Here is a 288358-nt window from a genome sequence, read left to right as displayed (position 1 = left end):
CGCGCTCGCCGGCAGGCCATTGCTTTCAATGGAGCCGGCTGTATTGCCGGCTCCATTGAATTCAATGGTCAGTGCTCGTTTAATCGAGATGAGTACCGCGTGGTGCTCGTCTCGAGTAACGAGCATCTCGAGCACCCTAATACTCGAACGAGCATCAAGCTCGGACGAGTATGCTCGCTCATCTCTAAAGAAGAAGTTCCGCCAGGCAAAGAAAACTCTCAAGCTCAGACTTATTGCAAGGAAAACCTGTAGAGGTACCAAATAGTTTGCTATGCAAGACAGCAGGTGCTTTTAAAAGAAGTCATTACGTTTGCAAAGGACGAATTCTACCAGGTTAACAGAACAACCAAACACGGGCCTTCTCCAAGGAAAAGGTGTAGAGATGCAGATTTTTCTTCTACTTTAGAAAATGTTCTTCTTGGCAGGAACAGAAGGAGAGCAGCGCTGTTCTTTAAAATAGATTTTAGCTTCTTCTTTGTTGTTTTGTGCTGTAAGTGCCAAGTATAAACATCATGGACGTACTTGCGTGTGTACTTACGCACGCAAGCTTTGTGCACGCAATACACAAAAAATAGAACCTATTGATTTCAATGGGTTCGTTCACATGCACGTATTTAGGAGCGCACATTTCAGACATGCAAAGAACAATAGAATATAGTCTATCTTTCTGCATATTTGCACCCCAAAGGTCTCAATAGAAGTCAATACGGATGCGCAAATGCGCGTAATACACAAGCAGATGTGGGAAACACTGCGTAATGGTGCAGGAAAAACAACGCATCTGGAACACAGACGACTTAGTCATTTAAATCAGTGTGTGTTTGTGTCAAGCATGCAAAAAAACATGCCATTGCGGCAAAAGAAGTACAGTAATATACTTCTATATGATGCAAAAAAAAACTCGTTCACAGGGCAAGAAAGCTGTGTGAAGCCAGATTTAGACCAGACTCACACGAACGATCCGGATTCTGCTCACAGAATACCAAATTTGTTTCCGCTCGTGTGAAGGAAAAAGTGATTTTACATACCATTGAATGCATGGCATTTGCTGCGGATCCTCCATGCGTATGTCGACTGTGGATTCCGCAATTCAAATCCGCCTGTGTGACTGGCCTTAGGCCGCCTGCACATGGGTGGATTTACATTGCGGAAACCAAAAGAGGACACCTGCCTCCAAATTCCGCAGCAAATACTGCCCATAGCTTGCTATGGAAAAACGCAATTTCCTCTACACAAGCGGAAATCGATTGCGATATTCCGCTTGTAGAGGAGAAATCGCAGCATGCTGCGATTCTGGGCGGATTCCGGACGGACATCCCTTCCGCAATCATCATTGTAGTAAGATTGCAGGATTCGCATATATCTGTCCAGTGTCTTCATAATCTGTACTGCGCATGTGCACCGGCCGGCACATCCACAGCACAGATTATGAAGACAGCAGACAGGTACACGGGGGTCACCACCCAGGCACAGGGTCGGATTCCACTGTGGGATCCCACATGCAGTATCCAACCCCGCCATGCGCAGGCTGCCTAAATCTGATAGTCACTTGTGTCTTGTTCAGACTCGGATATTTTGATAGAAGTTATATGATCCTCCAGTTTAGATAGGGGGGGTCATCTTGTAGTGATTTGTACAATTACATATAATCTTATTAGTTTGATATACTGTAATTGTAGTGAAGATTGAGTTTCCTGCATGCCTGAATGAAGGTGTTTAAAGCCCTATTTACACGCAAAGATGATCTCTTGAAATTCGCTTAAAAGACAATTTGAGTGACAGTTTTGAGTGATCATTTTACATAGATACTAATAGGCACTAATGTCCATTTGCAGCTATTTAACATCATTTGCATGTTAATGAGCTGCCCAGAGATGTATTTACAGAACAGCAGGTGGTCTGTTCTTTAAATACCGTATATTCCGGCGTATAAGGCGACGGGGCATATAAGACAACCCCCCCAACTGTCACCTTATACGCCGGGAATACAGTGGAGCAAAAAAAAATAAAATCATTACTCACCTTCCCCGGCGTTCTGCGGCGCTGCTGCAGGCTGTCGCTCCCTCCTGGTCCCCGGCAGAGCATTGCTTTCTGGACGCAGGGCCGTCAGCCAATCACAGCCATTCAATGGCTAAAACACACGTGCCTTCAGCCAATCACAGTCATTCAATGATGTCATTGAATGGCTGTGATTGGCTGACAGCGTGTGTTAGCCAATCACAGTATTAGCTTTCTGGAGGCGGGGATTTCAAGCCCTGCGTCCATAAAGCAATGCTCTGCCGGGAACCAGGAGGGAGCAACAGCCTGCAGCAGCGCCGCAGAATGCCGGGGGAGGTGAGTAATGATTGGGTTTTTTTTTACACTTTCTTTTTTTTGTATTACCGGCATATAAGACGACCCCCGACTTCAGAGCAGATTTTTCAGGGTTCAAAAGTCATCTTATACGCCGGTATATACGGTACATGTCCATTATTCTGCTGAGGGCTGCTAGCTAATAACAATGTTATCAGTACTGCCCATGGAAAACTCAGTGTTACATGTGCTGCTGGGATCTGTAGTTCTAAGCTTCCTAGCAGCACAGCCCTCACAGGGTAAATTGATTGAGCTGGCTGGGTGTGGTACTTCCTGCTAGCCAATCTCCTGGGTCTGTGCTCACATATAAACCCAGCTCCTGGTCAATCTGTCTGGTGTTCAGGGTGAGCAGTCATGAATCCTTGTCTGTTGAAGTTTGCTGTGTGATTTGTGCCCTGTGCTGGTTCATGTTTGTTTGTTCGTTTATATTCTGTTAGTTTTGTGTTAGCTTGCTGTGTGACCTGCTATCTGTGTCCTGTTCTGTTGCAGCGTGCTGTATGAACTGTGTCCGGTTCTGCTGGATTCCTGGTTAGTGTAGGGACTAGCAGTATAAGCAGGAGCCGTGAAGTGGCCTGCTAGCTTTCACGTTTTGTACAAAATGTCAACTAATACCTGGTATTTATATTCAGCTTCCTATCTGTTACTAGTGGTTACATTTTGGCTGTTGTATGCTGTATATTCTGGCTCTGTGTGTCCTGTTGTTCAGTCCCTGTCATGTGGCATGTGAATGTGTCCTGTTTTGGTGCGTGGCATCTAGAATCAGCTAGGGCCCAGATCCGAAGTCCGCTGGGCTGCCCTTATTGGGGCAATGTCCCCGCTTAGGTAGGGCCAGGTCATCTCCCTTGTAGCACAGGGTCAGTTGCTTGAAACCCGTGTGCATACCCAGTCCTCTTTGGTCATGATCGTGTGGGCCCCATGCCTAGTTTGCCCACACGATCGTAACACCCAGCATGTGGTCCCTGCTTTCACAAACGAAGAATTTCATGCTCACATAAAATCCATCATTTAGCAGAAAAGCAAATGATGGTAGGATTTAGACATAACGAAATTATTGATCAAAAGCCATCATTTGGACAAATTTTGAGCGATAACCGTTGTGTCTAAATGGGCCTTAATGTTACGGCACTCTGCCCCCCGAGCGCCAGGTGGGGTGCCCTGATCTTCCCGCACTCCACTGTCCCTGCCTACTTGCCTCGGCCCTGGCTAACCCCAGGCGGACAACTGGGCGGCGGTCCCTGCGCTGGCTAGGGTCCTGGCGACTACCTAGATGGAACTACTAACAGGGGACAGAGTGCCGACAGAAGAGGCAGGTGGAACAAACCAACAAAACTTACAAAGCAGAGTAAGGCTGGAGATGGAGTTCACAGGCAAACTGACAGGATACTGACGAGCAACTAGAGCAGACTGAGACAGACCTGACTAGAGGCTAGCAGAACCAATAACTGGCAGTGAGCTCAGGTCACTGCCAGCCTTTTAACTTAAAGCCTCCGCCCAGGGGCAGAGAGTGGGAGGAGCTGACTCTCCCACTGTTGCATATGGAAGGTGGAGGAGAGCGGGCGGCACCCTATGGGCGGACACGCCCACGCCGCTGCACGCTGGCTGCTCCACGCCGCCGGGAGAGCCCCGACAGCAGAGCTCCGGGACGCCGGAGCCGACATCGGAGCACCGCGCGCCGGCCGCGGGACCCAGCGCCACCCTGCATGGTAACACTTAAGTTTTTCCTGTTCAAATGAGCTGATCCTGCATCAAATCTAGTAAACAAGTAGAAAGTATATCATTTTACTGAACCGAAAAAGATTAAAGACCTTCAAGTATTGGAGTCTTTTTGATGTGTAAGGCATGTTGTGTCATTTTTCTAATTACATAATGTTCTAAAGTAGTAACTTCCCACCAAATAAGCTATTTCGGTGTCATCTGTTTTTCCAAGGTGTTCATGAGGCTATTATTATTCTAGGTATCATCATTCACATTAGAGTGTTCAAAAAACTTTATTTAAATGGGCCAGGTAAGTTAAAACTGCAAATGACAGAGTAGACGAAAAATATCCATTATAGGAGAAGTCATAAGTGACAAATCATTGTCAATAGAATATTATTTGATAATATCATAGAGTATGGTGACTGTGAACGAGATCTAATGTTCGTAACACACAGTGTGTGTAATTACTGTTTTCCTGTTTGGTTATCTTTTTGTTTTATATTAACCAAAAAAGCACTGTCAACTCAATAAACCCCAATCCCTGGGAGGTATTGTATGTGAGAACATGAGGCTGCAGAGTATAGCTAGAATCTTTGTGCGCTGTCCCTGTTTGGTGCAGTGTAATTGAATTCCCCAATCCCCACTGCAAGCTGTATAGGGTCTGCATATAATTCACAGCGGACGGACTGGTGATGTTGAACAACGTGCTTTGTTTAAGTTATCTGCTGGTATACAAGATTTCACACCCAGCAGAAATATATCCCCTGTAGAATATCTGTCCCTAGTAACCTTTTCCAATCCACTGTCTGATGTCTGACGACATTCTGATTGAGGGCTGTACAGCTCCGATGTCGGAAGACGTCCGGCAGGGTATTCTTACTGTATATTACTGGCCGCTGTGTGGTTGGGGGCCTCTCCAGCATGTCCCGCAGTACTGGCTCTAGCCAGCAGAAGGTGCCATTGTATAATGGCAGAAAGAGAAAGCCCCCTAGGAAACCCTGAATCCAAAATTGGATTGCAAAGGGTTAACAACATACCACAGGTATATAAACGTGATGCAGGCATGTTAATAGGCATACAAATGTGATGTATCTTCTTTCTCTGTTCCCTCCTATATAACCCCAGTATAGAAGCTTTCACACCAGTAATAATATATCCTCTGTAGAATATTGTCCCTAGCAACAGACTATATTTTATATAGGGATATACATGGGATGCAGCTTCTCTGCACTGTGCTTAACTGTATACTCTCCACTGGTTGCACTGTGCCTATGTTATATATGGCTAGGTCACGTGATGCAGGCAACCAATGAAATTGCTACCCATGTGCAAAATGGAGATCACATTTGCTGAGATCAGCAAGGTGTCCTGGCTGCTGATTGGCTGCAGCAATAGATATGAGAAATTCGATTTTCCCACAACTTCTACCAAAAACATTGGTTCAGACTAACCTGATTTGATTTTGCGAAAATTGGGATGATTTTATTGCTCAGCTGATCAAGATGAGCAACGCTACTTATAAGTAATGGGCAAAATGTATTATTGACATCTATTTCGTTACAGAAAATGTTGATATGTGTATAAAAAACTAGAACTACGACTACTGTAAAAAAAACAAAAACTAAGAAATGAATCAACACATAATGTAAATTATATTTAGATGAAATAAAACAAAATGGTGACTTTGTTTAGTCATTTCCCATGAATTATACATCTCTTCTGCATTATAAAACAGCCTTAACATGTTTAACAAACTGTGAACAAGCTGTGACTTCCCACACAGAGAGCCGTCTTATCTTATAACCCACCAGGCCTGCCAAATTCCTGAGCCATTGGCATATATTACATTATACAGTTCTCTGAACTTCCATGTTATTTATTGGGTATGACATTTTTAAATGGCTGTAAATCAGGGTGTCTGATATCTCTCTGAGATAAATTAAGCAGGTAAATTAAAGAAACGATCTCCTCCTAGGCTGATTCCACTCAATGAAATGGAAAGGAATCAGACCAGAATTTTTAATAATCTGTAAATAGCAGCTATACCCAAGGGCGTAACTATAGAGGATGCAGGGTATGCGGTTGCACCCGGGCCCAGGAGCCTTAGGGGGCCCATAAGGCCTCTCTTCTTCATATAGGGAGCCCAGTACTATGAATAAAGCATTATAGTTGGGGGCCCTGTTACAGATTTTGCATCGGGGCCCAGAAGCTTCAAGTTACGCCTCTAGCTATACCTCTTGCTGACAGTTTCCAAATAGAAAGAAGGCCATTCCTTTTTGTATTGCACAGAGTAGGAGAAAATTAAAAAGCTTAAAACAGTTACAAACTAATGAATATATACTTACATTTATTAAATAGTCAATAGGTATCTTCCCAGTCTATGCACAGTAGAAGTATATAAACAGTGTATCAAAAATATCAATAATGGAGAGAAAGTAGAAAATGTCAGTTATGTAGATGCAGAGATGGTAGAGAGAATCATCTAAAGACCTACAACTATGATTCTTAACAACAATTTACGTCTTATTTAAATACAGTTGGCACATAGTGGGTATTAGTGTATCTTGACGCCACCACAAGTACAGGTGAAGCCAAGATACACTGATTTTGACAGCGGTTTGACGCCACCTGTTACTGATTGGCTGTCCTGCATTCTCCCTGTCCTCGCCCTCACAGGTCCTGTAGCCACCGCTAGCCGCCGTGGAGGAAAGCTGAGAGGCGGCGCTCTTTACTGATGAGCGATTGTGGTGGTCAGCGGACAAGGTAGTGGAGGCAGGGGAGAGCGGTCAGGCTGCACTCTGCAGCGCTGCTGTGCGAGGGAGCGGTGACTGCGAACATCAGAAAGCTGTGCTGAGGGCCGCAGCGGTGACTGCTGCTGACTTCAGAGGCACAGAACGCTGAGCTTTGCACAGTGGCAGCGGCAGCAACGGGGGAGGCCATGTATACTTACAGGGAGAATGCAGGACAGCCAATCAGTAACAGGGGGTGTCAAACCCCTGTCAAAATCAGTGTATCTTGACTCCACCTGTACTTGTGGTGGCGTCAAGATACACTAATACCCACATAGTGTGCACTAAAGGGCACAACTTAACAACTTAATGAGGTTGTATACTGGTGAACCATTTCGAAAGCACAAATACCCCATAAATAATGACAGGAGTAGAGAATTGTAATAAAGTTAAACAGGACAGATTTAGTAGGTGATAGCAAACTAAAACATGTATTGATCAGCGGGGAGGACTGAAGAAGGAGGAATTGGGGAAGGGACGAAATAAAGAAGTAGAATAGTTGGATGAACTGTGCAGGGAAGTTTTTCTGGTGACAATGCTATGTCTGCAGCTTATACAAGGGCAGCAGAATTGTGCACATTCATGGTGTCAATCAGGAGGTGAGGCCCCGCCCAGGGAACACCAGGAAGTAGTCAGCCACAGAGTCTGCACAGGAGTTAAAGGGGTTGTCCCGCGATGACAAGTTAAGTTAAACACTTCTGTATGGCCATAAACATGTACTTTGTAATATACATCGTGCATGAAATATGTGCCATACAGAAGTTATATACTCACCTTCCCTGCGCTGGCGTCCCCGTCTCCATGGTGCCGTCTAATTTCAGCGTCTAATCGCCCGATTAGACGCGCTTGCGCAGAAGGGTCTTCTCCCTTCTGGTCGGTCCAGGCACGAGCGACGTTCTGACTCCGCCCCCTTCTACGCATCATTGCGTAGCTCCGCCCCATCACGTGTGCCTATTCCAGCCAATCAGGAGGCTGGAATCGGCAATGGACCGCACAGAGCCCACGGTGCACCATAGGAGAAGACCCGCGGTGCATCGTGGGTGAAGATCCCGGCGGCCATCTTGGAGGAAAAGAAGGAAGAAGTTGCAGAGAGGGGATTCGGGTAAGTAAAAAATTTTTTTTAATTTCAACACATCCCTTGGGTTTGTCCTGCGCTGAACGGGGGGCCTATGCAAAAAAAAACAAAAAACATTTCGGCGCGGGACAACCCCTTTAAGACAAGTACATGGGAACACCCCTTTGATGTCTAAAGGTCAGTACTTGCTAGATATTTACATATGCAGAAAAGCATGGAAATAGTTTACATCCAATCGTCTGCATGCCATACTTACTTATACTTTATATGCCTTCTTCTCCATGTTTCCTTGAAGTTCTGATTCTACTTGGACCGTGTTTTATTATTACACTTGCTACAAATACTTCCTTTTCTAAAAAAAATGAAGTATGTGGATACTTTGTGACTGCAAAAAAAAAACAATGTCCAATATGTATCTGCCAATCTGCAATCTATGGATTATTTTTTTCCCAATTGTTTTATCCCAACAGTCTTTTCTGTTTTTAGCAGACTTTGTTTTTGAGGCCCTGTAGAGAATAAATCATGGTTATGAAAATACCAGATATATTTGTTATTTGCTTTAATATGAGCTGTATGTGTATACTGCCAAGAGTATGCAAATGTATGCAAATATGTGCCTAATGTATACTGTATTCTTGATGTATTCTCCATTATGTGACTTATTCCATAGCACGTTTGCCAGAATCCAATCACTCGTATCAGTCTCTGTCCCTTGTGGCTCTTCAAACTTACATATATGCTAAGGCCATTATCATATAAATTGTATGTCAGTATAATGTGTTTTTGAAATTTGTTGGAATCCTGAGTACCTGGAGAAAAATATGAAGATATGTGCAAGCTCCAGGCAGATGTTGGTGTAAATGAGTGATTGTGACTTATAGAAATGGATCTACAATTGCTTTCAGCCAGAAGTTGATCCTCAGCATCTGATGAGAAAACACAACTATCTCAGTAAAATGGCTCATGCACATGGTTGAATTATGGATCTTTACATTGGCTGTATACTGTCTACAGTGCCAAGCATGGGGCTTGATCCCATACTGGGAGATGAGGAAAGCCTTTCCCAAAGAAAGGATGGGATGGGATCTGATTTTGAACTTGGCACTCAATACTTCACTCATACACATAGTTGTGATACAGCTATGCACATGATGTGTAAGTATACTCATTGGCAAACAAAATCCATCACCTAGAAGGAGTTGTCAGCATCGATTTAAACTTTCTATGTGCGATTGTAACATTGAAAAAAGTAAGTGATTATAATATCAGAGCAAAAGGAGAATTTATTGACACTTGAAAGGAGTCTCTAGTATCCTGTTGTACCGCCTCTAGCATGGATACAAGATGCAATACAGGTGGGCATGGAGCCTCTAGTACCCTGTTGTACCGCCTCTAGCATGGATACAAGATGCAATACAGGCGGGCATGGAGGCTCTAGTACCCTGTTGTACCACCTCTAGCATGGATACAAGATGTGATACGGGCGGGCATGGAGGCTCTAGCACTCTGTTGGACCGCCTCTAGCTTGGATACAAGATGTGATACGTGCAGGCATGGAGGCTCTAGGACTGTGTTGGGCTGCCTCTAGCTTGGATACAAGATGTGATATGGGCGGGCATGAAGGTATACAGGTTCTGAATGGTATGCTGTGACACGTCAGTCCACATTTGCTGTAACTGAGCCTCTAGATCGTACAAATTGTAGGCTGTTAAAGTTGGTGTCCCAGATGCTCCCATACATGTTCTATTGGTGATAAATCTGGTGACCGGACAGGCCATAAAAATATGTGGCAATGTTACGGAGACATTCCTGTGACATCTTTGCTGTGTGCCACCAAGCATCATCGTGCTGGAAAATGTCACTTGGAAGCCCAGCCATGAGAGGCAACATATGTGGCTGCAGAACGTCCTGAACATATCTGTCACATCAGTGCAAGCCATGGGAATAATGACCTACACAGACACAACCCAGTTAAGGGCTGGAGGGAAAGGATAGGGGACATGCATAAACGCTGGACACCATAACAAACTGAACAGTAAACAGGACTTGTGAATAGACATCCAACAATGACTGACAAATTGCAAAACACTCACCCATAATACCAACACGCTTAAGCAGATGGAACAGCTAATAGATACGAGGTATTAGTTAGTGCTTTGGCCAAAGTACGAAAGCTCACAAAGCCCATGACAAGGGTCCTTGTGAGTCCCTACTTTAACAACTTAACCCCAGGAGTCCTGCCTACAAGCAGGGTGATCGTCCCAATAAGGACGGCCAAAGCTGGAACCTAGGGCCCGTCCCAATTATTTATGCCTGTATAAGTCTACACAACACATTGATTGTTAGAGATAGAAAGATGGGTAGGTCTATGGACCGACTCACTGATTTTACAGTGATGTGTTGCCTCTTGATAGTTGTACAGAGTGTAATAAATAGTCATCATGTCAGATATGAAATTCTAGGCTTATAAATTCCCATGGTTGTCTCGTGAACTGGCGTTTCTCTCAGTACCACCTCCGCAAACACTGTGGTATTTGGAACCATTAGTGTAACTTGACAGGTCTCTGGAGGGTAAATTGAGGGAGTTTAGTAATGAGAAAATATATTTGCTAAATCATTTTACGGTGGGAGTTTGGGAAGGACACCAGATACATTACTTAATCTCTCTTAAAGACTATGCCTGTCAAATCAGCCTGATGCATGTGAATACTTACAATATTTTGAGGTTTTAGCCCATGGATATGGTATATTCATAAACAATTTAGAGTTGTTGGAATCTGCTACCACTTTAGAATCGCACAATCCTTTCTACATGACCTCTACTGTAAATGGTCCTAGTTCCATCATTATAATGGAAGAATCACATATGTCTGTAACTACATAATATATAGAATATATAATAATAATATAATATATATACAGATGTTACATCAAGAGATTTTCCAAATATCTGCTACAGATAAAAATTCTTCTGTAACTCAGTGTATCAAGGACAACCATAGAGCTGCAGAGAACCAAACTGCTATTAGTGTGCAATGTCATTTTTGAACAAAGTTTTTTGTGAAGTTGCACTCAGTGGGTGCACAATTCGTAAGTGCTATTCTAGTATTAAGGAAAAAGGTTGCATCTGTAAACAAATCTTCCAGCCGTCCACCAGTAAGTGTGGAAATAGTGGAGCGTGTCCATGCAAGCTTCATACAAAGTCCTCAGAAATCCACCATCAGACGAAGCAGAGAATTGGACGTTATATAGCCGACCATGTGGAAGATTCTACACAAATGTTTGCAATGTTATCCCTACCAACTGCAATAGTTATCAGTAGTCCCTGAAACCGATTGACAAAGTGAGGCGACGTTCTATCTGCAAGAGTATGCAAACTCTAAGGGTTTCATGGAATCTTTATTGTTTAGTGATGAAGCACCCATCCACTTTTCAAGCAGTTACCAAACAATGCCAGAATCTGGGAGAGGGGAACCAACCTGTCTACGTGGAGCGTATGTGCGACTCCCCCAAGGTCAATGTGTTTTGCACTATAACCCATGAACGGACTCTTCTTTTTGAATGAGAAAATAATCACTTGGATTTTGTGCCTGGACATGCTACAGATATAGCTTCTGCCATAGTCGGAACAGGAAATCCTAGTTTCATCTTCTAACAAGATGGGGCATCCCCCACCCCTCATTTTTACAATTAAGTCAGAAGTGAGTTCAATAGGCGACTACCAAAGAGAAGGATTGGCCGTGTTGGTCGTGACGATAGTGAACTTCTTCCTTGGGCTCCACCTTCCCTGGACCTTACAAAGTAACATAGTATCTTAGGCTGAAAAAAGACATATGCCTATCTAGTTCTGCCTATTACCACCCCCCTCATGTTGGTCCAGAGGAAGACAAAAAAATGAGATAGAAGATAATTTTCCTCATTTAAGGAGGAAAAAAAATTACTTCCAGTCTCCAAGTTTGGCAATCAGAATAATAATTAGTGACTATAACATGTAATATTATAACACTCAAGAAAGGCCCCCTGTCCACGGGCGTTGCGGTATTCCACGGCGGATCTCTGCCACGGTAGCCACCGTCCGGGAGCGGGAGCCGGCAGACGGATCTCCGCTGTCAGCTGCGAATTTCCAGGCACGAGCGGAGAATCGCAATGATTCTCCGCTCGTAGACACAGGGCCGGCGCTTTCCATAACAACGCTATGGAAAGCTTCTGACGGCGTGATTCTTGAACTCTTTTATTGAGTTTGCCCTCACCACATTCTCAAGCAGAGAGTTCCATAGTCGCACTGATCTTACAGTAAAGAACCCCCTTCTATGTCGGTGTAGAAATCTTATTTCCTTTAGGCATAGAGGGCGCCCCTTGTTACAGTCACAGTCCTTGGTATAAATGCGCCAAGTGATTTTTTTTTCTCTGAGGAATGGTTAAAGATAGTCTACATGCCCCCCTTGCCTTGTCCTACCATACATGATCTGAAAGTACTTAGCATATTAGCCATAGCCTCAGTCAATCATGATACACTACAATGGGTATGGCAGGAACTTGACTACAGATTCGATGTGTGTTGAGTGAGAAAGGGCCTTACATTGAACATCTCTGATGTGAAAAATATTTTTGATGGTGTGCAACAAAACTTTTTTTTAAATTTTTTTTATTTTCATTGATATCAAATTTATGGATCTGAATGTCACTAAATGTGAGTTATCAGTGTTTCAAAATCAGGAAGAAAAATGTGATTGTTCTCAGTAAAAGAAATCAAGTAATCTTGTAGATATGATACCTTTTAATGGCTAACAAAAATACATGATGTTATAGTGAGCTTTCGGACCTCACAGCGTCCTTCATCAGGCTAATAATGGAACAAATCTACAGGCGTATTTAATAAATACACATGATTACATGGGAGGGCAGGAACATGGTGAACTTAATTTGCACTAGATTAATACCAGAAACAGAGGGTAAGAGAACACAGACATGTTGGGAGCAATAACATTTAGATAAATGGCATGGAGGGATGACCATAACAGTAAATAATTGGTCCAGGGACAAGGAATGTGAAATCTCTCCTTCAAACCTGCAAACAAGGAAGATGGAACAATACCTCTGCAGTGCCACCTATTGGATGGCAGCATTCCTTTAAATCAATGTACGGGTTTTTACAAAGTTTGTAAAACAATGATTGGGAATAGCACCCCTTTTGCGTGCTCTGCCTGGGAAGAGACAATGCCATTCCCCGACCCACACACCTTAATACTACGTGCGAGAAAAATAAGGCAAGACCTACCCATTTTGTTTTTTTCAAACTCACACGGTATAGCACAGAGTTGAAAAGGTTAAAAAAAAACATTTTTACCTTGTTTATGTGCAACTATGCAGCGAGAGTATTTGCACATATGCCCATATGAAGAAGCCCTCAATGTGTAGGCTCAGAGTATGCACTTGGAAATATTCCTGGCACATACATCGAAAATATCAATAGATCATCACAAATGCCAAAAGAGTGTCCTTTTGGCATCCACTGAGCTGGTATACATCTAAATACATTTTTTTCCACTGCATATGGAAGTGTAGCCTGCTGTACTTACCTATACAGTGAGGCACCATGGAAAAAGCGTAAAAAGAAAAAAAGGACAACAAAAAATAAACAATAGGACAGAATGGGCTTCATGTATCAAAACTGTCTAAAAGTAAAACTGCCTCTGTTGGCCCTAGTAACCAATCACAGCTCAGCTTTCATTTTACCATTTTTCTCAAATGATTGGTTGCTATTGACCATCTTAGTATTAGATAGTTTTAATAAAAGAGGCATAATATTCTTGTCCCATGGTGCCCAGTGGGTGATGTTGGCATGTGTATGGTAAGAGCCATCCTTTGGTATATATCAAAAGTATTTCCTTATGTATTCGTCAAACGGATGCCTCAAACATGATGTGAATAACCCCTTACTGTAAGGCTGGTGTCATACAGGCAAAAGGCCACTTACACATGCTTCTGTGCCGCATATTTGCGTAAGGGGCATTGCATACTCGCACGAGTTTTACTGTATTTTTTGAGCGCACAAGAAAAGGCGGAACATAGTACTGTTCTTTTTGCGCACGCAGGGCCAGTTTACATGCGCGCCTGACATATCCCTTCTTTGGTTTATAAGGCTATTTAGCCTAATGAGGTACAGATGTGTTCTTTTTCCTGTGGAATTGTGTAGCGTATTGCGCATTTGTGTGCATATTGAGAGCGTATCTGCGCACTTCCCGTAGACTTCTATGGAGCCCTTGGTGTGCAAATACGCAGGAAATAGACCAGTACCTAAATGCAAACACAAAACACACTCATGAGAACTAACCCAATGAAATCAATACGTTGTATTCTCTGCGCATGCGTATTTTAGGTGCGCTAAAATGTGCACAAATGCGGTCGTCTGAAGAAGCCCTGACACCCTGGATTTTTTGAGCATGACTCCCAATGCAGCCATCTGAAAAATAAAGCTATGTTAATGAATTGCTGTAAATCTGTAAGGTCAGCTTAGATTCAACAAAGTTAAACCTAATATTTATGTACTATAATTAATAAAGTACAATAAACTGGTGACAATCTCTGTACAGCTCTGCATAATATTATAGCGCTATGCAACAATAACCAAATACATAGTTTGTATTATTGCTGCAAAAAATGGCATCTTTGTCTGAAAATGCAAAAACATAGGGGAGACCTAGTGAGCCATAACGTTATTACAGGGGAGACCTACCATGTTTCCCCGAAAATAAGACAATGTCTTATATTAATTTTTGCCCCAAAAAGGGCACAGTGTCTTATTTTAGGGGGGTGGCCTTCTACTCAACTGTTCCACGGTGTCCTGATGCTTCCTGATGGTCTTCGGAGGTGGCGCTGCAGTAAACTGCATCCTCCTCATCTCACAGCTGAGCTTCTGCTGGTGACAGGACTTTGAATACCCCGCCTCCAGCAAAGCGAGCGCTGTGATGGGCTCATCAAGCGCCGGCTGTGATTCGCTCTGCTGCAGGCAGGGTATTCAGAGCCCCATCACCAGCAGAAACTCAGCTGTGAGACGTGGAGGACGCGTTTACCGCAGCGCTGCCGGAAACCATCGGGACGCCGCAGACGAGGTGAGTATTGATTTTTTTTGAGGGGGAAGCACTTTAGCACTATTTTTGGGGGAGGCCTTATATTTCAAGACCCCTCTCCCCCCCCCCCCCGAAAACCCGATAGGTCTTACTATTGGGGTAGGACCTATTTTTGGGGAAACGCGGTAGTGAGCTATCCCGTTATTACAGGGGAGACCTAAGTGAGCCATCCCGTTATTACAAGGGAGAAGTAGGGAGCCATCCCGTTATTACACCGGAGACCTAGGGAGCCATCCCGTTATTACAGAGGAGACCTAGGGAGCCATTCCGTTATTACAGAGAAGACCTAGGGAGCCATCCGTTTATTAAGGGGGAGGAGACCTAGGGAGCCATCCCGTTATTGCAGGGGAGACCTAGGGAGCAATCCCGTTATTACAGGGGAGACCTAGGGAGCCATCCCGTTATTACAGAGAAGACCTAGGGAACCATCCAGTTATTACAGAGAAGATCTAGGGAGCCATCCCGTTATTACAGAGAAGACCTAGGGAACCATCCAGTTATTACAGAGAAGATCTAGAGAGCCATCCCGTTATTACAGAGAAGATCTAAGGAGTTATCCCGTTATTACAGGGAAGACCTAGGGAGCCATCCTGTTATTACAGAGAAGAGCTAGGGAGCCATCCTGTTATTACAGAGAAGACCTAGGAAGCCATCATGTTATTACAGGGGAGACCTAGGAAGCCATCCCGTTATTACAGAGAAGACCTATGGAGCCATCCCTTTATTACACGGGAGACCAAGGGAGCCATCCCATTATTAGGGCCCACTTACACCAGCCGATGATTGCTTAAAAATTGCTAATCGGCGATTGTTTTAGCAGTAATCGGTGTGTCTAAATGCGTTGCCATCGTGCACTTTTTGGGCACTGCTAACTGATCGTTAAATTCAGTCCAACCTAAAAAATCGTCCTTCACTTTTATCAGAACATCTCCACGGGGAGTGCTGATAGCATTGTTTCCCCAGGGAGAACAAAGTATCTGAACGCAGATAATAGCCTTGGGCTATTAACTGCATTCCGGGAAGGCTTCATTTGCATACATAACTGGTATTTAAATAGCTGAGTAGCTACTTAATACTTTATGCAAAATGATCGTTTAAAACTGTCCTTTGAGCGATCTTTGAGCGATCATCGGCGAGTGTAAACCAGCCTTTACACAGAAGACCTAGGGAGCCATCCCGTTATTACAGGGAAGACCTAGGGAACCATCCCATTATTACAGAGAAGACCTAGGGAGCCATCCCGTTATTACAAAGAAGACCAAGGGAGCCATCCCGTTATCGCAGGGGAGACCTAGGGAGCAATCCCGTTATTACAGGGGAGACCTAGGGAGCCATCCCGTTATTACAGAGAAGACCTAGGGAGTCATCCCTTTATTACAGAGAAGACCTAGGGAGTCATCCCTTTATTACAGAGAAGACCTAGGGAGCCATCCCGTTATTACACGGGAGACCAAGGGAGCCATCCCATTATTAGGGCCGATTTATGCCAGCCGATGATCGCTTAAAAATTGCTAATCGGCGATTGTCTTAGCGATAATCGGTGAGTCTAAATGCGCGGCCATCATGCACTTGGGAACCATCACGTTATTACAGAGGAGACCTAGGGAGACATCCTGTTATTACAGGGGAGACCTAGGGAGCAATGCCGTTATTACAGATAAAGTGGCAAGCAGTATGTTATGCGTCTGACACACAGAACAATAAGCTGTGATCTTACAATAGCAGAATTGTTTTCTCCAGATAGTTGAACTATTTGTACTCGTTGACATGTCCCTAATATATGATTATTGTTTTATAACACATTCCTTTGGCGTGATATTATTGTTGAAAAAATCCCAGACAACTAACTGAAAGAAATGAAACCAAAGCTGAATTCATATATCCTGCCATCCTGCATACCCTGGTACTTCTGTATTTTCATACCTATGTGGTTATTACAGTCTAAAAGATGGATCCAGCTCTGTCTCTCAGTACTGGTTTCCTACATTGAAATAACAATGGCGTACTTGAATACGCCATTGCACAACACGATGGTATGGATCACGGTCCCCTGGGGGCCCGAGACATGGATTTCAATTTTGTGTTGAGACCCCTGTAAGAAATAGACAGTTATGCCCAATTGCAAAGTTGAAAAGTAGGATGTGAGAATCAGAAATAAACTTTCCACGACTCTCTAAGTCCTGTGGCACCGCGGCTATGACTAAAGTAAAAAAAGTCTATTTCTTCTGCTACGATATATGCATGCAGCCACAGTCAGACCTGTGTTCATTCCAGGGTCTTTCAACATGGACCGCTACCTGAATCTCCTTGAAGATGATGGTGGATGGCTTCCTGGATGATCTGCCCCTAACGTAACAGAAGGAGGCCACTTCCAGTACGCTTTTCTTACTTCAGTCATAGCAGCTGTCCCACGGGACTTAGGGAGATGCAAAAATGGATTTCTGCTTCTCACATGCTGGTCTTCAACTTTGGGTTTTACTCTTTCTCTTTTACAGGGGCCACAACACAAAATCGAAATCCATGTTCCGTGGCCCCCAGGGGCTCAATGTTTCATACCATCATATAACGCATCCATAACTTCCTATTGAAGTACTCTATTGTTAGTTCAATATAGGACGCCAGTACTGAGATATAGCGCTGGGTCCGTCTTTTTGACTACACCTTGTATACTTATATAGTATGTGAAATTAAGTACAAGTCTAAGGACTTAAACACATGGGCGCATGCACAAATACACTCACCGTAACGGGGCGTAATTGCGCATGAACCAGGGAAATACTAGTTGCAGCAGCACCAACATCAGGCCTACAGCTAGGTCTGCTAACAGGACTTGTGCAGCCTGGGCATTCTTTGAAGCTACACATGATAACTGAATAGCGGTCATCCATAAGATCTGCAGCAAACATTTAAAATGCAACAAGAATGTAAGCAACCTCAACACAACAGCCGCAGCAACTCCCACCACCAGCTGCTTTGAAAAACCCACCTGGGCCAGAGGGCAAAGAGCCAACCTCATCCTGCTCCCTCTTCCACTGCCTCTTCCTCCATCTCCTTCCCAGTTCATGCATTAGCCTGTGAGCTCAGAGCGGCAGTTCTGTGTAGGGGCAGTAGCACGCTGACTTCAGGCCTCTCCTCCGCAGTTGATGATCGGGCTGCAGGTTTCAGAGCCAAGAGTGGGAAACGGAGATCTGCCACCATTGTCACCACCTTCACCGAGATTGACATTTACCCCATATTCCAGTGTGTCCCAAGTTAGCAGCCAGCCCCCCATCCCCCAGGTATGGGAACTTTAAAAAAAAATACCACCCCAACCATCCACGAGCACAGAGGCTAAACACCAGCAATTCACAGCTGCTGGTGATGGAAATGCTGCCGTACAGACTTGTGGACACAGATGCTGCCTGCAATGCAATGCTCAGTGTTAACTCAGATACCCAACCACAACTTCTTTGCCCGAAAAGCCGTCCTTGCCTTACATCGCCCTGTGAGTGATACAGAACGCTGTCAGTGGCAGGGTGCACATGACCATAGACACGTGGTACATCAAGCATGGCCAGAGGTGTTACGTATCACTGGATCAATGTCCTACAGGTAGGGCAAGAAACAGAAAGTGGTGGCACGACTCTCAAGGTAACCCCCAAGACTCGCGGGACATTCATATGTGTCTATACTTCCTCCACTCATTCTTTTCCTCCACCTCTTTGTACTTTCTTTCAGCACCCTCTACATTGGCACAGATATCTGTATGTGACAAACCCGACCTCCATACAGCAGTGTACATGATAAACGCCAAAATGTTGTCTGAAAACTTTCAGGTTTTAGTTGAATGGCCCCACCAAAAATTCGCAATTTTCCTATCAGCAATCCAAATGTACATTCTAGTATTTTTCTGGCTCTGGTGAACCTGTAATTCCCAGTATATATCCTTGTGCGGTAGTTTAGGGCAGGGCTAGAGTAGGGTTTTATCAAGTTTGTATACATTTGAAATGCTTTGTTTGCCACCAGGACAAATGGCATGAGTGGGGTGTCAGTTCCTGGAAAAGAACTTGGAGTTGGCCGAGTCTTGGAAAACTCTAGAATTGTTTATACGGCCATGTGGTGATGACGCAATATGAAATAGATAGGAAATAATATGAAAAAGAATGGAAACAACAGAAGTAAACTTTTCATGTTTTTTTTTAACGTATATATTGGTCAGATCAGTCAAAATAACGGAAGCTTTCGCATATGTTTGCATTCCATTGGTTCCTTCCATTACTTTTTTTGTGACTGATCTGTTTTCAGCGGAGCTTGAACGAAAAGGGCCTAAGAATCTTGGAAAGCTTATACTTACATGGCAGTACATATGCTTTCAACTTCCAGAAGAAGAAAGAAAAAAAGGTATACAGAGCAAATGAATACTCAAACCTCTACCAGATATAGCCAAATGCAGCTCCTCTATTGCTACTTAGAGCAATACTACATGTAGACAATATGTGTGTTTATTAGAGACTACTGTATCAGCTCTACTGCATCAACTATGCTCCAGCAAAAACTCTAAAAATCCTCAAGGTGTCAATTTCCGAATGGTTGCCCATAGGTACAAGTCTCTTGTGCCTAATGGAAATTCTGTCCATGGTTGACGTAATACGGATTGAGATTCTATGAAAAAGTAGCGGAATAATTCCAGTCTAGTGGCTGCACAATATAAGAGTTACTTTTATCTTTAGATACGGTCAGTGGGAGTCTTTGGAAGTGCTGACAGAGATGGGCAGCTGAGTCTCTGAGATGATGAGGTAAGTAAGTTCGGCAAGAACATTCACACTGTGCGGAGTCTTCTGGTAACTAATTCTGTATCGATGAACAGTAAGGATTCTATAACAGAAGCCATCCATATCTGGCCATGAGCTCGTTGTAGATTATTTTCGAGAGATTGTATTAATAGAGATGGGCTCAGACAGATAGTCTCTGTGCACTATCTAGCTCGGCCTGATACCGTCCCTATCGTGAACTGAGTTAAGGTTCATCAAGGCTGTTTTCGCCCTAGAAAAATGACAACAATGTACCGCTCCTTATCAGACAGAAAGCTGGAAAATGTTAATCATTTCACGCAATGTGGATGTTTGTACAGTAAATCTTAAAGCGATATAAGAGTTGGCACAGGTCATGGTGACACAGCTGATGGAAAAAATGGAATATGTACGTAGAGTATGACACCATGAATTCACTGTTGTGCTTCAATCACAATATATAGTCCTGAGGGCTTGAAGGACATCATCTTCTTGATAGAGATTCCTTCACCGTTATAAGAAACGGCCACTTCTACTCCTTATTAGATGTCAACGTGACTTATGGTAAAACAGTCAGTAATCAGAATGTTGGAGGGAATAGTTAATGGGTTAAAGGAGTTTTCTAGCTCTTACAAATTGATACTTCCTTGCAGCTATCTAATGACTACGGCCAGCTTAAAGGGGTTGTCCCGCGGCAGCAAGTGGGTCTATACACTTCTGTATGGCCATATTAATGCACTTTGTAATGTACATTGTGCATTAATTATGAGCCATACAGAAGTTATAAAAAGTTTTTTACTTACCTGCTCCATTGCTAGCGTCCTCGTTCCCATGGAGCCGACTAATTTTCGCCCTCCGATGGCCAAATTAGCCGCGCTTGCGCAGTCCGGGTCTTCTGCTGTCTTCAATGGGGCCGCTCGTGCAGAATGCCGGCTCCGTGTAGCTCCGCCCCGTCACGTGCCGATTCCAGCCAATCAGGAGGCTGGAATCGGCAATGGACCGCACAGAAGAGCTGCGGTCCACAGAGGGAGCAGACCCCGGCCATCTTCAGCAGGTGAGTATGAAGACGCCGGACCGCCGAGATTCAGGTAAGCGCTGAGCGGTTTGTTTTTTTAACCCCTGCATCGGGGTTGTCTCGCACCGAACGGGAAGGGGGGGTTAAAAAAAAAAAAAAAAAACCGTTTCGGCGCGGGACAACCCCTTTAACTGATTATAAGCATATGTGTTGCCTAATGTACACTAAAAACCCTGTTATTAAATCTTATTAATAACCTTATTTAAAGACGTTCTTCCATGGCGGAGCAAAAGATAACCAAATTATAGCAATTTGTAATCCCACAACAACTATCTATACATTGGTTGCTCTACCTTTTGGATGACTTTCTAGTTAGGGTGACCTTGACTAATTTGCATATTTTTATTCCCATGGAGCATAGTCTGAAAAATAAGTCTCCATATGCCTACTGGGTCTCCTCAATGAGAACCAATACTTCCCAGAGCTGTATTTCACCCGTTAAGGACCAAGCGGGGTAAATATACAGTGCTTGGTTCTGGGCATTATTCCCGGACAATAGCAGAAGTACAGTGCAGGATTAAAGCTTCTGCTCTTGCGATCAAGCAGGAACCGGTCGGATTCTCAGCTGTCAGACATAGCTGAGGACCTGGAGGAGAAGGGAGAAGTGTTGTTAAACTAAAGAGCGAAAGTGGAAGTATTACTTCAACTATGACACCCGGTGATCTCGTAACCGCCGAGTGCTCCCTGTCACAGCGACGCTGTAGGGTCCTAGCAGATCTTGATCAGCTCTGCCAGGGACTATTGTCACTACAGGGGGATGTTTTTCCCTGTAATGGGGGCTCCTATGGATACTGCTCCTATTGATGCCCCAACTACAGTGGAAAAATATGAAATAAAAAAAAGTACAATGTGAATGACCCCCAGAGGTCTTACATCATGGGGGTCATAGATGGTGGAAAAAGTAGTTCTCAAAATAAATGAAAAAAAAATAACAGAATAAAATAAAAAAGAAAATGACCGACTGCCATCACCAACCCAAACCGCCACAGAGTATGCCCTGTAATCCAAAACTATACAAATTATATATCAAAACATCCAAAACAAAATGAGGAATCCATTCTCATACTTTATTTTAGCGTAAATATGCTAATTTTTAAAATAAACAACTAACATTTTTTAAAGATAGTATTTTTAGCTTTTTACCCCCAATAAAACAAAAAAAAACAGAAATAGAAGATTGTAAAAAGTAGCCCTATATGTCATAGTAAAGACATCCATATGGCATTAAAAATAATTTTGGAAAAAAAAAATAGGGCAGTAAAACCACCACATGGGTAAAACCCTTAAAAAACACTTAAAGTGTCTGGTCCTTTACCAAAACACACTGGTCCTTAAGGGGTTAATCAAACCAACTTTAGTCAACCCCCATACCCTATGCTATGTTAGTGTTTGCTTTCTTAGGAAGCCATTGCCTAAACTACTGATTAAAGCAAGGGACCATGTCTGACCTGCTATGAGCGCTGGAGAACTACAGACATGCACTGATATCAATGGGGAACCTTGTAATGCTTTGTTATCCCAGCAGGATATGACTGTGGGAATAGTGGAACCCTCTTAAATCACCTTGTCTCCAGCCGCATTATAGGGGACGGGAGACACTATCTTTTGGACTTCCACCACCCACCATGCCTGATGAGTGTTATGTGCTGAGAATAGGTCAGAAAGTGATGCCTGTGGCACCTTATTTTGAAGTTTAAGGCAGTCAATATCTTGGAGGCCTCCAAACTTTTCATATACAGTACTTCAGCTAAGCAAGATGTGATATGTGTGGTTGCAATAAGGGTTCAGGTGTGGTCCAGGTTCTAAAGTGGATATAGGGTTTCTCAGTCAAGGTAAGAGACATGAGATTGGGGCAGTGGTTTGTGAGTGTGGTTTAACACAACATTTGATTTTACATCTGTTATTCCTCCTGGTGATGTATGAATAAAGTGACAACTCTCTTTTATCATTCATATATTGTAGCGCTATGTTCTAGGGGTCTTGTACTACGGTGCTAGTTGCCAATGCTTCATGTATTGCGTCACCAGCTGGTGATGGCCCTGTCCACCACACATACACCCCCATATTGGAGCAGTAGCTGCAAACTCATCCATACAAATACACAGGTGGTTCAGGGACTACTAATGCCCTACTATAGTCAAGAGTGTACATAGAACTCAGGGGCTTCATAACAAAACTCAGAATTGCCCCTACCCTCCCAAAAAATTTGTAATAGTGCTCTCATTTAGTAATAGTGACCCACTGTGGTCTTGATTAATAATAATAGTGCCCCCTCTGTAGCCCTAAATAATAATAGTGCCCCCTCTGTGGCCATAAATAGTAATAGTGCCCAGGCGCATAGCTAAAGGCTCATGGGCTCAGGTGCAAGAGTTTATCTTGGGGCCCCCCAACTTCTCTTAACCCCTTAACGTAGAGGCATAACTTGAAGCTGCTGGCCCCAACGCAAAACCTGTAACAGGGCCCCCAATTACAATGCTTTATTCATAGTATTGGGCTCCCTATATGGAGAAGAGAGGCCTTATGGTCCCCCTAAAGCTGCTTGGCTTGGGTGCAACTCCGCCCCCTGCATCCCCTATAGTTACGCCAGTGATAGTGCCCACTCTGTGGCTCTATTTAGTAATAATGCCACCTTCTGTGACCTTAATTAGTAATGCTGCCTCCTTTGTGGCCCTTGATGCTTTGTAATGTTACATCCCCCTCTGGCTGCACAGCAAAGTATTAACAAGCAGCAGAGATCTTACTCATAGTATCACCAGGTCACGATGCCGGACACTGTATGTGGAGGATCATCTGACTCCTCCCCCATCTCCTGCACATTAGAACAAGAGATGAGGGGGGAGGAGTCAGGTTACCCTTGCATACAGCATCTGGACCTTTTGGTAGGATGAGTGACAGATTTCTGCTTCTTAACTCTTTGCTGGCAAGCCGGACAGGCGGAATCGAGGCCCAGTGAGTCAGAGGTGAGAGAAGTAAATTGCTGGTAAGAAATAAATACCGGCACCGGCCTCAGGACACAATTAACAATAGACTGGCCATTTATCAGCTGGGTAATAACTCTGAAGGTGGTCTGGGGGCCCAATAATTGTTTTCCTTTGCCTGCGAACCTCCACCAACCTTAATCAGGCCCTGTCAACAGGAAATCTATAATACATAGAAACCAAGCAAATTCTTTAGCTATGGAAACATTGTTATCACGCAGGAGGGAACTATTAGAAAATAGCAAAACACATGGAGAAAAAAAAGATGATACAACTCAAAAGAAAATTACATTCTTGGAAAAAGTGAGGGAACAGACCCTTTACAATGAATTGCAACAACATATGTGCTGTCATGACCTCAAACTTCAATATCATCAAGAACATCCATGACTCTATACAATCACCATGACATAATCTGATAGAATTAATCTAAGTCGACAACAGCAGAGGGCGCACAATAAACGGTCTGGGATCTGCTTCCAGCTCCTGGGCGTGTCATTGCTATTCTCAAGATAGGTCATCAATAGCTGATTGATGGCCATACCTGGCTGATCAGCTGTCACACTGTATAGAACAGGAAGCAGATAGCTCCATACATTGTGCAGTGGACCAGCTTGGTATTGCAGGCAGAGCTTCCTTTTAAGTGAATGTGATTAGTGCCTGCAATACCATACCAGGTTACTGCATAATGAATGGAGCTGTTTCCTGCTCCATACAGGGCTATCATACATTAGCTATTAAGAATCTAACCTCTGGTATGGCACTCAATGATGTATGGGGTCTGTAGTCCTGGGTATTCATGACCTCCCAGAGATGATTGACAGCTTTCTTCCTCTACTATGTATAGGGAGAAGGCTACTAATCAATGGAAGAAGGGGAGCCCACAGCTCGTGAATACTGAGGACTACAGACCACGCGATCAGCAATGAGTGGGCTATCAACAGCTGGTTCACTCTGCAGCTACTCTACAGTGATTTTTAAGAAAATTACTGCACAAAACAAAATAATTGACCCAGCACTGGAAAAGGGCAGAGAGGGCAGCATAAACCTGTGGATGGATGCCCTTTACCAGTGGACTACAATAGATGACCTTTAATTGTGAAATACAGAATTTCTATAACAATGGCAGAGTTGACTTTCCACTTGTTGTTTTAGATATAACTAATGACCGGGCTCTTTGTCATAGTCGTAAAAGGTTAAGCTGGGAAATATCCCTATCAAATTTGAAGCTTGTGATAATTGTATTTTCTCCAATTGACTGAAGACATGACCTTGAGTCAGAGCAAAACAGACATTAGAGTGATATGTAAATGACATTTTAGTCTAAATTTACAGTTAGCCATTAGGTCAACCCCATTTACCTAACTTTTCAGGACGTGGTGATGGTAAATTCGATAAAAGAGTTCCAGAGGGGCCTGGATGCCTTTCTTGGACAATACAATATTATATGTTATAAACATTAATAACTTTAAAAGGGTTGTTGATCCAAGGATTATTACAATTGCCAGATTGGAGTCAGGAAGGATTTTTTTACCTTAACCCCTGAGGGACCACCCATACGTGGTTTCACATTCTGAGTGTCTGGGCTTTATTCTACAGGACTGTAAAATCATACTGGCCCTATAGACTAAAGCCCCGGGGTCTGTGAGTGTGATAGCTCCCTGCTAACAGCTACAGGAGGTAGCCGAGAGCCTGGAGTTGTCATCAGGGGCCGCAGCGTACGGTCCCCAGTCATGTGATTGCCGTTATCCAATGGATAAAGGTGATTGCATAAAAGTTTTTTTAAAGTTTTAAAAAGTTAAAGTTTCATCTCTTCTCACAGATCCTTCTGCTTTGCTTAGTTTCATTCAAAAACTGTGGGATCAAAATACGCAGTACACCCCTAGATGAATTTGCTAAGGGGTCTGGTTTTCAAAATGGGGCCATTTGCAAGGGTTCTCTATTGTTTTGGATACTCAAGGGCTCTACCAGTGTGCTATAGGGCCTGAAGCACCTTCAAGCAAAATTTCTGTTCTGAAAGCCACTGGCTGCTCCATTCCTTTTGTGCCCCGTTGTGCATACAGACATAAGAATAGGGCCACAATGGGTATATTTCTGAACACAGGACAAACAGGGGTATCCATTTTGGGGTACAAATGCTCATTTTTAGGTGCACTATAGAAAAAGAAAACTCCTTAAAATTACATATTTACAAAAAAATTGGGTTAATGCAAAAATTGCATTAACTTCTAAAAAAAAAACGTTCGATCAAAATACTCTGACACGCCTCAGTAAATACATTAAGAGGTATATTTTTTAAAAAATTGGGTCATTTGTTGGGGCTAGCTATTGTTCTGACACCTATGAGCCTTGCAATCTTGGATTGGTGTAAGAAAACAAAAATTTGTATACCTCCTAAATGGTTAGAAAAAAACTAAGGTTTTTCAAATGTGCTTCCAGAATAAAGTAAACAGACATAAATATATATCTCATCAAAAATACGTGTAGTGTGTTTGTACATATTTGACATACAGCTGTTGAAAATGTGAAAAAAATGATAATTTTTTTCAAAATGTTCTCAATTTTGGTGCTTTTAGTAAATATATACAAATTCTATCAGTCTGTTTTTACCACCTAAATGAAGTACAATATATGGCAAAAAACAATGTCAGAATCACTTGGATATGCAAAACCTTTAGGGAGTTATTCTATGTTAAAGTGACACATGTCAAATTTCCTAAATTTGGCCTGGTCATTAAGGCGCAAAGAGGCTTGATCACCAAGGGGTTAAATGAGAAAAAATGGCTCCTACCTCATTGTTTGTTTTTATTTCCTTCCTCTGGATCAACATTGGTGGTTATAGGCCGAAATGGATGGACATATGTCTTTTTTCTAGCCTTACATACTATATTACTATGTTTTTATGGTAAGGCCGGTACACTTTATAATGTAAAATGATAAAATGACCAAATCCCACTTTTTCCTGGAATTTATTACCCTTTTCCCAGTATAAGAAAAGAATGTTGACTATTTCAAGTTGAGACTAATTTCAATGACATCTGCTGTTTCTAATGCTACTGTGTTGTTGTAGCAGGTTTAATCTCATCTTGTGTCCTGGTTTTATAACATTGTGAACTTTTCAGGCTGGAATTTTACATCGGGTTATTTTGGCTAAGGTTTCGATTGTTGTGCAGTGCAGTAGTGTGCAGTGGACCATGTCTTCTCCTCCCAGCATTCTCCAGCTCTTTTGATTTCTCTTCACATTGTTTATTGAACTCTCCTCTCTTCCTCTTGTACAACAAATGTGTACAGTTTGTTAGTGCACCATGGGTCAGACATGACCGCCTGCCAAGCTTCCATGGGGTCTTCTTGGCAAATGCCTGACTGAGTTCTTCTAGAGGAAGTGAAGCAAATAGATAATATTTTTTGTGTGATATTAACTATTCTGGATTAAGCACAAACCTGTTTTGGATGCTGTGTGTGATAGGCTCCTATTACCTTTGGCAGTTGTCTTTTATGAGTTATGCCTGACATGTCCCGGTAGGGATGCACCCGGAGCATATTGGTCTGTACTATGGACTCGTATGCACTCTGCGTACAGCTGTAGGGTACCTTCATAGCCTGCCCTAAAAACAATGCTCATGTTCATCAACAATGTGGCTCTCAGGCAGAGGCGTAACTTGAAGCTCCGGGGCCCCGATGCAAAACTTGTAACAGGGCCAACTATAATGCTTTACTCATAGTACTGGGTTCCCTATATGGAGAAGAGAGGCCTTATGGGCCCCCTAAGGCTCCTGGGCCCGGGTGCAACCGCATCCCCTGTACCCTATATAGTTACGCCCCTGCTCTCAGGGATACTAGAACACAAAAATTGTGCATGCAATACGAAGAGAATAGAACCCATTAATTTCAACGGGTTCATTCACATTTCCTTTCTTTGTGCACACATTTCTCACAAAAAACAGAACATGCTCTATCTTTCTGCGCACCAGAGGCCCCTTGAAGTGTTTGTGTGGAGCGCAAATGCGCAATTCTCTGTGCAATTCGGAGGGAAAAAAAACACATTTGGACCTCATTAGGCTACAAAGCCTTTTAAATAGTGCCTGGTAGTGTCTTGTGCAGAAAAACCCTGCCCTGCATGCACGGAAGTACATTAAAATGCATCAATACACACTCAAATCTATCTCGTTACGTGCAAAAATGTATATTCCTGTGTGAAGGAGCTCGTATGGCGGCTTCAAACAAGAGTGTGTGCTAATACGCTCGCCTCGGCGCAATGTATTTGCGCAGTGAATGAGGTTTAATGAGGAAGATTTACCCACGTATCGGTGCATATTACTGTGCTTTTTGCGCATGCAGGACCTGATCGCATGCGCTCGTAACGCACCCCTTCCATAATTTAAATAGCTATTTAGCCCAATGAGGTCCAGATGTGTTCTTTCTCCCGTGAAATTGTGCAGCGTATTGCATACTTGTGTAGATATTGAGCGTACATTTGCACACCTCCCATATAGGTCAACGGGGCATTGGTGCACAAATATGCATGAAATTAGCACAGACAGGACCTATTTTTTGGCGCACAAACAAAATGCGTATGCAAAACACGTTCATGAGAATGAACCCATTGACACCAGTAGACTCTATTCTTAATACAAGCCCTCATGTCATCATGACTAACCTAACCTTCCAACAACTTACAGCTGATCTGTCATCAGACTATGCCGCCCTGTAGGGAAACTTTATGAGGACAGGTAAGCTCTCTTATTAATTCAAATGGCGCAAAAAAGATAAGAGGTGTTATGCTTGATCTGTGAGGATTTGCGCTGTTCGCTCTTCCCCTCTTTTTTTGAAGCAGCTGCAGCAGATAGAAACACCAAGCATAGAAGGACCTATGCATTTGCTGTGGCTTGCATTGGCTGCCTATTGTGACCTGTAGAGTCCGAGTGGAATGAGAATGAGTATAACAGGGATCTTCCACATAGGCTGGAATTCAGACTTGCGAAGCACCCAAATCCACGACTGCAGAATTCCACACCCAAATCTGGAGGTCTAACTGCGGATTTTGATGCAGAATTGCAGGCAGGTTTTAAGCCATTACTAATTCTGCATCAAAATCTGCTGGTAGCCTGATGATTTTGGTGCGGAATTTACTGCGGCTTGCGATGCCTATGTGAAAGATCCCAAAGACACATTGTAGAAGTTTTGAGACTAGAAGACATGTCCACGGGATAATTTTTATTTTAAATCCGCAGCGTTTTTCCTGCACGCGGATCCGCGCCCCATAGGGATGCATTGGACACCTGCAGGTAGATAAATAACTGCGGATGTCATTTTTCCCATCAGGCGCGGATTCGCGTGCGGGAAAAAAAATGGACATGCTCCATTTTTGTGCGGGTCTCCCGCGGGGACGGCTCCCGCAGGCTTCTATTGAAGCCTATTGAAGCCGTCTGGATCCGCGGGAGACCCGTACCAGAATTAAACTCACCTGCTCTGGACGATGCAGATCTTCCTTCCTTCGCGGCCGGATCTTCTTTCTTCGGCCCAGTGAGTGTGCCCGGCGAATGTGCCCGGCGCAAGCGCGCAGCACGCTGCCGGCGTGCCGAGCACATCCGCCAGGCCAAAGAAAGAAGATCCGGCCGCGAAGGAAGGAAGATCCGCATCGTCCGGAGCAGGTAAGTTTATTCTGATTTTTAGGCCTCATGTCCGCGGGGCAGGAGGGACCCGCTGCGGATTCTACATGGAGAATCCACGGCGGGCCTGATTTTCCCCGTAGACATGAGGCCTAACTGTTAAAACTTCCTAACAGCTGGAAATACTGACTGTAGGAACCGAATTGTTATTACTTTAAGGCTACATGCACAAGGCCAATGGAAAGGTTGTGCCCGAGACTCTTGGGCACAATTCGCATCGGACATCACGTGAACATCCCGTCTGTGTGCTGAACACCACTCATTGACATGTGCTACTCTCGTCCGAAAATCAAACAGGAATGGGACATGCTGCGATTTTTTTTTTTTTAACTTGAACTATTCGTCCAAGTAAAAAATATGCCAAGTGCGTACATTTATTTAATTCGGATTGAAATATCCTCCACGCATGTGTACTCTTTAGATCTGCTAAAAACGTAGTGCCCAGTTGGCAGCTGTGTGTACACATTACGGTTATCGCTGTTTCCTGTGAGAACTCAGATGATAATTGCCCCATGTAAAGTACCCTTTAGGCCTCCTGCCTAGCTGATTTCAGCTCGTGGGCAGGGAAGCTTAGCATGACTTTGGATGGACATTGCTGCGGAATTCACGGCGGGCATCTGACTGCGAATTCTGTAGCAAAAATTCACCGGTGGGCATTGGGCCTTAGGACACATCGGCCTAAAATAAACTGTCGTGTATGTTGCTGCAAAGATGACACTCAGATCTCTGCCATGGATGTGCTGCAGGTGTAAAATAGATCCGCATGACCATTAGCTCACTGCCATACGAGAACTCCGTGAACTTTTATGGAAACTATTGCAAGTCAACCAGTAAGTGACCCACAGCTATAACGAGGGTGTCTGTGACTACTCTAACCTGTATTTATCTCAGGGAAGCATAAACCTGGTGACAGATTAACTAAGAATTCCCTAAAAGGAAAAATTGGTTTTCTAAAGTGGGCAATCATAGTGGACAGTTACATTAGTATTAAGGGGATCTTGAGTTGACATCCTGCAAAAAATTCCCCCTGTCTCGATGCAGGACATGTACCCTTCAAGTAGGTCAGCTATGCTGCTACTGAGTGCAAGAAAACAAACTTCTGGAACATCTGGTACCAAAAAGCCAATTCCCTCACTATTAAGGGCTGCTTCACGCAAAGATCCCCATAGAAGTCTATGAGGGGGGAGCGCAAATGTGCATGCAATACGCAAGGAGATGCGCAATTCCATTGTAAATAAAATACATCTGGAACTCATTAGACTAATTAGGCTTTTAAATCAGGGAATGTTTGTCTGCGGGCTATTTCAGACGACCATATATCGGCTCGGTTTTCACGCCGAGCCGATATATGGTGTCCTTGTCTGCAGGGGGAGGAGGATGGAAAAGCCAGGAGCAGGAACTGAGCTCCCACCCCCTCTCCGCCCCTCTCCACTATTTGCAATAGGAGGGGGCGAGACAGGGGAGGAGCAAAGCATCGGCACTTAGCTCCGCCCCGTTCGCCCCTCCCATTGCAAATAGTTGCAAGGGGCGGGAGCTCAGTTCCTGCTCCTGGCTCTTCCATCCTCCCCCCCTGCAGACAAGGACACCGTGTGAAAACCGAGCCGATATACGGTTGTCTAAAAAAGCCCTGCTACGCACAAATGAACATGCCCTGTGAGTGCAAATAGTACAGTAAAGTACACATTGAACACACCTAAGAAAACAAATTCATAGCACAAATAGGTTGTGCTGAGGCATGCGCAGTTGTGCATACATCCATGTAAAGAAGCCCTTAAACTACCTATAAACTAGGGTTAGGCTTCTAAGAAAGTCGTTGAGATGGTGAAACTGGTCAGGGGGGCTTGGTGTATAATTTTTAAACAGCAATTACTATAGTATAGTGTTGGGAATCATGTTAGTACAACTAACTATGATGCTGACAAAGTGATGCAACATGTAATAGGCAATACAGCAGTAGCCAGTGGTGGACTGATTTATAAATACAGTATCCAATGCGGTTATAGGGTACTAGGAAATTGAAGAGTGTCAGTGTTTGCTAGTAGTGAGAGAATTGGTCTACAAGCATAAACAACCATGCACAGCAGTTATGTTTTTAATAACTTGGTTTATCTCAACTATTTTCATAGATAAAAAGTTATATTTTAACTCTTTGCAATCCAATTTTGGATTCAGGGTTTCCTGAAAGGGTTTCTCTTTTTCTTGCTATACAATGGTGCCATCTGTTGGCTAAAGGCAGTGTGTGTGCACCAGAGAGGCTCTGACAGCGGAGTGGCTGGCAGTAGATGGTAAGAATACCCTGCCGGACGTCTTCTGACATTGGAGCTGTACAAGCTTAAATCAGAATGTAGGAAGACGTCATAGTGGACTGGAAAGGGTTAATATTTTTAGCAGGGTTACTTAGGATGATTATTCAGTTTTTTTAGACCCTTTATAGTGAATGGTACTGAGTGCTGACATGCTTAATAATGAAATTGCACTCCCCGATTTTACATGACATTACATTTTGCTTTATAGCGTTTAACCCCTTCCCGCTCCAGGATGTAAATGTACACTGGGCGACTTCTCTGCATACAGCGCGGGCGTCAGCTGTTTATTATAGCTGACACCCGCTGGCAATAGCCGAGATCGGCCATTCGGACGATCGCAGCTATTAACCCTTTAAATGTTGCTGTCAATTCTGACAAAGTCATTTAAAGCCCCCACACTGTTCGGGGTACCATACGCCCCCCCCCCCCCCCCGCGCAGTGTGATCGCGGGAGCCGTGCAGGTGTCATGGCTGCCGGGGGCCTTCTGAAAGGCCCCAGGGCTGCCTTGAGAGACTGCCTATCAAGCCATCCCCGTGGGGTGGCTTGATAGGCTACCTGTCAGAATGCAGTATGACGTAATGCTATAGCATTACATTATACTGCTGGAGCAATCAAAGTATCGCATATTGTAGTCCCCCAGGGGGACTTAAAATTAAGTTAAAAAAAAGAGCAATAAAGTTTTTTAAAGAATGCCAGAAATGCACTTTTTCAGTCACCCTGTCTCTCAGAAAAAATGCAATAAAAAGAGATCAAAAAGTCATATGTATTCCAAATTAGTACTAACGGAAACTACAGGACATCCCACAAAAAATGAGCCATCGCTGAGCTACGCGGACGAAAAAATTAAAAAGTTATTGCGCGCACAAGATGCAGCAGAAAATAATTGAAAAAAATTAAATGTCTTTGAAAAAAAAAGTAGTACAGTAAAACAAAAAAAAACTATACAAGTTTGGTATCGTAGTAATCTTATCGACCCATAGAATAAAGTTATCATGTTGTTTTTGTTGCAGTTTCTGCGCCGTAGAAACACGACGCACTGAAAGATGGCGGAATCTATTTTTTTTTTATTTTACTCCACTTAGAATTTTTTTTAACGTTTTTCAGTACATTACATGGTACACTAAATGGCCCCATAGAAAAATCTAACTCGTCGTGCAAAAAGCAAGCCTTCATACAGCGATGTCAATGGATAAATAAAGGAGTTATGTTTTTTTTAAGGGGGGGAGGAAAAAACGAAAAAGGGGGGGGGGGGGGGAAGGGCCGCGTCATGAAGGGGTTAACTATGGTATTTAATAAACCCATCACTTATTTGTCACAGTTTCTCTTGTTGCTTCACCCGAATAACATGTTTAGTTACAAATAAAGCCTTTGTAGATACTTTGTAACTACTTAGTCATAAGGTAAACATTAGATAAACATTCTCAAAATAAAATCTGAACTAAAAAGCAGTCATTGTAACCCAGCGTGTAGCAGCATACCCCACATTAACAAAGTGAGCAAGCAGTATAAATAAGGCTCTGTCCATTTCTGTATTGCGGCTTGCATTATAGACACTCTGCAGGATGAGTACCAGTAGTACCTTACAGACCCCAATAACCTATAATGAAGACCATCAGGTTCTGCTGAGGTGTACATTGCTTTGGCAGGAAAAATAGTGCTACTGTTTAAGGTGAAATCTGCGAGTGAGACATTGAAAAGCGCCTTAGGGCTAATTCCCACGAACAAATTTCTGCCATGTTTCACGTGGCGGAAATCCACTGCGTTATCCCGCAGCTATTAGGTTCTATTGAACTTAATAGCTTTCTGCCTTTCAATGTTCACGCTGCAGAATTCTACTGCAAGAAATCACGGAAAAACGTGTATCCAGCTTCCATTGTAGTCAATGAAAGCTGTCCATCATGCGATACTTCCGCCGTGCTCAAAGCGGAAGTATCGTGTGATTACGCGTTACCGCCCACCGCCAGCACGTCATGCACTGCACATGCGCACCGGCTCACAGGTCAGGACTTGCGCGGCGGATCCGGAGAGGTGAGTATGGGGTCTTTGGTGGGCGCCATGTCGGGCCCCACTGCGATCTTCCACTGGCAGAGTCCGACACGGCCATGGACTTGAGGCCTTAAATGGTGGTGCCAAATTACAAAACTATCCCAATCCACAGGATAACTTTATGATCGGTGGGGTTTGACTGCTGGAACTCCCACCGATCCCGAGAACAGGCCGATTGGTCGGTCCCTGAGTGAATGCAGTGGAGGTCATGCAGGCGCACTGCCTTTCCATTCCCTTTAGGCCTTATTCACACAACCATTTTTAAGCGGCTAATTTAGCTATGATAAAAAAATCACGACCATGAGAAGCATTGGATTCCAATGTATTCATTCACATGGCCGATTATTTGCCACGTAAAAACGCCCAGCTGGCAAAGATCCGACACCGGCAGCAAAATACGCCAGCCGATGTTTTGACGTGGACGGAAAAGATAGATCTTGCCCTATCTTTCGGCCAAGATCAGCCAGTACCTCTCATATTTTAGCAGTGCCTATGCAGGGCATTGCAGTATTGTGTTACTCAAATGAATAGCAAATGAGGGAGATGGAACAATACCTTTGCAGCGCCACCTATTGGAAGGCTACATTCCTGCAAGTCAATGTTAGACTCTTTATGCAAGCCTTGTGACAATGATTGGGAATTGAAAGCCAAGCCAGAATCCCTATGCAGACAGCTGTTTCGGGGTATTTGATCCTCATTAGGCCTCCTTCCCACGAGCGTGACGGGCTCCGCAGCGTAATATTACGCTGTGAAGCCCGTCACGGCGCCCCCCAGAGCCCCTATACTTACCTGCGGGAGATAGCGTGAAATCGCTTCCCCGCCCACCGCCGCGCGTCACCGCCCGTCACCGCCCACCGCCCTCGCGTCACCAGCCGTGTCACGTGCCCGGCCGGCCGTGTCACGTGACGCGGCCGGCAGCGTCATATGGCGTCATATGACGCGCGGCGGTGGGCGGGAAAGCGTTTTTTCACGCTATCTCCCGCTGGTTACAGCGGGAGATAGCGTGAATGGACGGCTTCCATTGACTGCAATGGAAGCCGTCAGTGCGTACAGCCCGTCCTCACCCGCAGAAAATAGAGCATGCTGCGGGTGAGGACGGGAGAAATCGCGGTGCGTAATTCCGCGGTGGAATTACGCATCGTGAGCATTGTGCTATTAGGTTCAATAGAACCTAATAGCTGCGGGCAACGCAGCGGATTTTCGCCGCGAATTACGCGGCGGAAATCCGTTCGTGGGAAGGAGGCCTTAGTGGAGGTAGGTTTCTGGCTTGGCTAGCGAGAGGCCTGGGACGCGGGTCAGGAATGCTATCTTTTCTCCTTAGGGAGAGCACCTACAAGGTGAATGAGTGAGGAGACTTATAAGGCCATTCATGCTCCTCTGCAAATATGCAATATGCAAATAAGGGAGATTGAACAATACCTCTGCAGCTCCACCTATAGGACACAGCTGCCCTGCTACTAAGAAAAGTATGGTGTTCTGCAAAAGAAACCAGTGTAAAACTCAATTAAAATAATGAAGAGGCTTCTGTTTCTTCAAGCAGCTAATTGGTGGGGGTCCTGAGAATCAGAGCCCCATTAATCTAATATTGGAGGCCTATCCTAAAGATTTGTCATTAATATTAAAAGGTTGGATAACCCCTTTAACTAATGTATCTTTAGTAATAATGATAATTGTAGGTGGTAGACAATTCACTGTTTCGCAACCAATGTTCTGTGAAGCCCTGGGTAGTAATGAGCAAATTTTTGAAAAGTTTGGTTCGTCCAGTTTGCCAAACTCTTGCAAAAAGTTTGGTCCAGTCCAAATTAGTTTGAGCTAAAGTTCATCAAAACCTCTAAACTTTGTAAAAAGTTGTTTGGCACGAGCCCGAACCGAGCTTTTAACAAAGTTCTGTCTGAAAGAATGTTCTACTGGTTCGAGTTCACTCCACGCTAATCCTAAACACTGAAGTATAACACTCTAGGAGCTATGAAAGCCCCGGATAACACTCTGGGAGTTTTAGACAGGACTTCTATGGCTTTTAAACAGTGTTATACTCCAGTGTCCAAAACTAGCGTTGGGTGAACTAAACCAGTAGAACCCTGTTTCAAATAGAACTTTGCTAAAAGCTTGGTTCAGATTTGTGCCAAACTGAACTTTTAGCAAATTTTGACCCAAAATGGGCTTCTGCTGGTTACTTTCTGGAGGATAGCAGCAACAAGAAATGTTATTGTTACTGGAGGGATAAGCAAAGGTTCCTCAGAAACAGGAATTTTTTCTAAAATACCCATCATAATAAAAGTTTTGGGTATTAAAGACATCACTCTTCTGTGTTTCTATATATGAATGGTAGACTTGCATGTAAGCATTGCCGAATTGTGGAAATCCAGCCAAGGAGTAACACTATCAGACACTTACAATTGTTATCATTACCTGCCTCATATAAAGATGATTTCTCACCCAATTGTTGAATGAGGCTAAAAATCTTGTAAGCATTTTTACTTCTTCATCTTTTGCATAACTCCTGATTTTGACTTAACCCCTTAACACGGCCTATTTTGGCATTGAGGACCAAGCGATTGTTGGTATTTTTCCATCTCCATTTTTCAAAAGCCATAACTTTTTTACTTTTCCGTCAGTGCGGCCGTATAAGGACTTGTTTTTTGCGTGGCGAGCTGTAGTTTTTATTGGTGCCACTTTTGGGTATATAGACAATATCGTAAAACTTTTATTATTTTTTTTAAGATAACAGGGAAAGAAAACGCATCAATTCTGCCATAGATTTTTTCTTTTTACAGCGTTATTCATGCTGCATAAATGACACACTCAATTTTTTTCTGCGGGTCGGTACGGTTACAACAGTACCAAAATTCTTATATTTTTATAGGTTTTTATACTTTTTTTGCAATAAAAACCCTTTTTTTTGGAAATCTTTTTTTTTTCTCTATAGCTGCATTCAAAGTCCTGTAACTTTTTTATTTTTCCATGTACGGAGCTGTATGAGGGCTTATTTTTGCGAGACGAGCTGTAGTTTTTATTGGTACCATTTTGAGGAATGTACGGCTTTTTTGATCACTTTTATTGCATTTTTTGTGAGGGAAAATGCTAAAAATTTGCATTTGCCTCTGTTTTTTAGCTTTTTAAAAATGCTTTTTGCCATACAAATTAAAAAGCATGTTCAACTTTTTGTACATGTCGTTACGGACGCGTCAATACCAAATATGTGGGGCTTTAATTGTTGTTTTACCTTTTTTTATGCTAATATTAGAAAAAGCACAAAAAAGGGGTTTTTTTTACATTCTTCTTTTTTTTTACATTTTCCTTTTCTTTTTTTTACACTATTTGAGTCCCTCTGAGGGACTTACAACACTGTACCTATGATCGCTGTGATAAGGCATGGCAGAGCTGTTGGAGCGGGACGCCGGCTGTGACTGACAGCCGACTCCCACTGCGGGATAGCGCTAGGTCAATCATGATCTTGCGCTATCCCGATGACGTAAGGGTACGTCATTTTGTGGGAAGTACCAGCCTGCCATGACCTACCCTTACGTCATAGGGTGGGAAGGGGTTAATAAACAAAGCCACGCTGCGCCCATGAGGCCTTTAGATGAATTCACGCACAGAATATTGGTTCTTTTTTTCTTCTTGTGCCATTTTTGGGGTGTTTTTCTTTACCAAAACCACTGTGACCAGACTTTTGCAGTTGGCTAATAGTTTGTCGCATTTCGTTACTCTTTTTCAACGCAAGTGATATTTTTTTTTAATTCTCTGGTAATGGATTTTTTCATGGTCAATTGCACCCCATAAATGTAAATAAATCATAATGTACCTGATGACAAATTTCAGCACCTGTATAAAAAGTGACTTTTGGCTTTCAGTTTTATGGCTGGGCTCACACCGCCATATGCGGAATCCACTTGCGGAGGCCTGCAGCGGATACTAGCTGTGAGCCCAGCCCTGACCCTGTGTATGGCTGTGTAATGTGGTCATGCGCAGTACACCTTTTTGTTTACATTTTCCGTGCCGTTGCTTAGCGATGACACGGGTACCTGCAGCCCGTACACAATGTAATTGTGTATGGGCTGCAGGTATATTAGCGACCATAGAGCACAATTGGGCCTTTAATCGCTGATTCCATGGTAAAATAGAACATACTGCGTCATTTTTTCCATGAGCAGATTATGCAATTCCAACTTGCTAATATAACTGAACTGCATAATCCAATGCACTTGATACGTATCAATCGCTTGTGGAATCCGTAACTGCTATTAATGTGTTAAAGGGGTTATGCAGGCAGCACCCACCAAGATACAGCAGGGTCAGAGTGGAAGTGCTGCTCCTGGGTCTTCCATCCTCCCCCCCTTGCAGATGAGGACATCATATATCAGCTTGGCGTGAAAACCGAGCCAATATACGTTCGCCTGAATCCAGCCTTATGATGAGATAACAATAGCTTTTCAATTACGTGGAAAAAGAAAGCTTGTTGTAGAAAGTTATCACTGTCAAGTTAAACTTTGCTACATTTGTAGCCATGGAGATTGCAGAACAATCAATGGTCCAAATGCCCCTCTGCATGCCTCCTGTCCACGGGCGTAGCAATATCCCGTGGCAGATCTCCGCTGCGGGAGCCGCCACTGCGGAGCAGGGGAGGGCTGACAGCTCTCCACGCTGAGCCTATCTAACAGAGAATCATGGCAAATCACAGCATGCTGCGCTTTAAATCCCGCGAGCGGACAATCGCTATGATTCTCCGCTCGTGAACAGCGGGGCTTCCCGTGGCCGGATTATTGTGATAGACATGATGATTATTTATAAAATGTCTATCGTTTAATATAACCCAAATGTATTTTGCTATTGTAATGACTTTCAGCTCTGAGGAGTTCAAAGGACACACACAATCTAATCATGGTATTTGCTCTAAATACATCGAAGTTGCTCAACCAGTTTCTAAGAAGTTAAGGGCTACAGTGTTATGTGTATATACTGTGTGTTTACCTAGGCCCCTTCCACTCTTCAAACACAAGCTAGTTAAACACATCATTTGTCAACTACACAGAATTCCTTAAGGCTGTCTGCATGCTAAAGAATACAAAGTCCATACCTTGGCGGACGTGAGGACGGGAGGGTAGGGAGGCGGGAGACTCTGTATAATCTAGCGAATAAGAATATATATATGTTAGTGATGTAATCTGTTAAACGCCCATAAAGGGCAGGTGTTATCCTTTTCAATAAAAAGGCCTGTCTGGACGTCTCTGCCAGGAGAGCCATTTTTAACATGAGATTCATACCTTGTGTTTGACTTGGTCATACTGCTTCCACACAATTAGGAAAGCGACAAAATACCCCAAAGCCTGCTGGAGAAATCATATTCCAGATCAGTGGCGTCTCTGGGTGGACCGAGTTAAGAGATTTTGATTTCTTTCATTCTGGAAAAATACAGAGATCGGCGGATGGCACGCAGAACTCAGGGGCCCGAAAATCTACAGAACACGGTAAGATTGCTTTATGTAAATCTACCGATGTGATCTGGGTTCTGACTGCTTTTCTGCCTGTTCCTGATCCAGAGTGATAAATCAATGAAAGGCAGGTAATATAGTTCTTTCTTACTCGGAAAAGACCACCGTTTTAACCTGCTTAAGGGGTATTTTGTATGCTGTGTCTGTTATGTCTGAGACGGTTAAAAATTGTTTATGCAAGACCAAGAGATAAATTCTGTGAGGGTTAATGTGTCGGGAGGGCGGACTCGGCTGTTTAAGTCTGAGGGAACATGCCAGTGACACGTGCTCCTAGGTAAAACTAGTGTGAGGTTAGGAAGATTTATGATACGTATACTTAACTTTATGATTGAGCGTGTTATGTTCTCATATGTGAAAAGGTATATACGTATGAAGTATAGTCGTGCTTTGCGACGGCTGATTTCTCCAGAATATTATTGAGGTTTTGGTCATTGAAAATAATCGTCAGTCTCTGTGTATAGCTAAATGTCCTGTCTAGATCGTGTACAAGGAGTGCTCTTGGGGATTACTAGTATACGGTGGGCTGTTATAAAGGTAGATGAGATATATACCTTGGGTTGATATAAAGGTGGATATATATATATACCTTGAGCCGTTGTGGGTATTCTCCAGTAATCCCGTCTGTCTGCTATTATAGAAACAATGTGCAGTGTTGATTATTGGGGGAGGGCTGCTGATAAGAGTGAACTGAAAGCTTTTTCCAATTAACCCTTTCTGTTTACTTTGTCGTTCCCTGTGTTTTGTAGAATTAATGTGCATTATAATTCTGAGTGGGAAAGAGGTTATATGGAAAGGATTTGAAGAAAGTAGATTTTACAAGAGAAACAGTACTGTGTGCAGAAACTTTGAATAGAATAGAATAAGCAGGTAGCATAGAGTTGAGCAAAGTGAGCAAGGACAAAGGTCATAGAGCTTGTCATCTGGTTGCTGAAGGCAGCAGAGTTTACTGAACATGTAGAAATGTTATACAAAGAGAAGGACCAGGAAAAGTTGCAGAAAGAAATGTTAGGTCATGGACAGATAAGATAGGCTGTAGAAAGTTTTCAGAAGATGAGCAGGAAGCCTAGCAGAAAGAAAGGTGTTTTTAGATTGCTAGGAGGAGGTATAATGTAGTTAAGAGATTGAAGAGGAGAAAGCATGTAGGGGGGGTATGTGTATTGCTTATGAACAATGTAATGTCTTTGTGTTGACTACAGCCCCTCCCTGTAATGGCGGCCATGCTTGCAATGTTTACAATCCAACATAGTGTGACTCTGCAGAAAATGTAGTGAGGCCTGCCCCCACCCTGAAGTTACTTCCCCCCATGTGCTCACTTTCAGGGTGTGTGATGTTACTTCCGGTCCCTCCCCATCCGGGACAGGACCTGGCCCCGCCCCTTCCTCCTCCAGCGGCCATCTTGCCTCACCTGGAAGTGCTGCTGCCCCTGGCCCCGCCCGGTCCTCCGGCAGCCATTTTGCCTCGCCTGGGAGATCTGTAGCCCCGCCCCTTTCTGCCTCTGGCGGCCATTTTGCTGCATTTGGGAGGCCTATATTTCCCAATGCCACTGTATCCAGTGCTAACATCATGATTGTCTGAACAAAGGTTTTGTTTGACCAGACTTTGTTACGCTCCAAGATGTGGCCACTTTGGATGTGTGATAAGTTCAGGGAAACAAACCTTTGTGGAGATGCAGCTTGGGACATAGTAGATGACTAAGCTGGTTTATAGCGCATGGAAGATTGGAGTTGATGCATGGGGGGCAGAGGCCGGGAATACATGACAGGGGACGCTCTCTCATGTTCCCAGGGGCTCTGTTTTCCACTGCCCGCTTCTCCAATGGATACTCAGACAGATGATGTTACGGAAGGCTTCTACAGATGGAATAATTTCACTATAGTCACCCAGCAAACTTTTTCATGCAATTTGGTGAAGTAATTTTACTTTTTATGTGAAGAAAGAGGGACTGAATTGCCCAGAGTAGGATGTTAATTCATCCGTATTCTTTAGTTTTTCTTTAAGCCTTTTGTATATTCTAGTGTCAGTCTACACTGAAGCTATAATTATATTCCGACAGGAGAGTAAAAGCTAAACGCTGGCCATACCCTGAAATACTATTACACTGGGTGACGTAAAATTTGAATTGTGTGGCGCCCCCTTGTGTTAAAAAATGCTAACTGCAACCGGGAAAAAAAAAAAAAAAAATCTAAAGGAGATTTTCGCTCAGACTTCGCTGCATACAATGTCACCTTGACCTACAAAGTGCTTGTTTTTGTGCCTCTTGGTTTACTAGTTTGAACGCAATGACTCTTTTTCCATTGAGTATTGCGGTTCAAAAGGGGGGAGGCATAGGTGATCTGGGTCATAGATGATCTAGGTGTTGTAGATCAGCTATTGGGTTTGAAAAAAAATAAATAAATGATTTTGTGCTACAAGATTCCGAGCCATGTGAAATAGAACATCAGAACGATTATTTAGTACTAATTCAGTAAGAAACTGCAGATATGCAAACAGTTATCAGAACCTCTGTTGATAATGCATATGTTGAGCTTTTTGCAGATGGTACCAGGGTGAGGATTGATGACTCCACATCGGATATGCAGTGGTCACACAACAAGATGTCCTAGAAGCAGAAGCTCTGCCTCCGCATGTCACAGTACAATAAGCGGAATGGAAGGCCCTCACTGAGGCGTGTAGAGTGGCGAGAGGTAAGACCGGCAATCCTTTACACTGACTCCTGGTATGCATTTGGCATAGCTCATGATTACGGCCCAATATGGAAGGCCAGACAGTTTTTTACCTTAGCAGGACAACCAATTGAGAATGGTGCAACGGTACAGAGTCGCATGGAGGCCCTACTTCTACCTGACAAAGTTGAGAGTTCGCACCGATTACTACACTGGAGAGGCGAGAGACGACACCCTCGCTGACAGCGCAGCAAAGGCAGCGGCCCTCAAGCCGTGGAAGAAAGAAGAAAGATACTGACAGCATGAGTCAGTGGTAAAAAAAACTTTGGACATTGACAAAAATTTGGACTTTGATATGCTAAAGACTTTTACAGTTACCAGCCAGCAAGGAAGGAAAGAATAAATGGACTAATATGGGAGCAGCAGAAACAGGACAGCGTGTGGTGAACGGTCAACAGCACTTGCCCACCACAGTTCCTGTATCCCATGATGGCCCAGCTGATGGACGGAAAGACCCACCTAGTAAAGCAGTAATGACGATGACGCTTGAAAGAGGTTGGGCGACTTCTAGGTTCTCTGTAGCTGCTGCATCATTTGTCCAGTTTAGCATGATCTATGCCATAGGTAAGTCAGGGCAGAAGTAAATTTGCCACACCACACTTGCCGGGACCACTCTACCCATTTCAGGGATTGCAAATTGACTACGTTCAGCTCCCACTTGTTGGGAAGTATGAATACGTGCTTGTTGTTGTTGATGTCTTTGCAGGTTGGAGGCCGACCCTGTTACCAAGGTAAACAAGTAGGTAACCGCAAAGAAGCTCATGAATGAGGTAAACTGTGAATATGGGGTACCAGAAGTGATTCAGAGTCAGACAGAGGTATAAACTTCGCAGGTGAATGTAACATGTCATGTCTGCTCTGGGTGTATCCCAGGCCTTTTACATATTGTACCACCTTTAGTGTAGTGGAAAGGTGGAGAGACGTAGTGGCACGCTAAAAAGTAAGATACTTAAAAATGACGCCACTTTGGAAAGACTGTCATCCAATAGCCTTATACAGTGTTAGATATGAACCCAGGGGGGATTATACATTGTCTCCCTACGAGATTGTTTGGGCTAGCCCCAAGGCTAGGTCGTTACTATCCTCAGTGGTTACAATTACAATCTGATGTGTTGACTGAGTATGTGATTTCCGTTGTTAAAGAACTAACCAAAGCCTATGCACAGGTGTTCTCTTCCAGACTCAGAGGCAGACACTGGGACACATATCTTGCAGCCTGGGGATTGGGTGTGCATCAAGAAGTTCCTCAGGAAGCACCCTCTTGAGCCCCGATTTGATGGCCCCTACCAGGTGCTTCTGACTACTGCCACAGCTGTGAAACTAGCCGAAAGACTTACATGGATCCATGCTTCATACTGTAAGAAAGCTTCAGATCCGGGAGACCAGTCTTAGTTGTGCCAAAGACATTACTCTGGTTAAGGCTAGTGAGAGAGGAGGGTGGCAACTGGAATCCTTAGTCGGAAGAATATGGGGGTATGGTTACCTTCTGGTATAACTCGTCCAATGCTCAAGTAGCCGCATATTCCTTCGACTATTGTACTGTGGTCCCGTGTCTAGGCACAAGATCCCACCGCAGGCCAGATTTAGCTCAGTCCAGCTGGTTATATGACTTATATACCCGGGGAATACAATATGTTCGCGCCACTGATAACGTCTGGGGAGAAGACTGCCGTTATTGGGGATTAGTGGGATGGAACGCAGGAACAGACTAGTCCTATAAACCGCGAAGTGCCTTAAATAAGAAAAATAAGAGTGGGAAATCCCTAATTAGTCGTATAACCCTCCTTGAGAATAATAAGGACAGCAGGTATTGGAAGGCTGAACTTAGTATGCTGCTTGGTTTTAATGCGGTTGTTACACTAACCATGGGAGATCCAAGCCCGGGGGACGGGGGAGACTTATAGTCTGGGGACATACCGGTACGGGAGGACAGATCCCTTAGGGAAGTTTAAAATAAGGGGTATGGTAGATGCAGCCGAATGGAAGCCTTCACTTAGTCCCGTGCCCATAATTAACCCCCTCCGCCGTAAGATAAAGACCTTGACGAACATGATGATCATAGCCGACCCTACCTTTGAGGACACCTTGACAGTAGCGACTGGCTACTCTGACCAGAATCTCTGATTGGAGTTGATGAGGTACAATGCTAACAGGAGCAACAAGTCTAACTGTTGCGTGTGCGGTAGTGCCCGACTACACTCGGGGATGGTCCCCCTAAATCTCCCTGTAGATGCTGAAGAGTGGTTTATTAGTCTCTTCACGAACATTTCCGCTAATTACACTGTCCGTGAGAAATGGAAGAAGGAATACTCTATAACTACTTAAGTGTTTTGCACCGGAGAGAGTATTACTGACTACCCTGGAAACTACACCTGCCAGGCAAATAGGCAGGGTGGAGGGAGATTTTGGGGGAACTCGCCAACGGGTATTGCTCCTCCTACAGTATGATAGGAGGGGAATAGATGCAGAATCAGGTCCAGTCCTTAGGAGACGTTTACTGGCTTTGTGGAGACATGAGGTAGAGGACCCGCCTGGAGGGTAATTGGACAGGGGAGTGTGCCTTAGTAAAGCCCTTATGCTCCTCCACATCCTGTCAGACACCAACGTTTCCCTTGTTTGAAAAAGATGAAGAGCCAGTTCCGATAATGCCAACCACATGCGCTACCAAAGAAAAAGGAGAAATGTACTAGTACTGTGCCTGCCCCGATCTCCTAAGATGGATTGTCAGTGGAATTCCCATTTGCCTAGGGATAGTGCAGAAGACCTTAGGTTCCGGCGAGGGCACACCCTGTGGGGTGTTAACTTGTACAGATAGAGGGTATGGATGCCCGGAAATAAGCCCAGGGAATCCATGGCCTCCCTCTGAGGTGAGGTAGGGATCCCCTCCTCCTAGGAGTAGGGACTTACGGGCAGTGGGAAAACCCTGACGCAAGGGTGAGGCGACTTGGACGTGTTCACCATTAGGACTATCTCCAGGAGGGACATTGGTGTGGGTGAAGATTAGGGAGTCCCACGCCGTGCGTACCTGTGCACGCTACTAGTATTGTAACATTATGCTAGAGCGAGAAGAGAGACCCCTGGTGGTAGTTTTGATCTACACGTGTACATTGACGTCATAGGATAGCCAAGGGGGGTACCTGACAAGTTTTAAAAATTAGAGACCAAGTTAAAACTAGATTCGAGTCCATTTTCCTGATCATTATGGTAAATAAACGTTGATTGGATTAATTATGTTTATTATAATTAACAGCGGTTTATAAATTATACTAGAGACGCCTTATAGGGACTAGTCGACCAATAGGACCTACCTCGACTATGACTTTTCAAAATAGAATGACCTTAGATATGACTTTAGCTAAAAAGGGGAGTGTCTGAAAGATGATAGGGGAGACTTGTCATACCTACATCCTAGACGACACGTGACCCGCGGGTAAAGACGCACTTGCCATTAAGAAGCTGACCGCACTAACTAAAAAGAGCTAACTTTTGGGACCAGCCCTCGCCATGGATGAGCGGGTGGTAAAGGATCCTGGCACAGACGGGCGTCGCTGTTGTATGTGAACTGATGGTTACCTTTTCTGTTCTAGTCTGCTGTGTTATCCCCTGTGTCAGAGAGACCTGTGAAACTGATGCTGGAAAAGCCGCTCCCACCATGAGTTTGCTGGATGCATCCCCAGAAGGAGTGGACAAGTCCTACACCCCCTTGAAGACCCTAAAACGAACCTTCAACGCGCTCCAGTTATAGGCTCATGCGCAGAAAACTGTGAAAATTAGATAGAAAATTAGAGGATAGACATTTTAAGGGGGGATTGTGATAGACATGATGATTATTTATAAAATGTCTATCGTTTAATATAACCCAAATGTATTTTGCTATTGTAATGACTTTCAGCTCTGAGGAGTTCAAAGGACACACACAATCTAATCATGGTATTTGCTCTAAATACATCGAAGTTGCTCAACCAGTTTCTAAGAAGTTAAGGGCTACAGTGTTATGTGTATATACTGTGTGTTTACCTAGGCCCCTTCCACTCTTCAAACACAAGCTAGTTAAACACATCATTTGTCAACTACACAGAATTCCTTAAGGCTGTCTGCATGCTAAAGAATACAAAGTCCATACCTTGGCGGACGTGAGGACGGGAGGGTAGGGAGGCGGGAGACTCTGTATAATCTAGCGAATAAGAATATATATATGTTAGTGATGTAATCTGTTAAACGCCCATAAAGGGCAGGTGTTATCCTTTTCAATAAAAAGGCCTGTCTGGACGTCTCTGCCAGGAGAGCCATTTTTAACATGAGATTCATACCTTGTGTTTGACTTGGTCATACTGCTTCCACACAATTAGGAAAGCGACAAAATACCCCAAAGCCTGCTGGAGAAATCATATTCCAGATCATTATCACTGCGGGAAACGCAGTGAACAACCACCCGTGGACAGGAGACCTAAGAAGGCACTAGTATTTTAAAGCTGAGGGCTCTTTTACAGATTTGCATTGATTCCCAGAGGCTTCAACTTAAACTTCTAACTTTTTATAAATGTTTCTTTCAAACATAAAAGCTGGAGCGCTCAAATACTAATTTTTCACATAAAAATGAAATGTCACATCTCACCAATATTTGTTTAATTATTTTCTGAATGTATGTCTTTTTCATGTTCACAACTCTAAATATTGATTTATATACACACATAAGTATACATTGTAACTATAGCCACATTAGATACAACTTTAGGATTCTACTTTGCTCACTGGTGTTGTATCTGTATACTATCATATACTACCTACACAAGCCTCTTTTAACCCAAATCCTAGCAAATATACTGGTAACCTATTCATAGTTACATAGAGCAAGATACTGACAGCTAGTGTAAAGAATGCAGGCACTAATCAGCTCTGCCTTCATGGAGATGAAGGGAGGAGAGTGGGAGCTAGGACCCTGCGGATGGTAGCTTCAGTGCCCTGCACCCTCCAGCCTTATCACAAAGCAGTGAACAGCCGGGTGTGAGTGAGTGTGTGCACTGCAAGGAGTGTGTGTGGGTGCACAAGGACTCCTCCAAGATCCCCCAAACTTACACTTAAGATGATCCTCAGGTGAGTAGCTGCAACTACTGTACAAGTACAGAGCTCTGTATCAGACTCTACTGCTGCATTACCTGTACTCCTATAAGTTACATTATATGTTTCCTGCTAATACTGTATATGATGGGATGTAGCCTCCAGGTGTGCTGGTACTGCCTACCTTGAGGGTACCTCCTGCCTGGCATCTTATAACTTCCATACAACTTTGTGCAGAAGTCATTGTATTACATGTGCACTTATCGCTGAGTTTCCTTTGTATGAACTTCTTCACCGCCTTGCCCCAATTTCTGCGTTTCGTGTCCCCGTGCTAAATATGATACTGATGAGCGGCATGAGGTTATGTTTTGCTCCTTTACATGTCACAATAGTTGAAGTCATTTTCTTCTTGCAGGTGTAAGAAGTTCTTGCTCCTCTATGCAGCATATCTGGCCCTTCTGGTCTCATGCCAAGACAAAGGTAAGGAGAGCCTTAGTTCACATTTCAGGCTAGAGAACAACTCTTCATTCACTAGAGTCTTCTTTTTTTTCCTAGCCTTTGAATGTCTTGTGAAGTAAAGTACATTGAAACTTCAAGGAGTTATTTAAGGATTAGGGGAGGTGATGGTGTGGGACACTGAAAGAAGTAGTGGGGGTGGGGTGACACTCGTGATGCCCCATTGCTATGTTCTCTTGCTGCTAAACTCACCATTTCACCTGTTTAGGGGGTTGTGTTTTTTTTTTATATTACCTAGTTACACAAATTCGCCATACATGTTTAATAAAAAATGTGAACATGTCATTTCTGATGTGATTTTTATGTCCTGCGAAGCATTTTTCGTTCATTTGTTGGATGGGTGACAATGGCTAATAGACACTATGCTGAATTTCCAGAGTTACTTTGCATGGTGATGTAATGGTGTTTTTCTGTATAACTAAAGTTTGGGGATTTTGTTCTGGATCCTGTTTTATTTTCATTACTTGAACCCATTCATACAGTATGATGACAGTGAGCCTATCGGTAACTACTACATGACAGATAGTAGCTAACAAGCCTTCCAGAAACTCTGCAGCATTGTATTGTTAGCGGCAGGGTTGGAACATGCTTATTCTTGCATCTAAAATGTGTTAAACTTGATATCCTATTTGCATTTAAGATCCTAGCTTGTGAAAGGCCTTCTGTAGGCAGATTAGATTCCTTTTTTTTATTTTTATATTCCTGGGCAGAAGAGTATTCAGTAACACAGAGTCAGGGGTAGCTCATTGTAGTCTAGCTGTAATTTACAGAATACTATTCTATTTAATGAGAGGTCTGCTGTTCATTCTCAATCAATAGGGTCAATTTGATTAAAAATGAATTTTTTTGGAAAGGTTAAGTAAATATTACTGCAGATTTTTAATATTCAGGCATGATCTATGTACTCAACCCAAGAGGCTGTATGGTTTACGATGGTCAACTTGGATATGGTTGTTGTACCACAGCAAGTCTAAGAACGGTACATTGAATAACTGAAGGTCTAACTAGTTTGGATATACACAATGGGACTTATTTACTAATACTGTATAAAAGTTAGACAATACAAACAGAGACTAGACAGTCTTAAAGGGAAGCAGTTACCAAGTTCATGCTGCCCAAACTATAGGCAGCATGAACCAGGGACCGATATGCCTATTCGGCCCATGTATGTTTTAGAACATACGTAGAAGTTTGGCTTGGAGCTCTGGAGTCAAAGGGGTAGGCCACACCGGAGTTGCCTCGCAGATGTTATCAAGACTGATGGCTCCTCTCCCTGCTTTTTGTATAGGAAGAGGGCTGTCAGTCTTGATGAAGCAGGTGGGAAGAGCCAGATGTGGCCCACCTCTTTGACTCAAAGCTTTGTTTCAGCTGAGCTCCAAGTCTAAATTCTAAGTATGGGTTTTCTGAAATCCAGCAGCCTTTCAGAATAAGACATACAGTACCTGGGCCAAATAGGCATATCGGTCCCGGGTTTACGCTGCCCGAACCAGGTTCACTGTAAAATGTGCCAGTTTTATCACAGTAGTTCTATTGAATGATAAATCTGTTGAATTTTAAGACTGTTCAGTCTACGTTTAGGCCACTTTTCAATTGGTTTAGTTTATGCCAGTTTGGTACATTTTTTGGCACAATTCGGCCCATGCCCCCCCCCCCTTTTTTAAATATTCACACAAAAGAACCACCCTTTGTCGGACACAGCAAAAGTGTCCATAGTAAATATTTGCACCAGAAAACTGTTGAATTTGCAATAGTAAATAAGCCCAAAAAATCTTCCTAATTCGGCCAATAGTTGGTAGTTTTGCAGTATGATTATAGCATGCACATATTTTATTTTAGGAAAACATTCCTGTATGTTACAGTTTATAACTAGGAGAATTTTTGGTTTACCCCCCTACCATATCTTAACCGGTTAGATGTCCATAAAAAAATCCAGGATCAAACAGCCAGGAGATTTGCTGGTGCCCTATGGTTTTAGTTTGTTTTCTATAGCGCTGCGGAATATATTGGCGCTATACAAATAAAGATTATTATTATTATTACATCTATGAGAATTATTATTGTCTGTCTCTCGAAAGATCAGATTGCCTCTTGAAATGGTCTAACTTGTCTACATGTACGGTTTGTGACATAGATACTAGATTTTTGTTGGTGGACCCTGTTAGTTGCAAAAAGTGATCTAGCAACAATTAAATGTCTGGTGGGTATGTTGAATAGAACTACCTACCATATAGGAAACAAGGATCTGATTGGATCTGCCCAGTTATTTTATTTGTCCTAGAAATAAGCGATGTCCGAGGTATCTAGCAGCCATTTAGTAACATGCATATTTGGTCAAGTCGATTTTTGTATGTTAATCAGTTGAATAATTACCCTAAAACTATACCCAGAAATATTATTGATGTATTGAAATAAGTATTCTGAGTATTCTGTGTTTTTCAACCAAATGACCTTTAGGGTTTATTCACAGGAGTGGATATTGGCCGCCATTTTCACGGCCAGCCGATATACGCTACCATCTAAGCTGTCTTATCCCTTCACTCCTCCCTCACCAGCTCTCTGCCTCTTTTCTCCCCTCTGGCTGTTTGCAATAGGAGAGGGCCTGACAAGGCTGGCTGCGGACAAAGGGCGGGGAGGGGGCAGGAGCTTTGCTACTCCCCCTCCCATTGTAAACAGCTGGAGGGGAGGAGAGAGGCAGAGAGTCGGTGAGGTGGAGGGAAGGGGGAAGACCTCTCAAAAGGTAGCGTATATCGTCCGGCTGTGAAAACGGCGGCCAATATACGGTCTTGTGAATAATCCCTTAGTATGATGGAACTAGTTAAGGTTGTGTCATGTTTCTGGATTATTCTCTTTGTTAGAAATAAAAAAAAGATTCAGGTAATGTATGGGGGATGAAAGATATGTGATCAGACTGTCAAAGTAACGGTGATTTAATGTTTCTTGCAGAATAGGATATAATCAGAAGCACTTTAAGAACTTGTAAACTAAAGAATGCTTGTAAACTTGACAGATAAATACAGACCGGGTTTTATCATAGGTGAAATGTAAATTGAGGTCTAGTTTTAAGCCTTTATTGTGTAGTTTTTCTCTTAATGGAACTATATCACCATTTTTTTATTAATTAAGCCCATAAAGAGAAACATTACATTTTTCTAATCTGTTTTATTTTCTGATTGTAATTTTTTTTTAATTCTGTTGTCTGTACATGACTATGTGGGCGGCCATCTTGCCTGAGCTACATTTAACAGAATTTAGAGAGATGCTTTACAGCAGCTTCATGGGCCATTCACACAAGGGTGTTACTTTTCATTGTTATCCTGCCTGTGATGTTGGTGGGATGACTGCTGAAAAGTTTTCTCTACAGATCAGAAAGTGTCAGACTATTATTACGTTCTGTGGTCAGTGTGAAAAATGCAGGATTTTAGGCCTTTTTTTGTTTTAAATACTGAAAATGTAACCGAAAATGTAAAAAAAATCACCAAAACTTCTTTAAAAATATGTTTAACACAAAAATGTGATTTGTACTGATCTGGTGTATCTTGTATCCACCAGAAGGATGGGTGGAGACCTAGTGAATGACAGTTTCCACCCAGGTGACGCCCCCAAGCAGCTGATTGGCTAGGGTGTGTTTTTGGAATGGCTGGAGGGGACCTCGCAGCATTATCAGCGGCCGCAGGGAGACCAAGGGAGCTAGAGAAGCAGCCGCTCTCAGTCTTAAATTCATGGTGGTGACAGTGCGCCATGCCTTCTGCCCCAGACGATCTCTGCATTCAGCCATGCTCACACTGGCTCCAACGTCACCGGTACGGTACAAAGAAGAGCGGAGGCCCGCGGTGAGTGACAGGAGCCGGGAGGGGTGACCCGCAACGCCATAACAAATAGCGCCACGACAGGGTTTGTGATAGGAGGCGGGAGGGGCACAGAGGGTGCATGTTACAGGAGGCGGCAGGTTAACTCTTACAGCAGCCGGGAGGGAACAGGTCGCCAGGGGACATTGTAGGGCGGCTGGAGGCAGACCGACGACGGGTAGGAAGACACGCTGGGAGTGCTGCTTCGGGGACAGTAAATGCGGAGACACAACGAAAAGCTGGCGCACGTTCCTCACAGCCACAGATGCCTTGCCTAGTGGGGACAGTGAGAGCAGCGGCATATAAGGAACCCTCACTGCCGTGGGCAGTGGGTCAGAAGCGGAGTCGCAAGAGCCTGCCAGCCCATTATCCATCGGCTACACTCTCAGCCTCCAGCAGCTAATCACCAGCTGTGGGCATTACCTGGCTGTCAAACTGGCTACACCTGCTCTCCACTCATACTTCCGGTGTCGACAAGATACACCAGTACCAATGTGATTTATATAATGGGTCATTTTCTAATGACACATTCCCAACTTTGCCTTCATATGCCTTTTGTTTAGTACTGCAAATCTTATGGCTGTGTTCACATATATCAGTTGGGCTCAGGCTGTTGATTTAACCTGATCATAACTTATAACTTTGGGTTCAGTACTATATAGTTATTATCAAACTAGGCAACGCTGACCATGAGTCAAACCATATGAAAACTGATGTGCTGTAAATCAATATTTTTGGGGTAATTTTTCTGTTGACGTTTCTGGAAGTCTTCTTGTCCGCCAGAACCTGTTGCCTTAAATAGTTGCCTCCGAGCGCTTTGATCTAGCTAAATCATTGTCTTAATTATATGTACTAGAACATTTGCCATTACAAAGAAAAACCTAATCTTTGCTATTTAAGTAGGTTACCAGGCTTGTATAACTCATATAATGTCACTCGGTTTATTGGTTTTAACAAGATCTTTTACGTCACTATCATAAAAAAGTTGAATTTTTGAAATTGACCTATAAAATGGTTGAATGCAAACAAAAATTAGTACTGAACGAGTCTTGGATTTGGCATAATAGTTGAATCATAGTTTATGAGTTAGCAGTGGATTTAGGGCATATCATAAGAGCAGACAACTTCAGTGGCTTAGTCATCAAACAAAGCTGCCCGGAAGGCAAGGTAAAAGTTCTTTTTAATTCACACCAAGGTGTGGCAAGCATTAGAGTTCGCTCGTCTGGTGCATTTTGTGTCTGTGCTGTCTGTTCCTCTCTGAAGGATTTCATTCCATGTTTACTGCAAAATACTTCTTGTGTTCAATGATGGAGCTGCTGAAACAGGATAGACCTCACGTAGGGAAATGTGTGTTGGCATAGTGTTTTACTTCAGGTTTCTTTGAATGTATTGTTTTACACCCCCAAGGGTGGCTTCTGCCCCCTGCCACTATTTGCAATGAGAGGGGGAGGGGCGGAGCTAAGTCCCGGAACCTAGCCCCGCCCCTTCCATTGCAAATAGTGGCGAGGGGCGGGAGCTCAGTGCACTGCTCCCTGCTCTTCCAGCCTCCCCCCTGCACAGAGGGACACCGTATATTGGCTGGGCATAAAAACCCAGCCGATATACGGTCGTCTGAATAAGCCCTTAAAGTTGCCCATACACCTTCAGTAGCGGTCCGAAAAATAGTCATTTGGTGGAGAGCTATTTTTACCGTGTTTCCCCGATAATAAGACCCTGTCTTATGTAAAGTATTTGCACAGTTGGACAATGATCAAGATAACCAGGTATGATAACAATTATATGCTAGACAGAAATATCTTAAACGTTCTCGAATACTTTCAATTTATACAGGCACATAAGAATTCACCAGTACGTAGCAAATTACTTTTTGCATTTCTATTATGAAATTAGCATCTTCTTAAAGGGTATAAAGAGTTTACATGGATGTGCTACACTAAAAACATACTTTCGATCAGATCAAGGTGTTCACTCGAGCACACAGATACCCATCTGACCATCATTGTGATAGCAATCGAGGGATACATGAAGGATCTTAACACATATAGGCTTAATTGAACATTCTCATAACCTTCAATTTGCCCCGAAAGAGGCACTAGGTCTTATTTTTGGGAGATGTCTTATTATACTTACCTAGCAAGGTCGGTCCAGGTCCCTCACGCTGCTCTTCGGAGCTCCGACACGTTTCTTGCAGTTCTCAGACGCCCACAGAAGATCTCTTCCTGATTATGAGATTCATAAATCCCTCTTCCAGGAAGCGATAGCTCTGATTGGCTGAGTAGAACCAACAATGCAGCGGTCAATGAACCAATGCGATGACTGTAATTGGTTCATTAAGCGCTGCATTGGTTCGCTGAGCAGCGGTTGAAGAGCCAATCACAGCCATCCCGTTGTGGAGGCGGGATATATGAAATAGCTGACCTGCAGCGTTGATTGTCCAACTCATAAATCCTGTCTCCACAATGCGATGGCTGTGATTGATTCTTCTATTGGTTCATCGAGCACTGCACTGCTTGGCTGAGCAGTGTTCAAGAACCAATCAGAGCCATCACTTTCTGTAGGTGGGATTTATGAATCCCATAACCAGGAAGTGATCTTCTGTGGGCGGCTGAAGACTGCAAGAAGCTCGTCGGAGCTCCGGAGAGCAGCGAGAAAGACATGAACCTGCTGGGTAATGTTTTTTTTTTTTTTTTAATTTACTGCAGCTAGCGCTTATTTTCAGGGTATGGCTTATATTTCAAGCCTCCCCGAAAATCCTTAATAATCAGGGTAGAGTTTATTTTCAGGGTAGGGTTTATTTTTGGGGAAACGGGGTACTGACTCTCCTATACACATACACACTGAGTTCAACCTTTGTTTTCAATAGAAAGAGCGGCGAAAGCTGTAGCTGGACAGCTCTGGTGATGACTTCTCTCCATTGGGGAACAAAAGAGGTTAAAATTCAATATGTCCAATCCTTTGTTTCCCCAACATAATCTGTCAAGGGAGAGTCCGAATGCTGCCATAGACATGGTTATTCAGTCCTGCTGAAATAGGCAGATTCAGATGTCATCGTTGTTGTTATCCGTGTAGTTGTTCATGACCCTCGGCGACCCTAAAGGCGAACTCCCTCCATGTTTTTCATTTTGCACTGCTTCTTTCAGTTGTGTGATATCCATGCCAGTGTCAACTTTGTGTGATTGTTCCCAGTAAGAGAAACAAAGTAATCTTGTAGATATGATACCTTTTATTGGCTAACAAAAATACATGATGTTCTAGCGAGCTTACGAACCTCTCAGGGTCCTTCGTCAGGCATAGTGAAACAAATCTAAACACATATTTAATATATACCCAGTATCAAGCCATTAAACTTTGACAATATCAAGCCATTGTGCCCTTTAGCAGCCAGGTCTTCTTTTGCCACTGATCTGTCCAAGCAAATTCAGACTTTTCCCTAATGTACAGTATATGGCGGTCTTTAATCTACTGTATCATGAGGAAGTTAACACCAGTAATTGTATTGAATGAAACTACATACAGTAGATCAATAGAAGTTTTAATAACTATATTCATTGTGAGGGAGATCCATTTAATTAAATTAAAGGGGTTATCCAAATATCTTAAGTTATTCCCTAAAACTTTATGATCGATGGAGTTCTCATCACTGAGACCCACAACTGATCCTGAAAACGAGGGTTCTGTTTCCCATCTTCTCGTCACTGCAGGGATACTTTTCGCATCCACAGTGACATCACATTGACTGGAGCGATGATCGAGCATGTGCAGTCACAGCACCATTCATTTCAATGGGGCTGACAGAAATAGCCAAGGGTACCTCGGCTATCTCCAGCAGTTCTATTGGAAATTAATAGAGTGGCACTGCACTTGTATGGCCATCGCTCTATTCAATCTCCTCCTCACCAACGAGGGTGCATTAAGCCTGCAGTGAAGAGAAGGGAGATATAGGATTCTTATTCTGTAGGGGTCTCAGTGGTGAGATCCCCACCGATCATAAAGTTATCCCCTACTCTGTGGATAAGGGATGACTTTAGAATTTGGGAAGGCCCTTTAAAGTTGTCTTAAGATCCTTTGATATAGCCAGGGTTAGATCTATCACTATAGCCAATAGTGATACACCTAGTGACTGCAAGCATTGAGAGGCATCTATTTCTCTGTACTGTATGCACTTCAAACATATTTCCTTTATTTCCCAAGACATCTAGTGGAATACAAACCAATAGGAGAGAGAATTTGGAATCCATGATGAAATACGATATAGCATGTGTGGCATATACAGAAAGCTCTATATGCAATAAGATGTTACTAGGTGGTATAGGTAGGTATTACTTTGTCAAATCCTGTACAACATCTAGTCTTAGGTATTACCTGCTTCGTTTGTAGGCATCAGTCTTGTTAAACCCTGAATTAGCATTAATTAATTGAAGGTAATTGTTATGTATTATGTCTTCCAGTTGTGCAGCTGGATATGAAACCCAAACACATCACAGTGTTCCCAAGCCTCCGCTAATCACATAGTCATTGTCTTTGTTATGACCTTTACTATGTAATCATTTGTCCCATATTTATTAGCCACAACTGCTCGGTGTGATTGGAGAGTGGAGGTAAAGACTTTCGGAAATGATTGAATCTACTCACAGATATGCTCACTTGAGAATCTCTTTTGATGTGGTTTTCTCCTTTTTGTGTTAATCTGCAATTATCAAGTTGGATTCCTAAGTAAGCATTCCTGGAGGAGGTACAGGCTGCGACATGGCCTGTGGAGTGAAGAATGCGAAGAATTGTAAACCTGTCCACTCCATATTGAAGGGAGAAGTTTGAAATGCAGATAATAGCATCATCAACTTGATCTGTCTTTGTTAAGTAAGGCTTTTGTACTGCCTGTGCTGCTTCCCATCATCCATTCCGTGCCTAGTTGGCTCCGTATTATGGCTTTTTGATGAACCCCTTTGTTGGGCATCTTGGAGCCTAACAACTGTGGAACCATGAGTTAAAAAAATGGTGGACTGCTATTTGATAGTCCATTTCAATTTACAGTCAGATGAATGCTGTTTATAGAGTAGGAACCTTTCTAAATCTGAGCTCAGACTGATCAGTAAGTGAGACGTTGGTTGGCAAATGGGTCAATGTCCACCCACCGAGAGAACTTGCTTTTTGAAGAATGTACTTTGAATTAATGAGAATGTATGTTAAGTCTGTACAAATAAGAGAAGGGAGCAACTAGACGCTTAATGACAAATAATAGAGTTGAGACAATTAGCAAGGTTGACAGAAAAAAAAAACTGAATCAGGATGTCTATTATGATCTGCTGGTTCTACCAATAAATAGCCACTGCTCTATTAGGAAATACAGTAGTACTTGGTTATGTGTTCTTCTTTTATTCGTATGAGATTCTTCTGTGACTTGGTTGAGGGGTAAAGCCTGAGATTACCCTCTTTTCTTTTTAGTAAGGCGGCTAGCCAATTGAGGTGAGAGAAGCACTTCTGGGAGAGAGAGACCTAGCTCTTGGAGGGTCACCATGGTCTCCCTGTCGGTGTAAGAAGGAGCAGGTGCCAGCAGTGTCTCATGACTTTGGTCGGGTCGATGCTGGGCTTTGACTAGAAATAGGCTTAGGGTTTAGTAGAGTATCGAAGACTTCACAGAAATGTAATAAATGGACGTGAGCCGGACATTGTTTCTTGAACTTTTAATAACACGTTAAAACAGTAAACTTGCCCGTGTTCTTACCGCAATATAAGGCAAACTTTCATTGGTATATTGAGTACTACCAGAATTAGAGTTCCTGTTCACCGGCAGCAATGAATGTCAGAAAACAGTGTCTAGCTCTCTTTTTTTCAATCTGATTTGTAACATAGGTGTTGGGTTTATATTACAATTTGTATCTCAGAGCTGTTCGCTACGACGAGGCGGGAAGGCCCAAGGAACTGACTGACTCTAGTATACTGCAGAAGTGGTGCTCTGGATACACTATTCTGCCCATAGGTCAAATTTTGCTCTGTGCCCCCAACACAACTTTGGAGATGCTCCTTAAATGTCTGCCCTCCTCTGTTACTTATCTCACTCTTCCCACCTTCTGGTTTCTGGTTGGTGATTGCACCTTACCCACTTCTCAAGCCCTCCCCCTCTTAAAGACACACATCTCACAATAAGCCAAAATACATTTTAAAACAGACATTAACAACAAAGCAAAAAAGCTAAACCACCCTTTTATACTTCCACGAGGCCCCATTTATGGTATTCTTAATTGCCAGAAACAGACCGTAGGCCATTGAGTGGTTATGATATTGCCCCATGGTTTATGCAATGTGGCAAAACTCAGTAATGGACCAAATAAGATATATTCTGGGAAGAATGGACAGAAAATACATTTTTAAGAAATGTTGTTTTATTGTATATACATTTAACCTGCGACTTGGATTCCATGGCCGCCTGCAGATGGACTTTAGCTATCACCTAATGTGATCATTATCAGTTGTTAGCCTTGTGCTAAAAAGTTCACTTAGGAATAAGAGCTTTGTGAAGGCACTGCATTTTAAGTGCGTTCAATTAAATATCAGACAGAAGCTACTTTTACTTACAGAAATCTAATCTGAATTAACATCTCAGATTGATGTATTTAAAAGAGAGTCGTATATCAATCAGAGAAGCATATTATCTCTCTGACTCATTTATGTGCGTCTTGGATGGCTGTAAATAGATATAGGTGTCTCCTTTAAAAATTGAAGGTGTACCTATCAGGATCTATTATTTATAAGCCATCCCTATGGTGATACATCACCCCAGTACTATAGGTCTATCTACCTATTGGATGACTGCAAATATATATATATGTATTTCCTATAAAAAGTAAATACATCTAATAGGAACCTAATATTTGCATATTATCCAACTTGGTGATATATCACCTGAGCCTAATACAAATGCCTTGATATTAAGAAGGTGTATTACACTCTCTCTACAAAAACACATACAAGCTCAAGTTAAGACAGTATTCCAGCATGTTGTGTTTATAAGAGTGAATATGCCACTCTATCCCCTTTGTATGAATAAAATAATAAACTGGATTGGGGAATAGAAAAAATCAAACTCTGCTAGTTGCTTGGACAAGCAACAGTACTTAGTATATCTAAGCAGTACTAACGATTTCCTCTTACACTATTTTACTGTGTTAACTTGCTCAAAGGGGAATCTGTTGTGACTGCTTCTAATATCTGGAGAGAAAAAATCAAGATGTTTCATGCAGGCCCAAGTGGGTCATACAGTATCTTCCTTTTAAAGGGACTATATAGGCTCTGTGAAAATAGCAAATAAAACGGACCTCTTATTCTATTAGCATAGTAATATTGTTTCACATTATCACGCACACAAAATAACTTTTTAAACAATTTTATTTTTATTTAAGTAAACTAATAAAAGTTACGTTTTATCTCTTTTTGTGGTTCCCCACGGGGAAATTAATATACTCTATTTACGGGAACTTAACTGCCTCGGTGATATAAATTTGATTTTGTAACATAGGTGTTGGGTTTATATCACAATTTGTATCACAGAGCTGTTCGTTACGACGAGGCGGGAAGGCCCAAGGAACTGACTGACTCTAGTATACTGCAGAAGTGGTGCTCTGGATACACTATTCCGCCCATAGGTCAAATTTTGCTCTGTGCCCCCAACACAACTTCGGAGATGCTCCTTATATGTCTGCCATCCTCTGTTACTTATCTCACTCTTCCCACCTTCTGGTTTCTGGTTGGTGATTGCACTTTAGCCACTTCTAAAGCCCTCCCCCTCTTAAAGACACACATCTCACAATAAGCCAAAATACATTTTAAAACGGACATTAACAACAAAGCAATAAAGCTAAACCACCCTTTTATACTTCCATGAGGCCCCATTTATGGTATTCTTAATTGCCAGAAATAGACCATAGGTCACTGGGTGGTTATGATATTGCCCCATGGTTTATGCAATGCTGGCAAAACTCAGTAATGGACCAAATAAGATATATTCTGTGAAGAATGGACAGAAAATACATTTTTACGAAATGTTGTTTTATTGTCTATACATTTAACCTGCGACTTGGATTCTATGGCCGCCTGCAGACAGCCGGGTAAGATCCCGCTGCGAGAATTCTCGTAGCGGGATGCAGACCCATGCCCCTGCAGAGACCTGCGGCTCACCTGCTCCCGCGTCTCCTTTTCTCTGTGATGTGCCATCTGCCGCCCAGCCGGCGCACGTGTAGAGTGGAGCCGGCGGGTCTCTACTGACCTTTCTGTGCGGGGCTCTGCAAGACCCGCACAGAAATAAAACGTGTGCATAGGATTGTGTGCGGGCATGGGGAGAAATCCAGCGTGAAATCCCACCGCTGAATTTCCGCCCGTGTGGAGGTGGCCAAAGTGTGACACTCTACAGATAAGGAGATACTCAGACTACTGGCTCCTTTGTTGATGACTTGCCAGGTATAACACTACTGTGAAGTTGAAAGACGAACAAGGCCCCTGGAAGATTGTCAATGCCAGCAATTGTATGGCACCTCTTCTTGACAAATTACTTGCTCTGGCATCCGTCCATGGACCAACATTGAACTCTAAATGCCAATAAAGGAAATGTGTTAATAACAACCGCACAACGGGGTTACAAAAAAGTGATTCCAAGATATCAACTGGGCCTTAGCCAAAAAAAAAGGTTAAGAATCCGAAGATAGATGACTCATAGAGAGCTAGATATCCAGTCCTACAGCTTATATTTATATTTAACCTTTTCGATGAATTTGCGTTCTTTTGCAGGCCCATGTTCCCAGCACAGATTTATTTGTTTTATTTTATTTTTAGCAGAAATTTTCCATTATTTGAGAAATCTGCATGAATTGTCATCAAAGTAAAAAATGTAACACTCAGACTCGGATAGCAAAATATCCTGCAGTGATGATATATTTAGAATGTAAAGGCAAAGCTCCCTGATTTGGATGTGTGCCAGACACTATTCAGTAGTGTGATGCTGCTCTACCATATTTAGTACAGAATGTTCAAAAATATAGTCTAATTTTTCATTCTGACTTTTTGTTCTCAAAATGGAACAAAGAGATGGCCAGCCAAAACGGAGGATAAACGCCAGTGTGAAATGACCCTCAGTCACAATACTAGACAAACATAATGTAAATAAACTAATAACACACAAATAGTTGTACCATTCATGTCTTAATAAGCATATTGAATAAACATCCACAGTTCAGGGTGAAAAACTAAGTGAACCTCCGCATTATTGATTTCTCCACTGGTGAAAAAAGTTTCAATTGGAGAGATGTGAAGTTTGGATATTACGGGTGCTTTTAGCGCTGCTTTGCTGCGTCAGGGTCTGGACTTTTTGTGATAATTCAGAAAACAATGAAAGGTAAGGCATATACAAATATTTTACTGTAGAATGTAAGGGCAGAAGTCCATGACCTCAAGCTGAAAAAGAAGAATAGCAATAATCGTTGCGTGTAAACGCGACCGTTGTGCACTATTCGTCTAAACAATGATTTTAAAGTGAGCTTAAAATCCATCATTCAGCTGCAGAGAGATAAAGTATCTCTCAATGGACCACATGCCTTGTTCTTTGCTGTGGGAGTCGGGAGATTACATTATATTTTGTCGGCAACCCCGAGAACAATGCAGCTGTTTGTAGAGCCCAGCCCATATGCTGGGCTCTGCAAATGGCTCCTTGATGCCCTTTTGCAAATGCAAATGAAGGCGATAAAGTGTTAATGGACCTTTACCTTTTCTCCCAGCATTGGCATTGTTTACTTAATATGCTTATTAAAAATAAGCATGGTACAACTGTTTTGTACATTAATAGTTTTATTTAGATTGTGATCTAACTCACAATTATAGTCAAACACAATCAGACCAATTTATTCTAGATCAGTGCAAAAATCCAATAATTTAAAAGGGTTCGCTTACTTTTTCTTGCAACTCTATTTAACTTATGTTCAAAAATTCAGCACCAGATAGTTTCTGTAGACCTCAATGATAACTGTTATCATTGGCCGAAGTTGCTATGTAGCCCTAGGCTTATCATCTGGATAAATATGTATGTTTCGGGTCATCTTTAGTCTTTGAATTTCACATTCCTCCTTATTTTAGGAAGGGAGTCATCTAGAAAAGATTTGATATTCAGTGTTATAATGTACTGCTAGACAAAAATATCAATTGTTAGTTTTGCATTCAGAGTTAATGAGGTAGATTTCTTCATACCTGCTTCCTACACATAGCAACTGGTGGGAGTGTTGGCATGAGCGCCTGTACAAATACTTAGACTTGATGATGATGCATTCCAATTCCTATATACGGGAAGGGTTGAGAGGTTGCTGGACACCTCCAGTGCCCCCTGACCAGTTTATTTTTCATTAGAATGGATGTCTTGTTCTCCATATATTTCAATGTCTATACTACTTTTAGTTTGAACTATCAGGTTTTGATCCCAACTGCTTAACACTAGGGAGGAGACACAAATTAGATATTAGAAAAAACTTTCTGACAGTGAGGGTGATCAATGAGTGGAACAGGTTACCATGGGAGGTGGCGAGTTCTCCCTCAATGGAAGTGTTCAAACAAAGGCTGGACAGACATCTGTCTGGGATGATTTAGCAATCCTGCACTGAGCAGGGGGTTGGACCCGATGACCCTGGAGGTCCCTTCCAACTCTACCATTCTATGAATCAAATTGAACCACATAGTGTGACCCCAAAATAGACTAATAATAATAAAAATATCTTCCAAGTATCGTGCTTGCCTGCATTATCAGTTAATTTTTTTTATCAGATATTATACAAATTATACCAAAATCTATAGTCTATAGTCATTTAGTAGATTGGTCAACCTACTACTGATTTGTAGCATTTTACAACATAATAAAGCAAATCATTAAAAACTGGCTTTGATTCATGGATTACTTCCATCTGTCTATCTAATTCTTGGCTATGCTCACTTTCATTTGATAAAGACTTATCATATTTATGACATTGGAGAGAATTGCTTTCAGATGTTGCTAGGCTACAATTGACCATTCCTTCTGCAGACTCTAATGGTGTTCATACACATTAGATTAAAGCTGATTAAGGGGATAATTTCAAAAAGAAAACATTTTGTTTGTTATGATTAAAAAAATAATCATCTTAGCCAACCAATGACACATCGTCCTCGTCCATAAAGAAACTGGCCACCTTTTTGAAGTTTGTGTCCAATGGTCAGTCAAGAGATCATTTGTTCTTATAAAAGATCTTTACTTGAAAGGTTGTTCACTTCGCCTCGTGCCATTGAACATGTATAGCCAGTTTGAATGACTGTAACAGCCAATATGGCCTGAACCGTGTAATGCTGTATCTGCGAAACAATCATTCATCGGCCGATTGTTGGTCCAACGTTTGTTGAACCACCAACCTACTTTTGCCTTAGGGTGGTTTTAGACAGAACAACTTTTGGACGCGTAAACACCTGACAGCTATCGTAAAAACTATAGCTCCCATGCTTTCACGTAGGAGTGATGGTCATTCAGTAAATGGAGGCAGAGCGCACTAGAGATCTCTTCTAGCCACCTGCCTTCATTCACTGCAAACAAGCAGTCATTCATAGATGAATAGCTGCCTTTTTATACTGAGCGAGAATTCGCTCACCTTCCATTCCAATTCAGTGAGCTGAAACGGAATAACTAGTGAGTACTGCTTGAGTTAGTGTTCAGTACCCTGTTGGGTGCCATGTTTGCATTGGCTGGCAGTTGGCAAATGTTGTATTTCAGCCGCACTTCAGGAGCGGTGAGCGATTCCAGCGACCTCATTGGTTGTTGGGTACACCCCCCCCTTTGGAGATGTGCACGAGTGGGCGGCCCGTTAAATAAGCAGCAGGGCCGTAGGAGGGTCAGCAACTAACTCTAACCCCAACCCTAACCGCTAACCCTAACCCCCCTGCGGGTCTCGTGAAGTAGCACTCGTGCACATCTCCAAGGGGGGTTGTGTACCCAACAACCAATGAGGTCGCTGGAATCGCTCACCGCTCCTGAAGTGCGTCTGAAATACAATATGTGCCTCCCGTTGCTCTGAATTGCTCAGTTGAGCAATTATTCGGGTGACTATCGGCCTGTGCAATAGTACCCTAGTGTGTGTGGTTTCCTTAACTTCTCACACCCTCTTTGGTTTCCTTAAAGGGGTTGTCTCGCGAAAGCAAGTGGGGTTAAGTACTTCTGTATGGCCATATTAATGCACTTAGTAATATACATCGTGCATTAATTATGAGCCATACAGAAGTTATTCACTTACCTGCTCCGTTGCTGGCGTCCCCGTCTCCATGGCTCCGTCTAATTTAAGCGTCTAATCGCCCGATTAGACGCACTTGCGCAGAAGGGTCTTCTCCCTTCTAGTTGGTCCGGGCACGAGCGGCATTCTGGCTCCGCCCCCTTCTACGCATTATCGCCTCCTGATTGGCTGGAATCGGCACATGTGACGGGGGCGAAGCTACGCGATGACACGTACAAGCGGGCGGAGCCAAAACGCCGATGGTGCCGAGCCGAAGGGAGAAGACCCATCTGCGCAAGCGCGTCTAAAAAAGCAAGAAGACACCGAAATTAGACGGAGCCATGGAGACGGGGACGCCAGCAACGGAGCAGGTAAGTGAATAACTTCTGTATGGCTCATAATTAATGCACGATGTACATTACAAAGTGCATTAATATGGCCATACAGAAGTGTATAACCCCACTTGCTTTCGCGGGACAACCCCTTTAACTTCTCACACCCTCTTTGGTTTCCTTAACTTCTCACAGCCTCTTTGGTTTCCTTAACTTCTCACACCCTCTTTGGATTCAAAGCTCATTAAATGGTTAAAATAATTCCATGAGTCATCTATTTGCTAAACTAGGAAAACAAATTCTTGCACTATCGGCAATGGGGTTTCCTTCACTGATCTAATAAATGTTTCTGGGACTTGTCTAGGAAAGAATGAAGGACCTTACAATTTAGAAGGGAAAAACAGGCTTTAATTTGCTCTTGTAGTTTCCATGACAATTACTGATGTTTAATTATGACACAATAGGGACCACACACAATGATAGGCTTGTGTGCGGAGTTCTCCATCAGTCATTTCATTCAGTCTATATGAAGTTTATATAATTGGTAGTTGCTGTTGTCATAATATCAGCTGTTCTTCTACTTTAGAACTTCTGAATTTGTGAGCTATATTGCTATGTGTGATATGATGAATGTAGTATAGTGGACCAATGTTACAGCATGTGAAGACTCGAAATAACCCTCAGTATTAGGTTTTATCACCAAACAACACTAGTATAGCAAAAAACTATTAAGGCTAAACTCCTAGCACATTTGTAGATTTTAATAAGCAAATAAATGCCAAATGGGTGTCTTTCTTTTTTTGCATACATTTGATCGGAATCACACAACCTTAAAGGGGTTGTCCCGCGAAAGCATGTGGGGGTATACACTTCTGTATGGCCATATTAATGCACTTTGTAATGTACATCGTGCATTAATTATGAGCCATACAGAAGTTATTCACTTACCTGCTCCATTGCTAGCGTCCCCGTCGCCATGGATCCGTCTAAATTCGCTGTCTTCTGGCGTTTTTAGACGCGCTTGCGCAGTCCGGTCTTCTCCCTGGTGAATGGGGCCGCTCGTGCCGGAGAGCTGGTCCTCGTAGCTCCTCCCCGTCACGTGTGCCGATTCCAGCTAATCAGGAGGCTGGAATCGGCAATGGACCGCACAGAGCCCACGGTGCACCATGGGAGAAGACCCGCGGTGCATCGTGGGTGAAGATCCCGGCGGCCATCTTGCTAAGGTAAAGAAGAAGTCGCCGCAGCGCGGGGATTCGGGTAAGTACTAAACGTTTGGTTTTTTTTTAACACATGCATTGGGTTTGTCTCGCGCCGAACGGGGGGCCTATTGAATAAAAAAAAAACCAGTTTCGGCGCGGGACAACCCCTTTAACTTACTGAAGACCATAGTTGACTGCACTATGAAACAACTGGTATACAAACAAGTATCTGTTCTTCTTTAATGGCCATCTATGCAGACATTGGCAGTGGTTTAGGCATACAGTTGTATACTTCTGTCTACACGTTCTGTGGGATTGTTTCAATTGGACTCCCCAAGCAAGAATACCAAACGTGGGGTGAATTTAACCCAAATCAAGTGTAGACAAGGATCATGGCATTTGAAAGAGTATGAAGGAGGCACCCATGTGGGAGTTCCACTTACAGCAGATTCTCCTAGCCTCTCTGGTCATTGTTTCCTTCTATAGACCAGTGCTGGATGACAGAAGACCACCGTTATCATAGGTGTCCCTGCAGTTAGGCATTTACGGCATATTCCATATCGCTTTTTTCCAACAAGTGCTACGTTGCCAAAAATATTCATCAGACAGATGTAGTAAAGTTTACCGTGAGACTTAACATCTTAATAAGAAGTTCTGTAGGTTAGTTTATTTGCTTTTCAATGGCTTTTTATCGCAGTTTAGTTAAACTTTGCTACATCTGTAGATATAATACTCATCAAATATGGAAAGGAAAAACTTTTAGCACTTCTTCTCAACTTTAGATCGTAAAGCCCTGGAAACCTGAACTAATTGGTTGTAATTGGTTTCAAAATACTGCACAACTCATTGGCCTTACATAGTAGATGTCGAATAAGTCACATAGGAGCAATGTTAGGGCCATAACCTAAAATAAATGTAATCCGAAATGTGCAATTTAACCATTTCGGCCAACCACTTGCTTAGAGTAATATGTAAACAAGTTTTTGCATTTGCCAACACGGACAAAACCTTGATCTGTCATGTTGGATCTTATCAGCAATTGTCAGCTGAACTAAAGGATGTATGACATCATCGGCTAATTACAGCAGTTAATTTCTTTCTGGTGACTTACACATTTTTTTAAATATGTTCTTGGGTTGCCTGTTTAGTCTGGCATCTTGATGGTGGGATCGGTTATACCAGGGGTCCCCAACTCCAGTCCTCAGGGACCACCAACAGGTCATGTTTTCAGGATCTCCTATGGTAAGAACACCTGTGGCAATGTCTGAGGCCCCGACAATAATTACATCACCTGTGCAACACTGAGGAAATCCTGAAAACCTGACCTGTTGGCGGTCCCTGAGGACTGGAGTTGGGGAACACTGGGTTATACGAATGGTCCATCATGTCACTCACCAGCCTCATTCTGTCAGTTCCTAATTTTATGTGTTTGGCCAACCTTATATATATTTTTACATTTATCTTGTAGACTCAAACAGGTTTATAAAAATGTAGCTATTTTGCTCCCCCTTTCCCAAATACCCATATCTTTAATCTTTATTAGTTCCATGATAATGACCTTGCAGGGCTGTTTTGATGAGTATTGTATAACGCTGTCTAAAGGCCCATTTAGACGCAACGATCATCGCTCAAAGTTCGTTAAAAGTAACTAGAGGGAGTGATAATCGTTACATGTGAACGCACGCCCATCATGCACTTTTCTTTAGTAATTCGATCGTCGTTGTCTTTCAGTCCGCTTAAAATCCATAGTTTGGTTTCACCCTTTCCAATCCACTGTCTGACGTCTAAAGAAATTCTGATTGAAAACTGTACAGCTCCGATGTCGGAAGACGTCCGGCAGGGTATTCTTACTGTATATTACTGACCGCTCTGTTGGCGGGGGCCTCTCCAGCATGTCCCATACCGCAGTACTGGCTCTAGCCAGCAGACGGCGCCATTGTATAATGGCAGAAAGAGAAAAACCCCTAGGAAACCCTGAATCCAAAATTGGATTGCAAAGGGTTAAATGAAAATCAATCAGTCATTTAACGATTTTTACCTCATTTTTTTACCTTCACAGATGCACAAGCCATTCAAACAAACTATCATTCAATTATCGTATATCGACCATCTTCCAACAATAATCGTAACGTTTAAACGGTCGTCTTTAAAGGCAAACCCATCGCTCACTTTTGATCGCTTAAACAAATTTTGAGCGATGATCGTTGCATTTAAATCGGCCTTTAGAGCCATAAAAATCCTGTAGAACACTCTGCGGTTGTTATACAGGGCTTTTATGGCCCTTATAGTGTTATATACTAGTGTAGAGGACTTGTGTTGAGTAGAACACTGTTTCGGGTAGAACTTTGCTAAAACTCGGTTCAGGTTTATGCTAAACCAGACTTCCAGCAAAGTTCGAACTGAAACAGGGTTCTACCAGTTCAGTTTACTCAAAACTATTGATGGGCATACAATTCCCAATAGAAAGCCTTGCGGAAATTCTCACCTTGTTAAAGGACGAGTAATAGCATAGTGTAAAAACTTCATACACACAAATGAAAGTAATAATGCATCTTCATGTATTACAAATATACAGCACAATTTTGCGTTTTTGGCCGCATGCACACGGCAGAGCCAGGTTCCACAAGTGGATTCCTGCAGCGCGATTTCGGCTCCAACCAAGCCACCGTCGAACATGCGCATCACAATTATTTTTTTCAAATGTTTCTTTGTCCGACCGAATCTGCAACCTGTCCGCAATGTTAATTGTGGATGGGCCACGGGTCAGACGGCCTCCATTGATTTCAAGACAGCCTTAGGCCTCATGTCCACAGGGAAAAGCAGAATTAAAATCCACAGCGGATCACCTGCACGCGGATCCGTGCCCCATAGGGATGCATTGACCACCCGCGGGTAGATAAATACCCACGGATGGTCAATAAAAGTGAATTTAAAAAAATTCTGGAGCATAAAAAAAAATGGACATGCTCCATTTAGGTGCGGGTCTCCCGCGGGGACGGCTCCCGCAGGCTTCTATTGAAGCCTATGGAAGCCGTCTGGATCCGCAGGAAACCCGTGCCTGAATTAAACTCGCCTGCTCCAGGCGATGCAAATATTCCTTCCTTCGCGGCAGGATCTTCTTTCTTCGGCTCGGCGGATGTGGCCTGCACATGCGTGCGGCAGGCGTGCCGAGTACATCGGCTGTGCCGAAGAAAGAAGATCCGGCTGCGAAGAAGGGAAGACCTGCACGGTCCGCTGCGGGTAAGTTTATTCTTACTTTAATGCCTCATGTCCGCGGGGCAGGAGGGACCCGCTACGGATTCTCCATGGAGAATCCGTAGCGGGCCTGATTTTCCCCGTGGACATGAGGCCTTAGTGTTGTTCTCTCTATAGGACAAGAGTCAAGTAATTTCAAACCGGCATACAGAGGGGTGGATGATCATAGAATGTAAAGGGTGAGATAGTAATTTGTCTCATTTGTTGTGAAAGCAGGAAGGCAGCATCTTTAGACCTTAAAACAATGATTTGCTTGAGGTGGTTGCTATGTGTTTGAGAATGAAATCTTTCGATAGTTCCTCTATGTGGAGCCCCATACATTTCCAATGGTGGACTAAATGTTCTTAGACAGCTGGTCGCCAGAGGCTCACATTAACATAAAAAGTTTATTGTTGAATAAACTCTGTTGCCAAGTAATAACAGTACTTGACCTCTCCACGGGGCTCCAGGCATTAATGTGGGACACAATTTCCCCACCAAATATTCTTAAGGAATTTGAAAGGACAAACCCTGGTCAAGAGAAAAGGTCCTGTTCAGTATTCTGCGAACAGTAGGTGTCCCAAAGCTGGATCCCTTTTGTTTTTGCCTAATGGAGTATTAAAAATGATTTCTCCACATCCTCATTATAAGCCACATGATTTTTGCTTCTGTATACGTGACAGGACATTTTGCTTCTTTCTCAGAAATGCGGAAAACAGCTGTGCCATCTAATCCCATGAATTAGGTCCAGTGCTTCAGTTGGGCATCTCAATGTCTTCAGGAAACAGAGTGGGCAATAGAGGCCAACATATAGAGGTGGGCATTTCAGTGACATGGCTGTTGAGACATCTTCAAGTGTACGGGAAATCAGGAGATTTATGAGCAATCATGTTGCAATCACATTGAAAGGGTTTAAGGCCTCATGTCCACGGGGAAAATAAAAATAAAAATCCGCAGCGTTTTTCCGGCACACAGATCCGCGCCCCATAGGAATGCATTGACCTCCCGCGGGTAGATAAATACCCGCGGATGGTAATTAAAAAATTTCTGGAGCATGAAAAAAAATGGACATGCTCCATTTTAGTGCGGATCACACGTGTGGGAGCTCATAGAGCACATAGCTCAATTGATGTCCCGCATGAAAAATAAAAGACAATTACAGTGCATCCGCAGCCCAAATCCGCGTTACAAATCCGCAGTGGATCTTATTTTCCCCGTGGACATGAGGCCTTATTAAAGGGGTTTTCCGTGGAAAATACTATTGATGACCAATTGTCAGGACAGATCATCAATAGTTGATTGGTTGGGTTCCGTCGCTCGGGACGCCGACTGCTCAGCTGATTTCAATGAGAGCCGTGCCTGCGGTTACAAGCACTGGCCACCACACAGAGGTTGGCATGGAGACTTCTGCTCCGACCTCTGTGTATTTGTGGCGCTGACAGCATGCGTTCACTCAGTTGATCGGTTGGGGTCCCGAGCGATCGACCGCAGACAATCAACTACTGATGACCTATCCTGAGCACAGGTCATCATTAGTATTCTCCCTGGAAAACCCCTTTTACCTCTTTAATGACGCGGCCCTTTTTTTTTTTCATTTTCGTTTTTCCTCACCTCTTTTAAAAAATCGTAGCTCCTTGATTTATCCATCAATGCTGCCCGACATCCCGCAAGACGCTCTGGCGCGCATGCGCAGTAGAGCACACGATGCGCCGGCAGTGTCATATGACACGCCCACAGCGTCACACGATGCGCCGGCTGCGTCATATGGCATGGCCAGCGGTGGGTAGGGAAGCGTTTTCACGCTAAGTTCCGCTGTGCTACAGCGGAAGATAGCGTGACGGATGGCTTCCATTGACTGCAATTCCACGGTGGAACCTAATAGCTGCGGGGCAACGCCGCGGATTTCCGCCGCATGATACGCTGCGAAAATACGCCTGTGGGAATTAGGCCTAAGAGTCATAAAAGTCCTGTATAACCCAAATTTACATTGTTATACATCAGTTTTAGGGGTTTTTGGTAAATCTCAGGTTTGGTTTGAACTATTTTGTATCGAACTGAACTTTTTGCAGAGTGCTAAGGCAGCAAAAATGCAGTGCTAAGCTCTCACTCACAACCTGAAGGTTACAAGTTCAAGCCCCGCTTGCTTCAGGTAACCAGCTCAAGCTTGACTCGGTCGGTAAAATATGTACCCAGCTTGGTGGGAGGTAATAAATAAATTACCTGAAAAGCGCTGCGGAATAAGTTGGCACTATACAAATAACAAGATTTATTTTATTTTGCAAACGTTTTGCGAACCTGGCGAACTGAACTTTTCAAGTTCATCACTACCCATTAAAGATAGGTCATCCATTATTAATCCCAGATGAGACCTGTAATAATAAAATACTGTTCTATCAGGTTATGGGTTTAGTCGTGTAATTTTTAATAGGTTCCTTTTATAAACCCTTCATGTGGCTGAATGGATGAGCATTAGATCATTTTTATGATATTTTTTTTTTACTTGCCATGGAATATTTTAATGGGGAACCAGACAATTCCGTAAGACTCCTTTCTAAGGATTACAATCTGCTCATTCTATTCTGAATTCGTCTCTGAGTCATTTATCTGTGGTGAGTGAGAGTTAAATCAAATTCTAAGGGTTCATCTATCCCAATAAGCACCAATGTGCTAATAATCTTCATTCAGTTCCCTCTACATGATGGAAAAGGCTGACATTGTCCTTGCAATGAATGGTGTCTTTGTTTATTTGGTTGCCGGGTAAATCACAAGTCTGTCTAGTCTCTCTCACAAAAGTTATATTAAAGCAGGTGAAATGACCCTACTGCATGTACTCCGTTGTGTTACAAGATATTTCAGTTCTTGGGAATGAGGCTAGGGGTCAGGACTAGGGAGTTAATATGAGGTTAGGAAATGGCATGAAATACATGTGAAAATATATTGTCTGCAGGAACCACAAAGTACCATTGTCTGGCTAATCGGCTTAAGGTGAAGCTTCAACTTCGAAGACACTTTAAAGAATTTGTTGGGGGATTGCAGGAATAGCAATTGCTCAGTCTACGAATTGATACTTTTAGCCTTGGGATCCTTTAAATAAAAACTTGCAGAGCTCGAAGGCTTTCAAGTTCTAACCTGTTCATGGACAGACCTTGCACTCCATTGACAAGGAGTCCGCATTTCGTTGTTTGCCTTCATTTTTTATCGGAATGTGTTGCATGAATGTAAAGTAGTGTCTGCATGCAATTTAGCTGAAACTTGACCATCACCAACACAGGCTGGAATGCCATTGTATGTGTTGACATGTTGTGACTTGTTTCCTCTACTAGCATTAAAAACTGTATAAAGTCACTCGTGTAACAATGGCCGATTTGGCAGTGCCCTGGTTGCCTTTCCAAACTCCCCATTCAGTTCTATTGAGAGAGGCTAAGTTACTATGAGATCACGGTGCAAGATGGTGGGAAATAAAAGGCTAATATACATGAAGGAATTACTAATTAGCGAAAATTGTTCTACTGCATAAAAAGCTATTTACGCGGAGCGTTAATCACTGTGAATCGTTCATTTCTGAGTAATCGTACCGATTGTTGCCTAGTCCAAATACACAAAACAGTTGGAGGATACAATTATTGTTTATCCCTGATTAACCCTTACCAATCCAATTTGTATCCTGGTTTTCCTAGGGGGCTTACTCTTTTTCTGCCATTATACAACAGCGCTATCTGCTGGCTAAAGCCAGTACTGCATGAGGTGACACATTGGATAGGCTCTGACAGCAGAGAGGCTGGCAATATACAGTAAGAGAACCCCGACGGATGTCTTCCAACATCAGAGCTGTACAGCCTTAAATCATAATGTCTTCAGACATCATACAGTGGATTGGAAAGGGTTAAAGTTGATCACAGTGAGGCTGGATTCACATGGGTGAGTGCGAAATTGTTCCGAGAAACTCAGACCGGTATCACACTCTTAAGCCCCCTTCACGTATGCGGATTTGCGCTCGCCTTAACGCAACTTTTTTGTGCACTGGACGCGGCTTTTTATAGTGTATCGGCGTATATTACTGTACTTTTTAGACCCGCAAGGCATGTTCATTTGCGCACAACAAGCAAAGACGCACCGATTAAATGGCCAATTAGTCTGAATTCCAGTTGTATTCTTTATCCTGCACAATTATGCAGCGTATCACGCATCTCCTTGCATATTGCGCGTGCGTTAGTGCTCCACCCATTGATTTCTATGAGGACCTTTGGTGCGCAAATACACAGGAAAATAGAGCATGCTGCATTTTTTTTTGGTGCAACCGAAATGCACAGGAAAAATACGCGCATGTGAACTAATCCATTGGAATCAATGAGTTCTATTCTCTGCGCAAATTTTGCGTGTGCACATATGCCAGTATGAAGAGGGCCTTTAACCTAAGATTTCTGCTACAAATGCGATGCATTTTGTAAAGAACACACATTGCATTTCTGCAACATGCAATTTACACGTGCATTGAAATCGCAACTTGTTTCAGTAGGAAAAATAGAAAAACCGCATTGCACTCCCATGGAAGAAAAAGGTTTGGTACCGTGTTAGCTACTGGAGTGAAATGTGATTGTTCTCAGTAAGAGAAACGAAGTAGTTTTGTAGCTATGATACCTTTTAATGGCAAACAAAAATACATGATGTTATAGCAAGCTTTCAAACCTACTTGGGCAGAGGCGTAACTTGAAGCTCCCGGGCCCCGATGCAAAACTTGTAACAGGGCCCCCAACTATAATGCTTTACTTATAGTACTGGGTTCCCTATATGAAGAAGAGAGGCCTTATGGGCCCCCGAAGGCTCCTGGGCCCGGATGCATCCGCATCCCCTGCATCCTCTATAGTTACGCCTCTGTACTTGGGGTTCTTCCTCAGTCATCAATATCACATCAGTGGGGTTCTAATTCCTGCCACTCCCAATCAGCTGTTTGAATGGGCTCTTGGAATGTTCATCAATCACATTGCCTTTCTGTAGCTCAGTCCCATTCAAGTGAATGGGATTGAGCTTTAATAAGACAACACCACTATGGGGGAGCCCCCCCATCCCCACCCAGTCAATATAATATCAATGATTAAAGTATTGGAAGACGCCTTAAAACATCTATGAACACTGAATAAACAGAACAATAAGCTTCCACATATGTACAAGATGTCATTCAAAATACTGCTAATTAATTTGTAATTTAGTCATTCACCCTATTTACACAAAGTGAATAAAGTCGTTTTTTGTTTTTTTTTCTATGTTATATTGAATGCTGACCAGTAATAACACATTGGGTGCTTTTTGTAACAGCAGGAATGTTTGAAGATCCGGAAATGGACCTTCCTTATCTTTGGTCAGTGTAACAAAATAAACACACTTTCCAGGTTTCCTTGTCATAGAAATTCTTTAGCTGTGATGAAGCCTCAGTGGGACACTTACATCTCCTTGTCATAATCTCCATCCTCAGGAAAATGTATTGTTGTAGGTTTCCTCTCTTTCTTCTAGTCTAGAAATAATACGTGATGTAATGATAATTTCGTTAGTCCTAGAGCATTTATGGATTATAACAACAGTTCATACTATTCGTACTCGTCCCTTATCCATTATGAACTAAAACATACCCCTGCAGCTGTGGTAACAGATCGGCCCCATAGGGACCAAATTGTTAGAGCAGCCTTATCAGATCTTCTGGCCAGACAACCCACCCACTAGAAGAGGCCCTACACATTTAGGAACTAGCACTGATCTAAAAGTTGCCAAGAGTCTGTAATTTATGGATGCCACGTTGAGATTTCAAGGCCATGACTGTAGGGTATGAGGAGTATGGGGGAAGTTTACACTCCTTGCCAAAAAAAAAAATCAAGGATTTAGAAGTTGTTGGGATTGAATGAAACTTTGTATGTGTGATTGTAACATTGATATCAGTGAGTGATTACAACATCAGAGCGAAAGGAGAATTTGTTGCGTAAAACTGAACACCTGAACATGGGCTCTAGTACCCTGTTGTACCGCCTCTAGCTTGGATACAAGATGTGATACAGGTGGGCATGGAGGCTCTAGCACCCTGTTATACCGCCTCTAGCTTGGATACAAGATGTGATATGTGTGGGCTTGGAGGCTCTAGTACTCTGTTGTACCGCCTCTAGCTTGGATACAAGATGTGATACAGGTGGGCATGGAGGCTCTAGCACCCTGTTGTACCGCCTCTAGCTTGGATACAAGATGTGATTCGGGGGGCATGGAGGCTCTAGTACCCTGTTGTACCGCCTCTAGCTTGGATACAAGATGTGATACAGGTGGGCATGGAGGCTCTAGCACCCTGTTGTACCGCCTCTAGCTTGGATGCAAGATGTGATTCGGGGGGCATGGAGGCTCTAGTACCCTGTTGTACCGCCTCTAGCTTGGATACAAGATGTGATTCGGGGGGCATGGAGGCTCTAGTATCTTGTTGTACCGCCTCTAGCTTTGATACAAGATGTGATACTGGCAGACATGGAGGCTCTAGTACCCTGTTGTACCTCCTCTAGCGTGGATGCAAGATGTGATACAGGCGGGCATGAAGGCTCTAGTACCCTGTTGTACCGCCTCTAGTGTGGATGCAAGATGTCATTGGGCATGGAGGCTCTAGTACCCTGTTGTACCACCTCTAGTGTGGATGCAAGATGTCACTGGGCATGGAGGCATACAGGTTCCATATGATATTCTGTGGCATATAGGTCCACATTTTCTCAGCCTCTAGAATGTGCAAGCTAATCATTGGCTGTCGAAGCTGGCATCCTAGATGATTTCAAAAATGTTCTATTGGTGATCAATCTGGTGACCGGGTCTGTCAAGAAACGGAGAAGCTCAGCTGCGGGGATTCCCCTTTCCTGCTCCCCGAATAGAGCAAGAAAGTGGAATCCCCAATGCAGATGTGAAACAATCCGTAGATGCAATCCTCCTTATTTTGTGGTTGGGCCAAACTAAAAATGCTGTGTAGATTTATGGGTTGTCTTTTGATCACCTGTATAACTAGTCTTTTATGCATGATCTTTGCCCCTTGCACAAGATTTCTCTTTAAAGTGAATGCCAGCCTGGCATAGACAACCTAACTGGTGATTCATTCCCTCCTGGTATGTTTCTCAGGCAATGGTATTGCGAGATAACAAGTAACATTTTATTCTTGATTAGCTTGACGTGGGAGCGGAGAAGGAATGCTTGTTAACTTTGTTTAATAAAAGTGCTGAAGTAAGCATTGGCCGATTCCTGTAGACATTATTACAGCTGTATAGCGCACATGTTACAACTAGCCCTTCAGCAGCAAAGAGACATTTGATTATAAGCCCCTTGTATATACTGGGTCTCGTGGTGATAACTTTGCCGTCACATATCCTGAGTCAGCTCTCCTGACATGACAGTTTTTGGAAACACTTGTTCTAAAACCTCTTTTCTTAGAATTGTCTTATCCCTTTATTTCTCTCCCTGAAAATGTATGACTAAGTTAACAACTGGGTGTTGCTGTTTTTCTTGTCAATGGGACATGTTGCTACACCTACAAGCTTTTGTTAAAACAGACATGTCAGGAAGGCTGTTAAAGGGGTTGTCTCGCAATTGACTTTTTTTACCTATCAATTGGACAGGTGATAAAAGTCTGATCAGTGGGGGTCTCACTGCTGGCACACTCATTGATCCCAAGAACAAGGGTCCCAAGTCCCCCTCTTCCTGTCAATAAATGTTCACTGCACCCATCTGCAGTGACGTAGTGATTGAATGAAGTGGCGGTCGCGTATACACAGCACGGCACCATTCATTTCAATGAGGCTGATGGAAATAGTTACGTTCAAACGCTTAGTTATCTCCAGCAGTCCCAGTGAGAATGACTGGAATGGCACCATGCTTGTGGGACCACCACTCCATTCAGGTTCCTCCTCATTGCAGGGGGAGCACTGATTCAGCACTGAGGAAGAGAGAGGGACATGGGGCCCACGTTTTCTGGATTGGGGTGGTCTTGGTGATTAGACCACCACCAATCTCACTTTTATCACCTGTCCTATGGAATGGTGATAAAAATCAATTGCAAGACAAGCCCTATGATGTCGCTTGCAACTTTTTGTACCCATGGTAAACCTCTGAAGTTGTGTTGCAGTGTTTATGCAATTGTTTCAGTGACTTGTAGGTGACAATGAATAGGCTAGGTGATCATGAGAATGGAGCACTCCAAGTCCCCTGAGTGAATAGAGCGGTGGTGCACATGCATGGCCACTGCTCCTTTCAGTGTCCATGGAGTCAGCTATCTCCTTCAGCCTCATAGAAGTGAACAGAGAAGTGGTCGCGCATGCGCACCACCGCTTTATCCACTAGGGGGACTCTCAATGCACAGTCCTCATGATCGCTGGGTATCCCAGCCATCAGTCATTTATCACCTGTCCAGTGGATAGGTGATAAATGATTTTGATGGGATAATCCCTCTGGGGTCTGAATTTCTACATACAGTACACTGCAACTTTCTAGTACATTTGGTATTCTTATAAATGCATATTATTAAGAACCCCTTTAACACTGCAGCGCAAAACAATCACAACAGTACTTCAAGAAGCCTTTAAATATAATAATAAGTTACTAGAAGCAGTAAGAAGAGCCCTTGAACCATTTACTCTAAGCAATGTCTAATCAGCTCATTTACCAGTTTACACTGGTTTAGGCTAAGTACCTTCTATAGCACCGCTTCTGTTCTTGTATTAAATATCACAGGTCCATTAAGAAGTCATTTGAATGGCAGATGAAAAACACAACCGTATGCAGGTTCTGAATATTGCTGGTTAGGATTGCTGGCAGACTTGCTCAGTTTCTCCACCATAGTCATTTATAGCATGTCCAGGTCAGGCAAGTGCTAGTCACGACATCCAGAGGTGGTTACATAGGCTTGATTGGCTGTTTCTTTAACTCTCAAAGATTTGAAAAGAGGGAGTTGTGTGGCCACCTCTCAAATAGATTGCCTGTGCCCCTGTGTGGAATTTAAGAAATAATAAGAAAAAAGCAATATATTGCACTGATAGGCAATCTGCCTGCATTCTGCTTGTGCAGAAAGCAGCAAGATAGTAGTGTACCCATGCCAGAACAGCTCAGTGATTAAATAATGGACCAATATCAAACTCATAACATTAATTACAATACCTAAACCAAACTCATAACATAAACAGAGCACGAACCGACCTCAGTACATAGATACAGCAACGGAACCAAGCTTATAACATAAATGCAGCACTACAACCAAACTCCTAACATAAATGTAGCACTAACTAACCTCAGTACATAGATACAATACTAGAATCAAGCTCAGAACATAAATACAGCACCAGAAGTATACTCATAACATATAATATGAATCAACCTAAGTAGGTAAGGGGAGAGACAGAGCCAGGAGGAGAATGATTCATATAGCTCCACAAGAGGTGACACCCAGCCCACATCTGCCTAGTGTCCATTCTACAAGCTTATGGCCAGCGCCCTGTGCGACCTCACTGATCACATGTAGCTATGGAGGCCATGTTCTTCATTCAGGTTCTGCGTGGATGCTTGTATGCAGCCACCTCAATCGATGAAATAGCTGTCAAAGATCTCTCAATATTTGGGACCCACACCTATTTGTGGATACATATCACCTCTTTAAATTCCATAATTGTCTATGGTGGGAAAACCCCCTAAATACATAAAACGCTAGATTTATTTGATTCTCATTGGGAAAAAGGAACATCCTTCAAAAGACAAAACCATTCTTTGTGCACAGGATGACGTCTATCCTCACTCTTGTTAAATCCCAAGAATCATGACACATTGAAGAACTTTATATCCGGTCTGTCAAGAACTCTTAAATGTGAACCTAAAGCCTTTGCACTCATGAACTCAGACTTGTCAAGTTACTTTTGTGTACATAAGTATTTAACTATGTTTCGTAAGTTTATAGTTATTTTCAGTTGATTCCAGTTTTTCTGTTTCTAATTTTCTTGCTGCTTTGAAACGACCCTCTAGTCCTGGACAAGCAAAGGTGGCCGCACCGCTTTTCTGACAACTGGTCCACAATGTGTATTAGCATGCTTTGGTAGTCTAAGACACATGTGAGCAGCACTGGCCAATCAAAGCATGTAGTGTCTGAGACTAATGATCCACAGTGTGCATCAAGTAGTCAGAGAAGCCGTGTGGCCATATTTGTCCAAGATCAGAGGGTCACGTTAAAGAAATCTCTTAGCATAAACTATTGTCCTCAGCAGCTGGAAGGGGGCCATATACAGTATATGAGGCACTGAACATGGCCAAAGACTGTGTATTGTGCACTGAGGATGGGCCTAAGTCATTGTATTGCCCAGCTCTAGCTATTTGTGAGCTACCGTAGTAAAGCCAATGAGAACCAACCTGTGTCCCTTTGTTCTAGTAATCGGTGGGCTTTCCCCCACGTTTCACAAATTATGGCCAGCACTTGTGAGTGTAGAATGAAGTAATAGTATTAGAAACATACAAGATTGACAGCAAAAAGGGTTAATTTAGGCCCCCTGTCCACGGGGGATGAGAGGGGAGAGCTGACAGGTCTCCTTCGTGAGCCTATCTAACTGAGTCGGCGAGGGGAAGGCTCAACAGCATGGCAGCCTCGGCGTATATGCACCAGGGCCCATGCCGTGTGAACGGGCACACAAACCTTAAATTTGTGCACCCGTTTACGAGCTTTTACGCCCCAGATTGGTAGTGTTTTCATGGCCGGCCGATATACGCTCGTGGTAATGAAGCCTGAGACAGTAACGCAGATTCCAATTCTAATTAATGGGACACTAATTCGGCACGGATTTTGTCACAAAAATCGTGCTAAAATCTGTCATATGAACATACCCTTACACTTATACATATATATTTATCCCAGAGATACTAATATTCACTTGCTGCTGATTTTCCAACCACGTCTGCTAAAAGTTTGTTCCAAGCGTCTACTACTCTTTCCTTAAAATATTATCTCCTGACGTTACTTATGATCTTTCTCCCAACTGATCTCGGATTGTGCCCCCTTGTTCTAGTGTTCAGCTTCCTAATAAAACACTTCTAACTACATATATAAAAGTTTCCATAATGCCCCTCTCTCCCTTCTTTCCTTCAAGCCATATACATTAAGTTCTTTAGGTTTTTAATTGTAAGTTTTGTTCTTGAGACATTCCACCATTTTTGTGGCCCGACTTTGGACTTGTTCTATTTCATCAAGGTCTTTCCGTAGCAGAGGTCTCCAGAACTGGACACGGTATTCCAGATATGGTCTCACCAGAGCTCTATACAGCGGATCATAATCTCCCTCTGTTCCATATTCAGGTTGAAATCACTGGTGCTTATATCTCATCGTATGTCACGTTTGGCTTATGTCAGCTTTCTCTGGAAGTCATACAGCTTGTCTTCTACATTCATCTTCATGGACACATGGATAAAGAACTTCACAGTCTTATAAAAGTATCTTTCTTGTATGGTAATCTGTTATAATAATCTAGCATGTTCTTTCCTGGTTAAAATTGTTCAGATGATACCTGCCCGAAGGAGAACATGGTGGCTCTTGTTAGCATCCCCTAGCTATAGCAAATATAGCATGGTAACTTATGAATGACATGGCATGCTTGAAGATTAAGGGTAATGGACAGCTGGCTAGTTTATTGTGTTCCTTTCACTGGGTACCAAGGAAACAATGAAAGGTCTCTCTTATTTGGCCAAGCAGGCACCAAGCTAGAAGTCAAAGTATCTACAGAAATAATATTGACAAAATATTTCTAACTTCTTTTGTGTAAACTTCTTTTGAGGCTATCCAAATTGAGATTATTCACCCTGGAAAAAAGACGGCTGAGGGGTGATCAAATAAATATGTATACGTACATGAGGGGACAATACAAGGATCTCTCCCAGGATCTGTTTATACCCAGGACTGCGACGGTAACAAGAAGGCATCCGCTACGTCTAGAGGAAAGCAGGTTTCATCGCCAAGACAGCAAAGGGTTCTTAACTGTAAGAGCAGTTAGACTGTGGAACTCTCTGCCTGAGGATGTGATGATGGCAAAATCCATAGAGGAGTTTAAAAGGGGACTTGATGTCTTTCTAGAGGGGGAAGGATGTTACAGGATATAAATCTCAGGTTAATTGTTAATCCGGGTATACAGCTAGGTAGGAACTATTAGGGGTTGATCCAGGGAACAGTCTGATTGCCATTAGGGAGTCGGGAAGAAATTTCCCCCCAAAAGGGCTAATTGGCTCCTGCCTCTTGGGGTTTTTTGCCTTCCTCTGGATCAACAACATAGGAGGATTAATAGGCTGAACTAGTTGGACATTGTCTTCATTCGGCCTCACAAACTGTTAGGCTGGATTCACACGAACGTATATAGGCTCGGTTTTCACGCCGAGCCAATATATGTTGCCCTCGTGTGCAGAGGGGGGGGGGGGGATGGAAGAGCCAGGGCCAGGAACTGTGCTCCCGCCCCCTCTCTGCCTCCTCTCCGTCCCTCTGCACTATTTGCAATGGGGAGAGGCGGGATGGGGGCGGGGCTAATCCCCGGACCTTAGCCCCGCCCCTGTCCTGCCTCCTCTCATTGCAAATAGTGCAGAGGGGCGGAGAGGAGGCAGAGAGGGGGCGGGAGCCTCAGTTCCTGCTTCTGGCTCTTCCATCCTCCCCCCTCTGCACACAAGGACAACGTATATCGGCTCGGCGTGAAAACCGAGCCGATATACATTCGTGTGAATGCACCCTCACTATGTAAAGACAGCCATCAAAGTGGCCGAAGGGGTTGCCAACCAGTTTATGGTAGACCCTGATTGATATACCGTTTAGCTGTGGATTTTTAAGGTCCCCCTACATGTTAGGAAAAAGCTAGCCAAACCCATCGATATAGGTATAACCACCAACTATTGTATGTGTATGGCGGCATCCTGGCATTACTCCATCAGACAATGTCGGGAGATAGAAGGCATAGGCATTTTTAATTTCCACACCCAATTATTTTGTGACCTTGGGAGATAAGCTGCCACCAAGCTGTATGGCAGCAGCTTTCTCCGCTCTACCTGTTGAAATTACATCAACACTCGGTTAAACTGAAAGTTCATGTGTATGTGGGAGTCAGGAGAAAAAACTGTTGGCCAAATAAGCTGACAACTATTGATGGTGTATGGGTAAATTTTATCACTATAGACTATAGTTTCACATTTGTTCACATAGTCCTGTAGTAGTTTTGTCATATTCTATATGGTGGGAATGGTAGAGTTTTCAAGTTCAAAGTATCTATATGTATCTTTTTGGCTTCTTGCTCTGTTCTTATCTATAGTTGTACTAAAAGTTGTGTTTTAGGTTCTACTCTGTGATTGGTTTGGTGTTACTGAGAATGATATACAGTCTGTACACCACTTACACTCCATTTGGTGGCTATAACTGGTGTAATATCACCGCGATGGTCATTCTATATGGCTCAGAATCAGTAGCGGTCACAATTGGCAGTACATTCTATTCTGTCTTGGTATGAAGTCAGTGTTTTCATGTCAACAGCTGATAGGAGTTTTTGTTCCTTGACTTTGACATTCCTTAAACCCAACTCTAGAACATCCCACACATATCCTGTGCATACATTTATTGTGCACTGACAAGAATATAAAAGCTGCTATTATTTTATAGCCAACCGCTAAATCTTTATGTTCCGAAGACTTGGATAATTATTTGGCTTTCTTCATTGTATTGTTAGGTTTGTTATATATTTAACTATGTTGATAGTCAGAAATACTCAACTCGACTTTTTTGTTCTGAATCGTCTGAAGTTTTATCAAGTATTTCATTGTTCGTTTTCCTGCTAGCGGAGGGGGGGAACTGTATATGCTCATATATACTAGTCACACGTATGTTGCCTAATCCTATTTTGGACTGCGCCCATGTCCTGACTTTTTTTATACCCCTTTTACATGGGACGATTCTAGTTTAAGGGAGTGCAAGTGACGGCACCGCTAGTTGTTCGCGATTGTGTATACTGTTTAGACAGGCAGATCGTCTCTGAGAATCGCTAACTTCTCGCTCAGTGCTTCACATTTCTACGTGAAGCACGGAGCGGGTAGTGTTTTAAAAGTAAAACAAAAAGTGTGCGATAGCTTAGATGTGATGATTATCACGCACTTTCATTTAAACAAATTTTGAGCGACAATCTTTAGGTGTAAATGGGCCATTAGTAAGCAAAGTTGCTTGCTATAGCCTGGTTTAGATGCAACGATTATCGCTGAAAAGAGGTCTTTTGAGCTACTTTTGATTAATAATTGTTTTGTGCATTTTAAGCAATCGCTTTGCGCTCCGAGCGGGGTATGCAGAAGACAAGCGGAGCCGCTTGTCTTCTGCATCCAGCTGTTCTCTTCTTGGAGCGCTGAACTGTTATGCAGCTGAGTGCTCCGAGCAGAGTATGCAGATGACAAGCGGGGCCGTTTGTCTTGTGCATCCAGCTGTTCTCTTCTTGGAACGCTCAGCTGTTATACCGCTGAGCGCTCGGAGCAGGGTATGCAGAACACAACTGGAGTGCTGTGTTCTTCATACCCCGGCCGTGTTCACAGAGCGCTCAGCTTGTATACAGCTATGCGCTCCGTGCGGAGTTCGGAGAACACAAATGGACCGCTGTGTTCTTCATAGCCCGGCTATGTTCACTGAGCGGGATACAGCTGAAACAATAGTATCCGCTGTATCCCGCTGTGAACTCCTGATAGGGGATTCATTAACAAAAACTGCACGATGTCAGTGCAGTTAGACACAGCGATTATCGCTCCAAAAAGACGGCTTTTGAGCGATAATCGTTGTGTCTAAATGGGCCTTATGTAGACACTTTTAGTAAAACTACCCTCAGGCCTTGGATGCCGACAGTAGCTCATAAAGACTGATCATCCCTGGAAAGGCAGATGGTGGGTTGTACACATAATTGAACTTTTATTGATGTTATAAATAAGTTACAGCTCGACTTTTTCTAAATTCATCTGTTTATCGGTCATGGGAAAATCTTAGCAGTCACAGAGAATACCGTGACATATTTATCAGTATGCTTCGAGTCTACAGAGCCCAGAAAGGATTGAGTTATCAGTACTGCAAATCAGACATTGAATAATGAATGTTGAAAATGGACGGGATCAGCATATGCCGACATTCTGATGGTAAACTAAACTGCCGAACAAGCGAATACACCGGTTACCAGGACCTAAACTTGGAAAAAATATGCACTTCATGAAGTATAAAGATATCCACGAGCAATATATGTAGAGCGGCTGATAACCCATCTCCTAGGAATCGGCGATCAAAAAGTATAGTGGGCATTTTCTGCACATCTAGCGGGGTTTAATAGGAAGGATTCTGCATGTTGGAAGCCACCATTGGACAATCTGGCTGCCCATACACAGTCCATTATCAGACTATGCAGGAGGCTGTATGGCGTGTCATTATCTGTTGCTCCGTCGGGTAGCATGTTTTGGGAGACAGTCTTCCCTAGAATTGTTCTTCCTGGGAGAGAATACCTCAGTATTACAGAATGTGAAGGAACATGTTGTGATTTTTAAATCCGTGGCATATAAAAGTACAGTTGGGCCCGTTCATCTGTATGAGTCTCTACTACAACCCCCTACAGCACCGGGCTGTAATATAGCGGTGTGCATGAGACCTCAGTCTAATACTGTTACGAATAGTCCGACGTTTGAGGAACAGTAATATTTTGCTTTTGCCATGTGCTAAACTCAGGGCTTGCAAATTAGGGAGATGGAACAATATCTCTGCAGCGCCACCTATTGTAAGGCAGCTTCCTGCAAGTCAATGTTAGTCTCTTTATACAAGCCTTGCAACAATGACTGATAATTGAAAGCCAAGTCAGAATCCATACACAGACAGCTGTTCCGGGGTGCTTGCCCCTCATCAGTGTGCAGTAGGTTTCTGACTTGGCTAGCGAGAGGTCTGTGTCGTGGGTCAGGAACACTATCTTTTCTCCTCAGGGCTCATCACATCTGCACTGTGGGTTCCATTTAACTGTTCCGTTATGGAAGTAGGAGAATGGCAACCACTAGCCAAATGGATCCGTCTTATGACAGAAGCAAACGGCGTCGAATGGAAACGATCATCTATAATGGGGTCCGTTTTGTTTCCGTTTAACATTTTTCAGGAAGAAATAGCACTGCATGCAACAATATTTTGTCTTCCATTTTAATAGAAGTCAATGAATGGTCCAAATAGAATCTTCAATGTTCATGTGAATGTGAGCAAGCATTAACCCTTTCCAATCCACTGTCTGGCGTCTAAAGACATTCTGATTGAAGGCTGTACAGCTCCGATGTCGGAAGACATCCAGCAGGGTATTCTTACTGTATATTACTGGCCGCTCTGTTGTTGATGGCCTCTCCAGCATGTCCCATACAGCAGTACTGACTCTAGCCAGCAGATGGTGCCATTTGATAATGGCAGAAAGAGAAGTCTCCCTAGGAAACCCTGAATCCAAAATTGGATTGCAAAGGGTTAAGATAACTTCAAAGACCCCAAGAAGGATAATGCAGAATATTTTTTATGGACTTTGCTCACCTTAAGATTTACCGGTTAAATATGAATTGACTTCATAGGCAACTAGCGACCCTTTGAATTACGTTATATAGTACTTTAAACTGCAGCCCTTTAATAGCATACATGGTTTGTGCTTCCAGTCTGGCATATTATATTGCACTTGTAAAGCTTTGAACTTTGTATGTGCTCAAGAACTACAGCTGGAGGCTTTGTCCAGACCATGGAAAGGAGCAAACACCCCTTGATACCTGCATTGGCCGAGCTCATATATTGTTATCTAGGATCTACATTTTCAATGTGTGTTGGCATAGCTGATGTTAATGATGTCATTTCCTAAGCCTATGTACACACCAAATTGTGTGTGTTTTTTTTTTCTTGTTGCCAAAGGCAGAAAGTTGACCTGTCATCACCATCTGAGTATTTACGGAGTGATTGATTGGTTTCCAAACTGCGTACTTAGCCATCTCTGTGTCAAAGACAACTGGACTATTTACTTGTTTTATTCCAGCTCGTAAAACCTGGGGGTTGCATGTAAACGAGAGCTCAGATTTAATGAGTTTAAATAAAGCTGGTAATAGAGAAAAACATCTTAAAATCTTCTATTATTTTGATTAGTACTGGCATGCAACAAGCTAAATAAAAATTGTACCAACGCAGATAGAAATCCACAGACGATATGACATATCAGGGCTAGCACAAGTCTGCATGCCATTCTGTGCAAGTATGAACTTTAATGCCACTTCCCGCCTTATCTCCATAAGCGCTGTTGAGCGAATCAAAACAGTAGAACACTTTTGCGGATCGAACTCTGATAAAAGTTTGGTTTGGCGTGAATCTGAACCTCAGGTGGTTCATCTGGTCAAACCTACTAAAATTCTTTTAAAAAGAAGAATGAAGAAGGAGAAGGAAAAGAAGGAAAAATAAAAAAATATTTTTTTGTTCTTTTTCCTTTTTCATTCTTCTTTGACCTTCTCTTTCATCGTTCTTTTTTTTTTCTTCTTCATCCTCCTTTCTTAAAAATAGTAAAACAGAGAAGGAAATAGGAGGAAAAAGGTGGCGAATGAAATGAAAAAAAAAATAAGAATAAAAACTATTTCCTTTTTCTATTTTTCCTTCTGCTTTTTCTTTTTTTTTTGTTTTTCCTTCATCTTCTTTTTCCTCCTTCTTTGTCTCTTCTTCATTTGTCTTTTCTCTTCTTCTCCTCCTTGTTTTTTCCTTTTTTTTTTCTTTCTTTTGTTCTTCATTAAAGTGGTATGCCCTATAGTTACAGCCACACCACGTGTAAACTCGACAGACTTTCTGTGCAGAATTTCTACACTGAAAAGTGAATAAGATTTAAAGGGCCACTCCTGTGAAAACACACTCTTCTATCCCTGCACCCATCACTTGATTGCCTCTCACTCTAGAGGTCTCCACTGTATATTGCAGACACTTCTATGCAATGCTACCTCTTGTCTGGTGCTTATCAATCTACCATATTGATGAGATTTTTTACTTTCCCTTTCAAATTAATCCCATGATGCATCAGCTCAGCATTAGTTGGAGGCTATACTATTTCTACCTGCTGGGTGAACAGTTTAATTATCATTACCTTCTAAATTCACCTAAATAAGCTATAGATCATCAATATATAGTCAGAAGGATGAGCTGTGATCTCCTCTATTTTAACTGTGTGACAGGAGCTGCATGATTATCGTCAGTGAGGCCCAGCTCACACGGCTGTAAGCGGAATTTACTGCAAGTGTGAGCCCTACGTGACCCTGTATATGGCCCTGAAATTGTACTGTGTGTCCCTCTGAGGCAGTTTCTGTAGTACTCTCCATGTAACGGCATCACACAGGCCGAGAAATTGATTAGCTGCAGTCAGCATAACCCCAAATAAATTTGAGCCTGTCAGATCTGAGGTCACATGAAACTAACTATGGAAAGCGCAGCCGGAATTGAAATCGTGGCATGCGGCGATTCTCCGCGGTGAGCCTATCTATTAGATAGGCCTTACCTCGGAGACCTGTCAGCGCTCCCCCACGGCAGAATATCTCTACCGATATTCTGTCATGGCCATGGACAGGCAGCCTTATTCATAGTACTAGGCTCCCTATATAGAGAAGATAACAACAGGAAAATAGCGGCTGCCCGATCTTTCCCACACGTCGTTTACCTACGTACGGGAAAGATATGGCAGGTCGTATCTTTTCTCGGCTGTACAAATCGCGGTCAGGAAAAGAGGCGGTGAAAACGAAGCCACTGAAATCCCATAGAGACCGGTGGTTTCGTTTTGTCCCGTTATACAGCTGTGATTATCGCGGCCGTACAAGGGGATAAAACCACGCTCGTCTGAATCTGCTCTCATGGTCAGCAGCAGAGAAACCTCTGATCCTAGCCGTTTAACCCCTTACATGCTGTGGTATGTAAGCAGTTAACAGGGGAGGCCCAGGCTTTCCTATGTCCGCTGTTGAGGTGACAAGTTACTATGGCAACCAGAGGCCTAATCAAGACCCTGGGTTTGTAGTGTAAGCTAGGCTGTTAGACCACCCTAGAGACAGAGTCTAATAGCCATAGGCCTAATCAAGACCCTGGGTTTGTAGTGTAAGTTAGGCTGTTAGACCACCCTAGAGACAGAGTCTAATAGCCATAGGCCTAATCAAGACCCTGGGTTTGTAGTGTAAGCTAGGCTGTTAGACCACCCTAGAGACAGGGTCTAATAGAAGAGTTATCATAGGCATACTGCAGCGCACTACATAATCTAGTGTAGTATACTAGTAGAGATGAGCGAGTGTACTCGCTAAGGCAAATTACTCGAGCGAGTAGTGCCTTATGCGAGTACCTGCCCGCTCGTCTCAAAAGATTCGGGTGCCGGCAGGGGAGAGCGGGGAGGAACGGGGGGGAGATCTCTCTCTCACTCTCTTCCCTCCGCTACCCCCTGCTCACTCCCGCAACTCACCGCTCTCCCCCGCCGGCACCCGAATCTTTAGACACGAGCGGGCAGGTACTCACATAAGGCACTACTCACTCGAGTAATTTGCCTCAACAAGTACGCTTGCTCATCTCTATATACTAATAAAAAAATAAAATTGTGTTCCATATGGTCTAATTCCGTAGAGCGTGCTGCGTATTTTTTTGTGCAACAGAATTGTGCGCGCAAAATATGTGCATTTGAATGAACTCATTGAAATCAATGGGTTCTATTTTCTACGTATTACGTGCGCAAATATGTCCGTGTAACACAGGCTTAAGACTCAAAGTAGCCTGGTCACCATGGGGGTAAACTGCATCGGGAAGGCTTCAGCAAGTATACTGAAGAGTGTTCCTGTCTGCGTAGCGATGACTAAATTAGTCAGCACTGCCTAGAAATTCTAGCAGTTCATATATTACTAATTAATCCAGAGTGCGGTACGGAGAACATAGTCATTTACATCCGCGCCTCCCCTGACGGAGCTTACGGTCTAATCTCCCTACCACGCAGTCGCCGTAGGAAGCCAATTAACCTGCTAGGAACTCGCTTTTCCTCTGTGCGAAGAAAACAGAAAAGGAATTGTTCAATAGATGTGAGCGAAAATCTAGAAAAAACAGTCTAGGAAAAACGGCTAAATATTTCAAGCCGAATTTTAAAAAAGTCCAGACACTGGAAAATCCTTTATCTTAGCGACAAAAGAGGGAAAACTTTGAGGTGTTAATTTACTTCCTGCGAACACTGCCCCCCGTCCCCCTGTCTGAATGGCCGCCTTGGTGGTGTCATTTACCCTCTCCCTAATCCTTTGTGTGGTCATTCATGTCTCTGTGTGACAGATCTATGTGACTGGGCTTGTGGACGTCTGAATATGCAGTGTCACATCCCAGACGGGACGAGGCTCGGATGCATTAGTCTTTTCATCGTCCCTGTCTATATTCTTATTATGTCGCCATCAGCCCAAAACTAATGGATTGGGTTTGCATTCCAGATGGCAAGTTGTAAGGTGAAGTATGTAACCACAAATTCAGAATTGGATGCGCTGAGATCCTGTCAATCCCATGACTAATGAAATGGCTTTACCATGCTGCATTCCTAAATTATGTGTAATGGCTCCATCCGTGCAAGGAATCTCACGGCCATAGGTGCAGAACAGAGCAGGTACAGCAAAGCCGAGGAAACATGCAGGGATTGCAGACAGCAACATACACAATTAAAGGGGTTCGACCAGAATTTGTATCCATAGGATGGTGGATAACTTGCAGATGAGTGGGGGTCCCTGCCAATCTCGAGAACGGTCTCCTGTGTCCCATTCTGTGGGAGTCACTTTTATTCCCGCAGTGACGTCATGATGAAGGGAGCGCTGGTCAAGCATGTGTAGTTAGCGTTCCATTCATTTCAATGGGGCTTATGGAAATCCCCCAGCCGGTGCGGCTCAGGTATCTCCATTAAAAGTGAATGCTCGATTCATTCTCCTTCTCACTGCAGTGGGGGGTGCAGGAACCCCGCAGTGAGGTAGACAGAGACACGGGACCCCCATTCTTGAGATTGGCAAAGAATTGAATGGTGAAACCACCATCAATCAGCAAGTTATCCCCTATTCAGTAGATAAGGGATAACTCCACATTCTGTTACAACCTGTTTAAAGAGGACCTGAATTTACATATTAGCCGGTGTCTTAGGAATATAAGAAGACAATCCGGTATTAACATAGCATTTCTCACATCTCCAAAGTTGGAGGGAATGTACCATGTTTTTACAGCCCTCAGTGATAGCACCATAAAGTAGTACCTGTCACACTGATTGCACTGATATGTCTGCTGTGTGTATCTGTGCAGTAGTTTAGGAGAAACGTGGATTTTATTAGTAGCAGCCAGACACAGAATTAGTCCTGCATATTCAGGCTAACCCCTCCAGTCAATGATTGACAGCTTTCTGACTATGCACAGTAATAGGTGGGTGTGAGTAGCCTGCAGCTCATAAATATCCGGACACTCTATGCATGTGCTGCTGCTGAAAAAAGCAAGTTTCTCCTAAACTACTGCACAGATCCACACAGTAGACACATCACAATAATCAGTGTGACTGTCACTACCTTGTGCTTTTTCATAGTGTAGAATGGCGATAGTAAGCGGGAGAGTTGGGGATAGGAATAGGGTTACCTGATGTGGTTGTTCTAAAGTACAACACACTTGAAGACTTGTCAATAAAGTAAGAAACCTCCCGACGGCTTGAACTGCAGATTGTCCGCGCAGTTCCCCCACACGGTTCTCGCAATTCAATTCCACCCGTGGATATTGGGCCTGAGGTGACAGCGGCGCTTGTATTGTCTTTGCTGCTTGTTTGTTGATGTTTATTCTCCAGCTGCACTGCATGATCCTGGCCCTATGACTACCTTTGTGGGATGGGTGTGAACCTACCCTGGAATTTTGATTGGTTTTGTGTGTTATATGTGGGGGTATTTAACTAGGGGGGTTGGTATGCTGCTTTATGCTTGACAAAGATCCTGTGTGTGTAGGATCGAAACGTTGCAGCTATGTTTTTACCATTGAGGAATAAAGTGCAGTTTTATTCATTATTAACCCCTGGAGTGCTGATTCAACATATTTTGTATTAGCACCACTGTCACTTCAGTCCCTACCAGGCACAGTGCTGTAGACTGTATAGTGGTTGTGCCTGGTATAGCAGCTCAGTCCAATTCACTTGAATGGAACTGAGCTGCCCTCATGCTGTGTGATCAATGAACCTAATGTCGCAGACCTGAGAAGAGGTGCTGCGCTCACCCTAGCGTCGTAGTCTCCTCAGTCAGCTGATCGCAGGGTTCCCGAGAATCGCTGCACTGATTCTCTGCCTACCTGATACACACTGTACATTAGTACACATTGGTAGTAGAGATGAGCGAGCGTACTCGCTAAGGGCAAATAATCGAGCGACTAGTGCCTTTTGCGACTACCTGTCCGCTTGTCTCAAAAGATTCGGGTGCCGGCGGGGGTGAGCAGTGAGTTACGGGAGTGAGCAGGGGGAAGCGGGGGGGGGGGGGGGGGGGGAGAGAGAGAGACATCCCCCCCCGTTCCTCCCCACTCTCTCCCGCCGGCACTTGAATCTTTTGAGACGAGCGGGCAGGTACTCGCAAAAGGCAATACTCGCTCGAGTATTTGCCCTAAGCAAGTATGCTCGCTCATCTCTAATTGGTAGTCTTAAGACACTACATGCTCCTCTGACTGGCCAGTGGGTCGCCATCTATTTTTGTCCAGGACCAGAGGGTCACTTAAGGAAACACAAAATTGTTAGGGCAACATGTGGGTACAGGTGAAGATGCATGTCGCCATGCTCGCGTGTTATGGCATATATATAGAGAAAGAGATACGGCTCCTGTGTTGGCAGTGTAGTGTGGCGCATAGCTGAGTGAGGGATACAGAGTTACTGCAGTAAAGTCCAGAAGCGTTGTGGCAGCAGCCATTGAAGAGTGTCAGAGTCCACTTGGGTGAGACATGAGGATGCCCAAATAAAGTCTACATGGGTCAAGTAAAAGTGGGTAGAGTCAGGCCGGCTGTACATGACCGGATCAGATTCCGAAAGCGGGATCCCACACCGGATTGCGACCCTGTGCCTGACTGGTGACCCCGCAAGCCTGCCTTTCTTTATCTTCCTTTGTACTGCGGATGGTCCGGACAGCTCACCGTTGAACATGTGCAGTACAGATTTTCCCATGCCATCGCTAGGAGAGCACGCGGGTCCCACGACCTTTCCGCAATGTTAATTGTGGAAGGGCCGGGGGTCAGACGGCTTCCATTGACCTCAATGGAAGCTGTCTGTAAGGAGCCCGCACAAAAATTGAACATGCTGCGATTATTCCTCCGCAAGCGGAAAATTGCAATTCATTTCCAGTTGTGTGCAGGAAAAATCGCTTTCCATAGCATGTTATGGCGGTATTGGCTACGGAACCCAGGGGCGGACACTTGCCCCAGATTCTGCAATTCAAATCCATCTGTGTGCAGCAGGCCCAACAAGTATAGAGCCCTGAGCAGTGTGGTCATTAGAGTGGCAAGGGTACCCAGTTCCAATACAATTGCTACCTCCATTTGTAGGCCACAATGCTAGACTTGTTGCTCTTTTGGCGATCCAGTTGTAACCGACACTACAGAAACGGTTTTGCATAAATCTTACGTAATCAAGACATTCTGTCATATAATATTGCCACAATCGGTTTTTATACCCTAGGTCTGGTTAAAGGGAACTTGTCACGTACGTCCCCACGGCAACATAAACTAAGTTATGGCGCTCTTGGGACTGTGACACGGAGCTATTTTTTAGACTCGTAATTTATAGTAACGGGAGGTTGCCTTCACATAGCAGCATTGCAGGAGCTTCAGAGCTAAGGTGCACATGGAAAAAGCCACTGTGTGGCAGCAGGCTTAGGGCTCCTGTCCACACAGTGGATTTTCACTGCGTTCCCTGCGGCTATAATCCGCGGCTATGGAAAGCACAGCCCCCCCCCCCCCCCCCCCCCACCAGCATGCTGCGAAATCCCGGGATTCTCCGCGGTGAGCCTATCTGTCAGATAGGCTCACCGTGGAGATCCATCTGCTGGCTTCTGCTCCCGGGCGGCGGCTCCCGCGGCGGAGATTCGCTGCCGGATTTTGCAACGCCCGTGGACAGGCAGCTTTACACTGCAGTACTTTACAATGCATTACCAATACATATACCATCAGTGATAAAATATCAGAGCCCTGTAGATATCAGCTATTCTGCCCCTTTCTAGAGAAGTGTCGGGTAACATCCAGTCACCAGATAAAGCCGCCCCGGGCTCTGTCTTTCTAACAATTACTGAACATTCCGGTTGGAAATAACTTGCCTTGAGAAATAGTATTTGCTACCACACCCAGCAAACAGAAGACTTCTGACCAAAGCCCTTCTCTCACTGTTAATAAGTCACCACTTTAACACCTAGATTTGTTGTCGCCGGTTCAAGTTCTAGATCTGCACTCATTTTTTTATGTACTTCAATGGAAGACTATATTCCATACATGTTAACCCTTGTGTGCTACCAGTTTCAAAATACAGGACTGCAATAAAGAAGGTTGGGGTGAAATAGACCCCATAGTGCCACACAAGGGTAAATACATATTCTACATGCAGTGTATGTGTTTTGCTATTAACAATAAATGGGGCAGTCGCAAGCAGTTAAGACCGCTGAACGAATGCACCAATGCCAGCATTTAAGGGTATGGAAAGAGACAGCGCATGTCATCTATGGACGAATTGAACACTTGCAATATAGAAAATATCTACAACCTAGTGCCTATTGACATTATGGATAGGTCGCGGATACTTGGGTCATCGCTTAGCAATGGCGCAGAAAAAACTAAGATTTAGAAAAAAATCTGTACTGCGAGACTCCTCGGTCATCCACAATACAGAAAATACAAGGTACGTGCGGTCGCCGGCCACATGCGGAATCCAGCCTGTCCGTGTGAGACTGGCCTATATGTTACATTTCCTTCTGTTATGGCTCATGTACATGGCAGTAATGTACGACAGACCCTTTAAGTAGCTTAAGGTGGTCTCACATCTGCATTGGAACCTCCGGTTGGAGATTTCGCCGCAGATCTGGCTCAAAATACCCAAAGAAAAAGTGCTGCCCTCTACTTCCTGCTGCAGCAGCTGCAATGCCATCCCAATACATGTAACTGCTCAAGCCAATTGGTGGCTGATTTGACTGGAAATGGGTCAAATATTTTAATATTAACAAAAAAAGAGAGATCCATCTGAGATTGAAATACTTAAAAAGAAATGGAGGGTCACCGTCCCACAGGTATGTTATAGAAGGCCTCTAAAGGGGTTTTCTGATTTATAGATCATTGGTGGCAGTTGGGGGAGGTCCTAGGTCCTTAGGAATAGAACATTTGGTAAAGTCCCCTGGTGTGAGCACCGAGTCATGACTGACTCCTCGGGTGACATCACAACATGACGTTTTCTCAGCAGACCATTTTTGCGGGGTGGTTTGCCATTGCCTTCCCCAGTTATCAATCGAAAATTGTTCTAGCTAAATATGGTATCTCGTAGGCTATGGAGACTATTTTACTAAGTCACATCTTCGGCTCAGTAAATGAGAAGGGTAACTCCTGTGGTTGGCAACTCTCCTAAGAACTCTCACCTGTAGGGTTCAAAAGAGTCACCAGGGTTGACAAAGGGATTAAAAGTTTTCATGTTTGCCATGTCTTTGTCCCAACTCCATAATTGTTCCAGTTGAAAAATGTCATCAACTTTGGAGATTCACATATTAATTAAAGGTACAATTGTGGAGCTACAGCTCAGGAGGTGAGAAGCTTGGTTTGAGTTAAAAGGTAAGTTACTAGGTCTTTATTCTTAGGAAACAAAAGACGATACAGGTGACCAGAGAACTAGGGTCCATGTAAATGTCATGGAAATGCCACAAACCTGACAAATCAGTGTTTTAATTTTCACCTCAAAAATGACCACCAAATGTGTAAAAGTTTCCAACCTCCTCAAGGCACCTCCAACAATTACCATTGATGGAAAGTTTATGTCTATGAAGGAAGTCTGGTGTACTTTTTTATGTTTTTCCTTCAGGTTCAGCAACTTTCAAAAAAAATTGCGGCAGGAGGACCACTTTAAAGCAGCACACAGAGTTCTTATGGGTCTAAATTACAGACGTATAGCTCTTTGTGTGCATCAATAGAGCATGTCATAGTTTTCAGAAGACCAGTGTCATACACAGAAGCGTAACTTGAAGCTCCCGGGCCCCAATGCAAAACCAGTAACAGGGCCCCCAACTATAATGCTTTACTGGGCTCCCTATATGGAGAAGAGAGGCCTTATGGGCCCCCTAAGTCTCCTGGGCCCGGGTGCAACCGCATCCCCTGCATCCTCTATAGTTACGTCTCTGGTCATACAGCTGTGTTATGTCTTTACACAAGGGGCTCCACATCAATTTAATGGTCTAAACTCAGATCGTAATAGAAACCTAATGTTCCTTGTTATAATCATTAATAACTTCAAAAGGGTTGTTGACCCAAGGGTCATTCCGATTGCTAGATTGGAGTCAGGAAGGATTTTTTTCCCTTAAATGGGAAAAATTGGCTTCTACCTCATTAGGGTTTTTTTGCCTGCCTCTGAATCAACACTGAGGGCTGATATACTGAACTGGATGGACATATTGCTTTTGTCGGCCTTACATACAGTTTTTCCCCGAAAGTAGGTCCTACCCCAATAGTAAGATCTACCCGGTCTTGAAATATAATGCCTCCCTGAAAATAAGACCTGGCTAACCTGCACCCCCCCCCCCCCTCCTCCCCCCAAAAACGGGGCTTTCAATACCACGGCTCCAGCAAAGTGAGCGCGGTGATTGGCTAACCGAGCGCCAGCGGCCAATTACAGCCGGCGCTCAGTGAGCCAATCAATGCCATTCAGTAAAGTGTCCACCCCTCCCCCGAAAGTAAAACACTGTGCTTGTTTTGGGACAAAAATTAATATAAGACAGTGTCTTATTTTCGGAGAAACATGGTACTATGGAGAGCTAACTAGAATCACACTATGTTCTTGCCATAATACTGAAATTTTGGGGAAAACAGCTCTGCAATTTTTGATGCAGTTTTTAAGTAGTAGAAGTAGATCTGACATATAGAAGTAGAAGTCCTTCCTTTAAATTCCCCATATCTCACTATTCCATTTCTGGCTTTGGCTCAATAAATCGCATGGAAATTCGGCGCAACAGCTGTGGCGTTTTTCCAAACCATAGCCCTTTATGCTCAGTAGCTGCCGCTGTCTGCACGTTTTAAGAAAACATTATCTTGTAGATCAGTGTGAGTTCACAACTCCTTACATACTTCATCTGAATGCCTGGTGATATGTAAAGCTAATTGGCTAATTGCATACTAATTGGCGGTCCTGAGCCTAGCGGCCCCTGAAGGGACGAGTTTCTTCTTGGATGCTGAATATGCACAAATATCCAGTGTAATCCCCACTATGATGCCTCTGGGCTGTTTTGGGTTCAATAGCTTCTGTTTTAGAAATTATAGCAAAGTACAAAAAGAAGTTCTTTGGAGCAAACATAAGTTCCTCTCCCTGAAGTGTCTGAGTGCATCGCTCCTTAATGCCAGACTCTCCAATGTATTCAACCAAGAAAACTTGCTGACAGATAAGAAAAGAAAATGAAAAAAAAAAAGAAACCATCCCCGCAATCCAAATATTAATAGCGCTGTGTGGGTGTCGGCCGGAGCGGGCCTGGTGCTCTAAACATCTGTGTTTGTAATCAGGAATTTAAAGACAACGAGAACATCCTAAAACAAACTGGGTCTTTTCATGGGAAGTAATGATAAATGACATTTAATTAGACAGGAATTGAGTGATAGTGACAGAGGAAGGGACAAGGGACGGACAGCTGCCTCTCCATTATGTACATTACACAACTGTATTGTTTGGTGCTGCCGGCCGGCTTGGCAACGTGTGTTGCTGTTGCTATGTTCAGGCAATTAACGTCTTTCTTCAGTTCTAGAGATTGCCCAGTAAATGCCAAAATACAGAGAAGTATTCAGAGGCGGAATTGTAGGCCTGTTCTTCTGCAGGCTGTATCAGACATGGAAGTCCACAAAGTTTGTCAACTTTAGCCTGTACAGACATAACACACCAATCAAGACGAAGGCTTATGTGATACAGGTTGCAAAGTGAATGAACAGTTTCCTCCGTTCTAATTATGTTTCATGCAATATATATTGTATTGAATGTAATAGAAGAATTTAAAGGGGTATTCCGAAGATTAAGGCCGCCTGCACACGGGCGGATTTGCATTGCAGAATCCGGAGTGGGCGTCTGCCTCTGGATTCCGCAGCAAATACCACCCATAACATGCTATTGAAAAACCCTTATTCTTCCACATGAGCAGAAAGCAATTGAGATTTTACGCTTGCGGAGGAAAAGTCGCAGCATGTTCTATTTTGGTGCAGATTCTGCGCAGCAGCTTCCATGGATGTTATTGGAAGCTGTCCATCTGCGGCCCTACAGCAATACATTGTGGAAAGGTAGCAGATCCCGCTTCATTACTAGGTGATAATGCGGAAAAAGCAGAAAAATCTATACTATGTGTGTCCAACGGCGAGTTGTGTGAACCATCTGCAGAAGAGAGGAAGAAAAAAGAAGGCAGGTACACGCAGACGTCGGTTCTACCAGGGCCATATTCCGCCCGTGTGCAGACGGCATTACTATTGAAGATCTATCCGCAGAATAGGTCATTAATAGTTGATCCTCCAGCCTGCTGTCAGTATAGTGGGGATGGACGTCATCATTAGTAGTCAGGGATGGAAGTGTAAGGCCCCTTTCAAATGAGCGTATGTGTATTTGTGCGTATGTGCGGGATGAATTATGCTGTCTTGTGCGCCCATCAACGTATTTTTCTGTACTTTTTGTGCCTGCAAGGCATGTTGTTCATTTGCTCATGGCAAACAATAACACACCAATTAAAATGGCTAATTAATAGAGAACGAGTATACTCGCTAAGGCACATTACTCGAGCAAGTAGTGCCATAGCCGAGTATCTCCCCGCTCGTCTCTAAAGATTCAGGGGCCGGCGCCGGTGACAGGTGAGTTGCGGGGGGAGAGAGAGAGATCTCCCCTCCGTTCCTCCCCGCTCTCCCCCGCCAGCAACCGAACTTTTAGAGACGAGCGGGGAGATAATCGGCTAAGGCACTACTCGCTCGAGTAATGTGCCTTACCGAGTATACTCGCTCATCTCTACTAATTAATCTTAATGAGTTCCAGATGTGTTCATTTTCCAGCGGAATTACACAGTGTTTTACGCATCCCCTTTCGTATTGTACCACATTTGTGCACCCCATTGACTTTTATGTGGACTTTTGGTGCGCAAATATGCAAAAAAATAGAGCATTCTGGGGTTGGTTTTTCTTTTGCATGACCTCGAAATATGAAAATGTGAATGAACCCATTGAAATCAATTCGTTCTATTCTCTGCATATTGCCCACATAAATTTTGCGCACACAAATACGCCCCTGTGAAGCTCACCTAATGGACAGCTTCACTCTCATTGACATCCATGGGGGCGATGCCTCCTACACTTCTAGCTCTACATTGAGGTCAGAGCCAGAGATGTAATAGGAATGATCGGGCCTGTTCATTTCAATGGGAGGGAAGCCATCTATTTCGTCTCTGCCCACTGATGAAGGCTTCTCACTCTGCTGCACGAACAGCAGAGGATCAGCTGATCGGCTGGGATCCTGATCGATGGATCCCTGTTGATCAACTATTCAGGACCTATCCTGAAGATATGTCATCAATAGTGAAAGCCTGAAGTAGCCCTTTTAATCCTTTGTGTGGTTACTACTTTGCAGCTATTGTGTTGGCTATGAGCCATGGCAGGATGTACATGATGTGGCGGGGTATATGACACTTTACAGCTCATGCCATTGGCATAGCTAGAGGCGGCACAGCAGTATCAATTGCAGCATCCTGGGGGTCCGCAGTTCTTTAAACCACATAAGACAGATCACATTACATCCGTGTGGCTGCAGCAGAGGCTTGCAGAAGCAGAAGTCATTCTCAGTACATGCTTTGGGTTGATGTCACACAGTTTTTTTTTTTCTAGCTTGTGAAAAATGGCATGAAATTCATTAGTTTTTACTAGCTTTTTTAGTGATGGAGTTTGGCTTTTTTCCCTATTGAGAACCCCTAGGAAACCTCCAGAACCCCCCACAAATAACACATACCCAGAACATTGTGCAATTTGCATTGCATTCTAACTTTTGGCGTTCCTTGGAACGCATCGCCCATTGTTGTCAATGGGATCTTAAAAGACATCACATGGCATTCACATTCCGGGCGATTTGCATGCGATGCGATGTTGCCTATTGAAGTCAATGGGAAACGACTGCTATACTATTACGTACATTTTTCACGCAGGTGAGGATTGCAATTTCACGGAAGAGATGCAGTGCGACTTTTAATCAAAAGCACTTTGCATCGCCATGACAATTGTATGTTTTGCAAGTTTTATTGCTCCTCAGTGTGAATGTAGCTTAAAGGGCCGCAGCGGGCAACTGTATTTGTGCATTGCGCAGTGTATTATACGCCATGAATATACACAAGTGTGAATGCATCAATGAAAATCAATGTACTTCCATTGACTCCATTCACCATGTATTATGCGCTTGTCCATTGCATTTGTTTGTTAGTGCGCTTTCCACTCTCTTCTAATGTTGAGCTGTGATGTAATAAAACTTATAATGAAATGTTACAACATTTTTGTGGATTTCCTTCTTCTTAGATACGGCAATTCTTCATTTGGTAAAAAATGACCTGCCCATTACGTGACTCGCCAGCCTCAGGGGAATTAAAGTGATCCTCTGTCTACTGGTAGAGACTTGTGGTTCCATAGATCCCCAGGTTGCATAGCTGTGATATTACTCTACATTTAATGATCAAATCACAACAGCGGCAGCAGCATCTTAAAGCCGCACTAAAAGCTAGAAAACGTGAACATGACGATTGCAGACCGCAGTCTGGGAAAGTCAGCAGACTGTATCAAAACTTCTAACACAAGTGAAACTTGGACTCAAGTTGTCAAAGTGAATTATACTGTGACTGTGCTCTCTAGGGCGACCTCTAGTGGTGAAAATTAACATTACATACTGATATCAATCATGCTGTTATATTTTATATATCCATTATATATTTTTGGTAGTTTTTTTAAAATAAATACACCCTGTCTATCATTAGTATTTAGAAATAAAGCCTATAAGATGAAGCCTGCACATAAGTATATTATATCACTCCCTCTCTATATTGCACACCTGCCGCATGTATAGAAGACCTGCAGCTGCTTAGCGCATACAAGTCCATCTTCAGATCAGTTTCCATATAGTCTTTCCTCTTGTTACTTGTAAGTGTTTTCTGCGGTTTGGTCTTTCCTTGGGTATGTGGGCCGTTGTATCACATTACTGCACGGATGTAGCTGCAGCCTACGCAAGCCTTTACTTGTCTGCCTGGATCTCTTACAATAGGAAGCTTCATCTGACAAAGTCATCAGGGAAGCTCTGACTAATACATGTATTGTTCTACTCCATGCTAATAATTGCAAACAGATTTCTTTCTATTAGTATATGTGCCCACATTTTAGATTAAAACAAATATAAAATTTTTTGTATTTTGGAAGGTAGAGTACTAAAAAACTGGGAAATGGTGCAACTCCCAGGACTCTCTTCTACCTTCAGCATCGCACCCGCCTCTAACCTTTAAAGGCGCCAGACCATTGTGACTTCCAATAGATTCCTTTCAGGTGACTTTCCTTATCTTCTGCACTGACCCAGCGCTATATATCAGTACTGGTGTCTTATATTGAAGTACTTAAATATGAAGTCATGGGTGCGCTACACGATGGGATGGCACTAGAGATGAGTGAGCATACTCGGTAAGACGATATACTCGAGAGTGCATCGCCTTTTTCGACTACCTGGATGGTTCGTCCCTGAAGATTCGGGGGGGAGCGGCTGTGGGGGGCGGCGGAGGGGAGCGGGGTGGAGAGTGAGAGAGATCTCTCTCTCCCCGATCCCCTCCGCAACCCCCCGCTCATCCCCGCGGTCCCCCTGAATCTTCAGGGACGAGCCAGCAGGTACTCGAAAAAGGTGATGCTCTCTCGAGTATATCGCCTTACCGAGTATGCTCACTCATCTCTAGATGGCACACTGACCCATGGGGGTGCCCAGATCATGGATTTCAACTATGTGTAGCGGCCCCTGTAGGAAATGGAGAGTAAAAATCAATAGCAAAGTTGAAAAGCAGCACGTGATACACAGAAATCCACTTTCCGTGTCTCTCTAAGTCCTGTGGGACCGCGGCTATGACTGAAGTAAGGGAAGCGTAGCCGCCCTATGTTACGACATGAACAGGAAGTTGTCCACCGCCATCTACAAGATGCACGTTTACATGCAACGGCTATCGCTCAAAAGCCGTCGTTTGGACAAATTTTGAGTAATAATTGTTGCGTGTAAATTAGCCTTTAGCGAGATACGGAAAGCGGATTGCAATTTGGTTTTAAGTCTCTAACTCTTACAGGGGCCATAGCACAAAACTGAAATCCATGTTCCGGGCCCCAAGGGGCTCATGGGTCATACCATCATATAGCCAAAGGCAAAAAAAAAACCAAAAGGTAATATCTCCTAAAATATAAATGTTTTATTTTTCAAAAAATAGACAAGGAACATGTCCAAAATATAATAAAATAAAGGGCAAATGGTGGAAGCAATATAGTGTGGCCAACAGTCATCAATTAGTATGGTGTGTGTAATTGTGCACATACACAGTTACACATAGGCCTTCCAAAAGTCTATGTAGAAATGAGTAGGTCAGCGCCACCAGAACTCTACTAATTTGGCGCTGACCTACTAATTTCTACATAGGCTGTCATTTTACCTCAGCAGTACAAAAAAATAGCAACCAATCACAGCGCAGCTTTCATTTTACCTCAGCTATATAACAAATGAAAGCTGCACTGTGATTGGTTGCTATGGGCAACAGATAATCTTTGACAGCTTCCATAGGAGTGTGGTGCCGGCCTACTTTTCCGTGTTCGACCCTGTAGAAGCTTTGTACACTAGGAGGAATGGGGGGGCACTTAACCCTTTCCAATCCACTGTCTGATATCTAAAGACATTCTGATTAAGGGCTGTACAGCTCCAATGTCGAAAAACGTCCGGCAGGGTATTCCTACTGTATATTACTGGCCGTTCTGTTGTTGGGGTCCTCTCCAGCATGTCCCATACTGCAGTACTGGCTCTAGCCAGCAGATGGCACTATTGTATAATGACAGAAGGAGAAAGCCCCCTAGGAAACCCTGAATCCAAAATTGGATTGCAAAGGGTTAAATAGAATTGGCTCAAATCCAGTGATGAGTAGCACATTTCAGTGTAACCCATATAATAACGGGGGTCATAGGCTGCCGGGTCATGGACTTTCTCAGCAACATTATGTTCCCGCAGCTTAGGGACAGTAGTAGTCCTCGTAACGATGACATCACTGGGCAGCGCGTGGAAATGTATCATCTAATTACATCCCTGCCGATGTCTGTGACATGGCTGACTGTTGGCGCCGCCACAAGATGACTAGTGTGGAAATCATCTACTGAATAGAGTATTGTGCCACAGGCCAGTAATAAGCCTGATTAATAGACGCCGGCCGGTCACTCCGTCCCATCTCTTCCAGTCAGAGATAGCCCTACTGCGTTTGGAGAAACTTTATGAGGACTTCATTAGAGGGAATTAGCTAACTTTACTAGCATGAGCGATTCTGTTAATAAGCCTGCAGGGAAATACAGTCTATTGTGGCTGCTATTCCAGGGCCATCAGTAGGATATAGTGGTCATTTACGGGACTTCTGCACGCAGTCCATTCAGATACCCAGATCTCCATAATGATCATAGATTTTCTGCTAGTGGCCATCACCGGCATATTACGTGTCTTAGAAAGCCTGAAGGTCTAGTAATGGAATATATTCCGAGGTAGTGATTACAATACATTAGGAAGATGCTTATAAGGCAGTGGGCTAGTATAATATTCACCATATATTACAGCGTATATATACTAATCTTCTACATTACAAATGCATTGCTTTACTGTACATTTTCATTTATGCTGCTTGTCAGTGGAAACAGTCAAAAGGCTTGTTGTAAGGAGTTATTCACACAAACGATATTCTCACGTGGGTTTTGCGTGATAGGTTGCGCACAAAACTCAATCGGATATAAAAAACATTCTTTTGAATGCATTCATTCACATAAGGAAAAAAAATTGTTCTATCTTTGAGAGTTCCCTCGGAATTCTGATAGCAGAAAAAGGTGCAGGATTAAAGTTCCTGCTCCAGCAATCAAGCAGGAGCAAATCGGGTCCTCGGTGTCAAGACACAGCCGAAGACCCGGAGGAGAAGGGAAAAGCCACTTTTAATAGCTCCTGCCTTCTCCTTTCCAGGCTACATAGCGCTCAATGATCGATATGTACTCAAGGGGGAAAGTAGAAGTATTACTTAAAGGGGTTATCCCGCGAAACAAAGTGGGTCTATACATTTCTGTATGGCCATATTAATGCACTTTGTAATGTACATTGTGCGTTAATTATGAGCCATACAGAAGTTATCAGAAATTTTTCACTTACCTGCTCCGTTGCTAGCGTCCTCGTTTCCATGGAGCCGTCTAATTTTCAGCGTCTAATCGCCAGATTAGACGCGCTTGCGCAGTCTGGTCGTCTTCTTTTCTCAATGGGGCCGCTCGTGCTGGAGAGCGGCTCCGTGTAGCTCTGCCCCGTCACGTGCCGATTCCAGCCAATCAGGAGGCTGGAATCGGCAATGGACCGCACAGAAGAGCTGCAGTCCACCGAGGGAGAAGATCCCGGCGGCCATCTTCAACCGGTAAGTAAGAAGTCACCGGAGCGCGGGGATTCAGGTAAGCGCTGTGTGGATTTTTTTTTAGGTCCCCTGCATCTGGTTTGTCTCGCGCCGAACGGGGGGGCTGTTGAAAAAAAAAAAAACCAGTTTCGGCGCTGGACAACCCCTTTAAGCTATTTGACTCGGCGATCACATGACCGCTGGGTGCCTCTGTTACATCAGAGCTGCAGGGTCCTAGTGGATCCTGATCAGCTCTGTCAGTGATTATTGTCACAACAGAGGGATGTTTTACCCTGTAACTGGGGCTCCTATGGATGCCCCAACTAAAGTGGGAAAGTGTGAAATAAAAAAAGACAATGTGTATGACCCCCGGAGGTCTTATATGACATTATGGGTGGCATAGATGGTAAAAAAAATAAAAATATGCTAGAGGGCCTTTAACATAGTTTGTAGGAACATTCATTTGCCCGATCTGCAGGTTATGTGAAGCATCATGCAATCAGCCGAAAAGCAGCTGGTCATTCAATGAATGATCGCAACTTTCATGCAGCGGAAAAAAATCATTGTTGTCAGGAGCACATCTCTCCATATGAACAAGTAATGTGCTGCTGACAATGATAAAACTATATAGGAGGACAACTGATCGTTCATTCACCATGCATTCTGAATGGAAGCAAGGTAAATGATCGCCGATCCCATTGAGCAGCACTCGTTACAGGGCTCGGGTCCAGCTGAATATAAGGAATCTATGTGTGTGTGTAACCAAATCGGACATAGCCCCATTTATTCATCACTAGGGAACGGCAAATATTGGTTTGTTTTCACCATTACTAGTGATTAGAGATGGGTAAATCAGCAGATGCCGGATCTGCAGATCCTAAAGTTTTGGTGATATTTAGTGGGTCGCTATGGTCCCAGAATGGTTCATATTCTATGTATTCAATCAATTGATGAATGAAAGGAATGTAAAGCAAATCATTTGGCGGGATGAGTAGTGCCATGAGGCAATTGGAGCGCAAGGCCCACCATGACAGGGGAGCCCATGGGGAAAAAAGATGGATGTCACGGGTGGCTCTGTGATCTCTCCCACCAGCGGTGCCAGCTTGGCCTAGCACAGTCGCCTGCAGTGAACAGGAAAACATAGAATTGAAGAATATGAATGTCACGTGATGCCAGCTCCTCTCTTAGGCCGCTATTCACATGTTCAATACCAAATTTTCAGAAAAACAACCAGAGGCGCACGGTTGCACTTTACAATCAACTTTTCCAGCTTTGATTCCCTTACAAGTAGTATACTGTTCAGAAATAACAAATCTACAGATTGTCACTTCTCTTCTACACCTTCCATATTACACACTCTTCTCCGGACTCTAGTTGTCTTCAGTCCCAGTTATCTGATAGACGGGCCATGAGGTATGCACTCCCGATTCGCATTCACTCAAGCTTTCTATTTTTGTTCTCAGGCTACTCAGCACCTTCCCTTTTCTTTTTGTCATGGCAGAAGACCCGTTACTCTACGCCTAGCCCAGCGCAGGAACGTAGGAACTTCCGACTATATTTTCTCAACTAAACTCCGCCTCTCAACTACCCGAGACGTTCAATCACATCACTTACGCGGTTAAAGGGGCACACACACAAGAATCTCTCCCAACAGTCATTCACATGCATCCACACCACAGCTTCGGGCCACTACAGCAGGTGGCACTGAATTTGTATATATGGGACGATACATGAATGATAGTTCTGCTGGTACTGTAGGTGGCATCAAACTACAGCTGTCTGCATTTACCTCCCAGATAAACCATCTGCTTGTAGTTTATAGTAGAGAACAACAAAGTATGAATGTTGATTTGTAGAGATGAGCGAGCATACTCGCTAAGGGCAATTACTCGATCGAGCATTGCCCTTAGCGAGTACCTGCCCGCTCGGAAGCAAAGATTCGGCTGCCGGCGGCGGGCGGGGAGCAGCGGGGAGGAGCGGAGGGAAGATCTCTCTCTCCCTCGCTCCTCCCTGCTCATGGCCGCAACTCACCTGTCACCCGCGCCGGCACCCGAACCTTTGCTCCCTGGCAGGGAGATACTCGCTAAGGACAATGCTCGCTCGAGTAATTGTCCTTAGCGAGTATGCTCGCTCATCTCTATTGATTTGCTTTCACCATTACTAATGATTAGAGATGGGTAAATTATCAGATGCCGGAACTGCGGATCCTAAAGTTTTATTAAATGGTGATCTTTACTGGGTCGATATGATTCCAGAATGGTTTATATTCTATGTATTCAATTAAATGATGAATGAAAGGAATGTAAACCGAATCATTCAACAGGTGGCACTGAATTTGTGTATATGGGGAAAATACATGATTTATGGTTCTGCTGGTACTGTAGGTGGTTTCAAGCTGCAGCTGCCTGCATTTACCTCCCAGGTAAACCATCTTCTTGGAGTTTATAGCAGACGTCAATCCCTTTAATCCACATGTTGAGTCCAAGGCTCTCGGCGAGTGCCTAGCTGTGCTGGGACATCCATAGGAAATGTGTCAGTGAATGAATTCCAAGAGGTATTTATGGTAAAGGACTGAAAGGTTACATTCCAGCCCTATCTCCTGTCTCTTATCTCGCAGGCTGACAATAGTATGGTGTTTCTGACAGCCTGAAGCAAATTGGGGCCAACCGACCTTTTACTTATAATCTTCAGTTTATATATTTTCCCACATTTAATGCAGCAATTCTTGGTCTAGAACTACAAAAGACGATAATATATTACATGCTTGGGTGGAAAGGAGTAGTAAACTGAATGCAGCTTTAATCTAGCATTGTATTTAGTTTATCTCATGGTGCGGGTGGGCCAAATCTGTGTGGAACAGTTCACAGAAATCCTATTTCAAGACACATGCAACAGTTTAAAGGGCTCCTGTCGTCTTTCACATTCCTACTTTGATTTAAAGGCCATTTAATTTTAGGAATTGTCCACATAAAACCTGCATAATGTTGATGCATCCCCTGCCAGTAAACAGCAGATAGTGTATTCACAGACCATAGAGTCTGGTATATGTCTCCAGGAGTCAATCCATAATAATAAGTGTGCTCAATGCAGGGTCATGTGTACAGTATATGAGGATCCGTAAATAATTTATTAGGATATATGTAATAAATAGGCATAATGTTCCCTCTGCGTAATCCAACAAAGATTCTTCTTGCGCTTCGCTTTCTTCTCCTCCTGAGAAGAGACAATAAGTGTGATGGTTCAGGGGTTAGCCTTCCAGTATTGGAGTCCTAGCTTCAAATCTGACCAAGGATAATGTCTGTATGGAGTTTTTACTTTCTTTTTGTTTCATCTGGTTGTTTTCCTTCTCTTCCTCCTTCTCCGGGGAAGGAAAAAGAACTGTGGTGGCTCAGTAGTGACTGTTACCTTGCAGTTCTGAGGTCCAAGGTTCTTATGCGATCAAGGACCACATCTGCATGGGCTTGGAGTGTTTTTCTTGTGTTTTATGTTTCTTCTTGTTCTCCTCTGAATTAGGAAGGAAGAGAAAGAAAGAAGCATGGTAGCTCAGTGTTGCCTTGCCGTGCTAGAGTTCTAGGTTCAAATCTGACCAAAGGCAAAATCTGCATAGAGTTTTACAAAGTTGATGCATTGATGGGCCACCAACACCACCATCAGAGCTCTTAAACAGTGTTCATTACTAGTTTTAAGGTTTTTTTATGCACTTCAAGTTTGGCTCAAACTAATTGAAACCAAACTTTTTGATGGAATTCAGCGAACCGGTTAAACTGAATTTTTGAAAAGTTTGCCCATCTGTATCTTTTAAGAACATGCTGGGAAAAATACTGCAAAATATGCACCATTTTCCCTAAAAACTAAAGACTGGCAATCTCTTATTGGCCTTTTGCAGCATTTAGCTGTGGAAAGATGTGCTAAATATATTAAAAGGTGCATGCTTCCTAATAAGCTTGACATATTTTTGGATGTCCATATGCAAATCTGGCTGGTGTAGAATTGCACTATAAATTGTAGTTTCTGAGTTTGTCTGCTGAAGGCCATGACTCTCTAGCTACACCCTACCGACCTACTTTTCTTGACACTTTATAAGACAAGCACATATAAGGTGGATAGTCGTATATTATTGCACCATAGTTTTCAACTTTTTTATGCCACAATTGGGGCACACAGCCTTGACTGAATCAAATCTGTCAGCTCCTCCTAAGATCCCCATAAAGTAAGGTAATGGGCTTGTAGGACATTGAATCGGGTGATGTGACTATCTTACTTGCCTTGATCAGTGTCCACCCCTTGTTTGCTTGAAAATCCATGGCTGCATGCATCTCACGGACTACTTCTGCACGTGCACATAATGAGAGGACTAGTTCTGTGTTTATGAACGCACGCCTATGAAGTATGGGAACATCGATGAAGGCCAGTGTGATAGTCACACCTCTTAATTCAGTGCTTCAACTCATAGGAACCCAAAATTTTAGCCTGTGAGACTCATAGGAGCTAACAGATTCCCTTTAACCCTTTCCAATCCAGTGTCTGACGTCCAAAGACATTATGATTTAAGGCTGTACAGCTTCGATATTGGTAGACATTCATCGGGGTTCTCTTACTGTATATTGCCAGCCTCTCTGCTGTCAGAGCCTATCCAACGTGTCACCTTATGCAGTACTGGCTTTAGCCAGCAGATAGCGCCGTTGTATAATGGCAGAAAAATAGTAAGCCCCCTAGGAAAACCAGGATACAAATTGGATTGGAAAGGGTTAATTCCCGTCCTATGATTAAAACCACCCTCAGTGAGTTTCTAAAGTGGCAATCAGGAGAAGTGTGTTGAAATGCTGTCTCCTGAGAATTAGTATGAGTTCTGTCTCAAGAAATTAAGGAAAATTGGGCAACTGAGCAGGACCACTGAAAGCACAGTCATATTTGGCTATTTTCTTGTGCTCTGACTGGCACTTTAGGACATTTAGTAAGTATCTACATTGTAGCAGTGACATAATTAGCTTGCACTGTAATATATCAGGTTGTAAGCACTTCCGATGTTACAGGAGACCCTACAATATATGATGATGAGTAATCTAAATGTCTACAAATAAATCACTGAATACATTACTAAAAACGTCATGTCTTATTATGTATGCAGGTGCCTGATGCCCCAATAGAGGTAATTAATTACCGATTAGTAAAGCTGTGAGAAGGTTACTGCTTATAATCTATGGTGAACCCTAGGCATGCCCTGGCCACTCTGTGAACTACAATTCTCTACGTTGATATTGACCTAGTAAAGCCCGAAAGATGAAAGCGTGTAATTTAAATAGATCCACCAATGTAAAGTGGAGATTGACCAACTCTAGTGGTGGCCACACGTTTGAAGTGTTCTGTGCTCAGTCTGGGTCTTAATCCTTCTTTTCACAAGAGGTGCATCTGCACTGAACCAGCTGTCCTCCCCGTCCAAAGCTTTATATTTATTTTAGTCTGGTTGGTAGAGAACAGCATTAATCATTGATAGTGGAGTATGGGAAAACATGCTGGCTGAGCTAATGGAAAGCAAATGTTTAACCTATAAGGACAGAAATCCACTTTTTAAAATAAAGTAAACTTGTTGAGAGCTATCGCAAGTCACAAATTAATTTTTATTATCCAGCTCTCCCCTGTAGACTGACTGAATTGTGGGAATCCCATGCCAGCTGTGCCCACAGTTCTGAAGCAGTCACATCTTTTGCACATGAGACATGGTGTTTTGTTACTAAAGTTGATCTACGTAATGCAGTTCTTTGGCACATATTGGCCAAATATAGGAGACGCAGTATATAGACTGTGAAGAAAAACAATGGTGTGTGTCAGAGCCTACTAGGAATAAGGTAGAAAGATGAGGAAAAATACCTGTCAACATTGGAGAGAAAGGGTGCAACTGGTAGTGCATTTGAAACGGCGGGTATGGTGCCTGATCACTGTTCCTTCTGTGTTCAGTAGAGAGGAGACTTAATAGCTGTCTACAAATATCTGAAGGGCTGTCACAGTGCAGAGGGATCAGCCCTATTACCATTTGCACAAGGAAAGACTAGAAGCAATGGGATGAAACTGAAAGGGAGAAGACACAGATTAGATATTAGAAAAAACTTTCTGACAGTGAGGGTGATGAATGAGTGGAACAGGTTACCATGGGAGGTGGTGAGTTCTCCTTCAATGGAAGTGTTCAAACAAAGGCTGGACAAATATCTGTCTGGGATGATTTAGTGAATCCTGCACTGAGCAGGGGGTTGGGGCAGATGACCCTGGAGGTGCCTTCCAACTCTACCATTCTATAATTCAATTAATCAGTTCCACATATGGCCAGATCTGTACACATTCCAGTTATACTGAGGAAGACACCTATTGCCTCTAAAGGCGTCTGTGCAAGGCCAATACTGCAAATATTTTCCTCATCTTCATGCCTTATTCCTGAAAGATTGCAGCATACACTATTGTTTTTTTCCTCCTACTGTATTGTTTCACGTTCACTGCCGGTGAGGTGTCCGATCTGGTTGGGCTGCACCTCCGTATTATATTATACAGGGTGCGCCTCTGACAATACTGCGGCAGGAAGAACAAGAAACCAGATTGCTTTTTCCATGGCTTTACTGATTTACCAACATGTAACAACAGATATTGGAAGTGTCCCCCATTCACATCTGTTCTCCTCTGAGAACTTCACTACATGTTAGCTGATGTTGCCTGCAGCTCTTCAACGGCGATGCTGCAAATAGTGTTCGTAATGTTTTCCTTGAGTCTATCCAGGGTATGTGGATTATTGGTGTAGACTTTCTGCTTTAAATTTCCCCACAGATAAAAATCATATGTAGACAAGTCCAGGGAACGTGGTGGCCATAACTTTCTCACAGTTTGCTTTTCCACAAACAGTTCATGACCCGGTGCCAGTGAGTGGCGGGAGGTGTGGAATGTTGCCCTATCCTCTTGGAAAAAGCAGTACATTCATTCTCCTGGTTTTCTTGGTGGTAAAACTGTTCACACATGTCCAGATACACCGCAGTTGATTCAAAGAAGGTTTGTCCCACTATTTATGTTCCTGACACTGCGCACCAAACTCCAATTTTCTGGTCATGCAGTGGTGTTTTGTGAGTCAGTTGGGGATTTTCAATAGACCCGTACCTCATATTCTGTGAATTCATGTGATTTGATAAATGAAGCCACACTTTATCCGTCATCAAGTACAACAATGGATCCAAAAGTCCTCTAGCAATCATAGTCAGAAACCATGTACAGTAATTCATGGGTTTAGCTTTGTCGCGCTCCTTCATTTCCTGCCCACGTTCTTCGGTATGGTTTCCTGATCAATGATTTCAGCACTCACTGACATATTGTTCATGATACACCAACTTGCTAGGACGGTCTCTGAGTTGATATTTGAGGGCTCTTTGCAATCCGCTACTGAATGTCACAGGCTACTGTGGACGTCCAGACTGACAGAGGCCTCGGTTTCTACGTGTTTGTGACAAACTGGTTTGGCACCACTTCTGAACCAGGCTTGAATACAACGTTTAGCTGGTGGTTTTGTACCTGGATGATTTTTGGCGAGGGCTCCTTGTGTTTCCTTAATTTATCTGCTTTCACAATGCCTATTGGCTGTTGCACGAAGAACACCATCTTTGTGATGTGCTCAGAAGGACTAAATAGCAAGGTAAAATAAAATCGGAACCCCGCACCGAGGATGACACAAGGCTTCAAGGGGCTACGGACTCCTCCAAACAGTGTGATGCTGGCATCGGAGGTGGCAGGGGCATAACTATAGAGGATGCAGGGGTTGCGATTGCACCTGGGCCCAGGAGCCTTAAGGGGCCCATAAGGCCTTTCTACTCCATATAGGGAGCCCAGTACTATGACTAAAGCATTATAGTTGGGGGCCCTGTTCCAAATTTTGCATGGGGGCCCAGAAGCTTCAAGTTACGCCTCTGAGAGGCGGACTACTTTTCCATAGCCCACCCTGTATTATCACATCCCACCCTTCTGCCTGCAAGGCTCTCCTCCGATTGTTAGGCCTTGTGCATCATGGCAGGGTTGATCCACCCTCTGTTTTTTCCTTGCACCTCACATATAAGAGACGGACCTGGTTGCCATTATTCCTGAGCACAGAGGACAGTATCGGTCAGTGAGGCATATACTGCCTATGGACAACGTCACATAAGAATTGATGCAGAATATGTTTTATTTTCCATATGACGCCGCCAGTGGGTCATGTGACACCGCCGGTGCATCATGCGCTGTACTGCGCATGCGTGCTGGAGCGTCAAGCAGGACTTCGCGCAGCGGATCCGGAGGTAAGTATGGGGTCTTTGGGGGGGGGGGGGGGGGCGCCGTGACGGACTTTGCTGCAGTATTCCGCTTGCGGAGCGCGTCACGGCCGTGTGCATAAGGCCTTACTGATTCGACAAGTGCAGTATTTTGTGTTTTTTGTTTACAGTACTGTTAATTCACAAGCAGCAGGAAAAACCAACAGAAAAATATTTTAAAAACTAAGGGCTCATGCCCACGGACGGAGCCGGATATGCCCGGGGTTTTATGCCGCAGGAGTCCCATGGGGATAAATAAAAAAGTCCATGCTGGCGATCGTGAAAAAACACGCTTTTTACCGCCTTTTTCCCCAGTCTCTAGTAATACTATATTAATGGAGACCTTCCGCCGCAGTAAAATAGAACATGCCACAATTTTTTTCCTGTGGCTTAAATCCACGGCAGAATCCTACATGTGAGGACTGAGCTAGAAACTAATAGCTGCGTTATTCCGCTGCGGATTTACGACGTGGGGAACGCGGCATAAATTCGTCCGTGGGCATTAGCCCTAAATTATATACAAATTCCACTATGTAGTCTAGAAAAATGTTGCACTTTGGATTCTAGCAAGCAATGGTTTTTGCCGGCACAATAATATCTGGTTATAAATGTGTAAAGTGGAGATAATCTGTCGGCACATAAACTGCAACGTTCAGATCTGTAATTACATCTGCTAATTTTCTATGTAGTCAACTGCAGATTTCCGTCTTGTTTTACAAGTTACCACATATTTCCACAATTATGATAATGCACTCATTGTCAATAAAAGTCACAAGAAGTTGTCGTTTTTCTACAAAATTCGTTATGCAGTTCCATCTCAGACAGATATGCAAATGATTGGAGTTGTGGTGCGATTAGATGAATGGTCTTGTCACTGGAAGCCCTAAAAGGGAATCCCCCTTGGCCTATAAAAGGCTCTCAGAGGCTCCTTGTGTGTAGTGACCTCTTCTTTGGCTTGTGTAGAGCTTGTTGACCACTAGACATGCCAAGGTACTAGAGCCTCCATGCCTGCCTATATCACATCTTGTATCCAAGCTAGAGGCGGTACAACAGGGTACTAGAGCCTCCATGCCCACCTATATCACATCTTGTATCTAAGCTAGAGGCGGTACAACAGAGTGCTAGAGCCTCCATGCCCGCCCCTATCACATCTTGTATCCAAGCTAGAGGCGGTACAATAGGGTACTAGAGCCTCCATGCCTGCCTATATCACATCTTGTATCTAAGCTAGAGGCGGTACAACAGGGTACTAGAGCCTCCATGCCCACCCATATCACATCTTGTATCTAAGCTAGAGGTGGTACAACAGGGTACTAGAGCCTCCATGCCCACCCATATCACATCTTGTATCTAAGCTAGAGGTGGTACAACAGGGTTCTAGAGACTCCATGCCTGCCCCTATCACATCTTGTATCTAAGCTAGACAATGTACAACAGGGTACTAGAGTCTCCATGCCCACCCATAACCCATCTTGTAGCCAAGCTAGAGGCGGTACAACAGGGTACTAGAGCCTCCATGCCCACCTGTATCACATCTTGTATCCAAGCTAGAGGTGGTACAACATGGTACTAGAGCCTCCATGCCCACCCGTATCACATCTTGTATCCAAGCTAGAGGCGGTACAACAGGGTACTAGAGCCTCCATACCCACCCGTATCACATCTTGTATCCAAGCTAGAGGTGGTACACCAGGGTACTAGAGCCTCCATGCCCACCCGTATCACATCTTGTATCTAAGCTAGAGGTGGTACACCAGGGTACTAGAGCCTCCATGCCCACCCATATCACATCTTGTATCCAAGCTTGAGGCAGTACAACAAGGTACTAGAGCCTCCATGCCTGCTTGTATCACATCTTGTATCCAAGCTAGAGGCGGTACAACAGGGTACTAGAGCCTCCATGCCTGCTTGTATCACATCTTGTATCCAAGCTAGAGGCGGTACAACAGGGTACTAGAGCCTCCATGCCCTCCCGTATCACATCTTGTATCCAAGCTAGAGGCGGTACAACAGGGTACTAGAGCCTCCATGCCCTCCCGTATCACATCTTGTATCCAAGCTAGAGGCGGTACAACAGGGTACTAGAGTTTCCCTTCAAGTGTTTAGTCTCTGCAATAAATTCTCCTTGTGCTCTGATATTATAACCACTTACTTATATCAACGTTACAATCACACAGAGAAAGTTACATTTGATTCCAACAACTCCTTCTAGGTGTTTGATTGTTTTTGACAATGAGTGTTTAAATTGTTTATAAAGATAGAAACAAAGCAGTACCCCTTGTGACCACTAGTTGGTAGACTCTTCACATGAATTTCCAGGACTTTAATATTGATAACCTGATATTGATGACCTAGAGGCCACAGAACTGGTTGGAGCATCACGATTGCTTCAATTAGTTAATCAGCTGGTATGCCAGGAGTCAGACCCCACCAATCTGATATTGATGACCTATCCTAAAGCCTCATGCACACGGGCAGATTTTTGCTATGGAATCCAGGGTTGGCATTCACCTCCGGCAATAACCCTCTATAGCATGCTGTGGAAAATGATTCTTCATGCAAACGCGCAGAAACCAATTGTGGTTTCTGCTTGTGGATGAAAAATCGCACCATCTCCATTTTCCTGCGGTTCCCACATGAACGGCTTCCATTGAATGGAAGCCACCTGACCCACGGGCCCTTCCCCGATTGACATTGCGGACGAGCCGCAGATTCCGCGGAAAAGCAGGAGTTTAAAAAAAAATTAAAAATCTATACTGTTCATGTCCGATGGCGAACAGTGTGGATCATCCGCAGTACAGATGAAGATCAAGAAAGGCAGGTATGCACGGACACCGCTGCTGCCAGGGCCTGATTCCACTGCGGGATTCCGCATGCAGGATCCAGCTCTGCCGTGTGCATGCGGCCTAAGGATAGGCTATCAGCATCATAGTTCAGGAACATCCTTTTAATTTAGCATTTCTTGGGAAGTACATTTTGTAGCCTGCAGATTTGTCCATGTAATGCTCAATACATCGTCTCCTAAAATCAACCCCTGCACATATGCTCTATTAGGCCATATGGATGTCACAGGCAGGGTTGGACTGGGGTGCCTATGACCCGCCAGTAAAATCCGTTCTGAGGATATACCGACCAGCTACATCCAAATATTACCTTTCTACGATGCTGTACGCTGCCTATCTGTATGTAGTGCAGTGGGTGTACTGTGTCATGTGCTACTTGTGTATGGGGGTCTGGGAACCCACTTGCCGCCCATGATACCAATGTAGAGGGGTCCTTCGGTATAGTTTTGTAGTTCTTTATCAGACTGTGCAGTAACGAGCCTTATCTGGGTTTTAGTTTTATTAGCAATATGTTAATTGGTAAGTGTGGTCTGACCTCTGCTGGTCAAAACCAGTACTGCTATAATAGTGATATATTGTTCTGTCCTGATTGATCCAGAGGATCACATGGGGATGAATGTATGCATGTAAAGGACGGTGGCGCGCAATATGCGTATTTATTATGGTCACCTACGTTATCGGAGAAAGACGGCAGAGTGCAACAGAAAGAGGCTGTATCATACTTACTGATCACCAGCCTGCGCCGCACTCAGGGATCTGGATGTGGCATTAATAGTGAGGCGCCTGACGAACGCCGGTGCAGAAGAGCGACTCCATCATAAAAGTCAGAACCCAACTTCGAAATTGGGTTAGTGTGCAGACTCCGTCCTTGTGGCCCATGTTTGTTGACCCCAAGATTCAACGTAACCGACGGACATAGTAAGTGGTCTAAAGAGGCTATTTAAAGTGACTTTTCCTTGGGTGTACAAGGCCTTCTGCTTCTGTATGGAGATTGTTCCAGAATTGATGTTATGGCGTCCCGTCACCGTGGACAGCTCTGCGCTACCGGTCTCCACAGTTCCCCCATTTAGTAACCTGTCTGAGGCCCCCAAAACACCTACGGGGCCACTTTCACCTATTCCTATAGCTTATACAGAGGGTATCGGGGGAATTCCCCACTGGGAAAACCCGTCCGTGCCCACTAGTGCGATCAATTTTCCTGCGCTGACAAAACTGGCATTGTACTGTAAAATATCTATGAAACTCAGCCATTGTTAGATTCTTCAGCTCTACATGCTGTTCCAACAGGTACATTATTAGCGAACTGCCAGAAATGAGACATAGAGGCCGTTTTCACACAAAGTTTTTTGTTTTTTTTAATAGCTGCAGTTTTTGTGGCAGTTTTTTGAGCCAAAGCCAGAAGTGAATTCAAAAGGAATGGGAGCTATAAAGGAATGATTTATACTTCTCCTTCCTGCCAGATCTACTTCTGCCTTGAGAAACGACATCAATAACTGCCACAAAAGCCTATGAAACCAACCAAAGGTTCCTGCACTTGTGCCTTCTAGTAGTACACTTCATCATGAGCTCATAACCTGTAGGCCCCATGACTGCACCTCCTGCGGTCTGCCGTCCCCATGACCAGGATTCCAAACATGTTCTCAGTAAGTTAATAGGATGCATTGATGGAATGTCCCTGTGACAAGGATGAACTTGTAACGAACATGACAAGAAGTGTTGTCATGGGGACACTGGCAGAAAAGCTAGATTTTGAAATCTTGGGTATTGCGTTTATTTTTTATCTTTTATAGGTCGGCTGTAGTTTTGAATCTGAATTGGAATTAGTACAACTTTGGTACCTTGTTTGTGCATGCACAATCTGCGCGCAATGAAGACGGAGTATAGAGCCCATTGATTTCATTAGAATCGTCCTCATAAGCGCGTTTTGCGTGAACATTTTGTGTGCATTTAAAAGGTGGAACCTGCTTTATTTCATTGAGTTTTGCACATCAAAAGTCCCATAGAAGTCTATGGGATGTGCGGGAATACGCAAGGGGAAGCGTGAACGACTGCGCAAAATGTGGGGAAAAGAACACATCTGGAACTTGTTGGTAAAATTAGCCTTTTATTCCATGAAAAGGGTGTGCCAACGCGCGTGTGTCAACTCTGAACGCGCAAAAGTACAGTAATATGCGCCGACACGTGCGCAAATCTACCGCTTCAAACCCCGTTCATTCACAAATACACTGCGGCAAGCATATTTGCGCATACAGTCATGCAAGGCCGTCCAGACGAGTGTAATAATAGGTACGCTCATAATAGCGCTGTGGACGGAGAGCTATCGCGGGCGTATCCGTACATTCTACTGTACTTTTCTACGCTGCCAGGCCTGTTCACATCAGCATGGGACACAGACATGACAGGATTGAACCGGCTGGGTTGCCTAATTAGTCGCTAGTGTTACATTTGTGCACCCTCAACGACTCCTATAGGGCATAGGGTGCGCAAATGTGCCCAAAAATAGAGCATGTTGCATATTTTCGCGCGTGCGAAAATTAAGTGCCAAAACTCAGAATGTGAGGGAACCCAATGAAATCAATGGGTTCTGTGCTCTGCGGTCTGCGCAAGCGATTATGTGTGCGGAAAAACGCATACGAAATCGCCCGTCTGTAGATACTTTTTGTGCTGATACAAAATACCAGAATAAGGCTGTGTGAAAGTGGTCTAACCTTAACTAATGTGATCTACTGTTCACCACTAGGTGGCAGTGTTGTTGAAGGTATTTTGCATTAACCAAGTTTGGGCTGTGTGAAAGCTTTGCTCCAGGATTCATTGTGATGACAATCATTTCCCGCTATAGTGTGGGCATTTCTTTGCTTTAGAGCTGAGATGAGCGTATTTGAATTGTGTATTAGGCGCGCGATGTATGCTTATATTATATGTGGTAAGTCATGACCATTCCAATACATTGATATTCGCTAGTCTACACCCTAGGAAATTGCTGTGTTTTATATGCAGCGTTTTCCCACACGCTCCTGTAAGCCCGGCCTTATTTTGACACAGAGTATATGTTTTATATTTGGTCTTTAATGACCTCTTAGTGATTTACTAAAATGCATTATAGGTCAATATTAAAAGGTTTGGAATCTTCAGTACAACTTTGTTTCTTAACCTCTTCAGAACCAGAGATTAAAAAAAAAAATTTCCCAAAGCTTCCAAAAGCATAAAGTTTTTTATTTCTCCATTGACACAGCCGTATGAGGGCTTGTTTTTTGCGGGACGAGTTTTTTTAAAAGGTACCATTTAATGTACCATATAATGTATGGAAAAAGTTTTACAAATTTTTAAATGAAGAGAAATTTTTGAAAATGCAATTATGCCATTTTTGGGGGATTTAATTTTTACAGCATTACAGTGCAGTAAAAATGTCATAGGTTTTTATATGTTTTCCTACTGTTAAAAATTAAACAAAAAGGGTTTTTAAGCCCATTGCTGTCCGAGACCCATAACTTTTAATTTTTTTTCCTCGATTAATCTGTCTAGGGCTCGTTTTTTATGGGTTCAGCTGTAGTTTTTATTAGTACCATTTCAGGAAGCGATCACTTTTTAATACATTTTTTTGAGAGCCGGGATAGCAAAAAAATGCGCAATTTTGGCATGCCATAATTTTTGTATTGTTGCTTTTTTTTCCGGCTTCACCATGCGGCATAAATTTGGTGATAGTTAAATAGTTCAAACTTAAGTACATAATGATACTAAGTATGTGTATTTTTGTATTTGTTTAGATAGTTTTTTTATGGGAAAAGCTTTTTTTTTAACTATATTTTTTACATTTTTAGAGCCCACGACTTTTCCATACTGTGTGACGCCACCCTAAGGCCGCCCTCACTGGCTATAAACGCTGCAGGAATGTTATGCTGCAGGTGAGGGCTTAAACAGACAGGCGCATGCACTGATACGCTCAACGCTACAGAACATATTAGCGCATGAACCTGTCAAAAATTGTTTAACTTTTTGACTCTTCGTCTCTACGCTATTCCGCGGGAGTTTGAAAGAAAAAAAAGTGGGACGATGGGTCCTGTCCTATCTTTCTTGCATGTTAAAAAACTTCTTCTGAATGGGGTCATACACATGAGCGATGGTTCTCTGCATGGCACCACAATGCGTTGTGGAAAACAAATCGCGGCATGTTCTATCTTGCTGCGTTCTCTCACATCGTAGCGCCTATTGTTTTCAATAGGGCCGGCGGCAGCATCGTACCACATGCTAGGTGCATGCGCTATGTGAGGTCTTCCATTGAAAACAATGGGAGAAACTCCGCTATCCTCCGCCGTCGCTGACAGCTACATTCCCAAAGTAATGCGAGGCTGTTTTGATATAAAGACGCCTTGCATCTGCAGGGAATTCACATAGTGGGGATTCCCAGCTCCAGTTAGGAACACTATCTTTTCTCCTTAGGGAGAGCACCAGTGAGGAGACTTATAACGCCATTCATGCTCCTCTGGGTAATATGCAAATAAAGGACATGGAACCTTGGCAGCACCACCTAACGGAAGGCAGCATTCCTGCAAGTCAAAGTTAGACTCTTTATACAAGCCTTGTAAAAGCGCACAAGTTTGAAAAAGAAAAACAGCAGGGAGATAGGTGCTATAGGCAAGATTATCTGTTAAAAAAAATAAAACCACTGAAATCAATGGGTTAATTTTCATCACTGCTGCATAATGTGACTAAATCACACCTATTTAACCCCTTCCCGCTCCAGGGCGTAAGTTTACGTCCTGGGAGCGGGGGTACTTCCCGCAACAGGGCGTAAACTTACGTCCTGGGGATAGCGCGGGATCACATATGATCCTGCGCTATCCCGCAGCGGGAGCCGTCTGTCAGTCACAGCCGGCATCCAGCTGCAACAGTGGGGGGGCATCGGAGATGCAACCCCCGCTGTTAACCCCTTCCCTGCCGCGATCTAAGGAGATTGCGGCAGGGAAAGAGTTCACAGAGGGAGCGCGCTCCCTCCGTGTCTTCGGCCGGCTCTCGCGATGTTATCGCGAGAGCCCGGCCTGTCGCCATGGCAACTGTGTTGCCGGGCCTGAGATCACTGTATAAGTGATAAGGCATGGCAGAGCAGTAGCCCTGCCATGCCTTATCACAGCGATCATCAGGGCTGTGGTGAAAGTCCCCCAGAGGGTCACAAATGTTGTAAAATAAAAAGATTAAAAAAATGAATTGAAAAAAAAATGTAAAATAAGTTTAAAAAAAACTTTTTTATGCTTTTTCTCAGATTAGCTTAAAAAAAAGGTAAAAAAAAATTAAAACCCCACATATTTCGTATTGTTGGTACGTGCACGGAAAAAAGCATTTAAAAAAAAACGCTTAAAAAACTGAGGCAAAATTAGCATTTTGCCTCACTAAAAACGCAATAAAAGTGATCAAAAAAGCCATATGTACCCCAAAATGGTACCAATAAAAACCACAGCTCATCTCGCAAAAAATAAGCCCTCATAGAGCTCCGTATATCAAAAAATAAAAAAGTTACAGGACTTTGAATGTAGCGATATAGAAAAAAAAAAGATTTCCAAAAAAGGGTTTTTATAGCAGAAAAGTGGAAAAACCTAAAAAAAATGTAAGAATTTTGGTATCTTTGTAATTGTACTGGCCCGCAGGAAAAATGGATTGTCTTATTTATGCTGCATGATTAACGCTGTAAGAAAAAAAATCTATGGCAGAATTGATGCATTTTCTCTCCCTGTTATCATAAAAAAAAAAGTTTTACAATATAGTCTATGTACCTAAAAATGGCACCATCAAAAACTACAGTTCGCCACGCAAAAAAACAAGTCCTTATACGGCCGCGTCAACGGAAAAGTAAAAAGATTATGACTTTTGATAAATGAAGAAGAAAATCCGCCAAAAATCCTTGCGTCCTTAAGCCCAAAATAGGCCGTGTCCTTAAGGGGGGAGGCCGAAATCTACAGAAAATCCACAACAGTAGCAGTGAGTTTGTTATAGTACATAGACCCGCAGCAGATTTCACCATTTTAATTGAAGGGAGGGGGGGGGGGATGTTTGTTGTCGATCTGCATCAAAATGATGTGGATTTTGATGAGCAAATTTACGTGGATTTTGGTGGAAAGTTTCCACTGCAAACAATCTGCACCAAATCTGCTAAATGTGAATGCATCCTGAAAGTTTTTGAAAGGCTCGTCCCTCAGAACAACTCCTCATTAGAGTAAAGCCAATCTGATGATCAACAGATTTCTCTAACCTCTGGCGATCTTCTGTCATTGGCGGCAGAAGCTCATTGTAGCCCCTCACAACTCCTGCGGACAAGTAGGATTACAAGGCACCCTTTTGTACAACAAGGTCGATGGAGTCTTTGCAGTCGCCCCTCTGCGCTGGATGAGAGAGTGAAGTCAACGATGACTATATGCTCTAATAGTATTGTCCACATCCGACAGCCCCATTATATTTAAAATTAAGAGTTTTTCTTGACCTTCTCTCTAAGGCCTTATGTCCACGGGGAAAATCAGATCCGCTGCAGATTCTCCATGGAGAATCTGCAGCGGGTCCCTCCTGCCCCGCGGACATGAGCGCTGAAAATAACAATAAATAAGAATAAACTCACCTCCCATCCGCTCCGTTTCTTCTCTTCGCTGCGGCGTCATCTTCTCTCGTCGCGGCCGGATCTTCTTTCTTCGGCTCGGCGGATGTGCATGATGACGTCGGTGACGTGCCCCGCGCATGCGCCGGGCCGAAGCAAAATGATCCGGCCGCGACTGAGAGAAGATGGCGCCGCGGCGAAGAGAAGAATCGGAGCGTGAGTAAAATATGATTTTTGTCTCCCGCGGATCCGGACGGCTTCCATAGGCTTCAATAGAAGCCCGCGGGAGCCGTCCCCGCGGGAGACCCGCATGAAAATGGAGCATGGTCCAGATTTTTCCATGCTCCATTTTTAAAAAAATCACTTTTATTGACCATCCGCGGGTATTTATCTACCCCGCAGGTGGTCAATGCATCCCTATGGGGTGCGGATCCGCGCGCGGGTGAAGAGTTAAAATCCGCAGCGGATTTTAATTCTTATTTTGCCCGTGGACATGAGCCTTAAAGGTCCATTTAGACACAACGATTTATCATTAGAAATTTGCTCAAAAGCCATCTGTTTTGGGCGATAATCGTTGCGTCTAAACGCACAGACATCATGCACTGCTCGTGCACTGTTCGTTCACTGTTCGTTCATCGCTCGTTTCTAGCCAGCTAGAAATGAGCGATCAACCTTATCAGCATTGCATGCTGATATCTCAGCGAGCAGTGCTGATAGCATTCTTTCAGCTGGTATCCTGCTGGCAGTTCCCAGTGGGACACCAGCTGAAAGCATCGAGAACAAAGCAGCTGTTTGCATATACAAAAGAGCTGCATTGTTCTCTGAGCTATCATGGCGGACATCTTGAAATGAGGGGTGCGAGATGACCGCTTTAAAAAGAAATGTTTGCATTACCCACAACACCCAACAGAAACCCCCAAAAGGTTTCTCCCTGGTCACTAATTTTAGGTTATCTTCAGCCAAGAAGAAAGGTAAGAAAGGACTCATCTGTAAATTAGCCAATGCTCCAACATGTAATTTTAGTGCCGCCTGGTGAGGCTTTCCTTCTGACATTGAAGGATAGGCAATGCCTTGTTTTAAATCTGTCTCTTTTTCTATTTTTATAAGGAGGAATTTGGTCTTCGAGGTTTTATAAGTTTCTAAATCTTTGGCGCTACATCAACATACCACAAGGATCACAAAATGTAAATGTTTTCTTATCCAAAGCTCAGTACAATGCAGGCAGTTATTCCGTACAGCCGGCAAGATGCAGAAAGCTTCCCATTCACAGACTTTGCAAGGTAGAACTTGTTTCGGTGAAGTCATTAAGGTTTCCTGCTGGAACATGAATGACCTTGATGTAAGATTTGGGGTTATTTCATGCCTCCGCTTTCTAACTGTCAATAGCTGTCTGACAATGGCTCTGGTGCCCACACCCAACATTGTATCTTGTTTATGGAGACATAGAATTGCTTGATGGAAAATAGAAGACAAGTACTTGGCACCTGCTATTTTGAATACTTTGCATGGCTTCCACATCTTTGTGCCTGTAATAGGTGTATGCATATATATTATGGAATAGCATGCTTGTTGTGAGTCTATGAAGGATATAGGAACCTTTGAGAAGAGCCCCTGCAATTATATGGGGACCTGTGTTGACCCTATCTCCTTCGTCACTTGTAGAACTGCATTTGGTGGCCTTTTCTACTGTACTAATAAAGTAGCTAATAAAGGTAAGCCTCTTTTGGTGAGGGGGTAGACAAAGGGTCCCACCACACTTAGGCTATGTTCACACCTGTGTTAGGGGATTCTATTTTCCTGCTCCATCATTGGTAATCCCCTGGCCAAACGAACCCATTTTACGACTGAACTGATCGGGGCCAAAAGGACTCAACTGAATATGAGTCCATTCGGCTTCTGTTCAGCCAACTGGTATGAAAAAGTTCTTCATGCAAGACTTTCTCTTCTGGCATTTCATGCCGGATCTGCAGCGGAACCTCTAAATAGAGGCTCCGATTGAACATGTGAACATAGCCTTAGTTGATACGTAGGATGAAAAGGATAGGGTCAACCATGTGATGGTGTGAGATAGAAACAGGGAAGCGACTCTCCTGACTTCCAATGAGCTCCATGATCATCCCAGTATTATACAGGTAAATCGAACATTCACGAGCACGATTTTGGTAGCCTTGAGAGTGAAGTTGGTTTCATTGCATTGCTGATATGTATTGCTAGGACACTATACATACAGAAAACTAAGTTAAGTGTAAAATGTGTTTTTATTTGTAATTACATGATTGCAGGAAGAACAAATAGTCTATGACAACAAAGTCGCAATGTGCCCTCCTTCTACTGCTATACAAAGCTCTGCCTAAAGAATGCATTGGCACTCCGCAGCAATTAATTTGTTTGGCGTCAAATGTCCCACTGCGCTCATTATTCGTTGACGCAGGGTAATGATGTCGTTCACAGGTGTAGAATAAACCATCTTCTTCAGCTTTTCCCAAACATAAGAATCAAGTGGCACGTGATCTGATGAATACGCAGTTTTGCCCCCATGCCTTGCGGGGTAGGAAACAAGCCTATCCTCATAGTGCTGTAACTTTTTCATAACCAAGGGTCATTGATGCTCCTGAGTCCAGGTCACATTCTGCCGCTCTGAAATTCACAATTTCAAAAAATCATAACATTATTTTTCTGTCGATAGGGCTGTTTGAGGGCTTTTTTTTTTGGGGGGGGGGATGGCAGGCAATGTGTAGTTTTTATTGGTACCATTTTGGAGTTTCTGTGACTTTATTGCTGTTTATTCAATTTTTTTTCTTGGAGACGGCGATGACCAAAAAAGCACAGTACTGGCATTACATTTTATTTTTATGGCGTTCACCTAGTGGGATTAATAATGTGATATTTTAATAAATTAGACCCTAACAGGCGCAGCTACGCCAATTTATTTTTTTTTTTACTTTTTTGATATGACAACTGGAAAAGGGTATTGTATCTTGACAATTTTTATAATTCTTAAAAGGTCTTTATTTTTCTTTTTTTAGTCCCTATAGGGGACTTGTAATCATTTGATCGCTTATACAGTATAATGCAATACTATAGTACTGCACTATACTGTATTAAAGGCTGTCTATTAAAGACATGACACAGGCACGTTCTATTAGGCAAACTATGACAGCCCTGGAGGCCTTCAGACTTAGACGGCAACTCTGCAATCTTATCATGGCGGGTCCATTCGTGACATTTCAATGCCACAGTCAGAACTTTCTGTGGCATTCAAAGGGTTAACGGCCACGATGTGCGTTATTTCTGAACGTGGCGGTTGGTTGTCAAACAGCTGATACCCGCTGTGTATGGAGGTTCCCAAGCCCGCTGCATACACAGCATATGCTATAGACGTCTATATACATCCTACCTGCACGGGGGATGTGCAGGTAAGATGTATATAGCCATATCTGTGTCAGGAAGGCGTTAAAGTACTTGAATTTGACAACTTAATGGCTTAAGCAATGCAGTGAAGTCTATTGCGCTCTTTGCCCAATCACAGCATTAAATCCCTGTTACATCTCGGATTAATGCCCGCTGGAGAAATAGAATGTGACCTGTACTTTGTCACTGTACAGTATTCTTATGATGACTGCAGCGAGCGATGGATATTATGTATTTTTTGCTTGTTTTAAGGATAGCTATATTTGTAACTCTGCCAAAACATCTGTATGGAACATCGTGACAACTCTACTCCGGAAACTCCTACTCAGTATCAAAGCGTCATGGGAAACTGTGCTAAAACGGCAGCTTCTGCGGGTGCCCTCCTCCTGTCTCACTTCTAGAAATAACTAGCTTTATTTCTCATGAGAATTGGGGTTTGACCTTTTAAGATTTACTAAATAAAGAACAGACCATTGTGTCGTATTGTTTCTATAGTCCATTAGATACGTTTACACAGGGCAAAGCAGTGGCAAATCAAATGAGGTTTCTGAGACTGCAATCACCAACAGGGTCCTTGCCACATTTTAATAATGGGTAGTACCCCAGAGTTGGTGTCCCAATAGAGTTTATATGTAGATATGTGTACTAGTGTTGAGTTATGTGTATTTGCCTTAACTGGGCACCAAATAGTTAACGTCCGGTGTCCTCACTGCCTGGCACTAGGTGACTAGACAAAATTCACCCTAACCTGCTTTGTTACTTGTCAATCACCCCTAGCTAGTACTGGATTGGGTAGAGAGAATCCCCTTAGCGCAGGATTGGTTAGTGGGGAGGGTATAAAAGACAGAATGTGGGTGGGGTTAGGTGGAGCCCAGCTATGGAGGAAGTCTAGTCATGGAGTCAGCAGGAGGGGAGAGCAGAAAGACAGAGGCGAGTCATCTTCAATCTTGCCCTGAGGGATCATTGTCTGGGAAGACCTTCTTATGAACGAGAAGGAATCTGACACTACAACTGTGAGTTTGACTTGTCCCTGCACAGCCAGGAGTAAGGCTGGGTTCACACGGGGCATATTCCCGTCGGAAATCTCGCGGTTTGGCCACAGCAAAAACCGCAAGATTTCCGCCGGGAGAACCGCCACGGTTTAAGCCGCGGCGGCTTTGAAGCGGCCCGGCCGCTCGCTTTTCCGTTACGGCCGGCGCTCCATAGAGGAGAGCGCGGCAGCGACGAAAATAAACAAAAAAAAAAGTAAACAGACATGTTGCATCTTCTGAAACCGCGGCTGCGGCCGCGGCGGTTTCAGCCGGCCTTACCGCAGCGGATTGGCCGTCCCGTGTGGATGAGATTTCTGAAAAATCTCGTCCACATGGCTGGCTAATCCCGAGATTAGCGGCCACGGCAAATCCGCCCTGTGTGAACCCAGCCTAAGATTGTTCACGGAAGATCTTGTACTGTTCCCCTCATCCTCCACAAATAACCTTAGCAACCACTTAACTGGCAATCCAGCTCCTACTCCAGAAGAGGGGTAAGGAAGGAATGTATGTCGCTTAATATGCTCCAAGGAGATGTTGAAGAATTTACTGCTCATCTGCTTAAAAAGTGTGAATATTATACTCAGTCCGCAAGGATAAGTAAACTGTGTGCCTTCAGTTTTACTGATACTTCACTAGACTTGTCTATTTATTTCATCACCGCAATACACCCATTCAAAGGCACTGGTGTCACAACGAATCTACACTACCTACTACTTGCTTTGTCAAGAATCCCTTTTGCAATCCCACCTGCCATGCAAGTCATCATCTTAGGCAGAGTAGCAACCACCTAGGCAAGGTCAGAGTTGATGCACCCACTCAAGCTACTCCCGTCAACTCCTGCTTGCTGCCAATGTATGTGGAGCCTTAACAGTCCCTTATTCACATGTGGCCATATGTGACTTCATTGGTTGGTAGATGGTAGGCCTGAGTATACGATATGAACAAGAACCAAAGAACTTGGGCAGAGCACACTTGAACAAGGATATCTCCTTCTTGAGTACCAGCGCTTAAAACTAATCACAATATTCCTTTGTGTGGTCTGACTTGTAAAGAGGAAGAACAATGCTCTTGTAATGTGCCCCAAGGCCTCTTTTGATGCACCCCATGATCCTTTTTGCCTTGGCAGCAGCTGCCTGGCACTGGTTGCTCTAGTTTAGCTTACAGTTAAAGGGGTTGTCCCGCGAAAGCAAGTAGGGTTATACACTTCTGTATGGCCATATTAATGCACTTTGTAATGTACATCGTGCATTAATTATGAGCCATACAGAAGTTATTCACTTACCTGTTCCGTTGCTGGCGTCCTCGTCTCCATGGTGCTGTCTAACTTCAGCGTCTAATCGCCCGATTAGACGCGCTTGAGCAGTCTGGTCTTCTCCCTGGTGAATGGGGCCACTCGTGCCGGAGAGCTGGTCCTCGTAGCTCCGCCCCGTCACGTGTGCCGATTCCAGCCAATCAGGAGGCTGGAATCGGCAATGGACTGCACAGAGCCCACGGTGCACCATGGGAGAAGACCCGCGGTGCATCGTGGGTGAAGATCCCGGCGACCATCTTGCTAAGGTAAGGAAGAAGTCGCCGCAGCGCGGGGATTCGGGTAAGTACTAAACGTTTGTTTTTTTTTTAACACATGCATTGGGTTTGTCTCGCACCGAACGGGGGGGCCTATTGAAAAAAAAAAAACCCGTTTCGGCGCGGGACAACCCCTTTAACTAAAACACCCAAGTCCTTTTTCATGTCAGTGTTACCCAGTGGTTACCCATTTCGTGTGTAATGGTGACATGGATTTCCTCTGCCCATCTTGCATTTATCAGTGTTAGGCCGCCTGCACACTGAATCTGGCCTAGTGCCTGGCTGGTGACTCCTGCACACCTGTTCGCAGTCTTCATAATCGGCGCTGTGGCTTTGCCCACCGGCGCACATGTGCAGTACAGATTATGCCGCACCGTCACTAGGCGATGACGCGGATCCCGCAACCTTTCTGCAATAATGATTGCGGAAGACCCACGGGTAGGACGGCTTCCAGTGACTTTAATGGAAGCCGTCCGTGCAGACTCTGCCTAGGAATAGAGCATGCTGCGATTTCTTTCCCTCACAAGCGTAAAATTGCATTTGATTTCCGCTCGTGGGCAGGAAAAATCGCTTCTCCATAGCATGCTATGGCAGGTATTTTCTGCGGAATCTGGAGGCGGAGGCCCTCTTTGGAGTCCGCAATGCAAATACGACTGTGTGCAGGAGAGTATAGTCAGATCAGTGTGTATTTTTGGGATGACAATCATGTTAGCAGTAGAGTTTACTTAAAAAATGTGCAACATTTTCCTTCTACGCCCTCTATATATCACTGTATATAGACACTGCAAACTAAGTCTCCGTAGGAGATTCATCAGTGTGCTGGACTGACTCTTGGTTTTTAGCCTTTATTTCTCCTCTCCTGCATGTTTTTGCAGCTAATTTATGGGCACAAAAATTTCTTTGTCATGATCATAAATAGTGTTGAGCAAACCAAACCAATTAAAATCTGTTTCGGGTCGAGCTTTCCTAAAAGTTCAGTATGGGCTGAACCCAAACCTTGGGCGGTTTGTCCCAGGAAGAAAAAGGAGAAAGATGAAGAAAATGATGATGTGGTTGGTGGTCCGGTGGCTAAGCAGTTAGCACTGTTGCCTTGCAGTGCTTGGGGGTATTATTGTATCTTGATGCCACTGGAAGCTAGGGGTTTGACAGGAGTAACGCCCCTGTCACACCCCCCAGATCCCGATAGGGTTAAGAAGCAAAGGTCCTGGAAGGACCTTGGAGCTGGGGACGCCACTTACAGCGCGGGGGAGCCGAAGCGGGACAAATGATGCAGGACTTAAGCGGGGACACCACTGACAGCTTTGCCGGTGGTGCAGGAGTGCCACCCAGGGACAAATGATGCAGGAGGAGTGAGAGCCGGGGACCTCAGTGACAGTTCTCCCGCCTGCTTTGGGTGTAGGGGGAGCCAACATGAGAGCCTACAGTGCCGGACTTAAGCGGGGACACCACTGACAACTTTGCCGATGGTGCAGGCGTGCCACCCGGGGACACCAGCGGCAACGCGACTTACACCGCTCTCGGCTGGATTTTCCGTGGGGGGATTGGCAGTCTGATACTACAGTGGTGGTGCCGGGTGAGCGACAGCAGCGGAAACTCCACTCAATGCGCAGGGGGAGCGGTCACGCTTTGGAAAATTACCATGCAGCTATTTGTGTCAGGAATGGAGGGTTAGGGTGATGGGTAAATGTAACACTTAGCTTTACATTTAAACTGTGGGCTAACTGTGACACTTACCCCTCACCCTAACCCTCCATCCCTGACATAAATCATAAATCATGCTGCTCTTTGCCTCCAGACCTGTGCTGGGTGGAACAGAGGTGAAGGGCTCCATGGATGCTGCTGCATGAGCTTACTGGGTTGCAAGGACCTGCATCCCATCCAGTTCTGCAGCCAATCAGGTACAGGGGACGTCACCCCCCTGTCAATCTTGACTTCACCAGGACTTCCTGGTGGCATCAAGATACAATAATACCGTGCTCGGGTCCTGCAAAACACATCTGCATGTGTTTTTGTGGGTTTCCTTCCACAATCCAAAAGCATACAGATTGTGAGCCCCACAGAAAAAGCAAGTGATATAATGCACTGTGTAATATGTAAGTGCTATATAAATAAAGGTGATTATTATGAAACATGGGGAGAACATACAGACTCTATGCAGATGTAGTCTTTGGTCAGATTGGAATCTAGGACTCTAGCACTGCAAGGCAACCATGCTAACCACCAGCACTTCTCAACTGATGGATTTCCTATTGAGATTTGGACTGCACTGTCTACATACTGTGATATGTAGAAGCTGCAGAAGACAACCAGTGCAACATTTTTAGCTAAACCCTATTACAAAGATGATTGTCAGACCAAAGTTCATAAGGTTGACCCAAAGTTGTATATGCATAGCTTTTAAAATTTTGCGTTTAACTAGCAATCTTCATTCATTCTAGGGAGACTGATCACCAATCCCTTCCATCTCCTGTCAAGACTAACCAGTATCAAACAACTTAGATTTCATTCTATAATACTATTGTTTCTACACCAGATAAGCTGTGTCATGTGTGTATAAACCTCTTATCTACCCCCCCCCCCCCCCCAGTATTAGTTAACACACTTTTCGCCAAACTGAATGTGTATGTTCATGGGAAGCTCATGGCTGAAAGCAATTATTTGCTGCACTATTGTAGGTCTGTAGCTTCATTTTAGGCTTTACATATATAGAGCTTTTATATTAAATTTGTTGGAAGTAACATTTCTGTACACAGAACTATAGTACCCCATTTCCCTGAAAATAAGACATACCCTGAAAATAAGACATAGCATGATTTTCCAGAATGTTTGAGGATGCAAAATGATTTTTCAGGCTTTTTGAGGTATCTGCATTGAACTTGTAATTTAAATATCCCCACTGGACAGGGGATAACAAGGGGGCTAACTGCTGGGACTCCCACCGATCCAAAGAAATCTCCCCTGGCATGTCCCTGAAATTTGAAAGTGGTGCCCATGCCATTCACTTCAAGTTCAAGTGCTCAACAATTTCTGCAAGTCCCATGCACTTTAGTGGGACCGCTGGAAGTTGCCGAGTGCTTGAACTCGGCTCTCTCCAGTGGTCCTACTGAAGTGCATAGCACGGTGAGGTATACATGGTTGCTGCTACGATAATTTCAAGGCACATGGTGTGATTTCTTTGGATCAGCAAGAATCCCAGCGCTCGGGCACCAATGATCAGCAAGTTACCCCCTAACCTGTGTATATGGCATAACTTGCCAAGATAGGAATACCCATTTAATACCATGCTGTAGCAGATTCACCATGAGCATTACTTCATTTATATGAAATACTTCATCAGATCATCAGTAAAGCAAATAAAGTTATGAAATCCCCCATATATCACATTCTATGTGTGAGGACACAGACAAGTGTACTACATCCAAGTCAAAATGATTCCACTTCTTTTATAGTATGCCAATTCATGTCCTGCCTGGCAGAGCCTGTCTGTACTTGAAACCTCACAAAACTTTGGTGGTGAACGAAAAGCTATAAAGCTGGTTATTAATTTCAGGTACGGCACCTGTAATATAATAAGCACTTTCATTAATACTCATGTCCTCTTTGTTTCGTTTTGGCAAGAAATCTGGCAATTAATAGAACTGCAGAGTTATAATGATTAATTTAACTCTTAGGCCACTGGAGGAGTAGGGATTAAGAAAGTATGTAACACAGCAAATGGAGCCTGTGATTCCCTATGGTTCCATAGAAAGAACTGTAGACCCCTTGTATGGTGCACCCTTTGGTTAAATAGCGTCCCGTGCAGAAATGATTTACGTCACGTGTCCTTCCCAGTGATCGTTAAAGAAAAGAATAGTCACCATTGCAAACGATCAGGCATATGTATTATAACTTGTACCCAGATTTCTGGCATACAAAATTCACAAATTGTGACGCATGCCATAATTTATGAGTTTTTGCCTTTTTATGACACCCTCCACCACTTTTTGAAAAGTGGGTGGGCCGGGCAAAAAGGAGGCTTGGCTGTACGTGGCCTGTCAGATTTACGCCAGAAGCTGACGTAAAGTATATCATCTCACTTCTCCCCGCTGTCGTTCCCCCCCCCAACAAAATAATCTCTCCTACACCTCTATTATCATCACTAATATCTATTCCTGTAGTATCGCCACTCTCTCCACTAGTACTACTTCTGCCACCCACAATATATGCTGTACCTCACAGTATATGTTCCCTATAGTAAAAAATCCCCCATAGTATATATCTCCCTCCCAAACTATCTTCATCACTCACAGTACATACCCCTCACAGTAAATATCTCCCCCATACTATGTCAGCCACCCAAAGTATGTATCTGTCCTCAGTCTATATCGTTCTCCTATACTACCGTGTTTCCCTGAAAATAAGACACTGTCTTATATTAATTTTTGCTCCAAAAGCGGCACAGTGTCTTATTTGCGGGGTTCTCTTATACTTACTTAGCAGTCGGCGATCGGGTCCCTCACGCTGGTCTCCGTCGCTGCTGCAAGCATCCGTGTCCTCCGGCACAACAACAGAGCAGTTCTTCTTTGTAGCAAGCATGAATACCCCACCTTCAGCAAGCTAATGCTCTGATTGGTTAATTTAGCACCGTGTCAGCCTATGAAAGCCCGCGCTTAATTAACCAATCACAGCCGTTCGTTGAATGACATCCAAGAAGAACTACTCTGTTGGCGTGCAGGAGGACACAGAAGCCTGCAGCAGCACCACAGCCCAGTGCAAGGACCTGGACGCCAGCTGCTAGGTGAGCATTGTGTTTTTTTAATTTTTTTTTTTAAACATGTAGTGTATCTAGGGCTTATTTTCAGGGAGGACTTATATTTCAAACAAGCCTCCCCCCCCCAATAAATAAATAAATTTAAAAAAATATTATTGGGGAAACACGGTATCCTAATCACTATAGTATATATCTCCATTCATACTTTGTCCTCCACAGTATACATCCCCATAGTATATATCTCCCCCTGTACTATTCCCCCCCACAATATAAATACACCATAGTGTATATCTTTCTGCCTACCAATATAGTCTCTACCACAATATATCCTCCAAAGGATACATAAATATACGATATGTATCTAATATACATACATCTTAGGGCTCACTCACACTAATGTATGTTATACACACGTGAAAAAACACAGTGTCAATAGCCCAACGGAAATCAATGGGCTGTTAGCATCACATATTATGTGTGTGAAAAATACTCGTGTAATAAGCAATGACTTTAAGCCCATGTGAGTGAGCCCTTAGCCTGATATGGTGTGGTTTGTTATTAAAACTCTGCCCCATGTGTATGGATTATGTAACTACACACTATGTCTCACACTCACTCATCATCACCATAGCATCTACAAGGTGGGCCACAGAAAAGTAGCCCGGCACCATACTCTTTGGAAACCTGTGTGACAGAAAATCTGTCTTTGTTGCCCTTAACAACCAATCACAGCACAGTTTTCATTTCTTAGGGCTTGTTCAGGCGAGCAGGTTTTTAGTGCAGAATAGGTGCGCAAAACGTGCATCTAAAGGTCAATGTTGCTTGAAAAGATAGTACCTGACCTATCTTTGGTCCGTGTTTTCCAGCTCCCATAGTATCGTGTGAACCGGCTACTTCACGGAGCTTGAATTCACCCGTCCACATGACCTTTAGAGCAGCATAGAAGTGATCTTTATGCGCGCCTAATCTGCACAAAGAGCACTCTCGTCCGAACGAGGCCTTATACTGATAAGGTAAAATGAAAGCTGCACCTTGATTGGTTGCTATGGATAACAGAGATTTTCTTTTAGACAGCTTTAATTAGAGCGTGGTGCTAGGCTAATTTTCGGTGCCCAACCCTGTGCAGCAAACTTCATTGGAATGTTGTATACCAGGAAATATTTTAATTAGATGCGCTGAGAATTTAAAAAAAGCCTGTGGAGGCTTTTGAAAAATTCTGCCAGTGTCTAGAAGTGTCAATGCAATGGCTGTGATTGGTTCATCGAACGCTGCAGTGATTGGCTGAGCCACGGCTCTCGAGAACCAATCAGAGCCTGTGCTTCCTGGAGGCGGTATTTTTGAAGCCCCTAACCAGCAGATGCTGGCTGAAGACTGCAGACAAGTGCCGGGGACCTGCGCAGGAGAAATGTGGCAGAGCGGACAGCACCTGTTAGGCAATGTATTGCTTTTTTAATGCAGCTAAAGCTTATTTTAGGGACAAACAGTAGGACTTCCTACTGTTAAAGTTGCAAAACATCGCTAATGTGAAGGAACCCACTGGAAAGCATGGGCTTCACATACATGCAATCTGTAGCAATGACGCATCTCGCGAGAAAATTGCGCAATTTTGTCGCCCGTGTGAGAGCGGCCTAAAAGTAAGCCAGTGAGACAACATGCAAAGGGACCTCTATGTTGGTTTGCCCGAGTATTTTTTTGTATTTCAAATAGCTGACGCCTTTTGTATTATAACTAGAGATGAGCGAACGTACTCAGATAAGCACTACTCGTCCGCGTAATGTGCTTTATCCGAGTACCTCCCCGCTCGTCCTGAAAGATTCGGGACGCGCTGCGGAGCGGGGAGCTGCAGGGGAGAGCGGGGAGGAACGGAGGGGAGATCTTTCTCTCCTTCTCTCCCGCCCGCTCTGCCCCGCTCCCCGCTGCGACTCACCTGTCAGCAGCGGAGCGCCCCGAATCTTTCAGGACGAGCGGGGAGATACTCGGATAAAGCACATTACTCGGACGAGTAGTGCTTATCCGAGTACGTTCGCTCATCTCTAATTATAACTATTATTAACAATTCCACTAACTAATAAGCATGAAGATTTAGATCTATAGATTGCAGTCGCTGCTCTGGGATGTTTCTACTAGTATACACACGTCAAGAAAAATTTCTCCCCTAGAAGTAGTTGTCGGAATCAAATGAAACTTTCCATGTGTGATTGTAACATGGATATAAGTAAGTGGTTACAATATCAGTGCAAAAGGAGAATTTATAGTGGAAAACTGAAGACTTGGAGGGAGGCTCTAGCACCCTGTTGTACCGCCTCTAGCTTGGATACAAGATGTGATACAGGCAGGCATAGAGGCTCTAGTACCCTGTTGTACCGCCTCTAGCTTGGATACAAGATGTGATACAGACAGACATGGAGGCTCTAGCACCCTGTTGTACTGCCTCTAGCTCAGATACAAGATGTGATACTGGTGGGCATGGAAGCTGTAGTACCCTGTTGTACTGTCTCTAGCTTGGATACAGCATGTGATACAGGTGGGCATGGAGGCTGTAGTACCCTGTTGTACTGTCTCTAGCTTGGATACAGCATGTGATACGGGTGGGCATGGAGGCTCTAGTACCCTGTTGTACCACCTCTAGCATGGATACAAGATGTGATAGAGGCAGGCATGGAGGCTCTAGAACCCTGTTGTACTGCCACTAGCGTGGATACAACATGTGATACAAGCAGGCATGAAGGCTCTAGTACCCTGTTGTACCACCTCTAGCTTGGATACAAGATGTGATACGGACGGGGATGGTGGCTCTAGTACCCTATTGGGGGTTTCTTGCTTGGATACAAGATGTGATATGGGTGGGCATGCAGGCTCTAGTACCCTCTTGGGCTGCCATTAGCTTAAATGTAAGATGTGATATCAGGGGGCATGGAGGTATACAGGTTCAGTATGGCATCCTGCAGCATATCGGTTCACATTTGCTGTAACTGACTGATCCTCTAGGTCAAGCAAACTCATAGGCTGTTGAAGTTTGCATCCTAGATAGTCCCATACATGTTCTATCGGTGATAAATCTTGTGACTAGGCAGCTGCAGAAGTGTGGCAATGTTATAGAGACATTCCCGTATTACCCTTACTGTGTTAGACTGAGCATTATCCTGCTATACTTCTCTCAATGGGCGGAGAAACGAGTTGAAATAGACGCTCCCCTTTTTTACCCCAAACCACTCTGCATTGTTGAGTAATAGCGGACTGGCCAGACAGTTGGGATATTGATATCCCTTCCTCCTTCTGTGACAGCACACATCATTGTCCCTGATGCCCTGTAGTGCCCGTTCCAGCAGGCAGGCAACAGGGATGAACATACTGATTCGTGTGGCATCACAACTAATCATTTTGGTTGCTTCCTCAAAGCAGGCTAAAATGGCACATGTCTTTGATTTGCAGCCACTCCATAGGCATCAAGTGAGCGACCTACATACAGCACCTGCTAACGGCACACACCATCTGGTACTCCATGATAGGCATGTTAGAGATGAGGTGGTTGGATGGTAGCCCAAACTGCCACCGCACCTCCACCAGATGACAGTTGGTTGGGTCTGAATGCCAAAAGTGCAAGTACAGTTTCCTGTTTTTTTCCAGCAGTGGATGTAAGCCTGAATAATTGTTTAGGAAGCACTCCACTACCAGGTTCATCACATAGGCCAGGCAAGGAATCCATGTGAGGTTTCCGAGGCGAAATTCCTGGCTCTGAAGGCTGCAGACTAGTTGTCAATTCCAGAGAAGAGGCTTTAAGTAGTCGTGCTACTGCCCTACATAAAACGTCCTCTCTGTGCTCATAAGCTACTGCATGAATAGGGAGGGAGATGGAAGAATAGGCAGCTACAGTAGTGCAAGAGGGAGCAGTAGGAGGCTGACCCTATGCCCTCTGGTTCAGGTGGGCTCTTCAAGACAGTGGGTGGTGGGAGTTCATGTTGCTGTTCATACATGTTGTGTTGAGGTTGTTTGCATTCTTGCAGATCTTATGGATGACCGCTCTTCTGTCATCATGTGTAGTTTCAAAAAATGCCAAGGCTGCACAAGTCCTGTCAGCAGATCTAGCTGTGGACCTGATATTGCTGCTGTGACTAGTAGTAGCTGGTGGTAGCGCTACAGCCCTTTTGCTTTTTTTAGCAGCACCCTACTTGCAACATCTGCCTCTTCCTCCTCCCACTGCGAGCTGCTATGATGACTCTCCCTGCCTGTCCATGTTGGGTCAACTACCTCATCATCTTCCACCTACTCCTCTTCTTTCTCCTACTGGATGGATTCTATATTACAGTGAGCACTGGGAGCTAGCACTTCAGTTTCCACATCCTCTTGAATACACATTCCCTGTGGAGGTTTGACTGTGCACACTGATCCACCCTCATCTTCCTCTTCAGAAGAAAAAAAATGATTGGGCATCGGTGCATTCAATGTCTTGGTCTTCTTCTTCTGGTTGTTTGGACTGCCTGGTTGACATCCATGACACTGAATGATCAATCAGCTCCTCAGACTGATCCATGTGGACTGGTTTGGAGTGTGCTGGGAATTTGCCAGGGGGTTAAGCAGGGGGAGAATGCTCATGGCTGACTGACCGCTATGTGCCTGTGACTGGGAGGAAGAGGAGGTGGTGGTAGTTGAGGCATGTTATGTCATCCACTCTACGACCTGTTCTGCGTGCTGCAAATGTAATGCATAGGCAGAACCACTTCTACGAAATGGCAACGGTTTTGTCTTACCTCCTGCAGATTGTGGAGCTGTTTCTTCAGTCGGAGCCACTTAAAGGGCCAACTTGGCCCGTTGTCAGCCACCTTCACCAACATATTTTCATGTTTTTGTTCTTATTTATTTATTTTTTGGTTTAGTTTTACTTAACTTTTCAGCTAACTTTGTAGTTTGCAGAAAACCACTGTTGGCTGTGTCACGCATGCTAATAATTTGTATTGGCCAGACTTGCAACTCTGAGCAATGTCTGAGGCCGCAAACACACACTATGGTAGGCATTATAAAATGGTTAAGCATTTTGTGGCATAGAAAAGCAGCTAAATGTTGTGCAAGGCCTCTTGTGCAAAAACTTTGCAACATTTTCAGTGTTCTGCGCTTTCCTGACACTTTTTTCAAAAGTGGGCAGGGCTTGTTGGGAGGGGGCGTGGCCTCCTTTAATGACATATTTATGTACAGTTTACACCACAAACTAGCGTAAATGATGTAAAAAAAAGGTACGCCTAGTTGGGACCCTTACTAAATCTGGCGCAGGAAATGCTGGGCTTAGTAAATTTCCAGCTATGTCTTTTTGCTGTTTGCCTGCTTGTTTGTTTTTATTTTAAATTCCCAAAAACCCACATTTGATTATTAGGTAGCAATTCCAGGGTGGCATGGTATGTGAGAACAGAAGGCCACAGAGTATATATTGTATATTCTGAACTGTTCTTGTTTTGCAAAGCTTCATTTACTCTGCCACATGTGCTAATAATTTGTATACGCCAGACTCGCGACTTTGAACAGTGTCCAGGGTCACAAACACAGAACGGCAATATTCCCTACGCAACAGCGTAGTTTCTGTCCACTGCTATATACAGTGACAGCAGCAGAAATATATGCTCTGTGGGTATCTCTTCCTAAGGCCTCCTTCACATGAGCAGCTTCTTCTTGGTCCCCAACACTCTTCTTCTTCTTTTCTTCTGGCTGTGATTGGTTCATTGAATGCTTACTGTGATTGGCTAAGCATCAGCCAATCACAGCCAGCGCTTTCAGGAGACAGGGATTTTTCAATCCTTAGCCAGAAGAGATGAAGAAAACAGTGCTGGGGACCAAGAGGAAGCTGCGGCATCGTCGAACAGCACTTCTAAGGTTATGTATACTGGTTTTTGTTTTTTTTTTTCCCTGCAACCAGGGCTTAGTTGCATTGCACCACACGAAAATCATGTTTTTGTGCGATGCAACAGAGAGTAAGGCTACATAGGGAAACATGGGCTACAAAACCTCACGGCATATCACCCGTGTTGGGTTGTTGCACTCTACAAAACCGCACGTGTGAATTCATCCATTGGAAAGCATGGGCTTCAAATACATGCGATTTGTAGCACTGTCGCAACGCGACTAAATCATGCGAGTTTGTCACCCATGTGGAGGAGGCTCAAAGTACAGATCACATTTTTGTATAGGCATAGAATGTTCATGCAGCTTCTATAACCCCAAATCAAAAAAAAAGGTGGGATGGTATGTCAAATGTAAATAAATGTATTAGAAAAAAAATACAATGATTTGAAAATCTCCTATGACCATATCTTCTTCACAATAGAACACAGAACACACATCATAAGTTGAAAGTGAGACATTTTTTAGTTTCATTTTGAAAAATTAACTCATTTAGAAATTGATGGCAGCAACACATCTCACAAAAGTTGGAAAAGTAAGTAGTACTAATAAAAAAAAACAGCTGGAGAGTCAATTTTCTAAAGCCCCATTTACACGCAACAATATCGCTCAAAATTTGCTCAAACGATGTCTTTTGAGCAATAATCATTGCGTGTAAATGCTACCATCATTTGCTTTCCGTGAAAGCAAACAAAGTTGCCACAAAGCAAACAAAAATCTACTGGTTATGACCCCCCACTAACATAATTCATAACCTGTATTATAGAAGTGAAATAAAAAACCTATTAAAATTACAAGATGCTTGCAGCTCCTATAAACGGAAGTATTCATGGATCATAGATCATGCCATAGTGGTATAGAAATTGGGAAGTCACATATAATAAAGGTTTTATGTCAGTGGGGGTCCTATCCAACCAGCTTTTGGTTGCCCTTTGGCAACTTTGTTTGTCTATTACTTTAATAACCTGGCGTGACCGTGGGCAATTCTTCAATTATTTGTTTTATGATTGTTAACCCTTTGCAATCCAATTGGATTCAGGATTTCCTAGGGGGCTTTCTCTTTCTGCTATTGTACAATGGTGCCATCTGCTGGCTAGAGCCAGTACTGCGGTATGAGGTATGCTGGAGAGGCCCCCCGACCACAGAGTGGCCAGTAATATACAGTAAGAATACCCTGCCGGACGTCTTCCAACATCAGAGCCCTACAACCTTCAATCAGAATGTCTTTAGACGTCAGACAGTGGATTGGGAAGAGTTAAAGAAAGACTCAGACCAACTGTTACATAATTAGTATATAATATACAATATATTCCGGTAATACATTTTGTATAAAGGGTTTGTGTTTTCTAGTTTTGCTTGACCCTTTTAGGTAAGAAGCCGAATCCAATTGCTTATATCACATTGCTAACAGATGTTCTCTGTGTAATTATTTGTCACTGTGACCCACAGAGCGCATTATGCAGTATATACCTGTTTGTTATTCTGTTGGAGGGGACACATGAATTACGGCCGGCTTGTTCACATCTTTTAACACTTTATCTTTCTTCCTATAATTTGTTTGCCCAGAGTCAGGATGTTTCAATAAATGTTGTGGTTTTGGTTAAGAGCACATCTGCTGCATCTGGTCTCATTGGCCGCACTCTACATACAAACTTAAGATGTCTCTCTCGAGTGTCTTATTTACTTTGACAGACAACATTCAACAACTGTGCTAACTCCACAAAGAAAAGCAGAGGCTGTTTTGTGAATATATATTTGTCTAGAATCAGCGGAACAGAAGAAAACATTATACATTTCTCATGGAGGATCATTGGAGATTGTAGCACAAGATTGCTATGACCACATACAACGGATTATTCATCTTGGCACCAGGGTTGACTGGTTGACGGCATAATTTAGCCACCTACAAGGGATCATATGCGGTTTCTTAAGCTGACCACACACGCTGTGGTCCCATCGTTGGGTCTGTCAGTAACGAAGTCTGATATGACCATACATATAAGTGGCTACCTTTGATAAGATCTGGGAAATAGGAGCTTAGTTCCAGTTATCTTGATCTCCTCCAGCATGACAGGGTTTCCCAAGAAGTGAAAGGCTGTATAAACTAATTGTACCAGTGTATTTTACAATGATGGCATCATCAAGAACTGTAGATTAAATTATAACCATAATGACCTCCTGAATTGACATGACATCTGCCCAAGATACATGAACTATTCTACACAAGTTACAATGGCTTCAGGATACAATATTTTCAATATACAATGGTTTTTCTCGGAGCATTGAAACCTGAAAAGAGATTCAACATACAATGTCACAGTCAGTCTGGATCTGTGGCATGTGTGATTGAGTGGAGGATTCAGCCAATCAGCATGGGTATTTCGCTTGTAAAACCCCATGTATTACTGAAGTGTATATACTGATTGGCTATAGAGATGAGCGAGCATACTCACTAAGGACAATTACTCGAGCGAGCATTGTCCTTAGTGAGTACCTGCCCGCTCGGAAGAAAAGATTCGGGTGCCGGCGGGGGAGAGCGGGGGGGGGGGGGGGGGAACGGAGGGGAGAACTCTCTCTCCCTCTCTCCCCCCCAGCTCCCCTCTGCTCACTCCCGCGACTCACCGCTCACCCGTGCCGGCACCCGAATCTTTTCATCCGAGCGGGCAGGTACTCACTAAGGACAATGCTCGCTCGAGTAATTCTCCTTAGCGAGTATGCTCGCTCATCTCTAATTGGCTATCTAGTATGATACTACATGGTCTGTACTGGCCTTTTCCTGTCCCAGGATGAACCCCAGGTGAGGGCAGCTCCTTTTTCTTATACAGTGTGTGTACTGTATCCTGAAGAATCTCCTATTCTCGATATAGGAAGTGATTTACATCTTTCAGTAACTCATTCTGACTCATATATAAAGACTTGCTTTATTTGTATTATGTATCGGTTTGTTTTTCTTTCAGCTTTATTTGACATAATTCTATATGCATTGTGGTTGACATTTGGAGGGTTTCGGAACCAATTATTAGTTTTCCATAGAGTTAGGGTTCCAATAAACAATATTTTCAACTCATAGTGTCTTTCATAACCAACTAATATTGTATGTTTAGGGAGGGACCACACTATGGGATTACACCTGTTTCTGTAACTCCCATAGACTATAGAAGAGATAGCAGCATGCATATTCAGCCTGCACTCTTCCCAGGTTGCTTTGGTTTGCCGAACAAGACTCCTGTTTGACCGATAAGTGAGGGTTTCACCTCTGTGATATTCATCTACCAGACATTTATGATGTATATCATTGTGGTAACTGCAATGGGTCATATGTCACAAAAACGAAAAAAATCTAATTTTGGTTTATTGCACCATGGTGGCCAATCTAGTGAACTGCACCAACTGCAATATGCCGTATGTCAACAGACTAATGACAAACTATCCAAATCAAGATGATGGGGCAAAATGGGAATGTTTTTTTTTCCTGAAAAGTTTGATAGATTGATGACATACAACCTATTGTAGTTACCACAACAAATAAAATACCAATTAAGGCTTCTGTGTATATTGAAGTTACTTCCATGCATTGCAGCCTTTTGTCTGATACTCATCAAGCAACATCTTAATGCTGAGAATTCAGCTTTCACTTTCACTATTCTCCGCTATCAATCCTATGATCCATCAGCACATCACATGCCATTACCTTCTGTATTCACCTAAATAAGCTACAGACCATTAGTATACAGTCATGAGGATGAGCTGTGATCTCCTCTGTTACAACTGTGTGATAGGAGCTGTGTGATCATCATCAATAATTATGATAGTGGTGTCTGTGCCCCCTTTAAAGAACTTCCGTGCTATAGTCCATGTAATATCATCACACAGAAGAGATGTTGACTGCAAAACTGACTAATTTGAGAGAACATAAATCCAAGTAAATATGAGGTCGTCAGAATTGAGATCACATATCGTCCCTGAGGAGAAGGAATGCAGGAGTTTCAGATAGGAATAACTAATGAAGGTAATACTAGGGAATTAATCACCGGAGTGGCTCTGAGGCTGGGTTCACACAGATGTTAACTTTTTCTATTAATCTTCTTTATCTTGGGAGACAAACAAAGAAAAAAAAGAATTGCAGGGCCCAGTATATGTTAGTTTCGGACAGCCCCATTAACTATAATGTGGTTCATCCAGCCTTCGAGCATTTTTCCTGGATGAAATAACACAGCAAGCTGCGCTATTTTTTCCAGGATTATAAACTGGATCTGTGCCGAAGGCTCCAAATAGAGGCATAGATGTGAACATAGCCTTAAGGCCCATTTACACGCTACAATCATCGCTCAAAATCTGCTCAAAAGCCATGGTTTGAGTGATAATCTTTGTGTATAAATGCTCCCATCTTTCACTCTTCAGCAGTACGATGATTTTTAGGTGAGCATAAAATCCATTGTTCAGCCGGAGAACAGATAACACATACTGCACAATGTTTTTGCTGTCCATGCTGCTGTATTCTCCACATGAGCTGCTGATTTCATTGTATTTAGCTTGCATCCCAGTGACAGAACAAAGGAGCTGAATGCAGGGCTTAGACCACCTGCTGTTCTCTGCTTACAGGTCCAGGAGGCTCATTTATATGCAAATGAAGGTGATAAGCTGCTAATGAACATTAGTGACTATTAGCAGTTTATGCAAAACAATCGCTCAAAACCTCAATCTTTTGAACGATTATCTTTGCTTGTAAATGGGCCTGAAGACTGTCTAAATTTGCACATCTATTAGTATTAATAAATCTGTCCCAATGTTTGTAGTGCGTTTCATAGCTTCCTATTGACCTACATCTGACTACAGTGACTTTTAGCCCAAAAGAATTTGAAAAAGTGCCGTGAAAAAATGTGTATAAAAATACCCTTAGACCTTATGCTCACCACAATTACGAACTCTGCCAGCAGAATATTGCAGCGGAGTCCGTCACAGCGCTTCCCAAAGTCCCCATACTCAGCTCTCCGGATCCGCTGTCCCACCTGGCAAGGCGGCACGCATGTGCAGTACAGCGCGTGACGCGCCAGCAGTGTGGGGTGACGTATAGCGTGACGGCCAGCTTCCATTGACTACAATGGAAGCCAGCAACCCGGATTCCCGCGGCAACTAAAGCATGCCACAGTTTCTTTCACGCTGCGGAATTCCGTGGTAGAATTCCGCAGCATGAACATTGAGCTAATAGGTTCAATAGAACCGAATAGCTGCGGCATATCTGGCCATGAGCATTAGCCCCATAGTATTATTTTGAGACGCTTTCAGTCCTTGGTCTTGTTGGCACTTATTAATAGACTCTACAATCTTACTTTGTGTGGCGGAAATATTCTTTTTCATGAAATTGACAGGAGGCAAATTCTTGTCAGAGATTAACCATCCTAGACATGTCATGTTTATTGTAACTAAACTGTAGTAGTGTTACGTTATGTTCCCATATTGCATTTCATGCACATTTTTCACTTTGGTCCAATGCACACGGACGTATTTGCATTGCAGAATCCAGAGCGGGTGTCCACCTCTAGATTTCGCAGCAGATACTGCCCATAGATATGCTATGGAAAATCACTTTTCCCTGTCCACAAGCGGAAATCACTTGCAATTTTCTGCTCGCCGAGGGAAAATCACAGCATATTCTATTTTGGTGCGAATTCCACGCAGAAGGCTTCCATTGAAAGTCAATGGAAGCCATCCGATCTGCAATCTGTCCACAGCTTTCACTGTGGATGAGCCACGGAATCCACATCATCGCCTAACGATGGCGTGGTCTCATCTGTACTTCACGTGTGCGCCGGCACATCCGCAGCACAGGTGAGAAATTATCCAGACAGGTACACAGGGGTCTGCAGGGGTCACCAGCCGAGCACCGGTTCAGATCCCACTTGCGGAATCCTACCCAGCCATGTGAATTTGACCCAAAGTCCCTAAAAGTTGACTTTGACCTAAAGTTTATTACTCTTTTAAATGTCTTATCAAATTGTGTTAACTCCTGCTGTCATTCTTGCCATCTACAGATCAGTATTTCTCTTTTTAGATATATAAATAAGGTTTAGAGCTATTTCACCGAGGTCGAATGTTGAAAAGTTTAAGGCATGCCCTGTGGGACATTGTTAGCATTCAGTGATTGGAGAATAGTAAATTCTCACCCATAAAGAGAGAATAAGTAAAGATTTATGGCATGTGTTCCACTTGGTGAATGATCACTTAGTTGGCTGCATTTTCTCCCTTTCAGAATTTCATTAGTGCAGATAAACGTGTGGAATAACTTTCCTGGGAGCCTTGGGAAAGAATGTTTTACTTACTGGTTGAATGAATGTTAAATCCTAAACAGCCTGTTTGTTAAGCTTTGCTCACTGGTCTGCAACCAAACACACTGGATGTGCTACAATATCCATGATCTTGGAACTACTGTAGATACTGTACAGCACAATACCTCATGCTTGGCTCCAGGTCGAAGGTGCTGTCTAGACAAAACCTGGTGCGATGCAACCTCCAAGGAGACATTGAACATGATTGTAATCAATGTAGAATAAATATGGAGCTGGAGAAAACAGACTACAAATAACCATGAGATGCCTGGAGCACATAAACAGGACAAGCATGTCTGGGCACCCCACTTTAAAAAAAACATAGACAGACTGGAGCAAGTTCCGAGAAGAGTTACCAAGATGGTGAGCGGTCTGCAAATCAGGGCCTATGAGGAATGGTTAAAGGATCTGAGAATGTTTAACTTGCAAAAAAGAAGGCTGAGAAGAGACTTAATAGCTGTCTACAAATATCTGAAGGGCTGTCACACTGCAGAGGGATCAGCCCTATTCTCATTTGTACATGGAAAGACTAGAAGCAATGGGATGAAACTGAAAGGGAGGAAACACAGATTAGATATTAGACAGTGAGGGTGATCAATGAGTGGAACAGGTTACCATGGAAGGTGGTGAGTTCTCCTTCAATGGAAGTGTTCAAACCAAAGGCTGGACAAATATCTGTCTGGGATGATTTAGTGAATCCTGCACTGGGCAGGGGGTTGGACCCGATGACCCTGGAGGTGCCTTCCAACTCTACCATTCTATGATTCTATGTAGAACAGACTGTAAGACTGATGTTGGACCAGACAGTCCTATCTGAAGACAAGGCCATGTGAAGAATCTAAAGAATCTAACTTCAAACAATATAAAAGTTTTAATAGGTGGCTGAAGAGGCACTTAGGCTGCTCTCACACAGGTGTTATTAAATACGTGGCGTTTTACAGCGTTTTTGAATGCCATTTTCAAATGCATTCAGCAGTGTTTTTAACCCACTCTATCATTGCAATGGGTGGTGTGGTGTTAAAAATCACTGAAATGCACTAAATCAATGGAGGCATTTTACAGCGTTGTTAGCGTGTGTTTCAAACACCACGCTAAACGCTATTAAAACGATCTGGTGAGAGCAGCCGTAGGCTACATACACAGAAGCGAGCGTGATATTGAGCCAAGAACCTTGGACCGATATAGCGCCCGTCAGCGTACATTTTACCAGCAGATGCAAGATGTCTTTCATGCAAAAACACCTCGGATCACTCTTATGAAGTTTGAATCATTTTGCGTGTGTTTCACGTGCAGTAGAATATTGAAAGTGTTTCTCATTGATTTCATGGGAAACATTGCATGGCATGCGAGTGCCATGGAACGTCTTTAAAGTCCCACTGAAATCAATATATACCCCAAAATGTGGACGCATTTTAATAAATTTGACACCTTTCAATAAAATTGACACATCTTACTGTAATGGCCTCATAAAGACTGGCATATATCCCTAAATGTCAGGCAACCTCTGCCTTCCCCCTAGCTAAAGCCCTGCATATACCGCAGCTCATCAGTCCTATACCACTGGTTACCATTGGCAAAAGACTTAGACTAGATCCCTTACAGACCATGTGACCATCATCCGATTATCATTAGCGCCATACTTTGCAGCTACATGTCATCTTTAGCCATATGATACCTACCTGCTGTCAGTAATACACTGTGACTCGAATATAGGGGCATGCACTTGTGTTATAGACTATTCTAGCCCCACTATTATTTTCCACTTGCACAACCCAACAGATACAGTCAACTTTCACATATTCTTCCAACCTGGAAAATAAATGGGTCATTGTGTGTCAAATAGGTCTTTTCTTTTAATTGCAAGGCAAAATGTGATTTAAGCCAAGAGCGCTCGTTGGTCGGCTGTTATAGATAAGTCACTGACGACGACTCACCAGGGAGTTCATGGAAAACAAATGAAGAGGAAAAAGAAAAAACAGACTTTCAAGACTGAAATAATGTTGTATTTGGCAAAATTGATGTGTCAATGACCTAAATATCAAACACGGACCAGAGAGAGTGCAGTGATGGACAGATTCATATGAGCAACTTTGTTGAGACAATGTGAACAGAATTGTATAACTTTTTCATTCACTCCGTAACTACATGACCTATGTCCTTTCACAGGAAACAATATCAGACCTCACATCCACGGGGAGTCAGATTCCGCATGTGGGAGCCTGCAGCGGAATCTGACCCTGCCCACGGCTGAGGACCTTGCTTACCTGTCCAGGTCTTCACTGCGGATTTGTGTGGAAGCGCTGCTGCACATGTGCAGTAGAGGAGTTTTTTTTAAAACTCCCGGTTCCCTGTGGAATCCACGGCCAGTCCACAATGTCAATAGCTGACGGGCCGCAGATCGGATGGCTTCCATTGACTTCAATGGAAGCCGTCCGTCTGGGAACCGCACTGAAATGGAGCATGCTTCGATTTGATTTCCGCATTCGCAAATCAAATCCACATGCTTTAATTCAGCTGCGAACGCCATGTTCCCCTATGGGCGGCTTGAACTGCGGATCGTACACATGAATCAACCCTTAACTTTCCCTGAATTTTGTTCGGGACTCTTAATTTCTGATGCTAGAAATTCTATAGAATATAGCAAGATGCCATCAAATCCCCTTCATAGACTGCAGTGTATATCACAACCACTGGGTGGCTAGACATAGACAAATCTAGCATAGACACATAAACATCTCCCTACAGAGTACTGCAAAATCATTGTGTTTTTGTTTTTTTTACAAATCCTCATCTCATGCCCCACATCTCTGAATATGATGAGCCAAGGGGAAAGGTAAAGGCGGACACATCTGTCTGGTCAATAAGCGAGATTATGCTGCTCAACAAACAATCGCTGGGTGCTAGACAGCTCTGGAGAGAATACAGAATGGGAGTACAATATGATGTTTGTGCAGCACAATCCCACAGTCATCTGGTGGTCTAATGTCCACCTTTGTGCTAATTTCATGATCTTTTTTATTGTTTTGTTTGGTATGTTGTATGTAGGAGCTCAGCATCAAGAAACAAAAGTCTCACAGTGTTGTCAGCATTATCATTTATGCCAAAAATGCACTAAATGCCGACTGCTGTAAATGGTTTTTACTACATTCTGTGTGGTCTAAGAAGAAAGACCCCATTAATGTACTGCAAATCTGCATCTTCTTTCTCTCACGCTCTGCTGATGACAGAAGTTATTTGGAAACATATCTTAGATAAAACAATTGCGCTTGAGATTTTTGACTTTCTTATCTTTTAGTCAGGTCCTAGTGCGTCTATTTATGTTTAAATTGTATAACTGTATAAACCGGAGGTTTTTTTAGAGGGGTTATCCCATGAAAACCATTTCTCATCTATCTATCACATGAGTGATCACTGGGTATCCATTCTGTTGACCGACTCGGTGGTGCTGTTCTCCTGATTGTCCCAGTGGTCAGGCTTGCTTATAGGTGATAAATAACTTTTGTGGCACAACCCCTTCCAAGGGGTAGTCTCATTAGTGCAACCTTGTGCAAATGGTCTACTTGGGTATTGGACCATCATTCCACCATTCAGGACCCCCCCATAAGTTAGAATGGAGAGTCATTATTTTTATGCCTGCATAAAACGAATGACGAATGAGAAGCAAATAGATTCTTTTTGTCGTTCAATTATTGATCGTGTTTACACTGAATGATTTGTTCAAATTTGCACGATCCAGGGAATTTCTGAGCAATGATCGCTCCATGTAAAAGGGTCCTGTGTACAGGACGGCTCATGTAGTAAACTGCCTGTTCCACTGTGTTATTGAAAAACAGGCTTTTAAGGACGTGCAAGTTCAAGGTGTCGTCCGAGTTAAAATAAAAAGAAATTGTACCCCTCATGTTAAAAAATAACAGACATCCGATGCTCGCATCTCCTGGCACTTTAAGAAACGTAATATATCATCAAAAAGGGGGGTTTTCTCCATTTATCAGGCTCCTTTCCTCCTCCCTTTTCCTCCTAAACTGCTCACTCATTATAAACAAGGGGGACTATCATCTGACAGGTCAAGTTACATGCTGCCCATAAAAAATCTATTAAGAGAGAAATAGAGAGAAGGGAGGAGGAGCTAAGAGAGAAGTAGAGAGACATAAACAAATATGGTTCTGCAGCTAATAGTAAGTGTTTTACTGTCTCAGAGCTACTGGAAACCTATCCATACTGCTCAGTACTACTGTATAAAGTCCTCCATGCTGCTGCTGCTGCTTATCTGTATGTGATAAACAGAGGTAGGGGAGCAGGATCTCCTCTTCTTTGTGTGCAGTGTTTGGGAAACATCATAGCAGCTCATTTCTCGCCCACCTACTCAAGGGAAAATAAGAATTAAGAATGGAGCCTGCAGAGGGAATAAGCTGCTAAAAATGCAGGATGCAAATCATACAATGGTCAAAAATAGTGTTAAGGCCCTTTTACACGGGACGATTCATTCTGGTTGTTCAACGGATTTGAACGATATTTGTCCCGTGTAAAAGCATGCAGAAACTGAATGACTGGATGAGCGTTGTGCCGTCGTTAAGTTTTAAGCAGCTTAAATCCTGAACAATGATCATTCGCTGTAAACAGCAGCCGTTCAGTACAGTGAATGGAGAGGGGCGTGGGGAGAGAACTCTTCTCCCAGCCGCCCACCTCCCTGCTGGCCGTGCTGTGAGTGATCCAGCGATACTCGCTCCTGTGTAACAGCACGGGAGCGAAGTTACACGGGGATGAGTGTTGGGCATCGTCTGCCCGACACTCGTCCCGTGTAAAAGGGCCTTTACTCTTAATGTGCAGACACACCACAGCTTATTCTGAAAAGTCACTTGAAAGTTAAGGTATGATTTAGGAATCTCTGACTATATTAGAGTACTATTATTATGGCTCCCGTCGCTGAGCAGTGATGCCTACAGGACAGTACGTGACCGCTGAAGCCACAAATTGGTAGCAGGGGCCATGTGCTGACTTCTTATACACAAAGAAGGATGATGAGCGTCAGAGAGTCTGCGCTGGATCACCGGGGAAGGTTGAGTAGTGTTGGGTTTTTTTGTGTTTTTTTTTTTTACTTTGCAGCATTTGCTGCTGTATTTTTTTATTTTTTTTTTAGAAACCAGATAACCTTTGTAAACTGGTCATAGATGTGAGGACTTGGCTATAATATGTGTTTAGAATTCTTGTAGCACTACAAAAATCAGCCATGTAACTTGTCCCTTAGTATAAACATCAGTTTTCCACATTGTATCCAATATCCAGATTACAATAATAAATGCATGTTCATTGATTATGTTTAACGTGTTCCAGGATGGCAATTAAGCCAAAAACTCAATCAAAAAGTCGATATCTGATATCCAGCCGAGTCTGTATAATTGTTCTGGATCCATCAGAATTGAAATCTCCTATTCTAGATGTAAGATAAACATTCATTATTGAAAAGCAGGATTTCACCGAATCTCTACAAATCCTGACAGTTTCCTGCTCTTTCCTCTAGCAACGTCAGCTGGGAACTTGTAAAAACTTGGGAATCTCAATTAAAGGTTACAGTGACAATGGGGCAATCTGTGTCTGTTGTGTTGGGAGTTGCCAAAGCATCTGGATAATTTTCTTTGTGGTTCATTTTCCCATGAAACTTGAATCCCTCAGTGCCCAGAGGAATCACTGATTCTGAAATGGGTCTGAGTAGTTACAGCATGTGGGATTTGTCAGGATCCTGTTTCCCAGTTCCCTTTACAATCTTAACAGTAGGGATACCCTTGTCCCAAATGACTGTATGACATGATCTTAAAGTTCTGGCAGCGGTAATGCAACAATCAGTTTTGAGCTGAGAATATCCGTTTTCAGTTCCTCTGAGGATATCTGAATGCTAATAAATCCAAATCATTTTGTAAAGCAGGAATAAATTATGCGGCCCGTTTCCTGTTCCATATACCTTTCTTATTCTTAGGATTCCATTTCACCGGGGCTGTGCTATTCTATTATACATCCTGCTGGAATGTAATTGCACAGCACATTGCCACTCATAACATATCCCTATAATAGTAAAAGGGGCATTCCGCTCATAAGTTATCCCTTATCCATGGGATAGGGGATAGCTAGCTGATTGGTGGAGGGCTGACTGCTGGGACCCCCACCAATGCCAAGAACAATGGTCTGGTTGGTCACCAAATGAACAGAATGTTGCACAGTCGCACCACCGCTCCATTCATTTTAGTGAGCACAGCAGAGATTGCCGAGCGCTGAAGTTGGCAATCTCCGGTGCTCTCCATTAAATAAGTGGCGCATCGATACATCTGTGCAACCTCCATTCTGTTGATTTGGTGAACAACCAGACCATTGTTCTCGGCATTGGTGGGGGTCCTAGCGGTCAGAATTCCATGATCAGCTAATTATCCCCTTTCCCGTGGGTGGGGGATAATTTCTTAGGACTGGAATACCACTTTAATATCAAGTATCCTTCATTTACATGGACAAGCCCAAGTGTTAATAGTTCATGTGTAATGGGTTTTCGCTGCACCCTTTCTAAACTTTCAGGTGACTTTTCAGCTAGTAGATAGTTTCACAAGCAGCATAGGAGAAATCCCATAAGGGCAGGACACAATCTCAATGCAGCAGCCACTGGGATTAAGACCAGGTCCCACAGCTCAGGCAGAAAAAAGATAAAAGTGGCAGCGTCGATTGGTGCAAAAATCTTCAATACATTTTATTCTCCCATAACAGGTAAAATAGCAAGTGATGTTTGGACCTGATTGGGGGTTGAAACGTCGCCTGCTATTTTACCTGTTATGGGAGAATAAAATGTATTGAAGATTTTTGCACCAATCGATGCTGCCACTTTAACTTTTTCAGAATAAGCTGCCATGTGTGTACATGAAGAGTAGCACTATTTATGACCTTTATATGATTTGCCATTTATATTTTTAGCAGCTTATTCCCTCTGCAGGCTTCATATTTAATTCTCAGTTTTCTCTGAGTAGTTGTGGCTGTTAGGAAGAGCCTTAAACCTTTTCCAATCCACTGTCTGACGTCTGAAGACATTCTGATTGAAGGCTGTACAGCTCCGATGTCAGAAGATGTCCGGCAGGGTATTCTTACTGTATATTACTGGCCGCTCTGTTGTCTGGGGGCCTCTCCACCATGTCCCATACCGCAGTACTGGCTCTAGCCAGCAGGCAGAGCCATTGTATAATGGCAAAAAGAGAAAGCCCCCTAGGAAACCCTGAATCCAAAATTGGATTGCAAAGGGTTAAGGAAAGCACGAGGCTGAGTCAAGGGCATTTTAGCAGGAGAAAGGATACTTATGTAAAGGGAAGTAGACCTAAGCCCAAGTTGTATTTAGCGAAAGAGAAGAAAGAGTATGAACAGATGCAGATCCTCTCTGCACCTTTTGTTGGCCAGTGGGACTACCGGATGGAGTTCCTCAGAAAGAAGGAGTACCGGAGTGTCTAAAAAGACAGATATTCTGTAAGAGAGGATGCTGAACAGAGTACAGGTTTTACTAGTGTGGAAAACACTGACTACCACTGCCTCACACTGTCTGCGTTTGCTACACTGTCGCTGGTGAGAGTGAACCTTGCCTTGTGTTGCTCCATTTTATTAATGTTAAGCAAGCAAGTAAGTGGTCACGTCCTGTGCCAGGGCATATCCACTACTGTACTATCAAGGCCCTGTGGAACCTCACAATCCTGGTTGCCCTGTGCGTGCTGTGCCCCAGCCTGCCCATCCCCAACTGGCTTTGTATGGAACATTGATTTCACTGATTCCCATTATTAAATTGCTGCATCAAATTGTTTTTTCTTTGAACGCTTAAAGGGTTTTCCAGGGCAGATAATTGGAAGTCAGATTCCCTGCACCCCTGCCAATAAGCTAAGTGTTCAGGTGAGCACTGCAGCCTCTTGTCTGGCATTTGACGCCACGGTCACTGGTCACATGGCCCATGTGCAGCTCAGTCCCATGAGAAAGATAGGATTGAGCTGCAATTACAGAAAATACATTTATCACCTATCCACAGGATTGATGATAAACATGTGATTGCTTGGGGTGCTACAATTACTAGAATTATTGTTCTACTTTGCTGACCCCGTCAAAGTTGATCAACTGTGATTTGATCACTATTCTGCTTAGATGAGCATTCGGGAGAAGACAGAAGAGAGCTTGAGACCGAAGCCGTTAAGAGAGCTTGTCTGAAGGAGCTGACTGTGAACAGCATTCTGCAGACTGCTATGTATTGGGATTACATGCAAGCTGCAGAAGCCAAATGGTTGAGAATTTTTGATAGGAAACGGTTACAAAATTGCTTTTAGCCCTTAATACATGCAGGTTAATTATTTCTGTTGTTCGGCTTTGACATCGGAGCCAAGCAATGAAAATAAGTGAAGTACCAGATCTGGCACATGATGGGCAAGAACGATGCTTCACAAACACAAATGACTATAATAGGGTCCATTGGGTTTCCGCCTTGCTGTCCGGTATTTTCCTAGACAGCACAGCGTGGCATGCTATGCTAATTTGTTTGGGATTTTGCGTCAAGTCTGCATCAGAGTCTCCAAATAGAGCGTCTGACATAGATGTGAACAAAACCTTAGATAACTTTGGAGACCAGGAGCAGATATTTTGCAAATGACAGTAGAAAAGTCAAACTTGTTTCCGAATGTTACAGACTGTAACTAGGAACAGCTTGTAGATCCAGCAAGGAAAAGACTTCTATACAAATAAATAGCTGGCAGTAGAGGTGTAACTAAAAGGGGGTGCAGGGCTAGCATTTGTTACTGGACCATGGAGTGGAATCACACCCTGTGCCTGGCCGGTGATCCCTGCGTACCAGTCCGGAATCTTCTAATCTGTGCTGCGGATGTGTCGGCCGACACGCTGGCGTACATGCACAGTACAGATTATGCCGCGCCATTGCTAGGTGATGACGCGGATCCCGTGACCTTTCCACAATGATGATGATTGTGGAAGGGCCACAGGTCGGACGGCTTGCATTGTAGCAACATGCCACAATTTCTCCTCCGCAAGCGGAAAATCACAATCAATTTCCGCTCATGTAGAGGAAATCGTGTTTTGTCATAGCATGCTTTGGGTGGTATTTGCTGCGGAATCCAAAGGCAGACGCCCACCCCAGATTCCGCAATGCAAATCCACCCGTGTGCAGGCAGCCTTAGGCTGGGTTCACACAGGGCGGATTTGCCGCGGTTTTTCTGTTGCGGTTTTGCCGCAGAAGAATTGCTTCTGCGGCAAAACCGCTTCAAAGGTTAATTTGGTCTTGCAGATTTTGCTGTGGATTTTCGTGCGGAAAAATCCGCAAGCGTTTTTTTTCTGCAGCGCTTTTTTACTTTTTGCAGCGTATTTGCCGTGTATTTGGTGCGGTTTTGGCTGCGTCCATAGAGGTCTATGGACAAAAAAGCGCTGCGGAAAAGACCGTAGAAGGAACATGCTGCATCTTTTAAAACCGCGCCACAGTTGCATTTCCACACTGCGGCTGTGCAGAAAACATCCGTCCTGTGAGAACAGCTTTTTGGCAAATCTCATTTGTGCTGCATTGCACTGCAAACGCAGCGGTTTTGCCGCAGTGCGGATATGCAACGGCAATCCGCGGCAAATTCACCCTGTGTGAACCCAGCCTTAGGGGGTTCAAAGGCCCCTCCCTAACATAAGAAGACACCAGTATTATAAACAGCACATGGTAGGTAGGTTACAGATTTTGCATCGGAGCCCAAGAGCTTCTAGTTCCGCCTCCGTCTGGCAGCGAGAATGTTTCTAATTAGATGTGTTTTGATAAAGATAAATCCCAACCATTTTACATGCGGTGCCTATCTGCCTTTTTATTTCGAGGAGACCTCTTGCTTCCTAATATAGCATTAGTAATGAGGAAAGAGTGCTGGAACATATACAGGAAAAGATTGCTTTCTGATATTGTAACTACATAATCTTCATTCTTCTTGGGCCAGAATTAAAGGGGAGGTACTACTTGTAAAGCATGTAGAATCCAGCGCTTAAACGAACCTCCAGTCTGGACAAACAAAGATGGCTGTACCACGTCTCTGACTACCTGAAGCACACTGTGCATTAGTATGCATCATTAGTATAAGACACTACACACTACTCTAATTGGCCAGTGCTGCCCATGTGAACAGTGCTGGCCAATCAGAGCAGCATGTAGTGCCTTAGACTACCAAGTCATACATAGTTTACATCAGAGTGCAGCCATCTTTGTTTGCCAAGAACTGGAAGGTTACTTAAAAAGAACTTGGTGCCAAAAGTTGTTATCCGCAGACTCGATTTTAATGATTACCAACAATTTTACCGATGTCTAATGTAGACTCTGAAACTATGAAGTGGCAGAAGATGAGAGTAAATACAGTCTGACAGTTTTTTCATATCTAGCATATTCTGCAGCACTGGTCTGTATGCAGAATGTATCCCTTACATCTGTCCCTGTCCATAAGTAGATCACTGAGCAAACACTCATTTTTAAAAAATTGCCAATTTCTTTCTTTCTTCTTTCGCAGCCATCTGTTTCAGGAAAACTTTCCAGCTACAGATGTCTCCTCCTGTAACTTGGCCTTTAACTCAACATATCCGGGGGTGTGTGTGGCTCAAAATAAAAAAAAAAAATACATATCAGATGGATACCAGCCACCGGCTATTAATCATCTTAGGCTCCCAGGTTTCAAAAAAGTATATTTAACCTATAGTTTTTTTTTTACTGAATGCTGTGATGTATGCATTTGATGGATGCAATCTGTCAGCCATCCATCACCCATAGGCTTCCATGCTAAAATAAAGTTTTTAATTTTAAGAGGTTCGTGCAAATCTCATATCTTTCTAACCCCTTCCGTTGATCTGCACAACTTGTACTGGTAGAAGCTCCCACTTCTACCATTAACACATGCAGTTTTCATAATATTTGTTGAACCAAGCAACGCTGCAATACCCGCCAAGGACATGAGTGGCGCTGTTTCAGAAAGAAATCGGACATGTTCCTCTCATGTCATACAAGAACTTTGAATGAGAATTCTGTTCCTGCTAAGACCTCATTTCAATAATAATAATCTTTACTTGTATAGCGCCAACTTCTTCCCCGTTTTAGGCAAACAGCCCTATATGAAAGCCATCCCGCAGTGCTGCAAACTTCTACTGCTATCTGCATATCTCGCCTAATCTCAGGTGCCAACCTTTCCTAGTCATCTTTTTATTTGATTGGCTTTTAGTCAAGCCCTAAAAACAAGAACAAACACTGGGAATTCCTAACATTTGTTCCAGTCTTGTATAGGCAAGTTTTCCCCAACTTTCATTAGAAAACACAAAGGGGAAGCAGGTAACACTGACAACGAATAATAAAGAAAGGCAAAGTTTGCATGAACTTTGGCTGGATTCTTATCTAATGCTGTGGGAATTCAGATCGCCTCACCTCATACCCAGCTCTGTAAAAGGATATTGTGAATGACAGGAGCTGGAAGCCAAATGTACGGCGCCAACGAAATGAAAGCGAATACAATATAACATTGGATTTGAACTGTTCTAACGGAGACATTGCATTCTTTGCACTTTATAATTATCACACTTATGGAAGGTTGTAAAATTAGCCCTTGAATGTGACTTGTGAATTGAAGCAATTAAAAGTCAGTATGCATTCTCCATTCTTCCCGTCTGGAAATAGTAGTGGGCACAGCTTGTGGTACTGTGAGCAACAGAGCAGAAGAGACCTTTGACCCGCACACTACCTCCCTCCACTAACTATTAACTTCTACTTCAGATCTAATGCATTTTAATTTGAGGAAGGCTTGTAACGGTTTTGGATCTCCGACCGTAGAAAATGTGGCAAGAAATTCTGTTGTACATTTGGCAACAATAGCTGCCATCCCGTTTAGCCTCGGGCATCATTATATACAGTAGTAAATACCATTTCCTCCTCAATAGGGTATTTCTTTGCTAAGTATATAGCTCTTTCATGTCTTTTATCTGCACAGAGCGAAGGGATTCTCCTTACACTTGCATGCATGCTATCTCTATGGCTTGGCAAGCAACAATATGCTCTTTGTTGACTTTTTTCATACTTTCTGTCAAGAGTGAGGTCAAATGTAAAGTTCTGTGCAGTTGTTTCAGCTTTTCCACACTTAGTAAGAGGCTGGCGTCCCATAAGGAGGCTTGGTTTGGGATTTCTCTAGCCACACCTCTGCTAGTTCTGCTTCTTGTTTGAAGGGTAATGTGTAGTTTGCAAGCTGTAGAGGACAAATCAATGTTTACAGGCAAAAGTTCCTGAAAGGTATCGGAGCCTCACTACCATGGCTCTGACAGGGGTTTGGCCTGTGATTGCTATCTTGATGGTCACCACACCAGCACATGCACAGATTTTTAATTGGTTTGGTTGGGGAGAAAAGGCAACAACTCCTTCGACCACAGTTCTGAGCACCAGTCCTGAAGTTTTGAATATATCTGAAGCAACTGTTCTACCTAATGCATCAGCTACTCAAGAACAAAGCCTTCCTAAAGCAGTTACAGAAGACCAGAAGCTCCTTTCCTCGGATACAAATCAGACGTTACTTTCTACCTTGCTGCCTGAACTCACACCTACAGCCTCTCCATCATCAAAGCCTACAGCATCTTCACCTGCATTGAGCAAACCTTCTCCGACTAATGAGACCATCACCCAGGCATCTGCAACCACAAATCCAAACACATCGACTACACTGACACTGGATTCCACTGAAACCTCTGCAGCCTCCTTGAAAAATCAGCAGCAAGTGACAGAATCTCCTCTAAGAAAGCCTCCAGAAGGTAACATATTCAGCATTTTTCAGGTAGAGATAAATAGTGGTTCTGATGTTGAGATTACAACACCTAAGGATGAAGCCACGTCTGTGCCTGAAGCTTCAAGTGCTCAGAACGTAGAGAATATTGCTGGTGTGGGGGCAGAAATCCTAGATGTTGCTGAAAATATCAGAAACATTATGAACGGCTGGTTAGAAAAACCTGAAAATGAATTGCAGAACTCTACTAATGCTACACCCGATCAACAAGAAACGGCGAATGTGACTGATCCAACTATTCAGATAAATGAGACGAACATCTTAAGTCCTCTTGGTTCTGGGCAGAATGAAGAAAACCTCGAGACCTCTACATATAGTCAACTTTCCAGTTCCAGTAATCAGACTTTTAACGTCAGTGCAAGAAATCTTACATCACCAGGTATTTCCCCTTTTCCAGTCTATGCAGCAGTGGAGTCCCGGGCTACACCGTCACTCAACAAATCTCTTTCGGGAACCAGCCAAGTGGGAAACCAAAATGTAGAGTCATTGTTCATCCCGGAATTAGAAGGATCATCGCTGCATTCCATCCCACTGGATTCGCAGACAGTGCTCACGGGTCACATGGGCAGCATGCGCTCTGCGGTTCCGATGAATATAACCAACTCTCTTACCAGTGGCCTATCCCATTATGTTGTAAATTCTACAAAGTCAATGTTACATACGAAAAATAATTTACATAATGTTACTGCTGATTTCAATCAGTCTGATGAGAGAATTGGCTTCCAAAAACATTCTGGGATAGCTGCCACTGCTGACAAAATTCTTCTTCCTCCTAATACACACGTAGTATATTCAGAGGGACATCATAATGCCAATACTTCTGATCACGATTTACTAACCAGCACTAAAGCTTCTACCTCTACGGCTTTTAGAAATAATCACACAGAGACGGCTTTTCATTTACCCAAATTGACTCAATCAGATGCTCATTGCTTGCCTGTCCCCATCAAACTGCCGTTCTGCCGCAGATTGGGAATTAAAACTTTCATGCTACCAAATTATTTGAATCATACCACTGTGACGGAAATTCAGGCTGCTTTGCATGATTGGGAGGGGCTTCTAAAATCTCATTGTCACCGTTACCTGGAGTGGTTTTTCTGTTTACTATTCGTTCCGAGGTGTAATCCTTCCTCCTCCTTAGTATTACCTCCAGTCCCATGCCGCGGGTTTTGTAAGGGTCTACAAGATGCCTGCTGGGACCTTCTGAAGGGAGCAGATCTCCCCATTCCCTGTGACTCTCTCCCTGAGAAGGATTCTGGGGTTCCTTGTGTGTATATTCATTTTTCTACAGGTTCAGAGACAACAGAAGTCTCTAATTCTTCAGAGTTCTCAGGTAAGTGACTTAACAGTAGTCAGTTGTCAGCAGAACTATGTAGAGAAAAAAAAGGTAATTTTACTTTAACTCGCCCTTTGACAGCACCATCTGGATGTGGTTTTCTATAAAAGTCGTCTAACTAAAATTGTAAGTTGTAATTACAGGGAATGACAGTGTTTTGAAGATGCTGAATGTTCTCAGAGATGTCACGTTAGATGGTTTTATTCTGTTCAGCTTTGCTTATTGTACATTTTAAACAACTGCCTTATTGTATCAGCTGTGTATAAACTCAAATGGTTAACGGTCAAGACAATTATAGTACGCCTCTAATTAAGGTGGCCATTTTGAACTGGGGTTAAGCAATGGTTTAGTTGGTGTTGTACTTGAGTATTTTACCTTATCTTCTACCTCTTACGTCTACGTGTAAAGTAGACATTTCACTAGTGATTCTGACAATTTTATTAGAGAAGGCTACTTAGTTGTTTATGGATTGTAGATGGATTTTCAAAAGGGTAGGATTGGCCGATTCTGCATGCGGGAGGCCCATAGCAGATTCCGGCTGTGAGCCAAACCGGTTACCCTGCGTACCTCCTATTACTGTACCGCAGATGACTGGGGAGGCTTGCAGGAGGTCATGTGCACTACAGTATTTTTTTTTTGTTTATTTGTATTTCCTCTGCTGTCGCTTAGTGATGAGGTGGGTACCCGCAGCCCATATGCAATGTTAATTGTGTATGGGCTGCGGGTTGGACGGCCTCTATTAACATCAATGGAGGCCATCCCACGGGGGGGTTCTGCTGAAAAATAGAGCATGCTGCAATTGTTATTACGCAATACGTATCTGCGAGTGTGAACGAAAAAGCGAAAATGCATGCCGTTCAATGTCTGCATTTTATAGCGGATTGTCTGTGCAGACGGCGATCATGGACTCTGCAATACAAATCCACCCGTGTGAGCCTGGCCTTATGATGTGGCTGAGCTGCAATTGCAAGCACCACCTATGAACAAGAGTGGCGCTATCTTTGCTAAACAAATGCAGACCATTTTTTTCATTTCACGCAAATTCTTTGAACTTTTAACCATCTGCTATCAAGTTTTGGCTGAAATTATAGGCTATAAGGGAAAAGTTGCAAGAGTCCTAGATGACTTAGTAGGGGAGTGCAGATGTGTTTGGGTGATTACTTAGCAACAATCATGGCGGTCAGTTGGTACCAGTCGCCTGCGTCTTGCTAAGATTTGGTGTTATCACTCGCGTGTGAAAGAGACCCGACACCTATTCATACTCGTCTCCAGCACTTCTCGCCCAGGCTGCCGGTCACAAAGGTTTCTTTAGTCGAGTAAATATTTTTCTTAACTTGCAGACGGGCGTTTAATCTACCAACCAAATTTTTTTTAAACTTATATTTATTGCTGTCAACCTTGTGAGCAGACTGTTTATATGCAGCGGAGACATGGACCATTGTGAGGTCACTGGTTCTTGGTGAATTTATTGGCTACAGTAGATGTTGGCTCATTCTACATAATGTATTTTTGCTGCGTTTCCTCTTTTGGCAACTTTTTCAATACAAAGTTATTTACAAAAAGTTTTTGCTTTGTTCCTCTGAGACCTCTACGGACTTATTGAACTGCAGTCCTGATTTACTGGTAGACTTTAGTCTTTATATTGGCATTAATAAAGCATCTGTCTAGAATTAGAAACACTTGACTGCTTAGTTCCATAAAATAGTGCCACATATGGTACTTCCACTGGTTGTATGTGGTATTGCAACTCTGCCTCATCTACTTCAATGGAACTGAGTTGCAAAACCACACATAACCTACAGACAGTTGTAACTCTGCTGATGGAAGAAAGTAGCCATGCTTTTCATATTCTGGACAAGTTGCTATTACATACATTTAGCGCTCTCAGGCCTCATTAACACGAGCGTATATACGCAGCTCTCGGAGCTGCATTGAAAAATTGCAACGGGGGTGAGCAGTGAGTTGTGGGAGTGAGCGGGGGGGGGGGGGGGGGAGAGAAAGAGATCCCCCCCCCCCTGCCGGCCCCCGAATCTTTTCGGGCAAGGAGGTATGTACTCGAAAATGGCGATACTCGCTCGAGTAATTTGCCTTAACGAGTACGCTCGCTCATCTCTAATTACAATGCATTCGCTCACATGAGTGAATTTCAGGCGCGTAATAAAATAGCGCCGTCAAAAGGATTTTTTTCTCACTGAGTGAAAAGATAGGTCTTGACCTATCTTTGGAGGAAAAACCCAGGAAGCTCCCGTAGGCTCCTATGAGAGTTAAAAAAATAAGGAGGGGGAGGGAGTTTACCTGTGTCTGGCGCTAAGAAAAGAAGACAGCTGCCGATATTGAAGCTATTAGAAGTCATTCCGAGGATTTCTGCTGACTAAATAATTTCCGCCCAGCAGCATAATTTTTCCGCGATACTCCATTGTGCATGGGCGAGAAAATGCTAATTAGGCTTGGGACTCCATCGCGGCTATTTTTCAATGATGCCATATGCGATACTGCCAGTGTGGAAACGCATATGCTGCCTTTCTCTCATGGCTATTTTCATGGTTATGTCCTGTCTGTTTTAGGCCGGGCTCACACAAACTGGTCGGATTCTGCATGCAGATTTCCGTAGCAAAAGACCTGTAATTGTAGCCAGTAATTGCAAATGGTCGCGGAAGATCGCAGATGTGAGCGGTTTTCTGCATAGATGTACAACGTATCATCCATGCGGGAGAAAGATCTCTCTCTCCTCTTCAAATTTGCCTGTGGTAAAGGTAAAGTCCACTGGTGCAAGCAGGGAGTCATGACTGACTCCTTGGGTAATGTCACATTGTAACATTTTCTAGGCAGACTGTTTTTGCGCGGTGGTTTGCCATTGCCTTCCCCAGTCATCTTTTTACCCCCCAGCAAACTAGGTACTAATTTTGCCGACCTCGGAAGGACGGAAGGCTGAGTGAACCTTGAGCAGGCTACCTGAGCCACACGGGATTGAATCCGCAACCTTCAGGTCATGAGCGAGAGCTTAGGACCTCATTTCTGCTGTTCTTGCCTGTGTGAGCCCGGCCTTATTCTTTTTATTTCTTTGTATTCTAATAAAGATGACCTTATTGCATGTTATTTATGTGGTTCATATGTTAAACATAGGAGTTTCTTATGTCATAGGGATATGTCAAACGTTGTGATTGCTGGACTGCTGAGACCCCCATTGATTGCTAAAACAAGCCAGCTAGCTAAAGCTTTCCTCCAAGTTGCATTCACTTCTCACTATCTGAAGATGGACTCAATAAAAAGTCTATGAGCCTGTCTTCAGCTAGCAAGCAATGGCAGCGCTCAGATGAAGGCTTCAACTGGCTCGTTCTAGCGATCAGTGAAGATCTCAGCAGCCTGAACACCAGCAATTAAAACTTTTGACCTTTCCCTATGCCATGTCTAAAGTTTTTAGAGAGTGCAGTTACACTTTTAAGCCCAGCCATTAACAGTAAGGCCGCCTGCAGACGGGCGGAAATTCCGCGGCGGGATTTCCTGTGGGATTTCCGCCCCTGGAAGCTGCCATAGAATTGCGTTAACAAACGCAATTCTATGCAGACGACCGCTATTTGGCCGCGCGAAATCTCGCAGCAAATCACGGTATGCTTTATCTCTGTGTGGGGCTCGCAGAGTCCCGCACAGAAACGTCACTCACCAGCCGCCGGCTCCGCTCTGCGCATGCATCGGCTGCCCGTCAGCGGGCACATGAAAGAGGCGGGGCCGCGGGAGCAGGTGAGTGACCCGCTGCTCTCTGCAGACGCTCGGGTCGGGTCCCGCTGCGAGAATTCTCGCAGCCGGATCCGACCCGGCCGTCTGCAGACGGCCTAAATTATGAGCTTTAGAGGTAACCTCTGGTGTTTGTGTACTAACACCATAACAAAGTTACTGCTTATACCAACAAAATGGAGAGATGGGGGTATTATTTCAAGACGCACAAATCTCACAGGAATATCAACTCTATTCTTTTGATTGGAGTCATATACACGAGTGATGTAAAAATTCATGGCATGCTTTAATTTTTCGCGCTCCTCTGAACGCATCGCCCATTGATTTCTATGGGACCTTTAATGCCTCTCATGGCTCTAGCATGACTCGGGATGCACATATGAGTGCGATGCAAGGTTTTCCCTCGAAATCAATGGGAAACACTTCCGACCTTCTATCACACGTGAAAGTTGCGCTAGAGGATCAGAACTTCAGCATGCCTACACTGCCTGTATGCAGATCATTGTCTCGTATCTGTGAACTACAGAAAAGGTGATGTATAACATTGATAAAGCTTCATGTTGCAGTTATATCTAATATAAAAGCATACAGGCTTTTTCGTGCGCCACACTTTGATGCCTTTGTGTGACCTTTAGTGGATGATATTGGTGTCATTAGATTTGTGACATCCTCACCACCACCGTAAAATCATAAAATGTGAGTTTGATACGATGAGTGATCTGTAAGGCCAGGTAAAGCTTCCCATGTTAAGTCTAATGGCGCTATTGTGGTTCAGCCAACAGCGCCGCTAGGAGGAGTCAAGCGACATACATATCAAGTGCCTACCAGTTTGACTGTTGCAAAGTCCACAAAACGTGGAAGACCAAGCCATGGATGGTGAACAGTTCAAGCCGAATCCTCGGTTCGACAGTTCCTAAAACATTTACAACCATTTTTCCAAACATTTTATGTTCACGTAGAGACATCGGGTCAATCTAGTATTATAAACTAGGAATGTTGGCTTTACCTTCTAAATATGCAGTTTATCCAAATGTATCATACATGTGAGGACGCCCTTGAATCCATATTCACACTTTAAAAAAAAAAAGGTTTCTGACATATGTGAATCGTAATCCAAGCGATATTGTTTTAATGTTCACAACATGTGACGCTGGTATAGACGGTAGATTATCCATAGTCAGCTGATGCTGCTCCAGTAATTTGGTCTTTCCGATAATATGTTGGCACATGATTAAAAAGATGCTAAATAGGGTTTGTAGCTGACCTTGGAGCGATGTGCATCATGTGTGCGAATACTCGCTGCCAAGATCTCTGTTTATCTGTACAAACACTGATCTTCCTGCCTTTGGTGGATGAGCTCCTGTTATTTGTGTGCCTACCTTGGTGACTGGGGGCTGGCCTGGCGCTCAAGCTGTGCATCAAAGTCAGACATTCGCTTCGTTTTGACAGTTCAAAGTGGAAATGATGGTTAGGTATTACATAGGTTTTAAGCCCAAAGCTCCTAAAGTGATATTTCATTTTTAGAGTAACTTAATAACAAGTTACTCCAACAATTGACTCTCTTACAACAGTAATTTGCATAAATAGCAGTTCCCTAATCTAATGTTACGAATGGGTGCAGGGCAAGGGCAGGGAATCTGAAACTCAGAATCAGATATCAGAATGTAGCTGTAGGGAGCTTTTGGGCAGCCAAGAAAATCGCATGAGATTTGTGCGTTGCGAGATTCACAGATCGCACACGAATATGAACCCCATTCTTTTGATTTTTTTTTTTCATATGATTTTTTTCCCATATGGTGGTGCCGGAAAAAAATCGCAACATTTCCTATCTTTAGGCGCTCCTTCGGAACGCATTGCCCATTAATGTCAATGGAGCCGGAAAACACATTGCATGGTGTGCGATGTGCATGCGACTGTGATGCGAGGCTTCTAGAGATGAGCGAACGTGCTCGGCCACGCCCCTTTTTCGCCCGAATACCGTGATTTTCAAGTACTTCACTACTCGGGTGAAAAGTACTCGGGTGCGCCGGGGGGCGGGGAGAGGCGTGGCGGCGTGGGGGGTAGCAGCGGGGAACAGGGGGGAGCCCTCTCTCTCCCTCTCCCCCCCCACTCCCCGCTGCAACCCCCCGCGCCACCACGGCGACCCCCGAATTTTTTCGCCCGAGTACGGAAGTACTCGAAAATCGCGGTATTCGGGCGAAAAAGGGGCGTGGTCGAGCACGTTCGCTCATCTCTAGAGGCTTCCCATTGAAAACCGCGCCGGAGGATTGCAACTGTACTAAAGTGATGGGAGGTGTTTTTGATGCAAAGACACCTCGCATATTCATGAGCGCAATATCGGGCCGAGTTTCACGGCCCGAAATCGCGCTCAATGTGTGAAACTAGCCATAGGGGATTGCTATTTTTGAAGTCCCCTTAAAAGGTGGCCTAAGATTTTCAAACTTTATCTTAACCCCTTAGTAACAGCCCATACGTCTTTTTTCTGACCTAACTGCCAGCAGAAGAAAAAACCTCACACCCTGGCAGTTTAATTCCTACGTGCCACAATCAATAGCAGCTACAACATGTAAGTAGATGACAGGGGAAGGAGGCTCCTTCTTCACCCATCGGCACCCTACAGTGTGATGGCAAGTTACTAATGGCTTCTCATTGCAGCTGTAAGCCTAAGGGTGTGGGCAGACGAGCGCATAAACGGCGCGTTTTTGCGACCAAACGTATATACGTGACCATCTGAGGCAATGGTTTCGAATGTATTCGTTCACATGGGCGATTTTACGGCGCGTAAAAACGGCAATTCGAAAAAAAACGGAACATATGCGACCGAAATACGCGCCAACGCATATTCGATCGCCGAAAAGACCGTTTGCAAAGTAGGAACAAACGAAAATACGCTTTCTAGCTCTGGTCGTGATCGGTGAAAAACGATCGCTCGGGCGATTATACGTTGCGCTCGTGCGAACGTAAATACGCCTACGCTCGTCTGCCCGCACCCTAACAAAGGCATCCATGCCTGGCATGTAACTCTGTCTCCAGCAGAGTCTAATAGGCTGCCGCCATGAGATTAGTAGGATGCATTACATAAGTAATGAGGTAATGCAGTGTACTACTATCCTGATGATCAAATGATCGCATCTTCAAGTTCCCTTCAGGGATTAAAAACTAGCGTCGAAAGAAAGGTTCAATAAAGTTTAATTGAAAGAAAGAAAACTCTGTTTAAAAAACTGATGTAATTAATTTGCTTTTATTAGGAATCTCAAATTTTCATTTTGTGACCAGATTTAACACAAAGATAGCTGGCATTTAGCGCTAGGTTCAGCACAGACACGTGGCAACATGCACTGTGTAGCATCACTAGCACTGTTATAAGGCTACTGAAGCTTGGCTCCAGCGTAGGAAGTTAAAAGCAGTTTAACCCCTTCCCTCCTCATGACGTAAGGGTACGTCATGGGAGCGGGGTACTGCCCGCAAAATGATGTACCCTTACGTCATAGGGATAGCGCGAGATCACATATGATCTCGCGCAATCCCGCAGCGGGAGTCGGCTGTCAGTCACAGCCGGCCTCCCGCTGCAACAGCGGGGATGCATCGGAGATGCGCCCCCCGCTGTTAATCCCTTCCCTGCCGCGATCTATGTAGATCGCGGCATGGGAAGGGTTCCCAGAGGGAGCGTTCTCCCTCTGTGAAGATGCCGGGCTTTCGCATTAAAAAAAACCTTTTCTTATGCTTTTTCTCATATTAGCATAAAAAAGGTTAAAAAAAATTTAAAACCCCACATATTTGGTATTGTCGCGTCCGTAACGACACGTACAATAAGCTGCACATGCTTTGAACTGTGCAAGGAAAACAGCGTTAAAAAACCGCTAAAAAACTGAGGCAAAATGCTAATTTTTATCACTTTGCCTCCCTAAAAACGCAATAAAAGTGATCAAAAAAGCCGTATGTACCCCAAAATGGTACCAATAAAAACTACAGCTCGTCTCACAAAAAATAAGCCCTCAAAGAGCTCCGTACATAAAAAAATAAAAACGTTACAGCACTTTAAATGCAGCGATTTAGAAAAAAAGATTTCCAAAAAAAGGGTTTTTATTGCAGAAAAGTGGAAAAACCTAAAAAAAAGTAAGAATTTTGGTATCGATGTAACCGTACCGGCCCGCAGAAAAAATGGATTGTGTCATTTATGCTGCATGATTAACGCTGTAAAAAAAAAAAACTATGGCAGAATTGATGCGTTCTCTCCCTGCTATCATTAAAAAAAATAAAAGTTTTACAATATAGTCAATGTACCCAAAAGTGGCACCGATAAAAACTACAGTTCGCCACGCAAAAAACAAGCCCTTATACAGCCGTGTTGACGGAAAAATAAACAAGTTATGACTTTTAATAAATGGAGAAGAAAATCCGCCAAAAATCGTTGCATCCTTAGAGTGAAGTCACACGAACGTATATCGGCTTGGTTTTTACGCCGAGCCGATATACGTTGTCCTCGTGTGCAGGGGGGGGGGGGGGGGAGGATGGAAGAGCCAGGAGAAGGAACTGAGCTCCCGTCCCCCTCTCCGCCCCTCTGCACTATTTGCAATGGGAAGAGGTGGGGCGGGGCTAAGTTCCGCGAATTAGATCCGCCCCCGTCCCACCTCTCCCCATTGCAAATAGTGCAGAGGGGCGGAGAGGAGGCAGAGAGGGGATGGGGAGCTCAGTTCCTGCTCCTGGCTCTTCCATCCTCCCCCCCCCCCGCCCTGCAGAGGAGAACAACGTATATCGGCTCGGCGTGAAAACCGAGCCGATATACGTTCGTGTGACTTCACCCTTAAGTCCAAAATAGGCTGTGTCATTAAGGGGTTAAAAGGGTTATCTGAGATGTATTTGTTTAATGCAAAATCATGTTTCCTATGCACCAAAATAACAAATTGTAATATACTTCCCTCTTCCTGCGGTGTCCAGCACTTCTACTCAATGCGTTGTGCCCGATGTTTGTTTACAGGTGGTAGTCAGTCTGTGTACAGGAGGTCACAGGCTGCTGCAGCCAATTACAGTCTTCAGTAATGTAGAACTAAACTATGTCACTGGTTGCAGCAGCCTGTGACATTCTGTAGACAGGCTGCTGCAGCCTGAAAATATGATGTCACGGGGAAGACCGGAAGAGGCGGTGCTGGATAAAGCAGGGAGTTGGGAGAGGTGAGTATATTACTATTGGTGGTGAGTATATCCCATTTTGGTGCATGGGAAAATTGTTTTACATTAAAATAAACATCCCTGGCAACCACTTTAAAGACTATATCACGGGGCATTTGGCTCTTCGGCTAGGGCAGACATAGAATGTGGAGGGCCCTGGAGAAAATGTGTATGCGCCCAATGAAATTAGGGAAACCTAAGGGAGTACTGCCATAATGTGGCCAACATAATAGTGCCATACTGTACATAACTTAACTAATACCTCCATACCATAACAGAAACATTTCTCTCTCTCTCTCTCTCTGTGTATATATATATAGTTATGTACAGAGGATGATACTACAGTATGTAGAACACATAAAAGTAATTTACACTATATACAGGAGGTGATACTATAGTGAACACATAACAGACGTAAATTCAAGACAAACCACTAGGAAGAACTTTTAGAGTTTTTTAAGTGTGAATAGGTTTGAGGTCCTTAAATGGTGGATGCATTGAGCAATTTTAGTAGGTATCAGAGCAATTACCCCTCTTTAACCCCTTAAGGACGAGACACTTTTTAGGGATTTTACCCATGTGGTGGTTTTACTGCCCTATTTTTTCCCTTTAGCTACCAAAATTATCTTTGCTGCATTTTTTTCCGTGACATAAAGGGCGATTTTTAAAAAATATCTTTTTCACTGACTTTTTTTCTCCGTTTTTTAGTTTTATTGGGGGTAAAAAGCTGAAAAAATGTTTTTTTTTAACATTTCTAGTTATTTCTTTTAAATTAGTATATTTATGTTAAAATAAAGTATGGGAACGGGTTCCTCATTTTGTTTCAGACGTTTGATATATAATATGTCTGGTTTGGGATTACAGGGCTCTTATAGTGACGGTTTTTCTTGGCGTCGGCTTTGTGTTATTTTCTTTCCTATGTATATATTGTTATTTTATTCTGGAATTTTGTTTTACTTATGTATGTAATGATCTTTTTTACTATCTATGTCCCCCATGATATCAAATAAGGCTGGGTTCACACACGGCGGATTTGCCGCGGAAATTCCTCTGGTGGACATCCATATGTTTTTTTGTTTTTTTTTATTTGACACTTTCCCACTGTAGCTGGGGCATCCATAGGAACCCCAGTTACAGGAAAAAACAACCCCTGCAGTGACATTACTCAATGGCAGAGCTGATCAGGGTCTAGTACAGTGATGGCGAACCTATGGCACGTGTGCCAGAGGCGGCACTCAGAGCCCTCCCTGCTGGCACGCGTCACCATCGGCCGCTCACCACTTTGCAGAATACCGGCATGGGCCGGGGCTCCCCTGCCGGCACTTGGCTGTGCTGCTAGCTGCACTGATCCCGGCGCAGCGGTCCCTCCGACGAGTGAGTGCTACACATTTCCTAGGCGTCTGAGGCTATCTGATTGCGGGGGCTGCTGACTGAATACACCGGAGGAGTTGAGTGATCGATCGGCAGGGGCGGCAAGACTGATGGGCGCAGCACATGCTGCTGTACATGGCAATAACCTCACAGCTGATGAGCTCTGCGGACTTGACATTTCCTGCAGAGCTGGCCAGGCAGGTGAGCAGAGCTGCTGTAGTGCCAAGGAAGCGGGGACTACAATCAGAGGACTGACTGGCTACAGCACCACCAGAGCCACGATGGGGCCGCTTACCGCTACTCCGGTCCCCTGCCTCCTCTCCCTTCAGCAGATGCCATGGCTTTTGCTGTTCACAGGCAGATGGGGAGCGGAGCACTCCTTCACGGATGCTTTTCAGCAGTACAGCAGGGGGGACGACCTAAGTATCTTGGAAGCCAATCCACAACTAGAGGTGTGACAGGGCCAGTACCTCTGACGTCTCCTACTTGGTTCCGCACGCCTGGCACAGTGCACCTGCGATTAGAGCCAGCAGCAGCGCCGAGGAGGGGGATAAGAATATGGGTCTCAAGGGGGGCGTTAATACTACTGGTGGCCGCTGCGTGGCATCAATCTTACCGCTGTGGCTGCTTATAGGGAGGAGGGGTAGCACTCTTACCGCTGGGGCGGCTCATAGGGGGGAAGGGGTAGCTCTCTTAAAGCTGGGGCCACTCATAGGGGGGAGGGGGGCACGATTACCGCTGGGGCTGCTCTGGGGGGTCACTATCACTGCTGGGATATGATTACACAAGGTAAAAAAGTTGCAGAATGTCCTCAGCGGAAATTTTCGTTGCAAATTCCACCGCATTTCCGCATCCAAAAGCAGTCACAATCTGCACCCTGTCAATTTTGAAGTGGCCCTGTCCTTTTAAGAACAACGGAGGTAAAAATCAAACGTCGTGATAAGCCCCGCCCCCTGACGTGTTGGCACTTTAGGATAAATAAGCGGGTTTTGTTTTGCAGTTTGGGCACTCGGTCTCTAAAAGGTTCACCATCACTGGTCTAGTATGACTCTCCAGCTCTGCTGTAGCAGGGAACCCCGGCGGTCACATGCCCCCCCCCCCCCCAGCTCCTGTAGGCATATTAACAATTTCTGTAACAGCTCAGCCGTATTCAGCAATTCTAGCAACCTGATTGGTTCTGATTCACAATTCCAGCAACCTGATTGGTTGTTTGGGTTGGCTGATTGGTTGTTTGGGTTGGCTGATTCAACCTGATTGGTTGTTAGGGCTGAGCTGTTACAGAAATTGTTAATATGCCTCTCGTAGTGAAAGTTACCCTTTTACTTTCACTTTTCAGTACACAGTGCTCATTGAGCACTGTGTACTCAGGGAAGGAAAAGCCGAAAGGGTTAAATCCCCCCTGCCTTCTCCTCCAGGTTATCAGCTGTTACTAACAGCTGACAGCCCATCCTGCCTCTAATTGATTGTAGAGGGCATTAAAGCGCCGCCGTAATTTTACTTTCGGTGGGGCTTTAAGCCCGGGACCAGGCGCCGTATATTTAATGTGCCTGGTTCTTAATGGGTTAACTCCAAGCTTCTAGGCCCCCAAATCCAAAACCTGTAACAGGGCCCCCAACTATAATGCTTTATACACTACTAGGCTTACTATATGGAGAAGAGAGGCCTTATGAGCCCCCTAAGGCTCCTGGGCATGGGAGAAACTGTATCCCCTGCATTCCCTATAGTTATACCCCTGCCATCTTTAGGGCGCCCACCCACTGGCGATTTTTTTTTTTCTTTGTGTTTTGCGTTTTTTCTCAAGAGCAATTAGAATTGAATGTACTCCTGTCCACTGGCGTTTTTTTTTGCATTGCGTTGCGATTTTTAACATAGGAACTGTCAGTTGCATATGTGTCCTTATTTTTCTCCTAATGCACCCATGAAAGTTAATGGAAAAGCCACGAAAACGCAGCGAAAAACGCGGGAAAAACGCTGCGAAAACGCGGCGTTTTTCACGCACGAAAATCGCAAACGCCAGTGGGTGGGCGCCCTAACATGCTATTATCTAGCATTGAAATAAAAGGAGTATCTGCTGCACATGTGACTGTCCCTGCCCTTGCTTCAGGACCCACCAGAGCCCGATTCTCGTAATCGGTGGGGCTCCCAGTATTCGAACCCTCACCTATCTGAAAGTTATCCACTAGATAAGGGATACATTTTAATCATGGCACAGCCCTGTTCTAAAGGGGTTTACAGGATTAGGAAAACATGGCTGCTTTCTTCCAAAAAGTTGGCACATGTGCCCCCAGGTTGTGTGTGGTTCTGTAGTTGAGCTGCATTCACTTCGGAGCTTCAAAGCCAGACACAACCCACGGACAGATGTAGAAACGTTTTTTTTTCAAAGAAAGCAGTCCAACTTTTCTAATCCAGTGCAACCACTTTATGGTATTGGGCCCGATGCCAGTTATGAACCGCAATAGTAGCAATCCGTTACTTTATAAAGTAAGTGTCACTTTAACTGGGCAAGCCAAGTGTTCTGGAACTCCTCAGTGCTCATCCTGCTATCAGCTGGAGGCCTTATCATGTGGAAACTGGCATTCAGTACCAGATCCGAGCAGCACAGGATGGTAACAAGCTTAAAAATGGATTGTGATGCAGTAAATTCCACTGATATGACCCGCTAAGGGAGAGGCAACCTGGCTCTGCTAGATTATTCCTATCCTTGTAGTGCTGTGGCCATCACTGGATATACTCTACACACAGCCCAAGCAGCTGTCATTTAGGGCTTCTTCACTTGGGCGTGTTTTGTGCACATTTGCGGCATGCTTTTGCTCATCAGTGTGCACATTTGCGCACGCAACTGCGTTCTTCACTGTACTTTTTTGCCTGCGAAATAATACTGGCCGATGCTCCTGTCAGCTATTGAAATGACCAGCACGTAACTGTGCAGAAAAATAGAACATGTTGCATATTTTTTTTTTTTTTTTGCACGTGAGAATTGACATCACTGGGTTCTATTCACTATGTATTGCGCGTGCAAATACGGTCGTGTGAATCACGCCTTGCTGTATACTTTCCATCCAGTTGCAAACTCTTGTCCATGTACTAAGCAGCTTTGTCTTCTCATTCCAGGCAGCTGTTTCTTCTTCATCACAGCAATTAGCTCAGTTACGGATATAGCCGCGATGTGCGGGATGTTTTCCTTGTGGGATTTGTCTTCATGCATTGCTGACATCTGTATACCACTGTACTTCACAGAGCAGCATTGTAGTCTGAAATCTCTTAATCTGGTACATTCTCGAGTGTGAATTCTGAGCATGCCGCCAGGGAATGATAAGGACTTTCTCCATCGCATTATTCCATTTATGTCATGAGATAACCTTTAAAACCGGAGTATCCAATCTGCAGTCTGGGGGCCACGTGGGCCCTATGATAGCAGTCTTCGTGGGGCTGCTCACATGTACGGCTAAGGAGCGGGGATGGACACGTAGGAATGGCGCACTGTGCGGCCATCCCTGGGTCCCTGATGTAGAGGTGGCCATCTATGTGCATTATAGTGTATGGGATTCTTGCTATCACAACACATATAATCTACAATGGAGTGGCAAAAAGTTTTGATATAGCATAAAAGTAATAATATGATTATTTTAGTTTGTCGATGTATACTGTTTTTATATTCTTTATTGACTGTAACAATAAGTAGCAATTCCCCAATATAGATGGGACAATGTATTGCCTAATGTACATTATAAGAATATGGTCACCAAAGCTCCGTTCTTACTGCAGTGGCCAGGCTTCGTATTGCAGGAATTGAAATGAATAAGAACTTGGCCTGCAATACCAAGCCTGGCCACTACAGTAAGAACAGATCTGTCTGCTTCCTGCAACAATCAGCTCAGTGCACAAGCTTGCTGGATTTGGCAAACAGCTGCTCGGTGGAGGTCCTGGGTGACTGACCCGACCAATCTACTATTGATAATCTATCCTAATGCTCCTTCTACATGGGACGAGAATCTCCTGATTCTCATTTGCCCGAGCTGGTGACACAGCATAAGGATAGGCCATCAGTAGTTCAAAGGTGGACAGCCGCTTTAATTTCTATAGATTGGTAAATGATAAGTATTTGAAGAACATCATTTTAGCATATTTAGTTTATTATGCTCCGCGGGGAGTGCAGCTGCGGAAAAGTGAAATGGACACAAACGACTACTTAAGTTCAAGTATTTTTTCATTAAGATCATTCAAATTTAATTTATCCTATTATGAGGCCTTGTGGATGATTTTATCAATTGATGAATGTCAGGATGAGCCAACTCTCAAACCAGATGTTTCATATATGGGAAAATATTGCAGTCAGGGCAGTGGATATATTCTACCATCAGATTTACTGGTCTGTAGGGGGGACACTTGCAGATCTTGATGGGAACTGTTAATTTAAAGCATATTGCAAATATCCTTAGAGATTATAGATACAACAATCATGCTTTGAGAGAGTTGACTCTATCAGCCTTTATTCCCTATGGGGGTGATCTGCTGCACTCCACTGACAATACTTATCCCACCATAGGATCAGCCATGAGAACAAAACATATCGGTTCTCTCTAGAGGTCCTTTATGCCTATTAGACCATCAAAATGTGTATTTAATGTGACCCCACTCTACCATGTTCTCTGCTATGTATATGTTTTGGTGACAGCTCAATTATTTTTTAAGGCATATTCATCATTGCACTCCAAGCATGCTCAGAGCATGGAAAACATAGAAACCAGGACTGGGCAGTGACTGCTGTCAGCTATATCCCTCGCACCCCTGGTTGGCTGTATTCCACTTCTCCCCAGTCCTGGTTTCTACGTGTTTCCCAGCATGCTCGGAATGCAATAATGACTATGCCCTAAGGAAATGCAAGAGCTTATCCCAGTAATTTAGTGTTAGATCACACAAAACATAAAAAATGTTGCCATTGGAATCATTAGGAAATGTTCCTTTGGTTTAGATCTGCGATGTACAACCTTCTCTGGTCTGAGAATCTCATTATCAGATTGCACCATTCCTAGGGGCTGAAACAGAACCTAAGGGGGTTTTCACCTGAAATATTTATGGACTATCAATAGTATAACCCATATGTGTCTGACAGGTGGAGGCTCCTACTTCTGGAATGCAGCAAAATTGTGTGAGAAAAGTGCAATTGTGCAGGAGCCCTAAATATATATTTTTAGCTATAGGTTGAACAATGGTCCAGTGTATTGGTACCTCTGCCATAACATAGTATAGATAATATATGGCATGTAACCTCTGGAAGTCTGTTAAAGGGGTTTTACGGGCACAAGATGTAAATTACGAAAATGCCAAAATCTAGGAGTGAGTAGCATCATCTTGTATCTTTTCTCTGCCACTCTATACCCTCTTCTTCGCCTTGTCACCAATTTGCAGCTGAGTTTACATGCACAGTAATCAAAGCAACAGACTGTTACCTACAACTTCCCGCATGTACTGACCAGTGCTGTAGCTCCGCCCACAGCTCACAGGTCCTACAACGTACTAGCACCAACCTCCTTCTCAATGAGAGTGCTGGAGACAGGTCGGAGCTTCCAGCACTCTGGACTGCACATGAGTAATACACTGCAGTACTTCCACTCCTGTCCTCCCATCATGCACTGCTCACAGGATGTTGGAGGTTATGAACTGGGGAGGAAGTAGCAAATGTGGACAAGATGTCAGAGGAAGTGGAGATATTTTTCAGGAGAAGGGTCACATGACCTAGATAGAAAATGAAGAAAGTAGCTTGACCGGGTACAATGAACCTATTACAGAATGACTTATTGTGATGGTGTACATTAGATTTTAAGACATTAGTCTGCGCCCGGAGTACCCCTTAAATAGTGTCGACCCCTTTCTGGCTATATGAGATAGTAGAATAACCTAGCACCCAGTGTATGAGCATAGGCAGCAGGCATGAGAGATGTTGGCATTGCAGTTGGAACCTGCTGCGTGGTTACAGTAAGAGGACGATTAGTTGTGGCTCTACAGGGCACATCTGTAGCAGAAAGACTCTTTATACAGTTAAGTTGCATTTAGTTGTGAGAGTCCATAAATGTCAGCTGTTCCTCTGGCTGAGCCATTTTCCCATGAAAGCCCTGTAAGTGGCATATCTCCTGGGACAAAATGGAAAGAAATCTAGGAAAAATCTTGATGGGAAAAGATGCATCTGTCAATGTTTTTTTGCTGTTTCTGCCTTTCATAATTAGCATTGCTTGAGTTCCTGAACTACAGTACAGTAACTGTATGCGGCAACGCTCTGTTACAACTGAATACTCAGAGGAATTTATCAAACTTTTCACTAGTTTTCTGGTGGGAAAAAGGCAAATTTTGGCACACAGTAATTGCATGAAAATGTGAGATTTCCTTTTGTTCTTGTGCTGGGAGGGGCAGAGCCACCAGTGAATTTACTGAAGGGGTCGTCCAGGACTTTGGTCAGGCATTTTTCTACTGTGACTTGTCCTCAGAAGAGGTCACCAATAGATGATCTTCTGGGGTCTGGCACTCAGAATCCCCACAGCTGGTTCTACTGTCGGCATGGACAGTGCAGTAATCTGACTGCACTGTGCATAGTACAGAGGCCCGGTTGGTATTGAAGGCACAGCTCCCATTGAATTCAGTGGGAGCTGTGCCTACAGTGTCAGACAGCGGCCCAGTCAATCTGCTTCTAGCGCTAACTACATTGACAGGAATAAGCTGATGCTGGCTGTGTTCTTTAATGGCGGACCCCCACTGCTCATCTATTGATGCCCGGTCCTGTTGATAAGTCATCAATAGAAAACGCACCCAAAGTGCTGGACAACCTCTTTAAGCTGTGCTATAGCAAATGGCAGCAAAGACAATGGACATTTATACCTGAGCATAACAGGCATAGATTTAAGTCTTTCCAATCCAATTTGTATTCTGGTTTTCCTAGGGGGCTTACTCTTTTTCTGCCGTTATACAACGGCGCTATCTGCTGGCTAAAGCCAGTACTGCATGAGGTGACACGTTGGATAGGCTCCAACAGCAGAGAGGCTGGCAATATACAGTAAGAGAACCCCAATGAGCGTCTTCCAACATTGGAGCTGTACAGCCTTAAATCATAATGTCTTTAGACATCAGACAGTGGATTGAAAAGGGTTAATTTTCTGGCAAATGGAGAGCCAAACCTGCACCTCTTGATAAAATGGTGAATTTTACTTCAAGTTTTTATCAAGACTTGCATATTAGTCTTAACAGATCTCCTCCACGTCTATTCACATATATGATGCGATTAAGTGAATATGTATAAACAATTCTGCCCTCTGTGTAGGCCTCATGTCCACAGCACGCATAGACTGGTCATACGGATTTCCGCAGCGGATGCATTGCGAGTCATCCTTAAATAATTTTTTTTATTGCTTGCGGGAGATCGCTGATTGCAGTTTTTTTCCACACGGATGCACTGTGGATCATCCGCACTGAAAACATCCGCAACCAGCCTTTTCCCCACCTCCCTAATTGATTTTAACCTTCAAATCTACAGTGAATCCGCAAATGTATTTGCGGATGCACTGCTGATCGCAAGCTCCTATAAAGATATATGGAGCCCATTCGTGCGTGATCTGCAGTATAATGGAGCACGCTGCGATTTATTATCCATGCGTGGCATCCGCAAATCAAATAAAAGCAAATCCGCAGGGGTTAAATGAAGTGCGGATGCCCAATGCTAATATAGCATTAATGGAGATGGCGGAAATCCGAAATCACCAGCAGGCACTTTTTTGTTTTTAATCGCGGTACTCCCGCTGGCGTATCCCATGTCGCTCGTGGGCATGAGCCCTAAGGAGGGAAATACTATTCACAAATCATATCAAAATGAACCTGTCGCTAGCAGCAAGAACCTGCTGACCGAATCCCTTTAAAGAACTTCATACATATGGGAATTATTTAAATCATAACCCAAGTCAAAATCTTGTAATTCAGCGATGACTTTAGTTATCCCCACTTCTCCTCAGGTCAAACCCTGAGCAGTACATGAATTTGAGTTATGGGGAGTTGTTTGATGCTCCTACTAGGTACTTGGTGGTCACTGGGAGTTTTCTTTCTGGGACAGTAATGGATCTAAAGGGTATTGCAAGAAATGTGCTTTCACTAAGCAGTTTTTCTCAACGGCCATTGATTACAATCAAGAGAGCACACATGACCATGGCCTAGTCTTCTATGAAGAATGGCCTGTTCTCCAGATAATGGAGGTTCCAGTGGTCAAAAATCCAGTGATCAGTGTTTTATGACCTTTGAACTTGAGTTAGAAGAGAGTTAAGACTGTACTGCAGCTGATTGGCTATCTCCATTAGCCAATCAAATGTATACTGTTGATTTCTCATCTAATTGTGATTTTTCTCCCTTCCTTATTGTTGTATTCACAGATCGCGCAACTGTAGAGGTTGGTCTCTTGCAACTCATTGGAGATCCACCACCAGAACAGATCTCCAAGATCTTTGGTCCTGATAAGAACCCTGGCTATGTTTTTGGAGAAGATGCCAACACAGGTCAAGTGGCGCAGTACCATCTCCCCAGCCCTTTGTTTAGGGACTTTTCAATTCTATTCCACATCCAACCAACAACGAACAAGGCTGGAATGCTGTTCTCTATCACCGATTCCTCACAGTCCATTGTCTACATTGGGGTGAAGCTGACTGAGGTCAAAGATGGTAAGCAGCAGATAATTTTTTACTACACAGAGCCTGGATCGCCAGTATCTTTCCCTGCTGCTACTTTCACTGTCGGAGCACTGACTGACCATTGGACACGCTTTGCTATCGGTGTTGAGGAAGATGAAGTTGTGTTATTCATGAATTGTGACGAAGTGGAAAGGATTCGCTTTGAGAGATCACCCGACGAGATGGAGCTGGAAGATGGTTCTGGACTTTTTGTTGCCCAGGCTGGAGGTGCTGATCCTGACCGCTACCAGGTAAATGTCTTTTAAGGATCGCCTTTTGACAGGGTAACAGTACAGTGAATTTGCACTTGGTAATAATTTCTTAGCTGTAAAGCTGAGAACTCCGGTTACACGACTGCACTTAGTCATAATGGAGCAGATTGTTGAAGTCTCTTAGGAGGCCCACCCTTTGACACTAGCAACCAGAGATGTTGCTAAAGTCTAAAAAAAATTGGGCACATGAGCTCCAAAACTCATGCATCACTCCCATCCTCCACCAGTGAAAAATGAAATACACACCCATATCTATCTAACTATGATCCCACAGGCACTGTATCTACAACTTTTATAACAGTGGGCTTAGTTAAATACAGCGGTTTAGCCCTAGGATCTCTGATACCTCGGATACCAGCTCTAAACAGTGATGGTGATTACTCTGTATTTAGGGTTACACTACACAGGATGACTGTCGAGGCATAAACACATGACAGCTGTCCCGAGGACTACTTTTCCTGCACTTTCCCACAGCAGTGATAGTCGTTCAGTGATTGGAAGCGGAGAGCGCTGGAGATCTCGTCCAGCCACCTTCCTCTATTCTGTGAACAGGCAGTCATTCACAGATGAACAACTGCCTGTTTACTCTGAGAGCGAGTCACTCACTTGGCATTTAATTTCGGTGAGCGAAAACAAAGCGACTAACAACTACGGAGCAATTTCTTGCTCAATACCTTGTTGGGTCCCGTGTTTACACAAGACAACGATCAGTGAGAATCGCCTATTTTAGCAATTCTTTTTGGCTGATAGTTATCCTGTATAAATCTGCCCTTATTTCCAGTGATCACAGGTGACATCTCTCTGATTGGTGACATCGGTTATTCTTATTTTTCAGATCAGTATCAAGGTGCCTCTGGAATTACGAGCGCTGACCCCTACACAGGATCGGGGCAGTGGGTTGTGCTCCAACCCCGGTGTATCCCCGCAGCGTTGCCTAGAAAACCCCTTTAATTATGTGCAGTCAGTCAGCGTTTCAGTGTGGTGATGGGGGCCCGGTTGCAATACAACCCTTGAGACCCCTGTAGCTATGCTACTGACTATATAGCTGTATCTTATGTCGTAGCTGAAACTGATTCGGGCAAGAATTAAAATATATTCTGTTTAATTTATCAATATAATAACCTTTAAACCAGACTTGGCCACTATGGCCAATTACTTTGTCTGGCTGATTGCAACGCAGATTTTGTCCAGTTTTAGCATCTTTATAGAGTATACAGTATGTCCATTAACCCTTTCCAATCCACTCTGCAGACATTCTGATTGAAGGCTGTACAGCTCCGATGTCTGAAGACGTCCGGCAGGGTATTCTTACTGTATATTACTGGCCGCTCTTGTCGGAAGCCTCTCCAGCATGTCCCATACCGCAGTACTGGCTCTAGCCAGCAGATGGCGCCATTGTATAATGGCAGAAAGAGAGAACCCCCTAGGAAACCCTGAATCCAAAATTGGGTTGCAAAGGGTTATAGTCTACTAAGAGGTTAAACATATATGTTTTTGTAATAAGTAATCTATACAGTATTACATAGCTGGAAGCAGGTTTGTTCTCCGTGTTGGAGCTAGATACAGAAGTCATGGGTTCCAACACATAGTGAATTGTAGTTACAAGATATTTTATCCTCCTGCGGGCGCTGTTTTGTAGCGGTGGGGCTTGCAATGCGGTGCTATGCCCTATAGCGTAGGACCAACTTAAAAAACGTGGCGAATGGCTGGTGGGCTTATACAAGTCGTTCAAAATGTAACCCAATGTTTATAAATATTGCTGAGAACTTCTAGGTCAATGTATAATATATGGATGGGCGTCTATGTGTTTATTGCTAACATGGTAGCCCATAACAACTATGGTAAATTTTTAGCTGTAGGTTGTTGAATCTACAAAATAAATGGGTAAAGTGCTGGAAATTAGGTATTAGGCTACATTCACAAGTATCCGGTTTTGATGTGGATCTGCATAAGTGACATGCCGCGTGGAATTCCAAGCTGTGGCATGTCAATTCTATCGCCGTTTCCACTGTCGGCTCTCTGCTCTCTATGGGGAGAGATGGGCGCAGCGAAATAAACCTCTTTCAAAACCCGCAGGACTTCAGCTGCGGAAATCTCGCAGAATGTCGGTGCGGTTCCACTGTGGAAATTCCATAATATTTCCACGGGATTTATGCCCCATTTGAACCCAGCCTAAAATGCTGGGAATTTTCCTCAGCCAATTCCACTGCTGACAATGCGCAGCATTTCTGCTACAGTTCATGTAATCATACCCTTAGCATAGCCAATATACTAACGCCCACAATTCTACAAGTACATGATTAAAGGGATTGCCCCCAGTTGTAAACTATTAGGCTTCATGCACACGGGGGGCAAATTGAATAGCGAATTCTGCACTTATCACCGGCGCGGGCGATCCGCTGCTCAATTCGCCCATAGATGTGTGTGTAGATTCCACTCTCCACGCACCAAAGAGGATTTTATTTGCGGACACGATATGCCGAAAATCAAATTGCAGCAATGCAGAAGTGTCGCGGGGTCTGCGTCATCGCCTACAGAAGAAATGACAAGTAAGCAGGGTCGCTGGCAGCAGGCATTGGGCAAATTCCGTGTGGGAAATCCCACACGGAATCAGTGTGTGCCATGTGCGTGAGGCCTAATGGGCTGTCTGCATGATAGGTTATCAACAGTAGATCAGCAGGTGTCTACTGCCTGGGACCCCCACCAATCGGCTGTGCTAGTGTACTTGTAAATTGAGCTGATTTATACAGGGAGCAGCTCTGTTCTCATTCCAGTGGCCAGGCTTGGTATTACATGTGAACTTTGCTAGTAATACAAGACTTGGCCACTGCAGAAATCGTCTCAGTGCATAAGTGCATCGGCTTGGCAGACGGCTGATCGATGGGGATCATAGGTGGCAAACCTTGACGGTTTTCTATTGATGGTCGATCTTAAATCAGGGGTATCAATAATTTACAACTGGACGATCCCTTTGGATGATGTGTAGATAACTCTAAACTATCTGTCATGGCTCCTTTTGTCCACATTGATCCACTGTCCATTTTTTAGTAGGATAGATGAATTCTGAGACTATTTCCTGGGGGTGTATATAAGGCCGCTCTGAGTAATATGCTTGGAATCTACTGTCTTCAATGTGTGAACAAAGCGGACATTTTCGTCTCTTGGAAATTTAAGGAGATGCTTAGACAAAGGCCAAATTGAGCATTGAGAATGGGGAAAATATGTGTGTGATAATTACTGTACTGGGGAGTTTGTTGAACAGCTGAAGGGATGGCAAGTTATTTGACTTCATGGAGGGAGATATCCTTGCCAACAGGATAAGTGAGGTCACTATTACTGCCCCTGCAAGCTGCTCGGCGCAGAGCGAATCTGCAAGTATGCACGAACCTTGCGGATACCAAGAGAGAGATTTATAGACTCTGATAGGTTTAGGAAATGGAATAATCCTTTATAATATACTGAGATTAAGCTCTTATAAATAAGGTTGTTCTAAAAGTCTCATGAGAAGCTTTTATGGCCAGATAGTTTTACATCTATGTACACAGCTAATCCCACTAACGGATATCCTCCAGTAATCGCCAAACACAAGGATATCCAGTCCACCAAATGTGGTTACATGGGAAGAGGCTGTAGGCAATAACTGTTTTTCCCTTTGGCATTTTATATGTATTTATTACCCATTATTTACTAACATATATTAGTACTTTGTAGAGAACGCCATCATCCACAATAGTGCTAATTCCCAGCGGGACTCACCGTCCAGTTCCCCTATCTTTATATGATTTCACCTAATTTTTGCTTGTATGTTTAGCTTCCAACTTTTACAGAGAGGAATACCGTATATACTTGAGTATAAGCCGAGACAATAAGTTTAACCACAAAAAACTGGGAAAACTTATCGACTCAAGTATAAGCCGAGCTATATTTGAGTATATACTAGGTAAAAAAAAACCCTCCATACTTACCTCCCAGCCGGTGTCTGTGCAACAAGCTGCTTGAATTCTCCCTGTTGTCATCCCCCGCCGTCCTCTCTGCTTGGCTGTGTCAGTGCTGGGTAAGTAAGCACTATGATTGGATTGAGCGCCAGCCAATCACAGCTGGCGCTTGATCCAATCACAGCACTTACTTACACAGCACTGATGGCAGGGGATTTGAAAGCCGAGCAGGGAGAATTCTAAAGTAGCTGGATTGGCTGTGAATGATCGAGCACCAGCTGTGATTGGCTCAACGAACAAGTGTTAGCTCGATTGTTGGGTGACAGGTGGCACCTTCACACAGACTGATGATCAGGCAAATAAATGTTCCAACAAACGTTCTTGGCTGATGATCGCTCTTGGGTGATCATCGGAACGTGTAAAAGGGGTATTTTGGACATTTAATCCCTTGCAGTATTGATGACCTATCCTCAGAATAGGTCATCAATAGTTGACTGGCAGGGGTACACTGCTCCAGACCCCCAGAGATGAGTTGATCTTATTCACCATATTCACTGTAGCTGATCAGATGTTTACAGCTCTGTCTGCATTGGAGTCAGAGCCATAAGTGCAATAAAAAGTATTGAACTCAATGGGAGCTATATCATCTATTGCCCTTCTGGCTCTGACCCCAATGTGGATGTCTGGCCCCACTGCAGTGAATGCAGGGGCTGAGTTCAGTTGATTGTAAGGGGTCCCAAGAAGCAAACCTCTGCTGATCGACTATTGATAAACCATCCTGATGATAGGTCATCAATACTGCAAAGGACTAAATGCTGGAATACCCCTTCAAGACAATGGATATGGACATTAGGATGTGTGGACATGACAAAGAGCCCCTCCCATTTGCCAGAGTATAAAGTCACTGCAATTTAGAGGAGTCAATACAAGCATTTATTTAAATGGGTTACATGTAGTACTATACTTGTCCTGCAGTGCCGCACAGCCAGGTAGTACCCATGAAGTTGCTCAGTTGTACTGCAGGCCAAATAATAGTCCTAATGCAGAGGTGTAGCTAGGTCTTCCTGCACCCGAGGCAAAGATGCTGCTTGGCAAGTCCCACCCAATTAGTGAATTAATGTAACGCAACCTTTTTTTGCTTCTTTTCCTACATTGAGGAGTCCAGATCTGGACATCTAAGGGTAGCGCCACACAGTGTGGCTAATGGGCAGCCGGGATGCAGCATAAATTAGCACTGAACAGCATGTTGGCACAGTTTATAAATTGATTGTTATTGGCTCCGTTTACCAGCAACATTGTGCAACCATTTAACCCCTTAACGCTGTACAGTCACATCCTGGGTGTGCGGGGTTTGTATGAAGGAGGATCGGGAACCAATCCTGCCCTATACAATGCGGGCGCTGGCTGCTTCTCACAGCTGATGCCCACTGGCAATAACCGTGATCAGTGCTCATGTTGATTGTGGCTGTTAACCCTTTAAATGTATCTGACAGCTGCATTTAAATGCCCTGATCGGAGTTTGGGGTCCCTATTGGCCCCCAGCAGGTGCCCTTTGATTGCCAGGGCCTTCTAAAAGCCCCCAGGGCTGCCATCGCAGATTGCTCCTTACATCATAATGCAGGAGCAAGTTATGGGGACTAACATAACAATGTAAAAATCAGTTTTAAAAGTTATATTAATTATTAAAAACATAAAAGCTATTAAAAGTGAAAAGGAAAACAACCCATTCCCATATTTGTAATAATAAAATAAAAAAACAAAAATATATTGGATATCACTGTATCCATAAATGTCTGATCTATCAAACTAATGCATTATTTATCCCACACGGTAAACGCCATCAGAAGAAAAACGCACAACGTCAGAATTGCACTTTTTTGGTCACCCTGGGTCCAAGAAAAGATTTAATAAAAAGCGATCAATAAGCCATTTGTACTCTGAAACGGTGCCATTAGAAACTGCAGGATGTTCCGCAAAAAGTGAGCCTCCGCACAAGTATGTCGATGGGAAAATAAAAAAAGTCATGGCTGTCGGGAAAATGTTAATTTTTTTACATATGTATATTATTTTGTAAAAGTAGTACAACAGAAAAAGTTCTATATAAATTTGGTATTGTAGTAATGACTGACCCATAGAATAAAGTTAGGTCATTTTTACCGCAGTATGTACACCATAGAATTATATTGGAGGGTGTGCGCACAGGACGCTAAAAAGAGTTAGGTTTTTGTGCGCCTCATGATATTCACGGGGTGACAGCACTGGACCATGGGAACGGGCAAGTGTAAGAAATACATCACCCGGCTCCTTGTCACGTCTCCTAACAGGGCCATAACTTAGTGCTATGGGGATGTGACAGACTCCCTTTAACAATCAATTTGAAACAGTATCTTGGCACAATTCTCAGCTATACATGCCGCTCTGTGGCCCTACTCTACAGGAAGTATCTAAAGGCTGTCACAGAAGCCCAAGTGCTAAATTTTGTGACTTTTCTACACTAGAAAATTGGTATACAGCCTTTTAAGTGTCCCCCATGTGAACATGTGCAGCACTAGCAGCCAGGGGGGTTGCTAGGGTCTTAAGAGATCCAAGGCACAAATCCCTAGACTTAGGTTCCCCGTCCTTCTAACACAAGGGGATAATCCTCCTTTGCTCCCCCTCCACAGTAAAAGTGCCCTCCTATGTGCCCTCACACAGAATTAGATCTCTCTTATCTGCTCCATATCATATACTGCAGGAAGCTTCCCAACAGCATAGCCTGGAATCGGACTCTTCCCACTTATGGGGCTGATGACATGCTCAGGACATCATCAAAAGTCCAGCAGCCCTTCTACACATTATCATCACATCAATGGTCCTTCAGTTCTAAAAGTAGTGCATTTCTCTGCTCTCCTGCAGCCATCAGCTGATTACCTCCTTTCACTGTAAGCAGGTCTGGTGCCCCTCCCTCCTTACTGCACCAGGGGCACATGCCTCCCTGCCCTCCTCCAGCTCCCCTGCCTAATATATTTGTAAATGTTTAATAATGACTGCCAAACTGTAGTGTCAGCATTATAAGTGCTTATATAGTAGTATCATATAATGTACTTTTGGTACTGTTGTAAAACCTTTATAGTTTGTGAGGCATTAGGCATAAAAGGCCACTTCGCTAAAAACACATTTTTTCCAATCCTGCATCCCTCAGCTCATTGCCTGTCACACTTTGGAGGTCTCCTCTGTGCATTGCAACCACTACCCTGCAGTGCAGCCTCTTGTCTAATGCTTATCAGGCTCCATCTTGAGGCTGAGATTTTTTAACTTTCAGTTTCACATCTTTCCCATGATGCATCAGCACAACATCAGCAGAGGCAATACCATTTCTGCCTACTGGGGCGACAGTTTAATTATCATTACCTTTTATGTTCACCTAAATAAGCTGCAAACCATAAGTATACAGTCAGTAGGTTGAGCTGTAATCTCCTCTATGAAAGCTGTGTGACAGGAGCTGTGTGATTAGCATCAGTTACTATGACAGGAAAACCTGTATGCCCCTCTGGACAGTTTCTGTGTTGGATTGATGTAACAGCATCACAGAATCTGAGAATTTGACTAGAAACTGAACACATAACCCCAAGTAGGTTTGAGCTGATCATAATTGAGATCACATGACCATCTGAGAAGAATGAGGACAGGAATTTCAGATAGAAACAACCAAGGTAACACTAGCCCTTATACTTATATATACTGGGGGGAAAGGGGGTGGGGGTAGCTACATAGTGAATGAGAAAAAAAATCGGTGGAGTGGCCCTTTAACCTTTACCAATCCACTATCTGACGTCTGAAGGCCCTATTATTTAGGGCTGTAGAGCGCTGATGTTGGAAGACATCCGTCAGGGTTCTCTTACTGTATATTGCCAGCCTCTCTGCTGTCAGAGCCTATCCACTGGTCACCTCATGCAGTACTGGCTTTAGCCAGCAGATAGCGCCATTGTATAACGGCAGAAAAAGAGTAAGCCCCCCCTAGGGGCTACAAATTGGATTGGAAAGGGTTAAATTGTAAAATGAAACTAAATCCTTTTAATTGAAGGGTTAAAGTCTAATTGCAAGAACAACTAAATCCGTGTTTGTATTACAGCCAACTTGTTGATTTTTGTTTTGTACTTGCTGTCCATGATTAATTTGGAAATACTTAGTGTTTTCTTAAAAGTCCACATTAAATTGGCAAGAATCTGGGTTTACAGATTAGCCGGACTGCAAATATTGAGACGTTGGTCAATGATACCATTTTTTTTTAGCTCGCACTAAAACAGTGAATATTTTCTTGTTTTCCGTAATTAGGTCTGGATTTTCTAAACTACTTAAACAATAATATTTGTTAAGATGAATCCATTCACTTTAATAACCAGCTTTTAGTGGGCCATATAGAGAGCTGCCTTGTGGTGTTCACTCAGTGCCCCCTTGTGGTGTTTCTGTGTAATGCAGGTTGTCTGATTTATAAATGACTGCAGTCTAAAAACTGCAAAAAAAGGGCTGATCCACACTGGCGTTGGACTGTGGGGCGCATTTCCATTTTTCCTTTCCATTTGAGAAGCAGAGAAGTGGAATTAAATGATTTCATTTTGTTCTTCATTGATTTCAATGGTTTTCATTAAAAACTTAAATATTTCCGTTTATTTCCGTTTTGTTTCATTTCCATTTTTTAAGGTGGACTTTTTAGAAATGATTAGATGATTTCTCAGTAGTAATTCTGGTAGTCATTCTAGTCAATATAAATGTGTATCCAATAAATGGTAAATAATCCACAATACTGTAAATAATATATCCCACTTATATGGCAGATATATATACACTATCCTGCCAAACGTAGGTGGACACCTGAGTAAGAATCAAAAGTAGTATTTAGTTACATATCTTAATACTTAGTGGGGCTCCTTTGGCCCTAATGACATTAGATACTCTCCTAATATCTCATACACTTCAGCTGGTGTTTCCCTCCATTCATCCTGCAAATGTCTGGCGAGCTCTCTCAAAAAGGATGGATGCTTTTTATATTTCCTGACGTACTAGTTCATCCCAGAAATGTTCAGTAGGGTTCAGGTTAGAATTCTGTGTAGCCAGCCCAATCCTAGATCATCCATATCCTCAAACTAATGTAAAACAGTGTTGGATTTGTGATCTGTGACACATCTATTGCAACCGCAAAGGCTGTAGGCTATCTCTATGTTCTCTGAAAAATGACCATAGCCTGAATGGCTACACACATGCGTTAATGCGCCATCCTGATGGAGCAGGCTATAGTTTATGGTCTGTGGAAACGTGTTGATGGGGGGGGGGGGGGGGGGGGGAGGGTAACCAGGGAATGATATATCAGTTCCCTAGGTAAATATATCAAAGCTCCTAAGTGAAGAGCTATTCGGCAAATATATGAGACATTGGTCTTGCTGGACCCTGCTATAGAGGGTTCAGCACATAAATTGCGTCTCACCACAGCAAGGCGTTATACGTGATTCCACTGGTTATTGCTCGTTTTGGCGGCGGTGGTTGTAGATCCGTACCATATTCATAGAAGTGCTTTAGAATGAATAGGGATCACCTTAGGACCTTAGGTGGAAGAAGATCCTTGTTTCTATCTAAGAGGATGGTACCGTGAATATATATTACTTACCTCTGGTAATCGATATAGGTGACAAGAAAGGGATTAGTATTTTACCATCATCATTAGGACCGATTATTCTCTTATCACAATCAGTGACCCGTGGTCACATAATAAACAAATACACGTGGATACGCCAAATGTAATGCATATTCAAAAAACGTTATATTTTAACAAGTTCCTTTCAGTGAGTTGTATATATAATTTAGGGATTTTTCTGCCGCAGTGATTGTTATGGATTTGTAACGAGGCACGTTGTTTTGTTGGAAGTATTGACCATTGCCAGAGTATTATCACATTACTGTCTAGAAAGTCAGGGTCACCTCCGTGTTCGTGGTTCCTACCCCTACAACCCACGGACAGAGACCATGCCACATAAAGCGTCGGGGGACCATAATGGAACCTCCGTCGTACCTGACTGTTGGCACAAACACAGTCAGGCAAAAGATGTTCCCCAGCCATCCTCCACACCCTGAAACAGCCTTCTGATTTGAAGATTGAGTAGTGTGATTCATCACTCCATAGAATGTTCTTCCACTGCTCAACCCTCCAACGATGATGTTCCTTGCACCACCGTAGATGGGCCGATGCATTGCGCTTTGTGATGGACGGCTTGTGTGCATCCACATAACCCATGTATGTCATAGCGTGTGGTTGCGGTCACAAACTATGGCCTCCACCCCCAAGGGTCTGCATCATCTTATGTAGCATGGTTTAGGACACGTGACATGCTGATAAAACAGGAGCCATTCTACTGATAAAGGTGTCCACATCCTTTCTGCAGGGTAGTGTATACATATAGGTAGACAGACAGACTTGGACATTTGAATTAATGGTGTTCTTTTTAATTTTTAGGGAGTAATATCAGAACTGAAGATCATAAATGATCCCAGAGCAGCTGAGATGCAATGTGACGAGGAAGGAGACGATTCTGACGGGGTGAGTCCATCCTCTGTTTTTGTTACATGTGTGCCTGATTATCCTTCCCCAATTTGACTAGTAATGAGTGCTTATGCAACAGTTCCTTCATTACTGCAGCATCAGGTGGTGGTCTTTATGGAAGAGAAGTTTAGGCCCCCTGTCCACGGCAGTGATTTCGCCGGCGGTAAACCGCCGCAGATCACGCCGGCCGACGCTTCCCATAGCATTGCTATGAAAAGCGCCGGCACCTGTCCATGAGCAGAGAATCATTGCGATTCTCCACTCGCGGCCGTTAATTTGCAACATGCTGCAAATTGCCCTGATTCTCCGCGGTCAGCCTATCTATTAGATATGGCTGACCGGGGGAGATTCGGCGGCGGCTCCCGCGGCAAAGCTCCGCCGTGGGATACCGTATCGCCCGTGGACAGCCGGCCTTAGGCTGATGTCACATAGTCCTTTTAGAAAAAACATATTTTTCGTGTTTTTCCCGCAAGCTTTTTTTGTTGCGCTTTTTCTGGGAAAAAATGCTGCATCGGGATGTTGGCTGAAGCTCAGTAGGAAGATTAAAAATGCCCTGCAAACGTTGCAATTTTTTTTGTAACATTTTTCTCACTTTTGTCTGCATTTTTTGCTTGTCCATAGCTAGGACTAACATAGCCCTGGTGGTGACAATTGTCACGTCATTAGGGGCATTTTCCCCTGTCACCTTCTATAAAGCAGGTTGAAGCACAAAAAGAGACAAGTAGAACAAAAATAAATCAATAATGCTAATAAAAATTATAAACTATTGAAAAACACAGAATTATACCCAAATCTGTCTGCAGCCGTAGCTCCAGCACAATTCCACAAACTTGGTCATTTTCTAAATCAACGTAAATGTTAGATCACAGCAGACACAAACACATTCTAGAATATTTTAACGTTTCTCTGTTTGTTTAAAAAAATATACTTTTATTTACACTAAATAAAATTAATTTCACTGCATCAGTGCCCTAAAAATTTGCAGACTGCTGCCACCTAGTGGTTGATGTGAGCTTTAAGTATATTTATCGCCATCTAGTGGTCATTTTGTAAATTTATTTCTACATTGTTTTAGATCTCTGGAGATTTTGGCAGTGGCATTCCAGAAAAAGAGGTTGTGAAGGTAAGATGAAGATCGAGAAGCTTTACATATACAACAATACACTGTATTTGTAGCAAAATTTCTGCCCATGTTTTACAATAGAATGGATTTTTATTGTAATATATTCTTAAATAGAATTGGTCTATAATTTTCTTTATAATTATCTAGCACTAGCATAGTCTAAGTATCTTTCCTAAGCCCTTGTCTAAATTCTCTATTAGGGGGACAAATGTATATAGGTTTATCCCCAGAGTAGTCTATATGCAGAGTGGAAGTGCGCGGCACACCATAAAAACCCAAATCCTGTATATTTCCACCATAAAGATCGATATCTGAGTGTAAAAATGAATGCAATTCTAAAAATGTGTTTTTCCAATCTGTAACTTAGGCGGTGACTAAGGCTCCAACGAGGCTCAAGGAACAGGCGCCCATCACAGTCCCTCCCATACAGGGACCATCTTTGGAAAAGGAGACTGCCATCAAAAAGGAAGTGACTGTTCAGAAAGTGGAAGTAGAAGGTCAGGAGTTTCAGGACGAAATAGAATATTGTGTTCAAAATTAAGTCATCAATTCTTTATATTTGGTATTATATACCCCTTCCGTACATGATAGGGCTCACTCATATGGGCATATTTTGACTGAGTATCAAGGGCCTTGGGGGCATTCACATGTGTGTTTTATGTGCAGGAAAAAAATTGCAGCATGTTCTATTTTGGTTCATGCAAATAAGGAAGATGGAACAATACCTCTACCTATTGGATGGCAGCATTCCTGCATATCAATGTCAGACCGTTTATATAGGTTTTTATAACAATGATTGGGAATAGGAAACCAAACCAGAATCCATACACAGACAGCTGTTTCGGGGTGATTGCCCCTCATCAGTGTGCAGTAGGTTTCTGGCTTGGCTAGAGAGAGGCCTGTGATGTGGCTCAAGAGGGGTGTTATCTCTCCTTTAGGAGAGCACCCAAAAAGTGTGTGGAGACACCTAGGGGGTGAGTGGGTCGGGGGATGGGATTGTCTCTCCCAGGGAGAACACCCAGAAGGGGTGTGAGAAGACACCTGATAGGTGAGTGGGAAGACTTATATGGCCATGCATACTCCTCTTCTCACATTCCTTCTGGGTGCTCTCTTGGGGGAGAGATGATGCCATCCCCCAACCCACTCACCCCCTAGGTGTCTTCACACACTTTTTGGGTGCTCTCCTTGGGGAGAGACGACACCCCTCTTGACCCATTTTGGTTTATATTATGGATCGAAATAGCCCATGCAAGTCTATGGGAGCTGTAAAAATATGCAGTGAATACAATGCTGCATGTGTATATCCGCAGGAAGGAAGGAGAAATCTCCTTCACCTTACTGCATTTTTGCTTTGCGTTAACACGCTGCATTTTAAGCATCTGTAATATGCTACACTGATGTGACTGAGCCCGTAGAGAATATTAGAAGTTAGGGCTTCTTCAGATGCACTAATACACTTGCTGCAACGAAGTGTAGATGCACATGAACCAAGTTTTTTTTCCTTCTGTCTGTTCAAATGCTTTGCTAGTCCCTGCTAGTTTGAAAAAAAAAAAGTGGGAAGATAGGTCCTGCCCTATCTTTCTCGGACATAGTATTAACGGGTGGGTACTGGTGTATCTTGTCTCCAACGGAAGAATGGGTGGAGACATGGCTTGGCCTGTTTGAGTTGTAGGGGAGGGCTTGCTGACACATACAGCAGCACTCCCATATCACCTGCTAAAGACGCTGGTGTTAGTGTCTCGGCTCCCATCTGCCTTGCCGACCCGCGTCAACCCACAGCTGCTATGAGTCTCCCATGCCGAACCCACTACCTGTACTCCCTGGGCCGCTGTGACTGTTACCCACCGTTGCCTATTTATCGGCTCCCTCTGCCCTGACATCCCCGCTGTCACTCTGCTCCTCCACCACCATCCTCCACTCACGGCCCCGCTGTCAATGTGTCCCCCGCCCCGTGTCATGTGACGGAGCCACGCTCCCTCACTCTCCTCCGGCGCTGTCCTCCCCTCTGTGCTTCCGGCTGCGCTGTCATTGTCCTCCCTGGGTGCTGCCAGTCTCCTCCAGGCACCTGCGCTCCATCACTCTCTATAAGTGGGGCCGCGCGGGGACAGCATGCCATATTGCAGGGAGGCCGGCCGAGAACACAATTACAGCCTGGGCCATTGCAGGGACCCCTTCTGGCAAGCCGCTTTAACCTGAGACAGGAGGGGGTATCACACAGCCAAGCCAATCCGCAGCTGTGGGCGTACCCTATACCTCCCACAGCACAACTCCAGGTTTCCACCAATTTTTGTGGTGGAGACAAGATACACCACTACCTAACAGTTGAGAATACTGCTAGTGAAAATGAAACCATTGAAATCAATGGTTTTGTTTCGTCCCGTTATGTGGCTGCGATTATCATGGCCGCATACTAGGACTAAATCACGCCCGTCTGTTTAAGCCCTTACTGAGAAATTCTCTAACCATGTAAAAGCAGTCCTGGAAGATGACTTTTAATATTCTTTAGAATGTATAGTAGGGGATAGATTATTCTTTATTATACATGCTGTCATGCTACAGAACCTCTTTAAGGGTTTGTTCACACGTTGCAGATTTGCTGCGGCTTTTCTGCTGATGAAAAAAAAAATGCAGTAAATCCGCAGTAAAATCCGTGCGCTATTTAATGCAGATTTGACGTGGCTTCATCCTTTCACTTTTAAGTATGAAGTCTGCAGTGCATTCGCATGAAAATCTGCGCCATATGTTCAGAATTTTGATACAGATTTTGATGCAGATTTTTCTCAGCTCTTCAATAGAGCCGAGCTGAAATATGGGACTAAACAATGGGCAGCCGTGGCACTGCTTCTGGAAGAAAACAGTTACGTTTTTCTGCAACTGAACAACCCCTTTTAAAGCTTGCTGTGTATAGTGCTTTAGGGGGATTTTAGTAGGTAACTGGGAGGGACATCAGGTTCAAGGATAGGCCAGCGGGCTGAGGGTCCTTAGCCGACTCCAGAAATGACACATTATGTAAGCTCTCGCCTACGACTTGAAGGTTGCAAGTTCGATCCCTGTGTGATTCAGGTAGCCGGCTCAAGGTTGACTCAGCCTTCCATCCTTCCAAGGTCGGTAAAATGAGAACCCAACTTGGTGGGGGGTAATAAATAATAATTACCTGAAAGCGCTGCGGAATAAGTTGGTTCTATACAAATACCAAGATTTATTTATTTATTATGTTCAGAAGACCCCAGCTTCTCTTTGGGCAAAATACTATAGTCCGCAGGGTTCCTGGAAAGGAATGTGGCGATAACAAGGCGGAGATTATTGCATGGTAACAAAACATTTTCATCCCGCCACTTCACAACTCGTTAATTACAGTTTTTCATTTATGGCATTGTTGGATGCTTCGGGTTCCGACTGGCTTTTCCTTTCCCCGTTAGACACCAGACTCTGGTGCTTCTGGCTTGGCCTTATGTAGACGCTATATGGCAGAATACATGGGGGATTTTCCAGCTGTTCTTCTCACAGCTACCAATAACATCTAGTTCTTTTACTGAAGGCAATGCACCGAGTCTATGTCTGTCTCTGCCTCTAGTCTCTTTACGCTGCGTGCACCCTAGCACGCATCGCGCTCCAGCTTCGTTATCTTCTCTCCTCTGATCTTGTAAGAACCAGTTTCCCTCATATTTTCTTTTAAAACAACAGAGCACTAAGAATATAATTGTATAAAACATCAGTAAAATTACAGTAAGGAGCGGTCACCACGCTTACAGGACTGCATAGTTGTAGATCAATCAGAGTGCCCATGCTGACCCCTGTGCACCGCGAAAGTGCCTACAATGGCTCTAGAGCATCAGAACTGGACCATGATAGAAGATAGCCTGGTCTGTTTAATTAAGTTTTCTTTCATATCATGTGGATGGCGAGGTCCATCTGTGCCTCTTACCCAGGAAGAAGATGGCACCAGGATGCACTGTGGGAAGGCAAGCCGGCGGAGACATTGTGATGCAATCTTCTGCTGGGAAACCTTGGGCCCTAGAATTCACATGGATATTACTTTTACACTCACCACCTACCTAAATATTGTTGCAGACCAACTACACCCCATAATGGCAACAGTTCTCTGTAATGTCAGTGCCCTCTTTCAGCAGGATAATGCCAAAATTGCTCAGGAATGGCTTGAGCAACCAACTTACAGGTTTCAGTAGCCTATTGATCAACCCAAGCCTAGAACCAGAGCTTTGTGCAGCCATGGTTGTCCTCCTACATTGCACCTTAGAAGATCATGTTGTGTTTTATATTTCAATATCGGGGCAACCACTCTGATAGAAGTAACTCCAAACTCAAAGCTCTTCCTGCTATGCCTCTAATTACAACACTATTTGGCCCTACACATTTCATCAGCATATTTAACCTGCCTCATCAGGGATCCCAAAAGGGTAAGAGGCAGGAGAAAATGTCATAAAGTCTACAAGAAAAGATATGTAGCGTTATTTCTCCCTATGAAAATACTAATGAACACCTGTCTGTGAGTGACCGAGTGAGTGACGTGATGATGTCATCGGCATGTGATCAATCACCGGGGCTCTGAGCTCTGCCCCTGATCACATGATAGTGACATCATCTCAGGTCGTAAAACATGCAGAGCCTGACAGCAGCCATGTGCTTACAGGACTTGTGATGATGTCACTGTCATGTGATCAGCGGCAGAGCTCAGAGCCCCGGTGACTGATCACATGGCAGTAACATCATTACAGGTCCTGTTAGCACACGGCTGCTGTCCAGCTCTGCTGCTTTTGGACCTCTGACCAACTCCAATCCCTTTCACTATATTACATTAGTAAGTAGCGCATTGTGCCACCAGAAACACTGGTACTAGTATACCTCATAAGCTCTGTGAGTAGAAGTCCTAATACACCCATCGTATAGTTGGGTGGCACCACCTCGCAACTTACAGGACTTAAAAGAATCTACTTCTAACATCTTGGTGCCAGATACCACAGGACACCTTCAGAGGTCTTGTGAAGTCCTTGCCTTGATGGATCAGAGTTGTTTGGTCAGCACAAGGTGGACTTACAAAAAAAACACCATGGCTGATTAATAACACCATAGCTGATCAACACCACCAATCAGCCAACACACTAAATTATTTATATTGTACTGGTTCTAAAATACAGCCTATACCGTAGTTCAGAGCTGCATTCAAAATCCTGTAGGCTTTAGAGCTGAAATCTCCCAGCATTCCTTGCTTTTGCTATATCCCACAGTCAGAGCTTGCCTTGGTCACTTACCTTCTAGGAAATGCCAACTTTACACCAGGCACTATACAGTAATCCCACTGCATTATAGGAGCACGGATCACATGTTAGTAATATGTCTGACCACAAGCTTGGGATATTTCCATGGACAACCAGTAGAAGTATGAATGCAGCTCTGAACTACAATACTGGCAGCGACCGGTTCAGTACAGTAATACAGTTGCTAAATTACTACTCTTTCTACATAGATTATTTTTATATGTAATCTCTAAAGTGGTGTTTATGCGTCAAACAGCTCAAAATCAGTAAAAAAAAAATCAAAAAGACTTTTTTTCCTTAATAATCCATTTCTGAAGGGCAAATGTATTAATGCTAGAAGTCTTATATTGCAGGTCAGCCAGGCCAGAGGGGAGAGAAAGGAGACCGAGGTGAGAAGGGTGATAGAGGTCCTGAAGGTCCTAAAGGAGAAGCCGGTGCCAGTTCAAGCTCAGGTGTTGACGCTAAAGGACAAAAGGTAAGAGTGGTGGTTGTTAAGTAGTTTCTGGGATATTACCATTAGTCTTGGCTGAAAATAAGAATTTATGGCATTTTTTGGTCATCTTTAAGACTACAAATTACACATATTGTATGTGTTTATACCATTTTTATAAAGTGACACTAACGTTAATTGGCCTTTTCCACAAATAACATCTAAGATAAAGGGCCACCAACCCCTGATTGTTGATAAATGATCACTGTGGGCCCCATTGCTGGAATCCCCAACGATCACTAGAACAAAGATGTCCCAAAACCCCTATTCTTCCTCACTGCATAACTACAGAAAGGAATTTCAATGGAGTGGCGGTCAACCGTACGCCATGCTGATCAATAGAAAATCTATGGGACTGAAAGAGACAGCCATTCATGCTACTGATGAAAACAGCAGAGCACTGTACACACTGTCTCTATTAGCCCCATAGGTCATGCTTGATGGCTGTTTTTTTACATTTAAACTGTTCCTCTAGTGGTAAAGAGGAATAGGGATCTTGAGACCATCATTCTAATGATATTTTTGGAAAAAACATTTTAAAGTGTTTCTACGAACCCCCTTAGTGCAAAGCGAGGGTTTGTAGAACTGTGTCCCTGGCTGAGGGGGAGCTTGCTTCAGCAGAAACCTTCCCAACATCTCTGTCTGCAATGCAGAATGCAAAAGTTAAATCTTGCCCCTCTAGCTTGCCCCATAGCCAAAGATGAAGGGGCAGGAGAAAGGCGGATCCCTGCAAGTTTCTGTTTGTTGCAGGAACTTGTAGAACGTGTCTTGTCTTGTTATTGATGTTAAACACATGAACAGTTTATGGACTTCTGCACATGTTTTAACCCTATTTATTTAGGATTTCTCTCCGCATGGGGCTGTATTCAAGACAAATAATGTGGAATTAAAACATTTTTTTTGTTTAGGGAGAGAAAGGCGAACTTGGAGTTAAAGTAAGTATCCGCTCTAGATATGTGATTAGTTAGAGTTTACTGATTAGTTATCTACAGATTGATAATCCAATTCTCTTTTGACAGGGTGTTGCAGGATTTGGATACCCTGGAGCAAAGGGGCAGAAAGGAGAACCTGGAATCGCTGGTCAGCCGGGGCCACCTGGTCCGCCTGGGCAAACCATTTTACAGACAAGTGATGGCACTACTATACAGCAGGCTCCAGGACCTCAGGGACCTCCAGGTCCACAGGGACCTCCAGGAAAGGACGGAGAGCCTGTAAGTGATATATTCACAAGGTCTTGCCACACACAGAAACTAGACAGGCTTGAACATCTCTTCCAGTTTTATTGGCATACACTTATTCATAAATCAGCTCAGTTATGAAAACTGACTGCCATGAAAACTATAATGTTATGTTCTTAGTGGGTTATCTGGTGACTATTTGTTTGGCATCAATGTCACATACATGCTAACATAGCAACATAGTATGTAAGGCCGAAAAAAGACATATGTCCATCCAGTGCAGCCTATTATCCTGCAATGTTGATCCAGAAGAATACAAAAAAACCCGCAATGAGCTAAAAAAAACAATTATCCTCATTTTAAGGAAAGAAATTCCTTCCTGACCCCAATGTGGCAATCAGAATAATCCCTGGATCACCAACCCTTCTAAAGTTATGGATGACTATAACATGTGATATTGTAATGCTCAAGGAAGGCATTCAGGCCTTTAGTGAGTTCACTATCACTACGTCCTCAGACAGAAAGTTCCATAGTCTCGCTGCTCTTACAGTAAAGAACCCCCTTCTGTGTCAGTGTAAAAATGATATTTGAATACTCCATACAGTACTACTACATACATTAAAGTCAATATGTGTAGCACATCCAGATATACCCAAAGTTAAATATAGGGTGATCCTGATTAAAATATCCATATTCAGAGATGTCTAGAGAGACATCTACTGGGCGTAATTGAACCAAACTTGGTAATAATACTACCCAGGATATGCGGAAGTGATCCATGTGAAAAAAGAGCAAGTTTCAGATTTCAACACCTGGGATCAATAGGAAAAATGCACCATCTTATGTAGGATTTTCAGCATTGTTGACTGGACCATGTCTAACTGTCTTGAAACAGTGTGTGAGCTGCTTGTACCTTGCATATTCTCCATAGATATCTCAACAACAGCAGTAGCGATATCTTCTGTACATGGGTCACTTCTGCTCGTCCTGCATAGCATTATTACCAAAAGTGGGTAAATTATGCCCAATAGATGTCTCTCTGGACGGGGATACTTTAATTTTGATCATTTTGTATAACATATTGCTGCATTAAATTAACAAAATAACAGTAAGAATTCATGAACTGAATGGGTTTGCCCATGACTTAAAATTGCTCTATAACCACTTTGTTCTTCCTGATTGCTGCTGACCAGGACATGTGACTCCACAAGCCAATCACTGGCTATGCAAAATCATTGCTGTGGCCAGTGATTGGTCGTAACAGTCACATGTCCTGGTCAGCAGCAACCAGGAAAGGCACAGTGGTTGTGAAGCAATTTTAAGTTGTGGGAAAACCCCTTTAAGCCATTAAGGATCCCAAGTTCATCAGTGACTTTGTGTGACACAAGCTGATGGTAATAGCACCCAACACATTGTGGCTCGGACAGTGCAGCATTTGAGGTTTTCCATTCCTTGTTGTGTTTATGTCATGTCAGGTCAATTTCTGTAGCTAGCATTGTGTCTATATATTGTGTATGCCATATTTCTTAGTAGGAACTAAACACTTTCTCTGATTTCAGGGTGACCCTGGAGAAGATGGCAAAGCTGTAAGTCACTTGTATTATTAGTGCTAAGGCCTTTCCTTGTGTTTGATGTTCGATAGAATGAATCATGCTTCATTTCTAGGTGTTGTGGGAGATTAGCGTGGTAGAGTGCGGGTCGGCGGTAGTCAAAAGCCGGAAACCAATGGATACAGTCCAAAAGCAGGCTTGACCTGCGTTTATTCTTAATACAGCAACAAAAAATCCAACATTAGCTTTCAGGCAAACAGACAATAGTCCAGTTATCAGGCCATCCCGGCCTGATCCAGTCGCACTTCGTAGGTGCAGCGCACCGCAGGGCTTCTATCTCCAAGCTGGTCCCATCCGCAGCCAGGATCCAGCAGCCATCCACTCTGAGCTAACAGCCCGGCAGCTCCACTGAGCTGTTGACCTGGCCTTCTCAGCCAGACACTCTCCGTAAATACAAGTCCATATCAGCACCTCACCTGGGTGTTTGAGATTAGGGGCATCACCCTGTCAACCTCTAGCCTTTTCAGGCCACCAGCCTGCAGCACCTCACTCTGCTGCGCTGGTTCTCACTCTGTCTCTCCTTGGTAGGAACTGGCCTTTTATCTCGTTCCTGCTCCACCCCCTAGTTAACCCTCGCAATAGAAGTCCTGTCTCTGGCCCTCTACAGGCCCTCGTGTGTACTGCACTACTACAGTGTATTCACTTTAACTTTTGTTACCTATACCCAAGATAGCTGATAAATGTTTGACCACTAGGCGTCTCATCAATCACAAGAATATTTTCTCCTCACTGCACAACCAGCAGTGATAAGGAGGTCGAACAGGGGCGGCCGCTGAGAATACGCACTGCTGCTCCATTTAACCCTATGGGACTGCCAAATAGAAGCCAAGAACTGACTCAACTATCTTTGGCAATCCCATAGAGTTGAATGGAATATTCAAGTTACACCTCACTGCTGATGGTCTAACAGGGTGGAAAGGGGGGGGGGGGGCAAGAGTTCTTTTTCTCATATTCAGTAGGATGAACTTTGATCTCACATTTAGCACCTATCCTATCAACATGTGGTGATTCTGGGAATACCTGTGTAAGGTTAAATTCTCACCAATGATGATTTTAGCTTTGCCCATTCAGTTGCATACAACTCTTTATAGTAAATAAGTAAGTGTGTTACATGGATGATTTCAGTCAAATATGAAGCAACTCTGTAGGAGGATAAACTAAAAGTTAAGGAACTTTCATTAATACAGCTCTGTCTAAGCTTTGAGACTTGGTTTAGGCTACTTCTGAAATTTTTCGAATTCTTCGTCCCGTTTTTTTTGTCTCTGTAATGTTAATAAAACCTTTCCTAGAAACAAAGAATTAACTATTGGTAAATCATGCACAAGTATCATAGACTAATTCTAAGAATTACCTGTAGGGTATGTTCACACATAGTGGCATTGGCCGCAGAGAATCCACAGCATCCGACAATACCGGGAGTGTGAATGGGATTGCAAGAAATCTCATCCACGGGGGAAGAAACGCTGTGTAACTTGATTTGCAATGTGGATATTAAATCTGCAGTTAATGCTGATGATTTTTCAGAATGCATTTCATCTCACAAATGAAGAGGCGAAATACATGCCAAAAATTGCACCAAAATCCACATGTTTTATGTGGATTTTGACATAGGTTTTGATACGGATTTTGATTAGAGATGAGCGAGTAGTGCCTTAGCCGAGTATCTCCACGCTCGTCTCTAAAGTTTCGGGGGCCAGCGCGGGTGACAGGTGAGTTGCGGAGGGGGGAGAGGGAGAGAGAGATCTCCCCTCCGTTCCTCCCCGCCGCTCCCCGCCCCCCGAAGCTTTAGAGATGAGCGGGGAGATACTCGGCTAAGGCACTACTCGCTCGAGTAATGTGCCTTAGCGAGTATACTCGCTCATCTCTAATTTTGATACAGATAGTGAGCCTCTACATCTGCTTCTCCTAGACTAGGAGTAAACAAGTAGTTTTTTGTTATGAGCTGACTCAACCTCTAGCCAGCAACATACTGACTAAACTAGGTGTGTACCTGAACTTTTATAAACTTAACTCCACCCACTAGCCTAGCTCTGATTGGCTCTAGGTGTGAGACTACAAAACTACACTCATTGACCCGATCTCTGCTATACTATATCTAGCCACCAACTGTAAAATATAATACACCAGGCAAAACCCATTCACAGTGCCATAGATATAATAAAAGCACAAGTACACATTAGGAACATCAGGACATATAATAAACTCTTTTGTGGTGTCTATCTCTTGGATACCACAAAAGCTGTTATTTTATATAAAGAATGTTTCCAAATACCTCTGTATATGTTTGTTGCACACAGGGCGAAGTTGGACCTCAAGGATTCCCAGGAACACCAGGAGATCCGGGACAGAGGGGAGAAAAGGTACTGTATAATAAACCTTCGCTTGCCAAAAAAAAGATCTCCTCCTATGTTATCTGCACACTGTTGTAAGTCCATAGTGGCTATGTAGGGTTAGAATTAAGAATGCCTAAAATGTTGTGTTAATAATATTTTGCAATACTATATAAAATACAAAGAAATAAATATAGTTTGGAAAAATGAGATTGTGAAATACAAGAATGAAGATTATAGAAGACAAGTTTAGTCAACGACATGAAATAGAGCGTATGTTTGACATTTCTAAATATGATTGTCTTCTCTTTCAGGGTGATCCAGGCGTTGGCTCTAGAGGACTTCCCGGACCACCAGGACCTCCAGGCCCACCTGGCCCAGGCTCCAAAATGGATAAACTGGTAGGCTTTCAGAAATTAGGATGCAAAATGGATAATAAATGGATTATAGGTGGACCGTGAAAAGACCTTATAGGAATTTTATATGATAGATTGTAACTTCAAGAATTAAGAGTCCTGCTTTACACTTTAAAGGCAACCTATCTCATTGAAGATGTTGTGATGATCTGCAGGCAGCAGGTTATAGAGCCGGAGGAGCTGAGAAGATTGATATATAGTTTTCTAGCATTAAGGATCATTTACTGATTTAAATCCCTGCTCATTCCAGTGGATGGTTCTAAATCCCTCCTCATTCCAGGGGACGGTTCTAAATCCCTCCTCATTCCAGAGGGCGGTTCTAAATCCCAGCTCATTCCAGTGGGCGGTTCTAAATCCCAGCTCATTCCAGTGGGCGGTTCTAAATCCCAGCTCATTCCAGTGGGCGGTTCTAAATCCCTCCTCATTCTAGTGGGTGGTTCTCAATCCCTCCTCATTCCAGTGGGCGGTTCTAAATCCCTGCACATTCCAGAGGGCGGTTCTAAATCCCTGCTCATTCCAGTGGGCGGTTCTAAATCCCTCCTCATTCTAGTGGGTGGTTCTAAATCCCTCCTCATTCCAGTGGGCGGTTCTAAGTCCCTGCACATTCCAGTGGGTAGTTCTAAATCCCTGCACATTCCAGTGGGCGGTTCTAAATCCCTGCTCATTCTAGTGAACGGTTCTAAATTCTTGCTCATTCCAGTGGGCGGTTCTAAATCCCTCCTCATTCTAGTGGGTGGTTCTAAATCCCTGAACATTCCAGTGGGCGGTTCTAAATCCCTGCACATTCCAGTGGGCGGTTCTAAATTCCTGCACATTCCAGTGGGTGGTTCTAAATTCCTGCACATTCCAGTGGGCGGTTCTAAATCCCTGCACATTCTATTGGGCGGTTCTAAATCCCTGCTCATTCCAGTGGGCAGTTCTAAATCCCTGCTCATTCCAGTGGTCGGATCTAAATCTCTATCTAATCAATGATTGACAAACTTCCACTTATGAGCATGCATTCAGAAATAACTATTAATCAAAGACAGGGCCACCTATTGGACTTCTAAGCCCAGAATGAGCAGGAATTTAAATTGCAAGTTATACTAAATAAATTCTCACAAAAATATATATCAATCTTTTCAACTCTGGCAGCTATGTAACATGTTATTTACAGACAGGACAGCATTTTCAATATGATAGGTTCTCTTTAAGTAGTTGAAAAATGTCCCCAAATAGACTCAGTATTAGGCCTCCTGCCCACGGATGGAGAGGGATACGCCTGCAGTTTTACGCCGTGGGAATCCCACGAGGATAAACAAAAATGTCCCAGCTGGCGATCACTGAAAATTTTTTACTGCGTTTTTCCATGGTCTCCATTAATACTTTATTAATGGAGACCTCCCGCCGCGGAAAAACGCACTAAAATAGAACATGCTGCGATTTTCAGGGCATACACACACCACGTGCATCTTACAAGCAGCACTGAAAATGAGCGCCTGGAAAAAAAATTTTAAAAAAAGGAATTTGTAACTCTTTGTTTATGCACAGTGCAGGAAATAGAACTTGCTGAAATAGGTCAGGGTTAGAGATGAGCGAGCACGCTCATTTAAGGCAGATACTCGAACGAGCATCTCTCTTCTCAAGTAACTGATTACTCGTCCGAGCAAATGTGGGGGGGCAGCGGGGTGAGATGTCTCTCACCCCCGCCGCCCCCACTTCCCCCGCATTTGCTCGGACGAGTAATCAGTTACTCGAGAAGAGCGATACTCGCCCAAATATCTGCCTTAAACGAGCGTGCTCGCTTATCTCTAGTCAGGATAGACTTTAGCACTGTAGAAAAAACTAAGCCAGAGGACTGCTGCAGTATTATCCAAAATATGTTGTACTGCTTGGCTAACAAAGAATACAGAAGACTCCTAGTTATAAGTTCGCTGTATTCATGTATTTCTAATGGGGGAATGAGAGTAATGCCCCTTTTACACGGGCAAGGAATCTAACTTTTCTTTTGCCCGAGTGAACGAGCTGGTGACGTCGTCATGAACTCGTGTAGCTTGTTTAGACTGGACATTTCTCATTGAGTTTCGATTGTTTGAACGATTTTCTGAACGATAATCGTTCCATCTAAACGTAGCTTTAGATAGAGTAAGCAGCTTGCAAACATCACTGGGGCTGTTTATCTCAGGGAAAGAGTAGAACTGGACAGAGCCATACTTTCTAGTCCTAGTTATCACAGCCTGGTAACCCCCATACACCATAGATTGTGGGCTGTCCTTGCATGTGTTTGTATCACTGACATTATTCTTTTGTTTTCAGACATTCATTGACATGGAAGGTTCTGGATATGGAGCGGATCTAGAGAACATCAAAGTAAGTCCATACCAATGTCATAGATTTGTCAACATTTTTTGAAAATGTTTTTCCATCAAGGAAAAAGAAAAATTCTTCCTGCAATATCTGCATACGTTTTCCAGAGGATGCGGAGGATATTTTATTAGGAACTGCAAGTGATAATACTAATTACTGTATGGTGCATTAAATATGTGTTTAAAGGAGTTGTGCCAAGATCAGAACTCCTGTTCATATGCTCTATTAGGGCATATCAACATCATAGAGTGGAGTCACCTGTTTGAGACGCCCTCTATGAACCAAAGTGTAGAGCCGTTCTTGTAATACAAGGACAGTTCAAAATCCATCAGAATGGGAATGCTCTTAAAGAACGGCCATTAATCTGTAACTGGCTGACCATCGCTTCTCCCAGCAATATCAGCTGTTTGCTGTGGTTGCAAGAGTGGGGGCTGGGCGATCAACTGTTCACACTAGCTGCTGCTTTCTGAAAGGGATTGTGTCTGATGACACAGCCATTGTGTTTCCTCTACAATAAGACACTGTCTTATATCAATTTTTGCCGCTAAAGAGGCACAGTGTCTTATTTTCGGGGGAGCTCTTATTATACTTACCTAGTAGGCTCGGTCCAGATTCCTCCACAGCTCCTGATTCATAAATCCCGCCTCCAGGAAGCGATGGCTGTGATTGGTTATTTGACTGCTGCTCAGCCAATTAATGCATCGCTGGATGAACCAGTGCGATGGCTGTGTTTGGTTTATCCAGCGCTGCATTGATTGGCTAAGCAGTGGTCGAAGAACCAATCACAGCCATCACTTCCTGGGGGTGGGATTTATGAATCCTGTAATCAGGAAGTGATGGTGTATGAGTGGCCGAGGACTGCGGGAACCGTGCCGAACCTCTAGAGAGTGGGAATTACCTGGACCAAGCCTGCTAAGTAACATATTCTTTTTTTTTTCTGTAGTGTAACTAGGGCTTATTTTCAGGGAAACAGGATACATAGAACGCATTTTTGCTTCTGTATTACGGCCCCAAATCCCTGCCCAACCGTGGGTCTAATAACTCGAACTAACAGCGTAATGTGAATCTATGAACCTAAAGCTCCCAGCATAGAGAGACAAAAATTACAACTTCCAGCATGGAGAGCCACAGGTTGGAGGCCTTTAACCCCTTCACGACCAATGACGTACCAGTACGTCATGGAGCCGCGGGCTATGTATGAAGAGAGGTTGCGTGGCAACCTATCTTCATACAGTGCGGGCAATTCTGACAGCGGCATTTAAATCCCCCGAACGATGTTCGGGGGTCCCGCAGCCCCCCTCCGCGGTGAGATCGGGGGAGCCCCGCAGGTGTCATGGCAGCTGGGGGCCTAATGAAAGGCCGCAGGGCTGCCTTAACAGACTGCCTATCAAGCCATCCCTGTGGGGTGGCTTAATAGACTGCCTGTCAAAAAGCAGTATGACGTAATGCTATAGCACTACGTCATACTGCAGGAGCGATCAAAGCATCACATGTTAAAGTCCCCCAGGGGACTTCAAAGTAATGTAAAAAAAATCAATAAAGTTTTTTTTAATTGAAAAAAAAAGTTGTAAAAGTTTAAATCACCCCCGTTTTGCCATATCAATTATTAAAAAATCTAAATAATAAATTAAAAATATTTATTTGGTATCGCCGCGTCCGTAAAAGTCCGAACTATCAAAGTAGTGCATTATTTTTCCTGTGCGGTGAACGTCGTCCGAAAAAAAAATAAAGAACGCCAGAAATGCACTTTTTTAGTTACCCTGTATCCCAGAAAAAACGCAATAAAAAGCGATCAAAAAGTCTTATGTATTCCAAATTGGTACTATAAGAAACTACAGGACATTACGCAAAAAATGAGACCTTGCTCAACTACGTCGACGGAAAAATAAAAAAGTTATTGCGCACACAAAATGACTGTAGAAAATAATTGAAAAACATTTTAAAAAAAAGAGGAGTATAGTGAAAAAAAAACTATACAAGTTTGTTATGGTAGTAATCGTACCGACCCATAGAATAAAGTTATAATGTCGTTTCTGTTGCCGTTTGTGCGCCGTAGAAACAAGACGCACTAAAAGATGGCGAAATGTCGTTTTTTTTTTCATTTTACTCCACTTAGAATTTTTAAGTTTTTCAGTACATTATATGGTTCTTTAAATAGCACCATTGAAAAATACAACTCGTCCTGCAAAAAACAAGCCCTCATACAGCGACGTCGATGGATAAATAAAGGAGTTACGATTTTTTTGAAGGGGGTCGGAAAAAACAAAAATGGAAAAAGAAAAAGGGCTGCGTCATTAAGGGGTTAATACAGATCTTTCCTTCCACCTAGATTAGACTTGAAATGCATAAAATCTATGATTTTAAGAAAGGTAAAAGTTACAGTAAGCTTGAGAATCAAAGGCGTAACTAGAGGCTCATTGGCCCCAATGAAAAACCTGTAACAAGGCCTCCTCCCTAGTATGTGTCATTTATAATACTAGTGGTTTCTTATGTAATAGGGTGGCCTTTGGCCCTCTTGAGGCTCTAGGGCCCGGTAATGACCGCTACCTCTGCACCCCCTATAGCTACTTCCCTGTTAAGAAAGCATCTCACAATACCATATGGAGAAATCACTTCAGAGGAAGCCATACTAAAATTAAAATAGTACATATAAGGGTAGAGAAGCAGAGAGGAAAGAAGCCAGAGAATGTGCCCAAGTGCTTGATTCAGGAAAGGCTGCCAGCGCATTTAATCTAGAAATGAAAACAGACACCAGCAATTATATCACCATGACTCACGTCTTATCTTTTGGTCACATAGCTCTCCAGTTTGTTACCCTCCCCTTACATTATAATGTGGTGTGGTTTATAATATTTATTTGCATTCCCGCAGTAATTTAATTGAATGTTACCAAGTAAAATATGTATTTCCCACACTGGAGATTGACATTTGTTTACCTTTTGTGAATATTTTTGATGCAGCACAGACAGGCCGACTCTACATATGCCAAAAAAAGTAATTCTTAGAATAAATCGACTGACCTCAAAAAGGGCCATATTTATTGTACCCAGGTCTGCAGCATAAGACGTACTTAAGTACTATTGACTTCAACTTGGGTGTATGTACCATAGAGAATGTCTCATTGACTGCTATGAGGCCTGTAGATGGAAGCCCCAACGAGTCCTTCCTCCATAGACACATTATAACAGTATTGTATAGTATGGAAGGGGCAGCAGGAGCACGGGAGAAGCAAACTTTAGGATCATGTTCCGTTCTCTGATACAAGGGATAGGAAGAGGTACAATAGGGCAAGTAAACACAGATTCTGTCTGTCCTAGGATGGAATTAGGATTTGGTTGTGTGAATAAGTTAAGTAGGGGGTCTTCATTTTGATTTATATTTGAAGCTATTAAAAAAACTTGAAAGGATTTACAATTTAATACAATGAGACATATACATTTTCTCCTACAGCCAAGTAGTTGACAAAGTTATTCAGTGCCTCGTCCTAAACATCTGTGTGACTTTCAGCTATGGCTCACTTGTGTTTTCTTGTTCCTTCTTCAGGGACCACCTGGTATGCCTGGCCCACCCGGGCCTCCTGGTGTACCTGGATTGCCTGGAATCCCAGGACAGTTTGGAGCGAACACCACATTAATGCCTGGGCCCCCTGGTCTACCCGGTAACCCTGGACTTCCTGGATTGTCTGGTCCTCCGGTAAAGTTTTAAACTCTATAGATGAAGTTATTGTATTATTTCCATTATATCTCAGCATATCAGAAGAAAAGATTACTTCTAAAGTCCCATTTGGATGAGGGCAACGCAGTTCACTTTTCCATCATTGTAACAGAACATTCTTTTACTGCCCGTAGCCAGTTCCTGCAATCAATATTGGATACAAGCAAAAGGGGGTACCATTCTGTTGTCATGGGCAAACTGCATTACACCCCAGAAAAACCTTAAGCAGCGGTCGGTTGTCCCATTTCAGTGCCAGAATCTCATGAAATGTCCCGCTATCTAACATATTATCCACCATTATAGTAGATAGCAACCATACTCTTAAAGATGCCCATAATGTTGAATATGATAGATTTTTGTAAAGCGACCCTCCAGTTTTGCTACAAAATTCTGTCCCGAGAGAAAATAGATGACAGTATAAGACTTGCTTTTGCTCTTCGCTGCCAATGTCCCTTCGATCCATCAGTTTTGGACCTTGTTTTCAGCCGACCAAGATGTCACTGCAATTTTCTAGCTACCTAATGCACAATAGATGCTGCTCTTTTCTCAGAGAACAGGTGTAGTATATAGGTAGTCTACTACTACCAGTGCACTGTGGTGATTAGGTAGTCTGAAGATTGTGTTGGCCATTTTGGACAGCTGAAAATGGGACGGGGAACTGGTGAATTGGAGGGGTATTCGCACAGAAGATTAACAGCAGGCAATAGAAATGCTCCCTCCTGTCGCAGGACAAGATTTTATCCTGAAACTGGAGGGTCACTTTAAGTACCTCGAGTGACCAATGTTCAAAAACACAGAAGAACTTGGATTTGCTCTTCACATCAAGTCTGATTTACAAGCAGAATCCAAAAGCTGCATGTTTTAAATATATGCTCTTTGTCTTGCATGATTTAGGGACCCCCTGGAAAAGATGGAATCCCGGGGAATCCAGGATCTGCTGGTGAGAGGGTAAGTTTTCAGTATTCACTCTTTGTAAAAAAAAAAAAAAAAAGCACCTAGTAGGAGAAATCGTTTTTCTGCAAAACTCAGGTAGATATGCAAATGATTAGAGTTGTGGTGTGATTAGATAAATGGTCTTGCCACCTGAGGCCTTAAAAGTGGTTCCACCCCTGGCCTATAAAATGGCTCTCAGAGGCTACTTGTGTCTAGTGGACCTTGTTTTCCCCTTGTGAAGGGCTTGTTGACCACTAGACGCCTCTACGATGCAATCAAAGAGATTTCGCCCAGTTAACTGACAGGGAGCACATTATTGGAATGCACAAGAAGTTGGATGGTTGTGTCGATTAATGGCCTTCACATGCGCCATTCTGACCAGACTGTTAGAAGGTGTTGGGATCAGTGGATGCGCGAGAGTACACACACAACACACAGGGTGACTGGGCTCAGAATACCCTCGACAGATCACCAGTAGAGAAGAGTCTAATTGTCTAGCAAGCATGAGCAGCCCCAATTGTTTCATTGTCCACAATCTAGAGTCAGGTAGCACCATTGTTACACCCCTATGTCTGTCAAAACCATTTCCAGAGACTTGGCTTAAGGATATTTGGTCTCAATGCGCCCATTATGTGTACTAAATTAGACACTTACCATTGCCTCTGTTTGACAAATCCTGGTTTAGTTTGAGCACTGATGATAGCCATGTTCATGTCTGTACACCAAAAAGTGAGCGCCTCAATCCTGCCATTGCTGTGAAGTGGCATACTGCTCCCACTGCTGGTGTGATGGTCTGGGGGAGTCATCGTATATAGCTTTCGGTCCCCCCTAGCATTGGTATAAGGGATGATGACAGCTCAGCGATATGTTCAGGACATCCTGCAGCCACATGTGTTTCTCTCATGGCGGCTTCCAAGAGGCATTTTCCAGCAGGGTAATGCTTGGCTGCACACATAAGGGCGTCACAGAAATGCCTCTATAACATGACCACTCTTTCGTGGTTTGCCCAGTCACCAGATTTATCTCCAATAGAGCATATGCAGTTTTGGTCCGTGAAACATTCTGTGTTTTCATTGCGTATGTATATGCATTTTTGGTGCATACTTGCTGCATTTTTAATGTGTGCAAAAAAAACTCAAGAAGGCCCAATTGATACCTTTTTTATACTGTCTCCTGGCCCAGGTGTGCTGCTTCGACAACGTGGTTTTCCATGTAGATTTTCCTATTTTCTGCTGCCCTGCAGGTGGTGGTGGGGATGTTCTTAAAGCCGGTCATTCCGCCAGTACTGTGCTGGATGGGACTTCCTGGCCTGCACTTCCCAACCCTGCTCAAATTAGCAGGGCAGCATCTGAATGCCCGCCCCTCTCCTGCATGTAGTAACAAGCAGTGTCCCCGTGTCCCTGTTACAGGAGAAACCAAATGTCTAATGACATGCAGTGGAAGGCAAGTGTGCTGGAAGAGAGACCCCTACAAAATTGATCATACACATCATACACAGACAGGCTGTTGTGTGTAAAGTTAGTATTCATTTAAGTGCATTAGAAGAAATTGTCAGAATTTTTTTTTTCTAAAGATAATTGTGGTCAGTCAGCCCCATATAAACACAACCTAGGGTTATGAATTATGCTTTATTGTCCATCATTCATTCATTCTATATTTATTTTACTATTATCCAGGGTGCAGATGGTGATATTGGTCTTCCAGGAGCTCCTGGACCTAAAGTAAGTTGATCCCTTCTGTAGTCCTTAGTAGTTTCAGTCCTTGAGTTCATATCTTATTTTCTGGGAATAATTTTCAATGTCCCACAGACCACGTTGTCTCCAATCCCCTCCCATCTGAGGGAGCTTCTCTCTCGTTTTTCCCTTGAACCAATAATCCAGGTAACAAGTGGTGAGCTACAGGCATGTTCGGTTCTGTGCTTGGCTCTACCAGCATGCCGTGTAAAAAGTTGGTACAGACATTCACCCAGCATGCAGAGGAGATTGACCCTTGAGTGTACTATTTGTAGGACTGCCACAATAATACTTGAAGAGGAGCTGTCAGCTCCTCCTGGAAATGTATGCCTAATTGAAAAACTGGACTTTACCATTATACATCAACGGGACATGTTCCTACACACTGTGGCACTGTCCAATAGTGCATGGGCACACCCTATTGACCAGTGGAATGGTAACGCCCAGGAGGAGCAACGGGATAGACACAACCCAGAGTTTTAATAAGAAGAGCTGCAACATTGGTATTTGATGAGAAATGCAAGTATTTCTGATAACACACGTCGGTAGAGATGAGAGCTCCTCTTTAATGTTCTCCTGTGGCTGCCAGTAAGATCCAGGCATGTAGTGGACAGCTATATACCAGTACTGTGCTGTTTTGTGAAATGTGTTATGCTGTGTTTGAGTCCTCCATGGATTTAAATTGTGTGAACTGTGCAACAAGTGTTGTACAAAGAGATTTTCCCATGTGGTAATGTTTGTCACTCTCAAAAACATAAAGATATGCATCAAATGCACAAGAAACTCTTGAAAAACAAGTAATAGAACACCAGTGTAGTTCAAAGGGCACAAGATGTTCTCCTAATTACATACTTCAAGCATAAAGATACAATCTGGGGCATATTGACATAGACCCGCGTTTCATCCACCGGTCTAAGTAAAGTTTTGTGTTGCCATGAAGTGCAACAAATATACACCAACTGCAAACTGGCATGGAGTTCTGCTAAACTTTTATGCCAATTTTAGGTGTAAATTATAATAAATCGGATTGACCTCAAGCAGCCACGCCCCCTAACACTAATCCCCGCCTACTTTTATAAAGAGTGGTGGGATCGCTGTTAACTTACAAAAAGCTCTTTTTTTTTTTTTTGCATTTGCACTAAAATTGCCACTTTTTGGTGCCACAATTCTGCAACAAAGCTAGATTATAAATTTTGCCCCTTTAATTGCAGCATCAGTTGAGTTAAAGGAGTTGTCCAGAATTACAAAAACATGTCTGCTTGCTTCCATAAATAGTGCCACTCTTATCCATGGGTTGTGTGCAGTATTGCCGTTCAGCCCTATTCACTCCAATGGCGCTGAGCTGCAATACCAGATACAGCCTGTGGATAGATGTGGTGCTGTTTCTGGATGATAGTAGCCTTGTTTATTTATTCCTGGACAACCAATTTAAGACAATCGGTGGTAACACCGTTACAAAGAGATTTAGCCAGAATTTGGTTAAGTCAAATTCACACTGGCACAACCACATATAAGGGAAATTATCTGCCCATTTGCAGCAGTTTTGCTGCATGCAACATTTGTTGTTTTTTTTCATTTTTACACCTTATTCACCACTTTTGTGAGTGGTACAAGATGGGTGGAGCTTATCTGTGGTGTGTGGCCTTCTGCAGCCTGACAGATTTACTATAATCCATGTCAGAAGCTTCCATAAATTATAAGAAGTCAAGTAGCAAGTGCAGTTCTTCCAAATTTTTTTTAAAGGTTAAAAATAATCTACCGCTTATGTACAAGGTGCATAGTCCAATCCATCTCCATAAGCTCTCGTCCAATCACTCCTTTTTTTTATTATATCCCTAATGAGCACACATAAAAACACTCATATACTAAGTCGTTGTCACCAGACTTTAAAACCTAAAATGCTTGTTCCCCAATTTGCCTTTCTACAGGGAAACGCTGGAGAATCCGGAATTCCAGGAGTCCCTGGAGAAATGGGCTTAGCAGGACTTCCTGGACCAATGGGGCCACGTGGATTACCTGGACCCCCAGGGCCTCCTGGTCCCCCTGGATTTGGATTAGCTGTTGGATTCGTAAGTAAATATGAAAAAAATATAGGTGAAAACAGCTCCACCACATACAGTATAGATTTAGAAATGGGACCTTCTGATGGCTGCTAGTGTAATTAAACTAATATAGCAAGGATTGAGACAAAATTTGGTTAAAAAATCATCAGTGGTTAACAATGTATATTTATTTATGTAATACTATGACTTTACATCGTCATCAGAGATTTAGCCAAGTTGTCCCTTTTAGGTGGTCCATTATATTATATTTAGTGGTTAGATATATGCTGCCTTACAGAGAAAATGTCCCACCATGAGGAAATGCTGAACATGAGATGAAATGCAACAGACAGATAGAAAATTAAGTTCTCAGAAATTGATTTGAGTGTCAAACAATTACACGTGTCCCGGGGCCAATAAACAGAATGATCCGTTAGTAGTGGGGCCGCTATGTTGGACAATACAGTCATCTGCATGATGTGGCATTGATTCAATGTGTGTTCGAATACTCTACTGAGCGTTGACCACGTGATATTGACCATAATCCACAGTTCACGAGGCAGTGGGAGAGCGATCACTCAACATCCAGTCGTGTCCAAAAGATTCTCGATTGAAGAGAGGTTTGGGGTTCTGCTGATCAATTAGGCACCTGGGCACCTTGCAAAACATGCCTGCTGATGTACGCTGTCTGGAATCGCATGCTATACAGCTGGAACACAGTGTTGGTTCCGCCTTGCAGATATGGTAGTGCATTGCGCTGCAGTACCTCAACAACATAATAGTGTGCTGTCAAAGTGCCCCTTATGTGTACTAGAGGTGATTGGCGGTGATGCGGATGGCAGTCAAAACCATGACTTCATGTACATGAGTTGTGTCACTCTTAAATGGTGGAAGGATTGGACACATTGTCTTGTTGCCTTCAGACCCTCACTCGATGATCATCATTGGGGACACTGTATAACCTGTATATTGGGGAGATCTGTATAACCCCTGTCTGTAGTGTCTTTTTTTGTTTGTCGTCCCATAAGTGTCTTTTTAAAGAATTTCAATAAAAAATTTTATTTTAAGTCTATACCTGTGAAAGACAATAAAGAACAATGCAGCTATGTGCACAGCTGGGTGTGGGATTAATCACACCCTGGGCTCTGCAAACAGCTCCTGAAGGCCCTTTTACATGCAAATGAAGATTATCTTTGTGTATAAATGGGCCTTTAGCTTTGCAGACTGGTTGTCCCTTTTTTGTATCATGCTTTCAGATTACATGATTGGCGTGATTCTGCATCAATCTGGATAACTCTGAACATGCCCTCAAAATTGCATATTGCCACAACAAAATATTCATGGTGCGACATTTTCTCTGTGAGGCAGTGTATTTGTAGGGATACATTTCATGAAGAATACAAATACAATGATGCTATAATATGTAGGACTCAGCATAAGTATCCTGCTGAGTAAATTGACTAACACTTCAGAAATTCTTTTAACACACTTGTTTCTATTTGAAGGATGACATGGAAGGTTCTGGTATTGGTGGTCATGGAATTCGAGATCCACAGGTAAATATAGCAGTGATACAATACTGCCCGAAACGTCGGTTATTATGTCACAGCAAAGTTTAAAGGAGTTGTCCGGTTACTTTTTGAAATTTAAATATCAGGTGTAGAAGTGGTAAAATAACAAATAAATTAGTATTTTTCCGTCCATGGCCCCGATGATTCATTGCTGCATGCCGGTGGTTCTTACACTCTCTGTTCACAGTAGAAGTCCCATGGCCACTGTCTGCCAATGAGAGTAACCGGACAACTCCTTTACGGAATGCAGAGACAAATGTTTTAATGTTTCGCCTGTGTGAATTCTCAGCGTTGCCAGTTCTTGGCACTATTCACACCTGCATTGAGTGTCCATTTATACATGTGCCCAAGATCTTTTTATTGAGGTGTGACATTCAATAAATTTGTAATTCGCATTCTGATGTCGTTATGAAAAGTTGCAACTTAGACACAGTGGGGCATATATACTACTAGTGCTGCTCCAGACTTCTGGTGTAAGTTACGCCTTTTTAATGGCACAAATCAGTTAAGACAAATTTACTTTTTATTTGCCGTCAAAAGAAAAAAAAATTTACTTTTCAACATTGTCTAGAAAAAGGGGCACGGTTTCAATGGAGTGAGGTTTTAAGACAGATTTAAGAATTGTGACTTTTTAAAAAATTACAAAATCTGTTTCATTCTCACTCCAGTAGTTTGGGGGTGTTTGAAACTGAAATACTGTGTCCAGTTCTAGGCACCCCAATTTAAGAAAGACATAGACAAACTGGAGCAAGTTCAGAGAAGAGTTACGAAGATGGTGAGCCGTCTGCAAATCATGTCCTATGAGGAACGGTTAAAAGATCTGGGGATGTTTAGCTTACAAAAAAGAAGGCTGAGAGGAGACTTAATAGCGGTCTACAAATATCTGAAGGGCTGTCACAGTGCAAAGGGATCATCCCTATTCTCATTTGTACAAGGAAAGACTAGAAGCAATGGGATGAAACTGAAAGGGAGGAGACACAGATTAGATATTAGAAAAACCTGTCTGACAGTGAGAGTGATCAATGAGTGGAACAGGCTGCCACAGGAGGTGGTGAATAGCTTTTCTAGACTAGACCAGATTTGCAGCTTGGTGTTGATTAGGTCTCATATTCTAATTTTTCTTCCAAACCACTTTCCCTCTCTGTGTGTCAAATAAGTATTTTAATATTGTAGTGACCAAGTTTTTATTGTTTTTTTGCTTCATCAGAATATTCCAGCATTTCCAGGGGCTAAGGTCAGATTTCTTTATTCACTTTTTTTTAGGGATGTGTAATTGCATATGATGATAGTTGATAGTTTAAGGGGTTTTCACAACTTAGAGATTTAGGCTGAGACTGCATTCACATGAACGTATATCGGCTCGGATTTCATGCCGAGCCGATATACGTCATCCTCATCTGCAGGGGGGGGGGGAGGATGGAAGAGCCAGGAGCAGGAACTGAGCACCCGCCCCCTCTCTGCCCCTCTGCACTATTTGCAATGAAAGGAAGCGGGGCGGGGCTAAGTTTCGAGAATTAGCCCCACCCCGCCTCTTCCCATTGCAAATAGTGCAGAGAGGGGGCGGGAGCTCAGAGCACTGCTCCTGGCTCTTCCAGCCCCCCCCCCCTGCAGAGAGGGACGACGTATATTGGCTCGGCGTGAAAACCGAGCCGATATACGTTCGTGTGAATGCAGCCTAAGGCTGCATAGCAACTTTTAGCCAAGCCATATTGAAATCTAAATGCCATAATACTAAATCATAACTAATCATAGTGAATGTAGTCGTATTAAAATTCAACAGGCATGAATATTTGGCTTCTGTCATGTCAGAGTTGCGTGAAGTTGCATATCACAGCGCGACCATATTATTATTAGTTGCGAATTAGCATTGTGATTTTAATGTCATGCAGCCAAAGCCACCCTTCAGAATTAGCCTTATGGTACTTTCACAAGACATGTCATAGATGGTGTCATAGCTAGGAATCCCATAACTGGGGTTCCCGCTTATCAGGAAAACAACGGTCTTGTGACATGGCAACGTGGCATCCAGACGTAGTATAAATGGATAGATGGCCACTGATGTACATTGAAGCCTTTGGAAATCATGGAAACGGCCAAGTTACAAATCCACAACTCTCCATCAGACATTTATGGCATTTCATGAGGGTATGGAAAAAATGTCTAAGGTAGGAAAACCCCTTAGGAGCTAATTTATTTAGTATAAATATTAGACTTCTTTAATCTGTACCAACCATACTGCCATAAAAATGGAAAAAATCTGAGTAGTCATTAAAAGTGGCAATTTGTGGTCAATTCGAAGAAACCACGTGTTATATTAGTTGTGTTTAGTAGCTATTTAGGTTGTTTTTGTTTCATAGTTGTTTTGCCAACAGGCGAAAGCTTGTAAATTTGGCAAATAAACCTAATATGTAATGAGCGTTGAATAATTTTGATTGCACCTCTATATAATGAGCTTCCTAACCTTAATGAATCTCCATCAGTCGCCTATGTGGATTATTTGTTACCACAACAGTTAAATCTGTTAAAAGATGAAATTCTGTGATTACTGAGACATGAAGTGACGTCACTTGATAGACAGGATGTAATCGTGTTATATAGCATGTCATCTATGCAATATGTTGATTTGTTACCTATTTAAAGCCTAGGATCAGTATTTCCAACTAAGACTTGTATGATACAGGATATGTAACAAATGTCTTGACAGATATAGGTCCCACCTCAAGGACCCACACCTATATCTAGAAGGTGCCGCAATGGTGAGGTAGTCATCAGCTACAGGTGACAGGTGAGTTGCTGGGGGGAGAGAGGGAGAGAGATCTCCCCTCCGTTCCTCCCTGCTCTCCCCCGCCGGTCCCCGCCGCAACTCACCTGTCACCCGCACCGGCCCCCGAATCTTTAGAGACGAGCGGGGAGATACTCGGCTAAGGCACTACTCGCTCGAGTAATGTGCCTTAGCGAGTATACTCGCTCATCTCTGGAGAGGAGGCTATGAATGTGTGCTACTTACTCCATTCACTTGTAAGGAAGTTAAAGAACCAGACGAATGCATATATCTTAAGTGTCTTGAGCTGGGAACACCCCTTTCAGATGATTATTCACAACCTTTTTACCAATGGGGAACCAATGAAAAATGTTTAATTTCCTGAAAAAAAACCCACTACCGCTGTTCCATTCATACCATTAAAAGCCTTTTCTCTTGTTGTCTTCTTATGGACCTCTAACCAGAACCCCCCATTTGAGAAACACTAAAGATGTCTTTCCTAGTGCAAGGTTTGAAGTGGCATATGTTTTTTGGTGTTGTGTCCAAAATGGGTCAAAATGATTCAATACATGTATTCTGTCTAGTAAGTGAAATTACCTAATAAAAGTAATGTCAGAGTTATGTAGTATGTAAGGACGAAAAAGACATGTTCCTCCAGTTCAGCCTATTAGCCCCTAATGCTGATCCAGAGGAAGGCAAAAAAAAAAAAAGAAACAATGAGGTAGGAGCCGATTTTCCCCACTTAGGGAAAAAAATTCTTCTTGACTTTGCACCCCTTTCATGTCCCTCTTGTTTTTCTCTATCTTAGGGAGAGCAAGGAATCCCAGGTTTGGATGGAAGATCTGGACTGGATGGGTTCCCTGGTCCTCCTGTAAGTACAAGACATCTCTTTTCTATATTCACACGTATGCAGACTTTGTGGTTCATGCATTTAATAGTAAGGCATTTCCTGTGGCACCCAATTGATGTGTTTTTATGTACTTACCCATGTTCCCCATGATTAACAAGCATTCTCTTTTACTCCAGGGTGCAAGGGGGGACAAAGGTGATAAGGGAGAACAGGTAAGTTGTATAAGCCGAGTATGGAGAATAGTTATGTAATAAATACTTCCACATAACCAAGTTAGGTAATGTGACCTAAAAGTAGCTTAACAGTATGTAGACTCTTGTGTTGAAGGGATGTTTGAGCAAGAAGCATTTATCTTCTATTCTTTACATAGAGAACACCAGATTATCATTGGAATACCCCTTTAAGATTGATACTAAATATACTATATTAAAGGAGCTGTCTGGTTCTTGGGGGGAAAAAAAGCTGTATATAACAAAAAAAAACCATTACCCACCGATTCAACTCTCCTCTGATCCAACAAAGATGGTCCCCCGCAGGTCTTTTTTTACATGCTCTTTCACCACCTGTGAGCTATACTACTAGCATCACCGTTTGTAGGCCACTGATTGGCTGTAGCTGTCATGTGCAAGTACAGCACGTCATCATTGGCAGTTTGTGAATAAAAACTAGTAGGGAACCACCAACATATATCCACACTGGATCGGTACGGCATTGAAGAGGTAATCTTCCTTTTTTATATATTTTATCACATTTGTGGCTATTTTTTCTTCAAGAAATGGACAGCCCCTTTAAGAATTATACAGTACCATATTCATCTTTGATTAATTGTATCACCGCATGAAACTACCTTACATTCTAAGTGACAGTGACATTAAATAGGATGCGATTATAACATGGAATCCTGTTTGCAGGGAGAACCTGGACGTGATGGCATTGGACTTCCTGGACCACCTGGGCCTCCTGGTCAAATCGTTTACAGATCCAGTGATAATGGGGTAGGCAGGATTAGATTTTACACTATAGTCCCTTTATATGCAGATTGCATTTATATGCCCACCTTCTTGATTCTTGTTCTAGCATTTTCACATTTGGAAGTCAACTAATTTCATGATGTAATTCCTTTTCAGGAGATAGTGGCAGGAACAGACGGAGGAGAGGTAAGAAGCACATCACCTGCTCACTGGATAAATGGCAATAACTACACCAGTTCTTGGATTACCCCATTATAGGCGTCACCATGGGGCCATATTTTAGAATATCAAATATCAGTCAGGGCCTTATGGTGCATATTGCTAAGGCAGCAGAAATGCAGTCCTAAACTCTCACTCACGACCAGAAGGTTGTGAGTTCAATTCCCACTATAGCTCTACGCTGCTCATAGAGCCTGGCCAACATGTGGAGCGTAGAGTTCCACCGTGTGGGCACGTCGCACAGCAGTCGGTGCACTGGCAGATGAAACCGATGTTGCAGGGTGCGCAGGGTGGCAGCGTCCGTGTGGGACTTGCGGAAATGTGCGCAGAGCCGGCGCACCTTTCCGAGCAGGTCTGACAAGCGTGGGTAGCTTTTCAGAAAGCGCTGAACCACCAAATTAAAGACGTGGGCCAGGCATGGCACGTGCGTGAGGCTGCCGAGCTGCAGAGCCGCCACCAGGTTACGGCCGTTGTCACACACGACCATGCCCGGTTGGAGGCTCAGCGGCGAAAGCCAGCGGTCGGTCTGCTCTGTCAGACCCTGCAGCAGTTCGTGGGCCGTGTGCCTCTTCTCTCCTAAGCTGAGTAGTTTCAGCACGGCCTGCTGACGCTTGCCCACCGCTGTGCTGCCACGCCGCGCGACACCCTCTGCTGGCGATGTGCTGCTGCTGACACATCTTGATTGCGAGACAGAGGTTGCGTAGGAGGAGGAGGAGGGTGGGTTAGTGGAGGAAGCATACACCGCCGCAGATACCAGCACCGAGCTGGGGCCCGCAATTCTGGGGGGTGGGTAGGACGTGAGCGGTCCCAGGCTCTGACTCGGTCCCAGCCTCCACTAAATTTACCCAATGTGCCGTCAGGGAGATATAGTGGCCCTGCCAGCCTGTGCTTGTCCACGTGTCCGTTGTTAAGTGGACCTTGGCAGTAACCGCGTTGGTGAGGGCGCGTACAATGTTGCGGGAGACGTGGTCGTGCAGGGCTGGGACGGCACATTGGGAAAAGTACTGGCGACTGGGAACCGAGTAGCGCAGGGCCGCCGCCATCATGCTTTTAAAAGCCTCCGTTTCCACAAGCCTATACGGCAGCATCTCCAGGCTGATCAATTTGGCTATGTGCACGTTTAACGCTTGAGTGTGTGGGTGCGTGGCGGCGTACTTGCACTTGCGCTCAAACACTTGCGCTAGCAACGGCTGGACGGTGCGTTGAGAGACATTGGTGGATGGGGCCGAGGACAGCGGAGGTGAGGGTGTGGGTGCAGGCCAGGAGATGGTAGTGCCTGTGTCCTGAGAGGGGGGTTGGATCTCAGTGGCAGGTTGGGGCACAGGGGGAGAGGCAGTGGTGCAAACCGGAGGCGGTGAACAGCCTTCGTCCCACCTTGTGGGGTGCTTGGCCATCATATGCCTGCGCATGCTGGTGGTGGTGAGGCTGGTGGTGGTGGCTCGCCGGCTGATCTTGGCGCGACAAAGGTTGCACACCACTGTTCGTCGGTCGTCTGCACTCTCAGTGAAAAACTGCCAGACCTTTGAGCACCTCGGCCTCTGCAGGGTGGCATGGCACGAGGGGGCGCTTTGGGAAACAGTTGGTGGATTATTCGGTTTGGCCCTGCCTCTACCCCTGGCCACCGCACTGCCTCTTCCAACCTGCCCTGCTGCTGCACTTGCCTACCCCTCTGAAGACCTGACCTCAGTAGGCTTAGCAAACCAGGTGGGGTCAGTCACCTCATCGTCCTGCTGCTCTTCCTCCGAATCCTCTGTGCGCTCCTCCCTCGGACTCACTGCAATTACTACTACCTGAGTGATAGACAACTGTGTCTCATCGTCATCGTCCTCCTCACCCACTGAAAGCTCTTGAGACAGTTGCCGGAAGTCCCCAGCCTCATTCCCTGGACCCCGGGAACTTTCCAAAGGTTGGGCATCGGTCACGACAAACTCCTCCGGTGGGAGAGGAACCATTGCTGCCCATTCTGGGCAGGGGCCCGAGAACAGTTCCTGGGAGTCTGCCTGCTCCTCAGAATGTGTCATTGTAATGGAGTGAGGAGGCTGGGAGGAAGAAGGAGCAGCAGCCAGAGGATTCAGAGTTACAGCAGTGCACGGCGTAGAACTCTGGGTCGTCGATAGATTGCTGGATGCACTTTCTGCCATCCACGACAGGACCTGCTCACACTGCTCATTTTCTAATAAAGGTCTACCGCGTGGACCCATTAATTGTGAGATTAATCTGGGGACGCCAGAAACGTGCCTCTCTCCTAATCCCGCAGCAGTCGGCTGCGATACACCTGGACCAGGAGTTCGGCCTGTGCCCACACCCTGACTTGGGCCTCCACGTCCTCGCCCGCGTCCATGTCCTCTAGGCCTACCCCTACCCCTCAGCATGGTGTATTACGAGTAGAGCAGAAACAGAACGCTGTAATTAAATGTGCCGCTTATTGGCCTGTGGTTGGAGGCTGACTTCGCTTACAGAACGCACAGCAGAGCCAGAAAAGAATTTTGCGCAAGTCTGTAGTGAGACGTAGGTGCGTATGACTAGTGGCTAGTGGAATTCCACTATGGCTAGTGGAATTCACAGCGCTCAAGCAGTCAAGTGGCCAAATGCCACTAGTAGGCCTTAAGTGTTTTGCTTCTATTTTTTGAAAGGCTGAGCTGAGACAGCAGACAGATACTATAGGCAGCGTATATATGTATACTGTTTCACTGTGGACGGGAGGACGGCGGTGATGTCACGGGCAACGCAGAGCCAGGAAACAATTTAGCGCACGCCTGTAGTGAGACGTAGGTGCGTATGACTGAGCTAGTGGAATTCACAGCGCTCAAGCAGTCAAGTGGCCAAATGCCACTAGTAGGCCTTAAGTGTTTTGCTTCTATTTTTTGAAAGGCTGAGCTGAGACAGCAGACAGATACTGTAGGCAGCGTATATATGTATACTGTTTCACTGTGGACGGGATGACGGCGGCGATGTCACGGGCAACGCAGAGCCAGGAAACACTTTTGCGCAAGCCTGCTGTAACACTTAGCTGCGTATTAATTAGGACTACTACCCCCAGCAGACACGCAGTACACTGAGGACGGTCACAGGCAGCCCAAATATATTTTTTTTCCCAAATTTGTTTGAAAAAGCCCACTGCCTATATAGACAGTATATCTCTTTCCCTGCCTCACCACTACTGGCCCTATACTATGTACAATGACTGCAGACTGAGGACGCTATGGTCTGCACGCCCGATATACAAAAAAAAAAAAATGTGCAACACTGCTAAAAGCAGCCTCAACAGTACTGCACACGGTCAGATGTGGCCCTAAGAAGGACCGTTGGGGTTCTTGAAGCCTAAAATAACTCCTAACGCTCTCCCTATAGCAGCTCCGGCACCAGCAGCACTGTCCCTGATCTCTGTCAGAATGCATCTGTGGCGAGCCGCGGGCGGAGCCGATTAATATATTCGGGTGACACCTGATCTCGCCAGCCACTCACTGCAGGGGGGTGGTATAGGGCTGGAACATCACAGGAGGAAGTTGTAATGCCTTCCCTGTCTTTCTATTGGCCAGAAAAGCGCGCTAATGTCTCAGAAACGAAAGTGAAAGTAACTCGAACATCGCGTGGTACTCGTCTCGAGTAACGAGCATCTCGAACACGCTAATACTCGAACGAGCATCAAGCTCGGACGAGTACGTTCGCTCATCTCTATACTTAACATTTGACTTGAGACTTTCTAACTGGAAGCCTTTTTAATTTGGTAATACAGTGCATTTTGCCATTTCCTGCTTTGGCACAGGTCTTTTTCATGTTCAACAAACCCTAATTACTTGTTGAAGTTGGCATTAATGTGGTTTTCTTGGACTATGATATTGATGACCTATTCTCAGGATAAGTCATCAATATCATGTCAGTGGCGGTCTACCGCTCGGGACTTCAAGTGAATGGGATTGAGCTGTTCTACCAGGCACAGCCATTATGACATGTACAGTGCTGTGCTTGGTATGCAACGAAGTGGTCGTAGTGCTCACCCAAGCACTGTGGCTGCTTCAGACAACTGATTGGCAGGGGTTCTGAGCAGCAAACCCCCACCAATCAGATATTGATAAGCTATCCTGAGCATAGGTCATCAATATCTTATTCTCAGAAAACCCTTTTAATGGTATATTTATACGTTGCTGATTTCCTGCAGATTTCACCCTTTCAATTTGATTTCAATTGGAAGGGCAAAATCTGCTGCAGATCTGCACCAAAATAGGCGATAGAAACTGCAGTACATCGACGACGTATAAATGTCCAGTAGTTTTTGGCTACCCGAGATAGAAATCTAGTGCAGTCAGAATGTCAGGAGCATTTAGGATACATGGCAAGTACATTTACAATACTAGACAGACTTTAATGATGCATCCATGATTCTCCTCTTAGCTACAATATACAATTTGTGTTTCAGGGACTCAAGGGTGATCAAGGAGATCCAGGTTACCCCGGATTACCTGGATTTAAGGTAAAAGTGGTGCACAGTGGCCATACTTACACTGCATACTAAATGTATGGACGCCTCAAAAAACTTTGGAAATGTGTTTTGCAAGCTTTTATGACCTATGATGATGGTTATAAATAGGTTTTGTGAGTAGATCTGGGTGAACATTAGGGGGCTGTAACCTTATGAAGTCTGAAGAACAGCTAGGACTTTGTATTTTACGTTTTAACACCAATTTGTTCTGAACTAGGATTGTAAAGGATTAGAAAATCATGATTACTTGCTTTAAAAACATCCCCCCACTTGTCCGTGTAATGAATGGAGTTGAGCTGCAACACCGCATACATCCTGTTGATAGGTGTGGGACTGTTTTTGGAGGAAAGCAGCCATGTTCTTCTTATCCTACTGTATACAACCCACTTAACTGACTACACCAAGTGTACTGTTTATTGCAAATGTGGTATAATGCATTGCATGCAGGGGTGTAAGTATAGGGGGTGCGGTCGCACCTGGGCCCAGCAGCCCTAGGGGGCCCATAAAGCCTCTCTTCCCCACATTGCAAACCAATACTATCAGTAGTGATGAGCGAGTATACTCTCTAAGGGCAATTGCTCGATCGAGCATTGCCTTAAACGAGTGCCTGCCCGCTCGAGACAAAAGGTCCGGGTGCTGGCGGCGGGGGAGAGCGGGGAGGAACGGAGGGGAGATCTCTCTTCCCCCCGCTCCCCGCTGCTGACTGCCGCTACTCACCGCTCCCCCGCGCCGGCACCCGAACCTTTTGTCTAGAGCGGGCAGGTACTTGCTAAGGGCAATGCTCGCTCGAGCAATTGCCCTTAGCGAGTATACTCGTTCATCTCTAACTATCAGTGAAGCTTTATACTTGGGGCCCCGTTCCAGATTTTGCACTGGGGCCCAGCAACTTCAAGTTACGCCTCTGATTGTTTGTCTTTTTTTCTAGGGAGAAAAGGGAGAGCCTGGTCTGATTTTGGGTCCTGATGGCACAATCCTTGCTGGTGGCTCTAAAGGGCAGAAGGTAAGAACATGGCACAGGTGGCTGCAGAGTTAAAATCTAGGGTGTTCCTGAACTTGTGTTAGAAAGACAAGTGGTGTACCAGTGGGCAAGATTAGTCAGCGTCAGTAACCAGACAGCAACATGTTCATATGTACCATAGGGGTAACATATACAGCTGCTATGGCACTACTGGAGGAGGTCCAGCTCAGGTTGGCTTCATCATCTTCTCCCAGTACTGAGAACCCGTCACATCCATGGCCGTATTTGCCACTAGGCAATAGAGGGCTGGCCATAGAAGGGGTGACCGCAGGAGCACTTAGAATTTGTTTTCTCATATTTTTGGTTAGACTCACCTTCTGAACTCGTGTCCCGCTGCACGGTTGGAGGGGAAGGAAGGGGGTACTGCACATGGCAGTGCAGGAGGCAGCTAGCCAGAGCCGCTGACAGGAAGCGGAGGCTGAGCCTGATGGATATCTATATAATGTGTAAGAATATACTTCTGTATGGCCCTGTCCTGGGGCTCATTCACATCTGTGTTAGAGATTCAGAATTTTGTTAAAATGCAGGATGAAATGGCGCTATGTGTAAAATATTGAACTGCAGGTCAGAAACCGAACAGATCCCACTATAGTCAGTGGGGCCCATTTGGTTCCGTCATATGGTGGATCCGTTTGGCCAGTGGATTCCATTTTTCTGTTTGCATAGTGGAGTAGGAAAATGGAACCCACAGTGCCAATCTTATCACACCCGAACTAAACGTCTTCTTGTCGGTATTGTTTTCAGCAAAATATCTGCTACCGATTTTGCCGCAAATCCACAGCAAAGCCAGCCAAGGATCTGCTGGTTTTGCACCCATCTAGGCTTCCTGTCCCAGGATTCTACGCAGCATTCAGACAAAATCCTTGACTGCTCCATGAGCTGTCCTTTCTAAAACCGAGCCTTTGTCTCTGTTTCAATAGATTTCCGTTTGCTTCCATCATTTTTGCCATACAGAATAGTGTATGCTCTTCTGTCTGGCCAAAATGCCAAAAACTAACAGAAATCTCAGTTGGGTTCTGTTATCGTATCTATATCGTAATCTTGGTTCAGATGCTGTATCTATGCAGTAAGCTTAGTTCTAGTAAAATATCTTATCTAATAAGCTGGGTTCTGTTTCCATATATATGTAGTAAGCTTTGGTCTGGTACCGTATATGTGTAGAAAGCTTTGTTCTGGTAATGCTTTGTAATAAGCATGATTCTGGTTGTGTGTCTATGTAGTAAGCATGGTGCTGTTACTGTGTCTGCATAGTAAGCTTGTTTCTGTTACTGTATCAATGTAGTAAGTTTGGTTCTGTAACCATATATGTATGTAGTGAGCTCAGTTCTGTTTCCATATTTATACAGTAATCTTGGTTCTGTTGTTGATATATTTCTTTTCAGGTGGGAGATAACCCTCTGCCAAAGGCCTCTGGCAGTAGCTTAGTTCCTTCCCCCAATGAAAAGCCATGCATGGTTCACTGAGCATGCATGTATATAGGGGAGTCAGGAGCAATAGCGGTTATTTAATGAGTATTTACCCAACAGGTATCCAAAGTGTATAGGTAGCAGGTTATTGGCACACCAGTAGGTGGGTGTCAGCACTAGAAGTGCTTAGGACAGCTTGAACCCTAAATACAGCCTTGGTCACACCTGAAATGGTCATGAAAAGGGTACCGGTGGCAAGCAAGCACTAGGCCCTTTTGTTCTGTAACCCTGAGATTTAACTGTTTTTTAAGTGACTCATGGTACTAGTACTGGATAGGTGTGGAGAAAGAAATTACATTTTAACACAACTGATGTTATTCTTCATGCTTATTTTAGGGAGACACTGGACCAAGAGGCCCTGAAGGACCTATGGGACCTCAAGTAAGTATAATGCCATATGAAGATAACTTGCACTTAACTGCCATAATTAAGGAGTAGCTGTGCTTTTAACTAACTTTAGTATGTCATAGAGATATAGTAACATGGTACGTTAGGCTGAAAAAAGACATATGTCCATCTATTTCAGCCTATTTTCACCCCATTGTTGGTTTTTTTGCAAAAAAAAACCAAAGTGGTTGACATCATTGTCATTGGCTGTGATTGGCTGAAGGCACGTGTGTTTTCTGGAGGCGGGGATTTCAAGCCCTGCGTCCAGAAAGCAATGCTCTGCCGGGGACCAGGAGGGAGCGACAGCCTGCAGCAGCACCGCAGAACGCCAGGAGAAGTGAGTAATGATTTTTATTCTTTGCTCCGCTGTATTCCCGGCGTATAAGGTGACAGTTGGGGGGTCGTCTTATACGCCCCGTCGCCTTATACGCCGGTATATACGGTATATATTTTTATTGTAACACATTTCTGGATGAATTGCAGGGAAGGGCTTATATATTTAACCCCTTCCCGACAATTCATCCCGCGATCGCCGGCAGCCCATTGCTTTCAGTGGAACCAGCTGTATTGTCGGCTCCATTGAATTCAATGGGTAAACATCGTTCTTCTCTGCCACAGCTGTTACAGCTGTGGCAGAGAAGAATGATTTGTCTTCTATATGTTCTCAATGGGGTCGGTGCTGCTGCCGCCGACCCCATTGAGCGCATATAGAGAAGAGAACAGGAATCGCAGATCGCACATAGGTGCGATCTGCGATTTCTATGGCCTAAGAAGGACCGTTGGGGTTCTTGAAGCCTAAAATCACTCCTAACACTCTCCCTATAGCAGCTCCGGCATCAACAGCACTTTCCCTGAACTATGTCAGAATGCATCTGTGGCGAGCCGCGGGCGGGGCAGATTTTAATACTCGGGTGACACCTAATCTCGCCAGCCACTCACTGCAGGGGGGTGGTATAGGGCTTGAACGTCGCAGGGGGAAGTTGTAATGCTTTCCCTGTCTTTCTATTGGCCAGAAAAGCGCTCAAATTTTTCAGGGAAGAAAATGAAAGTGACTCGAACATCGCGTGGTGCTCGCCTCTAGTAACGAGCATCCCGAACACGCTAATACTCGAACAAGTTCGGACGAGTATGCTCGCTCATCTCTAGTATTAACAGATCATGGGAGAGATCTCTGTACTCACTCTACTGATCAATATTTTGACATGTATCTCTGACAAGTCAAACGTTAGTTAAAAGTGCAGCTACTCTTTAAAGAGAAGTATTGCAGTGCCAATATCTGTTATATGCTAACATATTATATTGTTAAAGGGTCCACCATCACAGAAGGGTGAAATTGGATTCCCAGGAAGACCTGTAAGTTTACTACTTCTATTTCTATTTCCCCTTATGTTTGCATTTTCTTTGTCTGTCACATTTTAATTGTTAATCTTATTCTAGCCATTGTTTTTTATTGTTTTCTCTACGTATTTAGATGACCTCTATCTTTTTTTTGATACCCTCAAATATACAAGTGCTCCATTGGCATCCCATTGCCCCTGTAGATGCCTCACCAGCCATGTCCCTTATGCTGCCTTGGCTGCGGGTAGCACAATATAGTGACAAACAAGCTGATTTTAGCAGTAGGTCATTTATACCAATCAGTTCAGGGTTTTGTAAAACTAACACTATGTTAACATTTGTGCTGGAGGGTATGTTCAGAGCCTCCCACGTGGATCCGGCACCGAAGGCTGTACAAAATAGCATGCTGCACAATTTTGTTCATAAAATACTGCAGGGCATGTTGAAAACCAGTCAGATCCCATTATAGCGAATGGGGTCCATTGGCCCCACTTGAGTCTGGCATGTGCCAGAACTGGCACTTCCAGTAGTTGTTCAGCTCCGAGGACATAGCTGAATGGACATAGCAGCTCCGAGGACATAGCAGTGCAATGCAAAAGCGTTGGTGTAAATGCAGCCTGAAACTATGCAGCAAGCGGATGGGAGGGGTGTGATAAAGCTTGTTGATGTTCATTTATGCACACTCCCACTGCCCTTCCCCTCCCGCTGATTGACAGATTTCTCGATGTTACTATTTATATGGAGAGACCTGTCATCCAGTGGCTGGAAGGAGGGCAGAGTCAGTGTGCATACATGAACATCAATGAGTACCATCAGATCCCTCCACTTTTTTAAAAAGTAGGTTTTGCAAAACTACTAAACTGACTGATATAAGTGACAGACTGCTATGGTCACTGTATCTGTCGCTGTACTGTGTTGCAAGCAGCCAGCGCAGCATAAGGGACCTGGCAGGTTCCCTTTACATTTTTGCTCTGCACAGAATTTGTTGCAAACGTAGCCTCAGTACTAGGATTGTAGAATTTTTTTCTACTCTCTTGGTCCAATTTTAGGGATACTCAATTCTCAAGACTTTGATGGCATATTTACTAGATGAACGTTTGATAGGTGGGGGTCTTCTAGTCCCCAGTAACCCTGGTCTGGCTAAATGGGGTGCCTTGGACTTAGAGAAACAGCCAAGCAGGTTTGGCTATGCGGTTTATGTAACTCCCATAGATGTCAATGTGAGTTATACAATCAGTGCAGCACAGCAAGCTACGCTGTTTCCTCCGCTCTCAGGTTATAGAAACAGGGTAGCTCGCTGTGCTACATGGTTTCTGTAATTTCCACCACATTGGGGATCAGAAATAGGTATAGTTGCAGGTCCCAGAGGTAGGACCCATAACTATCAGACTTTCATGGCATGAAACTTTCACATGGGAAAAACCATGTTGCCATGTGGTCGCTAAAGTTTGTAATTTGATTGTTAAGTGGCCACATGATTTTCCTGGAAATCACCTGTAAAGCCACGCAACTGACCACATGGTTTTACAGATTAAACAGTTGGTTTCTGGCAAAATCATGCAGCCACTAAACAACCAATTTATAAACGATGCCATCCCTATGTAGATGCAGTTTTCGGTGTGGCAGCATCAACGCCACCTCGTGTGCCCTTCCATGTACCTGTCCATACATATTATATTAATGTTGGTGGTTCCTATTTTCGACACGCTGCTCCCATGGATGCGTCACTGAGGTACAGTATGCACTCTCCAAGTTAAAGAAGCATGGATATTTGTGACATATATGCATGTAGACTGAAGGCCCTTTCACAAGGAACGATTATCGTTCAAAAAAGTGTTCAAACGAGTGAAAATCAACCAAAATTGTTCAATGTAAATGCAGCCAACGATCGAACGATGAACAATAAATTGTCCAGCTTTCGCTTATTGTCCATTTCAGGTAGGCATAAAAATCATTGTTGGCTCATTCGTTAATCATTCAGTTTAAATACAAATCGTTCAGTCATTCTCATTCACTTATACAGTGAATGAGAATGACTGAACGATTTCTCGTTTGAGTGAGTCAACAATGTATCTTGTGTATAAACAGGCTGCCCGAGCGAACGCTGACCTCGTTCACACGATACATCATTTGGTGTAAACAGCCACTTAAGTTGATGGAAATGGACTATTTCAACTAAAACAATTGTTCGGCAAAGCAACTTAGCTAAACAGCGATAGACCGTCATCGTGTGGAAAGAGGTCGGCCGCACTTGAATTTTTCTTCCGGTGTGTGGCGGACTCTGCGAAACCAGGCGATTGTTCAGCCATACAGATGAGCAAGCCTACTCGGTAAGGCAGGTACTCGAGCGAGCATCGCAATTATTTAGTAACTGCTTAGTGATCCGAGCAGGCTCGGGCGGGGGGAGCGGGAGGAAGAGTGAGAGAGATCTCTCTCTCTCTTCTCCCCGCTCTGCTCCCCTCCCACCCGAGCCTGCTCGGATCACTAAGCAATTACTCAAGAAGAGCGATGCTCGCTCGAGTAACTGCCTTACCGAGTAGGCTCGCTCCTCTCTATTCAGCCATAAACATACTTCTATCCCAAGTGTTTGGCCAGCTTAGGTCTAAATAGAACCAACCATCAAATCTTGTAAAATCATTTTTGTACTGTGTGACCTACAGATATGAATAGAACAATGTTTTTGTACCAGTGTTGAATTACAGATAACTTCACAGCCTTTTGATGTGATAGTAATCTCTGTCCGATACGTTTGGGGGGAATTTTTAGGAAATTTGTAAAAATATTCAGACAAGCTGACTTTTTTTTATGTAGGGTCGTCCTGGTATGAATGGAATGAAAGGAGAAAAAGGTGAATCTGCAGACCCTACTGGCTTTGGACTAAGGGTGAGTTTTATGTATCTTCATTGTTTACTCACACTAAACATTAGCAGATTAAATTCCACTATAGCCAATATAAGGTATCAGTAGTAACAAGCCAAGCATGCATGTGTTCTGCATGGGGAGCTTATCTCCTCTGAAAGTAAAAGGATTGGACATGTAGATACCCAATATGTCCAGGCCTTCCCCCCCCCCTCCCCCCCGCCCGACATATGCCATTGGGAGAAAGTTGAGAAAACACCATACACATTAGGTGAGCCATTGGTCATGCTGACATCGGCAGGTTCGGCCAACAATTATCTAACGTGTGTATAACCACCATAAAGAGCATTATATGACAATAGTGTTTTCTTTTAACAGGGACCACCTGGACCTCCTGGCCCACCAGGTCCTGCAGGCAGCCCAGTAAGTAACCTTTATATGCACAAAATATCTAATAAATACATATATGTTGTTAATATGTGCAGGGGTCGCAAGTATAATTTAAGCTCTGATGAAGTCATTTTGCTGTTTCAGAGCAGTAAAATGTAACATTTGGTGCCTTGGTATGGCACTAAACCATCACATTGATATTAACAATCCCTTTTATGTAAACCGTACTTACTAGGCCATATTTCACTGCCTTGAATATAACCTCTGTTGTCTTTCAGGTATACACTGATCAGGGGGCTGTTGGGCCACAAGGGTATCCAGGTAATGTATCCTGGGGGCTGTTATGTGGTTATTTCTAGATAAATGAACTATTGTCAGATTATAGGAGGCATTGAAACAGAAGGAAGTGGGGAATTTCCTGACGGTATTCCATTGTGATCATTAAAGGGGTTGTTCCACGCACTCTGTTTTAACTAAACAGGCTGCCCATGTGAAAACATAATAAAGGAGCTCATGCTCACCTCTCCCGGCTCCCTACTGTGTCCAGTGCAGATGCTCCAGGTCTCTCCTGTGACATAATGTCTACAGGCTGCAGCAGCCTGTGTATGGGATATCACAAGCTGCTGCAGCCAGTGACCGAGTTGAGTGATTGAGCATTGGGCTCTGTTTTTGACTACAGTCGCCTATGATGTCAGGTGCACAACACTGTCAGCACTAGATCACGGGGAAGACCTGGAGCAGCGGCCCTGGACATGGCAGGGAGCCTGGAGAGGTCTTAGCTCCTTCATTATTTTTACACATGGGGAGCTGGCTAGCTAATTATAAGTTGGACAACCCCTTTAAGGATTATGTACTAGAAAATATAATTTATAACTCATAAGATCTACTTTTCAGATATGGTTTGACCTGATAATAAGTCTTGTAAGACATTCTGTAGCATGCTTGACAGTCTCTTGTCAATATTATTATATTGTTGTAGGACACAAAGGGGAAAGAGGATTCCCAGGACCAGAAGGTGAAAAGGGCGATGTTGGCCCTCCTGGCCCACCAGGTAAGAAAACAGCGCACACAAGAAACATAATAGCATGATAATGTCAAATGATGCAAAACATCATTTTCTACATTCCTGTGGTTTTTGTTCTGAACAGGAGCTTCCACTAACTTCTGCTCTACTGATAAGTATTTTTGCATGTAGACCAAGAAGCGCTTTACTGTATACCAGGGGTGTCCAACCCGCAGCTCGTGGGCCGCATGACGCCCAGGATGGCTATGATTGTGTCCCAACACAAAGGGAAGGTCGAATCTGGAGTAGGCGAGGCTGCAGGCGGTACCTGTCAGCTTCAGACTGTCAGCTTCTACTCACATACAGGCTCAAACAGATGACTAGGCATCACGTTCAGCTCTGTGACTGTTTGACTTACTCAGTCATTTCGGGTCCTTTGACGATTCTCCTTCTTGTCCTCCCAAGTCCTGACCACTTCTACCCACTATCGAGGTGAGGGTGACCGACACTGTGTGTCCCTTCACTGTTGTCAGAAACGGACCAGTGGCTGTGAACTGCTTATGAGTCTGGACAGGTTCCTATGTCCAGGCTTGCATGCAAAAGAAGACACTGACTCCAGTCTGGAGTCCATATGACCTAGCGGAGGGGGTTAATTGGAGGATAATGAGAATTGTCCGGAGGACTGTGGATTAAGATTATTATGTGAGGACGTTTTTGCCTATCGGTGAAGGCGGATATCATGAAATTTACGCACAGACCCTTTGTCTTGCTTTCCTTAGTGTTTATGTATTTAATGTGTGTCCCAAGAAAACTCCCCATCCCACCGAGGCGCAGAGATCCCAAAAGGTTTTCTGTTGTTAAGTTTAATGTATGAACATTTTGCGGTCAGCAGCTATGCTGCCCCTAATGGTTGGTGCAGGCAACATGCATTTTAGTATTTAAATCTGTTTGTGCAAGGAAGTTAGAGCTACCGATCAGGAAAACTGAACTTCAACCGCTATGAAGATATAATATGAAATTAGGCAGCACCAAACTAATTAAAAAAGGCAAAATGTTGTTGAAGGGTGGATATCCACTTTAATGAAAATACATTCTGAAATATAGCAAGTTCTATTAAAATGCCGTATGAGATCTTTTAGGCAAACGTATGCCAAAGTCCTCAATAGCTCCTATTTTAAGTTTGGATTACTTCACTGGCAAAGTCAGGCAACCCATAAATTAAAGGGTATCTAGACTATTTTTCATAAATTTATCGTACAATTAAAAATAAGAAACTTTGTAATATATTCTAGTACAGAAAAATGTCTGTTTCTTCACTTAAAAGCCACTTCTCACTCTGAATATACTGATAAAATCTGTAGTCCGAGGGATCAGAGTGTAGCTACTCTGCTACCCATAGAAGTCTACAGAGGGGAGGAGGAAAGTACAGCAGAGACATAGAGATGCTGCTGTAGCTCCTACTAGAATAAGTGTTTTATTTCACCACAGTGCTGTATTTACAGCTACACTGCTCAGTACTGCTGAATAATGCCCTCCATGCTGCTTCTGGTGGTGTGCTACACAGAGATATTAGGGGAACAGGATTACCTTTTCTCTGCACGTGCAGTGTATGGGAGACATCATATCAGCTAATCTATACCCACCAGCTGAGGGAAAACTGAGAAGTAGAAATTAGAGAGCCCAAGGAAGGAAAAATAGCTAGAAAGTCATATGATGGCAAGAAATTACATTATTCCTCATGTACACACACGACAGCTTATTTTGAAAAGTGATCCAAAAGTTTAGTTATTCTTTAACATCTTCAGAACTTCTAAATGATTTGGATTCTATATTACTATATATTAACTCTTTCCAATTCACTGTCTGACGTCTGAAGACATTCTGATTGAAGGCTGTACAGCTCCTATGTCAGAAGATGTCCAGCAGGGTATTCTTACTGTATATTACTGACCGCTCTGTTACTGGGGGCCTCTCCAGCATGTCCCATACCGCAGTACTGGCTCTAGCCAGCAGATGGCGCCATTGTATAATGGCAGAAAGAAAAAGCCCTCTAGGAAACCCTGAATGCAAAATGGGATTGCATAGGGTTAATTTATCCACAATTCATGTGTTCTGGCAGAGTTCCTGAGCCTTCAAAAAGACAAAACATATTTTGATGAGCACTGGAGATCATTTGTTTCAAATTACTAGTTCAAATAGACAACTATTAAGTAATGAATGATTTGCAGACTTGTATTAAAATGAATTCTCTATATTTTAGGGAATTTCCCATATGATCTGAGAGAATCCCCACTTCGGGTGAGTGTTTTTATGAGGATGAGAATGTTAATTTGTGTTTAGAGTAATTAAATGTAATTTTATTTGACTTTGGAGAAATAACCTTTAAAAGAGTTATCCAGTCTTTTAAAATTGATGGCCAATCCACAACTTAGGCTATCAATATCTGATTGGTAGGGGTCTGCTGCTTGGTATCGCCACCGATCAGCTGTGGCATGCGCCAGAACCTCTTTAGTATTTACATCTGAGCATGATCGTACTTGTACTGCAGAGTGCCATATTATTGATAGTGGCTGTTCTGAGTACTACAGATTTGGCCCCTGACTACAAATGTAAATTGTCAAATAGCCAAGATTGATGCTGGCTGCAGTCATGGGCATTTGCGGCAGGTGTCAGCTGTTTCCGACAGCCGGCACCCACTGGGTATGAAGCAGACGTGGCCCTAGGGCCCTTTTTATATCCAACAAATTAAAAAGTCATTTTATTTAGAAAAGAAAAGGCAAAAACTGTTACCAAAATTTGGTTAAGAGTGAACTTTTGATCTAATTAATGCTGTCATTTTGTTCTTAGGGAGAAAAAGGAGAGAAAGGAGATGCTGGAGGTGGATATGACTCAGGAATTCCAGGTCCTCCAGGTAATCCTGGATATCCAGGCTTGCCGGTAAGTGAATAATAATATGGAGTACACATTATATAGATAACTTATCTCTATTTACTTCACATATTGAAGGTTCGTGTATCCTTGCTCATGCCTAAAAATTTGAGATTATATTTGCATTTTCAGGGACCTAAAGGAGACAGTGTCCAAGGTCCTCCAGGTGCACGTGGCCCTCCAGGAGCTCCTGGCGTGGGATATGAAGGAAGACAAGGACCACCTGGACTGCAAGGACCCCCAGGACCACCTGGACCCCAGTCGTATCCTGGACCAAACAGACAAGGTTAGTAGAGCCGATCAACTTTTTCAATGTGGTCGAATTAACCAACATGGAATACTTTTTTGTCAAATGCGTTTCAGTTCTACTAGTTCATATTGTTAACATTGATCCCACAGAACTAACATGTAATTATTTGCCACTTGACAATAGCAGGAGTATTAATTAATTTATATTCTTAGCTGTAAGCATTCCAGGACCACCAGGACCCCCAGGGCCACCTGGATCTCCAGGAGGATATTCTTCGGTGAGTAGAAAACATGAAACACAACCAGATGCATCAAGAGGCATTGGCCTAAGAGAAGCTATCATGTAAACATGTTGTTGGACAGCAAGACATCTGGGCTGTGCTTTGAGATGAACTTATATATGTTTAGATGCGACAAACTAAAATTGGATTTGCAACCTTTTTTTCATGAAATGTAAGATATTTTTGTACATATGACTCAACCCAATGACTGCTTGGAGCATTCATTGGCGACGTCTTCTGCACAGAAAATCATTGTGTAAAATATTATTTTTTTATCATTTCCTTTGTAGATTATAAAAGCTAATGGATTAGTAAATTAGAATAGTTACTGGTTTAGTAAATGATCTTCCCTTTTTCTTTATTAGACTACAGTGCTGCATACTTATCAAACAATGCTTCACTTGGGCCAGTCTTTGCAGGAAGGAACCATTATACTGGTGCTGGAACAATCAGAATTGTATGTGCGAGTGAAGAATGGATTCCGAAAAATTCTCGTAAGTTTTAAAATATTTACGAAATTTAGCAATGATTAAAAAAAACCTGTATTTGCAAAAATATATTAAGATAGGAAGAAACAAATCAGATACACTTGATTTCACCAAACAAATTAGTGTTCTAAGCAGAAGCAAATAAAACCTTCTTAGAAGGTGTGGGAGAAAGTTGGCACATAACTACTTACTGCCGTCAGTCTAATAGGAACAGATGCCCTTGATAGTAGAGCTGGGAAAGGTGTGGTAGGTAAAATGAAAAAAAGTGTATTAGAAACAACTGGTAGAAAAACCTGAGCCAGCGCACCACCACCAGATCTCCATTAATGTATAAATGGTGCAGGGGAAGACGGCCATTGCAGTTACTGGCAGAACACCCCAAAAAGAAAAAAATGAAGAACTTCCAGCACTCCATAGAGGAATTAAAATATTTCCTTTATTCCATGGTAGTTTAAAAACCTGAAGCTTAGGTTGTGCTTTGAGCCTACATAGCTTGGCTCTTATTCATAGCTCTACTTTACCAGAAAAAACACAGACATTTAAAATCAAAGCTTCCCCCTAGATCATGCGTAGAAAATGAATGACTCCCATGACCAGTCCCATAGAACATACTTAACCATTAGGGAATTATTAAACATGATGAAATAGAATGACATAGATGCAAAATGATATAATATAATATTATATATATATATATATATATATATATATATATATATATACACACACACACACCCTTTTATATAAACAATTTTCTCAATTATATATCTCTCTAGATATTAGTCAATATACATCAGGTCTGTCCCCAGGTTGAGATGACCAGGTTGGTGGCAACCCAAGGACAGACAGAGAACCCAAAAGGCCATGAGCTTGAAAGAAAGTGATCTGACATGTAGAAGAGTTGGAGAAGATGTGGTCTAGCGCATAGTGATATGGACAGTATAGGTCGGCACATAAGAGATATAGGTTAGCAATCCTGATCCCACTTTAAAAAGTTCTCTGCTTTGCACCCCTGTTACAAGGGTCCTTGGACAATAAATCTGTGATCTGTGAGGAAATTTGGTAGTAACTATTCAATTTCACTACAGTGCCATAGCGGAGAAAATAAAGTATTACTCAGGGCCCTTTAATACACAGACCATCCATATTAATGGATGGTCTGTGTATTGAAGAGCAGGACAGGTCCTCCAGAGCTGCTCTTTGTAACCGCTGTCCGGTCTGGCCAAGAAATGAGGATTCTAAACCAATCATCCCTTCTATTAATTCAGAATGAATTTCATATAGCCCATACCCATTATTTTCACATCTGATGCCAGGAGTGGGCTTAAGGAGTTATTCCAAAATCTAAAATTACCCCCTACCCCTCCTCCTAACTTGGGGCTTATTGCACCACCACCCCACCCCCAACACCCCCCCATAGTAAGGATGAGATTGAATGGAGCAGTGGTTGCTCATGTGCAGGGACGCTCCATTCACATGAAATGGGACTGCCCTCCATTTAGTCAGATGTCACTGTAAGTGAGAGAAGCAATCCAGCAGTGTAGAGAAGAAGGGAACATGGGACCTCCGTTCAGTGGAGGTTTCAGCGGTGGGACCTCACCGATCATAAAATACCCCCTGTGGATAGGGGGTGACTTTACATTCCGGATACCCCCTTTAAGTCTCTTATTTTAGAAACCTTTGCTGACTATAATTTTGTTTTCACAGCTTGGAGAATACGCAACACTGAATGGGCAGGTAAGTCTGTCACCCTTTTGCTGACAGGAGTTTTTGAACCTCTGTTACCTGGCACAGTTTTCACACTTGACATTCAGTATTATTAAATCAATTATAATATAGAAAAATGTGATACTAAACGGCCACATACTTTCTGAATAAAGACACCCGGCACATCGTCAAAATGTTATACACACGCAGGCAATGTATGATGTCATTTTGTGTCAAATTGTCATTTTTAAGTAAATTGCATGAAAATTAATATTTGTGGTTTAAAGTGTGACTCAATTAGAAAATTAGATGCACAATACCACCTAAAAATGAAAGATCCAGATTTTTTTTGTGGAACTAGTTAAAAACAATTATTTATGGGACAGTCACTGGGTTAAAATGCCATTTTTAACGGATGGAAATTTGTTTCATCCATCAAAAATGTACCATACATTCTTCTCTAGTGGTAATTAATGCTATGACTGTAGCGTTTAATGGTACAGCTAAAGAAGCGGTCTGCAGATTTTATACTAAAGACTAGGTACAGATAGGATAGGGACAGTATACAGAATTTTATTGATGTTGATTCATGGGGCACAGAAGCTTGGTGTAATGTACAGGGGGTGGACAAATATATGGAAACACCATATGAAATGCATGAGATTTTCATCATTAGCACTGAGCTGCCCTTTTGACTCTGCTTGGCTGAGAGCTTTCCTGCCACATTTGTGTTTACTTCACCTCTTGCTCTGCTCTGGATGGTTTTGGGAGCCAGCTGTTACCATAGCAGCAGCAGCTGAGTGGCTCAAACCCCTGATCAAGTAAACCCTGTTGCTCAGGCAGATGTTCATTTCTGTCCAGCAGAATCTGTCTCATATCACCCCCACTTAAGTTACATGGGATAAAAATCATATTTAAAAAAAACATGCATTTTGTATGGTGTTTAAATATTTTTGTCCACCCCCTATATATGACACCACAGTCTGGAATCTAGTAATGTCCAGATTATGGAGTTAATAAGCAGCCTAATTAGGTCTAAGGAGGCCTTTGAGCTTCAGATAAGACTTCTCACTCCTTTTTTGGGAAAGAAAATTACCGCAACAGGTGGCCATCATAGCAAGAATTCTCTCTGATTGAAAGACACAGGGGTGATAACATGCACAAGAGTTGATGTTCTCCCCCCACCCTGGAGTCACATAAAGCCATATAGGGACAGGATAATGTTCACAGATACTCTTCCTCCCCTGCACACTATCAGCACATATCCTGTTGACTCCTCCACATAGCTGCAAGTCTTTGCAGCTCCAAATTTAGCCTGCTGTTGCTTAGGCTGGATGGTCCCTAGAGTCATGATCTATGTCTTGTTTTAAAGCGAAGACCAAAATCTGTTACGCGATTGGCTACTGAAGAACTTTTCTACCTGGACGTATGAGATACATATTCAACTTTTGTATCACAATCTCTGTAATAAGTCACTGAATGGATACTCTTCTCTGTAGGGTAATGAAGTTGCTCTGGAACAACCACATGTCCATAATTATCCTGGCAACAGAGAAACAGTATCTTATCAGTCTACAGATGAGAATGTTCCCCAACCTCCAGTTAACCCTGAACCTCAACAACCAGAGTACCAGCCACCACCTCAAGTCTTCCAAAGACCTGCAGAACCAGAGAGAAATGCTCCTTCCGTCCACACACACCAAGAGTACTATGCAGCGGTGAGTGTTGCAGTTATACTTTCTCATATTGTGTTCCTGGATATGTTCTTACATATCTTTTTTTTCTTCCACTGCAGTTACATCTTGTGGCACTAAATGCCCCGCTAAGTGGCAGTATGCGTTCCATCCGCGGAGTTGACTTCCAGTGCTTTGAGCAAGCACGTAAAGCAGGACTTCGTGGGACGTTCCGTGCATTCCTATCATCACGGCTGCAGGACTTGTACAGCATAGTTCGTAAAGCTGACAGACTCAACGTGCCTATTGTTAATCTTCGGGTGAGTGTGGCATTAGACACCTGAAGAGAAATAATGCTCTCCTTCCAATCTGCGCTACTGAAAAACAAAATCCACCCTTGTGCCCTTGCTGTCATCTTCTTCGCACTGACAGCCAATAATCAAGCAACATAGACTTGATTGCAATTCTTAGTGTTATACTCCCATCTGCTCACATATTTTCAGAAGTGTAATCTGACATCAGTTTATATGCTATGTGACTCTCTTCCAGGATGAAACACTGTTCGACAGCTGGGAATCACTATTTTCTGGTTCTGAGGGACAGATGACGCCTGGGGCTCGAATCTATTCATTTGATGGACGGGATGTTGCAACGGATTCTACTTGGTAGGTCAAGCTACAATATATTTACATATTGGCATTGGAAAGTGCTGCCAGAATTTGTGTTATCAGTTGTAGATAAATTGAATATAAGCCCCATTGGCAGGTTTCCAATGCACTATAATATGTATACCATATGAGAAAAAGTAAAAGCAGGGGCCAATGTTTCAAATGTTTCAAAGATTGCCAACATTGTAAGGCTTTCTCATGCAACAGTGTTAAGAGTATATGAAAAATTGTGTGATCGATGAAGAACATCCAATGAAAGGGAATCCTGTGGACATAGGCTGGTTAACAAAAGGAGTCAGAGGAGGATGTCAAGAATAGTTCTGACGGACAGGCAGCAAATTGCAGCGGAATACACTGCTGACGCTCTATTTAATGTGTCTGAATGCACAACTTGTCATTCCTTAGAACAGATGGAAACTCGTCATTCCTTAGAACAGGTGGACTATACAGATGTAATATTCAGCAGCTTCACTGGTGCGGTGTGCTACATTGCTGTTGTAGTGCAATTACACCGTTTGTGTAGCCCAGTAGTCAATAGAATACAATGCACTACACAAAGAGTGTAAGGTGCTGAAACATCCAGCACGCTAAGCAAACATCATTGGTGAGTCGGATGCTCAGCGGACAACCAGTTCAAGTGCCATCGCTATCTGAGAAACACAGGAAAGGTAAAACTACAGCGAGCAAAAGACCGCAAAAATTAAAGAGGTATTCCGGGGATTTTTACATTTTTTTTTTCTCTTGATGAAAGGTATGGTCAGTGCTTTCTGTGCTGACTGCAGTGACAACGGCCCTAAGAATCAGTTGATCGGCAGGGATCCGAGCAAAGGGTCCTTATCGGTCATGAATAGAAAAAAATTAAAAAAGGTCCCAGAATTCCCCTTTAATCACTAAGCTGTGAAAAAACATTACCTTATTACATGAATCCAGATCTATGTTGCACCCCCGCCTCCAGGAAGCGCTGGCTCTGATTGGTTCTGGAACGCTGTGGCTCAGCCAATCAGAGCCAGCGCTCAATGAACCAATTACAGCCATTCAACGCGATAGCTGTGATTGGTTCATCAAGCGCTGCAGTGATTGGCTGAGCCACGGCATTCCAGAACCAATCAGAGCCAGCTCTTCCTGGGAGGTGGGGATTTTAAACCTCCAAACTAGGAAGCGTTGGCTGAAAACTACAAGCAAATCTGCCGGAGCTTCAGAGGAAATGCTCGGCGAAACTGACAGGCGATGTATTTATTTATTTTTTTAAATGCAGATAGGCCTTATTTTAGAGGAAACAGTAGGATTTCCTACTATAAAAGTTGCATCGCACCGCATAAAAACCGTTCGATGCAATGCAACAGAAAGAAAGGCTCCATAGGGAAACATGGGCTACATCGCAAATCGCGGTGATATTCAGCATGCAACGATTTTTTTTTTAATGTAGCAGCCTACAAAACATTGTTAATGTGAAGAAACGCATGGGCTTCACATACAGGCGATTTGTAGCGCTGTCGCATCACTGGAGAATCGCGCGATTATGTCGCCCGTGTGAAAGTGGCCTAAAGTAGTCATTCAATGTATATGTCCACAAACTCCATTGTGCTTAGGCTGCAAAATCCTTGCAGATAGCAATTTGAGATGGATTTGTCCAACCCAGGGAATGTGAAAGCACTAGATTATCATGCATAGTGGAGAATGGAGACTTGGCACTTAACATTCGATTTAGTATTAAAATTCAAGGCAAATTCTACTTCCATCTGATGGGCTTAATTAGAACTCGATTCATTAAAATAAAGCTTGCAGTGACAAATGTGCTAGTTTGGACAGTTCTTGTTATGATCCTTTACACTATTCCACACGTCAAAAGTATCCCATCTAATGACTTAATGTTTGCCATTTAGGCCACAGAAGATGATCTGGCACGGATCAGACAACAAAGGTCGGCGCCTAACTGAGAACTACTGTGAGACCTGGCGTACAGATGAGACCGTCGTCACTGGTCAAGCTTCGTCTTTATCAAGTGGGAAACTCCTAGAGCAGCGTTCTCAGAGTTGCAACAAGAACTTCATTGTTCTTTGCATTGAAAACAGCTTCATGTCTACCAGCCAGAAGTAGGAGCACATTTAGAACAGCCATACTGGTGCCTCTCCTGGCAATGGCTACACATGGACTTCCCAAGATTCCTTCTTGCATCCAGAGACCAAAGAGTCGGAAGCTGCTCTTCTCTGAACATTAATGTGCAGTGTTACTGTCCCGTTCTTATGGGGCCACATCGCTTGGATATACTGATTGAGCTATTCTATGCCTCAGCTCAACACAAACACTTCTAGTTTCGCATTGTGAAAGAGGCTGCAATTCCAAAAAAAAAATTTGAAATTCCAACTGAGATCATATTGATTCTAGTTGTGCCAACTCCTACTGAAAATCCAGCCTTCCCCGTAGCACATGGTTCTTAGCAACCAGACTGTCCTAAGAGGAAGCTAGCCTATGATAGAAAAGCAGTTGTGCAAAGGTGGCAAAGTTTATGGCTGCCTCAAAACTTTGCACCAAATTTGGAATAGTCTCTCTTTTCTTCTGTAATATTTAACCACTTGTAGTTACAGACACGCGCATACGTCTGCATTAATCTCTTGTGAATGTTTGTTTCCTAGCTTTCCCTATGACAAAAACCTGGTGACTACCACTGTATTTATTAGAGTACTCTTAAAAAAAACAATAGGTCAACCTAAATGTTTTTTGGAGCTGCAATGCTTATGAAGCAGTTGTTATCCTACTGACTCACCCCGGTTACTCTTGACTTTGGTCTTTAGGGTGGCAGATGCCCAGTAGACACTGTGCTCCCTGGATTAAGGCTGCTCTATACTTGATCTGCCCAGCCTGATAAGGGCATGTTTAACTACTTGGGACCGTTGTAATTTTTTAATCCAGGATGTATGTTAGTTATATTTGTTTTATATCTAGTTATACACGTTTACTTGTTTGGATGAGACAAATGGAAGGAGAAACTATGGTCCATAGAACCCTGAAAATTCCCAGCTCTGCTAGGTGTGTACACAGTGAAGTCTAGAATGATAGTGCATACAGCTCTAAAGCCACCAGCAACCAGTCTGATAGTGCCATCCATATTATTGGTCAACCCTAAAGAGTACCTTCATCAGGCGTTTTGGCTCCTTTGGGCAGCTGAAAATGGTCAAGGGACCATGAGTGCTCCAGGTACTCTTCAACTTTTTTGTAGTATGAAAACTACTTGGGGGAACTACTACTGCCTAGAATGGTCTTCCAATGCAGATTGTACAGTGTTACTTAGGCAAAGCTCCAAATAGTCAACCTTTTTTCTTCATGTGTAAGGGACCACAGGCATCGGGTCAGTGGCAGATTCCCAAGCAGGGAGTCCATAGGAGCTCTGTAAGAGAGCTTGTGGTCCCCTTCTTCTCAAATGTAGGCAACTGGGACATAAGGGACTCAAGATCCAGTTCTGGCCACGCTGATTTGGTAGAGGCCTTGCAGAGCTTACAGACCACGATGTGAAAAGTACATAATGTAAGAAAGTAGGAACTGTGCTTTGTATGGCTTTTGGCCTGTAGGGTTATATATATATATATATATATATATATATATATATATATATATATATATATATATATATATGATCTAGGAAGTATGGTGCACTGGAAGGCCTGCAGACTGGTGTTTAGCAACTCATTTGTGTGCATATCAAATATTAACCTTGAGCAGTTGGGAATGGACTCAGGTACATGGTACAGCAAAGTCACCAGTGAGTATATGAATTCCTCATGTGTCTAAAAGGTGCTAAAAATCTCTATTTTTTTAAATGCTTTTAGAATTTTTTAAGACAGGAAACAGATGGAAGTTGTCTACCGTAATCTTTGTATTTAAAAAAAAAAATCAAACCTGTGGATATTCATTTCTATAAATACTTCCTAGAACTAATATCTTGTGTGTGGATGTCTTATTTATACTTTAGTTGAAAGGAATGGGCTACCAGGATTGGGGCCCAAACAAAAAAAAAGACCCTGAACACGATCTTCTGGGCTTTTTTCATACAATATCTAATTGGACCAGAAACTTTACAGTCATAAATAAAATTGCAAACAAATATATATGCGTTTAGTATTTCTGAGAACTTAAAAAAAAAAAAAGATACAGAACCCCCCCCCCCCTCCCCCTTGACGTGAAACACCAGTTCCTTTATGCAGTAAATTCATTGTTGCCCAGATTTACGAAAATGGAATTACCTAACCGTGCTTCGACCCCCATCACTACACAGTGCACTGGGATGGGATGTCATCAGCCTGTGCTCTCCTGCATTAATCACTGTGCTGATGGCTAATACAGACCTCTACCAGAGTCCAATGTCAGAGGAAAATAGTTATTAAAATAGTATTGCCCAAGCAGATGGAAACTGCCAATGTGGACCCAGCTATTCAGTCTGTGGATTCGCTTTTTTCCTGATAATTGCATAAAGCAACCGTGACAAGACAGTCAAAATGACTTGTAAAAATGGCTTATTTTCAGATCATTTGCAAAATATTGGCCTTGACCTTGTCCACCAGCTAGCAAATATTCTGATTTGGTCTGAATCCAGTTACTAATAGAACTGTGAAAGCTGTAAAAGAAATCTGCAGACTTCGGCACTTGACCTGTTTCAAAGCTCAACAACCTTTGATACTTGAAGACCTCATCTCATGTAAGGGCTGGTTCCTGAGCTAAGAAAGAGGAATTAGTATACATAAGCTTATTAATACGCCCATTGTGAAGCCACAGGCGGCCCGTAGCTTGAAACAACGGAATTCCACATGATATGGAGCTGTGCCAACTTCACAATCACTGAACAGGTCATATGCAGATGATTGTGAGTGAGTTGCGCCCAAGATCCTCAAGCAGAACTTGCATCTGCAATTTGTGAGATAGGAAGAAACATTCTGCAACAGAAAGGGCACATTGTAGAATAAGTGGATCTATCCCCATAATGGAAACAGGTCCACTCAGTAAGTTTAACCCAAGGACACAAAAATATATCGTGCCATCTGGCTAATGGACTGTAACACAGAATACAATGGACTCTTAGTTGCCTCACTTCCACCAACAGGACTGATGGCTCCCTTTATATGCAGTGACCATCAATTACTGGTGCAGCATAATAAGATGCCACCAAAAACCTGCTGTAGTCCTACAATCCTCTGTGGATTTTTTCTGCTATAATTTTTTTTTGAACTTCTGTAATATAAAAACAATAGATACAACGAGTAGAGGTTCACGATGTCCCATGATTTTGCAAGTTGAACACCATTATTTGATTAGGCAGCCCAGAAACCCAGATATGTCATGCTACAATAATGTTATGTAACAATGACCCTCAATGTAATGGTTGACGTATTCGCTTATTTGTTTTATTATACCTGATGAATCACATCCATTGATTGTTTCTTTTGAGTGGAGACAAAATTCTGAAAAGTTCTATGAGATTGGAGGCATTATGGAGTCTCAAAGTGGCCAGGGAAATAATGAATTCGATACATAATTATAAAAGTTTCCAGGATCAGTGGATGCGGTCCTGCTGTGCCACACACTGGTCTGAGGTTTAGCCAAATCTAGGTGCGACATCTGAGGAACCCCAGTCTTTACTCTTTCACCCCACCAGTTGGGATCTGGACTGTACTGCGGGGTGGTCAGACCATTACACTAGGAGTGGTCCCAGTTATGTGGTTGCTGATGCAAGTACAAACCAGGGTGAAGTGCCTGAGGGTGTGAACAAAGGCAAGGTCAGGTCAATCTCTGTCAGGGCAGGCAGTGTTCACTTTAACATGAAAGACAGTCCAGAGGTCAAGTCACACAGTAGGTTCAGCATAGTATAAAGAGGCGAGGTCAGGACTGGAGCATGGAGAGTAGTCAGGGTATAGCCAAGATCGATAACCAGGAAATCAGCACAAAAAAGACCAAACGCTTAGATGCCTTCATAAAAGGGAAGGTGCTTAAAATAACCAAAGGTCCTCTGGGATTCAAGAGGTGAGAAATATAGGATGCACGCTGGCCCTTTAAGGCTGGGTCCACACGGGGACCGATTCCCCAAAAATTCCATGACCAGTCTTCCCCGTCTGGACCCCCCCCCCCCCCCCCACCCCCCCCCCCCCCTCCTCCTAGACTGCAGGCGTGTGTGCACCCTTTAGGCAGCAGAGAGGCTGACAGGAGGCCAGAGCATGGTGCCTGCCATAGACAGGAAGAGAGCACTCATGATGGCCGACAGTGGGGACAGTTGGGGGGGGGGGGGGAGAGAGGGCAACTGCAAATCGTAATAAAAATGGCAGTAGAAAGAAAAGCTTTAACTTTGCTAGAATATATATTTTTTTAAATCCATGATTAACTCAAAGGATGTGTTATCCCCAGGAATTGTGTGTAATATGTGAGATTTGGAAAGTAACACAACTTGACTCTTTCAATCTGTGCTGTCCGTTCTAGAGCGGCCTTAGGGAAGCCCCTACAATCTCCTTTGTAATTTCCCAATGTGTCGTCCCCCCCCCCCCCCCCCCCGTTTATGGATTCATCAGGAATGTGTAGAGAAAGAACTTCCTTTTTTTAAAATTGACATTTTCCTTTTACTGCAAAACTCCAGCAAATCCACAGTTTCTAAGTGAACTTTTACTTATAATTAGGATACCTATTGTAGGTTTCTGTCTATTAAAATATCTGATAAAATGTGTATGGGATGCTACAACTTAGGGAATTTACCGGATGACAATTCTTATCACTATGTTCCGCATGTGACATGAATGCTGCTGCACTGGGCGCAGGGTGCCGCCTTTCCTGTGTCTTAGTGGCACACTAGTATCCTGCTCACAAGTTTGAAGTATATACAGATTATATATACCAGGCCATTGTTTCCATACACTGAACGGATTTCTGCAGGAAGCAGATAGCTTCTCACGGCAGTGGCCAGGTATGGTATTACAGGCAAAGTTCTCATTCATGTCAATGGGAACTTTGCCTGTAGGACCAAGTCTGGCCACTACAATGAGAAATCAGCCCAGTGTACAAACCCACTTGCTCAGTGAGCAGCTAATTGATGGAGGTAGGCCATCAATAGTTCACAACTAGAGATGAACGAGTATACTCGCTAAAGGCAATTGCTCGAGCGAGCACTGCCCTTAGCAAGTACCTGCCGCTCGAGACGAAAAGGTTCGGGTGCCGGCGGCGGGGAAGCGGTGAGTAGTGGCAGTCAGCAGGAGGGAGCCGGGGGGAGAGAGCGATCTCCCCTCTGTTCCGCCCCGCAGCTCCCTGCCCGCCGCCGGCACCCGAACCTTTTGTCTCAAGCTGGCAGGTACTCGCTAAGGGCAATGCTCACTCGAGCAATTGCCTTTAGCGAGTATACTCGCTCATCTCTATTCATAACCCCTTTAAGCAACTTTCAATTTTCCATCAAAATCTGCACACAAGCATGTGGATTTTGGTGTGGAATTTTCTGCATGTTGCGGGCCAAATTCCGCACATCTGAAAGGTCCCTTAGGGTGCTAAGTGTCATTAACAGTCATGCTTTACAGAGAATTGGTGATCTGAACTTGCAAGTGTAGATGCAGCTTCGACAATAAGCCCTAAATTGCAAGCGTTAGCGGTGCTTCTGTACTAATGCCCTTATCAGTACCTACAATTATTGCCAATTTGAGACCTAAAATTAAGTCTACTCTGGCAAATGACATTTATGGCGTATATGTAGGGACCCAAACCCATCAGGCGACCTTGACCTATATTGTACTTGTCAACTCCGAGGTAAGTGCATTTACAGCCAGCTTTCTGCTGCAACCCCCATTTCCCCTAGACATCATGACAGCATACATCTGGAGGTTGCTCACCTGCTGACCTGATGGGACAGGAAAAGGCAGAGCATAAAAGAAACCTCCCCTCCACCAAACACCAGTGCTTTTCCTGTCCCTTCAGGACAGCAGCGGCAGAGCTCCAGCGATGCTGTCCCATGCCGGAGGTTCCAGGGCTTACCGGTGAGCGGCGGCATCTCTCCTGGCAGCCCCGGATGCCCCAGTGGGAAGTACCTCATCTGGGAGCTAACCGGGGACTGCGTGGGCCGAGGTCCAAGTACGGGCTTTCCGGCACCACTGCAGCCGTCATTTTGGCGGCGGCCGCCATCTCTGGGTCCGGCCGAGCAGCAGCATTCCTCAAGGGGGCGTGGCCTCGGCGGAGCTCCGGGAGTGATGTCAGACGCTCCGCAAGGGGGCGTGGCCTAGCATGAAAGGGGCGTGGCCTGGCGCCGGATTCAATTTTTTAAAGCTCCTCTGCACCAGGGAAGACGGCTGGTGTTTCTTCACGCCGGGAATCGATCCTAAGTACAGGAGTTGATCCCACAAGCGCAGGATGTCGGCCAGAGAGGACCCAGAGAATCTCCAAACTGCAAGTGGTCCAGTGGGCCAACCTACAGACACCTGCACTACATACACTTCCTTACTAACAGAGTTCTCCCTTGTCATTTCAGGACAGGGATACTCAAAAACCTAGGGAGGCTAGGAGGAGGAGTAAAAAGTGTCCAGTGTGCTTGGCCAAACTCGACGACTCCTACACCAAAACATTATGTGCCGTTTGTTCTGCAGGAGGAAAAAATCTTCCCTTATGTCCGAAATTCGGTCGGTCGTCCGGGAAGAAGTTCAGTCCTCCCTCTCGGACCTCCAACCTGGGCCCTCAGGGGTTACACGAAGGTCTGCTCCGGCTGTGTCAGAGTCCGACTCTGACATGGCGGAAGATTTGGAGTTTGATAATCTTGGGGAAGTGTTGCAGGAGGAGAAAAAGTACCTTTTTTCCACCGCTGACATGGATCAACTTTTAAAAGCTGTACGTAGAACCATGCAGGTTGAGGAAGATGTGCAGCAACCCCGCACGGCGCAAGACGATATGTTTGCGGGATTGCTTCCACAACGGAAATCTTCGTTTCCTGTAAATGCCACACTTAAACAACTAATCCTGAACGAGTGGGATTGTGTGGATCAGGCTCCGCTAATCCCTAGGGAGTTCAAGGAGCGCCTTTTATTTGCGGGAGACGAGGTGGCGTTTCTGGACGAAATGCCGAAAGTAGATGCGGCTATCGCTATGGTGTCCAGGAAGTCTGGATTACCATTTGAAGATACGTCCCACTTAAAGGACTCCTTGGACAATAAAGTGGACATAACCATGCGTAAGGCCTGGTCCACGTCCAGCCTTATTATAAAATCCAATATCGCGGCCACTTCTGTGGCTCGCTCCATGGCGGTCTGGCTGGATCAGCTCGCGTCCCTAATTGACCAAAAAGCCTCCAGGGAAGAGTTTGCGAGCGGCATCCCTCTGCTACAGATGGCAACGGGGTTTCTGGCGGATGCCTCTATGGAAACGGTCCGCTTCGGAGCTCGCATGGCAGCCCTATCCAACACCGTCAGAAGGGCAGTCTGGGTAAAGGAGTGGTCGGGGGACTTAACATCCAAAAACAAGCTGTGTACCCTACCCTTTTGGGGCGCACGCATTTTTGGACCGGACCTGGATCGCCTGCTGGAAAAAGCAGCTGACAAGAACCAGGGACTGCCAGCCATCAGACCGCCCAAGAGACCCTTCACTTCACGTCCCTCGTCTACATACGCTGGGAAAGGGAAGACCAGAAGATGGTCTTATCCGAAGGGTGGAAGGGGTAAGACTCTTATTGTTGTCCCTCAGCCCGCATCTTCGTGCCCGGTGGGCGGTAGACTGGCTCATTTTGCCACTAGTTGGCGTAACATAACGACTAACGAGTGGGTGCTACACCTGGTGGCGGAGGGGTAGAAGATCGAACTAGAATCTCGCCCCCCTGACAGATTTATTGTAACCTCAATCCAGTCTCCAGCCCTAGAGAAGGCTCTGTTGAAAGGTGTACAGAACCTGCTGGATCTTGGCGCGGTTATCCCCGTCCCCAAGAAGGAACAGGGGAAGGGATTTTATTCCCCCCTTTTTCTGGTTCCCAAACCAGATGGCTCCCACCGCACAATAATTAGCCTCAAAGAACTGAATAAATTCATTGAGTATAGGAAATTTAAAATGGAGACTATCAGAACTGCAACTCCCCTAATTGCCAGGGATAATGTAATGGCTACAATTGACCTAAAGGATACTTACTTTCACATCCCTATCTACGCCAACTCGCAAAAGTTCCTGAGATTTGCGCTGAGAATGGAAGGGGAAATCTGTCACTTTCAGTTTATTTGCCTCCCATTCGGAATTTCCTCTGCTCCGCGGATTTTTTCCAAGGTGGTCATAGAAATGGTTGCCTTTTTGCGCAATCGTGGGATTATTATCGTCCCCTACTTGGACGACTTCCTGTTGGTGGCAGATTCCCCGACTATTCTGAGGTCACACTTGGGTTCCACGCTTCAACTGTTTAAGGACCTGGGTTGGATTATTAATGATCTAAAATCCAACATGGAACCAGAAACCAGGAAAAAATTCCTGGGAGTCATTCTGGATTCCAGTCTCCAAAATTCGTCCCTTCCTCCTCTAAGAAAACAGCTTATTTTAGAGGAATGTTCCACTCTCTATAAAAAATCTAGAGTAACAGTAAGAGAGGCAATGCGGATCCTGGGGCTAATGACTTCGTGTATTGGTGTGGTTCCCTGGGCCCAGTTCCATAGTCGCGGTCTCCAGTCACTAATCCTTCAGAATTGGGACAAGTTACAGTCCTCACTCGACCGGACTATCTCTATTTCTGCTAAAGCCAGATCTTCACTCCGCTGGTGGTTGTCATCGGACAACCTGTCACGGGCATCTGAATGTAACTTGGACCCTGCAATAATAATCACAACAGATGCCAGCGCCAAAGGGTGGGGGGCCCACTTTGAAGGCGGTCATATACAGGGTACTTGGGACGCTCATGAGAGATCTGGTTCGTCTAACTTTAGAGAACTTAATGCGGTGTGGAAATCCCTACGTAGCCTGCAATCGCTCTTAGGGATGAAGCATGTGAGGATCTTTTCAGATAATATGACGAGTGTCACTCATTCGCCACCAGGGTACCACCAGGAATCCTCTACTGCAGCAGTTGGCGGGAAGGATCCTTCAGTGGGCGGAACTCACAACCAAGTCTCTGTCGGCCTTTCACATAAAAGGAGCCGAGAATTCAGCCGCGGACTTTCTAAGCAGGAAGAAAGTGGACCCAGGAGAGTGGGAACTCCATCCCGAGGTGTTCAGCCTGCTTGTGACGAAACAGGGGGTACCAGAAATAGACCTATTTGCGTCAAACGCAAATACCAAGTGCCGGCTTTTCTTTTCCCGAGGCGCGGAGAAACAGGCCTTGGGCACGGACGCTCTCTCTCACCCCTGGGTTTGGGACTTAGCGTACGCTTTTCCCCCTTTACCATTAATTCCGCTCCTACTAAGGAAATTACTGCGGTCAAGCCTGACAGTAATTTTGGTAGCACCTTATTGGCCCAAAAGATCTTGGTTTCCCCTCCTGAGATCTCTGTCAGTTGGAGAGCCTTTCCACCTTCCACCAAGACCGGACCTATTGCTGCAGGGCCCTCTTCTTTACCCGGAGGTTCACAAGTTCAGGCTTACGGCCTGGATCTTGAACGGGTAAAATTCTTGGGGAAGGGTCTTTCTCCTAACGTAATTTCCACTATTAGCGAGAGCCTTAAACCCTCGACAAAAAAGATCTATTCCAAAGTCTGGGAAAAATTCTCGGAGTGGATGGGCCAGGACATCCAGCAGTTAGATCAGCCAGACATCCGTAAAATCCTAGATTTTCTCCAGGCGGGCCTGGATAAAGGGTTGAGTCCGAATACCCTCAAAGTCCAAGTTGCGGCTTTGGGGGCATTCTTTGATCTCGCGCTTGCGGAGCACAGGTGGATTAGGAGATTTCTTAGAGGGGCAAGTAGATTGCATCCATTTACAAGGCTTACGGCACCCCCCTGGGATCTGACCATAGTCCTTCAGGCCTTCTGCGATCCCCCATTTGAACCTATTAGAGATCTATCCATCGCCTTGCTGACGTATAAGGTAGCCCTCCTTGTGGCAGTCACGTCGGCTAGACGCGTGGGTGAAATTCAGGCCCTCTCACGAAGGGCCCCATATATGACTATTCACCCAGACAAAATAGTATTTTCTTTAGACCTGTCCTTTCAGCCTAAAGTCTTGTCAGATTTCCACAGAGGCCAGCCAATAGTCATTCCAGCCTTCTGCCAAGATTTCAAAAACGAAAAGGAGCAGAAGCTCCATAATCTAGATGTCAAAAGAGCTGTACTAGCGTACCTTGAGGCAACGGAAAGTTTCAGAAAGACTGATAAACTTTTCGTTCGATTTCAGGGGCAGGCCAAAGGAAGGGCCGCTTCTAAGGATGCGATCGCCCGGTGGCTCAGGAGAGCTGTCCAGGAGGCTTACAAGGCCAAGGGCATCCCTCCTCCAGATGGATTGAAGGCCCACTCGACGAGAGCAGTGGCATCTTCTTGGGCAGAAAGAGCGCACGCGTCAATCGAGCAGATTTGTAACGCAGCCACGTGGACTTCTGGCCATACTTTTATTAAACACTACAGGCTGGACTTTAAATGTAGTCAGGACGCAACCTTCGGTAGGAAGGTGCTCCAAGCGGTAATCCCTCCCTAAAAAAGCCCATGCCAGTTATTTGGTATTCCCCCAGATGTATGCTGTCATGATGTCTAGGGGAAAACTGGAATTTTTCTTACCGATAATTCCCTTTCTTGAAGGCATCATGACAGCATAATTTGTTCGGTCAGTCAGCATTTTGGTGTGGGTAGAGGGCCTGTGAGCCCCCCCACCTTCTGTGCCTTATTCGTCAGAGGGGCACGGATCAGGGACAACAACAAAGACCCTAAAGTGTCTTGCAAAATAAGTCAATAGGGAGTGTAAAATTAGGCATAAGTATCTAAAGATATGCCAAATTTATCATCCAGCATGAGCCACTGTGATAAATGTGGTACATTATTAGACTGCTGGCCTAAGTTTACAAAGTCTAGCTATTACGGAGGATTAGTACATCTGCCCCCCATTGTTAGGAGTGCTAGATTCGGTGGCAGTGAGGTCAGTGGCAGTGAAGTCAGGTGTTTCTCCGTAAGTTAGGCTGGGCATAAGACCGGTCACAGACAGACTTTGCTAGGCATCGGTACACTGTACAAAGGAAAGGAAGTGAATATGATGACCGGCCTGATAAAAATGAAAGCAGGCATGATGAAATGTTTGTTTGTCGCACAGTTGGCTCCAGCAATTAATTTCAACACCAGTAGCCTTGTGCATTAAATCAATAGCAAAATACATTACAGTCCTAGGAATTCTGCACATGTTCACCTTTTATTCACTTCTAGTGATGAGCGAGCATACTCGCTAAGGGCAATTGCTCGAGCGGGCATTGCCCTTAGTGAGTACCTGCCCACTTGAGAGAAAAGGTTCGGGTGCCGGCGCGGGGGAACGGTGAGTTGCGGCAGGCAGCAGGGGGGAAAGGGGGAGAGAGAGAGATCTCACCTCTGTTCCCCCCCCGTTCTTCCCCGCAGCTCCCTGCCCGCCGTCGCCACCCGAACCTTTTCTCTCGAGCGGGCAGGTACTCGCTAAGGGCAATGCTCGCTCGAGTAATTGCCCTTAGCGAGTATGCTCGCTCATCACTAGAAGTGAATAAAAGGTGAACATGTGCAGAATTCCTAGGACTGTAATGTATTTTGCTATTGATTTAATGCACAAGGCTACTGGTGTTGAAATTAATTGCTGGAGCCAACTGTGCGACAAACAAACATTTCATCATGCCTGCTTTCATTTTTATCAGGCCGGTCATCATAGATCTCAGCAAGGAATTAGTAAACAGTCTAGCAACAAAAATCCGGAACTAGCCGGAGATGAGCGAGCTAAGTAAATACAAGCAGTTCATGCGAAAACCGCGTAATATAACAGTAAGGAATTTCATCCATTCACCACGGAAACAAACCTGCAGTGTAAATTGACCGGTGGATGTTAAGTCCATTCTCACTGCACATCTTCACAACCGATTATTACATCCCTTCAAATGAGGGGCGAAATGTGCACTAAAATTCACGGCAATTCTACATACAGATTTGTTATACATTTTTCACCGCGGACAACACAGGGGCAGGAAAACAGAACCCCCTGGCTGATTGGATCGATGACTAATAGAGATGAGCGAACGTACTAGTTTAGGGCAATTTCGCAATAGAGCACCACTTTTTTAGAGTAACTGACTACTCGGGCGAAAAGATTCGGGGGGCGAGGGGCGCCGTGGTGGAGCGGGTGGGTAGTAGCAGTGGGGAACAGGGGGGAGCTCTCCCCCCCCCCCCCCCCCCCCACACTCCCCTCTGCAACCCCCCGTTCACCCCCGGCGCCCCACGAATCTTTTCGCCCGAGTAGTCATTTACTCGAAAAAAAGCGATGCTCGATTCCGAAATGGCCCTAAACGAGTACGTTCGCTCATCTCTAATGACTAACGAACCCCTTTGGGTTTTATTTTTTAAGTATAGCACATGTACAGTTCAGGCACACAAAAACACCCGTGGGAAACGCCCTCATGCTTAGTTTCAATGGGACGACTGCTGGCTAAGGACAGCACAAGCGCCAGCGTCACCGCTCAGGTTGTTGGCGCTTGTGCAGAGTGTTTAGACAGGCAGATCGCTGCTGGCTGCTTGCTCAGTGCATCACATTCTATGTGAAGCGCTGAGCGTTTACATGCAGCGAGAAGTGAGCGAACCAGCAATGACTTTTAGGGTGGTTTCAGACGACCGTATATCGGCTCAGTTTTCACGCCGAGCCGATATACGATGTGCTCATCTGCAGGGGGGGGGGGGGGGGGGGAATTGAAGAGCCAGGAGCAGGAAATGAGCTCCCGCCCCCTCTCTGCCCCACTGCACTATTTGCAATGAAAGGAGGCGGGACGGGGGCAGGGCTAAGTTACGAGAATTAGCTCCGCCCCATCCCACCTCTCCTCATTGCAAATAGTGCAGAGGGGCGGAGAGGAGGCAGAGCACTGCTTCTGGCTCTTCCAGGCTCCCCCCTGCAGAGAGAAACGACGTATATCGGCTCGGCGTGAAAACCCGGCCAATATGCGTTCGTCTGAATCCACCCTTATGCTGGTTGAAAGTGAGTGATAACATAAAATAAATGAAGAGTAAATGATGTTTTTGCATTTAGATGTAACTATTATTGTGCATTTTTGTTCGTTTTAATTTTGTGCGATAATCGTCCCGTATACATGGCCCTATAGACATCCTTTTTTAATTTTAAGGAAAAAAAAAAAAGAAGCATACCATAAAAATGCATAAAAGAAAGCAAGCGTGACCAAAGCATTACAATTAAAAAAAACAACGAATTGTGTGTTTTCCTGTGTTTATTTTGGTCCAAAAGGTACAGCAGATGTACAAACCACATTAATCAAACCAATTCTTATTATATATACAGACAGTAATAAAAATGGTAAGTGCACTTGTACCCCCCGAGAGTGCGCCCCACATTACTCCTAACACTGTGCAGAATAGAAAATAACTGCCTCCCCGCAAACCGTAATTCACCACGTGCGTATGGGCAGATCTGGTGGGGTCACATTTATCCCAACTGGCTGAGTCTACTACAGCGGATGACCGTCTCCCATCAGGGCTTCCTATGTCATTAGTTATTCACTTGTGTTATTGGCGTCAGTTCCCAGAAATCCAAGAGTCATTCACAGTTACACGGAGACAGGTGGTAAAAGTAGTGGTTTCTAATACTAAATACTTGAATCGCTGACATCCAAGATCACAAAAACCTCCGTTTTTTGGCAACGCCAAATCCCTGAGATTCTTACTTCTAAGTCGCACTCATTGGTCTTGGTAAAACGGTTCATTCTTCCGAGACTCCTAGCAGCCTACACACAACTCTCATAGCGATGTTGCGCAAGACGGTGAGCCCCCGCGGCACGAAGTACAAGATGTACCTCCATGCGGCACAACTAAGTCTCGTTATACCTAAATATAATCTAACTGTGACAGGTCTGCACGCAGCGCAGGCCGATGCTGGGCAAGTGCCAATACTGGACCGCGGTTCACCTACGATTGGCCATGAACTGGATTCATGCATGCGACTCGATAGTAGATTTATCAGTCGGCACTTTTTGCTCGGTGGTTTCTTCCAGCTTGGTTGGTTGGTTTTCTTCCACATGCTCCTGGCGCTTGTATCTGATGATAACACAGGCCGCTCCAACAAGGTAAGCTACCGCCAAGACTGTGAAGTAGCCAAAATACACATAAAACTGGAAGAAAGAAAAAAAAAGTGTCAGACAACAAGCCAGCTTCTGAGTAACTCTGTTCATGTCCATTACTGATCACTAGAGATAAGCGAGTATACTCGCTAAGGCACATTATCTCCCTGCTCGTCTCTAAAGATTTGGGGGGGGCGGGGGAGAGCAGGGAGGAACGGAGGGGAGATCTCTCTCTCCCTCTCTCCCCCCTGCAACTCACCTGTCACCCACACCGGTCCCTGAATCTTTAGAGACGAGCGGAAATCCGCAACAAAACCTGCATGTCTGAATGCAGATTTTGATGTCGAATTGCAGGCAGAATTAAACCACTTTTAATTCTGCATCAAAAAGCTGCATGAAGGCACATGGATTTAGGTGCAGGTTTTTCTGTACGTTGCGGACACATTTTGCCCATCTGAAAGGTCCCTTAGAATGCTTTTTGACGAGTGCCACTAACACTATGTGTGTGTGTGTATATATATATATATATATATATATATATATATATATATATAGGTTGTGCCAAGATTTCTAGTTATCCCCTCTTAATAGGATAAGGGATAACTGTCTGGTTGGTGGGGTCAGACCGCTGAGACTGCAACCTATCACGATGACAGGGGCCCTGACTGAATGGAGCAGGAGTCGAGAATGAACGCTGACGCTCCATTCATTTCAATGGGATTGCCAGAGATATTAGAGTTCTAGCGCTCACTTGTCTCTGGAAGTCCCACTGAGATGAACAGATTGGCAATGCGCATGTTCAGCGGCTGCTCCGTTCACAGAGGGACACAGGATCCCTGTTTCCTTCATTCCGTGGATCCCACCAATCAGATAATTACCCCCTATCTTGTGGATAGGGGATGGCTTGCAGTTATGGTAAGCTAGTAAGACATTCATGGTCCCAGACTGTCATTGCAACTGAAAAGCAGCTCACGATCTTGTCGCAGATGGGCGATTCGGACAATAGAGGGCAAGTGTCAACCGCTCAATACAATGGCAGCCAAGCAGTGCCATACATGTACGGTGCTCCTCATTAAGGACACAGTTTTTTTCCACCCTGACATTCCAAAAGCCATAACTTTGTTTTTCTGTTGTGTAGCAGTACGAGGGCTCGTTTTGTTTTTGTGTTGCTGGATTCTAAGTCCTATAACCTTTTTAATTTTCCACGAACGTAGCTGCATGACGGCCTGTTGTCTCTCGATGACAACCTTCGGTACAAAGTCAGCGTCCAAAAAAACGCTGTGGAGCCATCAGCATCGAAACTTCGGGGAGTTGCATGCCTTCCCACATTCGACCTAGTTGTACGTCAGCTTTCATATAACTCCAGGTTGTCAATAGCACCTTTCCGAGGGAGGAAGCGGGACGATCTCGGCCACCAATGAAGAAAAAAACTCTTTGTGATCCATAACCGCTTCTGGTTGAAGTCCCGTGTTGATCATCGTTGAACAGAACTTGTGACGAAAGGTTCCTGGTTACCTTTTGACTATCTTGAAGGAGTCATCCTTGCAGCCGACTACCACCAGAATGTGGGGGACCAAGGACCCAAGGTCTGAACTCTGGAGCCGGGCCGCATAGCTGAAGGGCAGCCTGGCTCTAATGGCGCGTATCTGTACGTCCCCAGCCATGCCGTCGACTACTTGGTTAGCTGTAGATCGAAAGGACTCGTGCTAAAAGATCCTTCAACCCCATAATCCTGGGGGCTTCCGACGAAGTCTAACCTTGGATAGGGACTGACGGGTTAGTTAACTAGGATTGGGTTGATTACCAACCTATCGGTGCAACCGCATGAACCACTAGGCACAAGAAGTTGGCCGCACAGCAAGGGCACACTGGTACGGGAATCTCGCTGGTCCCTTTTGAGGTAACCTCAGTAGTAGAAAGGGATGACCGCCAAGGATTGCCAACAGTACAAGCCTAGCATGTCTCACGGTCTCCTGCAAGCAATAATGCACGCAGAATGCAGGAGGATCACAGCGTGCCCCTGGGTCCGTCCAACTTAACTCCGTTGGACGCGTTAACTTTCCAATGCGATCCGTGGCGAATGCTCCAGTAGCTCAATTAGAGACTGGTCTGAATTAGAGTTCTCCTTATGGGCCGCATCTGCCCATCCACATATAGGGGAAACGTGGGCTGTTCTGCACCCATCAGGAGCAGCAGGGAACTTTGTCTCAACCGGTGTCATGCCCGTAGGCTATCCACATCCGAATGTACGCGGCTGATAGAACTAGTCGTCCAGATTCCTTGCAGTTTAGAGACCGCCCGAAAGGGAGCGGCTCCCAGCAGATCAGCATGTCATAGATCTGACCGCAAGGGCCCCCCCCAGATGTATCTATAGTTCCCCATCTCGCTGTCGGAGTTGGGACCCAGAATCGCCACTGTACCTAGACCGGGCTGTGCGAAGGACAAGATGCTTTGACTAAAACGTCCCTGTCTGTGGCGAGAGCGCACACAGTATGAGGTTGTGGACGGCTCCAGCCTGCGGTTCTATTATCGGAGATTGCAGTAAGGTTGCCTGCAAGAACTGCAGTTGGTCATCGCGGGAGAAATATCCGTTAGGTAAAGGTCTGCTGCTCAGCTCATCCGCTGTAGAGCAGGGAGAAGGCGCAATGTGTTTGCAGAGTTCCTATGACTAGTACTCTTTCCATCTGGAAGGTACCACAGGTCTCAGCAAGCCTGGAGCAATGCTGACCATCAGATCGAGCCCTCGTTCGTAGGACAAGATATTCTCAGTCTGGATTTAAATCTTGGCGTGTAGCGAGAGCGCACATAGCACGTGGCTCTGGACGCCCCTCTTCATGAGTCCTCCTTGACTCAGACACCGCGGTACATCTGGCTGCATGGAACTGCCGGAGAGGCGCCTGAAGATAGTGATGGCTCAACCGGGACCGGAGCATACACGAGGAGCGACGAGTTCGGAGGATTCCCTGAGCACAGTACTCCTTCTGGTATGGGAGGTACCACAGGTCTCAGGCAGCCAGGAGAATGCTGACAAGAGTTCACAGACTGTTGCCACAAGACCGATATTCTCTGACTGGGTGTAATCTCGTATCGTAGCGAGAGCGCACTTATATGTGGCTCTGGCCGCCCCTGTCCGCATGTCATCCTGGACTGCTGGAGGGGCAACCAGTGAGCTACTATTAGTGAAGGCTCAACCTGGTGCAGGGCAGACATGTGGGGGCGCTGCGTCCAGAGAGTCCCTGTGTATGTGCTCTTTCCGGTATAGAAGGTACTACAGGACTCCGCAAGCCCGGGGTAATGCTGACAACTGGCTTGAACACTGTTGTCAGTAGGACGAGCTTCTCTGTTGGCTGTAATCTCGTACTGCAGCGAGAGCGCACATAGTATGTAGCTCTGGCCAGCCCGTCCACGTGGCATCCTGGATGTGGACACTGTGGTAGGCTGGCTGACGATACAGGGGAGCTAGTAGTCGGCCAATGTTCAACCCAGCCCGGAGCAGACGATAGGAGCCATGACTTCAGGGACTCCCTGTATGAGCACTCCTTGTGTATGGAAGGTGCTACAGGACTCAGAAAGGCCGGGTAATGCTGACAGTCAGTTTGGACGCTGCTGTCAGTAAGACAAGATATCCTTGCTGGATGTAATCTCGTGCCGTAGCGAGAGCGCACTTGGCATGTGGCTCTGGCCGGCCCCATCCGCGTGTCATCCTGGACACGGACGCTGCGGTACGCTGGCTGCAGGGAACTGCAGGAGGGGCAATAGGGGAGCTACCGATGCAAGGCTCAACTCGGTCCAGAGTACTGCAGGAGTCCGGGATGCCGGACCATGAGAAGGGGGGGGGGGTGGGGGGGGGTGGGGGGGGATCTATGGCTGGCGGGTCACATCCAGGTTAGGGCCTGCATGTTCACCTCTGTTCGCCGTCCTCGGTGGGTTAACAGGGAGAGTCGTGCCTCCCTGTTATTCCCTTGTCTTTTGGCAAAAAATGAAAAAGAAAAAAATAGTCTCTGTAGGTGAGACAGTCTTCCTCCTACGACACTAAGCAAAAAACTGAGCTAGCATGATGCTTGCAGGGGGGTATAGCTAGTGGGAGGAGTTAACACTATTATGCTTAGTGTCGCCTCCTAGTGGCAGAAGCTATCCCCAAGGTCTTTGCTGTGTTCCCCAATGATAACAGACAAGAAATTGAAGTTTCCACTAGCACAATTATCAGGATGTCCCAAAAACAACTATTCTGGCACCATTTTTTCAGTTGTTCTACGTCCTCAATTTGTGATAAATAACTTTGCTGCGATCACCACTGACCACAAAATCCAAGGTGGGAAACAGCTGGGATCAGAGTTAGCTCCCATCCTGGGCATTGCAGCAGCGCGTCAGCTGTACATCGCCTTTACATTGCTGTGCAAGAGCTACAGCCACCTAGTGCCACAGATGTACAATTGCTAAATGGATTATCCCACCAAGATCATTTATTACCTATCCACAGGCTAGGTGATATAGGATTGCTTGCTGAGGGGCTGACCGCTGGGATCACAAGAACAGTGCCCCCTGAATCTGGTCGCTGAATGAAGTGGTGGTGTGCAAGCCACCACCGCTCCATTCACTTGCATGGGAGATAGCCAAGCACATCACTCGACTAAGTCCTATAAAAGTGAATGGAGCGGCAGTCCGGCAAACTCAAGGTGCACTGTTCCTAATTCTTGAGGGGGTCCCGGCAGTAGGTAGGATAGCCCTTTTAAAACAGAACATGTCTCCTATATTACCTGAGGGTGCACAGAAAGAGCCAGGCCTCTCTTGTCAGCGATAATAATGGTGATGATGGTTTTCAGTATTGTGGCGAAGAAGGTGTTAACCCCAAACACCAGTGCACACAGTTCTTTGGACATAGAGCTAGCGATCTGGAAGCTGAACGGAAATAAAATGCAGAATTCTCAGAGATCACATATAACACAAGTATACATTAAAGCACAAACATAGGCGTTACTTACATGGCAATAGGAACCAAGAACTGGTAAGAGCCGCGGAAAAGGACATAGGCCATGTAGCACACCCAGATGTTCGAGGTGGTGTTCATGAGCATAAGAAGTCCGGCCTGGAAAGCGGTGACCACCCCGATGACCAACTCCGACCAGAGATTCCAGCGGATCTTGATATATCCTGCAGCAAATGAGGTCATCGCTCCTGGAAGTGGAAATAAAAGTATTAGTATTCATATTGCTCTGGAGTTAACAACGGAACATCATAGCATACAAAAGCATCACATGAAATACCACTACCTAGATTTGGTTGAAAACAGATAAAATCTGTTCATAAATGTATTGTCTTGCTTACAGTGAATGTTATCCTCAATGGGACCGCCAGAGATAGCCAAGCGCTTGTACTCAGCTAGTTCCATCAGACCCATTGAAATGAGTGGAGCTGCACCAATCCATTTCAGCTCTTCCTCACTGCGGAGTGTGCAGGGAGCCCACAGTGAGGAGAAGGGGGGGGGGGTTCACAGGACCCCTATTCTCAGGATCGGTGAGGGTCTCAGCAGTGAGACCCTCATCGATTAGAATTTTACCACCTATCTCTATGAATAAGGCTGCCTGTCCGCCGCGGGATACCGCCGCCCGGGAGCAGGAGCTGGCAGACGGATCTCCGCTGTCCGCCTATCTGACAGATATAAAGACAGCGGCAGCAGCAAAGGTGCAAACAAGAAAAACGATTCATTGCCCCATGTGTCAAAAACAGACAGGCAACGTTTCAACCCGAAGGTCTTTTTCAAGCCGCTATGGAGAGCTTTCACTGCATTCCCCACGGCCGGATTATTGCTGCGGGGGAACGCAATGAAAACCCGCCCGTGGACAGGCACCCTAAGTAATAAAAGACAATCTCGGGAATACCTCCTCAAAACAGACAGCTAATGTTGATACAGTCAGATGAGCTACTGGAGGCTGGAAATCACTTTCTATGTAGAGAACAGAAGCTTCTCCAGGGTACCAGAAAAGTAAAGTGGAGCTGCCCTGGTGTCTCTCTCCCTCTCCCCCCCCCCCCCCCCGCTCCCCAACGCAACTCACCTGTCACCCGCGCCGGCCCCCGAATCTTTAGAGACGAGCGGGGAGATACTCGGCTAAGGCACTACTCGCTCGAGTAATGTGCTTTAGTGAGTATACTCGCTCATCTCTAATTAAGAACTTTTATTTCCATTGTTTGGCTCCATCCTTGGAGCTGAACAACAAAAATTCCAGAAGTGCCAAATGGAATGCTATCAGATGGACCCCGCTGACCAAAATAGGGTGCACCCAGCTTTCAGCATGCTGCCCAGCATTTTCACAGATACAGTAGGGGAGCATGCTGCGCTATTTCGACTGAGATTTTATCCCAAATGGAGCCTCGGATGCAGATGTGAACATGGACTTAGTAAAGCTGCACTGACTCGCAAGTTGCTGCGATGATCGCAAGAGATCCCAACTCACTGGATTTCTTGAGATCTATCAGGCTGCAGTTGCAACAACCTGTGAGACGCAATGCAACCACATTTACTTCAGGTTATGATCTTGCAAGACAATACTGCAATCTTTGGCCATGCAATGGGTGTTACGGCCAAAGGTCTTGTGTAGCGCTGGCTGAAGGCTCCTTGCACACAGCCGGGGCGACCCCAGCGTACCTGTCTGACATCTTCTAGTCTGTGCTGCAGATGTGCCAGCGCACATGCGTTGTACAGATTGTGCCAGGCCATGGCTAGTCGATGACGCGGATCCCGCAACCTTTCCGCATTGATGATTGCGGAAGGGTTGCGGGGTGGATGGCTTCCATTGACTTCAACGGAAGTCGTCTGCACGGAAGCCGTAGACAATCGCAACATGGTGCGACTTCCTCTCCGTGATCGGAAAATTGCAGCCAATTTTCACTCCTGTAGAGGAAATCGCCTTTTGCCATAGCATGCTATGGGCGGCATTTGCTGCGGAATCCGGGGGCAGACACCCGCTCCGGATTCCGCAGTGCAAATTTGCAGCCTGCCTTAGTCTTACAGCTAAAGACGAGAAAACTCCTAAAACCCCTATTTAAAGTGACAAAATTCTATCCCACAATTGGAGGGGAAGCGGGAAACATTACCTAAAGTTTTTTTTTCTGTGCCATGCCTCTGATCCGTTCCAGGTCCCATTTTCAGGAATCCAAGATGGCCGATGCAATCTTCAGACTACCTAACCTCTACAGTGCAATAGTTACTTTAGACTACCAATGCACAATACCCATCATCTGATTGGCCGGAGCTGCTCATGTGATCAGCACTGGCCAATCGGAGAGCAGTGCACAGTGTGTATCAGGTAGTTAGAAAATTGCTTCAGCCAGAGGGTTGCTTTAAGGAATTGCCATTTTGCTTTTATGGTACACTCATTAGAAAGCTAAACCAAGGGCGTAAACATAAAGAAAACCTCGCAATCTAGATCACTTCCACGGTCACCATATAGCCCTAGCCTACAAAATACAATGGAATACCCACTTGACTGCCATACTACTACACTCTGACCATGACTACCTTGACTTACTGTGATATTAACATTTAAGAAACTGATGCAAAATACAAAGGTTTTACAAGTTCTCCGTGGGAACCTTACCAAGCAATGTAGAAAGAGCATCAACACCACCGTTGTACACCTTGCGGTTGTTTTTGGTGGGATGGATCTCATTCCATAGAATCTGCACATAGTACAGCATAAGGTAATACCCAGCAGAATTAAAGATCCACCACAGCGACCAGATCCGTAGTCTGGGATGACGTACCGTTCCTTTCAGTTCTAGGAGCATGCGGACAAACACAGAGTCTTTGCACTTAAAGCACAACCCTCCACCACCTTTGCCTTCAGGATTCATCTTTTGGAGCTCCGACCGGTGAACCCCATTTTCTTGCTTAGAAATGCTTTTATTGAAGAAAAGACTTTTCTTGGGACGTTTCAAAAAAAGAGTGAGGATCAGGCCAAAGGACATGAAACCCAGCGAGATGTAGTTGAGAGTCATAAATTGGACGCCAGCTACAGTGACGCACAACTGTCCTAAGACAGAACTGAAGAATACCCCCATAAGCACAGAAGACCGGGAGTACCCAGCGGCCCTCTGGTACTTGGAAGGGGAAACCAGTGAGAAGATGTATGAAGAATATGCCACTCGGGCTGCCATGGTGATGCCGTAGAAGAACTCCATAAACTGCATTGCAATGACATCTGTTCCGAAGATGAGCAACAACCAGACGGAGATGTGACTGAGGCTCTGGAGTATAAGGACTGGTTTATACCGCAGGTAATCAGTTAGAAGGAAGACCGGCACCAGCACCGCCATGTACGAGTAGCTCAGCACTGGAGTGATCTCATTAGTGACCTACAAAGACACAAAATAAAAGGAGGGTTAGGTTAAATAGATAGCAAACAGGAGGGGAGTCAAAGGTAATAAAGGAAGAGCCAGTCTATCTGGGACTGAATAATCATTACAGTAAAGGATATAAAACCAAGCTGGCGATACAGAGCTGAGAGAATAGCGACCCAATATGGGCTTCACGGCCAACGGGAGACAGAACGTAACAAAATCTGTCACGTTGTACCCTCATTTCATTAGTAATGAATGCAGAAATCCACAAGGTTTACTTACTTTTTCTTGCAACTGTAAACCCTACTAGTTTACCCCTTAAAAGGAATGTTGTCATAAAAAAAAAAAAAAAAAAAAATTCCATACTCACCTATTCCTCCCCCGTCGGTCTCTTTACCAAATCTCCTCCTCACTGAGCTTCTGCAGTGCGCACGGGTCACCTCATCGCACGCCAGCCCGGCTTGTTACGACGGCTGCATTCCTCACATTCTTCTTCTGGGCCGGTTAAGTGAAGATCACGGTGTTCATTGGCTAGGAAGGAATACTAATCTATCTATGAGCAGTCTCTGCAGTAGATCGGCACTCCCCCTGCTGGCCTGTGACGTAACGTACATTGGCTGGCAGGAAGAAGACTGCCTGTGAATGTACGTAACCTCACAGGAAGGAGAGGAATCAGGCAGCTGGAGGTGAGGTGATACCCCCCACCCCTCCCCTCCCCCCAGACTGCAGGAGACAGGAGAAGATAGGTGAGGTGAGGATCTGGTAAGTAGACTGATGGGGAAGAAATAGGTAAGTGTAGAATTTTTTTTATGATGGAACCCCTTTAATGACAGGGCCATTTTTTTTCCTCCTCCCCACTTTCAAAACATCATAACTCTTATCTTTCCTTCTGAGTAGCAGTTTTTCTTTGCAGGACAATTTGCAGGACAATTTGTATTTTTCTATAGTACTAAAAATACGGCGGGAGGATTAAAGTCCCTGCTTCTGCAAGCAATCAGAAGCAGGTCGGGTTGTCAGCTGTTAGTCCCACTGAGAACCTGAAGGAGAAGGCAGGAGGGGTTTTTAACCCCTTCTGCCTTCTCCTTTCCTGAGTACACAGAGCTATATACTAAGAAGTGAAAGTGGAAGTGTTTCATCCACTAATCATGGCGGCAGTCAAGTGATTGCCGGGATTTCCTAGCACAGCAGAGCTGCAGGGTCTTAGCAGACCCTGATCAGCTCTGCCAGTGACTATTGTCACTACAGGGGATGTTTTTCCTGTAACTGGGGCTCATTTGGATGCCCCAGCTACAGTGGGAAAGTGTCAAATAAAAAACAAACATGTGAATGTCCCCCAGAGGTCTTATATGACGTCATGGGGAACATAGAGCATAGAAACATAATTACATGAAGTAAAACAACAATAAATACATATAAAAGAAAATAACCCAAAGCCGACGCCAACCAAAATCGTCGCTGTATGCGCCCTGTGATCCAAAACCATACATATTATATATTAAAACGTCTAACAAAATGAGGCAGTAAAACACCACATGGGTAAAATCCCTGAAAAGTGTCTGGTCCTCAAGGTACAAAACAGCTTGGTCCTTAAGGGGTTAAGGGCATGTTCACATGGAACGAATTTGCTGCAGATTGTCTGCAGGGGATATTCTGCATCAGCTCTGCAGCTGGAAGTCTGCATCAAAACTCACATTTGGTGTGGATTTTGGCAGTTTTTAATATGGATTTTGGTGTGGAATTATGCCCTCGTTCCACAGAATATCCGGTGCTAACATTGACATGCTGCGGTTTTAAATTCTGCACCAGATGTCAATTTCCACAGGGGTTTTGTGTGAATTTTTTCCGTTGCGTGTAGATGAGATTTTGAAAACCTCATCCACTCTTGGGCTACTGTAAATGTCGGGGATTTTCAATGAGGAGGGTCCACATGGAAAATCTGCAGCAAATCCCCCCCGTGTGAACGTGCCCTAGTGGTGACTTAGTAATACACACAAGAGCAATGTAGAGAATGTTGGGGCAGCCTGAGCATCTACCAAAGGAATAGACACACTTAAAAGCCCCTGGAGGACCCCTCAGAAGCAGTAAGTCTTTGATGGCCCTTTTACAGGGGCTGACAATTGGGTAAACAACTACGCGAGCGCTGACGTCACTGCTAAGGTCGTCAGCGCTCGTGCAGAGCGTTTACACTGACAGACTTCACCCCCGGATCGCTGACTTCTCGCTTCACCCCCGGATCGCTGACTTCTCGCTTCACCCTCCATATGAAGCGAGGAGCGTTTACACAGAGCGACAAGCCCGCGATCCAGCAATAGTTTTTATGCTGAAAGTCAGTGATAAGATCCTGCGAACGAAAAACGAGCGATCTCTGTGCACTTACACGCGACGATTATCGCTCAGATTCGTTTGCCTGAATGACGTTTGAGCGGTTATCGCCCCGTGTAAATGACCCATTACAGTAGCTTATGACAATGCAAATTAGTAGTCCAGCCTTGCAGGAGAGATGTGTTTTTTCGTTTCATTCGCAGACATTTTGTCTTGGCACAAGCCTGGAGAGGAGCCACATTTAGAGCATGCACCACTACAGAGCCAAAAAAGTGCCAAAGGTGAGTAAAAATAAGAGTGAAAAAGAAAAGTTTTTGTAGGGGGGGGGGGGGGCAGGAGAAAAACTCAGTAGAAAGCCCTGTGCATTTCCTAAAATTGCTATTCCTGACAGCAGCCCAAGGGCCAGTCCTTCGCTAGCAGTGAGCAGGTTCCCTTTAACTCATAGGTAGCTTGTGGCGCGGTGACGGCCGTCTGGGTTTAAGGAGGGAACAAAGGTTACAGTTCGCATGCTTTCACAGCAGTTTGCTGCTTACTACATTCCTCAGTAAGTAAAGCAGGGGTGAAAATCCCTAAGAACAAGCTAAGACAATCCCTGTGGGTTATAAGGCTTGGCATTAGACTGCAATCAGTTCCCGATAGCCTCTGGATGTACTTTAGCTATGGATGGATTACGGCGCTGCCATATATCACTCAAGTCCCGACCAAAGTCCTCTCCGGAGGGGGGTTCCCCACGCAGCAGTTTACTCATAAATCCAATGGGTCTCATTTATCAAACCTGTCTGAGGGCTCACGTCTACCGGGTTTGTATCTGTGTATTACGTGTGCCTTGCACTGATCTGTGATACGCGGTGAATGGACTTTCATTATCCATGAACACCGGCGTGTGAACACTGGCATATCGAAAAGCAAGAGAAATAAATTGCAGCATGCTCTATTTCTCTGCGTATCGTACACAGGTGTTGCGATATGCGCCGCAGGAGCCGCCGCCCGGGAGCAGGAGCCGGCAGTCGGATCTCTGCTGTCAGCCTATCTGACATGCTTACCGCAGAGAATGGCGGCAATTCACAGCATGCTGCGATTTGCCGGCCGCAGGCGGAGAATCGCTATGATTCTCCGCTCGTGGACAGAGGGGCTGTGCTTTGCTATAAAATGCGTACATTACACTCCCGGCCGGATTATCGCAGCGGGGAACGCAATTCAATAACGCCCGTGGACAGGCAGCCTTCCGGTGTTCGGAAACTAGTTGCATCCTGCGTTTGTGCTTAGGTTTTAACAGATCTGTCTTCATTTTCAAGTAGATTGTGGTCAGTTTGCTTCAGTTATGCATCCAAGTGTCTGTTTTTCCCCCCTTAATTAAAGGATCCGTTATTAAAATGCACACTAAGGGTGGTTACACATCAGTGCTGGAACTTCCAGACGGAGGTTCTGCCGCAGATCTGGAAGAAAAAGTGCATCATGCAGCGTTGTTTCTTTCAGCCAAAAGCCAGACAGCTGAGCAGAAACCGAACGGACCCCATTATAGTCAATGGTGTCCATTTGGTGCTGTTTGGTTCCGTCCCAAGAAGGATCCAATTGGCCGGGTGGCTGGATACCTCTATCCTGCTTCCTAAACGGAGCAGGAAAAAGGAACCCCGGTTGCAGATGTGAAACCATCCTTAGCCATTTACTTGTTTCCGTTAGGATCAATTCGTCATGGTTCCACTGTAAGGACAGAAAAAAATGCTGCAGTCAGCATTTATTATCCAAAAACGGAAACATGACGGAACTGAAGAGAACGGAAACTATTGATAGCATTCCTTTTTTATTATTGCAGTCTATGGGGTTTTGCAGTCCGTTTTTCCGGACTGCAGGTAGAAAAGAAAAACTGACCGCCAAACACAGCCTGATGCAGTAAAAAGACGGTATGCCTCAACGGCACGGCCAAACCACGGGATGACCCTGGCCTAAAATGTTGTCATGTAGCCAATCTATGGAACCCATACCTGCTCTTTGGTAAAATTCATTTCCGGACTGAGAAGGAATGGCGTTATGAAGCTCTCTCCGGGGCGGAGCTGAGTCATGAACCCATAGTAGCACAAATAAAAGAGCAAGAACTTCCATCCTTTGAGTTCCTCGCTGGGCGCAGGCGGCTCCTCGGAAGGGGATGGGGTTTCTTCCACCGGAGGCTCCTGTTCCTCCCCCTCTGGAGGCTCCTGCTTCTTATCCACTTCACAGTCTGGATCCATAATAACGGATTCTACCCTGTGGGATGATAAACATTATATTCTCACCAATGATAAAGGAAGCATCTTCAGGAAAATACAAACCTTCAAACAATAAAAATGTAGTAAATAGTCAAGAACGATCACATTAGGAACAAACTAAGGCTGCCTGTCCACGGCCGTGACCGAATATCGCTAGCGGGAGGGGGGAGCACTGAGAGGTCTCCACGATGAGCCTATCTAACAGAGGGGCTCACCGCGAAGAATCCTGGCAAATCGCAGCATGGCGCGATTTTAATCCCGTGAGCGGAGAATCGCTATGATTCTCCGCTCGTGGACGTCGGCCTGCGGTTTGCATAGTTAGCCTATGGAAAGCTTTTCGCAGCGCGATCCGCGGGTGTGATCACTATGACCATCGCCTGTGGACGGGCAGCCTGAACATGTTGTATTCCAATATATATATAGATTTAGATTTCAGTCCCCGTTCTTTGACCTCCACAACTTTTTTTTATTGCTCCATGGATGCAGCTGAGCGAGGGCTCTGTTTGAGGGCGACCTGTAGTTTTTAATAGGTACCATTATGGGGTACACACAAGTTTTTAGTTAGTTTCTTCGTGGAGGCAAAGCGACCCAAAAAGGCTATTCTGTCATTACGGTTTTTTTTCTCATGGCGTTTACCATGCTGGATAAATCATTTTAATGGCTCATGCCTACGCTCCCCCCCCCCCCATTTTTACAGACGGGGCAAAATGCAAGACTTTTTTTTTTAACTGTACTAATTAAAAAAAAACAAAAAACTTTATTAAATGTTTTTTCGTCTCCATAGGGGACTTGTACTGGCAATCGTTCCATCGCTTATACAATATACTGCAGCAATGAAGAACTAAAGTTCTAGGCTTATAAGGCTGGGGTCAAACGGGACGGAACTGCTCCGGAATCCCCATGCGGACGCCATGTACGGAGGTTCTGCATCCATTTTTAAAACTAAGAACTAAGCAGCAAAGTGGTTGCAAAAATCTCGCTCCAACGCTGCAGACAAACCGCATGGAAACTGACATGACGTGTCAATATTGGCGCCGTTTCCGCGTTGGGCTCTGTCTTCTATGGGGAAATGTTTCCGCAGTGGATACAGGCTGAAAAGCTGCTTCAAAACCCGCGTGGGATTTAAAGCGGCCTTTCTGCTATGGAAATCTCGCAGAATTTCCTTGCGTGCCCGCTGCAGACATTCCGCGGGATTTCCGTCCCGTGTAACCCCAGCGCCATTTCCTTCAGCCAAACCGAACGGACCCCATTATAGCCAATGAATTCCGTTTGGTTCCATCCTAAGAAGGACCCGTTCGGCCGGGGTTTAGTAGCGGTGCTGGTACCTTCCGTGCCTCTCGTCACCCCATGCCGGTGGTCCCGTTACATCGCTGCCCATAGACTAGTATGGAGATTCATCTTTATGGGGTCACTGATGCACAACATCGGCGGGCACCTCTCACCCTGGGATGCCCGCTGGCACCATCTCTATAAGCAGGCATTGCATCCTATGGTGCAAATCACCCTGGCACAACAATACAGGTAGGTAGTCCAAGAATGGCCACATCACGTGGGTGCCCAGTGGGCATACAGGGTGCCAGCAGCCAATGGGGCAAACAAGGCATAGCAACATGTTGAAGCCACCCTGATTCTGCAGTCCAACACACTCCTGTGTGGCACACATGACACTGCCCACTGGTGCCCACAGCAGCACCCTGGGACTGGCACTCTGCCACGTGTCTCCTAGTGGGGCAGCATGAGGGGGCTGGCAGCGCTCACATGCATGCAGTTACCTGTGTCCGCCGCTCTCCTGTCAGCGCTGGGCTCGGGCACAGCATACAGCTCCCTGTCACTCACATCACAAGCTGCCTTCTACACTCACCAGCCAGTCCGCTGCACATTGTCACTACATTACCCGGCGTGCCACATCGAACTACACTTCCCAGCATGCATCTCCATAGGGGGGAAAAACACAACAACACGTAATAGGAACGCTAGAGCTCCCTCTAGTGGCTCCCAGGGAGCGTTACAGTCCAAGCTGTTCGCGCTCTCCTATTCTGTGTGTTTGAGGAGAAGGAAATCACTTCGTCCTGGGCGCATGGAATATATATATATATATATATATATATATATATATATATATATATATATATATATATATATATATATATATATATATATTCCACTGTAGATGTGTGTATATGTGTATATATATATATATATATATATATATATATATACACATACATACATACATACACATATATGTATATATATATATATATATATATATATATATACACGCACACATATATACACACACACACATATATATATATATACCGAGGGTCGTGACCGACTAAACAGCTAGTAACAACAACATCTCTCTCTCTATATATATATACATATATTTAGAGTTGTTGTTGTTGTTGGCTGTTTAGTCTGTGACGACCCTCAGCGACACTAAGGCCTAGTGCCCAAGGCCGTAATGGGCTTCGCAAGCAGAATTCCGCAGCAGAGTCCGTCACGGCTCCCCCCCAGAGACCCCATACTCACCTCCGGAACCGCTGCCCGATGTCCCGCATCCCGTGCCGGCGCACATGCGCAGTAAACCGTTATATGACACGTTCACAGCGTCACATGACGTTGGTGGGTGGGGAACGGTTTTCACGCTATCTACCGCTGTGCTACAGCAGATGATAGCATGACAGACGGCTTCCATTGAAGTCAATGGAAGCCGTCTGCGCGTACGCCCGCGGCAAATAGAACATGCCGCGGGTAAGTACGGGTGAATTCACGGGGCGGAATTCCACGGTGGAATTCCGCACCATGAGCATTGCGCTATTAGGTTCAACAGAACCCAATAGCTGCGGGGCAGCGCCGCGGATTTCCGGCGTGTGATACGCGGCGGAAATCTGCCCATGGGAATTAGGTTTAAAGGCGAGTTCCCTTCATGTTTTTCGGTTTTGCACTGCTTCTTTCAGTTATGTGATATTGTAAGGTGACCAGATGTCCAGATTTAAATGGGACAGTCTTGCTTTGGGACCTAAGCAGAACACCAATTTGTCCCACTTTTTGGTGACGTCTGGTGACTTTTTTAAAGTGATTACCCGCCGAAGTGTCGCGGCTCCCCAGCCGGTAATCGCTCTGCAGCACCGCGGTCCTGGATACACACACTGACGGCAGTGTGTGCATCCGGGTTCCTCCTCCCCTGTCCTCTCCTCTTTGTTTTCTAAAGAAGGGAGGAGGCGCTGCTGCAGGCGGACACATGCCTGCCGGCAGCAGCGCTGAGAGAAGCGTCAGCACTGTGAAGACCAGGAGGGTAAGTATATGGGTCACTGCGGAGGTTACTATTATTGCTGGGCTGGTATAGGGGAGCACTAATACTATAGGGCTACTGTGGGAGTCACTGTTGCTGAGGCTAGTATAGAAGAGCGCTAATAGTATTGGGGCTACTGTGGGGGGCACTATTATTGCTGAGGCTAGTATATAGGAGCGCTAATACTATTGGCGTTACTGTGGGGGACACTATTATTGCTGGCCTGGAATAGGGGAGCGCTAATACTATGTGGCTACTGTGGAGGTTACTACTATTGTTGGGCTGGTATAGAGGAGTGCTAATATAATGGGGCTACTGTTGAGGTCACTATTATTGCTGGGGCTAGTATAGGGGAGCGCTAATACTATTGGTGCTACTGTGGAGGTCACTTATTGCTGGCCTGGAATAGGGGAGCGCTAATACTGTGGGGCTCACTATTATTGCTGGGCTGGTATAGAGGAACGCTAATACTATTGGGGCTACTGTGGGGGTCACTGCTATTGCTGGCCTGGAATAGGAGAGCGCTAATACTGTGAGAGCCACTATTATTGCTGGGGTGGTATAGGGGAGCACTAATACTATGGGGCTACTGTGGGGGGGGCACTATTATTGCTGGGTTTGTATAGAGGGGCGTTAATACTATAGGGCTATTATTGCTGGGGCTAGTATAGAGGAGCACTAATACTATTGGGGTTACTGTGGGGGTCACTATTATTGCAGGCCTAGTATAGGGTTGTACTAATACTGTGGGGCTACTGTGGGGGCACTCTTATTGCTGGGCTTCTATGATGATGATGATTATCCGTTCAGTCACATCCGACCCTCGTCACTCCATGGATCAATGTTCTCCACGCATTTCTGTCTTTCACCTCTTCTTTCAGTTCGGCGATTGACATGTTCATGGTGGTCTTGCTTGTATCTAGCCATCTTGTTCTTTGTTGTCCAGATCTTCTCTTTCCACTGACCTTGCCAAGCATCAGTACTGTTTCCAGTGAGCTGTGGCCAAAAAAAGAGCCGCTGTTTGATGATTTTGCCCTGTAGTGATATTTTTGGTTTGATGGGGAGGCTTGTGTAGGGGAGGTAATACTATGGAGCTACTGTGGTGGTCACTATTAATGCTGGGGCTAGTATAGGGGAGCGTTAATACTATTGGGGTACTGTGGGAGGTCACTATTATTGCTGGGGTTGGTGTAGGGGGCACTATTACTACTGGGGCCAGTATAGGGGGCACTATTACTATTGAGGCCACTCTGTAACATGCAGGTCATGATTTTCGGTCATACATAGTGGCAAGAGAGACATTACTAAACATCTTTCTACAGCTCGTCATAAAGATGCAGTGGGTGCGAAAGCGTCTTCAAAAAGAATGGTCACGTTTTTCTCAAGGTCTGAATTCGGAGAGGCGGAAGCAAAACGAGCCGCAGCGGAAGGTACATTAGGGTACCACAAAGTTTGTCACAATCGCTGCTTTCGGTACACGGACTGCACATCCAGACTGATACAAAAACTGTTTGATTCTCAATTCACATGTGCAAGGACAAAATGGGAAGCGATCATGACTAACGCATTGTGCTCTTTTTTGATGGATCAGCTGAAGGAATCACAATGACAATGTCAATTATTTGACATTGTGTACTGATAAGAGATGAGCGAACGTACTCGTTAAGGGCGATTTCACAATCGAGCACCGCTTTTTTCGAGTAACTGACTACTCGGGGGGCGGCATGGTGGAGCGGGGGGGGGGGGGGGGGTAGCAGTGGAGAAAAGGGGGGAGCTCTCTCTCTCCCCCCCCTCCCCTCTGCAACCCCCCGCTCACCCCCGGCGCCCCCCATTTCTTTTCGCCGAGTAGTCAGTTACTTGAAAAAAGCGGTTCTTGATTGCGAAATCGCCCTAAACGAGTATGTTTGCTCATCTCTAGTACTGATGCATCTAATCACAAAATATATCAAACTGTACCCGCTATTGGTCAGATATTTTGCTTCACTTTCAGGCATTGAAATCAAAATCTTAGATGTTCGATCTCTTCCCGCTGAAACAGCAGATACAATTTGTGATTTTATTGTTGATGTGCTGCAGAAACATAGCTTGAATGATAAGACCGTGCTGACAATGCTAATACTAATTTTGGCAGCCTCAAAAGGAGAGGAGAAAATAACGTATTTGCAAAATTGCAAGAGCATGTTGGGAAAAATGGGTTGGAATTGGCTGCACTTAGAGATGAGCGAGCATTGCCCTTAGTGAGTACCTGCCCGCTCGGAAGAAAAGATTCGGATGCCGGTGGGGGAGAGCGGGGTGGGAACGGAGGGGAGATCTCTCTCTCCCTCTCTCCTTCTCTCCCCCCTGCTCACTCCCGCAACTCACCGCTCACCTCCGCCGGCACCCAAACCTTATCTTCCGAGCGGGCAGGTACTCGCTAAGGACAATGCTCGCTCGAGTAATTGCCCTTAGCGAGTATACTCGCTCATCTCTAGCTGCACTGCTCATATTGTTCAGAATGCCATAAAAACGGCAAGCGATTGCCTGCCAGATGATGTGGAAGCGATCATTATGAAAATCTATTTCTATGTCTATACTGTTCACATGGAGTCACTCAAGATTTTGGGATACGGGAAGACTAGATGGCTTTCTCTTATGCCTGCAGTCGAAAGAATTTAAAAACTATTTTCTGGATTGAAATCGTACTTTTTATCACAAGAAAAATACCCGACAATAACGTGCGTTTTTTTTTTTTTAAAGATCCTTGTGTAGAATTGTAGCTATTCTTTGTTCTTCGCAGCAGTATTTCATAGCATGATTCTGAGGACAGAGCAAGACACTGTGACGGCACTTAAGGTATCGTTGGCTCTTGATGATTTAGTCCAGAAATGAAAGAATAGAAGTGAAAACAGGTTCATTGCGAACGAGGCACGTGTGCGAATAAATCAGCTTGAACGGGCTGGACTGGTTCACCAAAACAACGTCGTGAAGTAATATGCAATTTTTATGACAATTGCGTCGAATATCTTGAGCAGAGATCAAAGCAGTTTGAAGACATGAATTTGTTTGGATGGACGGCGTTGACAGAAGCCTCCAGTGACTGGGATCAAAATGTAAAAACATGGCACTCAACGATAATGAATTATTTGATGAGATTGCTATTCCAGTCATAATAATGGCTCTTACAATATTTCGCCCCATGTGTGTAATTTCTTACGCAGCTGAGGTAAAATAAAAGCACGCCTTATTTAATACGTATGTTCAATAGCACAAAAGTTTAAAGCATTAAAGTTTTCTCCCCTTACTTCATTAATGACCTCTGCACAGGTCGCAGAGTATGTTAACAACATTCTCCCATAGTTAATGAGTCCCCTTCATTCCATTATTTCTGTGATCCATGAGGCTACTGTACGGAACAGGATGTGTTAGCCTAATTTAAGGCTAAGACGTTGCTGGTGGATCCAGGCTGCCGCACAGTTTCTGAACTGCATTGGTGTACTGGACAGCAAACACATTACTGTTAAGAAACCGTTGCACTCAGGTTCCCGATATTATAATTTTAAGCACTCGGTGCTGCTGTTGGCTCTCACTGATAGTAACTATCGGTTTATAATTGTGAGTATTGAAGCAGTACAGATGCTTGCATTTTTAGGGCTTCAAGAATGTCGCCAGTGACTTCTTGCTGCCCCTGCCAAAACCACGGAACCTTCCTGGCTTTTCGAGTCCACCTGACCCATTCGTTATTGTGGCGGATGTGGGCTTTGGCCTGATCACCCATGTTCTGCATCCCTTCACTCACAGAGGGTTGGACACCAGGAAGCACGTCTTTGATTACCATCTCACACATGCACAGCGTTTTGTTGAGTGTGCTTTTGGCATTCTCACCAGCAAGTGTGGAGTTTTCCAGACCATACTTCAGATGGAACCTGAGAACATGTTTGTGATAATTAGAGCCTGCGTGGTTCTGCACAATTTTTCCAGGCCAGCAATACGGGTTGTAAAGCAGAAAGGGCTCCATCTGGAACTATCCCTTCAGAAGTTGTGGCAGACAAGCATCACCTGGTTTCTGAGTTAGGGTCATCTTCACAGACTACTTTCTGAGTCCTCATGGAGCAGTTCTATGGCAGATGATGCAACCGCAGATCTAAACTCTTCAAACAGCATTTTTTTTTAATTGGCTGTGTTTTTTTTTTTAGGTAGGGTATTTTTTTACTTTTAGTTAGAAACTCACAAGACGAGGACCCTTATGTGGGTTGTGAGATTAAATAATTTGGCTAATTTATTCTCTTTTTCTATAATTATTTTTTGAATAAAAAATGTTACTTTGAAAGTGTGTGTAGTTTGGCCAATACATTAACCAATACGTTGCTACCTTTTTTTTTCTTTTAACATCTAAATAAACATACAGGAAAAAAATGGTTGTGTGTTTAATTTAAAACAAAATTATCTGTCATGGAAAACCGGTCTTACACAATTGCGCATGATAGTTTGGTCAGTGGTTGCCATCAACAGCTATCACACAGAGTTGTGCAATACTGCTGCCCCACGGTTTGCATCATGAATAATGTTTTCACACAGTTTGGAATTATATGCCAAAACACCAAAAAGCATAGCCATTTTTAGATAACTATATGAATAACTCTTTAATAGAGATGAGCGAACGTACTCGTCCGAGCTTGATATTCGTGCGAATATTAGGGTGTTCGGGATGCTCGTTACTCTTAACGAGCACCACGCGGTGTTCCGGTTACTTTCAGTTTCCTCTCTGAGACGTTAGCGCGCTTTTCTGGCCAATTGAAAGACAGGGAAGGCATTACAACTTCCCCCTGTGACGTTCAAGCCCTATACCACCCCCCTACTGTGAGTGGCTGGGGCGATCAGATGTCACCCGAGTATAAAAGTCGGCCCCTCCCGCGGCTCGCCTCAGATGCCTTGTGAGTTAGCTGAGGGAAAGTGTTGCTGCTGGTGCTGCTGTAGGGAGAGTGTTAGGAGTGAGTGTAGGCTTCAAGAACCCCAACGGTCCTTCTCAGGGCCACATCTATCCGTGTGCAGTACTGTGGAGGGTGCTGTTAGTGTTGCACAAATTTTTTTTTTTTCAAAATCGGTAGTCTGCAGAGCATTGCGCCTTGCAGTAATAGTCCAGGGACAGAAGTGGTGGTTAGGCAGGGAGAGTGTTAGGAGTGAGTGTAGGCTTCAAGAACCCCAACGGTCCTTCTTAGGGCCACATCTATCCGTGTGCAGTACTGTGCAGGCTGCTGTTAGCAGTGTTGTATATTTTTTTCTTTTCAAAATCGGCTGTCTGCAGAGCATTGCGCCTTGCAGTAATACTACAGGGAGAGAATTGTGTAGGCAGGGCCAGAAGACATATATTATTGATTGAATATAGTCAGTGGGCCCTCCGTTTCCAAAAAAGGGAAAAATTGTATTTGTCCTGCAGTCTTGCGCCAATTTATTTCCTGCCTGGGAAAAGTAACCGCTGTGCTGCACTTCATATAACTGCATTTCTGTGCAACACATATCTTATCTGACTGAATATAGTCAGTGGGCCCTCCGTTTCCCAAAAAGGGAAACATTCTATTTGTCCTGCAGTCTTGCGCCAATTTATTTCCTGCCTGGGAAAAGTAACCGCTGTGCTGCACTTCATATAACTGCATTTCTGTGCAACACATATCTTATCTGATTGAATATAGTCAGTGAGCCCTCCGTTTCCCAAAAAGGGAAACATTCTATTTGTCCTGCAGGCTTGCGCCAATTTATTTGCTGCCTATGAAAAGTCTCCGCTCTGCTGCACTTCATATAACTGCATTTCTGTGCAACACATATCTTATCTGATTGAATATAGTCAGTGGGCCCTCCGTTTCCCAAAAAGGGAAACATTCTATTTGTCCTGCAGTCTTGCGCCAATTTATTTCCTGCCTGGGAAAAGTAACCGCTGTGCTGCACTTCATATAACTGCATTTCTGTGCAACACATATCTTATCTGATTGAATATAGTCAGTGGGCCCTCCGTTTCCCAAAAAGGGAAACATTCTATTTGTCCTGCAGGCTTGCGCCAATTTATTTGCTGCCTGTGAAAAGTAACTGCTCTGCTGCACTTCATATAACTGCATTTCTGTGCAACACATATCTTATCTGATTGAATATAGTCAGTGGGCCCTCCGTTTCCCAAAAAGGGAAACATTCTATTTGTCCTGCAGGCTTGCGCCAATTTATTTCCTGCCTGGGAAATCACTGGTAATACAGCATGCTGAGGGGTAGGGGTAAGCCTAGAGGACGTGGACGCGGCCGAGGACGCGTAGGCCCAAGTGAGGGTGTGGGCACAGGGCGAGCTCCTGATCAAGGTGTATCGCAGCCGACTGCTGCGCGATTAGGAGAGAGGCACGTTTCTGGCGTCCCCACATTCATCGCCCAATTAATGGGTCCACGCGGGAGACCTTTATTAGAAAATGAGCAGTGTGAGCAGGTCCTGTCGTGGATGGCAGAAAGTGCTTCGAGCAAGCTATCATCCACCCACAGTTCTGCGCCGTCCAGTGCTGCAAATCCAAATCCTCTGGCTGCTACTCCTCCTTCCTCCCAGCCTCCTCACTCCACTACAATGACACATGCTCAGGAGCGGGCAGACTCCCAGGAACTGTTCTCGGGCCCCTGCTCAGATTGGGCAGCAGTGGTTCCTCTCCCACCAGAGGAGTTTATCGTCACTGATGCCCAACCATTGGAAAGTTCCCGGGGTCCGGGGGATGAGGCTGGGGACTTCCGGCAACTGTCTCAAGACCTTTCAGTGGGTGAGGAGGACGATGACGATGAGACACAGTTGTCTTGCAGTGAGGTAGTAGTAAGGGCAGTAAGTCCGAGGGAGGAGCGCACAGAGGATTCGGAGGAAGAGCAGCAGGACGATGAGGTGACTGACCCCACCTAGTGTGCAACGCCTACACAGGACAGGTCTTCAGAAGGGGAGGCACGGGCAGCAGCAGGGCAGGTTGCAAGAGGCAGTGCGGTGTCCAGGGGTAGAGGCAGGGCCAGACCAAATAATCCACCAACTGTTTCCCAAAGCACACCCTCGCGCCATGCCACCCTGCAGAGGCCGAGGTGCTCTAAGGTCTGGCAGTTTTTCACAGAGACGTCTGACGACCGACGAACAGTGGTGTGCAACCTTTGTCGCGCCAAGATCAGCCGGGGAGCCACCACCAACAGCCTCACCACCACCAGCATGCGCAGACATATGATGGCCAAGCACCCCACAAGGTGGGACGAAGGCCGTTCACCGCCTCCGGTTTGCACCGCTGCCTCTCCCCCTGTGCCCCAACCTGCCACTGAGATCCAACCCCGCTCTGAGGACACAGGCACTACCGTCTCCTGGCCTGCACCCACACCTCCGCTGTCCTCGGCCCCATCCACCAATGTCTCGCACCGCACCGTCCAGCCGTCGCTAGCGCAAGTGTTTGAGCGCAAGCGCAAGTACGCCGCCACGCACCTGCACGCTCAAGCGTTAACCGTCCACATAGCCAAATTTATCAGCCTTGAGATGCTGCCGTATAGGGTTGTGGAAACGGAGTCCTTCAAAAGTATGATGGAGGCGGCGGCCCCGCGCTACTCAGTTCCCAGTCGCCACTACTTTTCCCGATGTGCCGTCCCAGCCCTGCACGACCACGTCTCCCGCAACATTGTACGCGCCCTCACCAACGCGGTTACTGCCAAGGTCCACTTAACAACTGACACGTGGACAAGCAGAGGCGGCCAGGGCCACTACATCTCCCTGACGGCACATTGGGTGAATTTAGTGGAGGCTGGGACCGAGTCAGAGCCTGGGACCGCTCACGTCCTACCCACCCCCAGAATTGCGGGCCCCAGCTTGGTGCTGGTATCTGCGGCGGTGTATGCTTCCTCCACTAAAGCACCCTCCTCCTCCTCCGCAACCTCTGTCTCGCAATCAAGATGTGTCAGCAGCAGCAGCACGTCGCCAGCAGTCGGTGTCGCGCGGCGTGGCAGCACAGCGGTGGGCAAGCGTCAGCAGGCCGTGCTGAAACTACTCAGCTTAGGAGATAAGAGGCACACGGCCCACGAACTGCTGCAGGGTCTGACAGAGCAGACCGACCGCTGGCTTGCGCCGCTGAGCCTCCAACCGGGCATGGTCGTGTGTGACAACAGCCGTAACCTGGTGGCGGCTCTGCAGCTCGGCAGCCTCACGCACGTGCCATGCCTGGCCCACGTCTTTAATTTGGTGGTTCAGCGCTTTCTGAAAAGCTACCCACGCTTGTCAGACCTGCTCGTAAAGGTGCGCCGGCTCTGCGCACATTTCCGCAAGTCCCACACGGACGCTGCCACCCTGCGGACACTGCAACATCGGTTTAATCTGCCAGTGCACCGACTGCTGTGCGACGTGCCCACACGGTGGAACTCTACGCTCCACATGTTGGCCAGGCTCTATGAGCAGCGTAGAGCTATAGTGGAATACCAACTCCAACATGGGCGGCGCAGTGGGAGTCAGCCTCCTCAAATCTTTTCAGAAGAGTGGGCCTGGTTGGCAGACATCTGCCAGGTCCTTCGAAACTTTGAGCAGTCTACCCAGGTGGTGAGCGGCGATGCTGCAATCATTAGCGTCACCATTCCTCTGCTATGCATCTTGAGAAGTTCCCTGCAAACCATAAAGGCAGACGCTTTGCGCTCGGAAACAGAGCCGGGGGAAGACAGTATGTCGCTGGATAGTCAGAGCACCCTCCTGTCTATATCTCAGCGCGTTCAGGAGGAGGAGGAGGAGCATGAGGAGGATGAGGAGGAGGGGGAAGAGACAGCTGGCCCACTGCTGACGGTACCCATGCTGCTTGCCTGTCATCATTTCAGCGTGTATGGCCTGAGGAGGAGGAGGAGGAGGAGGAGGAGGAGGATCCTGAAAGTGATCTTCCTAGTGCGGACAGCCATGTGTTGCGTACAGGTACCCTGGCACACATGGCTGACTTCATGTTAGGATGCCTTTCTCGTGACCCTCGCGTTACACGCATTCTGGCCACTACGGATTACTGGGTGTACACACTGCTCGACCCACGCTATAAGGAGAACCTTCCCACTCTCATTCCCGAAGAGGAAAGGGGTTCGAGAGTGTTGGTATACCACAGGACCCTGGCGGACAAGCTGATGGTAAAATTCCCATACGACAGCGCTAGTGGCAGAAGGCGCAGTTCCGAGGGCCAGGTAGCAGGGGAGGTGCGGAGATCGAGCAGCATGTACAGCCCAGGCAGTGCAACAGTCTTTAAGGGCCTGGACAGCTTTATGGCTCCCCAGCAAGACTGTGTCACCGCTCCCCAGTCAAGGCTGAGTCGGCGGGAGCACTGTAAAAGGATGGTGAGGGAGTACGTAGCCGATCGCACGACCGTCCTCCGTGACGCCTCTGCCACCTACAACTACTGGGTGTCGAAGCTGGACACGTGGCCTGAACTAGCGCTGTATGCCCTGGAGGTGCTTGCTTGTCCTGCGGCTAGCGTCTTGTCGGAGAGGGTGTTTAGTGCGGCTGGGGGAATCATCACAGATAAGCGTACCCGCCTGTCAACCGACAGTGCCGACAGGCTAACACTCATCAAGATGAACAAAGCCTGGATTTCCCCAGACTTCTCTTCTCCACCAGCGGACAGCAGCGATACCTAAGCAATACGTAGGCTGCACCCGCGGATGGAAGCATCGTTCTCTCTCACCATCCAAAATGGGGACATTTCTGCTTCATCAATCTGTGTATAATATTCCTCCTCCTCCTCCTGCTCCTCCTCCTGAAACCTCACGTAATCACGCTGAACGGGCAATTTTTCTTAGGGCCACAAGGCTCACTCATATAATTTTTCTAAAAATTTTTTATACGTTTCAATGCTCTTAAAAGCGTTGGAACTTTAACTTGAAACAATTTTTCGTTAAACTGGGCTGCCTCCAGGCCTAGTTACCACTTAAGCCACATTAACCAAAGCGATTAATGGGTTTCACCTGCCATCTTGGTTGGGCATGGCCAATTTTTACTGAGGTACATTAGTACTGTTGGTACACCAATTTTTTTGGGCCCTCACCTACAGTGTAATCATAGCAATTTCTATGTTCTTCGCCTGCACTCATGGTACAGAAAGGTGTGTGGGGTTGGCCTACACTTTAGCTACATAAATGTAACTTGGGCCTTGGCTATACTGCAGCTACTGAAATGGAACTAAGACTGCGCTCCCACTATACTGCTGCTTCGGAATTGTTCCTGGGGCCTGTGTAGGCTGCTACTATTACTTAAATGGAACTTAGACTATGCTCCTCCTATACTGCTGCTTCGGAATTGTTACTGGGGCCTGTCTTGAGTGCTACTATTACTGAAATGGAACGAAGACTGCGCTCCCACTATACTGCTGCTTCGGAATTGTTACTGGGGCCTGTCTTGAGTGCTACTATTACTGAAATGGAACGAAGACTGCGCTCCCACTATACTGCTGCTTCGGAATTGTTACTGGGGCCTGTCTTGAGTGCTACTATTACTGAAATGGAACTAATACTGTGCTCCCCCTATAATGCTGCTAGTGATATGTTAGTGGGGCCTGTCCTAATGCTACGGCTGAAATGTTACGAATTATGGGCTCTGCCTATACCGCTGCTAATGGTATGTCTCTGGGGTGTGGAAACAGAGGCTTCACAAAGACATGATGGCGGCGAGGCCATTTCCCACCAACGCGGTTACTGTTAAGGTGCATATAACCACGGACACGTGGAGAGGACACGTAGTGCCTCAAAAACATCCCCCTCCTCCTCCAACAATGAAAACATTCTTGGCAAATGCCTTTGCATTGGTTCGTCTGGTGGCAGTCCAAGAATTTCACCTTTACCGACACAACAAGAGAGCCCCCCCACCATCCCCCCGCCACGGCCCACTTAATCCTGGCCACATTCCGAAAACCAACAAAATAAAACCGCGCTACTAGGTCCGCAGTCACCACCACATTACCACCAACGCGGTTACTGTTAAGGTGCATATAACCACGGACACGTGGAGAGGACACGTAGTGCCTCAAAAACATCCCCCGCCACGGCCAACTTAATCCTGGCCACATTCCGAAAACCAACAAAATACAACCGCGCTACTAGGTCCGCAGTCACCACCACATTACCACCAACGAGGTTACTGTTAAGGTGCATATAACCACGGACACGTGGAGAGGACACGTAGTGCCTCAAAAACATCCCCCGCCACGGCCAACTTAATCCTGGCCACATTCCGAAAACCAACAAAATACAACCGCGCTACTAGGTCCGCAGTCACCACCACATTACCACCAACGCGGTTACTGTTAAGGTGCATATAACCACGGACACGTGGAGAGGACACGTAGTGCCTCAAAAACATCCCCCGCCACGGCCAACTTAATCCTGGCCACATTCCGAAAACCAACAAAATACAACCGCGCTACTAGGTCCGCAGTCACCACCACATTACCACCAACGCGGTTACTGTTAAGGTGCATATAACCACGGACACGTGGAGAGGACACGTAGTGCCTCAAAAACATCCCCCGCCACGGCCAACTTAATCCTGGCCACATTCCGAAAACCAACAAAATACAACCGCGCTACTAGGTCCGCAGTCACCACCACATTACCACCAACGCGGTTACTGTTAAGGTACATATTACCAGTCTGACTGGGGCATGCAGACACCTTGACAGAATGAATAGTGTGTGGCACATAGGTTCCCCATTGCTATGCCCACGTGTGCAGCTCCTGATGGCGGTGGCACAGGATTATATTTCTCATTGCTTCTGTACAGCATTGTGGGCTATCGCCCCACCACTTTTAAAGAGGGTCGCTGCCTAGCCGTGCCAACCCTCTGCAGTGTGTGCCTGCGGTTCCTCCTCATGGCAGACACACTTATAAATAGACATGAGGGTGGTGTGGCATGAGGGCAGCTGAAGGCTGCGCAGGGACAGTTTGGTGTGCGCTGTGGACACTGCGTCGTGCAGGGGGGAGGGGGGTTGGGCAGCATGTAACCCAGGAGAAGTGGCAGCGGAGTGTCATGCAGGCAGTGATTGTGCTTTGTTGGAGGTAGTGTGGTGCTTAGTTAAGGTATGCCATGCTAATGAGGGCTTTTCAGAAGTAAAAGTTGTTGGGAGGGGGGGGGCCCCACTCTTGCCGGTATTGTGGCTTAATAGTGGGACCTGTGAACTTGAGATGCAGCCCAACATGTAGCCCCTCGCCTGCCCTATCCGTTGCTGTGTCGTTCCCATCACTTTCTTGAATTGCCCAGATTTTCACACATGGAAACCTTAGCGAGCATCGGCGAAATACAAAAATGCTCGGGTCGCCCATTGACTTCAATGGGGTTCGTTACTCGAAACGAACCCTCGAGCATTGCGAAAATTTCGTCCCAAGTAACGAGCACCCGAGCATTTTGGTGCTCGCTCATCTCTACTCTTTAAGCGTTTGCTGAATCATGCAAAATCAAACCTCTTTTTGTGAAAGCAACATATCAGCTGGCATCAATCATGTGTCCAGATGTCTACATTGTCAGTCAGCAGATCGTGGCTCGTATACGAGCCCCTGTATAATTACTGCACCCAATACTGTCATTTTTCAATTGCTGAACTGTATGCATCCACATTTAACCAATTTAGTCAACAAAGTACACCAACGCAGCTTGGTCAAACATGTCTTTCTTCTCGAAAAATGTAGGAACAAATCTTACAAATTCTCAGACGTAAGGAACTTTAAAAATAAGTGTAGGGGGTTTGAAAAAAAAATGTTCAAACATAGAACACATTATAGGTCCTCGTACACTAGTGGAGCGGACTCACGCTCTACCAGGTCAGAAGTAGCAGGTCTTGACATACCACTTGGTCTAGGCTGTGGTGGAGGATCTGAAAATGAAGGGCGACTTAGGGCAGATGGGGGAGCATAATAGGACTGCTGCCTATGAAACTGGCTAGGGGTTCTTTCAGAAGGATGATGAGACCCATGGTCAGTGTCATAGGGCATGTATCTATATGAATGTGCTTGTGGATCAGGTGTTGGTGGGGCTATGGAATCTGCTTGACAATGGTACTGATGCTTTCAATGGAACTTCCAACTGTCCAAGGCTTCAAATAATTCATCACTGGAGAAGGGAGAGCAGGCTTCAAAGAGGGTTGCTATGACTGACTGCATTTGCGTCACCAGGTGCTATGGTAACTGCATGAAGCCGTTGGCCGAGTTCCTGCAATCAACCCAGTCTTCCTTTTTTGTTCTTTAAATATTCCAGAACATGTTGGTCAACTTGAACCCCTGGCCTTTGCTTAGCACCGGCTCTGTGAGGAGTCTCGGTGGATGTTGAGGCCTCAGACTGCTCCCCCATTTGTTTGGGATGCTCGGCAACACTGGTGAGCTGGGTGAAGCTCCATTTCCTCTATTTCTGAGAAGTTATCTGATTCCTAATTAATATACATCAAACTAATCAAACATGATTATCCAGTGTTCTATGGGTCAGCAAAGTTCTGAACAAGTGACAAATATTTAAAAGAATGGAAGAACAAAAGTGAGTATGCTAGTGACCTTTTACAGGAGACAACCTGTCGGACGCAGAGTCCTGACTCTCCATCCAAGTGGTGATGTATCCTGTGCTTTCACACACGAACACTCATTGCGAATTAGAAAGAGGCTTTTGCTGAGTAACAATGGAAATCTCAATTTTTATTCTGTTTATACATTTACGCTGAAACATTATAATTGATTATTTTCTTGACCAAATGCATTTATACGAATGCTCGGCCCGTGCCGAGGGGAGCACTTTTTTACACGAGCCGAGAAATTGTTCAGATTACCACATCCATCGAGAAACTGAACAATCGTAGCCAACGTTGATTTGCATGTACAGACTAAAAACGATTAATGTTCCACTGATGCGTTTGTCAAAAATTAACAATAATCATAACGTGTCGTTCTTTTATGAATTTTTGATTGTTTACTATGAATGTAGGGAGACAGGCTGGAGAAATTCTTCGGCCACTCCGCCAACATTCGCTGGGTAATGGACGTTCTGTGAGAAAAAATCCACAATCCACTTTCATTATTATTTTTTTAATATTTGGTAAAACTTTATTGTTCTGATTTTTACTTTTGTTTTTTTTAGTCCCCACGGGGCACAACAACTAGCGATGCTTTGATCGCTCCTTTAGTATAATGTAATGCCATAGCATTACATCATACTGCGATCAGGCAGGCATTTTATCAAGCCACCCCACAGGGATGGCTTTATAGGCAGTCTGCTGAGACAGCCCTGGGGCTTTTCAGAAGGCCCCTAGTTGCCATGACACCCACACGACTCCCTGCTCTCTCATCGTGGGGGGCCATACGGGATCTCCGAACATCGTTCGGGGCATTTAAAGGCTTAATAGCGCTGATTAGCTGCGCAGCTGATTGCAGCTATTACCGGCGGGCCGTGGGCCATATAGTTGCTGATTCCCAAAGCCCCGCTCTGATATTTCAAGATGACCACAGTACCCCTGTTGCAAATCAATGCAAACTTTTCATCAGTAATCAGCAACTCCATGCTGCATTTTGATGGGTCATGCTGCTCATGTAAGCAGAGCTGGCCAATCAGAGCAGCATATAATGTCTTAAGTGCCATTTAGACACAACGATTATTGCTCAAAATTCGCTGAAAAGCAGTCTTTTGAGCGATAATCGTTGTGTCTAAACGTGTGACCATTGTGCAGCTAGCTGAAAGACAACAATGAGTCTTATCAAGACCCTGTGCTGAGTTATCAGCGGGATACCACTGATACTATTGTTTTAGCTGGTATTCCACACAGAGAACACAGCAGGAGTATGAAGAAGACAGCGCCCCAGCTGTCTTCTGTATGCTCCATGAACACATCAGGAGTATGCAAAAGACAGCGCTCCAGCTGTGTTCTGCATACCCCACTCAGAGTGCTCAGAGCTGGGATACCAGTTGAGTGCTCCGAGAACACAGCAGCTATATACAAAAGACAGCACTCTAGCTGTATACAGTGGGAGCCTTTATTTACATACCAATAAGCTGTTAAGTAGCTAATTCGCTACTTAAGAGCTTATGCAAAGTGAATGCTCAAAACTGTCACTCAAAAAGCCGGTTGAGCGAATTTTGAGCGATCATCGTGCCATGTAAATGCATACAACAATTATCGCTCAAAAGATAATTGTTTTGTCTAAGTCTTTGAGCGATAATTGTTGTGTCTAAATGTGCCTTTAGACTACTGATACACCAGCAGGGCTCAGTGAGTATCAGATAGTCCAAGAAGCGGCAAGGCCACCTTGGATCACCATAGTGGGGCCCCGTGAATCGCCAGATCAGTATCTGGAAAGCATTAAGGGAGAGCACCAGGTAATATCACCCCCCCCCCCCCACCGCTTCCTATCACCGAACAAAATGTCACAGGACTGAAGGGTCACTTTCATTGGCCAAATATTCAGATTTTAGTAACCACTTTTAGTGGAATGGTTAAAGGGATTCTGTCACAATGAACATTATGTCTGAGGTGCATGCAGCATGTTATAGAGCAGGAGGAGCTGAGCTTGTGGGGGAGATATATCCCACATCATTTGCAAATGTCACCCCAGACTAGACTCCATAAATTAATTAGTAACCCTAAATTAATCAGACTCCAGACCAGTCCTCTACATTAATCAGGCTCCTGATCTGACCCTTAAATTAATCAAACCGCAAACCAGAACCTTAAATTAATCAGAGCCCACAGCAGATGACAGAAACAGAATGCCTCATTATACTCATCACTCCAATTCTCCTTGCTTCCTGGGCCTTTTAAGCTCCAGGCACCACCTGCCTTGCTATGCCCTAATGCCAGCTAGTGCCAGGACGTTATATTCACCACCACACACTGCATCCTGATGCTGATGGGTGACATCTAGAACAGAAAAGGCCTGGGACAGTGGGTATAATGAGGTCTTTTTTAATCCATTCTGGGAGATCTGCTCATGTTGCAGACCCAACATGAAGTGTGGGGAGGGAGAATGGCCAAAAAGAATGGAAACATATATATTGTTTCACTAGTGCCCATGCCACTCAAAAACAGAGCACCGCCATAGACAGTGGGCCTTCAATGCCTAAGGAAAGAGGCCGCTTTCAACTCACAAACTGCTTTTAAGCAAAAGCTGCACCCAAGAAGGTTGCTTTGTAGCTAATTCTATGAAATTGACATATTTGTAAATACCTGTACATTAATAAAAATAATTAAAGAACACTGGGTAACGGTGATATACATAAAGCAGGGCCTAAAGGAAAGGTGCATGATACAGGGATTTAATGTATTATCCATCGCCCTCAGACCCTGAATAAGGCATAAAGGCCCCTTTACACGGAACAATTATCATTCACAAAATCGCTCAAACGCGAAAATGAACAATAATCGGTGAGTGTGAATGCAGCCAATGACGAAAGATTAATTGTTCACTTTTTTCGTTCATCCATTCAATGTAGGCAAGAAAACTCATCGTTGGCTCGTTCACTTATCAGCTTAATTACCGATCGTTCAGTCTTTCTCATTGACTTAGGCTGCATTCACAGGAACGTATATCGGCTCGGTTTTCACGCCGAGCCGATATACGTTGTCCTCATCTGCGGGGGGGGGGGGAGGATGGAAGAGCCAGGAGCAGAAACTGAGCTCCTGCCCCTTCTCTGCCTCCTCTCCACCCCTCTGCACTATTTGCAATGGGGAGAGGCGGGACAGTGGGGGAGAATTAGCCCTGCCCCCTTGAGGACGACGTATATCAGTTTGGCGTGAAAACCGAGCCGATATACGTTCGTGTGAATGCAGCCTTATACAGCGAATGTGAACGACTGAACGATTTCTTTTTTGAACGAGCCAATAATGTATCTGCCTATGTAAACAGGCTTCATGAGCCAACAAGCAAACTATGACCTTATTCGCTCCTTCAGACGGCAGGTCTAAATGGACCCTAACATAGAGCATCCGTTTTGCCTGGAGTCTTTGTTTAAAGGGATTGTATCACAGTTTCAAGTTTTCCCCTATTCTGTGATCGCTTTTCCCCTCGTAGTGACATCATTTATTCCAATGGAGGCCAATAGAAATAGCCGTGCAGCACCTGCTTGGGTATTTCAATGGTCCCGCTGAAAGTGAGCACTCCATTCAGTCACCTCCTGTGGGGGTTGCAGTGAGGAACACAGGTGACACAGGACCCCGTTTTCGAGATCGGAGGGGTCTCAGTAGATAGACCCCTACCGATCAGCAAGTGTGGATAGAAGATAACTTCCAATTGTGGTACAAGCCCTTCAAAAGTATCCACATAGCTAATTGCTCTTTTTGCTTTCTCATAAATACAACTCGGAATAATAATGAGAACCACAACCTTCTTCTGTGTGGATGAGTATATTGTTAGTAGCAGTGCACATATACAGTCTATAAAATAACATTTGAATGACGGCTTAGCATATCCAGTGTCAAATCGGAT

The 288358-nt window shown here is 44.3% G+C and overlaps 2 protein-coding genes across 6 annotated transcripts; one reads left to right on the top strand and one right to left on the bottom strand.

Moving 5' to 3' along the window:
* Positions 1–47068: 47068 nt before the first annotated feature.
* On the top strand, positions 47069–242493 carry COL18A1 (collagen type XVIII alpha 1 chain). Of its 4 annotated transcripts, XM_066575741.1 has the most exons (41): positions 47069–47196; positions 47576–47640; positions 176991–177535; positions 187976–188059; positions 189138–189185; positions 189553–189682; positions 194815–194936; positions 195860–195886; positions 195971–196162; positions 197689–197715; positions 200037–200099; positions 200384–200470; positions 202781–202834; positions 206375–206524; positions 207440–207493; positions 209155–209199; positions 211140–211280; positions 212759–212809; positions 214032–214058; positions 216394–216456; positions 216612–216647; positions 217347–217430; positions 217563–217592; positions 222043–222096; positions 223031–223105; positions 224926–224970; positions 226285–226329; positions 229126–229197; positions 229552–229596; positions 229842–229884; positions 230543–230614; positions 232827–232864; positions 233414–233503; positions 233627–233780; positions 233957–234021; positions 234390–234518; positions 236220–236249; positions 237719–237937; positions 238015–238212; positions 238442–238557; positions 240444–242493. In XM_066575741.1, exons 1-41 carry the CDS (start codon positions 47186–47188, stop codon positions 240655–240657), a joined length of 3840 nt encoding a protein of 1279 aa, XP_066431838.1. In that variant the 5' UTR covers positions 47069–47185; the 3' UTR covers positions 240658–242493. The 4 variants fall into 4 exon arrangements, with proteins under 4 accessions (XP_066431838.1, XP_066431835.1, XP_066431836.1 ...); XM_066575738.1 differs by lacking the exons at positions 47069–47196; positions 47576–47640 and adding an exon at positions 156379–157356; XM_066575740.1 differs by lacking the exons at positions 47069–47196; positions 47576–47640 and adding an exon at positions 157551–158310.
* An 11380-nt stretch (positions 242494–253873) lies between these two features.
* Positions 253874–269562, bottom strand: SLC19A1 (solute carrier family 19 member 1). Of its 2 annotated transcripts, none has more exons than XM_066575737.1 (6): positions 269501–269562; positions 267379–267637; positions 262333–263089; positions 259720–259912; positions 259495–259636; positions 253874–254788 (listed from the first exon to the last, which is right to left on the bottom strand). In XM_066575737.1, the coding sequence occupies exons 2-6, from the start codon at positions 267619–267621 to the stop codon at positions 254609–254611; spliced, it is 1515 nt and encodes a 504-aa protein (XP_066431834.1). In that variant the 5' UTR covers positions 267622–267637; positions 269501–269562; the 3' UTR covers positions 253874–254608. The 2 variants fall into 2 exon arrangements, with proteins under 2 accessions (XP_066431834.1, XP_066431833.1); XM_066575736.1 differs by having other exon boundaries at positions 269412–269560.
* Positions 269563–288358: the final 18796 nt, after the last annotated feature.

The sequence above is a fragment of the Eleutherodactylus coqui genome, chromosome 8 (genome assembly GCF_035609145.1).
Source record: "Eleutherodactylus coqui strain aEleCoq1 chromosome 8, aEleCoq1.hap1, whole genome shotgun sequence".
Classification (NCBI taxonomy): domain Eukaryota; kingdom Metazoa; phylum Chordata; class Amphibia; order Anura; family Eleutherodactylidae; genus Eleutherodactylus; species Eleutherodactylus coqui.
Note: the sequence above shows the minus strand (reverse complement) of the source record. Positions and strands in the feature narration are given on the sequence as shown.

Bases quoted from the DNA above. Each gene is read 5' to 3' on its own strand.
- COL18A1 (XM_066575738.1), top strand. From the start codon at position 156,453: ATGGCTCTGACAGGGGTTTGGCCTGTGATTGCTATCTTGATGGTCACC. The intron at 189,186-189,552 runs GTAAGATGAAGA...TCTGTAACTTAG, and splicing joins CAGAAAAAGAGGTTGTGAAG to GCGGTGACTAAGGCTCCAAC. The intron at 206,525-207,439 runs GTAAAGTTTTAA...TGCATGATTTAG, and splicing joins CTGGATTGTCTGGTCCTCCG to GGACCCCCTGGAAAAGATGG.
- SLC19A1 (XM_066575737.1), bottom strand. From the start codon at position 267,621: ATGGATCCAGACTGTGAAGTGGATAAGAAGCAGGAGCCTCCAGAGGGG. The intron at 259,637-259,719 runs GTAAGTAACGCC...ATTTCCGTTCAG, and splicing joins TTCTTGGTTCCTATTGCCAT to CTTCCAGATCGCTAGCTCTA. The intron at 254,789-259,494 runs GTAATATAGGAG...TCTTTCTTCCAG, and splicing joins CTCTTTCTGTGCACCCTCAG to TTTTATGTGTATTTTGGCTA.